General features: G+C 44.1%; 3 protein-coding genes and 1 pseudogene across 4 annotated transcripts; 2 read left to right on the plus strand and 2 right to left on the minus strand.

Moving 5' to 3' along the window:
- Nucleotides 1–36,157: 36,157 nt before the first annotated feature.
- LOC311179417 (small ribosomal subunit protein eS27-like) lies at nt 36,158–56,271 on the minus strand (annotated as a pseudogene). The gene is made up of 2 exons: nt 56,179–56,271; nt 36,158–36,422 (listed from the first exon to the last, which is right to left on the minus strand). The product of its transcript is annotated as a small ribosomal subunit protein eS27-like (transcript).
- Nucleotides 56,272–58,893: 2,622 nt separating this feature from the next.
- Nucleotides 58,894–183,216, plus strand: CHD6 (chromodomain helicase DNA binding protein 6; the record flags this gene model as incomplete). The annotated part of the gene is made up of 36 exons (XM_084247649.1): nt 58,894–58,926; nt 68,062–68,618; nt 77,969–78,116; nt 80,207–80,356; nt 95,417–95,479; nt 96,347–96,405; nt 96,974–97,091; nt 101,445–101,531; nt 101,719–101,853; nt 107,210–107,331; nt 108,531–108,774; nt 110,966–111,142; nt 111,769–111,912; nt 114,815–115,070; nt 116,328–116,538; nt 125,211–125,406; nt 137,662–137,826; nt 139,702–139,881; nt 140,916–141,026; nt 142,686–142,888; nt 143,532–143,731; nt 144,394–144,553; nt 146,339–146,428; nt 148,507–148,610; nt 151,767–151,896; nt 153,527–153,587; nt 164,529–164,589; nt 165,343–165,559; nt 167,206–167,414; nt 167,644–169,224; nt 171,261–171,412; nt 171,814–172,017; nt 172,899–173,351; nt 175,326–175,517; nt 176,467–176,586; nt 182,326–183,216. 36 exons carry the CDS (start codon nt 58,894–58,896, stop codon nt 183,214–183,216), a joined length of 8,184 nt encoding a protein of 2,727 aa, XP_084103775.1.
- Nucleotides 183,217–210,793: 27,577 nt separating this feature from the next.
- Nucleotides 210,794–215,798, plus strand: EMILIN3 (elastin microfibril interfacer 3; the record flags this gene model as incomplete). The annotated part of the gene is made up of 4 exons (XM_084247446.1): nt 210,794–210,975; nt 212,513–212,635; nt 213,520–213,743; nt 214,015–215,798. Exons 1-4 carry the CDS (start codon nt 210,809–210,811, stop codon nt 215,796–215,798), a joined length of 2,298 nt encoding a protein of 765 aa, XP_084103572.1. The 5' UTR covers nt 210,794–210,808.
- Nucleotides 215,799–217,462: 1,664 nt separating this feature from the next.
- LPIN3 (lipin 3) lies at nt 217,463–229,404 on the minus strand (the record flags this gene model as incomplete). The annotated part of the gene is made up of 19 exons (XM_084247869.1): nt 217,463–217,853; nt 218,019–218,122; nt 218,209–218,323; nt 218,497–218,649; nt 219,097–219,183; nt 219,304–219,452; nt 220,427–220,565; nt 221,308–221,351; nt 221,444–221,536; nt 223,093–223,162; nt 223,259–223,352; nt 223,711–223,871; nt 224,018–224,117; nt 225,494–225,827; nt 225,995–226,115; nt 226,622–226,705; nt 226,924–227,204; nt 228,079–228,174; nt 229,213–229,404. 19 exons carry the CDS (start codon nt 229,402–229,404, stop codon nt 217,709–217,711), a joined length of 2,562 nt encoding a protein of 853 aa, XP_084103995.1. The 3' UTR covers nt 217,463–217,708.
- Nucleotides 229,405–288,358: the final 58,954 nt, after the last annotated feature.

Raw genomic sequence — 288,358 nt, forward strand, 5'->3', positions numbered from 1 at the left:
GTAGGATGACCAATTTAAAAAAAAAAATCCTGCCTAAGAAATCATAGTTACTGGAAGTGAGCATAGTCATTTATATGTACAAACTCAGATTTAAAAAAAATCAAAGTAGTAGCAGTGCTATACATGGGTGAGAGAGCACTGTTGCACTTTTAAGATTTAAATCAGTTAGATTAATACTTAAGGGATGGAGGTCATATATCATCAGAAGTTACCCTAAAAGACAGAAGGCCCTTTAGGCTAAGGCTACAAGAACAGAGATTGACTTCAATTTAATCAATGAAATTAATGTGCTTCAAAAAGAGCAAGTCAAAAGAAAAAAGTTTCCACAGAACATGGAAAATGGAATGGAAAGGATGTAATGAAGATGTAGTAATTAATAATTTGTTGAGCAATTACCATATGCTAAGTCATTTGTATGAATCATTTAATCTATATAACAGAAAAAAGTAAGTTAAGTGACTTCCCTAAAGTCACTAGTGCCAATGTTAGGCTTTGAACCAGATCTGTCAGCATCCAAAGTCTGTGTGCTTCTCCAGTTTTGCCCTGGGGAAGGGAGCTTTGGGCATGCCAGGCCACTGCCACTGGCTACACACATTCTTTCATTTCCTTCTTGGGCATGACCTCGGTCACTGGAAACTTCTCAGTGGCCAGTCAGAGACACATGATGTTTGAGCTGTGAGAGAATAGAGCTGATATTGTCCATTCTTTCTTTTACGGAATATATATATCACTGCCATGAATCCTTCCCTGCCAGCGGTGGAAAATGAAGTCCATGAATACCATTTTAGGCAATAAGTGAGATGTGATTCTAAAGACATATAGTTGATTTTCTTATGTGGCTTGTTATATTAGTCCAGGTTTAACCAGAAAACAAAAAACTCTGAAGGTTAAAACACAAAGCCTTTATCTGAAGACAAATAGACCAGGAGCCAGCATACCTACACACTGGCTCAGAGTTGTTTTGCAAGGGCAGCATTATTGGAAATAAATGTATGGGCTCATATTTTGAAGGACAAACTTCATTGGAGTGGTAAGTCCTGGCATACTTTAGATCTCAGCTCATGGATAGCTTTCCTGCCTTTTAGCACATGTTCTGCCACCACTATGTGATACTCTTAGTGGCACTCACCACTGCTGGATGTTACATTGGTCACACCACTATTTTACTAACATCCATCTCTTCCATAGATTGCCAGTCCTCCATGAGAACCGAGTTGTGTTGAATTTTACTCACCATTGTATCCCTCACACCTGGTATAGGGCTTGTCGGTCACAGACATTCAACTAACATCCTTTCAATGAATGCATTCAATTTTAAACATCAGTTTCCTTGGGTATTTACCCAAGAGAAATGAAAACATATGTCCACACAAAGCCTTGTATGTGAATGCTCATAGTAGTAGTATTCATAATAGCCCCAAGGTGGAAATAATTCCGGTGTCCATCATTTAATGAGAGGATAATCAAAATGTGGCATATAATGGAATGCCATTCAGCAACAAAAAAAGGAATGAACAATGCATTCTACCATGGGAAGAAACCACAAAGATATTAAGTTAATGTGAAATAAGCCAGGCACAAAAGGCCATATATTGTACTATTAGGCATGTATGAGATTTCTAAAAAAGGCAAAACTATAGAGAAGAGAGCAGGTCAAAGGTTGTTTGGCCTGGAGATAGAGCAGGGATTGATTGCAAATAAGGGGACTTTGGGGGTCGAGGGGTGGAATGGAGATGTTTTAAAACTGGACTATAGTGATGGTAGCACACATTTACTAAAAATCATCAAATGGGACACTTGTAGTAAGCAAATTGAATGGCATGTGAATTATGCCTCAATAAAGTTGTTAAAAATGTTTAAAAATCCTGTCTTTGTCATTTTATCCCAACTTGTGTTTTCTGAAACATGATTGCTGTGGGACATGGTAGCAGATCTGCTAGTTGAGTCTCTCAACTGTAGTGGCAGACTTAAATTTGGCACACAGCCCAGCAAATTAAATACCATATTTTCCAGCCTCCCTTGCAGCTTAGTGTGATCCTGTGACCACATTCTGACCAATGAGATGTAAGCAGAAGTGGTGTATTGTATTTCTAGGAAAGCTATTTAAAGTGAGTGACACAGGGCCTCCCCTGGTGGCACAGCGGTTGAGCACTGGGCTGTGGGGCTGCCTCTGTAGCACCGGTTCGATCCCCGGCCACCGGCGAGGGTCCCACATGGAGCGACAGACCTCTCCTGCCGTGCCCACTGCTCCCCTCAACAGTGTGTTTTCTCAGTCTGTCTGCTCAGTTCCCACTCTGGCTCTGGTGATTCCTCTCATCCTCCCGTGCTTCTGACTGTACCCAGTGCTTGTATAAATAAATAAATAAATCTTTTTTAAAAAATTAAAAAAAAAAAAAAAGTACGTGACACAGCTTTACTTTTTCTCTTTTGCCTTTCTTTTTGCTTTCCAAAGACCTGTTGGGGCTCCAGCAGCCGCTGGTAGAACAGAAATACTAAATCCTGGATTCCTGATAGAGCATAAAGCTGCCATGCCACTTTGAAAAAGCCTGCTCCCCAGCTTTCTTTTATGCAACATTAAAATAAACTCAATCCTTTTAAGTAAGCCCTTCCCTTTTTTTCTGTTATACATAGGCTAATCTAATCCTAATCCAGGCATACCTCATTTTTTTTTTCCCATTCTTTTTTTTTTTTTTATAAATTTTATTGATATATTCCCCATACAATTGCAGCCCCCCCATTCTGACCCCAATCCCTCCCCTCCCGCCCCCGCCCCCCTAAAAGTGTCTCTGGTTCATAGCTTTTTGTTGATTTTGATTTTCACTTTCTTATAGTTATTCATTTTCCTGGTCCCTTATTTAAGTTTTCTAGATTCCTGCTATGAGTGAGACCATCCGGTATTTTTCTTTTTCTTTTTGGCTTATTTCGCTGAGCATGATCCCTTCCAGCGCCATCCATGTTGCTGCAAATTGCATGTGTTTATCTTTTTTGAATGCTGAGTAATATTCCATGGTATATATGTACCACATCTTCTTGATCCAGTCATCTATTTTTGGGCATTTGGGTTGTTTCCAAAGCTTAGCTATTGTAAACAGTGCTGCTATAAACATAGGGGTGCAGGTGTTCTTTGGAATGGATGTTTCTGTGTCCTTTGGGTAAATACCTAGGAGTGGAATTGCTGGATCATATGGAAGCTCTATGTTTAGTAGGTCCAGAAATCTCCACACAGCTCTCCACAGTGGTTGGACCAGTTTGCACTCCCACCAACAGTGCAGAAGAGTTCCTTTTTCTCCACACCCTCGCCAGCATTTGTTGTTGCTAGTTTTTTTAATATGTGCCATTCTCACTGGTGTGAGATGGTATCTCATGGTAGTTTTTATTTGCATTTCCCTGATGGCAAGTGATGTTGAACATTTTTTCATACAGGCATACCTCATTTTATTATACCTCGTTTTATCAAGATTTGCAGATATTGAGCTTTTTACAAACTGAAAGTTTGTGGTAGCTTTGTCCAGTAAGCTGGTCAGCAGTGTCTTTGTGTCACATTTAATTAAGACATGTACATTGTTTTCTTAGATATAATGCTTTATACACTTAATGATTATAGTATAGCATAAGCATAACTTCTACGTGCATTGGGAAACCAAAGAATTTATGTGATTTATTGAGGTATTTGTTTTATTGTAGTGGTCTAAAACCAAACCTGCCAACATCTCTGAGATGTGACAATATCAATTTTGGTAGCTGTTAAATGAAAAGAGGGTTTTGTGATCAAACAATTTTGAGAACTATTACATTAAAGTTTAACACATTTTATTAATGTGGTAATTCTCAGAATTTTCAATATAATAATATATTAAGGAGTAATGGGAAGGAGCTAGCATATATGCAAATTTCCAAACCAACTTGGCCCCAAAAACCTATTTTTTTCTTGGAGTATCTCATTGGATGAATAATTGGGGGCAAAAAGAAATGTTGCTTTCGTTTTTGCCTCTTCCTTCTAATCCATCCTTCCTCCAGGCTGCTAGAGAGAGTTTTCCAAAACAAACTTGATGATATCACCTCCCTGTTTAAAAAGTATTCCTGCAGGATAAAGTTCGAACTCCTTCCTGCAATGAGTAAGACCTTTTGTGATCTGACCTGTACCTGCTCTCTAGCCTCACCCTAACCATCTTTCTCTCACATCATGAATCATTTTTATTGCTGAAATCTGCACAAATTTCTCCTGGTCTCTTTGCTCTGTACATGCTATGCCCCGTGAATGCAACATTTTCTGTTACCCAGGAAGTCTACCTCTGATCCTCTAAGATCAGGCTCAGGTATCAGCTAATTCACATCTGTTCATACTCTGAGCAATTCCTACTATATGTCAGACATGCACAAGTATTGGAGTTACAAATCCAAATAAACACAATCCCTGCCCTGGAGGGATATATAATTCAAAGAAGTGAGAGAAGCAATGTATTAGTCAGAGTATGGGAATGGCTGTAATAATCAACTTTCACATTTCAGTGACTTGATGTAATGACAGTTTATTTCTCCCTTATAGTACAGTCCAGAACAGCCAAAAACAGGAGTTCAGGTCCATGCAGTCAGATAGAGACCTATGCTTATCCCACTGATATTTTCTGGGGCCTCTAAGTCCTCCGCTGGGTATTTTTGCATCTGGTCATAGTGGAAGAGGAAAGGAGAAGAGTTTGGAGGATCATACAGAGGTTTGAGGAGATGCCTAGCAATGGAGCATATCTATCACATCTGTCTAGAGCTCAGTCACATGGTGGGCCTCCTTGATTACTGAGAAAAGTAGTTTTGCTATGAACCTGGGAGGAAAATGAAATGGGTTTTTCTTGTTCACAGATATATACAGAAGAATGAAAAAGAAGTTCATGCCCTAATGGAGAAAACTGACAAATGAACAGAAACAGGAACATAAGTTGCAACTTCTTTTTAATGAGTTACTGTCAGAAAATTCTAAAGCTGTTGGAAGCCTATGATTGCCCTTCAGAGCTCTTAAGAATAGTTCTTCTAGGGCCTCCCAGGTGGTGCTAGGAAGTGTCAGCACTATGAAGCTATTGGCAGCCACTGTAGCACGAATTTGATCCCCAGGCAGAGAGCTGACCCACATGGCGCAGAAGACCTCTCCTGTTTTGCCCATTGCTCCCCTCAGCAGCGTATTTCAATCTGCCTGCTATACTCCCCACTGTCTCTGGTGAACCTCACCCCCCCCCCACCTCTGGCCTACACCCCAGCTCTTGTATGCATAAATAAATAAAATAAATCTTTGTAAAAAAGAACAGTTCTTCTGGTGCCCTTCGTCAACATGGACATAGATATGGTACAGAAAGTCACACATCCTGGTGTCATCCCTGGAGCACACCTTAAGAACCTGTTAGTGTCAACCATCTCTTGTTCCAGTTGCCAATGAGGCTACATGTGACTTCATGCACCTGTACCCCGAAAGTGCATGGGAAGAAACCACATCTGTCTCTGATACCTTGTTGTGTGCCTCTTGATGCCATCACAGAATGCCACTTGGCACCTATGCATTAACAACTGCAATGAATCTTTAGCCAATAGAAGATAAGCTGGTAAATTCCCTTTTCTTCCCCTTCATACAGGCTATGCTGAGAATCGTTTTATATGGTTTCTCAGAGGATGATCCCTTGAGCAGGAGAAATCTGGCATGCTTAGTGGAGGCCAAATAAATTGCCATCCTGGCATTGACCCTTTCTTCTTCCCTGCCTTACCTCTCTTGCCTCTCATACCTGCCCTTTGGACTAAGGCTCTACATTCTGGAGAACCCAGGCTAAGACATTCCCATGAATGGGTACAGCTAAAAGCCACTTAGCTCTCTCTGTTACCTCTCTAACCCTTATCCACATGGCCCTGGAGCTATGGAAGTGTCTGAAAGGTTAAATTCCATTAGCCCCAGTCAGTTCTGCAGATCTGACTCTTTGAAGGTCAAGGCTGCTGCAGCTTCCAGATCTGTCCTTTGCTTATACCTGTTTGTACCACTCATTCGTAAATCAGTCATACTTCTTTTGATGTCTTGTTTAGTGACATACATTTATGTCTCTCTGTGTTTAACTTTTTACATGCTCCTGTTTTTATTCAACTTTATGAACAGGAATTATTGACAAGTCTGCCTCTCCCCTCCCTCCTGCTCCCATACCTCCCAGACGGTCTCTCTTGCTTTAATGTCTTTGTGTATACATTTTGATCTCTCTGTCTGGAGTTCCCAGTTCCTCTACCTCATTCATGTAATTTAATTATTTGTGGGCAAGTGACTTGAATGTGCAAAGGGAGGGGCAACTGACTTTCATGTAGGGCTCATCATGTCTGTCTCTGATACAGCTCTGCTCCCAGCCCCTTCCCAGAAATGTGAACTCAGGCTGACCGAGTTTCAGATTGCAAGATTCTGGGTATCAGCCTGGAGAGGCTGTGGCTACCAGCTGCCTGGTCCTGCCACAGTGCCTGCAGTAAGTGGTTCAGGAGGGAAAGTATGCTGTTCCTATGAAGCAGTGGCAACAAGCAGCTCTCTGCATACTCACACCTCAGCAGCTTGGCAAGACTGGAGATCCCTGGGATCCATAAGTAAATCTCAACTCTAAGCTCCCTGAGGACAGGGATGCAGTCTCCCTTGTGTCTCCAATAATACCTGGAACATAAATGGTGCTTAATAAATAATTGTTTAAGGAAGGAAGGACCCTGAGGCATCTTGGCCAGCCTTAATTTAAATGAGACAGATGTGCACAGGTGAGGTAGGGGGTTTGCTAGCTCTGCATTTTCAAACTGGAGAAAATTCTGGTGTCTGCTCAGAAGTGGTCCTCAGAAGAAAGTGAGGGCCACAGGCTGAAAACCCTAGGAACACTAGATTTCAAAGAAACTAAAAATACTCTCTCTCTGGGGGTCAGAAAGACTCTGTTAAATCATTCCGCTACCCCTGACAAAGTCAAACCATGTTCATCTTAAATGTATCATCAAACAGCTCTTGGAAGCAGGACTCACATCATGCCTACTGTAACTGAGGCAAAATGAGCCTCTATAGTCAGAATTCAACCAGCTTTTTAGTGGGTGCTAAGGAAATACCATCGTAAGAGCAAGGGGTGAGGGGAGCAGGTGATTGCCAAGATCCTGGGGTGTGGGGGCAGTAATGGGATGCCATATAGGGTACACAGTCAGGCAGGGCAAACTCCCCATCCCTCCCTGTCTCCAGCTATTTTCTTTACAACATTTATCACTACCTGCCCCTTGTATTTATTTATTGTCTTTCTTCCTCTCAGCACATCCATCCTATGAGAGGAAGGTCTTTGTCCATCGACAGCTGTATCCCCTACCTTAAATCAATGCCTGGCATTTAGTGGGCACTCGAAAATTAGCTACAAGCGAACGAATGAAAGACTATTAAACAATTAGTTGAATTTCTGCCATGCTGGGCCCTGTCCTTGAGGATGCTACAAGGATGTGAGGGAGAGAGGCCTGAATAGAAATACACCAAGCTCGACACCTGCTTTTACGGAGATGCATCCAAGGCGCTGCAGGACTCCCGGGGGCTGAAAACTCCCGGGGTGTGCGGGGACCTTGAGAAAGAAGCAGCCCGTCGTGTGCCAGGGATGCCAGGGAGCCCGGCGGAGCAGCAGAAGATGCGGCTGGAGACAGCCCAGGGGGCTCCTTGGCGCTTCCCTTTGCTTCCTGGCATCTTCTCCCCAGATTCTGCGGGACCCTCTCTGCTCTCCTCGCTCCTGTCCTCGAAACCTCAGCCCCAGGGGTACCTCTCCGCAGCGGGACCCCAGTCGCATCCTTCTACACCCCGGGAGACGTCAGTCCTGGATCGCCCAGGTTGCAAGCCCGCTACCTGCGACACCTCCACCTGCGGGCCGAACCCCCGCCGGGTCTGCGCCCTCTCCGGGTCCCCGCCCCCTGCCTGCGGTCTGCGGCGTGCGGGCCCCCGCCCCGCCCCCTCGGCCCGCAGGACCCCGGGCTCGCCCCGCCCCCGTGGCCCCACCGCTTGGTCCCGGGGGGCGGGGCCCCGCGCCGCGGCGTCTCCTAGGCGGGGGGCGCGAGGCAGGGGGCGGGGCGTCCGTGCAGCGGGCCAATCAGCGCCGCGATCACATCCATGCAAATACGAGCACAATGGAGCGAGCCCATCACTCGCCCCTGCAAGCAAGCTTGAAATGGGCTTCTGCCTGAGCGGCAGCCGGACCGGCCAATGAGGCTGTGTTTTGGGCCGGCGCAGCCCAATGGCGTGGCAGGGAAGGCGGGCCCGAGTCGGGTTAGGGTGTCCTTGCAGGGTGTCTGAGCTAAACTTCACCAAATAATAGCTGTTTGTATTTTGGCTGCTGCAGGAGCCATTTTAGGTAAGTTCTTCTCTTAACTTTTTATTTTCCTCCCCGGCCTCGGCGGGCCGGCCTCGTCCGCGGCTCCCCGGCCCCGCCCCGCCGGCCGGGCTGGGCGCCCCTATGAATGGAGCCGGGATGGGGGGCTGCGGCGGCGCCCGGGCCCGGCCGGGCCGGGGTCCGAGCGGGGCGGGCGGCGGGCGGCCTGGCGCAGGGCAAGCGGCGGCCTGCGGCCTGGGCACCGGGGCCGGCCTCCGCCGCGCCTCGCCCCTCTCAGGCCGCGCTCGGGCCGGGCGGCCGTCCTTGGGCGCGCGCCGCCGCGGGCCGCGCCGAGGGGCGGGGGTCCCCACAGCCCCGGGCCCGCCGGAGGCCCCCCGCGCCCCCCCGGCCCGGCAGAGGGGGACCCCCGGGCCGACTGCGCCGCGCCGCGCCGGGAGGGGTGACCGCTGTCCTCGCCGCCGCCCCCGCGGAGAAGTTGTTCCATTGGCTTCCTGCGTCTGTTTGCAGGGGTGGAGGAGGGTGGGCTGGTGCCAGGCTGCTGCTCGGGGGGGCGGGGGCCCGGGCGCGCACCCCCCCTCCGCCCCCCTCTTACGCACTAGCGCGCACTCGCCCCGAAAATTGGAGCCCTGGAGGTGCCCAGCAAGCCCCCGGCCAAGTTTTGTGCGTTATTCGATTGCATATTTGAGCTTTAGGAAAACAAAACAGGAATCCGGCCGCCGGAGGGTTTTTATTTCCTGCGCTGTGGAGAAGTAACGGAGTCTTCAATTTGCCTCTTCAGTTTCCAGGGGCATGTCTGGCAGGTGTGCAGAGGGCTGGCAGCTACTTGGATTTGAAGAAGACGCTATTAGGAAATCCCCTCATCAGGGAGATAATTGAAATTTGAGTTTGCTGGTAGCTCGTTTTATTTGATCCGATTAAAAATACATAAGCAGGCACTTATATTTGTGTACATAAAGTATTCCGCGTTTCTGTTATGACTGATGTGACTGTGGTTTCGGCAGCGCGGGTCTAATAAGGCAGTGCAGTTCAATTTTGAACTTGTAGGCCCGTGTTCTCTAAATTAGGGTTTATGGAACATTCGTAATATGGCCAAGGTTTCTAGTGAATATTTGGCATCTCCAGGCATCTGTGGGGCTGTGTGCGCTTTATTCACCACCTCCTCAAAACTGTTCATTTCTGGTGTAGCAGATCCATGAACAGAGGAAACGTACATCTAAATTTTTTTCTTTTTCTTTTTTTTCTTTTTTTACAATTTCCAGTCTTCACTATTGCCGAGATTCTATTCCTAAATGGCCTACAGGAATATACTGCTGATAGGCCCCATATTTTGACATACTTTATGGTGATTTGCTTCTGGTCCCTAGAAAAGTCCAATGAGGGACCAGTCTGCTGTGCTCCAAGGTTAATTGTGAGCTGTCTCTCTTACTGGGGAGACTGCGCCATGGGCACAGGATAGTTTGATGGTAAACCAAATTCTAAGATCAGGTTGGCAACAAGAGGGAGACAGTTTTTGTGAACTTTGTGGCTCTTTGGCAATAGAAAGATTTGAGATCCGTGCATAATAAAATGATTAGGCATGAATAGTCAAGTAACATGGTTTATGCCAACCACAGCAGGTGGTTTCATAGAAGCAGTGCATGACTGTTACTAAAGGCCTGGGAAGACAGGGAGTGGTAAAATTATTAATTTTGGAGTTCTTTCTGTTTCAGGGGAGATTTCCTAGACGAATTACTTAAATGTTTTTCTTTGATTAATGAACTATTAAAAGCAAACCTTAAGATTTTTTCTTTTTTGCTAATTTGGAATCTCCCTTATAGTAACCAGATTGGGGTACTGTCCTTGTTGTAGTCTAGCCGTGGGCAAAGTAAATCCAGATCTATTGTGAAATAAGAGTTGTATCTCATGTGGTTATCACAGTCTCCCTGGAGTCATATCTTTTATACTGCAGTTACTTCTTTGCTTTTTACAAGTCTGTTGTTAAAGCACTGCAGACTCTTTCATTGTGATAACTTTTATCACAGTTTTTTTAGTAATTATAAATTGAAATTTATAAAATACTGCTATTGAACACTTTTTACACTTTTGAGTTTTTAGTAGTATTCTTGGAGGTTCTCAGAACTCATCAGTATATTCAGGCAAACTACACAAAAAGTTGAAAGACTAGTTGGAAGTAAAGTGGGAGAGCCACAACTAATGCTGCTGCATTTCTGGAAGATCTTTTGGCAGTTAGTTTTTAGGTATTTGTTGATTTACTTTCTTGTAACTGTTTCAAATGCCAAAGAAAATCGTAAGCAGAATCTCTCTGTTTGGGAACCAGATCTTATTTGTGATTTTCTCCATTATATTACAGAAAATCTATCAACAACAGGCCCTTGGGCAACTGTGTCTTGGGAATCTTTTTGATTTATAGACGTTTCAAAGAATTTTTCTTGGAAATATGGCTTTGCCCCAAGCAGTTTGTGGTTATGTCTTCATGTGTTATACCATAGGAAAAAGGGTTCCACAACCTCAGGCTTGATTTGATTCTCACTGTAGGTTTTTAACTTCCATGGAAAGACTTTGTGTTGGTAATGACCAAATGGAATCACACATGGACCGCACATGTTTTAAATCTTTTTGAACAGGTTTTAGGATTTAAGGATTCAGTTTCCGCAAAAATTTCCTTGGTATAGGACAATGATGGTATCTAGGACAATGACAATATTTAAATCCATTGGGGAGATTGTGTTCTCCCTTTTCCTTCAGACTGTGTTCTCCATCTCCCTTCACCTCAGTCATGCAAGCTTTGACAGTTTTATTTTTAATAAATACTTAGTGGTTCTCTTTATAACTTCCATCCCTCATACAAAGCTTTAGTTTAATTTAGGTGAAAATCTGCGGTGACTTCCGTGGGACTGCCTGCATTCTCCTATACCAGGTCATTTTATTGAAAACTCTTTGAAATACATAAAATAATAGCTAGGGCTTAGATATCTGCTCTCTACAGAACATTTGTTTGCAGTAGAATGTGACATACCTGTGAGGCAAGCAGAAAGAACTAGCATCGAATGAATACCTGTTGTGGGTCCATCACTCAGCTAAGCACTGGGGCAATGGAGATGGGGAAATAAAAACAACCCTGTTTGGACTGCAGCTCAGGGAAATTAAGTAACTTATCCAAGACCACAAAGCTAGTAAATGTTACAGCCAGAATTTGAACCCAGATCATTTGTATTCAAAACACATATTCTTGTGGAAGGGTCAGTCAAAACCAAACCAATAACAAACTTGCAACCAGAGGAGGAGAAATTTTCACCTGAATTAAACTAAAGCTTTGTATGAGGGATGGAAGTAAAAAGAAAACTAGTAAGTATTTATTTAAAATAAAGCTCTCAAAGCTTGTGTTACTGAGGGAAAAAGGAAAAAAGAAGGGAAAACACAGTCTCCTCAATTGATTCAGACACTGTCATTGTCTTAGATACCACTGTTGTCATATACTGAAGAAATTTTTGCCCAGTGGAACATGGTGGAGGATTGTTGGGTCACTGGTGGTGGGCAGGGTATGAAAGTACACATTTGTAGATCGAGGTTTGAACCTATAACCCTCAGAGCAGCTACAAAGATAGAAACCTACTTTACTCAATACACATAATTTTGGGGGAAAAACATTGTTTTCACCACCAAGCCTTTATAAAGATTTCTTAAAAAGCTAGGGTGTGCTGTCATGTTTTAGTGGTATGGTGCTAGGTTAACACACTTTGCCTAAGTTCTGCACATGCATTCATTTTTACTGATCCATTTCAGGAATTTGTCACTGAAGAGGCAAATGGGAATACAGTGAGGGCACCCTCCCCCCCCTTGTCTCCATAGCACAGGAGAGGCCTTCTTGGGCTCCTAGGAGTTCAGGGGTAGCCTGGTATGGTAATGACCATGAAAGTGCAGAGGGAGTGTACACTTTCTCCTTGCCAAAACGTTCTTTTCTTTAGTTCTTTTTGTGGAGGCGTTGATACCCTCATGAGAAATTCTGTTACTTCCATAAAAGTCCAGGAGGTAGTAAAATGAAGTTATTTAAAAATATCCATCCCCGTACCCATTTCTGAACTAAATTATTTGCGTAAAATCTTGGGGAAAGTGTTGATTGATTTTTGCTTGTAGTACCTGTAGGCTGGTTTTTTATAGTTTATGATTCTTCACATCTTCTACATTTATTCTTTATATTGTTTGCCATCATTGAGACCTTTAAAATCTTTTATAATGTACATGACATAAATAGCTTCTATTTTGAGGGATTATTTTAAGTTGATGACTCTTTTGTAGTCAAAATGAAGGACTTAATTATTTTAGCCAGGAAAAAAATAGATATTTTAATACACTACGATGGTGCTTTTTATCTGTTAGCTATTTCAGAAGAACTTAACATGCTGAAACAATTCCTGAAAATTTCTGGAAAGCTAGGGAGTAATCACTTCAGGACATTAGTCCAAATACAAATACACAGTGATGGATATATATTTGAACTTTCTAAATAAGTGAAGAGAGATTTCTGTTTTTCTACCCCTTAAAGATTTTCTAGGGAGTGTTAATTGATCTAATTTTATAGATCAAATATATTTTATCAGTAAATTTTAAAATATTGGATTTTCTTCAACACTGTGTATCCAAGGTATCTTACTTTTGGAATCTCTGTTTTTTAATTCTAAGATTGCCTTTATATAAAAGGTCTAACTACTGTGTATCCCTGACTTTTAGTTCTACCTATTTAGGTTGATGCCTTTTGCCCTGGTTCCTGGGCTCCTGGGGAGTCTTTGGATAGTCTGTGAACTCTCCAAATAGTATACAAAATGTTGATTGTTGGTGTATTTTATATGGGAAACACATTCTTTGCTCTTTGTGACTCTCAAAGGGATCTTTACCTCCCCCACCCCATCTCTTCCCAGCACCATGCAGAAATATTAAGGATTATTGATTTAGGCCATTCCAAAACAGTTATTTTGTACGAGTAAAATCTTTTGTCTGGAGGTAGACGACTTTGGGTTTTTTTCCCTCCCCTTTTTGCAGGTCCTGAAGTCTCAGTATGGGTCAGTTGGTGTGGGCTTGGGGAAGTACTTTGGGAACTCCCTTTGGGCAGCATCCTGGATGATCATCCCCAGAATTCTTCCCTACCTTTTTGTTACACTCAGGAAACTGTTCTGTTTCCTTGTCCATGTAGCCAGATACAAGTAAAGGTTGGGGTGGCAGGCATGGGGCAATTGCAAGACTGTTTTAGAGTGTCTTGGACCTCTAGGTCTCAGCCATCTGCCTCTGCAGATGGTTATGGAGGTGTGGCCATGGTAAAAGCTCTGGGCATTTTCTTCCTTTGAATAGTTACTTTCTTATTCGTTCTGTTATTGCTTCCTTTATTCAATATGTTAGGAGGAAAAGGGCTTTCTTTTTTACATTCTAAGAAGAACAATTAAAATGAATCCCTCCATTTTTATATTCCCCAGACTTTGTACTATATACCTTGCAACCTTTCTGTTAATGCTACTGCTTTTAAATGGAATTAAAAAAATTAATACCTAACTGAGCACACAGCGTATTTTACAGGAAACACGTATATATTCAAGTTGTGTTAAAGTAGATGCTGGTATAGGAAAAAAAGATCACATATGTAAGTTCTTAGAGCCTTTATAATTTAAGTAAAAGTCAAGCAAATTGGTAAAACAGAATTCTAGAGCTACACGAAAATTCTAAGGGTATTCTCTGAGAAATGGCTGATAGGAAAGTTTTACTGGCTTTTTTTTTTTTTTTTTTTCAATAAAGGTCTTGATGGGCTAGACTAGAAGTTGAATAGAAGAAAAATTCACTTGTTTCATTTGATAGGGAGATTGGGGAACACACCCAAGCTTTAGGCAGTTTGATCTAGGGCATTAATAAGGGGATCCTGTTTGATTTGTTGCTTCCCTAAATATACATGAGCAAATAAGTATAAATGGACTGTTTACTTTGGGTTCAAGGAAACTCAGTATTCTAAGAAATCCTTTGAAGGATTATGTCCAGTAAACTAGGTCCAGATCATACATTTTATTTAGTGAAAGAAATTTTTATAGAATTTAATACAGAGACTTTATTATAAAGTTCATTCATTGTGTACTTTGGCTTTACTCTTGCAGAGTAGCAGGCTAAGCTCAACCATGGGTTAGCATGAAAAAGTCAAGCCATCATTCTGGTTTACCATGTGACAGAATTGGATGACATAAATGATAAAACCATTAACTTGTTTCTTTTTTTAAGAAAAAAAGATTTATTTATTTATACAAGAACTGAGGTACAGGCCAGATGTGCGGGAGGGTGAGAGGATTCACCAGAGACAGAGCGGGGAACAGAACAGGCAGACTGAAGAAATACACTGCTGTGGGGAGCAGCAGGCGAAACAGGAGCGGTCAGCTTCGCCATTTGGGATTCTCACAGGCCGGCTGGGATCAAACCCACGCTGCAGAGGCTGCGGACAGCTTCACAGCGCTGCTCTCAACTGCCTGTGCCACCAGGGAGGCCCTTAACTTGTTTCTTTAGGCAAATCCTATATAATATCATTTTAAGGGCCTCGAGAGTATTCTGCTTAATGGAATTAAACTGTACATTAAAGAAATGATAGAATGTATGAAAGAGATTATTAATGGCCAGCTCTAAAAGATTACTATAAAAATATGCTCTTCTAGATAAGGGGTACTTTGCAAATCTGTGTTGGTTTGTGCCCTGTTATTTACCTGTCTGCTATGAGGTCACCACAGAACTTGAGAGAATTGAAAGGAAATGGTTAGGTGCTTTTACAACATTTTTTTGGAAAATGATTTGTCTGTTGAGACTAGTAGTAAAAAATGTGAGCTTACAGTGTAGTCCTTGTTTAAATTTTTTTTTGTTCTGGTAATTCATTTTTGCAGTGTTTTATAAGTATTATTCCCTGATGGATTGGGAAAAATGGAAATTAGTCCTTTATCATAGAGTACCACTCAAAATAATAGATTGGCACATCAACATTATCTTGAATATTGTTAGAAATGCAGATTTTTGAGCCCCATCATAGATATCTGAATAAACTACCATGGGTGGAGACCCAATAGGGGTAATACCTTGCTGTTTGAAAGTTTATGCCAGGCCACTTTGCTTTTATGAAAGACCTGCATTAGTACCTGTTTTTGCTATCTGAATGATACTGGAAGGGCATTTTTACTTTTATGACAAAAGGTAAAAAGTAAAAATATCATTAAGCATCTTTTTTGCAGCTAGCCAAAACATTGTGTACTCCAAGCTTTGCGAGTGGCAGTGCCAGCTCCTTCCCTGGGAAGTACTTTGTATAGGCTGTGTGTTTATTATATCATTCCTGCTTTTATTACATGTTAGTGCTATTTTAGGTTTTATGTGTTATTTGGTAAGTTATTGTTTGTTCCTGGGAAATCTCCCCAAATTTGCCATATAAATTAATGATAATTGCTTATGAAAGCTTTCATAGGAATGCTCTACTTACATATATCAGAGGAAACGTATATTCTTTTGTACTAAGCTATCATCATTTTATTGTGCACAATAAAATTTGAGAAATGTACTAGCTCAGCACTGTCCAGTAGAAGTTTGTGTTATCATGGAAATGTCCTATATCAGTGCATGACCTAGTAGTTACATGTGATTTTGAGCTCTTGTATGGCTGAGGAACAGTATTTTAAATTTTATTTAATATAAATTAAATTTAAATTGACAATTTTAATTTAAATAACCACATATGGCTAGTGACACTGGCATTTGACAGCACCTCTCTAGACCTTTTAGGGTGCCCCTTTTGGGGCAAAAGTGGACTTTTTGTCTTTATTTGAAAAGGAAAATATAAATGGGACAAGACTGCCTTTTAGCCTAAAATTAATCTAAGCAAATCATGTAATACATTTTGGCACTTTTTGCCCATTTATATTTACCTATTTATTTTTATCTAAAATTTGATTTGATGTTAATAGTAGGATCAGAAAATAAATTTAGATCTGTGTCTCATAAGGTTTTGCAAACAACACGGTAGAGTTCCAGTAGGATCTTATGACTCTTCATGGCTGTGACTAACATGCATGATGTCTTTCAACATGATTTCTGAAGCTGTTTTTCATTCATGTAAAGATTTTAGGCAGGCAGCTTTTCAGTGCAATACTGTAGTTCTCCACTCTCAGTCTAATACACTGGTTATGAGGGTTCTCCTTACTTTAGACTAATTAATGGAGATTTTTCCTTTGTATATGTGCTGCCGAAGCGAGCACATGGAGATTTTTCCTTTGGAAAGTATTTCCAGTTTGTCAGCTTACGTAGAGGACTTTTCTTAGTTTATAAGGATAATCTTTATTTTTTTAATAATATTCATGAAGAATCCCTTAAAAGATTATTAAGTCTTATCGTCAGTCGCCTTTCCAATATATTTGGAAATTGATTTGTTAAAAGGATTTCTTTTGCTCATTTGGCTTGTAAATGCTTCCTAGCCCTCAACCTCATCTACTTATACGATACCTCAAATTTTAAACTCCTGAACAAGAATCGTGTAGAGTCTAATATATTGATCTATTCCCATTGCAGAATTGGAAATTATTTTGTGATTGACAAATCAAAGGAAACATGACTATAGAAGTAAATGAAGATCTACATGTGGAATCACAGATTTTTAAAATGCTGTCTAGTTATAATAAAATGACTGATAAAATTGTAATTTCATTAAACACATTCATCAGGTTTTAGGTTTTCAAGCACGAGACTTAGTCATTTAGACAGTGACTGTTGATGCATGAGAAGACAGAAAGGGGTGACCATGTGCTTTATGCATTCATAGAGCGTTGGAGTTGAAAGACTCCTTAGAGATCACAGATAGGACTTCAAAAATAGCAAATTATCTGTTGCTTTTCTTATGATAGCTTAATGAGTGCTTAAGTTTTCCAGTTAGTGTTCATTTAAAAGAAACACTTTTTTTCCTTTAATTCTGCTGTAGGGACCTTTTTTTTTTTTTAAGATTTATTTATTTATTTACACAAGCACTGGGTTCGTCAGAAGCGCGGGAGGGTGAGAGAATTCACCAGAGCCAGAGGGGGAAGCAGAACAGGCAGACTGTCTAACTACATTGCTGAGGGGAGCAGCGGGTGACAGGAGGTCTGTGTGCCATGTGGGACCCTCGCCATTGGCCGGGGATCGAACCAGCGCTGCAGAGGCTGCAGGCAGGCTCGCAACCCAGCACTCAACTGCTGCGCACCAGGGAGGCCCTGTAGGGACAGTTTTATGTTCTCAGAAAGTGAAAGAAGTTGTGGTGATAGATTTGCCTGGTTAGAATCTTCTGTTTAAGGGAGGATGACACTCTTATCACTGTTGGAGGCTTAACATTTTGTAGCATGCTGCTGTGGCCTCTTTGACTTTCTCCAAAGGGTTTCAAGTTCTTGATCTCTATTCATATATTTGGATTACTGCTTTGGAATCTCCCCCCCCCCCCCAAGACTTACACATCTATGCATACAAGAACTAGCATGTAGACCACAGTTGGGGTGGGGGTGAGAGGATTCACCAGAGAGAGCAGGGAGCAGAACAGGCAGATCTACTGAAATACACTGTTGAGCAGCCGGCTAGACAGGAAAGGTCTGCAGCGCCATATGGGCTGCTGCCTGCGGGCTGGGATTGAACTCCTGCTGCAGTGGCTGGTTGCAGCAGCTGGCGACAGCCTGACTATGCTGTGTCTTTAACCCCTGCGCTACTGGAGAGGCCCAACTTTGGAGTCTTAAGGAATTTGAAAGTCCAGTCTGTTGGAACCGGGATTTAACCCTTTGCACTCTGAACCATTCTGGACATAGGCAACCAATGTCCCCTGAGAGGGGACAGCGGAGTGCAAAGGGTTAATAGTTTGGACAGATTCTAAGCTTAAAAGGGTTAGAGGTTCCTTGCTTTAAGTGTGTACCCATTATTATCACCGATTTCCTGAGTTGCAGCTGGAATGTTGTACGTGATGTTACTGAAACTGATTTCACAAGCCCAAGTGGGAATCTCCTTATATATACATAACAGTCATACTCTGTGCACTCTTCTGTGCTGTAATTGCAGCTTTTCCTTCTAACTGGGTACTCCTGACATTTTCCATGTTCACTCTTAACACTAAGCTTTGTTGCTAACATTATAGCTGTGGTCATGTCAGTTTTAGCTAGTTTAAGATGAAAGTGTTACCAGGTCCTATAATTCAGCAGTTTAACTAGATTTTTCTAAGCGAAACCTCTTTCTGATTTCCCAGGGTTGCAAGAAAGTAGATTTGGTAGGGACTTCGGAGGCCATCTAGTTTAAGTTCATCATTTTTGAAGGATTGGATGGAATGGAGTCCTAGTCATGTAAATATTTTGTAGGGCCCTTAAGGCCTTCAAATTCCATTCTCATTTTACTAAATAGGACCCTTTCCATAATTTATGGTTAGGGAAATTCTCACATCAGAGAATTTCCTTTAAGAACTTAAGGGGAAATTACAAGGAAAGATTGTTCTTAGATTAGTAGTGAATATGTGAAAGGCTGCATAACTTTTTATGTTCTCTAAAATAATAATAATAATAAAGATACTATCAATGAAATTTTACACATCTTAACTAAGTAAGAGTGAGTGCTACTATTTTGGTAACTCCTGTTTACTATGTTTTGTTTACTAGAAACAATTTGGCATGTGCTTCCCTTATATCATGGTAAAAGGCTTGTGGTACTATTTTGGTAACTCTTGTTTACTATTTTTTGCTTACTAGAAACTTTTTGGCATGTCCCTCTGTTTTATCGTGGTGAAACACTTATAAATTCACCTTTCCTTTATTGCAAATAATGTGCACGTTAGATTTTTTTTCATATCTGCTTATTCAGCTTTATGATTTATGGTTATTAGAATAGGTTTTTCCCGGACCCCACAATAGTCATGATAATGCAGCTCCCAGTTAGTGGCTTTCTATGGGCCAGGTGTGGTGCTAGTTTTTCATGGTGTAGTTGGCGGTTTTTAGGGCTGTTCACTGATAATCTGATTCTGTTTCTTCTGAATACGCAGTAGGATTGCACTTCTCCATCAGTTTGAACATTGCGGTGTGATTTACTTTGGATATTGAAAGTAATGGGTGACACTTCTAGGCAATTAGGGTTTTTTTTTTTTTCCCTGAAAGAAATCTGCAATGGTTACATAGTGTAAGCAAGCAAGCCTATGTTTTAAACCAGCAAGCTTTTTTAAAACAAAATTTTAAAAGTAGCATTTCCTAGTCCATCTTGGTGAATACACAAGGATTATTATCATTGATTCTTCTGGCTAAGTGCTGATATTATCCCATTTTGCAGTTGAGGAAATGGAAATGAAGGGCTAAAGTTTGTCTACAGTTGCAGAACTAGTAACTTAGGTAGTTTAAGTCCTACATTCTTACGCACTAGTTTGCTGCAGTCTTTTACGAGGCACTACCCCAATACCCACTCTTATGTATAGAGTATGAGCTCTGCCCTTGATAACTTCATGCCAAAGCTTGTGTTTACCTTTTGTTTCATCCTTTTTATTTTTAATAAAAGATTTATTTATACAAGAACTGGGGTACAGGCCACATATGCGGGAGGGTGAGAGGATTCACCAGAGACAGAGTGGGTAGCAGAACAGGTAGACTGAATGAAATACACTGTTGAGGGGAGCAGCAGGGAAGACAGGAGAGGTCTGCTGCACCATGTGGGTAGCTCCCCAGCCGGCTGGGATTGAACCCGCACTGTAGAAGCTGCAGACTGCTTTGCAGCGCTGGGCTCAACCCCCTGTGCCACCAGGGAGGCCCGGTTTCATCCCTTCTTATAGATGCTCCTGAACTTCTAGGTCTAAGGGTGAATGTCTCTTACTAGCATTTATTCTTCCCAATGCTGTATTGCAAAAATCTCTAGTCCTTTTCTGTCACCTGTTGTATACGATGAGGATAGTTCCTTTCCTTAAGTAAATATCTTCAAATGTGTAATTTTTTTTAAAGATTTATTTATTTATTTATACAAGCACAGTCAGAAGCATGGTACAGTCAGAAGCATGGGAGGGTGAGAGAATTCACCAGAGTGGGGAGCAGAGCAGGCAGACTGATGAAGCACATTGCTGAGAGGAGCAGTGGGCGTGGCAGGAGAGGTCTGCATACCATGTAGGACCCTCGCCGGTGGCTGGGGATTGAACCGGCGCTACAGAGGCTGCGGGCAGCTTCGCAGCCCAGCACTCAACCGCTGTACCCACCCGGGAGGCCCAAATGTGTTTTTATATATATATATATATATATATATATATATATTTTTTTTTTTTTTTTTTTTTTTTTTTTTTTGTGGGACCCTCATCCGCGGCTGGGGAACGAACCGGCGCTGCAGAGGCTGCGGGCAGCCTCGCAGCCCAGCACTCAACCGCTGCGCCACCAGCGGAGGCCCTAAATGTGTAATATATATATTTTTTAAAATGTGTAATATATTTGAAGAAACTTCTCAGAAGGCCACATTTAGATTCATGAATAGACTACCACCCAGCAATTGTAAAAGCAGAGTGTAGTGGCCAAGTGCGTAGATTCTACAGCTTGACTATGCCCACGATTGAATCACAACTCTGCTACTTACTGACTGTAAGCTTCTCTAAGCTTCATTTTCCTCATCTGTGAAATGGAGGCAATTCATATCTCATGTGGTTCTTTTGAGGATTAAATTATTTATGTAAAGCCTTGAAACAATACCTGGAAATGTAAGAATGATACGTGTTGTTATAATTTTAAAAAATTAGATATTATAAGGCCAAGATGAATAGAAACTAGTCATTGCCAAGTTTTCTAATGTTAATATTAAAATTGTAAAGGTTCAATACTAACTTTAATTTTCCTTTTATTCAACAAGGATACTGAGCAATTTTACCTGGCACTGTGATTTGGGAGATAAAATGAACTAGAACTTGCCCTCCAAGAATTTACAGTATAAAGAGGAAATAAGATCTTTGTGCTATTACAAAGTAGCTTGTAAAAAGTAATAAGACGAGAAAGATAAAGGACTTGGAAGTTCAGCAAAAGGAGAGGTGGGCAATCAGAAAAGGCTTGCGTTAGACAGGATTTAGGATAGGCAAGATTTGGATATGCAGAGACTGAGTGAGGTATGGAGGAAATCTATAGGTGAAAAGAAGTGTTAGATCAGAAGCCCATAATAAATATGTTCATTCATCCATTCAACAACAATATAAGGAACATCTACTATGTACTGTGCACTGACATAATCCATGGTGATGCAGCAATAAATGAAGTTTCTTGCTCATGGAATTTATATTCTATTGAACATTTAAATATGCAAAAGCATAATATATCAAGTGTGATAAGGACTAAGAAGAAAAATGAAGTAGAGTAACTAGACAGAGAATGTTTATATTATATAACTAAGAGAAGCATGACTAATTTCTGAAGCTATTTTTTTTTTCCCCTTCTGGTATCTTTTGTAGAACCTCAAGGCAGAGTTAAATGGCTTTTTCCTGTTCAGTGGGTCATATCTGTGCTGTTTTCCATGCTCATGCTTCTCTGCCCCTCACTTTTTGCTTATTTAGATATTTTTTGATTCCTTTGAGACTTGAGAAACAAGTTCCAGTGTCTTCATGGGGCCTCCTTCGCTATGTCTGCCAGAAGCAATCTCTTTCCACTGTACTTCTGGAGTCAGATTTTGCCTGTGTAACTGATTTGGCATTTCATACTGAGTTGCCTTTGTCTTTTCTCATCATGTTACTCCTTTATTCCACAAATATGTGGTGCCCATTTAGTTAATAACCAATTATTGAACTTCCATTTTGTTTCATCCATTTCTTGGGAGCTTAAAGATAAATGCACATGGTTTCTGTCCTTGAGGAATGAAATGTGTGTTAGAAGAGACAGAAATGTAAACCACTACAGACATCCGAATAAATGTTAAATTAAAGCTATATCCAAAGTTTTGTTAGAACATAAGAGGGAATGAGCTTCTTAAGGCCTTTTGAAATGGAGAACTTTTAAGTTGATTCTTGAAAGTTGATTTGGAGTTTAATAATTATGGAAACTGAGGTCTGTGAGTTTGGAGAATGTTTTAAGTCTGGGAGGCATCCTGCAAGGGAATGAAAGCAAATTATAAGTTCTATGACTGGATATAGTTAGAGTGGAGAGTCTTAGCGTTGTGGTGTGTCCCGACCAGCGGGATTCGTAGGCACGAAAAGAGAAGGGCTGAGGATTGAAATGAGGGGTTTGAGACAACTTGACGCTAGCGTTTACTTCTTTATTTTTCCTTTACCTTTCTTTTACTTTTCCCTGTCTTTCTACCTTCCCTGACCTTCTCTCTGCTCCTCTCGCAATAACCTCTCTTGCAATAATAATCTCTCTCGCAATGACCTCTCGACCGTCTCGTGGTTCTCTTCTTATATCCTGGTAGCTCCTCCCATCGTACCTCCCAGTTCATTTGATTAATAGGAAACACCTGTGGTTTCTCAGCAGGCAAAACGGTAAAGCGAAAACTAATTAATGGCACGTGTGTTGCGCAACACGGCGCATGCTCCAGGCGGCTCCCGGACAGTGGTGGGTCATGGGGCTGGAGGAGTAGGTTGGAGATGTTAAAAGGCAAGACTTTGAAGGTCATGGTAAGGAGTTTAGTGTTGGCAGTGAGGAATCATCAGAGGTTTCATAGGACGAGAGTTGATTGAATTCTACACTTGGGTAGCAGACGCTGATTTAGTAAAGTGGTGCTCAGATTTTGTAGATATTGAAATCAGTTGGAGAACTTTAAAAAATACCATCCTGGACACAATAAAATCAGATTCTTTGGAAGATGGACCTGAGCATTGGGTTTTTGATAACTTCTCGTGTGACCCATTGTGCAACCAAGATTGAGAATCTATAGGTTAGAGGCCTGACAACAGGCTAATGAATTAGGAGGCAATTGCTGTGACCAGGCTAGGAGATAAGTCGCTGGATTGAGGTTTTGGAGCCAGGTACAAGGGAAGAGAGCCAACCATTATTATTTTTCCATAATTACCTGTATACTTGTCTTCTCCAACAAAACTGTGACCCCCCCCATGTGTGCAAGGTTCAGTCTTTGTACTTAGAATTCTTCACAGAGATTTTGTACATTGTAGGTTCTCAGTAAATATTTGCCTTGATTAAAGTCAGTTTTGTTTTAATTACTGAACTCATTAGCACTAATAGACCCTCTAAAATAATATGTAGAACCACAAAGTGTGAAAAGTAAAGCTTAAAAATGACTAAATTCTGTTAATCTTTGTAGTAATTCAGAAATATATCAATGTGGTACAGGGACTGATATTGTTTGTACACTTGAAATAATTTCTCCCTGCCAAATTAAGTGTGTTTATTGGGATAGTGTTTAAAAATGCTGTGAAGCTTTCTTTTTTTTTTTTTTTTAAAGATTTATTTTTTATTTGTATATGCATGCAAGAACAGGGGTGTAGGCCAGAGATGTGGGGTGGGGTGGGGGGAGAGAATTTACCAGAGATCTAGTGGTGCAGAACAGGTAGATCTACTGAAATACACTGCTGAGGGGAGCAGCGGGTGAGACAAGAGAGGTCTGCTGTGCCATGTGGGTTAGCTCTCTGGCTGGGGTTGAACTTGTGCTGCAGTGGCTGCCAATAGCTTCATAGTGCTGAGACTTAACCCCTTCCACCACTAGGGAAGCCCCGTAGTCCACATTTAAATCTTCCCATTCACATGTTCTTAGTGTTCTCCCCCTCATCCCCCGCCCCCAATCTGGAAACCAGTTAAAGATCATTCTTGTATTAATGTGTTCTTACCTGTCATTATCCATTCATGTGGAAGTGAAAACCCCAGCTTCCCATCCTTCCTCCTGCTGGTCTCCTTACCTATCCTCCCCACAGCCTGGGAATTGACCTCAGACTGATGGAAAGTACTAATGTGGAACCTCACACCCTGTTGCAGATCACCCTGCATACGTCTTCCTGAGGCTGGGAGAGTATTTGTCCTGAACAAGGAGTTATTTTCCATGTTGGGATTAAAACTATTTAGGTTGCCCAGGTGCTTAATTAATAAAACATGATACTATTAATGAGGCTGAGGAAAGATTTTCATAGTTCACCCTAAATCACCTGAAACTTTAAGAGTTAGGTGTCTGCTGCTATTTTCTGAGGACCACTGCTTACTGTGAGTTTTTTATATAGTTCGTAAAGTTTTAATTTTTCTATCTACCTTTAAATACTCCTCAGTGTCATGGCCTCTTGGTCCTTTGCCTTTCTTGCTTTATACTCCTTTCCTGTTGTTTTAAACTCTTAAGGACTCTAAAAATCTCTAAAATGGGAGGGCCTCCCCGGTGGCGCAGCTGTTGAGCGCTGGGTTGCAAAGCTACCCGCGGCCTCTGCGGTGCCTGTTCGATCCCCGGCTGCTCCCCAGCCACTGGAGGAGGGTCCCACATGGCACACAGACCTCTCCTGCCGCCCTCTGCTCCCCTCAGCAGTGTACTTCGGTCCTTCTGCCTGCTCTGCTCCCCGCTCTGGCTCTGGTGAATTCTCTCACCCTCCTGTGCTTCTGACTGTATCCAGTGCTTGTATAAACAAAACAAACAAACAAATAAATAAATAAACATGCCTCTATTAAAAAAAAAATCTCGGGCCTCCCCGGTGGCGCAGCGGTTGAGCGCTGGGTTGCGAAGCTGCCCGCGGCCTCTGCGGTGCCGGTTCGATCCCCGGCTGCTCCCCGGCCACCGGAGGAGGGTCCCACATGGCACGCAGACCTCTCCTGCCGCCCGCTGCTCCCCTCAGCAGTGTACTTCGGTCCTTCTGCCTGCTCTGCTCCCTGCTCTGGCTCTGGTGAATTCTCTCACCCTCCCGCGCTTCTGACTGTACCCAGTGCATGTATAAACAAAAAACAAACAAATAAATAATAAATAAAAAAAAACATGCCTCTATAAAAAAAAAAAATTTAAAAAAAAAAATCTCTAAAATGGGCATCCCCAGCCTCTTGTGTCTGTCATCCCCTTATTTCAAACCACACAGCCTGTTCACCCTTGTGTTGCATATGCAAAACTGAGCTCAGCATCTTTTATGTTTAACATGAGCACTGGTTTGAATATTGAGCTTTAGGGGAGAATTTAATGGTTCTTGATCCCAGAGCTAGGAACCTTAGGCTCAGGGCTTGGTTTACCAGCTCCTGCCCTCCTAATGGTTGCTCCCCCAGTTCTGCGAACAGCACCATTTCCAAGTGAAGGTAGTCTTGGAAGTGAGACTTCATGAAATCTTTTAACCAGTGCGTTTCAACTTTTTTTCCTATTACTGCTCCCCTAAGGTGTTTTTCAGGCAATTACTTTTACCACAAACGTACGGTGTATCTTTTTTGTTTGTTTGTTTTTAAAGATTTAGTTACTCATATAAGAACTGGGGTACAGACCAGAGGTGGGGACGGGTGAGAGGATTCACCAGAGACAGAGTGGGGAGCAGAGCAGGCAAATCTACTGAAATATACTGCTGTGGGTCAGCTCCCTGGCAGGGATTGGAACTCATGCTGCTGTGGCTGGGGATAGCTTGATAGGTGAGACTTAACCCCTGCGCCACCAGGGAGGCCCTCCAGTGTATCTTTTTATGTACTGTGTATTTAGTACAGAAACAAGTAAGGTTTTAACCCTTAAGAGCCAGTTTTTTGTCCTCTTGGGGAGTTAATGCCCCATCAATAATATACATTTTAGGGCCTCCCCGGTGGCGCAGCTGTTGAGTGCTGGGCTGCGAAGCTGCCCGCAGCCTTTGCAGCGCTGGTTCGATCCCCGGCTGCTCCCCGGCCACCGGAGGAGGGTCCCACATGGCGCGCAGACCTCTCCTGCCGCCCGCTGCTCCCCTCAGCAGTGTACTTCGGTCCTTCTGCCTGCTCTGCTCCCCGCTCTGGCGAATTCTCTCACCCTCCCGCGCTTCTGACTGTACCCAGTGCTTGTATAAATAAATAAAAAAAAAATAATAATATACATTTTAACCTAAGCTGGAGGCAGTCTAATGCCTAGAAATAACCTACTCTCATCTATCTGCATTCCACTGGAGAAACTCAAAGTTTCATAGTCTTGTTTTGAACCATACTCACCATAGTAAAAACACTGTATTGTGCACATTATACATATATGTAATTGAAAGGTTTTGATACTCAGAATTCTTACTACTTATGATACTTTTGTTCCTTTAAGAAGTTTTATTGAGATAATTTACATACCATAAAACTAACCTGGTTTTATTCTACTCTACATTTTTAACTCAAAAATGCTGCTCTTCACTCACTCACAAAAGCATGCTGGCCAGCAAGAGGAGCATAGTTAGTCTAAAGAGACTGCCCACTGTCTTCCAGAGGGAAGAAGAGGGGCAGAGCAGAGTGCCAGCCTTGAGCCTCTGTCTCCCTGCAGTGATTATTTGAATAAATGTCCTCAGTCTTGAGCAAACTTGGCAGTTTTACTTCTTGGTATGGGGTGAGAGCTATAGTAAGCTTTTCAACTCCACTGTAAAGCTGCTCTGGTGGCCACCAATGGGTTTGCCTCCCAAGAAGGTGAAATAGGCATCTTCATTCTGTGTTTTGTGTTCCAGGAGCCCCAAACACACCTCAAAGAGAGAGAGAGAGATGAGGGAAAATTGATTTAACATTTAATAGTAGAATCTGAAATTCTTGAAATTCCATTATTTAACTTGGTTTATCCATACGAATAATTGAGAGACTGACTATAGGGATCTGTGCATTTGATTAATTGGCTGTCAGTCATCTGTTTAAAGGGGATAGAGCACTGAGGATATAAAATGGGAAAGTACTAAGTTTCATTAGAAGAACAAAAGAGGAGAGAGTCTGAAGAATGAGGGGTAGCTTTGCTTTGTCGAAGTGTATTTGTGGTCAGAGGAAGGCCCTGCATGTAAAGAGAGAACCAGCTATACAATCATGGAAGTTGGTGTTGGAAAGATCCAAAGAGTGGATTTTTGCCCCTGCTTGGTTTTGGTCCCAATGCCAGGCAGGGCAGGAATATGAAAGGACCAAATAAAGCTGAGACATCCCATCCCAGAACAGCAGAATAATTAGAACATATATTTATTAATATATGTATATCAGATGCCAGACATTGTGTATTCTCTCACTTAATCTTCAAAAACTATTAGGTTATAGTTTGTTATTATCCATATTTTACCAATGAAGAAACTGAGGCACAGGAAGGGTAAGAAGGGAGGGAGGGAGGGAAACTCCTTCGTTACTTGTTCTTTTTTGTCATATAAATGTAGGCAGGCCATTAGAGACTTTGCCTTGATGTCAGTGAACCCACTTCTTCTGGGACCACATCTGCTGCACCATATGTCTTCAGGAGCATAACCTACCTGACAGATCCCACGATCTGCCTTTTAAGTCATCTGGTCTCCAGGTTGCCACCCTGGAGTTCATTCTTACTTTGCAGGAACTGGTTACCACAATCCTAAAAATAACATTGTCCTGGAGAATATAGTTTTTTCACTCCTTCAGTACAGATTGTGCCTTATCTAGAATATACCACCTATTTTAGGACTCTCAGGTTGGACAGTTAAGTGGTGGGATTTGTTCAGTGGTAGTCAGTTACACAGATATTTGCATGCTTTTGAAGTACCTTGCCATGCACTTCAAACAAGTGACAAATGTGACCAGTCTAGTGCGATATAGACATGACCACTATGTAAGTTGCAGTGAAACAAAGTAAGTAGCTTATGAAAGGAACATTGAAGAGGGTAAGAGGTTAGGGAGAACATCCCAGAAGAATTGACATCTTAGTTGGATTTTGATGAATGATTTGGAGTTTGTCAAGTAGGTAGACAATTGCAGAATAATTAAGTGAAAATTGCTAAAGCGATAGACTGTTTCAATATGATATTGCCAATGTGTCTAGATTCTTAATGTAATAGAAAGAACTTTTCAGTTGTAGGATTTCCTTTTTACCCCTAGTGTCATGAAATGCTAATGGGTTCCTATGGCACCTAGGGATTATGCTTTGAGCCAGTTGTAGGAAGGAAAAGCATGCTGCAGCTCTGGGCTTGTATAAGGAATTGTCAGTGTTGCCTGTAGCCTAGCTCCAACCCAAGACTTTAATTGTAATTGCTTGGCAAGATTTTCCTCCTCTTAAATGAAAACAGTTGATAGATTGTTTTTATTCAGAAGATATTTAATCATTCGGCCATAAACCTGTGTTGAGCACTGATTTTTTTTTTTTGTATGTGTGTCAGGGAGGGTAGCTGAGGACTAAATAGGAATTGGGTTTTTAAAATATAACTTACATGCATTTAGTAGGATACAAATCTTAAGTGCACTGCTTAATTAATTTTTACATGTGTTTGTACCTGTGTGACTTCACGTCAAGATAGAGAACATTTCCAGCACCTGAAAAGGGTCTCCTATACCTCTTTTCTGATAATACCCCAGCGCTGCCCCTTAACACTTTTCAACTCTGTCACCTGTTAAAAGATTAGTTTTGCCTGTTCTTGAACTTTTAAAAAATGAAATTGTACAAAATGTACTGTTTTGTACCTGACTTCTTTTCAACATAATTGTGAGATTCATCGTATTGTTTGGGAGCACTGACTACTAGTCACACTATTAGGAAGAAACACAGAATAATCACGTATCATTTACACCTTTGAGAGTCAGGTATGAGTTTATTGGTGGCATTCATTTATTCAGTATACATGCACAAGTATTAGGTACCAGGTGCTTTTGTAAGGACCTGAAGAGCAAAGATGAGTAAATTCTTGACATTAAGGAGCTTTTGGTGTAATGGAGACAGACATGCACATGATTTTGACAGTGGGGCAGTTGGTCAGCTTTTAGGTATGAAAGTGGATTTTGAAAGACTTGATAGAGGAGGTGAAATTTCTTCTGCTTGTCAAAGGATTATTTGAAGTTAGATCATCAAAAAGTGAGAGTGCGCAGATGTGGAAGTGTCATGCAGTATGGTGTCTTCGGAGACCTACAGTGGTGATACTTTGATTTTAGGTTGATTAAGAAGTATAAGAATGAGGAATATTTTGGAAAGACATTTTGAGGAAAACATTGTATATATATTTGACTTTCATCCTACCCTGGAGCCCTGGTTGATGACTGTGGTTAAGTGTTATTATAGAAAAATCAAGGAGTGACGTGAAGTTTGGTGCTTGCATTAGTTAAGGAAAAAGCTTCCAGTAGTGCTTTACTGTTGGTATTGTGGATGACTTTTATGAGGTTAGCTCAAACTATAGAGATGCTTTTTACAAATGTGTTTTTTTCATTAATTGAAAGATATCCCATTAAGTCATAAAACAATTTCCCTGTGGGTGGATTTAGATTTCTGTCTCTCCTCAGTTTTGGGATTTTTAGCAAAATGTGTTCCCCATTGTGTTAGTTTCGGTGCTAATACAGACTTGGTGACTTAATCGGAAATTTCTCATAATCCTGGAAGTCAGAAATCCAAGATCAAGGTGGCAGGTTTGGGTTCTTCTGCAGCTTCTGTCCTTGAGTGCTCGTTTCACTGTGTCCTCATCTAGTCTTTTCACTGGTGTCAGTGTCCTAATGGCTTTTTATTTATTTTTTTAAAGATTTATTTATTTATACAAGAGCTGGGGTACAGGCCAGATGCGCAGGAGGGCGAGAGGATTCACCAGAGACAGAGAGGGGAACAGAACAGGCAGACTGACGTAATACACTGCTGAGGGGAGCAGCAGACGAGACAGGAGAGGTCTGCGTGCCATGTGGGACCCTCGCTGGCCGGCCGGAATTGAACCGGCGCTGCAGAGGCTACGGACAGCTTCCCAGTGCCACATTCAACTGCCTGCGCCACCAGGGGAGGCCCCCAATGGCTTTGTAAAAGGACATAAACCATATGGATGAGGGCCCACTCCAGTAACCCCGTTTTAACCTAACTACTTTAAAGGCTTTTCCTCCAAATACACTCAGATTCTGAAGTACTGGCTGGGGGTGGGGGGTGGGGGGTGGGGGGGAATAGGGCTTAAACATGAAAATATTCAGGGTTCGGGGAGACACAAATCAGTTCATAACACCCATGTTTTAGAACCTGCCATGATAGAGTTGGGGTGTGTGAAGATTGTCATCCTAGAAAAAGCAGGGGCCAGAACAGGGCCAAGACAAGGGGGGCAGCAGTGTCACAAAGTTTGGTGTGTCTGTGAGTGCAGGACTTGATCATAAAGCTCTGGATCTGTGTTCACAGAGACTCGTCTGTGTACACATAAACCTGTGAGCCTTGGGTAGCATGTCAGTACTGCATGTCAAGACTAATATTTCATCAATTAGTAAAGATTGAAAAAGGAAAGAAATCTAAACTATAAAGGCCAGGTAAACATCACAAGGAAGATAATTTCACAATTCTTCATCTGTTCCAGTGCTGAACAAACTTTATTCCTCTTTTCTTTTAACTCTTTTCTTTATTGAACTGGCGTTTATAGACAACCTGGCATTCTCCTCATCTCCTCAACCCTCCTCTTTCTTGGTGGGGGAGGAAATTGTTTTCTGTAGAAGGATTTTATTGTGAATTTATTTTTTTTTTTATTTTAAGGAAATCTCTTTGAAAGAAGTGCTTTCATTCATTCATTCACTCATTCATTCATTTTTTTTTTAATGAAGTAAAAGCTGTGTGCTGCTGGAGAGGCCACGGCTTACAGGTGGGTGAACTGAAATAAGAATGAAATGGGGCCTCCCCGGTGGCTCAGCGGTTGAGCGCTGGGTTGCAAAGCTGCCCGCAGCCTCTGCAGCTTGGGTTGAATCCCCGGCTGCCGGCCAGGGTCCCACATGGCACACAGACCTCTCCTGCCGCCCGCTGCTCCCCTCAGCAGTGTACTTCTTCGTCAGTCTGCCTGTTCTGCTCCCCGCTCTGTTTTTGGTGAATTCTTCACTCTCCCGCGCTTCTGACTATACCCAGTGCTTGTATAAGTAAATAAATAAATAAATCTTAAAAAAAAAAGAAAAGAAAAGAATGAAATGTAGCTTGGCTCTTGAAACCTTCCCCCTACTGCGTGCAGCAGTCCCTCCACAAATGCCCAGACCAACGCTGCTGGCAGCCACGGGGCGGTGCACCTCGCATGGAAGCAGGACAGAGCGCCCTCTGTCCAGTCTCCTACCTCGGAGGAGGGGGAAGGCAGGCCCAGCGAGGCTCTGTGACGTCATGCACTGTGCCTTGCGCTCAACCAAAAATAAAGAACAGCTTCGGGAATTTGCAGGTTTGTATTGTCCTTGTGCATGGGCCATGCTAATGTCTATATGGGTCCAGTGTATGCGCTGCAGAAGAGATCGCTGAAGAAGCCCTTTTGGATAGCCGTTTATTAAGGTAGTGTTTCAGTGGCGTCCAAGAGAAATCTTGTTATGAATTTTGAAGAGATTAGTTTGGTTTTAATCTCCATTGGAATCTTGTGGTACGGATGCAACTTGGCATAGATAGTTATCTGGGAACTGGACATTTTTGTTTTTCAGTGTAATGATGTTTTTTTAATAATCATGTGTGCTCTAGACTCCCTATTACAGGACTCTTTTCCGGAGTTAGAACTTGAAAGCTTCTAGGCTGTTTATTGAGAACCCATGCAGAGTTGAAAGAGATGTATTAGCTCACACCCACCCATATTAGACCTGACTTAATGTGAAACAGGGGATCTTGGGAAGTCACAGCATGCCCGAGTTTTTTCATGTTGCAACCCTTCTAATGCCGGTGCAGTTCCCTTATCTTGTTGCTGGTTTCCTTAGTTGTGGAATGGTTGACCATGAGTTCCATCATGCCAGGATGGTCTTAATTGTACTTTTTGAAAGAAACTCTGTTCAGGACAATAGACAGTACTCTTGTACCCCCAGCTAATTAAATATTTTAACTTTACAAATTTTCCTATTTTGTTTTAATTCTGTCTCTACCATTTTGTTCTATTCTACCTTTAGATTTGATCCTGTTTACTTTTTGTGTGTGTGGTTCATCACTTTCTTCTTTTTTCCACAAACTAGGTACATAATACTGTTCCAGAAAAGTGTTTTTTGATGAAAACGATGTCAGAACCTTTGGAAATAAAGAACATATGAACATTGGCCCCACAACCAACTGATTGGAAATTTATTTCCCTAGGTAGGATTGGTCTATGTGTTTTATTGGCACCTTTCATAAGTGAAAATCTTGGAATGCTTGCTGCCATATTTTCTGCATAATGTCTCCTGGCTTTGCGTTTGGGAGGGAGTTTTTGTGTGTGTGGTTTTAAAATTTTTTTACTGAAGTAACATTCTTTCATAACATTATTTAGGTTTCAAGTCTTAAGAGTTGCCTGTTCCCGTTTCCCCCCACACCTACTCCCTTTTATTTAGAAATATTTCAACCACATAATTCAGGTGGAATGTGATCTAAAGGGGAGAAGAGAGAGATGGAGCCCATAGGTAACTGCATTCCGGAGTGGGAGCTCCCAGCATAACAAGTGTCTGTTTCTGGAGAATTTTCTTAATCTCCATGGTTTTGATAGGCTCTTTTAGTTGTAAGAAGCAGAGATTTAAGCCAGGTTAGTTCAATAAAGTGGGATGGGGTAGTGTAAATAACTCATTGACCCCAGTTCTTCACTTTCCTAGAGTAGAATTTTATATTGATAGTCTTGTCATAACCTTGTGCTAAAGGGAATGATGCCCCTACCCCTTGATTCTGGACTTGGCCATACAACCTGCCTTGGCTCAGTGGAACATTAGTGGACATGCATGCACAGGTCAACCGTGTGCTTGTGCTGATGGGCTTGTCCTCTTGTGCCTTAGTCATCACCTTGATAAGAAAGCCTGAGTAACTGCAGCCTCTTCATTATGGATGTGAGACTATAAGCCACCTGAGCAGAACTGCAGTTTAAAGCAGAGCCAACCCAACTCAGATGCCTGAGGGAGGATGAAATGCTTATTACTGTACACTACTGATATTTTTGTGGTCTGTTGTACAACCTTATTGTGGTAATAGATGACTAATAAAGCTATCCTGCTGGATCCAAGACAGCTCTAGGATTTTAGTAACGGGCTCTGCCGTTCACATGACTCCCTGTGTGTCTGCCTCACCCTACTCTTGCTACCCATTGGCTTTCTCATCTTACTCTGTTGCTCTCTCCTCTACTTAATACCTTCTGCTTATCTATATATTTTGTTCCCTTTTAATTTTTCCACGTCCAAGGCCCCATAGGGCTCTCACAGCTTCATGACTTCTCAGCTTTTACTTCTGTTGTTGCTTGATACATTCTTCTTTCTACTTGCATTTGTGTTCCATTTAGAAAGGAAATTGATTTGTCCAGCAGATTTCTTTTTTTCCCCACTAGAAATATGTCCTCAGTTCTTGACCTGTTTAGGTAGTGACTGTCCTTAGGTTAGGACCTCACTGTGGTCAAATGAAAAGTTTCTGGAGGTGTAATGGGAGGAGAGACATCTTGAGTACCTGGGCACCTAATACTGCCTTATTAATAGAGTCTGTGACTGTGTGGAAGGCTAAGTGATAAGACAGGTCTTTTATATGGTGTTGCATGTCATTTGGGGATTTTAGTGAGTGTTAAAGCTTGTCGGCCTCCACGTTCATGAGTTCACTAGAGGGGAAGCTTTTAATTTGACTTTTGTAAGCTTTTAATTTTCTGGGGATGCATTCTGTGTTTCTTCCCCAGTTCCATGATACCAGTGTTATAGCACGATCTCTCAGGATGAACCTCTTTCATTGTAAAATGTGAGAAAAGAGACTTTACTATACGGAAAACTGACTTGCCCAGCACTGTCCAGGAACTCAAGAGAAGTTTGACATTTTAGGCTTTTTGTTTGAGCCATAGCTTTCCTGTGTAGGGTAAGAGACCAGTCAAGTTAAATCTGGTTTCTAGGGCCTTTCCAGTGGCGCAGCGGGTTGAGCGCCCCACTGTGAAGCTGTCCGCAGCCTCTGCAGAGCAGGTTCAATTCCTGGCCGGCCAGAGAGAAATCCATATGGTGCAGGGGACCTCTCCTGTCTTGCCTGTGCTCCCCTCAGCAGTGTCTTTGGTCCGCCTGCCAGTTCTGCTCCCCGTTGTCTCTGGTGAATCCTCTCACCCTCCCGCGCCTCTGACCTGTACCCCAGTTCTTGTATAAATAAATAAATCTTTATTTAAAGAAAGGCTAGTCATGTGCTGCTGTAGGGGCAGGATGGTCACAAGGCTGGTTCTTTATGATCCGAGCAGACCAGGTAAAGGAGAGTCCTGCAGCCCTCTGTGGCTTTCTCAGGCTTTTATTGAGCTTTTATATGTAGTGCAACAACTGGGTACACAGCAGCCAGGGGTACTGGGGGTGGGCGCCAGGAGGCCAGCAGGCCTCCCAGCCCCTGGCAAGTCTTCACTCTGGGTTCTCTGGCTTTCGTTCTCCTCTTCTCTCTCCTGCCTTTGCTCCTCTTGGGGAATATCTCAATACTGCAGTCATTGCCCACAGAAGTAAACAACACGACTTATAACAATTTAACAAATGCAGGTGCTCACCATCAGGCACACAATCCTAATGGTGGGAGGGCAGAAAAGCCTGAAAACCATTTACCCTATAGCCATATAACATTTCTGTCAGAGAGGCACCATGTATGCATGGCAATCCCTCTGTGTAGCCTAGGTGTATAGTAACTTGTGTCAGTGTAGGTTTGTAAAAGTATATACTATGCTGTTGGCACAAAATTATGTAATTGCACAACAACTCATTACTCAGAACATCCCCATTAATACTGGAGGTAGACTAAGTTTGTACTTAATTTAGACTTCTCAAATATTTCATGTTTTGGGTGCTATTATAAATGGTTCATTTTTTTTTAAAGTTTCTTGTTTATAGAACTATAATTGACTTTTGAATATGGATACTATATCCTATGATAACAATTTAATTTTTTGTAGATTCTTTGGGATTTTCTACATTGATACTATATTAAGAGCAAATAAAGATAATTTTATTTCTTCTGGCTTAATCTGTATGCCTGCTGTTTATTTTTCTTGTCTTATTGAACTGGCTAGGATCCCAGTATCATGTTTAGTAGATATGATAAGATTAGGTATCTTTGTTCATTAGTTTAAGGGAACATAATATAGTCTCATTATCTGTAGTGTTTTTGTCAATGCTTTTTATCAGGTGGAGGAAGTTTCTTTTTATTCCTAGTTTGCTGAGAGTGTTTATATGTTTTGCTTAGATAGATGTTGGATTTTGTCAGATACATTTTGTAATCTGTAGAGATTATGTTTTTTTTTCTGTAGTATTGATACATAAACTGATTTTTATTTTATTTTTTTTATAGAGGCATGTTTTTCTTTGTTTGTTTGTTTGTTTGTTTTGTTTTATACATGCACTGGGTACAGTCAGAAGCGCGGGAGGGTGAGAGAATTCACCAGAGCCAGAGCGGGGAGCAGAGCAGGCAGAAGGACCAAAGTACACTGCTGAGGGGAGCAGCGGGCGGCAGGAGAGGTCTGCGCGCCACGTGGGACCCTCCTCCGGTGGCCGGGGAGCAGCCGGGGATCGAACCGGCACAGCAGAGGCTGAGGGCAGCCTCGCAACACAGCGCCCAACCGCTGCGCCACCGGGGAGGCCCCTGATTTTTTTTTAAACAGATTTATTTATTTATGCATACAAGAGCTGGGGTGCAGGCCAGAGATGCGGGGGGTGGGGGTGGGGGTGAGAGGACTCACCAGAGACAGAGTGGGAAACAGAACAGGCAGACTGACTGAAATACACTGCTGAGGGGAGCAGTGGGGGTGAGGGGAGCAGCGTGCACCATGTGGGTAGCTCCCGGGTCAGCTGGGGAATCCAACTAGTGCTGTAGAGGCTGTGGGAAACCACCAGGGAGGCCCCTTGCTGTTTGGTTTGATCTTTTTAATCCAGATGTGTTTATTGGGATAGTTTCTTGATTCAGGGTATTTTTAAGTGCTGCTTCTGTCTGAAGGAGCGTCCTTCTGGAAGTCTTGCTTTTTCCTCCTATAGCCTGGCAGAGGACAGTGGAGTGAGCCCCTAACACATAGTACTACAGTTTGTGCACAGCTAACGACTGTGGTGATTTTATAACATCCTGGGCATTCACATCCATGAAATAGGAATTGGGGCTCTGCACCAGGCACTTTTTGTGCTTCCTCTTCTCTTCTGGAGAGGGATGCAGGCGATCCTTTGCAAGAAGCAGCTGGGGAGGTTGTCACTGACGGCAATGTGACTTGTGGTTTCTTATATTGCTGTTACTAGACTTTGTGTCAGGGTAATGCTGGTCTTGTGAAATGTTTTCTGCATAAGTATATGTAAAAGTCTGTTTGGTAAAATTTGCCATTAAAGCTGTCTGAATTTGTAGTTTGCTTTGTTGGAAAGTTTTTAGCTGTATTTTTCACCATGATTAATGGTGAAGGACTGTTCAAGTTCTCTGTTTCTTCTTTTGTGATCTTAGTCAGTTTGCCCAGGTTTTCCAAGTTTACAGGCAAGATTAAATTATCCTCTTATTTTAATGTGGTACGCTAGTGATGTCTCTTTGTTGAGTGCTGATATGGGTCATTTCTGTTTTTTCTTGATCACTCTTTCTAGAGGCTTATCAATTTTACCTGTCTTCCCAAAGAATAGGCTTTTGGTTTCATTAATTTTTCTCTATTATTTTTGTCTCAATTTCATTGATTTTTGTTCTTTATGATTTTCCTTCCTTCTACTTACTTTGAGTATGATTTGGTCTCCCTTTTTAGTTTAAGTGGATACTTAATTGATCTGAGGTCTATCTTTATTTCTAATGTAAGCTTTTAATGCTGTAAGTTTTGCGCACTGCTAAAGCTGCATACTATATATTTCATGTTACATTTTGATGTTCATTCAATTCAAAGTATTTACTAATATCCCCTTTTATTTATTTTTTAATCCATGGGTTATTTAGAAGTGTGTTTTATTTCCAAATTTTGTGGAGTTACCAGGTTTTTTTCTGTTAATGATTTTAAATTTAATTCCTTTATAGTAAGAGAATAGACTTTGGTATAATTTCAGTTTTGTTTTTTTTTTCTCAAAGATTTTTTTATACAAGCACTGGGTACAGTCAGAAGCGCGGGAGGGTGAGAGAATTCACCAGAGCCAGAGTGGGGAACAGAACAGGCAGACCGACGAAATGCACTGCTGAGGGAGCAGCGGATGCGGTAGGAAAGGTCTGTTGGGTGGTATGTTCTGTAAATATTAATTAGGTCAAGTTGGTTTATGGTGTTATTCATATCTTCTATAGCCTACAGGATTTTGGTCTTGTTTAATGGATTACTGAAAGAGGAGTGTTGTCTCCAATTGTAATTATAAATCTATATCTTCAATCAGTTCTGCCAGTATTTGCTTCTTGTGCTTTGAAGAACTGTTGTCAGGTGGATACATATTAAATATTACATCTAATTGATGAATTAACCTTTTTCATTATGTGAATGGCTTTATATGTTTTAATAGTCCTTCTAATGTATATTTTATCTGATATTGGTGTAGTCTTTTTTTAATATTTATATGGTATAGCTTTTTCATTTTACTTTTTTTTTTTTTTTTAAGAATTTGTGCTTTTTTTTTTTTTTTTTTTTTTTTAAGATTTATTTATTTATACAAGCACTGGGTACATGCAGAAGCGCGGGAGGGTGAGAGAATTCACCAGAGCCAAGGGGGGAGCAGAGCAGGCAGAAGGACCGAGGTCCACTGCTGAGGGGAGCAGCGGGCGGCAGGAGAGGTCCGCGGCCATGTGGGACCCTCCTCCGGTGGCCGGGGAGCCGGGAATTGAACCGGCGCTGCTGAGGCTACGGGCAGCTTCGCAACCCAGCGCTCAACCGCTGCGCCACCGGGGAGGCCCTTTTTCATTTTACTTTTAACCTGTTTATAAAGTGGATTTCATATAAAAATTATGTTGACTGGGACTTGTGATAATCTGCCTTTTAATTGGGATTGTTGACCATTTACATTTTGTGTAATTATTGATGATTAGATTTATTTATTTATTTTTTAAGATTTATTTATTTATGCATATAAGAGCTAGGGCACAGGCCAGAGATTTGGTGAGAGGATCCACCAGAGACAGAGCGGGGAACAGAACAGACAGACCGACCAAAATACACTGCTGAGGGGAGCAGCAGGAGAGACAGGAGAGGTCTGCCTCGCCATGTAGGTTTCTCCCTGGCCAGCCGGGGATCGAACTCATGATGCAGAGACTGCGGATTGCTTCATAGTGCGGCGCTCAACCCCTTGCGCCACCAGGGAGGCCCTGATGATTATATTTAAAGCTAACATTTTGCTGGTTGTTTTCTGTCTGTCCTATCTGATGTTTCCTCCTCTTTTTATCTCTCCTTTTAGGTTGAGGGTTTTAATTTTATCTCCTCTATTGGTATGTTAGTTATACCTCTTTAAAATACTTCATTCAGTATTTTAGCCTTAGCACTTAAAATATACATCGCAGGCTACCTTCACATACCGTATTACTTTACATTTCACATACAGGTCCAAACAACACAGTATACTTAGTTTTTTTCCTTCCATCTTGTTTGATATTGTCATATATTTTACTTTTACATATATTATAAACTCCACAATTCATTGTTGCTGTTTACTTTAGACAGTTATCGTATAGGGTGATTAAAAATATGGGGGAAAGTCTTTTGTATTTACTTCAATTTTTATCATTTCTGGAGCCATTCACTTTTTTGGTATAGATTCTTACTTTTGTCTGTATCATACATTATACTTGCCTTACCATTTCTTGTAGTGCTGGTATGTTGACACTGAATTACCTCAGCTTTTTGTTTGAAAAGCCATTATTTTCTCTTCATTTTTGAGAGATATTTTTGCTGACTCTACAATTCTGGGTTGTGAAGTCTTTTTTTCCCTTTGGTACCTAAAATATGTTAAGTTATCTTCTGAAGTATATGAATTCTGATAAGTTTGCTGAAATTTCAATTTATTCCCCTTACAAGGTAGTATCTTTCTTTGGTTGTATTTTAGATTTTGTCCTTAACTTTGTTAGCAGTTTAGCTGTAAAGTTTCCAGCTGTGTGTTCTTTATTGTATTAATGTATTTGTTTACTTGGTTGTATATATTTTTATATAGGGTTCTCTGAGCTTCTTGAATCTGTGGTTTGATGACTTTATTTTTGGAAAAATCTCAGCCATTTTTCCTGCAAATATTGTTTCTATCTTGTTCCCTTCTTTCCCAGTCTGGGACTTCAGTTACATGTACAAGTTATCATTTGATCATTTGATCCCACAGTTCTTCTGTTTTCTTTCTGTCATCCCCTCTCCCTCCTCCTCCAACAGTTTCTCTTTGGGTTTCAGTTTGGGTGATTTTTGATGATCTATCTTCAACTTTATTAAGTCCTATCTTGATTACGTTGAGTGTTCTGGTGAGCTTCTCAAAGGCTCTTTCTTACATATTTTATCTTTTTTTGTTGAAATTTACCATCTGTTTTGCACGTAATCTACTAAATTATATTTTACATGTTAATTATTTTTATTTTTAAATTCCTTGCCTGGGGCCTCCCTGGTGGTGCCAGGGGTTAAGCACCGCACTATGAAGCAATCCGCAGCCTCTGCAGCACGAGTTCGATCCCCAGCCAGCCAGAGAGAAACCCACATGGCGGAGTAGACTTCTCCTGTCTCTCCCACTGCTCCCCTCAGCAGTGTATTTCAGTCTGTCTGCCTGTTCTGTTCCCCACTCTGTCTCTGGTGGATCCTCTCACCCCCCACATCTCTGGCCTGTATCCCAGCTCTTGTATGCATAAATAAATAAAAATCTTTAAAAAATTACTAACCTGAAGTGCCAGCATCTGGGTTATGTATCACTTTGGTTCTTGATTGTTTTGTCTTCCCTTCATCCTTGCCTTCCTTACTTTTTGGGTATATCTTACAATGTTTGATTGACTGCTGGACATTATTATAGGACAGTAGTGACTGAGATGGACATTAAGTATTTATGTTGACAACTATTGCATTGGGATAGATTTTTGTGGGAGGGAAGTTAATGCATTTGTGCATGTAGGATATTCAGGACCTGTTACAGGAGTAGGAGCATAATTTAGCTATTTTCAGTTCTAAAATGTCACATTTCTTTTTCTTTTTATGACATCCGTAGGCGTTACCTTATCAGAGATTTCAGCTTGTATTTGCTTCCTTCTTTATATCTGCTCCCATTGTCTCTGAAATTCTTCTTTAATTCTGTTCTCTCTCACACCAAGTGACATTTTTAGTAGGATTATGTTTTCTTACTAGACTGTGCTCAAAACTAAGCAAATAGAGTATCATTCATATTTGGATCTCTAGGGTCTCTTAACTACTTTATATATAATACATATTATATATTTATTTAATTAGTATTGAATTTAGAATAATGAATGGTTTTCATTCCTTAGCTAGACTCCACTCTGTTACCATCCCCTGCCACCAGTTCGTGGAAAGATTATATTTCTACAGTGAACTGTGATGTATCTAAAAAATATACTGGGGGAAGAAGTAAGGGCTGGTCATCAATGATTTATGAAGAGATAGCGCGTATACAGGGAAGGCACACATTTTCTCCACTAGTTTTATATGTACATTTTGTTTCCTATCTTGACAGTAAGGTTTTGGGAGGGAATACCTGTCCTCTGATTCTTCACTGTCCTTTAGTAACTCAAACAATATTGAGCACACAGTAGATGTTCAACAAACATTTTGCAAGATTTTTAATGATGCTACTACTAGATTTTGGAGTAACTTGCTAATGACTTTACTTTTTCTGTTTACCTCTTAAAAACTTTGAGTAGTGATAAGGGTGATACTACTCCATTACTAGTTCTACATTTATAGGCAAATTACTTGACATCCCTGTGCTTTGGTTTCTTTATCTAGACAGTGGAACTAATAATAGCACCTATCTCATGAGTAACAAAATGATTAAGAAACATAATGTATTAAATGTTAGTTGCTGCATTCCAGTTTCTTACTGGCAGTGAATGCTAGAAAGGCAAATCCAATTTTAAGTTCTTAGAAGTTAAGTTCTTTTAGTAGGAGGATTTCTAATATCCAAATCCACTGATCTCACTGTGGATGAATATAACTACTTCTGTTTTAATTAAAGAAATAACCTTTGCTCAGAATATTAACAGCAGAAAGGGAGCAGAGCTAATTAATATCTATCTTGCTAATAATAATGTAATGTACCATCTCTCATCCCCTAGTACTAATGTGTCCTATTCCCAGAGGAATAAGATCAATACAGAAATAGATTTCTCAGATTAACTTTCCTTAGGACCAGAGGTACTTATCTTATAACTTATTTTCAATTATTTGTTAAAACTGTATTCATCCTTAACATTACATTTATTGTTCGTTTTTGGAGTTTGTTTTTATAGTTATAGTTTGTTTTTATAGCTTTACCACAGTTATTGAGCAAATCATGTTCAGTAGATATTTAATGCCCAGAGTGAATCACAGAAAGGTGACAGTAGCCTGGTGAGAATTATTAGAAATATTTGGCAGACAGCTGTTGGGAATATTGTTAAGGTTCACAAGGTACCAATATTTTGAATTCACTGTTTTCCTTATCTAATAAGCGTGGGTATAAAACACAGTTACTGATCAAAGAGAATTATTCTAGTGAACTGTATGTACCCCCTTCTACAAATGTAGTAAACTGTTTTGTGTGGGACAAATAATTTTGTGTGGGACAAAGGATAATAATTATATTTTTAAGCTTTGGAAGGAAATGGGTGATTATATTTGATGCGCAGATTTGTGAATAATCAGTGAAGGCTTTAATTTCTCTGATATAAAATTTGAACTGATAATAGCCTAGCATGAACTTTTTTTTTATTAGGAGCCGTATAAATGAATAAGGAATTGGAAGAAGGGAAATCTAAATAAGTTTTTTAATCAGTGATTTTATTGTAATAAGCATTATTTCTTCAACTTGTATAAAACTATTTATATGAATGTTGAGGAAACTGAAAAGCATAAAGAGGCAAACTGCTAAAGACAAAGGAATCCATACGTCCCGTTGAAAATACAAATATGTTTTGGTCATTAATTTTCTTGAATAACTTTTCTCATGATAAAGAGACTGGAAGAGTTTAGTGTTCAGAGTTCATACAGAGTCACAAGTGCATGTAAACAAGACATCTTGTTTACATCTTGGTATGAGGATGTTGCCCAATGTAAAGCATACCTCTGTAGGAATGTGGTGGCTGCTAACAAGAGAGTCTTTAGATGCCACAAGTGTCAGCTTTTTTGTGTTTGTTTTAAATACATAGTGTTTCTGCAATTTTTCATGTGTCATGGATACTAGCCAAATTTAGAAATGGTTATGAATTACTTTGTCTTCTTTCCCTTAACCTTAAAAACATTTTTTTTTTTTTTGTGGAAAATTTCAAACATACACAAAAGTGAGGACATAAATACAGAGAATCTTCATGCCATTCTTGTTTTACCTTTCCCCTTTCTTTTTCTTTTTAACGTAGAATATTTTAAAGAAAATCCCAACCTATCGTTTCACCTAAAATGCTTTAGTGTACATATTTTTTGGATATGGATTTTATAGAAAAGCATATGATCTAGTACCATACTTTGAATGTTTTCCCTTGATTTTTCTCAAAAATGTCTCTATATAGTTAATTCAGTCAGGTTTACATAAATTCCATTTAATGCATTTGATCAGTACATCTCATTAATCTCTTAATCTTTAAAAGATTAAAATTTTTAATCTTTTTAAAACATTTTATTTTTTTGGTTATGCCATTACTTATTGAAGAAACAGGATCTTTCCCCTCCCCCACATAATGAATTTTGCTGATTTTATTCTTTGTTGTATAACATGTTACTCTTTTTCATATTTGCAAAACAGGTAGTTAGATTTGGAGGCTTGATGATTTTTATAGTCAGTCACATTTTTTATTTTATTTATTTTTTAAAGATTTATATATGCATGCAAGAACTGGAGTGTAGGCCGGCGTTGCAGGGGTTGAAAGGATTCACTAGAGACAGAGTGGGGAGCCGAACAGGCAAATCTACTGAAATACACTGCTGAGGGGAGCAGCAGGCAAGACAGGAGAGGTCTGCTGTGCCATGTGGGTTAGGTCCCTGGCTGGGAATTGAACTCACGCTACAGTGGCTGGGGATAGCTTGATAGTGCTGAAACTTGAACCCCTGTGCCATCAGGGAGACCCATCAGTCACATTTTTTATTGATAGGTAGTACATCAGTACATAGATGGCTATTGTATAAATATCAATAGTAATATTTTACATTATATTCTATGTGCTATTTTGTAATATGCATGTACCAATTAATCCTCACATGATTATTATTCCTGCTTTACATGAGATGAAATTGAGGCAGAAGAGATTAATTGATTTGTTCTGGTCACGCAACTAATAAAGTAGTAAACTAATAAAGTAGACAGGTTACATTTGGACCCAGATTGCTTGCTTGCAGAACCTGTGCTCTTAGCAGAAGGACAGAGTATCTCTCTGTTGTGCTATCCTCCTAGCCTCAGGAAGCTAACTGTTGATATTTGCATATAAATAATATGTATGTCTCACTTTAGATATCTACATCTGTGGGCATAGTTTTCTATGCATGTATTTTGCTTGCTTGTGTGTTTTTATATAGACACATACAATATGTCCATTTAGGAGCAAATATGTAGTGTTTCCCATTTAGGAACGTCCTTCTTACTCTAGAATGTTTTTTGAATCTAATTTAAAACTTTAGATGAATGCAGAAACAGCCTTTTTCAGAAACAGATGCTGGCATCATTTGGGGTAGAGGTATTTATGAGGTCAGAATAGATGTAAAAGTCACAAGGGAAACTTAGCAGACAACTTGAGGTCGCAGTCAGATATATTCACACAGGGTACCTGGCCTTTGGACCCTTTTGTGTGAAGTTCAATTCACATGTCCTCTTAAACAGCTACCCAGACCTTAGCTACACAATTTCAGGTTATTTTTGGAGCAGATGACTATTTTGGAGCCATGTCACTAGTATCTGATACCATAAAAACAATTTTTCAAATTCCCCAAATCGTAATAAATAGCAGCCATCAGTCTCTGACTCGGAGGCACCATAGACTGATTCCAAGTTTATCTCTATTGTCTCTTTGCTGAGTAATTTTTTGAAATCGAGGTAATGTGTCTTATATTTTAACAGACTGTTCTCTTCCCCTCCTTTGCTACCCATCATTCTAGTTTTGCTTTTGTAAGTGAATTTATTATTTCTATCAAATGTCAATTCAGATGAGAAAAATGAATAATTTGAATCGCCATGTTCTTTCACTAAAAGTCTCTACCTTTCTCTATGCTTTTGTATTTGAATTGTACTTGCTTTGTAGTGGTATAAGAGGTGACTCTGCATGGATAAGAAAATAACTAGATCCTCAAGAATCTGAACACTATAATAACAATCTAATGGTTTGAACAGTTGAATATGATTGATAAGGATAAGAGTTACACAAAACTAATGAGGAGGCTTCCTCAGGCCAGGCACTGACTGAGATGGAGTTATCCTAGTGTCTTTTGATCTGTGGCGCATCAAGCAGTTGTGTGCCGATGGTAAGATCTCCAGGGTTATACCTTAGGTATATAGGAATGAGGATGGATTTAAAGACATCTCTTATTTTTATTCTATTTACAGCTTTAGATATTGATGCTATATTTAATTTTGGAAATCATTATTTCATGGCTCATTCTTACCAAATTTAGAGACTTTCTTAAAGTAACATGTTTTTAGCAAAGATGTTTGTGCCTTCTAACAGAAACAGATTTCATGAATCATCTTCCTGACTTCTGTGCAGTCTTTCTTTTTTAGTAAGTTTTTCTTGAAGGAAAAAATGAATTTATTTTCCTTGTATGTTAAAAAAATAACCCAGCTTTCTTATGCTCTTAGAGATTGAAAAACTTAGTGAAACAGGACCCATATTAATGTTTTCGCAGCATTCATTTCCCATGAATTTCTCTTTTTCCTGGTACATAGTTACGTGTGTGTGTGTGTGTGTGTGTGTGTGTAGGGGAGGATGCTATAGAATTACAGGATTTCAGGGCATCAGATCCCTTGGATCGTTAAAATCATGGGTCAAACACCCTCATTTCATAATAGAAGAAAAAGTCAGTTCTTTGGTTTCCTTGGTGACTGTCCTGCCTGTCTGCTGTTGTGTGCTGAGTGAGGTGGCAGCTCCTCAGAGATGTGATAAACCATGAAAGGAGAGGGAGGAATTTTAGAGGGGGTTGAATTGGGTGTATTAGCAGGGTGGCATATTCTAACAGCTCTCCCCAGAATCGTGGTGATTATGGTCATGAAAACAAGGTAAACACTAGTTGCCCTGTGGGCTTCTGTTCTTTGGGTCGATTTATGGTGTGGAACTTTGCAGCAGGGGCTTGCCTTTTCAGGTCTGCTTATGTAAGTGGGCCTTTGCCTCAGCACCAGTCATAGCCAGAACAGCAGAGCTGCCTTCACTTGGTAAGCATCGTGTGGATAGCAGTCACTGCATACGTGAAGAAAGCTTGCGATTTCTTTCTACAGTTATTAATGTTTGTAGACATACTTTTTAACTGACCTTCCTATAGACTCTTTTTCTTCGTTTTCCTAGTTTCTTCTCATGGGCTTATAAGAAAAACAGTCACATATAAAAGTAATACGTTTATATCTTGCTTTCCAGTTTATGCGTCTCATTATTTCCCTCTTTATTCTCTAGAAAGCGCAGAGTAACATTAATAGGTGGCATCCTTGTTTTTTTTTTTTTTATAGAGGCATGTTTTTATTTATTTGTTTGTTTGTTTGTTTGTTTTGTTTATACATGCACTGGGTACAGTCAGAAGTGCGGGAGGGTGAGAGAATTCACCAGAGCCAGAGCGGGGAGCAGAGCAGGCAGAAGGACCGAAGTACACTGCTGAGGGGAGCAGCGGGCGGCAGGAGAGGTCTGCGCGCCATGTGGGACCCTCCTCCTGTGGCCAGGGAGCAGCCGGGGATCGAACCGGCGCTGCAGAGGCTGCGGGCAGCTTCGCAACCCAGCGCTCAACCGCTGTGCCACCGGGGAGGCCCGGCATCCTTGTTTTTTCCTGCCTTATTAATAGTAGGAATGCCTTCAACATTTCACTGTAAGATTTAACTTTTGGTTTTAGATCAATATTTATAAGGATTGATTGTACTTCAACGAAATAAAGTATCTTAGTTCAATCTCTGACTTTGCAAAATTAAGGAGGATATAGAATATAGAAGGTTTAGGAAAAAACAGAAAATATGTGGGATCAAATAGTAATATTAAATATCGGGGTATGTTTATCTTAGAGAAGAAAATAACCATGGAATAATTTCATTATCCTCAAGTGTAGGTGGGACCTGTGCCAGCAAATTAAAGTTTCCAGCTCATCTTTAGTCATGTTCCTGGGACAGAGCACCCCTAGATGTCCCTATGTGCTCTCACTGGTGACCACCAGCAGAGGTATAAACAAACCATAACAAAAACACTGCACTCTTGAACCTGAAAGACAAACTGCTTTTCTTCTGTGATGTCCCTCCAGCACCCTCTGCTGAGGAAGCTTAACATCATGCTCTGTGAATTATCACAGAGCAGGTACTGAAGGGTGAATTTGGAGTTGAGAGGCAATCAGTTGGTAACTAGTACAGAAGCCAGACATCAGTTCATAATATATAATTATTCTTTTATAAGGTAAACAAGTAAGCAAAAATGAATTTTTACTGTTAGAAGGTAGGCTCTTTGAAGAAAGATAGTAGTGACCAAAAAGGAGCAGGAATGGGCTTTTGTGGTATTGTACACGGATGCTGCTTACATACGTGTGTTCAGTTTGTGAAAAACTATACTTTTAAAAATGCTTATTAGGGCCTCCTTGATGGCACAGCGGTTGAGAGCTGGGTTGCGAAGCTGCCCACGGCCTCTGCGGCGCCGGTTCCATCCCCGGCTGCTCCCCGGCCACCGGAGGATGGTCCCGCATGGCGCGCAGACCTCTCCTGCCGCCCGCTGCTCCCCTCAGCAGTGTACTTTGGTCCTTCTGCCTGCTCTGCTCCCCGCTCTGGCTCTGGTGAATTCTCTCACCCTCCCACGCTTCTGACTGTACCCAGTGCATGTATAAACAAACAAACAAACAAATAAATAAAACAAATAACATGCCTCTATAAAAAAAAATAAAAATAAAAATGCTTATTATACATCTGAAAAGTTAAATGTTGTACAGCTTGCTTTCAAAAGTATGTACTTAAAAATAGGATCCGGTCTAGAATCGGAGACCTGCTTGAGGATTGTATAACTTAATATCAAAAAACAGGTATCTAATTAAAAAATATTGTCAGATAACCTTTTTATTTGGGATCAATTTGTTAAAGGCCTTAGCTTACACTTCTTTTTGTTGCCATCATTCTTACCAAGTCTTTGAATGTTGTTCAAAGCAGCTTCTATGTTGTTGTGGGTTTTTTTTTAAGGCCTTTCAAATAGCTCTTAGTCTAAATAAAATATCGCTGCTCTCTGTAAGCATTATCTTTGCCTTTTTCTTTGTCATTGATATACCCTTCTTGTGGCAGCTGATAAATGACCAGATTCTTTTTTTTTTTCCTGGCTAAGAGATTTGGGAACCTGCAGTGGTAACTCCCATGTAACTCCCCATGGTAACTCCATGCTTTTAGTGATGATAGGAACCATAGGTATTTGGTTCAGGAATTGATGGTGATAGGAGACTGTGTGGCTTTTAACAGCTGCAAGGAGAAGTACTTTTTTGTTCAGGAGTGGGTAACTCTGGGTGCAGAATCAAAGTAATCTGCCAAATTGAACTTTGAACTGGGTCTAAGAGATTATGGGATCTAGAGAGAAGTTCTGTGTGTAGAAAACAAAATTAGCTAAGAAACTCTGGCATTACACGAAGAATAGAACTTTGAGTAAATTTGAAAGGTGTTTAAAGCCCAATCATTAAGTCAGATTAAAGTGAACAGAAGTGACAGACTTGGAATTGCCTACTTTTGTGTACAGAGCTGGGTATCTCCATGTATATGGGATAGGAATGTTTTTGTGCTTTGAATGACTGGTGATCCTTTTATAGAGAGACTTTAGCCAGGGCAAGTTACCACAAGCATTTAACAGAGAAGGCTGAGAACCTAGAATGATTCCCTTGCAAAAATGGTTTCCATATATTTTTTGACACTTAGGTCATTTGAGGGTAGAGGAAAGAAAATAGTGTGAGTGATGAAACTAGTCTGGGAGGGCTTTCTTTTTTTTAAATTTTTTTTAAAGATTTATTTATTTTTTATACAAGAACCGGGGTACAGGCCAGATGTGTGGGAGGGTGAGAGGATTCACCAGAGACAGAGCTGGGAACAGAACAGGCAGACTGATGAAATAAACTGCTGAGGGGAGCAGCCAGTGAGACAGGAGAGGTCTGCCACGCCATGTGGGACCCTCACCAGCCGGCTGGGATTGAACCGGCGCTGCAGAGGCTGTGGACAGCTTCACAGCGCTGTGCTCAACCACCTGTGCCACCAGGAGAGGCCCTGGGAGGTCTTTCATTTATCAGTTCAATCCATTTACTCAGCTAACCCCTAGTTGTGTACTTAATATGTTGTAGTTCCTGTCCGGGGTATTAGGGATCCAAACGTGCATCTGACACAGGCCCGCTACTGCTGGAGGGCTGTTACTGTATATTCCTCTGCTTGAGGGCTGCTTTTATTATACTTCTCTGTCATATCCAGCTTTGTCACAAACTTCTGATTCTGTTGAATCTTTAAGAACCAGTGCTTGGATTTCATGTCCAGCCTGATGAGAGAATTTACTTCATTCCATTATTAAACTGGGCTTACACTATGCTACCAATAAAGAGCTTCAACATGTGCAGGTAGCATCTTTATTTTTTTATTTTTTTTTTTTTAATAGAGGCATGTTTTATTTATTTATTTATTTGTTTGTTTGTTTTTGTTTATACAAGCACTGGGTACAGTCAGAAGCGCGGGAGGGTGAGAGAATTCACCAGAGCCAGAGCGGGGAGTAGAGCAGGCAGAAGGACTGAAGTACACTGCTGAGGGGAGCAGCGGGCGGCAGGAGAGGTCTGCGCGCCATGTGGGACCCTCCTCCGGTGGCCGGGGAGCAGCCGGGGATCGAACTGGCGCCGCGGAGGCTGCGGGCAGCATCGCAACCCAGCACTCAACCGCTGCGCCATCTGGGAGGCCCTGTGCAGGTAGCATCTTTAAGGAAAGGGTGGGTGCCTGTGATTGAAGGTATGGATCTCATTCTGCACTTATATTCTAGAGTGGCAGTTTGTTAATGTTATCCACTATACTGGCTGTCTGTGTATGTAGAAAAATCTTTATCACATCTGCCTGTCTCTGAGTTTATGCTGAAAGAAAGGAACATTGGAATGGGTAATATAAATATAAAGTAATATAAGTGGGAAGTGATGGGAATTAAGAAATTACGTTTATCTTTCAAAATTGTTTGTGATCTCTGAATTGATACTACAACAGACTCTTAGGTACTTTTTTTCCTTGCTCATTCTGGAGTGAATTCTGCCATCTCTTCAGGCAGTCCGCCTAAGGTAGTGCTACTGGCCAATCTGAAAATGTCTTAGTTAATTTAGGGGTTAGATGGCATAGTTTTAACAATTCGTTATTTGTTGATATAATACTAATTTAAAATTGGTGACCTACTCTAATTTGTTAGGTAAATTAGATGGGCCATACGTGATAAAGATGGTGTTGACAGATTTGAGTTAATTGGCTTAAATTTGCTTAAGGTTGCCTTTTGAATATTCTGCTTTTGACCGGTCTTTTCTGCTCTTAGTGTAGTGCATCTAAATTTGTAGTGCTCAGGGCATTTTATTGGCAGGAGGTTCCTGTGGTCAACCACTTGACTCACCATCACCCACTGCTGTCTGTACTTGCTTTTGAAGGAACTTTTTACATATATCTCAGTCACATCATGCAGCAACTTGCTCTGTATATTCCCTCACAGACTGGTTCTGCGTTTACAACAGTACATTCTACCTTTTTGGTTTTGGGTTAAGGGGGAACTGAGGGCGGGAGAGAATTAAAAACTATCATCTTTCAGAAATCCAGAGCTTAAAAAAATAGCTTCTCAATTTCTAGTCAACAAAAATTCGTAGATTCCAAGGAAAGTGCAGGAGGTGTCAGAGTCAAACAGCCTTTAGGAGACTGAACTGACTGTGGGCTAGCTCTGTTTCCTACAGAATGAGTATCGAGTCTGGATGACCATAAATATGTGGTTTTTCTTTTATTATTTTATTATTTATCCCAACTTAAAAACTCTAGTGAGTGTTGTCTGCTTTATGATTCTTTTAATTTGTTTACTTTGTATTGGATTGTTATCCAGGTAGACTTTGTTCCTTACTGTAAATCACTCCAGAACAATTTCGTTTAACAATTGAGAATTCAAATGGCTGGCTTTATAATGTATACAAAGAATTTAAACAGGATTGCTTGCAGTTACCTCCCTCCACATTTTATTATCATCGTATGAATTATTTTGTTCACTTGTTTGTAATATCAGAAGGATTCCTCCAGCTTGTCTACAATGTGCTTAAAAGTTATTCTTGAGTGATAATTTTATCAAGCTTTTTAAATTGCTTCTTATTCACCCCATGGATGGATCATAGCTTTTCTCTGCTACAGCCTGCTCCCCCCCCTTCACCCCCCATCCCCTGTATATGGGCTCTCTTCTCTTCTTTTTCTAGATGGTTATATTTTATGTATAGAATATCGCTCTAACCTCTGCCCACTCTGAATGTCCTGAATAGAACATCTCCAAATCCTCACCTCCCACTTTTGCTATTTTCCTTATTGACAAGGCAACTTGATGTAGTGCTAAGGGCTGAGTCAGAAATAAGAAAATCTAATTCTTGTGGCTCTAAATAATTGTAAGCAACCACTTGACAACTCTGACCCTTAATTCCATTATCTTAGATAAAAGCATTGTCTGAGTTTTAAGTTCTTTCCCTTCACTATGGTTCATTGTCACTGTTCCTCCAGATTTCGCCTGTTTCAAGTAGAACTCAGTGTTCTGGTCTCTGTTCTACAAATAGAGAGACTGGGGGAGATGCAGGGAGATTGAAAAAATCATACAAAATCACATCACCTTTGTGTCGGGAACTAGATACCTCCACTCCCAAGTCTACAGATATTACTCTGCCCCCACAAAAGGCATTAAAGGGTAAAGAGTTGAATGATTTTGTGTTTCTGGTGAGAATATTTGACATAATAGTGAGTATCATTTATAAGACCCTTTGTCTGCCCATATAGGGATATAACTTGAATTTTCAGGACTCTGGACCTTGAGTGGACTTGGCTGATGGGAGTTTTGTTTCTTCAGGTCTGTGTTTGCAGAAATGATCATTCCTGACCAGGGTCAATTGACATTAGGGCATAGGATCTAATGACAAAGATTTTACTTTACCGGGAAATATTGGATAGCTCTGGCCACTTGCCTCACTGCTACCCTTTATAGAGATTCTTATCAAGCAAGTTGATTTTTATCACCAGATTAGGGGTTTAAATGATTTTCTCTGACTGAAGAGATGTACTGGGATTTGGAATTGATATTTCTTCTTCTGTATTATGCAGATGTGTCTCAGTCATCTTTAAAAATCAAAGTGTTTGGCTCTGTGATCTCAAAAATCCTATTCAGTTCTGATTCTGTGATCTAGTCCATAAAGAGACAGCTTCCTTAGTTTACATCTTTACACTGTTTCAGGTGCGACAGGTTATAGTAAAGAATTACAGCAATAGGGGCCTCCCCGTTGGCGCAGTGGTTGAGTGCCGCGCTGCGAAGCTGTCCACAGCCTCTGCAGAGCCGGTTTGATTCCCCGCCGGCTAGGGAGAAACCCACATGGCGGGACAGACCTCTCCTGCCTCGCCCACTGCTCCCCTCAGCAGTATCTTAGGTCTGTCTGCCTGTTCTGCTCCCTGCTCTGTCTGTGGTGAATTCTGTCACCCTCCCATGCTTCTGACCTGTACCTTTCCAAGAAGGAAGAGAAAGTGCATAGAAATAATTAGGGATCAGAATGATTCAGAGTACATAAAGGTGGTAGAAGGAACAGGACAAAGGGGCAATACACAGTGCTCAAAATTCCAAGGAGAAATTGATCTTCAGCCTGACTTGCTACCCACCAAAACCATCACGGTAGAAGAGAAGCGTATTCAGACTTGAAGGTGTCAGAAACTTATCTCTCATTCATGTATTCCTTAGAGCATTAATGAAAGTTGTGATTCACTCATGAGAGTGTAAACAGGAGTCCGCCCTTGAGAGGGACACAAGGACTCTAGGTGTATGTGTAGTGATGAGAATTCTTATGAAGCATTGAAACAGATGGGAAAAAATGTAGAGGACTCCATATATAATAACCCAAGGTAGGGGATCCAATTTAAATTGTGAAGAGATTTAAGGGATTGTAGGAGAGCATTTGAGTTTAGTGGGCCACAGAAAACAAAGCAGGTTTTATAAAGAGATACTATCTTTAGGAGAAAAGATTGCAAAAGAAAATTTTAACAATAGAGTTTATAGCTTAACTAAATTAAGTACTGATTCAGTAAATAATGACGATAATAACTATATCGGGGAACTAATACTTTATCTTCCATAACAAGGCATTACTGTTTTGTAAGTAAAGTTTTATTGGAACACAGCCAGACCCCATTCATGTGTATATTATCTATGGCTGCTTTTGTGCTGCAGTGGCAGAATAAAGGAGCTGCAGTGGAGATGGTATGGTCCATAGAGTCTAAAATATTTGTTATCTGTCTATATAAAGATATTTGCCAATCCCCTCCCGAGCGGCGCGGCCAGGGCCGGCTCGCGCTGCCCTTGTCTGTCGCAGGGTCGTTGCCGGCGCGGAGGTTGCAGCATCCACAAAGAATTGACGTCAGATGGTACGGGACCACTGGGTACATGTACTTGTACCTAGGGGGTTCGTCCTTGGATGTTACCTAGACAGAAGGAATGATGAAAAGCTAACTGCCTTCTGGAATAAGAGTATGTTATTTAAAAGGGAACTGAGACCCAGTGACGAAGTCACCTGGAAGTAGAGGCTGTGGCTGAAATTCAGGATGTTCACGTCGTAAAAATTATGAGAGAAATAAAGACATTATTATTTAGTTTGAAGATTTAAAAAAAAAAAGATATTTGCCAACTCCTGTTCCATAGGAAGAAGCCAATAGAGTAATATCTGAAATTGGGGAGAAATTAAGAGCAGTTTGTTAGCATGTTTTTTAGAAATAGGGAAAGTAGAAGAACATCTAACAACCAAATGATTACCTTTATTTTTTTTTTGTTAAAGTTTAATAGCCCAGGAGGGTGAGAGAATTCACCAGAGACAGAGCCGGGAGCAGAACAGGCAGATGGAAAAAGCCGGCAAGTCAGGAGAGGTCCGCTGGGCCACGTGGGACTCGCCCTGGCCGGCCGGGAATCGAACCCACACTGCAGAGGCTGTGGATAGCTTCACAGTGTGGTGCTCAACCGACTGCGCCACCGGGGAGGCCCTAAAGAGTGAATCAGGAGTGGGGAGTAGAGTCAGGGGGCTATTAGTTTTTGTTTTAAGCATTATATTATTGAATCCTTAAGCTAAGTACACTTAGTGCTATGAAAAAAGCATGAATGAAGAATGGTAACAGATATGATTAGACTAAAAGAACAGAATAACCAGGAAAAAGAGAGCCCACTGGTTATGATGAAGAAAGTGGGAGCCCAAAGCCTTTTCTGTAAATAGATCTTTCCCATCTGTTCACTGTGTCATTCCACAGATGATCATTGAAGATTCCAAGTGCCAGACACTGAGCTCTGTACTGCAGAACAGAGTTCTTTCCTGGAGGGTGCTTAGGCACTGGTGGTTGATGGTACCCACAGGTAGGGAAGACAACACTAGTAAGTTGGCATTTGAGGAGAGACCTGCATGAAAGGAAGAAAAGACTAACTACCAAGTAATCAAGAATCAGCAGTGACTGAGAAATGGGAGAGGATGGTTCCCAAGTATAGATGGAAGGGTGAATTGTCCTCAGGAGAGAAGGCCACCTTTCCCTGACACTTGGAGGGAAGGAAGCTCTTACAAGAACAGGCAACACCAAAGGCTGCCTTATGGCTCCTGATCATCTCTTTTAATTCTCCTTAAGGTCCTTTGTGGTAGGAGTGAGGAAATAAAGTGTGGAAGAGATTTTACCTGTCTAATCCTCATTAGAGCGTGGATTCACACTCAGCTTTTTAGTATTTCAGACCCTGGCTGTTATCCTTCTAGGGAGTGCTTCAAGCCTCGCAAAAGATTTAGGTAAAATTGTCCAGTTTGTTGAGGGTAGTGAGCTTTGGTAAGAGGTGGTTTTACAGGGATTTAAGGAAGGGACATTCTCCAAGACCATTCTGCCTCCTTGATGAACTCATCATGTACTGTTCCTGTTCCTTGCAAAACACCCTCCTCCCCAACAATGTGGGATTGCCTTATTTGTGCCCGCTATTATTAGTGTTCTTAGGAGCCAACCACAGGCTTGAGGTTCTGTGTAAATAGATAAAAATACATGTTATTGTGGAAAATTTGAGGTTTATGTGATTTTTGAAGTTCCTTCCCATGTACTGTATCCCAAAGTGCCCAATAAGGTGGACAGATGGGGGCCCGTTAACATCAAAGTTCTCCGTCCTTACCTCTGTCAGTTATGTCTTCTGTTGTCTCTGATTATGAAAGACGCTGGTAGTGGTCTGCTGTGTGTGTACTTGCAGAAACACTTTCTTAGTGCAGCAGCCTCCTCGATAGAGCAGGGATGGTTAGGATGGCAGAATTCCCAGGTGTAGTAAATGTAAATAATTTCTGTGAATGGACAGCAGAATAGTGTGTACCTGATGTTTTATTATTTTTAAGTGTCTATAACATAGCACTAGGAACTTGGAATGGCCCAGACCAAAAATTCTGTTGCAGAATTTTCAATTTGGAAGTTAATTAAAAAAAAAAAAGGCTTTCAAAATGTTTTTATTGAAACCTGGCTTCCATTTTTCTTAGTAGAAGCACTGTTAGATGAGTGAGTATAAGAAGGAATGGAAATTTTCATATTGTTTGCTTTTTGCATTATTAGTTTATCTTCTTGTGAAGATAGTGAAATGTTATATTAATACATAAGCTTTGAAATGCAGGAGGAGAGCAGTAGTCTTACCAATGTTCATCTAATTCGGATGTTGCACACATTACTTTTTCTCTTGTTGACAAATATTCTGGTTTGTCCATAAAGTTAGGAGTTTCAGAATATGTCTGTAATTAGGTTTCTAATTGAGTTGTGGGGCCCTCAGATTACTGTTCACCTTATTCTTTATTGAGTCAAAAAGATCTAATCACAACTTTTGAGTGATGGCAATGTAGCAACAGAAGCCGTAAAACCATGTACAGTAGTTGTACATGGTTTAAATGTATCCATCTAATATTTAATATCTAATCTAATATCCATCTAATATCTAATATTAGATCATTATCTAATATCCATTTAATAACCAATAGTTGTATCATCTATTCCTGATAACATAAAATTTAGCCTTAAATGTTTTTTTAACATTTAAGCCATGAAAAAAGTTAAAAAAAATGTTGAAGTGACTTAAGAGAGTGCATTATAAACTGGGATGCTACGGATGAGTCAGAGTCAATAATGATTATTGAACACCTGTTGATGTTGATGACATGTTATCTTGTGGTGTGGCCGCACACTGGTTTGTGACAGTCCATCAGGGTGTTGTAATTGATTGATTGCACAATGATGACATGGGGTTTGCCTAAGATTGTTTTCAGTGAACTAGAGCAGTTAATTCTAGTAACATCACTCCCACTTGGATTTCTCTTTCTCTCTTCCCCCCCACCCCCCAATCAGGGATAGGATTATGAATATTGCTGACGGCAGTATCTTGCATGTAAAGAAACTGAGGTGGGGCGATTTGGTTTAGAATCTTTAACCTACCTCTTTACCTCTAAGCCTTCTCTCTTTGCTGAGTAATCAAATTCAAGCCCTGTTTGGACCAACCGCACTCCTGGCCTTTCCAGCTTGGGCACATCTGCCATCTCTGATCTTCTCAGGCCTTTGATGACACAGGCCCAGGGGTTGATGGGGCCCCTGATTGCTGTGGTCCTCTCCCGTGCCCAGACTCTGCTGTGAGGCATTTTCATATTTCACCCCACCTCATCTCTCTCTGCTTTCTCTAAGGTTCATGTTTATTTCCTACTTTGTATTCCTTAAAGTAGAATTGGCAGATAAAAGGATTGGAACAGTTTATAGATTTAGTGGCATATTGCCTGGATACTCTTCAGAAAGCTTGAACCAATTAGAAGTGCCATTAGCAGTGATCAGTTGGACCTATTTACCACACATTTCTGGCAGTGTGGGGTCCTGCTTATTTGCATGCTAGTTTGTGTTACTTAATTTAAAATTGTGTTTTTGATGTCTCTCGTGCATTATACTTGTTCTTTATACATTATAATAGAAATAATTTTTATTGGCATTTGTAGGAATTTATTTTATTAAATGTTTGATTTTATTTTGTTGGACAGAATTTTTTTTTTTTTAGTAGATGAGTCAGAATTTGCAGCAGTATGTAAATGGTCAAGAATAATAATTTGAATTTGAGTGATAAAGGAGGTAAACTTGGACTAACATAATGTACTTAGCACTGACTCCACTATAATAAAGATTAGGGTAAAATTTTTTAACTGCTCTGATTCAGAGCACTTAACATTTCTCTGGAATTTTTGGTTTTCCAGAGGTGAATAATTGTCCCAACAAATGTTAATCATCACAGCCATTCTAAGAAGCATCATTTACTGAGGTGACTTTCCCTTTTCCTGCTTTCAGCAGTTCTGCTCTGCCCTCCCCCTGGTCTAAGCTCACTAGACCCACTTTGCAGCTGTTGCTTCCATGGCTGCTGTGCTCCTTGCTAGTAACAATATCCTAGTAACATTTTATGGTCCTTTTTATAGGAACTGCCTCTGACTCTTGGAGGGGAAAAAAAACCTACAATGACAAGACCTTAAACTGATGGTAGTCTGTAATGGTGACCCCAAGGATGATTGGAATGACAAATCCTTCATCTTTATCAGTTTGCATCATATCCACCATGAACTGACTTAGAAACTACATCACTTTATGCCTTACATACTGCATTCATCTGCATATGAGAAATAATCCTGAAAATAAGGACCCCAAGTGCCTCTGGGAGTGCTACTCTGGAACTCTGTAGGCTATCCGGGGAATCAAAGTACAAAGTGACCATGAGGCAGTGCCTACATCCTACCTAGAACCAGAAGTTGAGATTCTGTGATCCCTCCATTGTTTGTGTATGAGCAAAACCAGCGCTTCAGACCTGAGGCAGTATGGCTGGTTAGTGATTCCATTAGCTCCAAATTCTGGGCTTCCTAGACTAGTATTCTTTCAGCACTCCAGGGTGCCCTCATGTACTGGTGGGCCTTTAAAGCCAGTTGCTGGGCTCTCATTGCTATGGTGTTCTAAAGTCATTTGTGAGAAAAAGTTCAGTGTCATTCAGGGCTTAAGGTGTTGGGACAGGAATGAGGGCTTAAGCCCTGGGTCCAGTAAGATCAAACATTTTTTCAAAATCACATGAATTACTGGAATTTATTTTGTTGAGTAATTATATGAACAGGGTTTAAAACATCAGATATAACTTAGGAGAGCATAGGATGAAATTAAGACATGTTGTATCTCATACTGTTACAGGGCAAACCCCGATATAAAATGGGGTTGCCTGACTGTGGGTCCTCACCCACCCGCTTAAGGGGACACTTATTGATGCTAAACTGCAGACATGCACAAAGCTTGATAAAAGGTTTATTTACAAGTGCGGGGGAAATGGGGAAATGAATAACTTAGGGAGACAAGAGGGAGATGAGTTCGTAAATGCGTCCTACCCGTTCCGCTGGCCTGGAACCCCAAAGACCGGCTGAGCTGGCGAAAAACCAGCACGCGGCATGGCCAAGAGGGTGACCCCGGCCACATGGCCAGTTACATACCCAAACTGAGAGCCCAGTTGCTTAACTCCGCCCTCAGGTCCTTGCTGCCTCCCCTCTGGTGATGATGGGATTTGTAGTTCCCAGTGAGGTGGGGGTGGCGTCCACAAGCCTGCATGGAGTTTGCTCAGGACATCCTTTTCCCCCAACAATCCCAACTTCCAACTTTTTTAAGAGAACTACATTTAACTCTTTCAGGTCTTTTTTTTTTTTATTGTGTCTATTTCTGTTTCTTGATTTATCACTTGTAGACATTACTTATTGGTTTTCTTAACTTAGCATATTTCCACCCCTTCTCTTCTACTAAGTATAGTCTTGTCACTATTTTTGGTTCCTGTTCCTTTCCTTTATAATATATTATGCCAGCATCTTCTATGACTTAGTTTATCTACAGAGACAATATCTTCTTGACTCCACCCCATCTGGACTATAGATTAGGGCTTGGGATAAGGTTGGATAGGTTTATGGTTCCGCTTAGGGTCTGGGGTAGCAGGGCCAGAAGACTATTGGTTGTAGATGTTCTGTTTAAGTAATCAACTGTTCCACGTTTTTCTCATGTGTCACAGTTAATCCTGAGACAATTTAAAATGTTTTTATTTTGGATTTTACCATAATCTTTTGCCTTTGTTTTTATGTCTTACAGAAGTAATTATCTTCCTTCAATATATGATAATGAAAATACAGAAGAAAGAGAAGCAAGTAAGTGGTCACATCTTTTAAGTGAATGCATCCAGCATCTCGTTAACAAGAGAGATGCTGGCAATTTTGACTCACCTCTTAGTCTTTGGTAGTTGCCCTGCTACCTGTTTCCCATTTCCATATGGTAACTGAGAACTGTTTTGAATGACTTAATGTGCATTTTTACTTATATCATTTCCAGATAGGAAAAAATGTAACAAAAACTGTGTATCAGAATATTATTCCAAATTATGTATGTAGATGAGAAACTTTTCCTTCCTTGGAAGAGCTTCAAATTCTTATAAAAGAGATTATTTTTCATTTTTGATGTTTGGCTAAATTGAAAACATTCTCATTTATCAATTTCTCATTTATAAGAAAATTTTGCAGAAGTTTCCTTCCTAGAGAAAATTGTGAACAAATAGGAAGGATGTGGATAGCAACTCTTGGACATTTGGTTTCTTGATGGAATGGGGAATTGAGAAAAAACATTCGACCTATGTGTCCCATCCAGCCAGGATCATTTACTTAGCTGGTACTGTAATGCATATTCAAGGGAGCCCAAGGACTCCACCCAGTGTGACTCTGGGAGGTGGGATAGGGGACCTGCCTTTGACTCTTGGAAAGAAGCTATCTCCATTGCTGGTTTTCCTTTTGCAGAATTGAATGGCAATCTGGTAATTGGGGAGATATGAATCCCTGCCTTTTACTGGGACCCTATGCAAAAGGTTTTAGTGGAACTAACCACTTTCCTCTCCAGTTCACATCTGGAGTGCACGGGGGATAGTCAGAGAAAGGGTGACTTAGGAATATGGTTACATGGACTGCCTCTGATTTGTTCCTAGTGGGTAGGTCCCTGTGAAACCAAAATTTGTTTTGGGAAATAATTGACTCATCTGCTGCCAATTCTTAACAGGAAGAGCAGTGACTATATACAGCCTACATACCGTTTTCTTCCTGTTCTGGCCCTTATGGAGTTATCAGTTGGTGGACAAACACTATAGAGAATGCAGCAATTCCATCTGGCAGGTATTTATCCCATGGATATACTTAGACAGGTGTGCAAAGCTGGCTGTGAAAGAACTTTCATAGCGGCTTTGTTTGTAATAGCAAAAATGCAAAAGACCCTACATGTTCCTCCAGAAGGTGACTATTTAAATCATACACATTCACCCAGTGGAATATTATGCAACCATTAAAAAGAGCACATTACTGAAGAGAACTCCAGTTCCTCAAAATTATTGTCATTTATGCTACATGGGCAGGTTTATATTTCTTAAAACAATCTGCATTTTATATTTCTTAAACATTCTTTAAGGCAAACTTTCATTTCAATAAAAACATTCTTTATTATAGTTACTCCAAATGAATTAGGAATTTTTTCTTTTGAGATTTTTATGGGTTCATATCAAAACCGTTGGTATGTCAGCCAACTTTTATGTAGCCTCAGTTAGATGGATTTTCATTTTGGATCTCACAATAATATTTATGAGTGGGTATGGTTTTTATTTAAAAGTCAATGTTATGTTTGGTAGAAGAGCAAGTTACTTAAGTGAAGCCTTTTTTATTAGGATCCTATTCCTCTTACAGTTACTGGTGATAGGCTGCTGTAGTGATGATTGAAATGCAAGAAGTTGCAAAGCATGAAAATAGAAAATTAAGTTCATGCTAAAGTAATGCACAAGCTTGTGTAAGCAAGCCTGGCATAGAGGAAGACATGTTCTGGAATAAATTTGAGCTTTGATTTCAGTAGAAAAGGATTGAAACTTTAAGTCTGCCACTTAGCTGGGTGACTTTAGACAAGTTCAGTCTCATTTTTCTATCACTTAAATGGGAGTACTCACTTATGCCTCGCCAGATCTTGATGAACATTAATTGCTTAATTTAAATATTTAAAGGATTGACTAAGTACTTGACATTTAGCATGTCAGTGGCATGGAGCTTTTCATCATTACAATAACATTAGCCATCAGATTTTGTTCTTTGTCTTAACATAATTTTAAGGTGTTAGAATGAGCAGCAAACAAAACATATTTTTAAAAAACCTATTTTTTTTTTCTTTTCTCTGGAGAAAAGTAACATATAAATACATTCTGATCTTGAAAATGCCTCATTTTCTTGTCAGAAATTTTATTGAGGTAAATTTAAACTGTGATTAACATTTTACAAGTTGATCAAAACTCAGTAATAAATAATCATGCTTTTTATTAACCAGATGGCCAGGCATCACAAGAATAACGTGCCAAGAACAAAGGGTTTTAGAGATTGCCTTTGTATAACCTAAAGAAGTGTTGCAAGAAAAATTGACTTTAAGAAAACGTTTAAAAATGTACCACTCAGGGCGCAATAGTCTTTTATTAGAAAATAAACTGCTTCTAAGAATTTTTTAAAACATTTATATGTATATATAGTTTTTTTTTTTTTTTTGTATAGAGGCATGCTTTATTTATTTGTTTGCTGGTCTGTTTGTTTGTTTTGTTTATACATGCACTGGGTACAGTCAGAAGCACGGGAGGGTGAGAGAATTCACCAGAGCCAGAGCGGGGAGCAGAGCAGGCAGAAGGACCGAAGTACACTGCTGAGGGGAGCAGCGGGCGGCAGGAGAGGTCTGCGCGCCATGTGGGACCCTCCTCCGGTGGCCGGGGAGCAGCCGGGGATCGAACCGGCGCCGCAGAGGCCGCGGGCAGCTTCGCAACCCAGCGCTCAACCGCTGCGCCACCGGGGAGGCCCTATATGTATATATAGTTTTAATTTATTTATGTCCCGAAGAACTGGGGTGTAGGCCAAAGGTGTAGGGGGCCAGAGAGAGGATCCACAAGCGACACGTGGGGGCCAGGAACAGGTGGATCTACTGAAATATACTCCTAAGGGGAGAAGTGAGCAAGACAGTAGAGGTCTGCTGCACCATGTGGGTTAGCTCCCTGGCTGGGGATCAAACTCAGTCCTTAGAGATGATAGCGCCAAGACTTAACCCCTGTGCTACCAGGGAGGTCCAAAATTCTAATATATTTTAATTCCTAAGATATCTAAGCAGCATTAGACAGAAAAAAATTTTAAAAATGGGGACTCTAATCATTGAAAGCCCTTATAGCACTATTGAAAATACTTCTTTGTACGGCCACATATCTTAATGTTAGCAAAGACAGACTCATGATATGGAAATATTGATGTTTATTCATCCTAGCTCTTTAGGACAACAAAAACACCTGTTGTGGTGTATCAAAAATAGAAAAATAGGTATTGAGAGAAGTATAAAATCTGATAAATATTATGTGATACATAATATGATATGTAATACTATGTAATATTAAGCAGTAAGGGGCCTCCCCGGTGGCGCAGCGGTTGAGCGCTGGGTTGCGAAGCTGCCCGCGGCCTCTGCAGCGCCGGTTCGATCCCCGGCTGCTCCCCGGCCACCGGAGGAGGGTCCCACATGGCGCGCAGACCTCTCCTGCCGCCTGCTGCTCCCCTCAGCAGTGTACTTCGGTCCTTCTGCCTGCTCTGCTCCCCGCTCTGGCTCTGGTGAATTCTCCCACCCTCCCGTGCTTCTGACTGTACCCAGTGCATGTATAAACAAAACAAAACAAATAAATAAATAAAAGCATGCCTCTATTTAAAAAAAAAAAAATTAAAAAAAATATTAAGCAGTAAGAAGGTTTTGTGTGCATATGTTCAATGTTGAGAAAAGTAGTGAGCAATATAAATGCAATACAATAGATATAGGTCATTTTACAAGTAAAATTAAAACTGAGAGCTATGACCAGAAGGTAAACTCAGACTTGCAGTAATTAATCAGGTCAGAAGAGCCCTTCATTCTTGGTCCTCTAGTAACTAAAAAGGTGGGATAGGAAGAATTTTTTTTTTTTTAAGCTATGCTGTGGAAATCTCAAAGGCCTCCCGATAACTAGACCCTCCCTGTTCCCTTTCCTAGTGTGAATGTGGATATAATTTATTCACAAAACAGTTACTTGTTGTTTTTTAGCTTTTACTCTTCAAGAAATGCTTGAGTGTCTAGTTGGGACCAGCAACAGTAACTGAAAGTTACTTATTTTTCTTAAGAAGGGTGTAGTGTAGTTTAGTTACAAACAGGCAGTTATAAAGCAAGGAATACCATATATCTCAAAAGAGCCAGGGTTTTTATATTGTGGGTGAAGCATTGATGCCCTAGAATTGGAGAGTTTGGGGGTCCAGAGAATGTCAGTGCCACCAAAGAATTTGAGAGTGTTTTGAAAGAGGTGGTGTTTTCTAGGTGAGCCAGGTTTCGGTCATGTTGCATCTTAGAACCCAGGATGAAAGCTCCGGAGGGAGGAGAGTAAGTAGAGTATGGGAGGTATATAATATAATACCCTTATGGTATTAGTAAGGGAGGGAAGAAGGGTTGGAGTAGGGTGCAAAATTTTGGGTGTTGATGGAAGATGAACTAGGATAATAAAACATTGTGGATTTAGCTGGCCACTAAATTCCCAAAAGATTTGGTCCATGCTGCTCTACCGGGGGAGATGAGGACTCAACATATTTACCACCAATATAGATCATGAGATAATGACCCACAATTCAGAGAAGTGTAAGAGAAAGAATAGCAAAGTTGATAATATGGATGAGTAAATAATTTATTTCTAAGACTTTTCCACCTCACCCTACAAAGGGTGTGGTGAAGGTTAATCCCAGTGAGACCTTGTCCTTGGTAGTCACTGGAAGGGCTTTTTCAACAATGATACAGAGGGATAGTTAGTAAATGGCCCAGGAGGACCAGGATTCTAAACAGACCCACCCTGGAATCATGTTTCAAAAAAACTCAAAATAGCCCACTCCTCCCTTCTCAAGAAAAGAAATCTGAGTATTAAAATTTCCCCCTATTTTTTGATATACCATAACAGGTGTTTTTGTTGTCCTAATTCATTTTGTGTTCTGAAAGAAAACTCAAGAGGCCAGAGTAAAGTGACCAGGATGGGAAAGAAAAGGTAATGAGCTGGATGTCTTCTAGGCAAAGGTTGAGAAGATGCAGTGGTTTGGAAAATCAATGATGGAAAATAAAGTAGAGGTGGTTAGAAATTTTTAAAAATTCTTATTTCTCAATTTAATGTATCTAAAACACAAGGCAGTGTGGTGAAGTGGTCAAGAGCACTGACTTTTGAAACCAGGAGTCAAACTTGGATTCAAATCTCTACTACTTACTAGTAGTGTGACTATGGCCAAATTGTTTAACCTTCTGAGAGTCATAATGGAGTCATAATTGGAACAAATATTATGCCTCTTCTTAGAGTTGTTTAGATGACATAATCCATTTAAGAAACAGTACACTGCCTAATACTCAGTCCTTAATAAAACCAACTATCATGATCATTACTAACAAGTATTTTATCTTTAAAATATCAAAACAGTTTTGAATACTCAATAGTTGTGACTAAAAGGTTGAGATATATAAAAAGAACCATTCCATATCCATGTATACAATATTTCTAACTCCAACTTTTGGTGTTACCTGGACCTTTGCATATTGCAGTGGGGGCCAGAGTTGGCCTAAGTGCCAGCTTCAGGAGCTCTGTGCATTACAACATTACAGTAAAATTACAGATGGGCTAATAATGAAGAGATAAAAAATAGTTATTCACTCTGCATGTATCTGTTGAAAAAATTCTTTATGTGGTCTAGAAAATACTGCAGAAAAATTCTAGAAGTCTCTTCTGGCCTGGATTGGCCAGAACAAACATTTTACCTTTTGCAGATTAGGAAGTTTGAATCACTCTGAGGTATTGGTTTGCCCAAAGCCATAGTTGCTTGGAAGTAAAGCTCAGTTTCTGAAAACACAATAAAGTAAAGCTGATAGTTCTGAAAACACTGACACATATTAAGTATTATTTTCCCTCTCTCCTCCTGACTCTTCTCTGTCAGCATCTTAAATCCGTAACAATTGACTTGAATAAGTGTTTTTCCCAGGAATGGTATAGATTGATAATTTTGAGCCAAAGAAACGGATTTTATTACCAACAATTCAGTTTATGAGCTTGCATTGTCACGTGTTTTTATCAGTTATCCCTCTCTATTTCGTCTTTGTGTTCCTTGGTGTTTGTCTCTACTTAAGTTGCCAATGTAATATAAAATATTGTTGGTATGTTGTGGTCTATCATCTCCTATCCATTCCTCTTAGGATCATTTTCAGAGTGGTGATTTATTGTCCTTCTTGGTAGAAGCTGAAGCAAAGACTTTTATTTAGGCTCTTTGCCTTTTCCCACTACTGACCTTAACACACAGTGAAGAATTTATTTTTCGTCTTATACTTTTTAATCCTCACTGGTTATGTTTTTCAAACACCTGATAAGGCACCTTAAAAGTAAAAACATTGCTGGTGGATTATTGACTTTCTAATTAAAAAATTTTATTTTTTATTACTAATAACTGTCTTTTGGGATAATTCCCCCTTTTCAACATTAACCAATTTATTGCTTGTTTTGGTCTCTCTTCTCCCTGGAGGATGTCCCTGCTCCTCTACTCCCTAGGCATAAAACCAGGACAAATTGCTTTGTCTTTTTGAACTGATTATCTTATCTGTAAAATGAAGTGACCATTTATGATTCCTGGAAGTAGAATTGCTGGGACATCAGGTAGATATTTTGTTTACAGTGTTTTAAAGAACTCCAACAGACCTTTTCCTAAAGTGGTTGTATACGCCATCACATCTAACAGTTCTAACCAAGTCTATTCATCCTGGTCTGGTAACTTAGCTATCGTTGCAGTTCCCTGGGCTGTCTTATAATGCACCAATGAGATGAGCATTAGCTTTTGCTAGAGGGTTCAGATCCAAGCACCTCTACTCACTCTATGCCTTGGGCACATCACTCAATATCAGTAACCTTCTCCTTCAATCACAAAATAGGCGTTCTTATCCAAGCATTTTAGGAATGTTGTAAAGAGTATAGAAATGAAACTTAACCTCGCGTACTTCTGAGTATATCTATATGACATGTGTCCAGTAAAAGTTAACTGCTGCCGTTGTTGAATACCTAGTTACCACCACTTACCTCCACCCGCCCCAGCCCCTTCAGAAGAGACCTCGATAAGCAGTAGGAATCGAAAAGAGGGTCCCTCTTTGACCTACAGAGTGCTGTCTTTGTAAAATTAGGTCTTTTCTCTATTGTCTTTGAAAGTATCTCATATGCAAGCCTGTATCTATCTCTTGCTCTTTCATTGTATCCACCCTTGTATGCTAAACAAAAACTTGTTCCTTAAGGCCAGGTGTCCTTAGTAGAATTAAGTAATATATCAGGAATCCTCACAAGGTCCGAGCTTTAACTGGATACCTGTTACTCCAATGTTGGTGTCTTCTTGACTTGAATTTTCTTTTTATTGTAAAGTAACATACAATTTATTATTTTATATTTGACTTTATATTCCTTTTATGTTTACTGAGTCAGCAATGAGATAGTCAAATGAATTGTTTTTTTTTTTTTTAAAGTAGTGAGTCTTGCCAAAACGACCAATTCCCTCTTAATTTAGGCTCATTTATGAGTCTAGACTTTATTTATAAGAATCCCCCAAAATCCTTCTTTTATCTTTTTTCCCCCTCAGATTCTCAGTGTTAAGTTTGGTAATATTAGAGTAGGAATGGGAACTAGAGAAAACAGAAGAGGAAATATGTAGCTGAATTTTGCACTCTCCATTATAACCACGGTAGGCCAGAAAGTCTGAGTGCAGATTGGGAATCAGAACACTGGAGGGAAACCACACCACCTGGGCTAGTTATCTGTGTCCTTTAGCACATGCTAGGCCTCTTGTTAGGGGAGCAGTCTACTCACAAATGGTGCTTTTCCTAAGCCATCACCCAAAGATGATTTGAAACATCTTTCTGGAAAACCTGCTTATCCCTTCCAGTCTCTCCAGTTATTTCTTTGTTCCAGACCCAGCAGAGTGTGCTATTCTATAAAGCTAGCCACCCACATTATTATCTAATTATCACAACCCTAGTTTATGAAATGACAGATGTACTTTGCAATATCAGACATGAAAATATGAGATATAACTTCTGTTTCCAAAAGGCTTGTTTCCTTAAAAGTGATCACCTGGGAAGGCTGTGCCTTTATTTGATGGTGCTCCAAAACAACCTTGAAACCTCCTTTTCAGTTTGCCTGTTGCACCCGTGACACAGTCTTTCCAATGGCATTTATCACAATAAAATTTCCTCCTGTATGATGATTTTTGTGAGAGGCCAAAGATTAGCTGCTGTTGAGTCTAGGTTAGATGGTCATACGGAAGAGCGCCATATTTAATAAGAATACAAGATCTAGTTTTGAACAATCCAGATTTTTCTGTGGAAAGTCAGATGAACTTGGTGTTGATACTGCTTGATAATATGTGAGAGCAAAGATTTGGCGGAATAAAGCAACACACTGAAAGTGACCCTGTCACATCCTTTCTTCAGGAACACATTTGAACGGTAACTTTTGTGAACTAGCATAATAAATGCCATTCTGGGTCAGAACAGTGTACTGAGACTTTTGCATTTGCGAGTGACATCTACAGGTGTTTTGTAGCAGACTTTTGTGCTTGTCTGTGAACATGGAGCTTAAAAGGTGATTGAGGGCCTCCCCGGTGGCGCAGCGGTTGAGCGCTGGGTTGCGAAGCTGCCCGCGGCCTCTGCGGCGCCGGTTCGATCCCCGGCTGCTCCCAGGCCACTGGAGGAGGGTCCCACATGGTGCGCAGACCTCTCCTGCCACCCGCTGCTCCCCTCAGCAGTGTACTTCGGTCCTTCTGTCTGCTCTGCTCCCTGCTCTGGCTCTGGTGAATTCTCTCACCCTCCCGCGCTTCTGACTGTACCCAGTGCATGTATAAACAAAACAAACAAACAAACCAGCAAACAAATAAAGCATGCCTCTATTAAAAAAAAAAAAAAGGTGATTGAGATTTCTGTGCATAATTCTTCAGGTTTCTGCATATTCATTTCTTAGATAATATGCAAATACAACTTGGTAAAAATCCACAAAAGCAAAGGTAAAAACAAACAATGTGTGTCTTCTTTGCCACTATATCCTCAAGGCCTGAGGACAGTAGGAACACAGAGTAAGAACTAAGCTGTGATTACATCCATGCCCGCACGCTCAATAATGCGCTTAGTGTGAAGCACGCATTGAAGGAGTAATACGCTTGTTTCTTTCTCTTTCACAGTTGTCAAATTTAAAAGTTGTGAGTCACTCCCCAATGTCTGATGCCTCTGTCAATTTTGACTACAAATCCCCCTCCCCATTTGACCACAGCACTGATCAGGAGGAGAAAATTGAAGATGCTGCCAGTCATTGTCTGCCCCAGAAGGACCTGTATGCTGCTGAAGAGGAAGCTGAGACCCTGTTTCCTAGGAAAGTGACAGCCCATAATGGGCTGGAGGACAGTGGAGGAGGAGGGACTGGAGTGAAGAAGAAACGTAAGAAAAAGGATCCAGGAGAGCAAGAGGGGACAGCGAAGGGAAGCAAGGACAGGGAGCCCAAGCCAAAGAGGAAGCGAGAACCCAGAGAGCCAAAGGAGCCCAGGAAGGCCAAGGAGCCCAGGAAGGCCAAGGAGCCCAAGGAGTCCAGGGAGCCCAAGGAGCCCAGGGAACCCAAGGAGCCGAAGCAGAAGGATGGAGCCAAGAAAGTGCGGAAGCCCCGGGAGGCCTCGGGTGCCAAGGAGGCCAAAGACAGGAGAAGCGGTGCTGACTCCGTGGCCCGGACAAAGTCCAAGAAGGCCAGGTGCGTCCCTTTTCTCTGAGTGCTTGGCCTGCTGTGGCCTTACTTCCGCCCCTACATGTAAATTCACTGCTTTCAGCCAGGTGGACCACTTTCCTCACCCCCTAAGGAAAGATAACCTTAATCCTGGCTCTGCAGTTTCTTGCTATTCCTTTTGGATTAAGAAGAATTAAAATGTGTGGTCAGGCACAGGGTGCAGGAGAAGGGACCTCACTGGTGTGCTACAGGGAGGCAACAGTTCTTGGAACAACAGAGTGGAGTGGCAGAGGGACTACTGGCAGGAGGGTGTGCAGTCCTGGGAATTAGTGGTACCCGCAGCCTGGGAGAGCCGTGGGTGTGAGTGGGGTTCCACACAGAAAAGGACGGCTGAGCTTCCCTAGGCTACGAGCTCTCTGGTGCAGGACCGCTCCTGCTCCGCATCTCATCCGATAGCTAACATCAGCAGGTGCTCAGGAGATGTTGATAACTGGGGCCAAAAGAAACCATAGTGATCTTAGAGATCAGAGGGCACAGATACAGTGACCCCGGGGACCCTGGCACTAGGTGCTGTCAGTCTCCAAAGGCAGTGACCCAGGAAATACGGTGTGTATCACCCATGAGCAAATGCCATGTTTTTTGTTTCGTCTCTAATTTTTTTGATCAGACTATTTAGACTGTTGAGGAAATACAAAAGAAAACGATACATAAACTCTACAAACTTATGAAGAAAATTTAAGTTTCTAAAATCTTAAGTGCAGGGGCAGGCTAGAGACCGGGAGCACCTACAGAAACGAAGAGGATTGATCTGACTCCTCTAACAGCAGAGTGGTGAGGCTGCCAGACCTGTATGGGATCAGACATAGAGGAAGGAAGTTTTGAAGAGAGATAATATTTTAGGTGGTGTGTTCTGTAACTTGAAATTTACTGTATGGTTCAATTCTTTTTTTTTATGATTGAGTTCTTTTTTTTAAAAGATGCATTTTATTTATGCATACAAGAACTGGGGTACAGGCCAGAGGTGTGGGGAGGGCGGTGGGTAAGAGAATTCACCAGAGAGACGGGGGAACAGAACAGGCAGATTGACTGAAGTACACTGCTGAGGGGAGCAGCGGGCGAGGCAGGAGAGGTCTGCTGTGCCATGTGGCTGCCCCCTGGCCGGGGATTGAACTCATGCTCCAGTGGCTGTGGACAGCTTCGCAGGCTGTGCCTTATCCCTTTGCGCCACCAGGGAGGTCCTGGTTGAGTTCATTTTTATAAGTACAGTTTGTTGGGACCAGAAGGATAATTTCTTAATCTAAGTTAAAATGACCATCCATTATCCACTCCCTTCTGCTTGGCAGGGGATTTTGTCTTTTCTCTATCAGAGAGAGTAGGGTGGGAACCTAGGAATGTAATTTGCAGAGAATGATTCCAAACTACTTTATAGAAGGTTAAGAGAGAGAGAGAAAATCAGCATTCTGACTTATGTGAGACTTACAGTCTTGTTTCTCACATCACCCAGTGTATGTGATCTGCTCTCTCATGGTGTATGGGGTGGATTTATGTCTCTGCCAGTAACTTTCATCTCCAAATTACTTTGGAGAAACTAATTGGTTCTTCAGGGTAATAGCATGTGTGATAGGAGAATCAGAAATGAGCTACTGTGGTGACTTTGGTTATTACAGGAAATAAAGAAGAATCCTTGAGGATAGTGTTTTAAAATTAGGGTAAGTAGAGGAGAGTTGCATAGCTCAGGTAAGGAGCGTGGTGTCTGTAGAAGGTGGCAGAAAGCCATAGGTGTTAGAACTCAACTTTAGCCATTGATGTTAGCAGTTTTATCTACTTCTACTTAAATTCACAATTACTTTGTGTGGGGTGTGAAACCAGTTGTTGATGCAGATGTTGCCATATATTACACTGTGGGCCAATGAGGAAATTCACAAAACAAGTTGGGTATCAAATGTATATGTAGCAATTTTATCTAATTAGTGATCATAATGTAACTCATTCTGTATAAAGCACAAAGGAGATGGAGTAGTGCTCAGTAGTATTTTCAAGGACTGCTGAGTTGGAGGGCAACAGAACCTCTTGAAGCTTAGAAATCTAGCGGTAACCTTTGAGTTGCTGACAAAGAGGGCTGATTATCTCTTTAGAAATGTGGGCAGGTTGCATGAGACTTTCCATTTTGGGACTATATGAGAGACTTGTAACATTAGAATTCTCTGTAGACCAGATAGGGTTCTTGACTGGTGAGTCTTCCATTTCTTATCCTTTATATTATAAATGGCTTTGGTTCCTTTAATTAATGATCCCAATGGTCAGAAGCAATTTTTAGTTATAAAAGGTCATTCATTGATTTTAAAAATGTATGGCAGTAATTAAATTAAATCTCAGTTTTTTGTGCTCTTTGATTTACTCTGCTACCGAATGGCTCAAGCGTGTGTTTTGATATAAGCAGTTCATTAGACCTTGAGTAATACATGATGATCACAGTTCCTCAAATGCTTGCATTTTTGTAGAAGTGCTTTGTAGACGTAAGGACTTCTGGTCTTTCCTCCTTTATGTCATCTTGTCAATTGCCAACTGATAATCTTCCTGAAGCACTGTTGTTATTGTTCATAGTTGTTGATAAATCAAACTTCTTACCCTCTCAATCCAGATCCATTGGGAAATAGTTACCAGGGATGGAGATGCAGTTATCAGCATTTTTAGTGATAGACTGGATTGAAGAAGTCCGCTGTCTTGGGGCCAGAATATATTCCTTGTTACTCCCTCAGTTGAGGGTATCCATCAGAACTGCAAGCAATTCCTTGAAGCAGAGGGAGGACACCAGGGTGTGCTCCAATCCTTTTCCCAGTCTCACCTGTCTGGAAGGTCCCAGGCAGAGAAGTGAAGAAGAGCCAGAAATATGTTTCTAATACTGTTCTTTCCTTGGGAATAAAACAGGATTTTTCTCATGAAAACATGGGGAAAGGAAAAAGGAATTCCCGCTAACAATGTATACCTGCTTAGATGTTTCTGATTGTTCCTACTTGCCTCTAGAACAAAATCCAGATTGTTTTTTTTGTTACTCAAATCCTTTGGGATTTTTCCTCCCCCCTCCCCACTCCTTCTGAAAAGAGATTAGCTAACTAGATTAACTCATTAGCCCCTAAAGGTACTTGACTTACTTCCCCTCTGGATTGCTGTAGCGTTTCTCCCAATCATTCTCTCCCTTGTCCTCCCAGAATCCAGTTCATTCCATTCTTCAGTTCTGAGTACAAGTCCCAGTTTCTGCAGAGAGTGTCCCCAAAGTATGTCTCCTCTGACTTCCATAGCTGTTGGAGTCACACTTTGCATTATAAATCAGAGACTTTTATACCTAGAAAGGCTGAAAGAGAGCAGGTCCAAAATGTTGCACTGCAGCAAAGGTAATGGAGACTCACAGAGCAGTGCCTAGTTTGCAAGGGTGTGTCATAGACTCAGACCTCCTGATTCTGAGTCTTGTGCATTTCCCTCTGCTATAAGGTATCTCTCATTATAAACTATTGTTTTCATGTATGTGTGACTTACCTCCTCAACAGAAGGTAAGTGCTGGAGATCAGGACCGCCATGCTTTGTGACTTGGCCCTTTAGATTACTCTTTCTCAAGTCAGGAGCTGAGCATTTTGTATTATATCTGCTCCAAAAACCACCAAAGAGAGAGAGAGAGAGAGAGAGAGAGAGAGAGAGAGAGAGAGAGAGAGAGAGAGAGAGAGGAGAAAAGAAATGAATAATAGGAGTAGCCCTAGTACCTGTGCTTCAACTCTTCACCCCCATTTGTTTTGGGTTTGTCAACCAAGGCAGGTTTTTCTCCCAAATTCAGTAAGTTTAGTAACATCCTGGAATAAAGGGTTTGCCTTTTCTGGTTTTCTTTTTTGATGGTTACCCTAGAGCTTATGATTATATAACTATTTGAGCCTTGAGTCAGCTGTTAGCTGTGATGTGGGAAGGGTAGTAAGATTTGGTCATCTCGCCTCTGCCTCAGCATTTGAAGGTCAATCACCTGTTTTTGTTTAGAGTGCAGATTATTGAGTCTGGACTTAAAGTGTTCAGTGACAGGGTTCTTTCTGCTGGGAGACCTGTTTTTACATTCTGATAATTTATTAGAAGAAAAAAGGCAAATATAAAGACTGTTGTGCTTGGAAACCACTGGACTTTATGTTGAAGAGGGAAGAAATCTAAATGATAACGGCAGAGACCCACCTCTGAAGACTGAACTGAGTCTCCCTTTCTATTTTGTTGAAAGCAACTGTAATAATACTTTGTGACACCCAGGACTTCCTAAGTTAGCCTTTAGAGAGTGGACCTTTACCTAATTTACAAGGAAACAGTTGCTAACTAATAATAATGCTTGATAGACTTATCCGCTATATTTTTAGTGCCTTCCGCGTGCCTCATATGAGTACTTCCGTTTGGGAGTGGGAAAGTGAGAAAGGAAGGTGTCACAGAAATCATCCATGAGCCCTATTGTTGAGAAACCTTGCAAATGCTCAAACAGGTAAAATATAAACAAATGAAAGAACACAGTATAACTGTCCATAGAGTAACTGAAAGGATTTCGAGGATTAGGAGTGTGTTATTTCTGGTCTAAGGAGACCCTTGAAGGAGGAGGAGAGTGTTGAGCCTGGTTATTAAAGGAATTAATGAGAAAAGGCTTATAGCAAAAAAGACCAAAAGGCATTGAAATAAATGGTAGCTGAAGCATATTTTTATTTTTCCTTCACCAAATCTTAATGCCATGGCAGAAAGAATAGAGGGGAGGAAATTCTTCAAAGATGAGATATGTTGCTGAATTTCTTCTCTGAAGTGCTTTGGCATGAGAAACCAAGATCTGAGTGCTAGGTGTGCCCGTGGCTAATGGGGCATCTTTTCTTCTTTCACTTGTCATAACTGGGGGAAGGAAGTGTGTACACACACACACACACGCACGCACGCACACACACACCCTCCCCCTGAATGCATTCACATATTTGTAATACACTTTAGAAAATATACATTTACACTGATGTCTCCAATTCAGATTCATCCCATAGTATCTTCCTTTCTTTCCAACTTTTCATATTTGCATCTTCCCGTTTTCTTTTTTTTTCTTTTAAGATTTACTTATTTATGCATATAAGAACTGGGGTACAGGTCAGACGTGCGGGAGGGTGAGAGGATTCACCAGAGACAGAGCAGGGAGCAGAACAGGCAGACTGACTGAAATACAACTGCTGAGGGGAGCAGCGGTTGAGACAGGCGAGGTCTGCTGTGCCATGTGGGCATCTCCACAGCTGGCTGGGATTGTACCCGCACCCCAGAGGCTACAGACAGCTTCACAGCACTGCGCTCAACCACCTGCGCCACCAGGGAAACCCCACATCTTCCCTTTTTCTTAGTTAGAATCCCAGCTCCCAACACAAAAACACAATCATTTGCTGAATCCTATACCATGTCAAAAATGTCTTCAGAATTGCTTCACGCATATACTTACCAAAAAGAGTTCAGGATTTGGTTGCTGGTTCTCTCCCCACTTCTCCAAAAGCTGAGTCAAATGATGTGCTAATGAATTAATGAGAATTTTTTTTCACCATTCAGTGTGTTTATGTTATTCTTTGAAACAGTGGATTCATTTGTTTGAACTTGTTTTCACTTTAGCTTATTATTTTTTAATATGCTTGTAAGAGTCAAGTCTATATAAAAAACATGTATGCAGGGAAGTATCACTCCTGTCCTGTATCCCTTCATTCCATTCCCTCCACCTAGCCCTTGTGATAGTCATTGTTTTTTGGTTTATCCTTCCTATATCTTTTTATAATACAGCGTTGTACATATTTTCTTTTCCCTTGGTTCTGTCACAAAACTTGGCCTGTTACACTTGTTTTCCCTTTGCTTTTTTCACTTAATATATATCAGAAATCATTTCTTATCAGTCCATAGAATTTTTTCTTAATCCTTTTTATAGTTGCATAGTATTCCATTATTTGTATACTACTTTATTCAGTCACTTGTGTTTGTAGTTTTCATTGCTTTATAATTGCCAAGTAATGCTGCAGTGAGTAGCCACAGGCATATGTAGTTTAATGTTGTGTGGAGATGTGTCTTGAAACTATATTCCTTTAAATGGAATTGCTGAGTTAAAAGTATATGCATACATAATTTTGTTACATATTATTTGACCCCTATTTTTGAAAACTGGAACTTCAAGGAGCAAACATTCACAGACCAAATCCACTTACAGGCGTAGAACTTGGAAGTTCAGTTGTCCCTATTTGACCAAACTCTCAACCATGAGGTTTTCAAAACCTACTCCAAAGTGGGCAAAAAATATTTCTTCTAGTCTTCCTGGAGAAGGAATTCAGGTGATATTTTTTTTTTTACCCCATGCCATGAATTTTTTCCTTTATTCTGTACTCAATGAAGTCCTTCACTTGAAACATGAAAGTTCAGAAGTACTGGCTAGTCAAATTCCACAGGTGATATATTTTTGATGTTCTATTTGGAAGTTCCGTTTACAAGCTTACAAGGAATCTTCCTGATATTTGTCTTTATTAGAAGAGCTCCAGGAAGCTTTTTTGGAACTCACAATTGATGCTGTTGCCAAAGGTAACCTCCAGAAAAGCACTTTGAAGATTTCCCAGGTAGAGTATCTTCTTCTTTACCCCCAAATAAGCCAGCAAGTCTCACCAGGTGTTTTCCTATTTTACTGACATATATTTGAGATAATATTCTCTCAACTCCGCTCTAGGAAAATCTAATATTGCCCCAGGCTTAACTTAGAACAGTCTCACCATAGCTCCTCCTTAGTTTCCTTATTTAATATGTTTGTGAAAACAAAAAAGGCAATTGTATACAAGGCTTATAGTAAAGTTTCATACTTTGAGCAGGTTCTACTTTTGAATTGTGGTTTGAGCTTGTTTTTGAGCATGTGACACAATGAGGCACATTTCCAGGTTTTAGATGTATAAATATATGTGTGTTCATATAAACACATACACACCTATGGGTATAGAATTATACATGAAGATTAAATATATACTTTTTAAAAATATAATGAAGTTCTATTTAGTAGATAGATCAAATTGATTTTAAAATTTGTAGATGATTAAATGGAGCTTTCACCATGTAATTATGGTGGTGACTTTTGATATATTAATTAGCTGTCTCTAAATTTGTGTCCAAAAAATTAAGCACAGGTCTTCTTTGTTTAAGAGATCTGTTTAAAAAAAAAAAACAAAAAACTATTGATTTGTGATTTTTATTCTGTATTTGGGTAATTGGAATGTTTTGTTACTGATCCTGTTGACCATTATTTTGTGATTCAAATAATACGAAGGAGATTTGATGTTTTTACATTTCGTCCAAAGAGGGACTGAGTTTTAAGTCAGGAATGATGTAATAAGCAACAGGCCTTGAGATTCAGATGAGCTGAGTGTGGACTTCCGCTCTGCTACTGATTTTGGGACCTTTGCTGCTTTTAAACCTGTTTCTTCATCTGAAATATGAGGATGTTCTATCTTGACTTTATCATGGACTTGTGGTTTTAACAACTAATTGAAACACAGACGCATAGTGTTTTGTGGGATATAAATTACTGACAGTTTTCTTAGTGATAAGTCACTTAGTAAGTGCTCCAGTGAAAATATGATATCTTTTAAAACTGTTTTACCTTACTATCCTGAATTGTTGCTTTTGCTTTTTTCACCCTGCTTCTCTCTTGTAAAAAATGTATACTCCTTTAAAATGGCAGACCCCTTGAGCTGAACTTACTCATATTGGAGCAAAATATAAGGAGCTTTTCCCAGTAGGCAGACAGGTAGGTCTTGGGGAATTAAAGAAGGTTAATTCTGTGCTAAATTGGTTGGGGATCTGTGAGGGGTGAAGAGTCTTCAAAACAGAGGCAAGCTAATTCAGCAATAAGCACTGGTTGGTATTCCTGCCACATGTTCATCATGCTGGATCTCCTGTCTCTAAACAAAAACCGTTCGTTTCTTTCTCCCTACACCTTTCGATAACCTACGATGGATGATACCAGTAAATTTTTTAAAATTTATTTTTATTAATGAGGTACCATTATTTGACATCCTTGTTAAAATTTTGATAGTATAGGAATTCTCCCTCAGGTATGTTCACTGTAGCTCTCTCACCACCAAAGCACCCATACACCTCCACCATAATCCATGCGCTGCCCCTGGATCCCTCTCCTTCCCCTCTTTGTGTGCTTCATATCTATGATACCAGTAATTGTGGCTTCTTCCTCACCCTGTACATTCTGTTACTTGCCAAGACTTACTGGTTCTACTTCTTCTGAGTCTTTCAGATCATTTTTATCTTTGAGCTTTCGTTGATTATATCTAGCCAAGGTCTTTATTCCTTCTTGCTTAGGCCTGCCATCATGGCCCTTTTCACACAGAATGAAGTCTGACCTCTCTAGCCTAATGTACCCTTAGTGTTCTATCATGTAAGTGTTCACCGTAATAACTATTCCTATTGTTATTATTTCTATCTTCCATCAAAAGTCCAGGTATATCCCCACTCAGATGTATTTTCCAAAATCTCTAACAACATGTAATCTTACCCATTGGTATGTGTATATTGCATTCACCTATCCAATAAGCATTCATCAAATATTTATTTTCTATAAGGCAAAAAACTAGTTATTTTGATGAATACAAAACTTAAGTACAAACTGTTGCCTAGAAACTTAGAATCTGCTAAGAAAGATCAGGGAAATGTAAAATATCTGCCCATTCAGCAAAATGTTTATCAAGCAACTGCAGAGGATCCAGGAACTGTATGATTTTGCGCCCAGTGTCATAGTTAATAACTAACTTTGGTGTAAGATCAGATTCTGATTACCTTAATTTAAGCAAAGCACACATAAGTGCTTTGGGAGTGTAGGAAAGAGATTTCACCAGCTAGGAGGGTAAGGAAAAACTTCTTGGAGGCTGTGCTGCTATTTTAGCAGGTCCTGCAGGGTGCATGAATATTGCTCATCTCCACTTCTCTCAGGAAGCATTCATCTGGAGGATGGATTTAGGTGGTCTATAGGCTTGTCACAGTTGGTAAGCTCCTCAGTGTCTCAAGGCAGAGACAGCATTGTCTTTATTTTTGGGTTCCTAGTACTCAGTCTGAGTCTTATACATAGACCATACTCAGTAGGGGATGATGACAGATTAGGGGATTGTCTTCCCATGTAACTTAAAGGGAGATTGAAAGTTGGTGATTTTCAATTACCAGAGCAAACTTCCTAGAGAAATAGATACATATGAACTGAAAGTGAGATTTTTGGAGATATTATTTCTTATCACAATAATCATGCCATAGTATAACTTTGATCACTGAGAAGTTTCAAAAACTGCCCAGAAATTTTAATTCTGAATTTTTCCTTGTAGCAAGGAGCAAGGACCAACCCCAGTGGAGAAAAAGAAGAAAGGAAAAAGGAAAAGTGAAACCACAGTGGAGAGTTTAGAACTGGATCAGGGCCTGCCGAACTCATCCCTGCGGAGTCCTGAGGAATCCACTGAGTCTACAGACAGCCAGGTACAGCTGTGACTGGGAGCCATGGTGGAGCTTACGGCTACAGATGGAAGTTGATTGATGCTGGTCTTATTGCTCCTCTGTCCCTGCCACTAACCACATCCCTGTGCATGACTTGGGCTGACCTTCACTGTTTTGGTGGGTGAACATTGAAAGACCATAGGATTTCCTCCTAGTATCCTGAGCCTTATACTAATAATCCCCATTTGTTAGTGGTGTTTGCTTTCTTGCAAAGTAGCATGATAGTAGACTACAGAGAAAGTGAAAGTAGAAGCGGAGTTCAGCCAAGCAAGGTAAGGCTGAGGAGGGCTGTTTTGCTATGAGACAATGAGTTCAGGACTCAGAGTGCTGGGCCAATCTGCATAAGCACATTTTCATGAACCTTGGTGCTAGAAAAGTCAGGGTTGTTTTCATCATGCCAAAACAATGCAGAAAGTTTGGCCAAACATGGAAATAAGAAGTTGTCCACCTAGGTGAGAGTCCTAAAAATAGGCCAAAGTATGCCATGACATTGGTCAAAATTTTTTCCGTAAGTTTAGGCAGCTTCTCTTGGACATGAGCTGATGTTTAAAAGTGCTGTTTCCTTTGATAGTTACAGCAATTTATGTGGGTTGGGCTGTTGTAAGGGTACTGTTTGGAATTAGACTGACTTACTGTACTTTCAAGTGTCATCTGGACCCTAAGAGATTGCTAGGTGATCTTTGTTGTAGGATCGTGTTAGTGCCTATTGTCATCATGATAATAAGTTATAAGCTCTGGGGGGGTGTAGAGGCACCCCCCCCCACACACACACACTCTATATACACACACACACTGCCAATAAACTGGGGTTTGTGACTGTTGGGTATCCTGATTGGCTGAAGAGAATAGATGTCAGTGTTTCTAGGGTGGTTATTTGTATGTGGGATTTAACGAAAGGTTTATATGTGGAATTGCTCCTACAAACAATGTAAGTGACATTGAAATGACATAGTGAAGAAACGATGGGAACAGAGAGAGACTCAGGAGGTATCTTTTAGAAGATGGGGTTGGAGAAGTGGTAAGTTGGATTTGCTTTTGTTTTGGTCTTTAAGGTTTTGATATCCGAGAGCAAGCTATCTGATGAATGGTTCCCAGAAGTGTCTCTACTGCTTGGCTGTGACGTGTACTTAGATATGACTGTGTTTTTGTTTGAGGAAAGCCATTAGGCTGTTTTGTCACAGAATGTTGTCTCTATAAAAGGTCACAAGCTACTTAATTATAGATGAGTCCTTAGTTGAGTCTTGTTTGGTCACACGTAAGATGTCTCCCTGCATTTCAAGGGATGTTAATGAAATTCTAAAAGTTAAGTCTTAATCTAGTTGTTATTATTTAGCTTTTTAGGAGGCTTTGGTAAGTATGGTGAATTTGACCAACAACAAGAAACAACCTATTTTCAATGAAAAAAAAATTCATTTTAAAATCAAAGCTCTAGCTAGGATGGAAGGAACTTCAAAGATAGTCTACCTTCTTTCCTTCTTTTACTGGAATAGAAACTGATTTCAGAAAGAAGGAAATAATCACTGACATTAATGTATCAGACACTTCTCCCTGGGTTCTGCGACTACCTTCTTCTCAATGGACGCGACAGTTTAGATCACCTCCCTCATCCAGATCCCATTTTGAGTGAATTTAGTTCTTCCTTTGCATTTTTTATGAAAAATCCCTTTTAGGGCCTCCCCGGTGGCGCAGCGGTTGAGCGTTGGGTTGCAAAGCTGCCCGCAGCCTCTGCAGCGCCAGTTCAGTCCCCGTCTGCTCCTGGCCACCAGAGGAGGGTCCCACATGGTGCGCAGACCTCTTCTGCTGCTCCCCTTAGCAGTGTACCTCGGTCCTTCTGCCTGTTCTGTTTCCTACTCTGGCTCTGGTGAATCCTCTCACCCTCCTGCGCTTCTGACTGTACCCAGTGCTTGTATAAATAAATAAATCTTTTAAAAAAAATTTAAAAAAAAAGAAAGATCCCTTTTATTAGTATGAAAGTACTCCTTTGCCTGTTAGTGTAGAGGAGAGTGTTTGTGTACAAATGTTTGCCTTTGGCTCACAGAGTTTTTTTCTGACTCCGTGTGTTTGCGTGGTAGAAACGACGCTCAGGACGGCAAGTGAAACGCAGAAAATACAACGAGGACCTGGACTTCAAGGTGGTGGATGATGATGGGGAAACAATCGCTGTTCTCGGAGCTGGCCGGACATCTGCCCTCTCTGCTTCTACACTGGCTTGGCAGGCAGAGGTATAGCCTTTGTATTTGTGGCTTGCTTTAGCTCAATAGTCATTTGGCTTAGTTGATGGATTTGTTCTGTGACTCTGCTAAAGCATAAGTTAGATCATTCTAATTGTAGCTTATAACCTGCAGCTTATGGCTTCCGCTGAAATTAAATTGATTCAAATCCTTACGGTGCTCAGCTCTGTGCTCACAGTCTATTTCACCAAACTTATTTTTTCAGATAAGTGACTTTTCCTTACTCATTGCTCCAGCCAAAAGACTTGCCATACTTTACGGCCTTGAACTTAAAGGTCTTTCCTACATACTGGTCTTTCCCCATGTTGTTCCTTCTGGAAGGAATGCTCTTCACTACATGCTTTTCGTGACTGCTTCACTGTCTTTTAAGTTTTACCTAAAATAGAATCTCTTCAGAGATTCTGACTCTTTCTTAAAGTAGTTCCCTGCCTCTCATCCTAATGACTCTCTATTTTACTCCTTGTTTGCTTTTTTCATAGCATTTACCACAACTTGTAATTGTGTTCTGGTTTCATTTTATTTCTTTATCTCTCCCGTTAGAATGTAAAAAATCTAATGTATAGTAAATAAGTGTTCAGTGAATGAAAAATATGAGCTAGTAATTACAGTTCAAACTTGATTCGATAAATGCATATTGAGACCTCCCTGTGAGATCTGGTCCTAGGATAGGAGGATGAGTATTGAGACATGACTCCCACCTCCAAGGAGCTCTGCCAGGGAGCGGGGTTGGGGGGGCGGGGCGCCGCAGTCTGTACTAATCCTGTGGCAAGTGTGGCCTTGGAAATGTGTGTTGGATTCAGTGACTACACTGCCGGAGTCGTGGGCAGGAAATGGGGATTTCAGGAGGGCCATTTTGCCATCAAGGAAAGCACAGAATCTGAATGGTGCTGCAGGTTGTTGTATAACAGATGCGCTTGACTGGAAAAGTGTGGGAGACGAGCCCTGAGTATCAGAAGGAGCCTCATTCACAGGGCCTTGGATGTCAGCTAAGGTAGACCCTTCACACTGTAAATGGAATGAGACGTAGGAGCTATTGATGGGTTCAAGCAGAGAAGCAGGATGGTCATATTTACATTTTAGGAATTTCCTTCGGCACCAGTATCATGGAGGAAGAGGGTAGCATTAGGATCTGATACCCAGCTAGAGAGGAAGAGGAGGGGTAAGTGTTGAAAGGAATGAGGTCTATTCTAAGGAGCTTACAGAGAAGAAATTAGAAGCAAAAGAAGAAGCAGGCTGAGCTTGTAGGAGGGCATCTTTGCCAACAGCACATTCTGGAACACAGGCTGTCTGTTGTTATGGAGCCTTCATCGCTGACTTGGCAGATTCATGCTCTGCGTGTGCAACAGCAGCACAAATGCCTGCCCTTCCTCGAGGACGCTGCTTTAGCTTACTGAAGCAGACAGTACTTTATCCATTTAAACCACCTTACCACCAGCGTAAAGCATTTTCACATAATTTCACAATTTATTTCTCTGTGTTTGCATGGGAAGTAGCTAGGAACAGAGGTCATAGTCCTTATTTTAACAAGAAGTAGGCACAGAATGACCATGTCAGAGTTGTCTAGCAGCAGTTGATCAGTGATTAGCCTGTAAGAGTTGATTTCATGTCACTTGCTAAGGGTTATCCAACTGATGAATATAGTACTTAATAGGAATGAAAATTTGATTATTGCTATTATAGTACTTTTCAAGCAAATGGTTAAGAATAGCTCTTGCAAGACTGCCATGAGGTGATGGGATTATATTGCTTTGTAATCGGTTTTCCTTTCTTGGAGCTTTTATGGTTGGTTTGGTAGTTAAAATACTGTAAGGGATTTTATTTTCTCTTACTAGTCATTTAGCCCAAGTCATTAACCATATTTCACATGATGCTATATGACTTCTCCCCTGGTACCTGAAGGGCAGCATTAGCTGATCTGACAGAAATAATTCAGGAAATTTTAAGTAACTTAACAATGCTCATTTTATTCTCTTAAGGGCACAACAGAGAGGGTTCATATATGTTGAAATGTAATGTAAAGTAAAATCTGAATTTGCACTTACCATGCCACAAAAATTGCTACTAAATTTAAGCAAGAAAGAGGCCTTGATAGTGTGTGGTTTGGGTGCTGATGTTCAGAAAGGCAGCTGTGTGGACCTGGCCTCTGTACCACAGGCCTGGCTCAGCATGCAGGTAAACTACACTGCCTGTGGGGGGATGAGCAGCTTTCAGAATTACTGTTCTATAGAGCCCTGGCTGCTGCAGAACCAAAACAGCTCCATTTGGATCTGTTTTATATGTTGGGCTTTCCTGGTGAGGTTTGCACAAAGATTTCTTTCCCAGGCTAAAGTGAAGTTGGAGAGCCATGGATTTCATCTGGGCTTCCAGACAATCCTTAAGGCATCCATTTGCACAGAATAATCAGTTGAAGAAGATGAGGATTTCTTATATCCTTCTCCTGAGGCCTTTATGAAGGCCTTTGTCTGCTTTTAGTTTGGGAACAGAGGGGTGTGGTGCTGGCCCTGCTGCCACCTCTCTGCCTTTCTGTGCAGTGTCTTATCAGCATGCTTAGTCCAGTTCTGTGGCTGCTGGCCCCTCTCCCAACTCAGACTGCAACCTGAGCAGTGGTTACCTAGTGGTGAGTTGTTGAAAACATGTTTACACATGATCATTATCCTTCAAGACTGGCATATTATTAAGGCGTACTAGTTTGAAGTTTAGAGGACAGTCCCCTGACTTAGATATGGAGCTGAAAGTAAGTTTCCATACTAACTGTGACTCTGATTTCTTATTCTTTCTTGGTGAATTTTGGTCCTGGAAATAAGACACAAGTGAAGTTGCAATACATTTACAGTGAATGGACTTGCACAGATTTTGTCTCTTATAATTTGTGTGGTTTGTATGATTTTGTAATTTCGCCTTTTGGAATGAAAGTACTTAATTTGAATGGTGTTTGCCTGTGTCTTGCTCTGTGTCTTTGCACACAGTACTCTTTGCTTCATCTGTCTTCTGTGCCTGAGAAGCTGAACTCAATTCTACCTTTTTTTTCCCTTCTGTATCTGAGGCATGAAAGAATTTCAATAAAGTAGCATTGACATTAATTCCCAGGAAGCATTCAGATGAGAATTACTTGTGGCACTTTCCATCCTCTATATTTGGTGTTAAAACTGTTGTGTTTATTATTCCCAAAGTCTAGAGTCAGCCGAAACCCTTGCACCATTTGTTTATAACTTGTGACTACAGGCAAACCTCGCAAATATTGCCAGGTTTGGTACATGACCACCACAAGAAAGTGACTGTCTTAGTAAAGTGAGTCACATGAATTTTCTGGTTTCCTAGTGCATATAAAAGTTAGGTCTACACTATATGGTAGTCTGTTTAGTGTGCTGTAGCATTCATCTAGTACAAACAATGTGCATACCTTAGTTAACAAATACTTTATTTCCAAATATTGTTAACCCTGATCTGAGCCTTCAGTAAGTTGGCAGTCTTGTTGCTGGTGGGGAGTCTTGGCTCTATTGTTGATGGTCAGGGTAGGGTGGTGGTTGCTGAAGAGCAGCTATGGCTACCTCTTCAAATAAGACAGCTCTGAAGTTTGCTACCTCTGTCCACTCTTCCCTTCACAGAAGATGTCTTTGTACCCTGCAATACTGTTTGGTAACAATTTACAAACAGACCTCTTCAAAATTGGAGTCAATCTTTTCAAACCCTGCCACTACTTTATCCAGGTGTAATATTCAAAATCCTTTGTTGTCACCTCAATAATGTATACAGCATCTTCACCACTAGACTCCCTCTTACAAAACCTCATTCTTTGCTCATTCATAAGAATCATCTCTTCGGGCCTCCCCTGGTGGCGCAGTGGTTGAGTGCTGGGCTACGTAGCTGCCTGCAGCCTCTGCAGCGCTGGTTCCATCCCTGGTTGCCGGCAAGGGTCCCACATGGCGCTCAGACCTCTCCTGCCGCCCGCTGCTCCCCTCAGCAGTGTACTTCGGTCCTTCTGCCTGCTCTGCTCCCCACTCTGGCTCTGGTGAATTCTCTCACCCTCCCGCGCTTCTGACTGTACCCAGTGCTTGTATAAATAAATAAATAAATCTTAAAAAAAAAAAAAAAGAATCAACTCTTCATCCATTAAAGTTTTATCTTGAGATTCCAAGAATTCAGTCACATTTTAAATTCTAATTCTCTTGCTGTTTGCACCACATCTGCAGTTACTTCTTTCCGTGAGGTCTTCAACCTCTCAAAGTCATTCTTCAGGGTTGGAAACTACTTCTAAACTTTTGTTAATGTTTATTTTTTTCACATCTTTCTATGAATCAAGAATGTCCTTAATGGCATCTAGAATGGTGGATTCTTTTCAGGAAGTTTTCAGTATAATTTGCCCAGATCAACCAGGGGAATCAATCACTGTCTATATAATAAGATTGGAAAGTTGAAGTTATTTCTTGATGCATAGGCTGCAAAATGAATGTTGTGTTAGCAGTCATGAAAATAACAATCCCCTTGTACATCTCCATCACAGCTCTTGGGTGACCAGATCCGATGTCAATGAGCAGTAAATACTTAGAAAAGAATCTTTTTTTTTCTGAGTAACAGGTCTCAACAGAGGGCTTAAAATATTTAGTAAACCATGTTGTAAACAGATGTACTATCATTCAGTCTTCGTTGTTCTGCTTGTAGAGCACAGAGTAGCTTTGGTAACATCGTTCTTAAGGACCTAAGGATTTTTGGAATGGTAAATGAGCATGGTTGCTTGAACTTAAAGTCACCAGTTGCATTAACCCCTACCAAGAGAGTCAGCCTGTCCTTTAAAGCTTTGAAGCCAGGCATTGATTTCTTCTAGCTATGAAAGCCCTCCATGGCATCTTCTTCTATAAGTCTCTTTTATCTACATTGGAAATGTACTTAGTGTAGCTACCTCATTAGTGATCTCAGCTAGATCTTCAGCATAACTTGCTGTAGCTTCAAATCAGCACCTTCCATTTCACCTTGCACTTTTTATGTTTTGGGGACTGCTTCTTTCCTTAAACCTCATAAACCAGTCTCTGCTAGCTTCACATTTTACTTCTAGTTCCTTACCTCTGTCAGCCTTCATAGAACTGAAGAGAATTGGAGCCTTGCTCTGATTAGTCTTTGGCTTCTGGGAATATTGTGAATGGTTTGATCTTCTGTTTAGATCACTAACACTTTCTCCTTATCAATAGTATGCTTTGCATTCTTATCATTCATGTGTTCACTGGAGTAGCACTTTTAATTTCCTTCAAGAATTTTTCATTTACATTCACAATTTGGCTTACTGTTTGACACAAGAGCCCTGGCTTTGACCTCTCTCAACTTATGATAAGCCTTCCTCACTAATCATCTTTAGCTTTTGATTTAAAGTGAGGACTTTCTGGCATAGTTTCATTATTGTTGTGTCTCAAAAAACAAGGAGATCTGAAGAAAGGGAGAGAGATGGGGGAACGGCAGGTGACTAATGCTGTCAGAACACACATTTATTAAGTTTAGTCTTACATGAGCATAGTTTGTGGTGCCCCCAAACAGTTACATTGGTGATATCAAAGATCACTGGTCACTGATCATTATAACAGATAGAATAGTGATGAAAAATGTGAACTTTTGCAGGGATCACCAAATACGACACGGAAACATGAGTGAAAACATGCTATTGAAAAATTTGGTGCAAATCAATAGATTTGCTCATTATCTTCAGTTGTAAACCTTCAATTTATAAAAAGTGCAGTGTCTGCAAAGTGTAATGAAATAAAATGAGGTATGCCCGTATTCTAATTTGTCAGTGCTTCTGCCGTCCTGTTCTGATTATTACTCCCTTCATCAGACTGTAACTTGTAAAACAAGTGTCATTTTTTAATAATCTATCATAATTTTCACCTTACATACCAAGTACTTCATACTAGGTAGTAGCTAACATAAAGACTTGCACTTAGTTGTGCTTATCATATCTTCATTTGATATTTTCGCTCCAGGATTAGAAAGATAAGATTGAGACTTTTTTTTTTCTTTTTAGGCTCTTATTTTCTCTACTTTATACCAGTAAAAAGTATATTACTATTCCCACCCTCTCCCCTCAAACCCACTGTGGTATTCGTTTACCTCGCTCTCTAAGGCTCTTGAACCTGCAGGTGGACCTTTGTATAAGCTCGCATGACTTAGTACTTAGGTCCTGTCCACTTGGTGGATGGTATTGGTTCTTCCCATGTTTTCATTGGCAGAAGCCATTCCCCATGCTGCATTTTCCTTCATATTGTCCCTCGTATTTGTTTCTTCTTGGTTTCTGCTGCCACCCATTATCTGAGGCCAATTTTCAAATTATTGCAATATGTACTTGCATTGTTCCCTGCTACAATCCATTCTCAGACTATTTTTCTCATAATCTTGGGAAATTTCTGATATTTCTCAGTCTCCTGCTGGTGATTCTAAGGTGCTTGTTTCTTAACTCTTACATTAGATCAAAACTCATTTTTTTAAAAATGTGGCCAGTTCTGTTAACTCTCATTTCTTTTGACCCTTCATCCTGTATAATGCTTTAGATCTAATAGACTTGTACTTAGTTCCCCGGACCGGCATCCTACTTCCCATAGCTTCATTCCTTCATCCTTTGTGTTCATTTCAGCCTTCCTTTCTCTTTGCCATCCTTTTTTATGAACCACCATTCTTTAGGGCCTTCCTATAAACTTTACCTGTTCTATGAAACCCAAGCTCTTTGTCTTCTGCACTCTCATTGGACATAGGGTTTCTGTCTCACCAACTAACTTTTACCCTGGGGTGTTTCTAAGAAAAATATGTGTATTGTCTCTTCCCCAAATCAGTGTAAGCCCTCTGAGGCTGGGCATCTTGTTTAATGCCACTTCTGTTCCCTCTCTGGCACTTGGTCACTACTTGGTGACTTGAAAAGCGATTTGCTTCTTGCTAGAACCTCACCTTATGATTAATTAAAAAGAGGTACATCAAGTGATTTGTTAAGGTTAGGGGAAGTTGGGTTTAAATTTTTTCTTAAAATTTATTTTTAATTATATGAATCTGACATGAAAGTAACTGAATTAAAATGGTCTTCTTAGAAGGATAATTTGAGAAAATTCCAAGTAGTTAAGAACAGATGGCTGTTGTAGAAGGGTGTTTGGCAAGCAGATTTAGTTTATACTGTGTATATCTGTATACACTGTGTGTTTATACACACACGATCCTGCTTATGCACAATCTCTGTTTAGAAAAAAAGATCCTGATTTTCCAGTTTCCTCCCTACTTTGTTGTATGTTTTGGAAATACCATTCTTTTCCTTTTATTAGGATAGAATAAAAACCTACTTTTAGTATTTTGATAACCATTGATTTTTTTAACGTTTATCCCTCTTCTTTAACCAGTCTCCTCGCCAAAATGAAAATTTATTTCAAATTTCTTAATTTTTATTTCAAAATTGTCTACAGTAAAGACTGTTTTAAGTCTATCGTCCCTTTAAAGCCCTATGCATTTCTCATCCGGGTATTAGCATTTCCTTAGATTCAGTCCTAGTTAAATTCTCTGAATAGCAATCAAAATTCTATAGTCAGAAACCATCTTTTTCTATTATTATTATTTTTTTTTTTGGTAGGTAAGAATGAGAAACTATTTGAAGCAGTCTGGTAGTGAGAGAGGACATTTGCTATGTGTGTGGGTGCACACACATGTATGAATGCTTGCTTACTACTTTGGGAGTAGGTAAAAAAGATAGTTAGCAATTATGAAAGATTAATGCTGGCTAACAGATTTAGCTCAAATGTCACTTCATTTTTAAAGCCTCCTCTAATTTGCCCAAGTGCTCTGGCTTCTGTGTTCCTATAGCACTTGGTTTATACTACTTTTAATGTGCTGTATTATTGCAAAATCTCTTAATATTATTTATTCAAAAATATTTATGAGCGGGGCCTCCCTGGAGGCTCAGAGGATTAAGCACTGCACTATGAAGCAGTCCGCAGCCTCTGTGCACAAGTTTAATCCCCAGCCAGCCAGGGAGCAACCCACATGGCGTAGCAGACCTCTCCTGACTCACCCGCTGCTCCCCTCAGCAATGTACTTCCGTCAGTCTGCCTGTTCTGATCCCCATTCTGTCTCTGGTGAATCCTCTCACCCCCCACATCTCTGGCCTGTACCCCAGCTCTTGTATGCATAAATAAACAAATCTTTAAAAAAATATATATTTATGAGCACCTACTACACGCCAGGGACTGTTCGGAATACTAGAGATAACATCAAGAAACAGGCAGTAAAAACTCTGTCCTCGTGGAGAGAAACTACAACCAGTGGGAAGGAGGCCTGTAACAAATGCACAATCTCTCGATGACAGGCCAACATGCTAAGCTCAAAACTGCAAAGGGTAGGGAGAGACTGGCAGTAAGTCACTGAGAGAGTCTGGCAACAAACCTGAAAATAAGAAAATTATGTATTATGTCATGGTGATAAGAGCAGGGGGAAAAATATCAGATGTAAGAAAGATAATTGGGCAGTTAGAGTTAACCTCACTATAAAAGTACAGTTTGAGTCAAGTATTACAGGACGTAGAGGAGGGAGGCAATCGTACAGGGAGTACATTTCAGGCAGAGGGAATAGGCCTATACTAGGTAAAACGTGAGGTAGACGCATGCCTGCTATGTATGTGGAGCAGACAAGGATACCTGGAAGGTGGCAGATGAGATGGGAGACCTGTATAGATCCTAGAGGGGTCTTCGTAGACTTCCAAAAGATCTTTGGCTGTACTCTGTTAGAAGAGAAGCCTTTTGGGCCTCCCCGGTGATGCAGTGGTTGAGCGCTGAGTTGCGAAGCTGCCCACCTCTGCGGTGCCGGTTCGATCCCCGGCTGCTCCCCGGCTGCTCCCCGGCTGCTCCCCGGCCACCGGAGGAGGGTCCCACATGGCGCGCAGACCTCTCCTGCCGCCCCGCTGCTCCCCTCAGCAGTGTACTTCAGTCCTTCTCCCCGCTCTGGCTCTGGTGAATTCACTCACCCTCCCGCGCTTCTGACTGTACCCAGTGCATGTATAAACAAACAAACAAATAAAACATGGCTCTATTTAAAAAAAAATAAAAAAGAAGAGAAGCCTTTTAACAGTTTAAGCAAAAAAAGTGACATAATACAAAGGACCATTCTGAGTGTATTGAGAATAGGGAGTGGGACAAGAGTGGAAGCAGGGAGACTGGGGAGGGAGGCTGTTGGGAGCAATCTGGGTGAGAAATGAAGGTGGTTTGAACTTTGGTAGAAGCAGTCGAGGTGGTGAGAAATCACTGGATTCTGGACATATTTTGAAGGTAAAGCCAAGCATATTTCTTGAGTAAATAGTTAAGGTGTATAGAAAGAAAGAACTAAGAATTACACCAAAACCTAGAAAGTTTGAGTTCCTTTTAACTCAGATATGGGAAGACAGTAGCTACAGGGGGTAAATGTAGAGGATTGGCTGGAAGACTAGAAGTTTAGATTTTGAACATTTTTGGTATGAAAAATCTGAGATAGTCAAGTAAAGATAGCAAGTAACAGATATATGAGTACTTAATGAATGGAGAGTCTCTGAGCTCAATATGTAAATTTTAATCATTACAGCATAGCTATTATTTAAAACCACGAGACTGGACAAGATCATTAAGAGAATTAAGTGTAGATAGAGAAGAAAACCCTAAACATAGGCCCTGGGAAACTCCCGATATTAGAGGATTTCTTATGTAGTATTTCTACTTCAAAGTAAGTTGTAATAGATCATGGCTGTCCAATACCCATTGCAAAGAAAAAAAGAATGATGGATAGTACAAATTTCATAGAATGTATTTTTAAAGACATTAGATGGCTGTGGAAGCAACAAGAATTCGATGAACTAAAATTCCAGACAATGAAGAGCTAGTCCTAAATGAGCTGACAGTTGTTGACTGTTTTATTCTCTGGTGCCATTCTGCAGTTCTGGGTGTGGACTGAGGATCAGGCTCAGCCCAGACAGGTTTAATAGAAATCGTCTGACCCTGCTGGTGATTGGTTATGCCAAGATGGTGAAATGTTTGGAAACTAAAGGAATCCCAAAGCAAGGAGATTGTCTCCAGAGACTTGCTGAATTCTGGGGTAGCTTAAGAAGTTAGTGGCTCAACCAAAAGACAGGCTAGAAAATATGTCTCACAGTACTTAGGAGACAAAAATATCACTAAAGGGATGAGTCATTTTAGTGAATATTTTAACCTGCTTGGGATAGGAAACTGCTGAACTCCAGATTCTCAGTCATTGACCTTGGACACTCAGCTTAAGGTACACTTCAAAGTATGAGTTGGACTGACTCTTTCTAGAACAATAACCCAGCAGTCCTGATCCAACTCAATCCCTGTTGGAACAAAGGGATCAATCACCCACTCTGACTCTTTGCCCAAGAGGAAATACTCTTGGACTTTGGTAGGAAATATATGTGGTAGAAGATACTAATGTTGAAGCTGCTGAGTGAAGCTGCTAATGTTCTTTCATCTATAATATACAATATATAGTAAGAAAATTACTAGACATTTGGAGAGATTTGAAAATGTGACTAAAGATAAAAAGACTAAACATATAATAGAAGCAGACTCCAGATGGTCCAGATATGGGAAGTTAGCAAAGAGAAGTTCTAGAAAATTGATGCTGAGGAAAATATGAGTTAAAGACATTTTAAAGTGAAGGATTCCAAGAGAGAATGGGATCTATAAAGAGAATGACATCCACAGTTTAGAACTGTTCACTTTCTAAAATTCACAACACAGTGGATAAATTTAAAAAAAAACAGATTGGATACAGCAAAGATGAGATCAGTGACTTGAAAAAAGAGTAAAAGAAAATTTTCAGTGCTAGAGCGTAGAGGAAAAAAGGATGGAGAAAACAGAGCAAAGCATAGAGACATTTGGGGTGTAGTTAGAAGATCTAACCTATATCTGATTGGAGTCCTAGAAGAATTGGAGCAGAGGAACATTTGAAGTTATAATTAATGACAATAAATCCCCATAAACTGATGGAAGATATCAGGAATTAGGTTCAAAGTCAGGTAACTCATAAGCAAATAAAATATGAAAAAGAAAACCATATGTAGCCATATCTTAAGCTGTAGAAAACCAGATTGAAAGAATATCTTAAAAGCCACTAGATAAAAACTAACAGCTAATATTATATTGAATGGTGCAATATTGAATGTTTTTCCTCTAAACTTGGGAGTAAGAAAAATATTTCACTATTACTTATATTCAGAAATATATTGGAGGTCCTAGCTACTCCAATAAGGAAAAAAAAAAGTTTAAAGTTTAGAAAAGAAGAGATAAAGACTCATTATTGGCAAACATTACTATTACTGTGTATATATAAAATTCAACAGATTCTAAATATCATTAGAATTAACAGAATTATTAATAATAAATTAATATTGAACGATTAGATTTAAATTTTTTGTATGAAGACACTATACCAAAAATATCTGTTTTGTTTCTTTAAACTTAACATGAAATCAGAAAGGAAAATTGTAAAATTTTTAAATGTCATTTATAATAGCATCAAAGTATCAGAATACTGGAATACCTCTCAAAAGATATCTTAAGTCTTCTATATGGAAAACATTTCTGGAAAAATTTAAGTAAAAGCTAAATAAATGGAAATATTTATGACATACATGCATTCAATATTGTTAAACATTTTTATAATTCAGTCCTACTCAAAATCTAAGCAGCTTTTTTTTAATGGAAATTTATACAGATACACATAAAAACTTGCAAATGCAATCTTGTAAAAGAATAATGAAGTTGGAAGCCTTGCTGCAATCCAGACTTTATAATCAAGCTTCAGTAATAAAGTGACAGGGTAGTGTAGCCATGAGATCAGAAGACCAATGGAACAAAATAGAGCTACACTGCCCAGTATAGCTGCTACTAGCCACATGTGGCTATTAAGCACTCGGTATGTGGCTAATCCAAATTGAGATGTGTTGTAAGTATAGACACTGGATTTTAAAAAGATTTAGTATGAAAAATATGTGTATAATATTTCATTAATAATTTTACATTGTTTATGTACTGAAAAGGTAATATTTTTATATAGGTTTAAATGAAATATTAAAGTCAATTTTATGTTTGTTTTGACTGCTTTAACAAGACTTATAGAAATTTTAGAACTACATATATGGCTTAATGAATAACCCTGGTGGAAGCAAAGATTCCTAAAACAGGACACAAAAATACATAAAAGGTTTATAAAGTGGAGTATATAGTGCTCTATTCATCAAAAGACACTTTTACAGATTGAAAAGGCAAATCATAGGTCTGTAAAAGGACAGTTTTGAGAGTAAGCAAATGATGGCAGCTCTCCTGCTCACCTGTGCCCATGCAGATGTCTCCTTTTTTATATATTAAACCTGTTAAAAAAAAAAAGAGAGAGAGAGAGTGTGAGTGACTTGAATAGGAACTTCACAAAGGGGATAGTATATGAAAAAGTGCTCAGTATCCTTAGTTACAAGGATATGTGAATTAAAGAAATAATACTGCAGATATGCTAGAATGACTAAGGTTTCAAAGACTGACAATATCAAATCACCTGGAACAACTCCTACGCATTACTGCTGGGTGTGAAAATTATTACAATCACTTTCGGAAGAAAATTGACAATATTTATTAAAACTAAATGAGTAATATACCTCATAATCTAATAAGTAATTTCACTTCTAGGTTTATAGCCAAGATAAATGAATGTGTTTGTCCCCCGAAAGACATACAGTTTATGTGAATATTGGAAGCAACCCAAATAATAGTAGAAAGGTTAAATAAATGGTGGTGTGTTTATACAATAAAATACTACACAGTAATACAGAAGAGTGAACCACATACTGTATGATTCCATTTACATGAAGTTTAATAGCAAAAGTAATCTACTCTGGTAGATATCTGAATAGTAGCTGCTTCTTAAAGGACACGAGGGTATTCCAGAATGCTGGAAATGTTTTATTACTTGGTCAGGATGGTACTCGTCTGTGTACTCATGTGATGAGTACAAGTGTGCCCATGGAGCTATATGGGAGATCTCTGCATACTGTATGTGTGCCATACCTTGCACACTTGTAAAGCATCATGTTAACATGTCTGGTTGTTCCTTGATGGTGATGATTATAGTTCATTTGTTTTTGTAAGACCAGGTACATAAACATAAAAGGTCATCAATACATAGAAAAGAAATTTCGGAAAACAATAGATTAGGAAGTTAGTTTTGATTAGTTGTTTGATTAATCTAATATTTCTTAATCCAGCCCCATTTCTATTATCTGCCCATTTGCTGTAGTCATAATTCTTTTGATCTCAAGGTTAGGGGTAGTGATCTTTGAACTCAACAGAGCACATCTAACTTTAGCCCTTTTCTGTTAACTATCCTGACAGTATATGGTGGTCTAGTATGTGATGGTTTGAGTGTATGACAGAGAGGGAGACTTTATTAAATGATAGAGATTGATAGTAATAGCTGTCTCCAGATTTAGGGCCTTGATGGCTTTATTTCCTCATGCATTTCCTTCTATTTAGTTTTTCCTCTTCCATGATATTTAGCATTCAACAAATAGTTACATAGCTAGTAGGTAAATGGCTACATCAGCAACTAAAACAAATAGGGACCCCTGCCCTCAAAAGGTTTACACTGTCATTGGAGAAGACTGTCAGTCAGCTGTAAACTTCCTCTTTTCCTTTTCCTACTTGTGCCTAAGAATCAGTCAGAACAAACACTTAAACAGAAAAACAAAGGCTCAGTTTGCTTACCCACCCCTTCTCTCTGTTGTACAGTAGAGACAGTTCACTTGCCTTCTTGAGCCATGGAAAAAACCTGTCATTTTGGATTAACTTCAGCATGGCACCTAGTGGAGCACTTTGTGTCTGGAGGAGCGTAATACATATTTGTAACCTCTGGGAGCGTCAGTCAGTGCCTGCTGATTTCCATACATCTTTTCTACCATTTGTCATCATGTTTTGTGTTTTTTTGTTTGTTTTCTAAGCGATCATTTTCTAGGGAAAGCTTGGTTTAAGATCTTAGAAAATGTAATGTGTTCTGTTGTGGTATAACTTGGGACAATTGAAGCCCAGAATGGGTAGACTGAAGACAGTGATTTGCAACATAAATCATCCTTTCCAAAGGGAGAAGAAACCCAGAATAGTGAATTTGACTTAGGGTTGTGGTGATGAATGTCTTTTCAAAAGTCTCATAGTGTGATAAATCCTAGATCTGGAAAAGCGAAATAGTGCAAATGAAACCATTGAAATAAAATTGTTCAAATGTTGTCCTAGAAAGAGTGCACAGAGTACTCTGACTTAAGCATCTCTTTTAAAGTTTGTTGTTTTGATGCAGATTTTTTTTAAAAAAGCATATACTCTGTAGAAAGAGATTTTGTAGAGATTAGGAACCTAAAAATGTCAGTGTGTATCGGGGTTAGGAGGGAGTAAGTTAATTTTTTTCATTTGGAATTTGTATTGGAAGGATGATGAGTAAAAACAAGTCATTTCCTGGTACAAAGGGGAAAGATGGGACAATTCTATAGAGAATAATTATACCTTGCATTTGCATAGTGCTTACTGTTAAAAAATTGTTTTTCTATACCTTTTTATCTTCACAGTGACCTAGTGATCTATGTATTTTTAACTCTTGTTTTAATAGATTTGGAATCTAAGAGGTGTTGACATTACCCACATTAGTAGGCATTAGGGTTGGGGCCTTGTGATTTGAAGGCTCCCAGGCTTTTATGTTCTGCCTCTATGAAGATTTTATGTAGCAACATGTAGTCAGTTTTGGCAGAGAAGGGTTGTCTTTAGACCAATTTTAGTGGTACTAAAGGCAGGTCTGAAATGAAGAGTCTGAAAAGCAGAATTAATTCACTACTCATGTGAGTAGGAAAGGTGGTTGTACCCACAGAGTGGGGTGTTTGTGATCTTTGATCACTCTGGGCTGATTTGAGGAAGAACTTGGTACTCACTTGTGGACAAGTGGATGAAGTAGTGCCTGTTCTAAGAGAATTATTTCTTGGGTTCTGTGGCGTTACTAATTTTCTTTCTTTCTAACCTCTATCTTCAGGAGCCTCCAGAAGATGATGCAAACATCATTGAGAAGATCCTGGCATCTAAGACTGTCCAGGAGGTTGGTGGCTTGTGTTTCTTGCTTGTATATCACTAGCACAGATTACAGTCTCTTTGAAGAGTTGTTGGACTAGAGACCTGGAATTGTTCTCTTTGCTGGAGTGCTAGCTAGACAGGAATATCTCCTGGCTAGTCAACAGTTATTTTTACTTCCATGGAAAATTGGAGGCATAAAATTTTTAAATGTTTGGGTCTGGCCCAAACTGAATTTTTTCTTCATTGTGATCCCCATGTAAGATGTTTAACCCTTTATTGCTGTAGACCATTCGTAATCACCAGAGGACCAGGAAAGGCAGTGGACAGAGAGTTCTAATGAAAACTTGGTGTATGTATGTATATGTGTGTGTGAGAGAGAGAGATGGGTAGAGGGGGGTGTGGTTCTTTAGACATCTCAGAACCATTGTGGGGATCCCCTAGAGAAAATTTCTGGAGTGAAAGGGTATGTTGTTTACCTTTACTTCAGAATAGTTTTACCTTTACTTCATGTATCCATGAGAGTAAACTTTCTTCTTTTGAGAGTGAACACTGCTAATGTTTCAGGGTGACAGTGGGGGGAGATGCCAGAGATACATTTCTTTGCTGCCACACCAGGCGCTCAACCTGACACCTCTCAGAGCCCTGGTTCCACTAGGTTTTATCAGCTGAATGCTCTCCCTGCCTGGACCTTGGAATGATACCATGTGGAGCAATCTTTTTACCTGATAGCCATTGAAATACCTGGTCAATAGCTATCAGAAAAGACTTTGGAAAATAAAAAGAGCTTCAAGAAATCCAACTAAAACTAGTCAGTGGTGTTGATTTACCTGTTTACTTTGGTATGTCATGGTGACCTGTGGGGATCTGAGTTGTTAACTGTCGTTGGTTACAGGTTCACCCAGGAGAACCCCCATTTGACTTGGAGCTGTTCTACGTTAAGTATAGAAATTTGTACGTCTATTTTGTGCATTATTTGTATTTTTATTTTATATATTACTGAAACTTCTTTTCCCTTGTCATGTTATCTCCTATATCTTTTAAGAGTGGCCCTTAATGCAAAACCATAGATCTTGGCTGAGTCAAGCTCATTGTAGGTGGTAGTACTCAATATTGGCTGCACAGTCAGCAGGAGCCCTCCTGGAGCCTTTGCTCCAGTTGACTCAGACTTTGGGATTAGGGTCCAAGGGTAGATATTTCTTAAAAACTCCCTTCCTCTGCTCCCAGCCTACTTTGCTAATGTGTGTTGATGACTGATGGCTACTTATGTCTGTCTTCCCTCTGTTCTGAGCCTCTCTCCGTAGAAGCTGCAGTGATAGGTTGCTTGGAACTGCTGCATCATTTTGCTTTCTGTTTTTGCTCTTATGGGAGAGAAGGCCTTTTAAAGCCCAGTCTTAAGCAGCTTCACAAAAAACTGCTCATTTGCGTCTTCATTAGACGGTCACCGTGTTATTTGAAACACCTGAAAGCGCTGATCACTGCTGGTGGTGTGTATTCTCATGGCTCGTGTGTCTCTGGGCAGCTCCTACCTGCACTGCAAGTGGGCAACCATGGAGGAACTGGAGAAGGACCCCCGGATTGCACAGAAGATCAAGCGCTTCCGCAACAAGCAGGCCCAGACCAAGCACCTCTTCACCGAGGTAAGGCGCGTTCGCTGCTTTGGCCGCTGCTTTCCTTGTTAACATGGGGTTTAAGTTTCTTGAAGTCTAGTATCGATCTGTTGCTCAAGTCAGATTGCCAAGTGGTCGCTGATTTCTAATCAAATGGGTCACATTTCAGCCAAGGAAAGCAGGTTACTCACTGGGGGTGAGTCAACCTAGATTAACAACCCATCAGAATTTTTTTTCTCTTCTCCTCTCCTTAAAAGAGCAAATCCAGAAAGACTTAGAAGTTTGAATGTAAAAGTAAAAGCAAAGCTCACAGTTGTTGAAAATAAATTAGTTTATATAAACTTGGGGATTTCTAGGTATGGTATTTACAGCACGAGGAAGGATGCATAGATTTAGATACTGAACCAATCTGTTGTGTCTTATACTTGAAAAAATACTTCAGGTCAATTTGAAAGTAAATTATTAGGAAAAGTATGTATACATTATGTACATGGAATTTTTTCTGATTATATACTTTCACACACACACAGCATACATTTTCTTATCCATTATGGGACCTTCCTATATATTTACATACACACAATGTTACATATACACAGATACATATGACAGATAGCTCTAATAACTCATAAGAGTTGCTCTTATAACTCAGTAAGAAGAACACAAAATTCCAAATACAAAAAAAAAAAAAATTAAATAAATGAATAGGAAATTCAGAAAGGGGGGAAAATGTGGTCATTAACTACAGAAATGTCATCAGTTATACTGGTAGTCACAGAAATGCAAGTTGAAATGGAAGTTGCCTAGTTATTACTTATCAAAGCTTATTATTTGAAGACTTTAAAATGTCTGCTGTCTATTGCTGATCAGAGTGTAGGAAAGATACCCTCTCATATATCCCTATATGGGAGCATGACTTAGTAGGACCAGTCAGAAGCGCAGTATGGAAATAGACATTAAAAGTCCAGAAATTTTCCTCTTTTGTCCCAGCAATTCTGTCATTTATTTTAAGGAAACTATCAAGTCTTTCTGCAAAGACTTAGCTACGATGCAGTCATTTATATTGGTGAAGAATTGAAGACAGACAAAATGTTAGATCATAGGCATTTGTTAAATACAGTACATCTCATAGAAAAGAATGCTGTGCAACTAGTAAAAATGATATTGGAAAATAATTACTAATGATATAGAAGTTTAATGTTGTAAACTATTATTAGTTGAAAATGTGGGGCTCTTGCAGTATATGGGACAGTTCCATTTGTGGGGTGAGGGAGATGCATGCAGCAGAAAAGAAGCCACCATATGGCATAGTGGTTGAGCGCTGGGTTGCGATGCTGCCCGCAGCCTCTGCGGCGCCGGTTCGATCCCCAGCTGCTCCCCGGCCACCGGAGGAGGGTCCCACATGGCGCGCAGACCCCTCCTGCCGCCCGCTGCTCCCCTCAGCAGTGTGCTTCGGTCCTTCTGCCTGCTGTGCTCCCCGCTCTGGCTCTGGTGAATTCTCTCACCCTCCCGCGCTTCTGACTATACCCAGTGCATGTATAAACAAAACAAACAAACAAACAAACAAATAAATAAAGCATGCCTCTATTTAAAAAAAAATTTAAAAATAAAAAAAAAAAGAAGCCACCATAGAAATGAATAGAAAATATCTTGAATATACAGGAAAATGTTGACATTTTCTCCAGTTGATGTGAATATGGTGATTTTTATCTTATTTTTTTAAATATGTAATTTTTCCATTTTATCTGAATAAGTTGTAAGAAAAAGGAGCAATAAAAATTATTCTTAAAATGTAGTCACAAGTACTAGACCTTAAGAGTGCACTCAGATACCATTAAATTATAGTAAATTGGGACACATGCTTAGCAATTCTTTATTCATGTTGTACTCCTTTTCCTCAAGTGACAAAAAAATTATTTTAGGATAATGTCAATAAGCATTCTACTTGTGTTCCAGTATGGACTTTTTAGCCTTAATGTTTGATCCTAGCACGTTCTGTGATTGTTTTAATGCCTGTGAGAATTGTTCATCATGGCATTATTCCTCTAATAGAGAACTGAGGAAAGAAAGGTGACAACTAGAATTAGAAAAACCATCTTGAAGGCCTGTTGGATATTCTCCCTCTATTCTTGGAACATTTTGTTCGCACCTCTATTTTAGCAAGTATTTGCAGTGTAGTAACTTGTTTACATGTCTGTTTCTTCCATTTTAAGCCCTGCGAGACAGAGAGGGCCCATGTCTTCCTCATATTTCTATCCCTAGTACGAAGCAAAGGGTCAGTGCTCAGTAATTATTTGGCTGTCCTCAGGTAAGGGAGGAGGCTTTGCCTGATACTGTTCCCCTACTTCAGACCCTTCAGCACTCCCCATTTTCTTGGAATAAATTCCAAACCCCTTCATATAGCCCCGAGTATCTGTTTTCTAATTTATTCCCAAGGAAGTGGATTTCTTTGGTTGGGACTAGAGAGAGGAAACTGTTAGGGTATATAAAAATAACGTAACAGGAGTTCATACTCTTGTGGGAAGGAAAGGCTTCTGGAACAAAGATTGGAGGACACCATCAGGTGAGTTGGCATAATAGTGAGCAGGTTCTGTAATAGTGTTTTCGGTCTTGATCTGTTCAATGTTTCTGTTGACAAGCTGGCTAAATAATATTTTTGTAAAATAAACAATAGCTTCATTTTGAGTAGACTTTCTTCATAGCCATTATTCCTAATTGCTTTTGGAGATAGCCAGGGCACATGTTAGGGAAACTTAGCTTTGAGAGGCTGCGTATTCCACATGCCACAGGCATGCGGCCTTCTGACTAAATCCTGACCCCTTCTGAAAACCAGACAGTTCAGGTTTACCTGAACAGGCTAAGATGAATGGAATATAATGGCAATAAATGAATGTAATGCCATTTATATTTTTAAAATCTTTACAACTTACGAGTGCAAAAAATGACTAGTTAGCAGTTGCAGGGGAAAAAAGATATTTTCAGTTTAATTACAAGTTTATTGTGAGCCAAGAGTACTGTGTGGTTGCTTAAAATGTAACACTAATCTGTAGCAATAGAATAGTCCTGTGCCTGACTCTTTTCATTATATAGTACTAGGAGCCCCAGCTCCAGCCCTAACTACCAGGGTGCAGGCTCTAACCATACCTCCTTATACTGTTAGGTGGCCTTGGGTCACTTGCAAGGCCTTAGATTCAGTATCCTCATCTGTGTAAAGGGGAACTCCTGGTGCTGTTAACCTTAAAGAATACCTGTGAGGATTCATTGGCTCAGTGTTTATGGAAGTATTTAGCATGCACCCTGGCTGACAGTCACTATTCCATAAATGTTAGCTCTCTCCATCATTGAGGAATCTGGGAACATAGCACCTGAAAAACTGTTGAACACCTGGGGTTTGTAACCCAGATAGGGAGGAGATGTTGAAGAACTAACACAGAGAAAAGAAAATCAGCTTAGTTATTGCTGCAGATGAAGCAGTTCACAGCAATGAGTCACAGTTACAGAAGGAAAGTAAGCTAATTTAACAGTAATGACTAAGAACATGGTGCTTCTACTGAGCAGGCAGAAGTGAAGCCATCTTGGCAGTGGGTCAGGTCTTAGAGGACAGTAAACTCCTGAATATGAGGATAATGGAATCTGAGGTGGATTGGCCGGGGGTGCTATAAAAAGTATTCCTGTGTTGACTAAATGCCCCTAAAGTTCCTTCTAGCCTAGGGACCAGCAAGACCATTCTAGCAGTCTAGGAGGAGAGCTTATGACCTGGATGAATGTTCCAGTTCACACAGCTCTGTGGCCTTGGTCACATTACTTATTTATCCTCTCCTTGTCAGTTTCCTGATTTGTAAAGTAATTATAGCACCTACTCTATAAAGCAGTTTTGAGACTTAAATGAAAGTACTTAGCATATCTCCAGACATGCATTAAATATTTCTAAATGTTACTTACCACTGTTTTGTAAGTACATTTTTTGAAGTATAATGTACATAAAGATAAATAAACCATAAGTGTACAGCTCGATGAACACACCTGTGTAAGCACTACCTAGATGAGGAACTAGATCACAATTAGTACACTGGAAGCTCCTCATGCCTCCTCCATGGTAGCTATTATAGCTGGTATTAAGAAAAATCAGAATTCCAAGTTTCCGAGGGTGTTCTTTGAAACACATGGTGGTGTGGTTGATGCCTTTAAATTTAGTCATGGAGAGCAGGATTCGGGGACAGTGAAGAAATGTCTGTGTGCGACTTTTATTTCTCAAGTGAACCCTTTCATTCCTTGTTACCTGATGGGGCTCAGAGCGGAGGGATCGCTGAAAGTTTCATCATTGGATTTTGGATTTGAGAGATGAACGGGAGACACTTCTTAACTCTTCTCTGTTTACATTAGCCTGATGAAGACTTGTTCAACCCAGACTACGTAGAAGTTGATCGCATCTTGGAAGTGGCCCACACCAAGGATGCAGAAACAGGAGAGGTGGGCATTTGATTCTTAACTCATACTTTCCCTTCTTACCTCATATTTTCCTTGTTTTGTTATCATTTGGTTTTTATTTTAATGGCATTCACATGTTGTATTGTAGGGTGGGTTTTCAGACAGTAACCAGAATATGGTTCATTTAATCTAAAGAAAAAATATACATGTATCTCCTGTTTTCCCCCAGGAGGTGACTCATTACCTGGTGAAGTGGTGCTCGCTGCCTTATGAGGAAAGCACGTGGGAGCTGGAAGAAGATGTGGATCCTGCAAAAGTTAAAGAATTCGAATCTCTTCAAGTTCTCCCTGAAATTAAAAATGTGGTAATGTGTCATATTCTTTTGAGCATCTCTTATAACATGTTATTTTTAGGAACTTGGCAATCCTGGGTGTTGCACCTGAGTGGTTTCTTTGGTATCTTACCTCTGGCTGCTCCCCATTGAACCTGTAGTTCAGGGTGTTTTTCTACCAAAATCAAACTATGCTAGTGCTCAGGTCAGTAAGATAGAAGGTGTGAGAATGCCTGCCATGGCATAGAAGCTCAATAAATTCTTAGTATCTTTTCTTGTTTCTTATTTATATTTCTTGCTCTGTCACTGATCTCTCGCCTTTACTCAACTGGAATGTTGTTTAAGCAAAAAGCTGTGCTTTATATTTATAAGCTTCTCAGAAAGAACGTAGGATTATTACCAACAGCCTACAAAAATTTCCCATGGTATCTGTCATGTAGTTGTACATAGAGTATCAATGAAAAGAAGGTATAGTTGGAATAAAGAATGAGTAAGATGTAACTTATGTGGGAAAAGAGTCGGTTGTTAAAAGAGCATGGCTGGGCCTCCCTGGTGGCGCAGCGGTTGAGCGCTGGGTTGCGAAGCTGCCCGCAGCCTCTGCGGCGCCGGTTCGATCCCCGGCTGCTCCCCGGCCACCAGAGGAGGGTCCCGCATGGCGCGCAGACCTATCCTGCCGCCCGCTGCTCCCCTCAGCAGTGTACTTCGGTCCTTCTGCCTGCTCTGCTCCCCGCTCTGGCTCTGGTGAATTCTCTCACCCTCCCGCGCTTCTGACTGTACCCAGTGCATGTATAAACAAAAACAAACAAACAAATAAATAAATAAACAAACATGCCTCTAAAAAAAAAAAAAAGAGCATGGCTATCTGCTGGAATGATCAGTTTCTGTTTTTAAAAAAAATCACCATTTTTATGTAAAAACTCTTATTAGTATTACTTGTTACTTTTTACATCACTGGAATGTTAGGAATCAGAAGACAGAGCTCAACATTGACCTTAGATCCCTGTAAAAATCCATTTAAAAGGACTATTTTGGGTTTTTGTTTGGCATATAAAGTATGTCTTGACATGTAGACTGTAACTGGAAATCTACATCATTAATAGTACTTTGTCTATATGATTGATTTTCCTTTTAACCCTCTCCTTTAACTGTTGTCTTTTTTTTTTTTTTTTTAACTCAATTTGTTAGTCATTTATCACGCATCTGCTGTAGGTTGAGTTTTGTATGAGCTATAGGAAAGATGGTACAGGTCCTGCCCCCAGGAGCTCTCAGTCTAATGGAAGAGACACTTGTGTACATGGACAAATATGGCACCAGTCTATTTGGGATGGGTGACAGTGCGAGACAAACCAGTGTGGAAGCAGAATAGAGAGAATTTCACTGTGAAGCTAATAGTAAGTTGTAATCTAGAAGTAATCAGGAGTCTTACTCACTCAGCCTTATTTTCTCAAACTGACTACATGCACTTGGCAGCATGTGGGTTCTCAAGTGTTTTCAGACAGTATCACTTTTCCTTTATGGCTGGGCTGTTGTGATGCTGCTGTCCTCATCTCTCAGTGATCCATGGTATCCTTTTGCATTTCTCTTTTTGTTTATAACTTATTTGTTCTCCTTTAAAATGCACATTTTGAAATTTTATTGCAAAAATTCTAAATTGGGGGCCTCCCTGGTGGTGCAAGGGGTTAAGCACCGCACTATGAAGCAATCCGCAGCCTCTGCAGCACAAGTTCAATCCCCGCCTGGCCAGGGAGAAACCAACATGGCTCAGCAGACCTCTCCTGTCTCACCCACTGCTCCCCTCAGCAGTGTATTTCACTGTCTGTCTGTTCTGTTCCCCGCTCTGTCTCTGATGGATCCTCTCACCCCCCTCATCTCTGGCCTGTACCCCCGCTCTTGTATGCATAGATAAATAAATCTTTAAAAAAAAAATTCTAAATTGGAATGGTAACTGAAAATATAATTACAGCTCTCTAATCTTAAGAACTGGTTCTAACTAGTATGTTACCTGAATATTTTTTTAAGGGATCTTATTCTGGGCTTTGAAGTTTACATATGGCCCCCACCAGTCTTTTTTTTTTTTTTTTGAAAACTCTTTTTTTTTTTTCCAAGACTTATTTTATTTTATTTTTATTTATTTATTTATACAAGCACTGGGTACAGAAGCACGGGAGGGTGAGAGAATTCACCAGAGCCAGAGCAGGGAGCAAAGCAGGCAGAAGGACCGAAGTACACTGCTGAGGGGAGCAGCGGGCGGCAGGAGAGGTCTGCGCGCCACGCGGGACCCTCCTCTGGTGGCCGGGGAGCAGCCGGGGATCGAACCGGCGCCGCAGAGGCCGCGGGCAGCTTCGCAACCCAGCGCTCAACCGCTGCGCCACCGGGGAGGGCACCAGTCTTCATGAACAACATTCTATTCTTGAAAGCATTTTGGTAAAATTTGGTTACTTATAGGTAAAAAACAATTTGAGAAAGCAAGAAATAAGAATGTCGTTAATGATTATGCAAAGAGAGGAGCAGTCTTTTAATAGGCAGACCCACTCTGGAGACTCCAAGAATCATTTCTCTTTTGAATTTAAGTAATCACTGGAGGTTGTGGGGTAAATTGTTTCCTGTAGTCTGTACCAATTAAGAGCTGACCAGGCTAAAAAAAAAAAAGCTAATCAGTCTAGGTAGCAGAAACTTCTAGTTGATTTCAGGTCTTATGTTCTCTTGACTGAAATTTCTGACTAGCAGGTGGTGTTAAACTAAAGTCCTCATCCCTGGGGAAAAGAGGGCAAACTCTGGAGTAACTGGATTAAAGGGATGCCTCTACAGTTCGAGTACTGTCAAGGCAGTAAAGTAGAACTCTGCAGTGAAATTCTGTCTTACAATATCTGTGATGCTGAGATTAGCCACTTAAATCACTAGACAGCAGAAACATTTCAGAAAGTCTCCCCCATAATATCTAGTTGAATAGGAATGAAAGCCCAGTTAAATAGGTGGCATAGACTTGAGGGAGCCAGGTTACAGGGTTCATGTAGGGCCTCCCTGGTGGCTCAAGGGGTTAAGCACCACACTATGAAGCAATCCACAGCCACTGCAGCACGAGTTAAATACCTGGCCAGCCAGGGAGAAACCCACATGGCACAGCAGACCTCTCCTGGCTCGCCTGCTCCCCTCAGCAGTGTACTTCGGTCAATCTGCTTATTCTGTTTCCCACTCTGTCTCTGGTGAATCCTCTTACCCCTCCGCATCTCTGGCCTGTACCCCAGCTCATGTATGCATAAATAAATAAATCTTTAAAAAAAATAAAATAAATGGCTTGTGTAGGTTAAGAGGAGTATAATTTCCTAAAGGGAACTGAGTGGGAGAGTTTAATAGGAATATCTTTGCTTAAAAACTTTTTCTGTAAAATAAATCTTTTTGGACATAAATTACTTTCTTGTTTATTTCTGAAAACACCTATACTTAATAATATTCAGCAGAGTCCTCTATTTCAAAGGGCTTAGCCTGACTACAGCTGTAGTAATTTTGAAGGTAAGTTGTGATATTTTCCTGAAAAACAGTGGACAGATTACATTTTTCTCCAAATTTCAGTGATACAGTTGGAGTATTAAATTAAACTTTGCATGCAAACTTTGCATGGCTTAGTTTATTTAGTAACACATTTCAGGTGTACTTTATTCTATTGACAGTACTCCCAAAATAGAACTATGTAAAGCTAAAAGTACCGTTTAGAAAAGTTGCAATCACAAAATTCTTTTTTTTTTTTTAAAGATTTATTTATTTATGCATACAAGAGCTGGGGTACAGGCCAGAGATGCAGGGGGTGAGAGGACTCACCAGAGACAGAGTGGGGAGCAGAACAGGCAGACTGACTGAAACACACTGCTGAGGGGAGCAGTGGGCGAGCCAGCAGAGGTCTGCTTCACCATGTGGGTTTCTCCCTGGCCAGCTGGGGATGGAATTTGTGCTGCAGAGGCTGTGGATTGCTTCATAGTGCAGTGTTTAACCCCTTGCGCCACCAGGGAGGCCCTCTCAAAATTCTTATATGTAACTGCAGGAACAGCTAAAAAATTTTTATTTTTAAAGAAAAAGTATCAGTTCAGGGGCTCAGTTTTATCTATAAACAAAATAACCAAGTTTACGTGCAAGTAATGTAAATCTAAAACAAATTTTTGGATGGGAAGTCTCTCAATATGTAAATATTTAAATTTACCCCAGATTAATTAAAATTGCAGTGGGATTTTAAGAGAACTTGACAAATTGATTCAAAAGCTGTCCAGAACCGGGGCCTCCCTGGTGGTGCAGGAATTAGTGTCAGCACTATCAAGCTATCACCAGCTACTGCAGCATGAGTCAATCCCTGGCAAGGGAGCTAACCCACATGGCGCAGCAGACCTCTCCTGTCTCTCCCGCTGCTCCCCTCAGCAGTGTATTTCAGTAAATCTGCCTGTTCTGCTCCCCACTCTGTCTCTAGTGAATCATCTCACCCCTCGCACCTCTGGCCTAACCCCAGTTCTTATATGCATAAATAAAATAAATCTTTTAAAAAAAAGGTTAATACAGATCAGTAAATGGGATAGAATAGCCAAGACAGATTTGAAAAGTAATTTTCCATTATATAGACAGCGCTGATAATTTAAAGGTGTGGTTATATTAGAGTTAAAGATAGTTCAGTAGAAAAGAAAGAAGAATGTGGCTATGAATATTTTAGAATTTGGTGTATGACAAATATGTCATTTCACATCAGTAGAAAAAAAGATCAGTTGTATTTAGAAATTGATGTTTCATATGGAACAACAAATTAATAAAACTAATTTTATTATATTTATAGGGAATTTAAGGAATTTGCAATTTTGATTATTACAGGGATTTGTGTTATGTACTGACTCTCGAAGCTAATCAACAAAACATTTGACCTACTTCACTTTCCTAAGCTAATACCACAGGCACAAAAAATAGCAAAAGGAAAGTTGTCTATAGAAACCAAAAGACCTAGGGCCTCCCCTGGTGGCGCAGCGGTTGAGCACCAGTTCGTTCCCCAGCCACCGGCGAGGGTCCCACCAAAAAAAAAAAAAAAAGACCTAATACTGGCTTGCATAGAAATTAAAGTGTAAATGGGGGTCAAATGTAAGAATCTAAATAAAACAATCTGATGCCAAATTTTAGGTGGACCTTTTTCTCTTCTTCATTAATTACTTGAAAATTATATAAAGGTGTTTTTAATTTAATCTGGTGAAATCTTAAAAAAATACACCGTCTGCATGTTAGTTAGAAAATCATACACAGATCGAAGTAAGCTTTAAGGAAGTATTTTGAGGTTTATCACTTTCATTATTATCCTGTCTCTGTCCATGTTACACTGCTGAAACATCCTTCTCTGTATGCTGTGCTCTCTGCTTTCCTTCACTAGGAGCGGCCTGCTTCTGACTCCTGGCAGAAACTTGAGAAGTCTCGCGAGTATAAAAACAGTAACCAGCTCCGGGAGTACCAGCTGGAGGGGATGAACTGGCTTCTTTTTAACTGGTATAACAGGTAGGGACCAGTACCACTCTGGTCTTCTTGAATGTTTTTTCTCCCAAATGTTTATAGCTGGAGCTTAATTGTTGCCATACTCTGCTTAGAGTAGTAGCTGGTGGGAGAGTATGGCACAGTTGTTTACTGAAGGTGGTAATCTTGGCCCAGTAGTCATAACAAGACTTTATTTTTACATCATGTTTCACAAACAAAAGGAATGGTGTTTAGACACCTTTGAACTTGTTCTTTTTTTTTTTTTTTTTTTTTGGCCAGTCTAACCAAAACCTTAGGCTCAGTCTAGATATCTAGATGTACCAAAACCCAGAAGATGCTTTAGAACTGTTTTCTCTAAGTCTTTCGCTAACAGTGGTTCTAAAAGGAAATGGATCTGAATTCTAACCCTGTTCTGTTACTTGTTTTTGAGCCATGGAATCTCTGGACTTGTACTTGAATGCTCAGTTTTGTGCTCTTCATGCTTCATTTCCTGTCAGAATCTAGATGAATTTGAGAAAGATGGATATTCCTCACATTCTAGAATGTACGCCCTCTCCTCCAAGTATTAATTTTGAAGACAGCATGTTGTAATGAAAACACTTAGGGATTGGACTCAAGTGTAGTCTCTGCCATTTATTCACAGTGGGACCCAGAGCAACACTCACTCAACCTGTCAGGTCTGGTTGCCCATCTGTAGTGAGAACAAGACCTGACGGACCACACCCCTTCAGCCCTCTTTACTCTGAAATCTATAATTCTGGATCACCAAAAGCAACCAGCCTTTTTACTCTGATAAGGAATTTATCATGTGGGTTAAAAGTTTGTTCTTTAGTAACATAAATAATAGGCAATGAAGATCATGTAACCTATCATCTTTTTACTTTGGCCTTGGCTTCTGTGAAACTTGTCAAATACAGAAAGTAGCATAGGTTTGAGACATTTTCTTTTTTCATTGTCTCTATTTAATTTTTATTGTTTTTCAGTTTATATTTAAATGGATCTATTTAATGTATTTTCTCGAAAATTGCCATAGTTCTTTTTGGAAGTAGGCACGGTGTAAATAACAATAAAATTCATCTCAGTCACATCTCTGGAAAACGCCAATAAGGTCTCCCTTTCACTGATGACCTTATAAGTAAAGGGTGCTTCTGAAGTATTTTTTTAGTTAAAGCCAATCTCAAACTCTTTCTTACATTGAATTATCACATCTCTTACTTTTGCAGAAAAAACTGTATTTTGGCTGATGAAATGGGCCTAGGGAAAACCATCCAGTCCATCACATTCCTTTCAGAAATATTCCTCAGGGGAATCCATGGCCCTTTCCTCATCATTGCCCCTCTCTCCACCATCACTAACTGGGAGCGGGAGTTCCGGACCTGGACAGAGATGAATGCCATTGTGTACCACGGCAGCCAGATCAGCAGGCAGATGATCCAGCAGTATGAAATGGTGTACAGAGATGCACAGGTGAGTCTAACCCAGGGGCACCCTGATGTCTCTTGTCTTCAGGAATTTTAATGCCCTATACCCTGGGGCTGTAACTTAGTTGTTTATTGAGGCACACTTCTTGTTCCTCAGTTTATTTTAATTTATGAGGAAAAAACAGAAGTGTAATTAATACATACTTTCCACTATCAGGTATACCAGAGGCTCTTTGGGAACACCAAAAACTTGCTTTTTGGTTGCCTTATAAGCTGTTTTTTATATGTAGGAGATTTTATCTGACTTGTCAATGCTCAGTGAAGAAAGTAAATAGAAGAATTAGTTTACAAAGGATGGTTCCCAGCCAGGAAGTTTGGAGAGGAGATGAACAGATTTGACAGGGAAGGATAAAAAGAAAACAGGCTTTTGTTGTGTTAAAAGCACAACAGAATTTTTTAAAAAGTATTTAAATATAATCTCTTCGTGGAAATGCAAATCAAAACTACAATGAGATACCATCTCACACCAGTGAGAATGGCACATATTAAAAAAACTAGCAACAACAAATGCTGGCGAGGTTGTGGAGAAAAAGGAACTCTCCTGCACTGTTGGTGGGAGTACAAACTGGTCCAACCACTATGGAGAGCTGTGTGGAGATTTCTTGCCCTACTAAAACATAGAGCTTCCATATGCTCCAGCAATTCCACTCCTAGGTATTTACCCAAAGGACACAGAAACAGTAATTCCAAAGAGCACCTGCACCCCTATGTTTATAGCAGCACTGTTCACAATAGCTAAGCTTTGGAAACAACCCAAATGCCCAAAAATAGATGACTGGATCAAGAAGATGTGGTACATATACACCATGGAATTACTCAGCATTCAAAAAAGATAAACACATGCAATTTGCAGCAACATGGATGGCGCTGGACGGGATCATGCTCAGCGAAATAAGCCAGAAAGAAAAAGAAAAATACTGGATGGTCTCACTCATAAGCAGGAATCTAGAAAACTTAAATAAGGGACCAGGAAAAAGAATAACTATAAGAAAGAAAATATCAAAATCAACAAACAACTATGAACCAGAGACACTCTATGGGGGCTTGGGGGGCGGGGAAAGGAGGGCTTGGGGTCAAAATAAGGGGGTTGTAATTGTATGGGGCATATAAAAATAAAATTTAAATTAAAAATATATATATATAATCTCTTCGCTGAGTATGCTTGTGTGGTTGACCTGGGCACTGGTGTTTAAAATTAAGCAAGTGGATGGGCCTCCCTGGTGGCGCAGCGGTTGAGCGCTGGCTTGCGAAGCTGCCCACGGCCTCTGCGGCGCTGGTTCGATCCCCGGCTGCTCCCCGGCCACCAGAGGAGGGTCCCACATGGCGCGCAGACCTCTCCTGCCGCCCGCTGCTCCCCTCAGCAGTGTACTTCGGTCCTTCTGCCTGCTCTGCTCCCCGCTCTGGCTCTGGTGAATTCTCTCGCCCTCCCACGCTTCTGACTGTATCCAGTGCTTGTATAAACAAATAAATAAATAAATAAATCTTTTAAAAAATAAAATAAAATAAAATAAAATTAAGCAAGTGGAAAATTGAATGAATCAATTCAGAGGAAAGCCTGTGTTCTCCCAGGTTTTTCCTAGACAGCAGGAGATACTTGGAAGAAATTTAAGATGCGCTCTAACATGATGCAGCTCTGCTCTTGAAATGTGTTGGCCATACTAAAAAGGCTAGATGACAGCTATCTGTCCTTCCTAGCAGCACTCACCATGGTGGCTCAGGATCATCACTTTGAACCTTTTCTAGAATCCAAGTTACAAGGTGAAATCACATCTAAAATGTAGCAGAAGAGGAAGTTTCCTTGGGCTTGAAAGTTGTTCATGGTTTAGACCAATTTCTGGCTGGCAATGTGTGAATCAATACCCATCTGCTTTCCTTACCATGACAGTTAATAATTAAAAAGCTTCCTTGCAGTACCTTCCATGCTGTTCATCTTACTGTTGTGAGGGCACATACTGTCTTGTTTCTGTTTTGTTAATGTAATGAGGTCTCTCTTCGCTGAGGAGCTACTTCATTCTTATATTCTCCCCTTTCTGAAATAAGGAAGAGTAGTGCTTATTGTCTTCTCACCTAAGGCCATAGCATTTACATTGCTCCTCCTTTGATCAGCTGGTGGTACCCCACTAGCAGAATTTAATAGGTATGGCATAAAACTTTGCCTTCTGTTGTCTCCTCCTCAGGGAAACCCTCTTTCAGGAGTCTTCAAGTTCCATGTAGTCATAACAACATTTGAGATGATCCTGGCAGACTGCCCAGAGCTGAAGAAGATTCACTGGAGCTGTGTGATAATCGATGAAGCCCACAGATTGAAGAATAGGAACTGCAAACTTCTGGAGGGTCTAAAGCTCATGGCCTTGGTGAGAATTAGCAAACTCTTTATGTAAACACAGATTCCTTCTAGTCATTATGGGGAAAGCATTGTGTAACTATTCTGCATATAGCTTACTTGTGCATAGTCTCTCTGCTCTAGATTCTTTCTGCTCCATATAGCTATGATAGTATAGGAACTGAATGGTTTTTTTTATTTTGAACTGGGTCAACAATTTGACCTTTGCCACATACTGATTCCCAGAGGGACCTAGGTAGGGTTTCTTAAATACAGTGAAATTTGTGACCTGGAAATGTCAGGTGTTTGGCTTGTTTTCAGGTCCCTGAATGATCTGGTACCAAAAATGATGGTCTTTTAACATTACTGTCTTGGCACAGTGCCCAGTATGTGGTGGGTAGGCACTCAATAATATTGAATGAATAAATGAATGGTTGCTTTAATTAACATGAAATTGGGACTGGGATCAGCGATGTGAAAGAAAGGGTGATCTGTATTGACTGTGCACCCATGAAATGCTGGCATTCTGTCCTTTCATAAAAGCAAAACACGGTTGTCCCAAATTGAGCATAGAATGCCCTTGCTTCATTTGCCCACTAAAGCAAGTATGTTTTAGTGGTTCAGACAGTGTTCATCTTGTACTATTAATTTGTGCAGGAACACAAAGTGCTGCTCACTGGGACACCCTTGCAGAACTCTGTGGAGGAGCTCTTCAGTTTGTTAAATTTTCTGGAGCCATCACAGTTTCCTTCTGAGACTGCTTTCTTGGAAGAGTTTGGAGATCTGAAAACAGAAGAACAGGTAAATGGGGGCCTGAAGGATTGAGGAAGCAACATGATAGTTAACTTCACCATCTAGGAAAGAACAAGTCTCTGTAGGAAAAGAAATTAGTAAGTTCTCACATCCCTGGTAAAATGAGTGTTATCTTCTTTGTTGGTTATATTGAGGAGGAGGAGGGTAAGCTGATTATTGGCAGTTCTTACTATTCCGAAGGATAAATGAATCAAATTCCAAAATATCATACATTAGCATATCAGTCCTTTTGGTTTCACTGATCTCACATATGCATAGTCTGTGAGTTCAAGGATTATGCTCACAGCTCTGGCCTCAGGAAACATAGTACTTTCTTCTGCCTCCCACATCCTTCATCCTTTCTCCTACACAATTTGACACATGTTCTTGAGTACAGCAAAACATAGGTCGTGAGGAAAAGAAGGGAGTCATACACCTAAAGTAGTAGCCAGATTTGTCCAAATCAACTAAATTTCTTCAGTTTTCAAATATCTAAGTCAGCTTTTCTACTCAAGTCTGATTCAAAACAACCAATATTAAGAAATATCTATAATATCTATCTATAATAGGGATTATAGAAATAAGCCAGACAAGTTAAAATGCACAAAAACAAATCATAGGATTGGAGGCTTTAAAGGAGAGAAAGGTGACATCTGTTCAGTAATCGGGAAAGACTTCATGGAGAAAATACAATTTGAAGATACACTTTGGAAGATGCATAAGTTTTCAACAGGTGAAGAGAGAAGAAAGATGGAGACTACTTTATATAGAGGAGAAAATGCAGTTTATTGGGTAGTAGGGAATCATCTGGTTGAGCTTGACACAGGAAGATGACTTGTGCATGAAACCAGAAGGGTTTAGGGTTATATTTTGGGAAGATCTTGAAAGACAGGTGGAAGAACTTGGTGGGTATTCGAAAAGGAATGCAAGGTTTTGATTGCAAGAATGACATGATTAGTTCTGCCAAATTAATCTAGCAATAGTGTGAGTGGGTTGGGACAGAGAATTTGGGGCTGAGAAGACTTGGAAATTTTGCTAACAGATTTCAAAAGTACACTCTGTGGTTCCAATCTGTTTCTACTTCTGTGGCAACTCAGACTTTTAGAGCAGTGAATAATCAAACTTAATCCCACTTCTCTACATTTGCAGTATCTTACCAATCCTTCAAAAACCAGCTCCAGCCCTCTCTCCATTTTTGGACCATTAGAAATGCATCCTCTTCTCCCGTTGCACTTATTTTGTGGTATGCATTTTTTCTTCTTCCTAGACAAGGACCTCCTTGAGGACAAGGCCCACATCTTCTTCAAAGTTGTGTTTGTTGTATTGACCAGCACAGTGTCTGGCATATAGTATACTCTAAATGATTCAAGGTATGAACCAAGTGAAGGGCAAAAGCTGAGCCCGGCATGTGGCAGATTGGCATTTGTCCCTGTCTTTAATAGTTATCAAGCTGTGTCTTTTCTCTTTGGGTTCTTATCTTGTAATTCCTTATTCCATCTGGGGAATTAGATGCCTTATTCCATGGTTGGTAAAATCAGGGTGTCATAAGTAGATTAAAGATTGGGGTTAAGAGAAAACCACAAAAATATATCAAATGTCTGTATTTTAAATCACAGTACATAAAACTTTTAGGAAGCATCTGTTTCCAAAGTAAAGTATATTGATCATGGTTTAAAACCTGCTCCATAACTCCTCAAAATCACTCTGTAAGTCACTTTGTATTTCTTCGGAAAACATTGGCACAGCACACAGCTTATTTATGCAGACCCTGTCCACTTAAAGTTTTTTTGACTTGAACCTTGATCCTTTGCACTTGCATTTCCCCTTATTTTATTTTCCCTGTGGTATTAATCTTATTGATAGCATATTTAGCTCAGAGTTATCTTGGGGACCTTGACTTTGACTCCCTTCTCTGCCATCATCTTCTTGAAAAAGGGAGTAAGTCACCTTGCTGGTGCCATCAAGTGAATAGAAATCTGCTGTCCAGGCCTGGACTGTTAAATGAAGAACAGGCACATCACAGCAAAGTGTGTGATTACACTTTAAGGGCCCCTGAGGTGACGATCTGCATGATGGGATGGGAGGTGTCACCTGACGTTAACTCTCTACTTGCTGCTATCCTCAGACATGTCTGCCGCTATTGTCACTTAGAAGATGTGCAAAAAAACCATATCTAGACTGCTTTGAATTCTTTTTGTTGTTGAGTTCGAATTGACACAAAACCTTGTGTTAGTCTCAGATATACAAGATAATGATTTGCGATAGATATGTAGTATTCACAATCTAGTTAATATCCATCACTACACATACTTTCCCCCCCAGTGATGATAATTTCTAAGATTTATTCTCTTAGCAACTTTGAAATATACAAATACAGTATTACTAACTGTAGTCACAATACTATACAGGGCTTGTTTTTGTTTTTTTTTTTTTAATAATTAGAAGTTTGTACCTTTTGGTTACCTTCACCCATTTCACTCACCCCCAGATTGCCTCTTCTTTTTATTTTGTTCTTTCAACATCTCAGTTTTTCCTTTGTGTAATATATCTTGTACCTCCTTACATGGTTTAAAATAATCCTCAGGTAATTGTTGCATGTGTATGTGTTAGAAAGAGAGGTTTGTTTTCTTCACCCTGAAGAATAGGTACTGTCTTTCATGTCTTTCTTTTATATCTTGTCATTTTACTACATAGGTTCTGCATAATTATGTGTGAATTAAAACCAGATCCCTTTTTTCCTTTCTGTTCTATCATAAACTTCCCACGATCAGGGATCAGTCATGATCATCATTTAATCTACTACCACAGTACTATCACTAGATGCTCAAGAGATCCTAGTGAAGGTTCAAGTACCCCAGTAGTCATTACATCAGGGTAGGTCCAGGTGAACAGGTCTCATTTCCCTGAACAGGTGAAGAAACTGCAGTCTATCCTAAAACCAATGATGCTTCGGCGGCTGAAAGATGATGTGGAAAAGAACCTTGCTCCCAAACAAGAGACGATCATTGAAGTAGAGCTGACCAATATCCAAAAAAAGTACTACCGTGCCATCCTGGAGAAGAACTTTTCCTTCCTGACCAAGGGGGCAAATCAGCACAACATGCCCAATCTCATCAATACCATGATGGAGCTGAGAAAGTGCTGTAACCATCCCTATCTGATCAATGGTGAGTGGGGGAAGCAGGGAGCCACTCAGGCCTGGCATGGTCCTCTAACAAAAACTGATGATTGTCAGTAATCTTATATAGTGAGTTCCCATTAAATCCTGGGTGTATGCATGCTCACTTTTTTTATGGGCCACTAAACAGTTTTATTTTTAAAGAAGTTGATGAATTTGCCTAAGTAATTGTAAGGACAGGCAGGGCACTGAGCAGGTTTTCTATGATTCTATGCAGACAGGGTAAAGGAGGAGTCCTGGATCCCTCAGCGGCTTTTCAGGTTTTTATTGGGATTTACCAGGTACACAGCAGGCAGGGGTGCCAGAGGGCCATGAGGCTGGCAGGCCTCCCAGTCCCCAGCAAGTCTTCACTCTGCCTAGGCTCCCCGGTGATCTCCGCTGCTCTCGTGGTTCTTCATGCTTCTCTGCTTCTCTTCTGCTGGCGTCCCTGTGATGCCGCCCTTAAAAGCCCAGTCTTAGCCCAGGTGAATCCCGTTTACATATGCCCACGCCCTACTCCAGGTGCCCGCGCCATCAGGCATGCTTTCGGGACCACAGGGTTCCGTCATCTATCCTAATGGCAGGAAGGCAGAAAAGCCTGATACTTTTTACCTTACCCTACAGTAATCTAGTTAGTGAGTACACAGCTAAATTTTGACCCTACTTCTGCCAACACTCTGCCCTACAAAAGTTGGCTATCACCCATTAGTTTGTTGTCCTTTACTTAATGGCAGTCTAGCCCACACTTTCCACTTTGGCACAGGGAACTGTTATTTAGTTGAATAATCATAACGAAATGAAAGAAAAACTACAGACAAGTTAGCAGTTAATTGTCCTAATTAGAGAAGATGTCAGGAACTTTTTGTACAGTGAAAGTTTTTGATGAATTTTTAAATTAAAAATGTGGCTTGGATTTGCATATCATTTGTCTCTGACCTCAGGAGGTATGTCAAGAGGGGCTTCTTTGTCAACTTTCTGTGAAGGTTTCTTTATTGTATGAATCAGCTTAGAACCTGGTGTCTCAGTCCTTTCTCTACTTGGTGGGACTTACAAATCAAATCACCTGTATTCTCTGCTTGCTGAGTTTGCTGCTTGCAGAGCCTTCATCTGGGGACATAGACCCAGGATATACAAGCAGCACCATCTTACTGGAATGTCAGTCCAAGACCTAAGAATTTACTTCTTTTTTCCTAGGATCTATAAAGTAGAGAGTGGCTTTTATCCTTACAGTTTGTCCAAGGAATAGTTTTGTCCCATTCCTTTTCAGGGGCAGAGGAGAAAATTCTGGAAGATTTCCGAAAAACCCACAGCCCTGATGCCTCCGACTTTCAGCTACAGGCCATGATTCAGGCAGCAGGGAAGTTGGTACTGATTGATAAACTGCTCCCTAAGCTGATTGCCGGTGGCCATAAAGTCCTCATTTTCTCCCAGATGGTGCGCTGTCTCGATATCCTGGAAGATTATCTCATCCAGAGAAGGTGAGAGCTGTTTCAGAACTGCATGTGGGCAGTTCCCTTTCTCTGAGACCTTTTTGATCCATTCAAAAATTATGCTTTAATAACAGCGTTCAAAGATGGAGAAAAGGAAGCTTTTAACAATTGACTAAAATTCAGAATTAAGTCTTGTGGACCAAGTACGTCCATGTTTACCTATCTAGTGAATGTGGAGCCTTTGTTTTGCTTAAAAAAGAAATGCTAAATGTTTGTTTATGTTTTCTTTAGCTTGAAGAAACAATTCAGATATCATTAGAGAAGGTTAAGGAAAGAAAATAATGTGTTTACTTTCTTGGGCAGGGCAGGGTGTAATTAAATAATGATAGCAGAAATACAGTACTGCTGTATAAGGTTTCTAAAAAACTAAGTTGACAACTCAGCAAAATTGTCAAATTCAAAAGAGTTTGGGGATATTTTATTTCTCAGCAAACCTTTCTGGTTTTAAGGTACACTAGCTGTGGCATCCCTTATTTTCTTCATATTCCTTTAATTCCTTGCACCTGAATTCCATTACTCATGCAGGTGTTAATGTGGTTAATACTTGTTTGGATTCTATATGAGTTACATTTGTTAATACATTTTACTTTACATAATACTACATTGTACCTTACATTTCTAGTCATTGGGATAAATCAGTGATGGGAAGATGATAAATGGATTTTTAAAAATTAACTTTTAATGATGAAAGACTCTTCCAGGTCATAAAAACCATTAGCCTTACCCACTGATAAGTTCAAGATCTGTATTTTCATATAGTAAAATTGCAGCACATCTCAATTGTCTTATATTCTTTTCCTTGAAGACTCTGAAAATATTAACAGAAATAGCAAATTTAACTATGGGATATGTTGACATTTAATGTCACATAAATCTCCTAAATCATATTAGGCAATAAAGAATTCTCAGCCTGCTAGTGGAGATTTTTATGTAAATAATTCTCAAGACATAGATAGATAGATAGATAGATAGATAGATAGATAGATAGATAGATAGATAGATCTGAATAAAGCAAAACTAATAAAGCAGCTTTATGTTTTATAAAATCACTATATATTAGGAGCCCCATTGCCAGAGCACTTGCTGCTTATGAATAAATTACCTTACTCTTCAAAATACATACATTACTAATTTGCAGTTTTTTTAATGAACACCTCCAGAATGAGAAACTAATTAACAGACTTTACAGATGTCTTTATTTAGACCTTCTATGCTATTTTTTCTTATCATTTACTGCTCATTTTGCTTTCAAGTTACTTAATGCACTGTAGTTTCTCTGGAGAATATGGACTTGCATCACACCACCACCTGCTTAGAATCCTTATTCTACTTTGGAGTTTATCTTAGTAGTCTTCTTTCTTTGTGTGCACATATGTTTAGTTTTGTTGTTCATTTGTTTAAATTGGGGTCATATTGTACATTCTACTTTGTAACTCAGCATTTTTGTTCACTACATTGTGAAACTTTTTTCTTTTGTTATTTTCTATAACATTTTTGGTCATCTGCATGATAATCTGTCTTTTTCAGCATTTCAAGGAATGCTATGGATATCCTTTTATTTTGATTGAGAATGCTTCCAGTTATTTCCTTAGGTTAAATTCTGATATACATTTTTTAAAAGTACCCTATACATATTTTCAGAAACAGTCTAGAAAGGTGGTTTTACTTAACATGCCTTTATAACAGTGTATGGTAATGCTTTTACTCACATAATCTGATCAATACTGTTTTTGCTCCTTAATCTTTGCTAAGTCAATAAGCCAAAATTATGGGCCCTTCTTTTAATTGTATTTCTGATTATAAATGAGTATTTTGTCATATGTATTAACTGTATTTTGGTTTTTGTGGAGTGTTCATTCATATTCTTTCTCCATTTTCTATTGCTCTTTTGCCCTTTGATTATTAATTTTTAAGACTCATTTACATAAGAACATAGTGCAATTACTTCCCCATTGTTTTTGACTTTTAATGTTGTTTGTGAGTATGGGTTTTTGTTCGTTAATTCTATTTTTAGAAATTCTAAATTTTTAGCAATCAGATACTTGGTCTTAAAACAATTTTAAATAAACTTAAATGCTTAATTTTGTTTGAATTTAAGTTTAAATTAATATGCTTAGGAAGACTTCCCCTATTCGTAACTATGGATTCTTATGAACTTAAGTAATTTCTTGTCATTCTTTTATGATTTCTTCATCTCATCTACCTTTGGCAAGGTTCTTCTGCCCTTATCATTATTACTTTTCTCTTTTTTACTTTAGTTTTTATTTCATCAGTTAGACATGCTCATAATTTAAAGAGTGAAATTATTCTATTAGCTTTATGAAAATTTGCATTCCTTAATCCATCCCTCCCCCCAGTGCAATTCTCCTATGCCCCAAAACAGTTAATTTAAACTTTTAGTGCAGTTTCTCTTGGTATTTATGGCTCTATCTCTAAATAATGTTAACGGTCATAATTTCTTGATTTTTTTGGAGATTGTTATATGTTCTCATAAGGAAGCTGAGTCTCTTCTCTCACTGCCCCTCATAAGCAACTTCCTATCCTCCCATCATCCAATATGCCATGTAAATTTGGTTAGATTAATATTCAGTGTTTATTATAACTTATGTAAATTCTGAATTACAAGTCAGCCATGTAGTATGTAGTTTACAGCTTCTTTCTTGCATGATTTTTTCCCCCTGTAGTAAAAATGATCTTTTGATTGGATTGCTTCTTTTTCTGCATACTTGTTATAATTCAGCTCCACAATTTACCCTTATTGTCTAACTCTGCTTTTGTTATGTCAAACACGTAAGTTTCATCTTCTCAGAGCCATTTCTCTTAGTTCTTCTCATCTCTTCCTTTCTACCCCTTTGCTCTTCCTGCCTAGTTCACAGTTGTCATACGGCATCTCCCTTCTTCCATCACTCTGACAAGTTTTCTTTCCAGTCTTCTGGATTAAGTCTCCTTGTTAGTGGATCCCTTGTACCTCTCCTGGGATCTACTGAGAAGAGGTACATTATAAGTAAATTTTGATACATGTCTGAAATGTTTTTAATTTACTCTCACTCTTGAGTAATCATTTGGCTGGGTTTGAGATTCAGGGTTAAAAATCATTTGCCACAGATTTTTGTCTGTTTCTATTTCTTGTCTTTCATATTAGAATTGTTGGTTGGCTTTGTTTTTTTTCTTCCAGAACTTTGAAGGGTTGTTTCACTGTGTTCTGGCCCCACGGTTTTTGATGAGAAGTTCTTCATTTATGCATCATTGTTCCCTATATGTGATGTGTTATTTTACTCTACCACTAAGATTCTCTTTTAATTTTTGATTTTTAGCAGTTTGATTAATTACTCCTATATGGAGTTAATTGACCATCTTGAATTTGTAAATGTATGTCTTTCATCAAATCTGGGGCTCTTTTGGACAAATTCTTTTCTTTTTAACTCAATTCTCCTTTCTCTTTGTGGGAATCCAATTACCTGTGTGTTTTCCTTTTTAATAGTGTCCCATAGATCCATAGGCTCTGTACTTCACCGCCCCCCAATCCTTTTTTTCCTCTGTTCTGTTTAGATCTGTCTTCAAGTGCCGTCTTCAGTCATTTCCATTATGCTCACAAAGTCCACCTACTGTTTTATTTTAGAGATTACATTTTAGTTTTAAGATATGCTTTTGATTTTTCATTTGAGGTTTTGTTTTTCTATTGTGATTTCCTTTCTCTTCATTCATTATGTACATTATCTCATTGAGCATAATTATAAAAGCTGTTTTAAAGTTCTTGTCTGGTGATTATAACAGCTTCAGCTTGGCATCGTTTGATGACTTTTTCCCCTTGAGAATGTGCCACATTGCTTTCTGTTTCTTAATATTACAGTGAGAGTGAAAATGCAAATTCTGTTGATATAGGTAATCGCTCCAGTCCCAGCTCTAATTTCTTTCAGTCTGCTCCAAGAAGGTACAAGAAGAAGGTACAAGAAGGTCTCTCAGTGATAGACTTAGGTAGAGTTTGGGGTTCCTCATGAACTCCCCTCACCCTCTGTCAGTCCTGATTTCCTGTGACTCCTTCCCTTGGTGCCTCTGATAAGAAAGACAGTGGCTTTTTATCATATTTGGAGCTGCCCTACACTTTTGCCACTTAGATCACAGCCTCCCTCTGACCAAAACCACAGTTTCTATTCCTTTCTAAAGTCTGCCAGTTTTTCTTAAGTCTTCACTTGCCCTCCTAGGTTTGCCTGCTCATTCATTTTGGGGGATATGTGTGTATTTTGGTGGGTTGTTGTTGTTTTTGTATTTTGTCTGGATTTTGTGGTTTTGTTTGTTAGAGGTTTGATATTTTCAATCTCTCCCTCCATTCTAGAAGTAGATATCTGTGTTTCAGAACAGAGGCTTTCCTCCCATATCTGGTTTAAGGCCTTCAGATGGTGGGCTCTTCTGAGCTAATTAGAAGCTCTGCATATGTGGCCCTGGTTTCTTGACACCTCTATGGGCCCCATCCATCTAACTGGGCCATTTCATTGGGGAACCTCAAGTGTCAGTATTTTGGGAGTGTCTCTTTTCCTTTCTCCTGCCAAGATGGGAACTTGATTGTAATAAGAGTTGATTGTGAGGAAGATGTAAGGAGTGGTAGGGAGGGCTCAATGTCTCTGTCCCTCTTCCCTTTTGTTAGTATAGAAACTCTACCTTTAATTGTGATAGGTATCTTCACCTCAAAGCTGGCATGGGTGATCTATAAGCTCCCTGATATTTGAACAGATATTCCACCAGTTCCTTTATTTAGACTGTACAGTCTTCCTTTCTAGAGTACTGGTGCCACCGGTGCCTGCTTCCTTTAAATATTCTGCAGAATTGAATTCAATTATTTCTCACCTGCTTTCTTCTGTTTATTTGGGGGGAAGGAATTAACCATGCCTTTTAAAAAATTATTTTACTATTTTACTAGAGGTTGTGGAGATTAAAGAACTAAACATGTATATTAATTCATAGTCTTTAACTGGATTTCTTTGGTTTTTTTTTTTAACATTTCAGTCTTCAGTCATATAATTTCGATAAATGGCTTAATTGGATTCTATTTTAAATTATTTTCACATACGTCTAATTTTCTATTTATTAAATAGTTGATTTTCCCCATTCATAGAAAACTGTCCATTAAGTATAGATATGCTATATATGTTGGGTGTGTTCTACCCTTTCTTTTGATCAGTACTTCTGTTCTTGCTCATATGTTGTTGTTGATGAACTACCCCTGACTATTTGAGTCCCTCACTACCTAAAAAATTTATATGTATATGTATATGTTTACATGTCTGTATTTACTTATGTGTATATATATCCATCTGTTTGAATTTTGATTGACTTTTACTCATTAAGTAGGGCAGGATTGATAATATTTGCAAATTTAAAACATTTGGTATTCACTGCACTTATTCATGTCTTTTATATATAAACCGTTGATTTGATAAATATTTATAAAGTATGTACTTTGTGCTAGAACTTCTATACGTGTTAGGGACACAGTGAACAAAACAACGTGGCCCCTAGTATCATGTTGCTAAGTCCTATATATTTCTTATTGGTTTGCTCTTTAGTGTTTTACATGTTTTTCTTCTTTCACTGATTTTTATGGCCATTGTGAATGGGATTTCCCCCCCATTTTTTATGTTTTCCAGCTGTATATTGCTGGGAGATGAAAAAGTTATTTTATTTCCCTTCAGGCCTTTTGAGGTCAAAATTTTCTCTCATGACCAAAGTGTTTCACTCCACCTCTCCCTGCCTAACCACCCCCAAGAGCAATGAGGCTTTCCAGAGTGCCACCAGCTTCTTGTTGATATTTGACAGTGATCAGGATTACAGTTTGATGAACTTCATCAACTCCTATGAATTTTGTTCAAAATATAGTTGATGCACAGGGTTAATTGACGAACCGATGGCCGGTATGTTAAAATTTATGATGTCTGATTTCTTCAAATTTACTAGCCCATAAGGTGTTTTCTGTACTTGAGGCTTGTTGCCTCTCCTGGTATCAGTTTGATTTTGTTCCCATTGAATTTCATGGTATCCTTTCACACAGAGGTCATGGCACAGCCAAGAGATCTGGCTCAGAAGTTGGGAAATGGAGGGTGGCAAGGAACTATTTTTTTATTGAACTTTTTAACTTCCTTACTTGGTTGTTCATTTTTGTATAATATTTAAATTCTCTCCTCAAGTGTAGTCCCCATAAATCTCCCACCAATACATCACTTGTGAACCATCACTGTAGTTCCTTTTGCTCCTCCCTCCCCTGTGCAAGGAACAATTTAAAATAACTCAAATAGTTAGATTTTTATTTTAGCTTTGTGTTCTTCAAGAGTCCTCCCTTGGCTGAACTAAATGATAGAAATGAGAATTAATGTTCCAGTCATCCTGCATAGTTTCTAAAACATGTTAAACCATAGCTGGCAAAACACGATCTAATTTTATGGGAATTTTTCCCCTAGGGGATAGCTAACCTATATCACCATTGTTTACTGGTTTCTCTTCCTCGAGGCCAGGGCAAGATCAGCCTCACTCAGATCCGTGGCATACAGCTCCTTGCTGATGGTTAGGGGTCTCTTACCAAAGAACACTGAGTCCTCTGTGCCTGCAGCATTAATCATTCACATGTGTGGTGGTAGAGGAGGTGGCAGCATTTGTTTAATGGAATCTCAGTTCTGCCTCCTTACTCCAAATCATATGCTTCCTCCACTGTATCTCATGCATAGTCAGACTTCTGGGAGCAACCCAGTGCAGATTCCCCGGTTCATTGGTTTAGCAAAATCACCGATCCTTGTAGTTTCTGCCATCACCTATTGAGTTACAAGTTTCCAAAGTTTCCCAGTGTCTCTTATTTATCTTAAATTTTCTCTTTTTAAGTTTTTAGGGAAATCTTTATGTCCTCTTGCATTTTAATGGAAAGTACAATATGAAGACCATACAACTAACTGGTTAAGAGTGTGGCCTCTGAGTCAAATGGGTCTGAGTTCAGGTCGTTTAACTTCTGGGTTGCAAAGCAAGTTAATTTGCTTGTGTGGGGTTTTTTTGGTGTGTTTTGGAAGTTTCCTCAAATATAAAATGGGGATGATAGAGAAGTAAGTGTGAAGATTCATGCAAGTTATAAACATAGTACCCTGGCACTATGAACTTAACACTTAAGAGCTTGCTCTGATATTATTGCTGTGGTTGTTATTAGTAATAATAAATATATCTAATTGTGTGTGTTTTGATAGAATTCTAACATACAGTCTATCTTTTATTTTAATAGCACAAGATCTTTTTAGTCTGCCATCATGACAGTCCTCTTCCACCTATTTTACTTACTAATGTAGTCCCACTATTCTTAAGTTTATTACAGTTTTTAAAAGAGAAATAAATCATCCATGCCAGTATTGCTTCACGTGTGTCCCTTATGTCTCCTGGGTAGTCTGGTTTCTTTACGTGGCTTTTCCTTTTCCTTAAGGTAGTTGGGAATATATGACCAAATTTCGTTTTCTAGAGCTGTTCCCACACAGTCACCTGCCATTAGAGTATCTGTCTTTACTCTCTTTCCAGTGTGTTATCTGAAATTTTAAAGATCTGATTCCTCAAATTTGGGGCTACCAGTATGATTTTTGCCAGGATTTGTGTTCTTGGTTATTATTGGGTTAGATCCTTTTCAATAACTTATACTATACCTACCTGTTCTTGCTTATTGGTCAAAATTGGGCCCTGGCTAATAGTTCTCTTATTAATTTGTTTGTTGTCAAGGGGTGAATAAGAAAAAAATAAGGCTCTTAGCTGTCATCGATTGCTACTACATTTTAATTTTGTGTTAATTCCATGTTCTCTATCTGTGAAAAACAGAAGGTACCTGTTTTTTTCTATTTGGAGGAACATATATTGTGTTCCTATAGCAATTTTATTTCTTACTCTCTTTCCTTTTACCTTAACTTTCATTAGCTTGTTTCTTAACTTTCCACAATGATATGTGCCTTTTCATGATATTCAGCTTTACTTCCTGATTTTGTTTTCCTCTCAAAATTCTTCAGTTTCCCTAACATGGCTCAAAAACCTTTCCTGTGATTTATCCCTCCCTACTTGCTTGGCAGAATACTACCCAGAAGATCTTGATTTCAGCCATAAACTTGGAGGTTTGCTGTGCTTCTAAAGCTTTGAGGAACTGTTAGGATAGAAATGACTAGCCCAGATAAAAGAACTGCCTGTCAGTATAATCTTCTCACATTCAGCTTACCCAGAAGCAACTAAAGACTGCTTTGAACTCTGATTTCTTGTTATGAGCATTACTGAAAGGAAATGGTTGAGGCTTCTGTTTGTCTCCTGGTCTTATCATTAGACTCAGTGCAAGTGAAAACTGGGAAATACCTGAGAATAACTTGCTTGGGCCGTGGGGATTGATACTTCACATTTACATTTCTTCTAGTTAGTTTGTGGCTGGTGTATTGGTTTAGCTTGGTTTTTGCTTGTTCTGAAAGGGGGACATTTCACAATGCAGTTTTAGGTGTCTGCCCTGCTACATATGTGGAGGGGTGGACTCATGCTAGACTGCTGACATTTGGTCAAAATTTAGAAGTAAGGAATTTAAGGCTGTCGGTCAACAGCTTCCTTTGTTGTGTGCTGTTCTCCTTTGAAGTCATGATTAACGCCTGGGCTTTCGTTCGTTTGGGTCCCCTCAGATACACCTATGAGCGAATTGATGGGCGAGTACGGGGAAACCTGCGCCAGGCAGCCATCGACCGGTTCTGTAAGCCAGACTCAGACCGCTTTGTCTTTCTTCTGTGCACCAGAGCGGGAGGCCTGGGGATCAATCTCACAGCTGCTGATACCTGCATCATATTTGATTCAGACTGGAACCCACAAAATGACTTGCAGGTAACCATTAGGATGATTGCTGTTTGCCTTAGCTGCCCCTGAATCAAGAGCATCATGACAGGGTCTGCCTTGGCTTTAGAGTGTCTACCGTGCTGCTTGCTACGGTGTCGGCCACGTTACCGACTTAGGGCCTCAGTGAGGGAACACAACTGAATGAAAAGTGGGTATTACCCCTTCCCACTAGTTGGAGAGTGGGTCTTTACTTTTATTTTAAATCAAATGGTATTTTATAGTGGTAACATCCAAATAGAAAATAAAACTACCATTATTCTTATCAGATATAAAGAAAGATACTAAGCTTGACTAATTTTCTAATTCTTGATGCATAGATTGATTCTGTCATTTTCACTTGGTGTGTATGTTAGATACCATATGTCAAGTGCCATAAATGATGTGTCCCAAAGGGGTGGGAAAGTTGCATGCCTGGAAGTCACCCATATTAGTTCATTTAGTGCATATTAGAGTTTATTTGTGTCTAATTCTGTGAATTCTCAGATGATATTTACTAGTTTTAAACAAACTAACAGGTGGCTTTAAAAATCATTGCCAGAGTGGGAGTTAATACATCTAAAAAAGCAATCATAAAACAAGAAAAATAGCAGAGCTAACACTTCTCCTACTTCAGAGGTCTTCATCAGCCTTGTTTCAAAGTAAAAATAATGACAGTATAGCCAGATTGGACAGTAAGTCGGTCAAAAAGATTGTAAGTTGCAAGACAGCAATTGTGAATATAGGTTTTACATCCATCATTAATAACAATGAACATCTATCGTGGGATATTTGCTAATACTTGGAGAGTATGGCGGGAGGGTAGTGGGTGGCTCAAAGTCTTTTTTCATGATACAGATAATTGATAAAAGAAATTTGGGCCAGCTATTTCACAAGCTGAAGAGGTAACCTAGGGAATACTCCTGGGAAAACAAGCTACACTGACGGCCATTGGGGTTTCCTCTGCACTTGCCACTTCTCACAAAGCCATTCTGCTTTGTCTTTTTCATAAGTTTCTAAGTGAAGTTTTATTTAACTCTTCCTATTAGTGTGTTAGTTGAAAAGCCAGTGCTTTAGATTATTATATTGGTAACCATGGCTAAAACCCAGAGTAAAAAATATCATGACAAATAGTGGGGCACAATATTCAAATATTTTGTAAATGAGTGAAAGCTTTCAATCATCTATAATTCTTTCAGAGAAAAACCTGTGGATATGACTAGCTCACCTGTCGGGTCTTTCTACTCGTGAAAGGATATTTGGGCCAAAGAAGAGTTGCTAGATACAATGAGTAGCCAATTTTTAAAGGCGTGCGTAACATCCTCAACATTAAAATAATCAAAACTGCAGTTGATCAGGTTGCTAGCAAGAACCTAATTAGGATAGAGATAGAGACGAAGGAATGGGAAAGTACTACCCGTAGATTAGCCACTTGTATTCTAAAGTGGTTTTTTTTTTTTTTTTTTTTTTTTTTTGAGTACAATCAAATTTGTATTCCAGTTCTCTCTGCTTGCTGTCACTTTATGGTGATAGAGTGAATACCACACCAGAGACTTCATAGGCCACATCTAAGATATTTCCTGTTATAGAAGCTTGCCCACTGCAAGACAGATGATTTCTTAAATTTTTGGCAACTGTAAAATTCTGTACTCCTTTTCAGTACTCACCCAACTGTGAGGCTTGGTACCTGGGAGAATGATGATACAAGAAACCAAAACTGGGTGGCTGAGTTGAGGCTAGGTTAGCTGAACAAGCCTGAAGGAATTTCCAGGAGGGAAATTGGAAGCATAAGGCTGGCATTTGGAGGCAGGGTATGGCCAGAGACAAAGCTTTTGGAATATTGGCTTCACTTAGGTGAAATCTGGACACTACTGATTGAATAGGCACAGTGCCAAGAATGGAAAGAGCAAGAATGTGAATATTGAGACCTGGTGGAGAGGGTGATATCATTTATATTTGATTTATATGTGTAGCAACCAGAAGGAATGGGTGGGCCATTCTGGATTAGGGTTTGGGGAAAAGGGAGTTTAAGAATAGCTGCTTTTTAATATCTACTGCTGAAGAACCAGCAAGAAATGAATAAAGAAAACTGAAATAGTATAGTGTAAAGTATTTTAGTGTGCCGATACCATTTGTGGACTTCCTCTAATGTTCAACCTGATTGAAGAAACAACTACCAGCACTATGGGTGCTCTTCTTGTACCCAGAATGTAGCGGAAGGTAAATGAATGAGACCATCCATCTTATGATGACAGCCCCTAATCCAAGTTAAAGTTGGAATTCCCTAGTTTGCCATCTTTTATTTTTTTTTTAAAGATTTATGTTTTTTTTACAAGAGCTGGGGTACAGCCAGAGGCATGGGAGGGTGAGAGGATTCACCAGAGACAGATTGGGGAGCAGAACGGGCAGACGGCCCAAAAGTACTGCTGAGGGGAGCAGCGGGCGAGGCAGGAAAGGTCTGCCCCACCATGTGGGTATCTCCCCGGCCGGCCAGGAATTGAATCCACGCAGCAGAGGCTGCGGGTAGCTTCACAGCGCTGCGCTCAACCCACTGTGCCGCCGGGAAGACCCTTGCCATCTTTTAGACTGGTGACTGCTTCACTGTTCTGGATCCATTGGTCTCTGCTTCTTGGGTTATTTTTAACGTTTCATATGTTAAGCTATCCTTTACTTTTGAAATATCAGACCAGATTGGGTAGAAATGAGGGAATTGGAAGAGAAGAATCATCTTAGGGCAGGGAAGAAGATCAGTGGTTATTGGGGAGGGATATCATTGGGATGTACTGTGAAGACAGGTATGACAAGAGTAAGGAAAGTCCAAGTTCTGCAGTATACACAGAGATGGAGCAAGGTTCTGTGCTTGGTTGGCATGGGAGTGTAGAGCAGGAGGACTGGAGACTACCCACAGGATATGCACACTCAGCACACCCTGTCTTTGCTCTTGAGCCCATGTGCTATAAATGTGATGTGGAGGAAAGGATCTGGAGACTGCAACCCTGAGATTATCATGTGGTTCACAGGGCTACAGCTGAATCAGCTGTGAAAATCAGTGAAATGCATTCTTAACCCCAACCAAGCAGAAACCTTAACCAGACCATTCACTGGACTGTTCCTGCTAGGTGGTTATGTAACTTAGACACACTCCATTCACACACACAAACTCTAATATTTTTCATGGATGTGTAAAAGCTTTCAGTCACCTATAATTATTTAAGCTCACTGAAGAACTGCAATCCCTATCTCAGAAAAGATGATTGTATTTCCTTTGGAAGATGGGCTTAGACATAGAACATTTATCCTGAGGGTAAATTGAGGTACATACTTCTGATAGAAATATCAGGGCCATGGAAAAGAAAATCCCAATATGAACAGAGTCTCATCCTCTCTGCTAATGGGATTTTAGCTTAGCTCCAGATGTCCAAGTTCAGGTTACAGAAAATGGTGCTGTTCACTAGTCTCAAACAGCTGCAGTCTGTCATTATCCCCAGTCAGGACAGCATGCGGTTGTAGCAGCGCCAGGACACTGTTTCTGACTGATGTAGGTAGACCTAGCAGCACCATTCCCTTCCCAAATCCTTCTCCCCCTTTCCATGAGAAATACCTCAATATTAGCGTTTTTCCTGGGTTTTCTGGGTAAATCAGTTTTTATGTCCCTTTAACAAATCTCATCTAGCAGTATCAGGTAAATGTACATCTGCTCTCAAATCTTGACTATATGTGTCAGCATCAGTGTGTGTAAAAAAGCGAGAGTGTAAATTCACCTTTATGCACCTTCATCCAGGAGACACAGCTGTGATCCAGTCTTGGTTTGTCAGCTGCAGCAGCTTTTGCCTTAGATTCCCAGCAATACTCAAGGTTAAGAAATGGCACAATAGCCTGAGAGGGAAGAAGAACAGTGAAAAACTGGTTTCTTTTCATTTGAGGAAACCAGCTACAAGCTCTGAGGGCAGAGACAGGCCTGTTGGGAGTAGCCAGGCACCACACCTCACCTCACAGAGGCTGCACACACTGCACTTTTGCATGTCTCCATGACACCTCCATTCTTCTCGAGGGAGACTTTGTTCTTTAAGGCAAGAGCTCCTTGGGGTTGAACAGGGCTCAGGGTAGCAGTGGTGGGGCCTTATAGTACTGTATCCTTTCTGCCAGTAAGATTCCTGAAGGGAGAATTCAGAGAGTGTGGGAACAGGTGTAGTGGCAGAGGGCAAAGCCCCAGGGTTATGCAGCTGCTGCCTGTCCAGAGAATTTTGTAATGGAGGAAGGAATCCAGCCAGAGCCCCTTCCAGGATCCCTGGAAGCAAGATCATAGGGGCCTGACACATTGCTCTGAGAAAGGAGACTGCCCCTTTATTTACTTATTTATTTATTTATTTATTTCCTTTACTGCCACCAGATTGCAGGTATCACCTGTTTGTTGACAATATGTGCCTGGAGCTTGGAGGACTAGACTCTTCTGAAGGCACTTTTATTTACTACTGAGACTGATAAGCTTATGCTGTCAGAAAGCTTTTGTTTTTGTGGGTGGGCAGACAGTAAACAAAGAAAAATAAGATATAGATAGCAGTACTTACTACAAAGAAATAAAAGAGGCTAAGAATGCTGAGGGGTGGGTGCCCTGATTTAGAGAGTGGTGTAGGAAAGCTTTTTTAAGACGACCACATTTGGACGGAGATGTGCATGAGAGGAAGAATCTTAAATTATGAGATCAAAAGGAAGAGTGTTCCAGATGAGCATTGGCAGCACAACTGAAATAGATGGGACAGGTACTTACAACCACATAAAGTGAGTGAATTTCTTTTGAGTACTCTCTTGTCTCTCTTCAACAGCCTCTCTTTTTCACTCCCTGTTCCTTTTTTCTGCTACCACAAAACACCCTTTTCCCTCCTATCAGCTCCTCTCTCCTGCCTGTTGTCAGCCTGGTCTTGACTGACTGGCAGATATATTGAGCCCCAGACACTAGGCCACACTATGGGAAAACAGATGTATTTAAGGCTTTGGTTTGGGATGATCATCTGAATAATAGCAGAAATAGAGTTGTAAGGGGGGCAGATACCTGTGCCAATTCTTAAGTGACATTTACTTTTTTTTTAAAGATATATTTATACAAGAACTGGGGTACAGGTCAGAGGCACGGGAGGGTGAGAGGATCCACCAGAGACAGAGCAGGGAGCAGAACAGGCAGACTGACTGAAACACACTGCTGAGGGGAGCAGTGGGCGAGACAGGAAAGGTCTGCTGCACCATGTGGGAATCTCCCTGGCCGGCGGGGAATCAAACCTGAGCTGCAGCAGCGGACAGCCTCATAGGGCAGCGCTCAACCCGCTGCGCTGCAGGGGAGGCCCAGTGATATTTACATTTTAAGAGGGAACGAAACCTTACCCCAAGGAATAAACCTGGCCGGAAATTTCGGATTCCAAACATAAGCCTGTGGAAGACATCATTGAGGGAGAGCAGCTCCATAGATAGTGTCCGATTCCTCTTCTGCATGAGTAGGCAGCTAAGATACAGACTTTTAGAGTGCCAGGAGAAATGTTAAATTGCTGAGTTGAAATAAAACACTTGTGCATACAAAATGGACTGGGGAACCTATCAGTGTGCTAAACATCATTGAGTTCTGGTGGGACTATAGGTTGTTTTTTTTTTTAACTTCTCTGATTATGCGTATTTCATTGAGGAACAAGTAGTATTTTAAAGAATTAAAATATATTTTTAAAATGTAATAAAGTAGTGATTTAGGAAAGTAGTATAAGAGCCACATGAGGAGTCAGTACTGCTTAATACTTTGTGCTAGGAAGAGCATTAGCACTCTTGTGCTGTGTACTGGTTGGGGGTAGTAGCACCACTGCCCCCTGCTTGTGGTCTGCTCAGGAGGGTTCTGTATTTGTACCTTTGCTGATGCAGCTTGTTTGGGCTGCATCTCTCTTGCTGCACCATGTGGGAATCTCCCTGGCCGGTGGGGAATCAAACCTGCACTGCAGAGGCTGCGGACAGCCTCATAGAACATTCATTCTGAATGTTTTTTTCTTTATCTTAATGTGTGTGTAAGATCTGTTTGCGAGTTGACTGTAAAGTGATGAATCTCTTAAATGTGACAGCATTCATTCTGTTATCTTCCAGGTAAGTGATGATGCGGTGTGTTTGTCTCCTAGCACCACGTAGTTGCTTGTGATAGTAAGAAATCTGGAGATGGGTAATCTGGGAATGTGTGATAGCCTCGAAGGCTCCTTCTGTCTGTGTCCCACCATCCTCAGTGAGTGTGGTTTATATCCTCTTGAATCCAAAATGGATACTTTAGACCCTGACAGGAAAAAGAAGGAAGGAAGATGCTTTACAGGAAAGAGGAACTCCTCCAGATGCCCCCAGCAGACGACTTCTACATCTCATTGTCCAGTACCTCGCCATCCCACAGAAGCTGGACATGGTTTCAGTTGAACACATTGCTGCCCTCTACAAGCATCGGGGTTCTGGTAGTAAAGAAAGGAAATGTGGACACATTGTTGGAATTTGGCTCAGAACATTTCTTAAAATCCCTCTCATTGTATGAGTCAGAACAAAAAAATCGGTGTCAGTACTTAGAAGCAAATATTCCTAGCTTATAGGTTTCATAAAACATAATTACTTACCTCCATCACTTCCTTTACCAGTTATCTATCAACTCTTCTCGTAATAAAGATTTATTGCCACTACAGATGCTAAGAAAGAGGGACAGCTGTAATCCTTGTAATAGCCAAGGATTAAACAATTCAGTTGTCCAGCAGTAGAAGAATGAATAATTAAGCCATAGTCTATTCAGCTTTGCTTTTAAAATGAGAAATATCTCCATTTGGAATCATCTCGGGAATGTATTACTGAGTTAAAAAAAAGTGGGAAAGTATGTATAGTATGCTATAAAAAGGTGTGTGTCTGTTTTTCTCTTTTCCTTTTCCAACTCCATGAAAAGATTAGGGGGTGGGACAAAGGGGGGTAAAAACTTAAAAACTTTATTTTTAAACCATTGCCTGGGGCAGGAGGAGTAAGGGAACAGGACAGGGATAGAAACTAGTTTTTCCAAATACGCCTTTTTGCATATTTTGCTTTGGAACTATCCTAAGTGTTTTATAGATTTATAAAACAAAATTCATTTTCAAAAATTTATTTTAAAATCATTTTAAACTTAAAAAAAATTACGGAACAGTGTAGTGCTAGGCCTTTTCACCCAGCTTTCCTTAATGTTAGCATTTTATATAACCATAGTGTAGTTATTGAAACTATATTTGTTTCCTATAAATGTTCTTTTTCTGGTCTGGGAGCCCATGCAGGATCTCACATTTCTTTTAGATGTCATGACTCCTTAGCTTCCTCCAGCTGTGACAGCTCCTGTCTTATCCTTTATGACCTTGACACTTTTGAAAGGTGCTGACCAGCAGTTTTATAGAATACTCCTCAGTTTGCGTGTTTTGTCATGATCAAATGTGAGGTCATGCATTTTTGGCAAAGATATAACAGTGATGTTCTAGCCTCTCATATCAGGGGGTTCATGGTGTTGATACATCTTCTTAGTTGGGATATTAACCTTGAATATTTAGCTGAGATGGTGTCTGCTGGGCTTCTCCACTGTAAAACAACTATTTTTACCTTAAAATTAATCACTATTTTGGAAGAAGATGTTTTGAGACTGTAAATACACTGTTTCTCATCATACTTTTGCTCATTAATTTTAACATCCATCAGTGCTTCTAGCCTTCAGTAATTATTACCACAGTATTTGGCTATGGTAACTTTCTATTACATTCACTCCTTCTACATTTATTAATTGAAATTCTGTTATAAAGAGCAGCTGTCCTTTGTCCCCCATTTGTTTATGTCAGTATGGGGATGGGGTCATGAATTTTTATTTTATTTTTATGAGTTGTAATCAACTGCTCTCCATATTTGTTGTTCAGATGTGCTTATTGGGAGTTCCTTCAGGCCTACTCCTCTATCCTTTTGGTATCTCATATCAACTTTTGAACAGTTGCTTGCTTTTTAAAAGTACCAAAAGATTGTCAGGTTAATTTTACATTTTTCCTGCAATAGCCATGGAATTGACAAATTTCCCCAAAGATCTCTGGTTCTTTTATTTTCAGAATGGTGTTTAGAAAGCAAGGTCTGACTATGTGTCCATTGCTGCCAGTTATTTATTATTGCTTCTAGAGTCTCTGAGCAGACAAAACCAGAGTATACATGTATGTACACTAGTAAACACTCATACCACACATCTGTATTTATTCCATGTGTATCCACCCATAGTGAGATTTCTGATGCCAGCTCAACATCACAAAGTCTTCTCCTTTTCCTTATCTGTAACTCCTTTTTCTGGCTGTGAGAGGACTTGATTCTCATTATCATAATAGTGTATTTATTCATTTGTTCAATCCTTGATACACAGTGATTTCAGAACTGCCAACTCATATTCTGTGAAAAATAAATTTACCAGCATATATGCAGGATTATAGTGGGGTTTTTTATCATTAGTGTTACAATATAATCAAAATACTATTTTCCAAAGTTACTTGGTTTAGTTTTCTTTCTTCCCACCCCCTCCATTATGGTTAAATTGGTGGGGAGGGGAGCAGGAAGAGAATGGCAGGGAGAATTAATCCCTAAAATTCAAACACAGGATGATATTATAAAATCTAGCTATATATCAAATGGATGGCATAACTCCAAGAGAGAAATTATTTTAAATGTCTGTATATAATAGTTTTTACCTTTTCATTCTGATATAATTTCACTTTGTAGTTCCATATTCCCCTTTACCCATATTTATGAACTGTTTACATTTTGCCCAGTGTGCCTTTTTTTGCCCTAACTGTATCTTCTGTCTCTCTGAGAATATAAGTACCATTTTTGGGTCTGAACCATTTGAGGGTAAGTTGTCCTCAGAGTACTGTGTCTTTCCCAAGTGCCAGGACATTCTTTTATATAACTAATTCAGTTGTCAGAAGCAGGAAATTAGAACACAGTCTCCACCCATCGTCCATATTCAAATTTTTTAATTTCTTTCAATGTCCTTTATAGATATGATCCCTAGTCTAAGAGTCATTCCAGGATCATTCATTACCTGTGTTTCTCATATCTCTTTAGTCTTCTTAATCCCGATCAGTTCTTCAGTGTTTCTTTTTCTCTCATAGTTAGATGTTTTTGAAGAATACAGGCCAATTATTTATAGACTGTCACTCAATTTGTGCTTATATGTATTGGACTCAGACTTAGCAATACCCCTTTAGTGTTATGTCCCTTCTTGATATATCACATCAGGAGAAGCATATGTCCTTGTCTGATAATGTGGACCTTGGTCTTCATCAGTGATGTCTGCCAGACTTATCAACTGAAAAGTTGCTCTTTTTCCCTTTGGAATTAATAAGTAATTTTAGAGAAATACTTTGAGACCGTAAAATATTCTGTTTCTCATCAGAGCCTCAGCCACTGATTTTATTTTTGCCTGAATCGTTCATCACTGTGATGGTTACAAAGTGATGATTCTCTGTCACTCTGTATTTATAGTTATATTATGCAATAAGGAAAGTTTTTCCTCTCTCCCATTTATTTACGTTAGTGTGGACTTGTGGGTTATTTTTTTTATTCAGTGGGTCATATTCCATTACTATATTTTTATGTTCAGGCAGTCCTACACTTAGCCAATAGACGCCTCTTCAAGCTTCAAGTGTTCTTTTTAGTATGTTTCCATCATCCTTTGCGTATTTCCTTATATTCTGGCACAATGTGTTTCAGGTTCATCCTCTACTTTGTCTCCCTGGTCCTAGAATTAACCTAATTTCTCTAACCTTGGTTCTGTCTTAGGGAGAATGGTATTTTGAAACCAAGAGTTGAGAGTTAACAGTCCTTGCTACAGGGATGCCGTTTGCTTCTAGGCCCTCTCAGTGGACATAACAAGAATACACACACAGAGTGTGTGTGCATAAAACATGTTTTATACGTGTATGTGTATGTACATATGTATATACATAAACATATACACAGAAATAACCATGTTTATGTCTAGTTCTATATCTGTATATATGTTTGTATACACACATGCACACACCTAACCATCCGTTAATAATGATATCTCCAAATCCATTCTGATGCCACAGAATTATTCTAGGTTTCCTTTCCATATTTGTACCTTCCATCTTCAAAAGTAAAAACCCTGACCCTGGTACATTTACTCATTCACTCAACCCCATATTACACAGAAGCGTTCTGTGGTTACTAACCCTACGGCTACAAAAAAGAAACCTACCTACAAGTTTGTATTTAAAGCTCTGTAATTTGACTGTACATAGAGGGGTATAACCCTGAGAGGGGAAAACAAAATCTTATTGCATTGTTTTCAGTAATTATGTTAGAGGAAGACTGTAATGGTATTGTTTTTCTGAGACTGATGTATGTATCGTGGGATAAATCAAATGAGCAATGATACTGGTGTGGTTGACAACAGAGCTTTTCAACCTAGTTAAAAATAGGTACAGATGTTGTAATAATAAAGTAAAAATCCCATAGTCCTAAATTTGAATTTAAAATATCACTATGGAGAAATCCTATACTGTAAAAATATTAACAAGGATGTAAAACAATGGTACTTCTTTTAAAAATAAATGTATGTCAGCATGACCTCATGGTGCATTTTGTCTTATATTTATACATAGTTGTATGTACTATACACCCACAAATACTTCTATTTTTGCCTACTAAATAAACCTAGAAACAAAGACCAAGTTAGTAGCAGTGAATACCACTAGAGTATCCAAATTACTGCCTCTGACTACCATTTCCCACTAAAAGAAACTAGGCCTCCTTGAAAGAAAAATGTCTGAGTCCAGGCCTGGGCAAGAAATATATCTTAAGAACTTCATATCAGAAAGCAAGGGAGCTATCCAAGAGTCCTGGTCGTTGATAAAACATACAGACACGTTACATCTAATTCTTATCTGCACGTGTATATATAAGTGTATGTGCAGGTACACACAACCCCCTCCCCCAGCTGTGAGTTCTTGCTGATGCCTCCACATCTATTCTGCCACCAGAGTTTATTTTATCCTCCTCCTTTCTATATTTGACTGAATTTTCAGAAGGACTCCCATAAGCCATATTTGAACAGCAATAAAAGTAATGTTGACGGTGCAGTAAACCATAGGTTCATTTATTTAAATGCATAATGTAATTCTATTCCTTAAAATCTGATCATAAAAATCTTTGTTGGTCACTTTTGGAGGATGTTATTTTGGAAACTAAGTAAAGAGAAAGAACTAAAACACAGACCTTGTTTCTCCTGTATGAATTGTACATCAGCTAACAAAAATAACTGGTCTAGGCAATGGTCATCCATTTAAACTAAGACAAACAAACCTTTTGTGCTATCTTTACTTGATTAAGTCCTACTTTAGAGGAAATACAGGAAACAGGAACCTATTCAGTAAGACAGCCAGAATACAGGTGGCAAAATCTGACCGTGAGAAACTATGGGACAGATAAACCTGGTCATGTCAGCAAATAAATTACATTTGATAAAAGGAGAGATCAGAGTCTGGCAGTGTTATAAGAGAGACTTGAGACTTATCAAACAATTACAGTGTATGGGCCTTATTTGAATCCTAATATAAATACACTCACACACACATATAGTTGTAGATTTATGAATAAGATAAGCGGGGAAACTGGAGCATTGACTGATGAGTTGGTACTAAGAATTAGCTTTTTGAGTTGTGGCAATAATGTTTTACAGGAGTCCTTCTCTTTAAAAATACATATTGAAATTTGTACAGATCAAACATGGTGTCTAGGATTTGCCTCATAGCATTAGAGAGTAGGGGTGTAGTACAGATGAAATGAAATTGTTCATACCAGGTCATATACTTATACTTTTGTCTGTAGGTGAAAATTTCTCTAGTAAAATGAAAAAATTACAAAATCTAGAGCTTCCAGCTCTGAGACATTGCCCCAGAGAGCAGGACAGCATTGTGGGAATGTGTGTGTGCTCAGACCACAAGCTGGGGAGGGGAGGGCAGGAAGCCAGGTGCTTCTCATCACTGTATCCCATCACACAGTAGTCACTCAATAAATAATGAGTGAGGAAATCAGTGACCTTGAAGGAGCAGCCTTCATTTGGGTCAATTCTATAAAATCAGTCCCATGACTCAACTGAGAGCTATTCGCTCACCCCACATGGAATTTCAGCATCTTCCTATTCCTTTGGCTGCTGCCACTATATCTGGTGACATTACGTGTATGACCCTCCTTCCTTCCCAGGCTCAGGCGCGATGCCACCGAATAGGCCAGAGCAAAGCTGTCAAGGTGTACCGGCTCATTACTCGGAACTCCTATGAGCGAGAAATGTTTGACAAGGCCAGCCTGAAGCTGGGTCTGGACAAAGCTGTTCTTCAGGACATCAACCGAAAAGGCGGCACTAACGGGGTGAGTATGACAGTACCTGCTCTGGAGCCTTAAGAAGCATTTGTCACACAGCCTGGGTGGTCTGGAGTCTTCAGCTATTTTATTTTATTTTATTTTCCAAGATTTATTTATTTATACAAGCACTGGGTACAGTCAGAAGCGTGGGATGGTGAGAGAATTCACCAGAGCTAGAGCGGGGAGCAGAGCAGGCAGAAGGACCGAAGTACACTGCTGAGGGGAGCAGTGGGCGGCAGGAGAGGTCTGCACACCATGTGGGACCTTCCTCCGGTGGCCGGGGAGCAGCCGGGGATTGAACCTGCGCTGCAGAGGCTGCGGGCAGCTTCGCAACCCAGCGCTCAACCGCTGCGCCACCAGGGAGGCCCACTCTTCAGCTATTTTAAGATTCACTTTCACTACACTGAGTCAGCCTACACAGCTTTGTTGGGTAATTGAGTAGGAGGATAATTCAGGGTTAGGTCTCTGCATTTTATAGGTGGATAAAGGAATCTGTAGAAGCAGTTATATAGGAATGCCCCAGATGCAGTAACATTTCAGTCAGCAGTTCTTAACAGTGCCCATTAGAAGTTAGTAGATCTTGGGCCTCCCCGGTGGCGCAGCGGTTGAGCGCTGGGTTGCGAAGCTGCCCACGGCCTCTGCGGTGCCGGTTCGATCCCCAGCTGCTCCCACGGCCACCGGAGGAGGGTCCCACATGGCGCGCAGACCTCTCCTGCCGCCTGCTGCTCCCCTCAGCAGTGTACTTCGGTCCTTCTGCCTGCTCTGCTCCCCGCTCTGGCTCTGGTGAATTCTCTCACCCTCCCGCGCTTCTGACTGTACCCAGTGCATGTATAAACAAACAAACAAATAAAATAAATAAATAAATAAAACATGCCTGTATAAAAAAAAAAAAAGTTAGTAGATCTTACCACTCTTACCTCTAGATACCTGCTATCATCAGACTTGGCAGTTCCTGAAGGCGTAATGGAACCTAGTTTGTCAGATGTATCCTCCAAGGTCTCTAACCATGTTTGGTGTATTAAAGATATCCAACTGATGGTTAGTGAGTAAATGAATGAATAAATGAGTAGCTAAAATACTCTCCCAGGGGGAGAAAAGTTGCAGCTAAAATCCTTAAATTGTTTTAAAGTATAGGCAGATAAAATGGAGTATCTCCATAATCTCTGGGCTCAGGGCATCAAAGATTGGAAATTACAGACTTCCAAAGGAGTTGTCTTTAGTCCAGATGGTCTGTATCTCCTTCACTGTGCATATGTTGCTGAGAATAATATTTCAAATGAGCAGTGCTGGGACGCATGAAATTCCCTCTTGTGATTGTTGTAAAGAGAACCAGATTCTTAATTAGAACCAGGAAAGGGTGTTTTGAACTTCCATTTCCTGTTTTCAGCAAGCAATTGAGAAGATCACACTTGGCATGGGATCTTTTTTTTTTTTTTAAGTTAAGCAATGACATCATTTCCAATACCAATGTACTTATTTAATAATGAATAAATCATTACTCTTTAACTCATTTGGTACATATGCAGGCTTTTAAAGATGCAAACTCAAACTAAAACATAGAATAAACATTAAGCATATCCTCTTCAGTGGTACATAGTTTTAATGACTTGTGACTTTTGATAATAACCAATGTCCTGAAGAATGTTGGGGCCATTGGGTCATGTGCTGGGTTTTATTTCGGAGCTCAAATAGCAATTGTCTGCCTGCCCTCCCCATAGTTCTCTTTGACTCCATCTTTACCTGGGTTTTCATTGTCTAAAGCTTTTTGTCCATGTCTGTTTTTCTGACATGTGCAGTTAGTGAGTTATAAAGGTCAAACTTGAGGCTGTTTTTCTCCTGTGCATTTTCTACTTTGTGATTAGCCTTTGGTGACCTGTCCAGGTACAGCAGCTCTCAAAAATGGAGGTAGAGGACTTGCTCCGGAAAGGTGCTTATGGAGCCTTAATGGATGAGGAAGATGAAGGCTCCAAGTTCTGTGAAGAAGACATAGATCAGATTCTGCAGAGGAGAACCCACACCATCACCATCCAGTCTGAAGGGAAAGGGTCCACCTTTGCCAAGGTATAGAACCTTCTCTCCTGCGTACTTGTTGGAGTGGGAGTGAGGAGAAAATGATTTATTTTTTGTCCCTCATTAGCCAGGCTTCTTTTCTCTGATACACACCATTGTGTGTGTAATACATGTCTCTAAATACATGTCATTGAGATTATCTGCTATACATCTATTCTGCATGATACCCTGAAGCTACAGTAAGTCTGAGTAATGAGTCAGAGCTGTAGAAAGAACATATCATTCTAACCATTAGTTGCTGAGCTTCAGCAGGCAGTAGACTTTAATTTACAGTTTGCACTGTTCACTGTTTACAAGGACTGCTCTGAAACCCCTGAATGGTCATCTTGATGCCCATGATGTACGTCAGAGAGTTGAAATTCCAATGAATACTCCATTACTCAAACGCAAGCAGGTATTCTGTCCACTTTGTAAGAAAAGATAACGAGTCTCAAGATTCTTAGCTTCTAGTAGAGGCTTTTTCCTTTGCTCTCTGTGTCACTATTTAGAATTCAGTGGCTCAGAGCACTTATCAGATCCCTCTTGGGTTTCCCTGGCCACAGGCTCTGGGAGCTCCAGAAGCTACTTGATTCTGTAGGACTGTGGCACAGGGCATTTTGTGTTTTATAGGTATCACTCTTCTCTGTACACTTCATACTACCCAAACCAGCCCCTTCCCAGAGCCAGCATTTGGTATCTCCTGAACTGAAAGAAAAATTAAATCTAGATAAGTTTTAAGAAGGAACCTTTCCTAGGAAACTAGACATCAAATAACATCATTATTGTCTTTCAGGGGTTGTCTTCCTGCTTCTAAGTTCCAAAAAAATGATTCTATAGGTTGAAATTGTAATTTCCTCACCCGGTCTTTGAATAGAATTTTTAAAAAATTAGCTTTGCGATTTTCACATTCATTTTGTAGTCTATTTGGAGTTTTGGTTTTAATTTCAATGGAGAATATCCTTGCGTTTCTTATGCATTTGAAATAACACAAGTGTTTTACTAGTCTGTACTATGTTTAAGCAGTGTATTGACTCTTGTCTTCACAGGCTAGCTTTGTGGCTTCAGGAAACAGAACAGATATTTCCTTAGATGATCCAAACTTTTGGCAGAAATGGGCTAAAATAGCTGAATTGGACACTGAAGCAAAGAATGAAAAGGTACAAAGTTAATAATTTATTCCACTGAACATTTCAGACATCTTAATATGGCGATAAATCCCCACACAGCTCAAGTCATTATTTGCTTCTGAGCCTTAGTTCTTAAATGAGATGCTCCATATAACAGGCTTAAACCATGCCCGGCACATAGAACATGACAGTGTTAACTAATGATTTTAAAATGACCAGTGTGCTGGGCATTCAGAAAATTAGACAGAGGCAATTAAGACAGCAGGTCAAATTCAGCCTTCTGTTCCAGGCCAACATCCATCGTTGGTATGTGACTATTTTACCTCTGTTTCAATACTTCCTATGAAAGAAACTTCATTTCTATTGAGTACCAGGAAGAGGAAAACAGCATGAGGAAGAATCGTTTGTTGGTTTTACCTCCATTCTTGCCATATCTTTAATTTTGCTGTTTCTGAACATGAGCTAGAGCCTCAGAGTGAAACCAGAGTTTGATACTAGGCCTGCCACTGCCTGGCCCTCTGCCTTTGGGCAAGGTACTTAAACCTCACAGACATGTGAGAAACAGAGATGGTGGTGCTCACGTCACAGAGTTGGAGATAACATTTGTGAATTTAAGTGCTTCACCCATTGTGAGGTGCCTCTGAAATGTTGGTTTCCCTCCCTTCTATCTCTGATCCTATCACCTCACTACACAATGAGTACACATCACTCTTCCTGTCTTCTTGGGTGAGTGTTGAACTCTCCTGTATGCAAAAACCTAGGCGATAATTCAGGCTTACATCTAGCAGATTCAGTAACCAGCACCCAGTCATGATTATTCTTCTGTAGGACCCTCAGATTGCTTAATCCAGCCTCTTTTCTCCAAATAGGAAGCTCCTGCAGCCCCTCTAATAACCTGCCTTAAGTGTTTTAGTGTCACAATCAAGGCGTTACGGGGGAGGAGAGGGCCAGTGATGAAGAGAAGGGAGAGCTCTTGCCTTGTAGACAGTAAGAAGAAATGGGGTAGCAAGGTAGTTGAGGCAGGGATGACTCTAGAAATTGATCTGGGTTTCAGAGAGAATTCAGAAGCTTAGCTGAGCTTTGGGAAGAGGTATAAGGGGAAGGGAGCATGAAATGATGGAGACTAGAAAAGCAGTGATGTGTGTAGCCAGGGGAGTCACCAATAGGTTCCTGAGCTGGGGATGATGTTTTCAGTGAAAGACAAAAGGTTAGCAGCTAGTGCCAGTGGAAAGCAAAAAATGAAGCAGCAGGAATGTGTGTTTGCCTTCAGAAAGTTGCTGAGCAGATGGAATTGTATAGCTCATCCTGTCTCCAGCACGCAGACTGCCTCTGCATGCTGGCAGAGCAGCTGGGACGACCACACCAGTCTTTCTTGGCAAGAGCAGACTGCCACTCAGCACTGGGGGGCCTTGCCTGCCCATACGCGTTCGAATGACTGCAGAAACAGCATATGGTGGCAGACAGCACTGGGGGCTGGGGAGCATGCCAGCTTCAGCAAGTCCCAGAGAATTCCCTCTGGTTGTGTGGACACAGCAGGTGTGCTAGGAGAACCTTTCCTCCTGGAGAATGAGACCAGGGTGCAGTTATTTCCCAAATCTACCCTGAGAAATACCAGGAGGATAGTCTTGTGCATTGGATGGGGGTGGAGAGAAGACTGGCTTTCTCCCCAACAGTTCTCTTTATTTCTAGGAAAGCTTAGTGATCGACCGGCCTCGCGTGCGAAAGCAGACCAAACATTACAACTCCTTTGAGGAAGATGAGCTCATGGAGTTTTCAGAGTTAGACAGCGACTCTGATGAAAGGCCCACGAGGTCCAGGCGCCTCAATGACAAAACCAGGCGCTACCTCCGAGCTGAATGTTTCCGGGTAGAAAAGAACCTACTCATCTTTGGGTGGGTATTGGCTTTGCCTATTTGTTGTTTTTCCCCTCTTCTTTTCAGCCCTGAGATTGGTTCAGTCTGTCTCTCTGATCCCCCCTGGAGTGATGGAGGATCTGTTAGAGCAGGAGAGAACTGTGCTGTCTACCCACAACCCCTCCCCCACAGTCAGTGTGCACTCTGCTGCCATGTTATAGATGCGCTGTGGTTTTCTCATATGCTTGTCATAGCAAATCTCTGTTACTAATTTGCTGCCTGGTACTGATTTCCTGCGTTTGTCCCCCAAGGATATGCAACAGATGTTAAAGTTAAGGCATGATTTGTGTAGGGCTCTGGCTGTGGTAGAAATAGAAGGCTTAGCTTCTGGGAGTTCACCATTGCTTTTGAATACTGCGGTTGGACTTTGTTTTAATTCCAAATGTATTCCCTGCTCCAGATATTTTCAGCCCTCCCTTCTTAACATTTTACTGTCCATGTCACCTTAGTGACATTCAGCATGCTCTAGCATGCTGTCTTCAAAGGTCCTTCAGAACAAAGTCCTGAGAGAGATTAATAGACCCAACAGGGAATGAAAAGGACTTGTGGCTTCTTGTCCAGCAGTGTTGAGGGCATGCATAGTCCTTCCACTTTTAAAGCCTTTCTCTGTTTCCACTGTCAGCTGGGGCCGCTGGAAGGACATCCTGACTCATGGACGATTCAAGTGGCATCTGAATGAGAAAGACATGGAGATGATTTGCCGTGCCCTGCTGGTATACTGTGTCAAACATTACAAGGGGGATGAGAAGATCAAGAGTTTCATTTGGGAATTGATCACACCTACCAAGGATGGGCAGGCCCAGACCCTCCAGAACCACTCAGGTGAGCCCATGTCTGAGAAGCACAAAGTTCTGTGCATTTGCATCCCTTTTCCTGTGTTGGTCCATGTTGCTATGCTTTGGAGAACTTCCATTTCTCAGATATATTTCATAGTGTTCCCTGTGGGAAAGGATGGCGATACTTGTAGTTCTCCCTCAGAATCATCCAGTGTTATGTGTAGTATTTTAAGTACAGTTGGGCCCTTTTGAGGTTTCCCACATTCCTATCCTCCCTACTAACCTCAGCATCACAGAGGGTCCTACTCTGAATTGGAGGCTCAAACCATGGGCTCTGTGGTTCATATTTTGCCTTTCTCCATTCTGTCCCAGTTCTACCTCTCTGGGCCTATTCGTATGTGTGTGTACTGTGCCTCTCCTTCCTTGTGCTTGGCAGTGGTCCACCTTCAGATTTCAGACCAAGTTTTCCTTTTTCCCTGGGTGAGATCTAAGTTCCTGAAAGATACAGGTATACCTTTCTTGCCCCTCACAGTGTAAATTGCTACTCCCTGACTGAATGGTCCTGAATGGTCCTGCGCAGGGTACTAGGCACATCTCACCATCACCAAAGCCTAGCTGTGTCTTTGCAGCCCCAAGCCAGCTCTGTCTCAGCAGAGTGGGCTTACCAGTGGGCTTATCCACCTGTCCCACAATGCCTTTCTGTGTCAGGATTGTCTGCTCCAGTCCCCAGAGGGAGGAAGGGGAAGAAGACAAAGAACCAGCTGCTGCTCCCTGAGTTAAAGAATGCTGACTGGCTGGCCACCTGCAACCCTGAGGTAGTCTTGCATGATGACGGCTACAAGAAACACCTCAAACAGCACTGCAACAAGTAAGTGTTTCCCTTCCCCATCCCTGGTGGCAGCTCCTCTCAGTCTATCCAGACCCTGTGACCCCCCAGAGCTGTGGGAGATCACTTGATACTGCTGTACTACCATGCAAGACCTGGAAAGAAAGGATACGTGGCCTAAACTGGGTCAGCATTCATTCACATTGAAACCTCTGTGACTTCTCTTATTTTTTTTTTAAGATTCATGTTTGTTTATTTATGCATATAAGAACTGGGGTGTAGGCCAGAGATGGGGGGGTAAGAAGATTCACCAGAGACAGAATGGGGAGCAGAACAGGTGAATTGACTGAAGTACACTACTGAGGGGAGCAGCGGGCAAGACAGGAGAGGTCTGCTGCACCATGTGGGTCAGCTCCCTGGCTGGGGATCAAACTCATGCCACCAGTGGCTGGAGATAGCTTGCTAGTGCTGAGACTTTTTAACCCCTTGTGCCACCAGGAGGCACCATCTCTCTGACTTCTTTAACAACATCTCTTCCTCCCCCAGAATCTGCTGTCTATACCAAGGCAGTCTGTACCCAGAGCTTTCTTCTGAGCCGACTCTCAGAATCCAGTGAGGACACTGGTGATTTCACTGCTCACTCCTTTTCTTTCCCTTTCTTTGCCCGTGAGGTCACATTACATTAGCAAAGAGAGAAGACTGGCCTTCCCACCACTGCCCATGTTGCTTCCTTTTTTAGCTTTCTCTTCTCATTCTGGCCTCTGGATATTTGATAGGCATGCCTTTGAAGTAATATTCTTTCGAAGTAATATTCTTTCTATCTGTCAGTTAGCAATTGAGGAACCAGGTGGAGACAAAGGAAAAAAGTGATAGAAAGTAAAAGTTTAGTTTCAGGGAGTTAGAGCACTTAGCCACAAAAGTGCCATATTTGCACGTGGATATTTGTATCATTGTGCTTTGAATTGATCATAATTTAAAAGACTCTTGGAAACCATCTAATCCAGCTTCCTAGGCTGTGCAGACTTCCCTCCCCAGCATTCCTGACAGGCAGAGGGAAGTCCTCTGCACACCTCTGATTAGAGTTTATCCTTCTAAATTACAATACTTTAAAGGTTTTCCCCGCCTATCAGCCTACTGGTTCTATGGTTGTTGGGTTGTTTTTTTCCTTTACAGATGAAGTCTAACCCTTACCCTTGATCCCTTCAAATATTTGAAGATTAGTCTCATGCCCAATATTGTGATTAAAAACTCTTATGCACAGTGACGGGTGCTGTGGGCATGTCTGGTGCTTCCCAAGCTAACCTGAGTGTGTTCCATGCAGAACGACAGTAACTTTAGCACCTCAGGAGAGAAAATAAGATTACTCTGACAGTAATGCCAGAAAAAGTATTTTTTTTTTATAATAATCATTTACTATGTACAAGTGAAACTGTGTGAAAGCAGCACAATTTCAGCTCACTGTCAATAAACTAGTGAGTTGCTACCCGGCCTCTTGGAAGCCTAGGAGGTCACTGTGGCCAAATGAAAGGGGTGAGTACTTTTTCAAGGATCAGGAGGAGTGCTGTCTGTTTCTGCTGGCCCCTGGAACTCACAGGTAGCCAGCAAATGACTGATGAGATGCACTCCTAGTATAAAACTGGGATGACCACTATAGCGTCTGCCATTGATACCTAATTCCTTGTTTGTCTAGTGTTTTCTCATATATTGCTTCATATAACTAAGGACATTGTAATGCCCAGAATTTCCCCATGTCAGCTTGGGGGTGGCAGTTCATAGACCAGCTCATGGGTTCTAATGTGTTTTCATTAATGCGTCTACTTTTCATAGGGTGCTTTTGCGAGTCCGAATGCTGTACTACTTAAAAGCTGAAATACTGGGAGAAGCAGCTGATAAAGCATTTGAGGGAACTCCTGCAAGGTAAAACCTCAGCTCTCAGTCATCAAGCCTTGCCATAAATTACTGTGTATAGAAATGGAAAACCTGCGGGCACTTCAAGAGGCCCATGATCCCACCCAGGATCGTAGATGATAGAGTGAGGCTATTTTAGCCTATTTCAGTGAGGCTGTTTCTCCCACTAGTGCAATAAAGAAGAAAACGGTTGTAGAAACACAGCTTTTGATAAGGTTTTTTTGATTAGTTTTTTTCTCTACTTCACTAGTCATTGTGAGATGAGTGTTAATTACTTTGATGCACTTGAGCTGACAGGCATAGACTGAAAGTATTACTCAGAATCCTGTTCTTGGTCCTGGTGCTCTTTTACATTTGAATGGTCCTCCCTTATTTATTAACCTGTTTATTAATATGTAATACACGTGACCTGTTTGACTGGTTTCATCAAAGTTTTGTAAGTTAATGTTTCCAATGCTATAGAAATGAGCAACCACTGATCAGGCTGTTGGGTAGTCACTGTTTATAGATGGGATTGCCAGACAGCCTCTTTCATCTTCCCCAGATCTATAGTTTGCTCTGTCCCTGTACAGTGTCTGTCATTTGCAGAGGACACCAAAAGTGTTAGCATTTGAACTTTGGTTTGAGATTTCCCGGAACCACGGTTTCTTCTCTTTCCGTTGGAAGATGCTAATGGCTTTAGAGGCATAGGAGCCCTGAAAGAGAAGAGAGGTGAAGGGCACTGACAGCAGTTTGTAATGATCAGTCATCCCATTGACTACTATTGATGTACTTTCTGTAGTTAATGTGGTCATTTCTACAAGGGATCGAGAGGTTGGGTGTTTTGGTTCAAGTTGTATAACTGTAAGTCCGAATGCTGTACTACTTAAAATCTGAAATACTGTTTTGAATTCAACCTGTTACCTGGTAGAAGTAATCTACCTGAACTTAATCATTCCCCTGTCAGTGTTTTCTTAGATCTGTAGATGGATGAAAGCTAGGTAGAACTTGGAGAGGGTTAGTCCATTGCCCGCCTTCTTCCTTCTTTTCCTCAGTCCTGGCTCTCACCAGTCCTGTTCGGGTTTAACGCTTAATTGTGGAGAAGCTGCCGTGAGGAATGAATAACAATTCATCCAAGAAAAGTCATTGCAGTGAGCCCCGCAGTGAAGCGAGATAGGGAGTGCTGCCCGGCAACTCCATCTTCACAGAGGTAGCTGGGCCTGGCAAACGGCCGTTAGCTCTGTGTCACAAGAAGAAGAGCCTAATCAAAGAAGAAAGTTCAAATGCTGCAGAGAAATCACCCCAGGCAGCTGGGTGGTGGGAGAGAAGGGCCTTCCAGGTCGATGTTTTCCCCCAAAGCCTTCAAAGAGTAAGGATTGTGGTCAGACTTCACACACTTGTTAAGGATCGATGTCAGCTCTCAGAACTTGACCAGAAACTCATACCGGGGCTGCTGGCACAAGCCTGCCAATCCCTGCATGCTCGCTCCCCATGGCAAATGATACTCACTCTTTGGCCAGGAGTAACACAAGTTGTGTCAGTTTTGACCCAGCACACCATTAGCAGACCACTGGCGGGAGGTGCCTCCTGTCCTCCACAAGGCTCTCTTCAGAGCCCCACATGTGCCATGGCGGGCAGTCTTGTTCTCAGTGCCTGAGATCTCTACATGTTGATCCAAGGTAATTTGGGCACTGTTCAACATTTGATTAAGTATTAATTCAACCATTTGGGAGGTATTTCAACTTCAAATGATGATTTTTTTTTTTTTTCTGAATTCTTAACTGAAGATGCATATCAGAGCTACTTTATACAGTAGATCCCAAGACCCCTTCAGACTGACTGTCAGTGAGTTCTCCAAGAGGTGCTTTGAAAGTCTGTGCCAGTCAATCTGGGGGGCAGCCTGGAGTCAAGTACATATGAGGAAATAGCTTTCTGGGTGCTGCAAAGCTCTGGTTAAGGACCTGTGTCCCCAGTCTTCTGAATCCTTTCGTTTGTTATTTCAGCATCTAAGTATGCAGTGAGGGATGTAGCTTAGTGCCAGGGTTTGAGCAGTAGCTCTGTGTGTCTGCTGTGTTGAAGAAATTGAGTCAATGCCCTTTTTCCCACAGGGACCTGGAAGTGCCTCTGCCCGACATCGACTATGTGGAGATCCCAGTGGATTGGTGGGATGCTGAGGCCGATAAATCCCTTCTGATTGGTGTGTTCAAACATGGTGTGTAATTCCTTGTGCTTTTTCCTTTCCTGAAAAATCTCCATAATTCTGTTGCATGTCTCTGTTAAAAAGTAGAGCCTTACCTCTGCCCTCTTAGAATTTTGACCAGATGAATATGGTAGCCATGAATGTGATAAAAGCTAATGTCATTGAAGAACTTCAAAAGGGAGGGTGACTGTGGCTGCAAAGAACTTGTTCATTGTGTATCTTCCTTGCTGGCCTGTCTGGGAGTGGGACCTGGGTCTGCTGCACTCTATAGGCCCTGTGTTGTCATAGTGCCTACGCATAGTAGGCACCAGTGTTTCTTGAGTAAAGAAATAAGTAAATAAGGGTTTTAACATTTCATGTATATTTGACTCTAAGGTTATTTTAGTGTGCATCTTTTGTCCAATTGTTATAAAAATTTAAGGATAAAAGAACAACAATTTTCTCACCTTTTTTTTTTTTTAATTATGGGAGCCAAGAACTAAAGGGAACTTAGAGCTTCTTGAGTAGCGGGAAATAAGTGCCCATTTTCTTCACATCTATTTCTGTTCTAAACCCCTGCCCTTGCTTTCAGCCACCTATTACAATTAATAGCAAAGGGCCAGATGACAGTCATTGTAGTGTGGCTGATGCACATCTTTCCTCCAGTTCTCAATTGGAGATCAAGGTTTAAAGAAAAATTAGGAATATCTGTCTTTTGCTGTCAGCTCACATCATGAACTTACTCACATCATGAACTTACAGTTTTCCTCACCGGCACCATGGGGGAGAATAGTATAAAAACAACCTGCCTGGAAGGTTGTTTGAAAATTAATCGAGATACCATATGTAAACTGCTTAGAATTGTGCTTGGTGCTGAATAGATGTTTGATGCTATTCACCATCTGTTCTACTTTGACTTATTGCTCTGCTTTTGGAAGGTTAACTTTAACACATGCTCTGCAAGTAGCAATTCTTGAACAACCATGCTATACATATTTTACAGAATCCCCTCAAATCTTGGATTCTGCTGTTACGAATGAAGCTACACCTGCAGACTGGCTCACTCTTGGATAGTGTCGTATTAGCCTAGTTGGGTAGTAACATTGTCAACTTAGGACTAGATTGGACAGATGCCTGTAGTTGACCTCTTGAATCTGTCTTCCTTGGAGTCTTCCAGAGTCCAAATTAGATCCTGCCTGAATCTATCAGGAAGCCCCCTCTCTCTTTTCCATGCTTAGAGACATTATTAAGCGCTGTAGTGCTGCAACCATTTTCTTGGTTATGAGATGCACAACTTTTCATTGAGGTTTTGTGAATCTTCTTGTCCACCTCAAACATAGTCTGTCACAAAGCTGCTTAGATCAAAAAAATACAGCAGTGCTTCCACCTCTGGGCTGACTTGGAAGAATTAGCTTCATCTTTGGGGCTTCAACTTGTAGCAAGAACGGCCTGTAGCAAACCTGTTCTGAATAATGCTCTTGACAGCTCTCAATTGCACTAAATGACTGTCACCCCTATAGGGCAACTTGGAGTTATGAAATTTTCATGAAGATATGAATTTCAGTATTTCTATTCTTATTCTCAGAGAGGAACATTTGCACTAAATGAAGAGGCAAGCAGCCTACACCCCCGCGAAGGCCTGTCATTTTACTACTTATTTCTTCACAGTGCTATCACAGTTCCTACTGCCCTCTTTTCAGGACAGTTGTTAGGGCTTTCTAGGGAACCAAATCAATCACTCTTCCTCACCTCCAGATCCACAGCTGAGTGAGAAAGACAAATCTGTCTAGACTTCAGACCCACACATGGCAGGAGTAAGCTGAAGAGTAGAAATGTACCGAGGTAGTAGGCACGTGGAGCAACCCAACTTGATCCATGCCCTGTCAGACACAGAGCAAACAAGGGCAGGTCACTCATGGGTAGTTAACCTCCCTAGTTGTAATGGGTCCATCGAAGAAACTTCAGCTTTCAGGCAAAGCAGCCCTCTTTATGAGGAGGAGCAGGTGGAAACAACAGCAAAAATGTTCTCAAGACAGCAGGAACATTGAGAAAATTTCTGTTTTGATGTGAGCTGAGGCAGAGCATGGGGAGAGAACGAGAATACTTCTTCCTACGGTGATTATTGGAAGAAGTGGGCAGAACTGACATCCAGTCAGCTGTCAAATCTGTATGGTGTCCAGCCTGTGCCAGGTACTGACCATGAAATTATTAGTAAAAGCAGACACAGATTCTATTCCTAGGGAGCCCATAGCCTCATTGCAGTTATCAAATAATCGCCCAAGGAATAAGTTAATAAAGAAGAACATAAGGCACTACAGTTTCTCTTGCCATGTGCCCCATGCATGCAGCACCGGTCACGGAGATGATAAGAAAATCACTTTGAATTAAAAGATGACATACCTGTAGCTCCCCAGACAGAAATACCGCATGCTGCCAACAGAGTGAAGGGATTGAACTGCATCAACATGATATTAGAATAAAAACCAATATAGCAATAAAATACCCAACAAAGTCAAGTCAAGTTGGTTACTAGCAACCAGACTGCTTCTCCTGCTGCATCCTCCATCACTGGTGATGGGGTGTCTCTGTACATACTACAGGGCAGGAAATTGACTTTATTTAATGGTAGCAACATGGAAAGGGTTTTCACGATTATGAAGGAGTTTGCCCCAAGGTAGTATGCCATAACAATAGATTTGGATGTTTTCTATGATCCTGTCTTGTAAGATTACATTTGATTCAACAATAACAATGAAAAAATACACATTTGTACACATTTCTAATACCTGGGATGAAAGAAAACATTAAAAAAGCAAGACCCATTCAGGAAGTAACAAGGTGTCCAGAGCTGGGATGTAGGGTAAAGAAGTGTTGAATTCAACATTTCTGATTGTCTTTACTGTCCAAAAGAAATGAAAGAGTGAGGATTGTTGCTATATCTGTGTCTCTCTGAGGACACAGAGTATTGGCACAAGCTTTCATTTTGCATTAAGAACTGCCTAGCGGTGTCCACTTTAGCTCAAGGATCTTCCCCTGATAGGAAATCTTATAGGATCTGATTAATCTTAAGTATTTTTGTTTGGTTTCTTTTGTTTCTTACTCAATAAGGGAAGCAAAATGACTATTGGGCCCAAGGCAGATTTTGTGACTTCTGACATGACTTCTGACACTTCTCATTACCCCGATCAGGGTATGAGAGGTACAATGCCATGCGAGCAGACCCAGCACTTTGCTTCCTGGAGAAAGTCGGGATGCCAGATGAGAAGTCCCTTTCTGCAGAACAGGGCACTACGGATGGGGCCTCAGAAGTTCCTGAAAGGTGAGGAGCTGCATGGGCCAACCCCATGAGGTGGACATTCTGTGCCATGAAGCTGTAGTCCCCTTCCACAAGATGCAGCTCTCGATGATCTCTTCCTCACAGTCTGACATCCCTTTTAAGCCATGTCCTGCTGGAATTACCTTCCCAGATTGCTGCTTTCGTTACATCCTGATGTGCCTCAGACCTTTTCTTTAACTTCAGAGCACTTTGTACCAAATACCAGTTTCTGTCCTTCATGGGTTCCCCACAGTGCCCACCATCCTGCCCTACTCCTCAGCCAGGATTCTCTCTTGTCTGGTCAGAGGATTCTCAAGGAAAAATCAGACCTCTCCCACTTGACAAAAAGTTAGAACAACACATAGCAAGTACAGAATTCCTGACCTTGAAATTCCTCAGATGAAATTCCAACATTATTTAAGGATTGCATGACCCATGAGTAAGGTGGATTTAGGAGCCATTGCTTTATGGCAATTAGACTTTATCCATGGGCAGTTTACAAAAAAGAATAGAAGAATATCCTTTGAGTTTTATTTACTGTTCTCATCAACCCAAATGTGGAAAGCTAAGCAAAGAGTCAAAAGCTGTGATTCCCCAAAATATATATATTTGGAAAATACAACCTGCATCCCTTAGCTTATGTTTGGTAAGCTTTTGGCTCAGTCTTCTCCCCAGAAGTAGCAGATACTGCTTTCCATTGTCTGGGACTGTGGCCAGGATTGGACATGAGGGCATGGCACTGCCAGAAGCTCCCAACTATTTGCCAAAACCGAGAAAAGGGTAAAATGCCTCTTCCACCTATTCTTAACCCCTAGTGAACTCTTGAGTTACCATAATGTTCTCTGCCTCAGAGGTGTTTTGTGTATGTACATAGTAAAGATGTCTTCAAGGAGATGTTAACAAATGCCCATGTGACTGGTGATACTAATATATTCACTGGGTCAGGTAAAACCCTACCTGGCTGAGGTAGCAGAATGTATTGTGTATAGAACTTGTATTTTTGTGGGATGGGTTCCTCCGTGTGGTTAAGCAGTGAAGGTAGGTTCTCCTGTGTCCAGGATCTGAGCAGCAAGGATGAAATTGACTTTGAAATAGGAATATTTCAGTCAGTCTTAAATAGAATCATGAAAATTAGATTGGCATCAGCAACAGGCAAGCTCACTATAAGGCATAAGGCAACTAACGCTAGGGTAGTATCTGGTGGTAAAGGGAGAACCCCCTTCCTTCTGAGCAGTCACTCCAGAGTTCCCTTCCAAGAAGTGACTGTTACCAAATGTAAGTGATTCTGAGGACTGGCTTGGTTTGCACAACCTTCAGTCTCTCAAGTCTATTCTTCCATCAAAACTACATATTCAGGTAACTCTTGATGGCTAGTAGTTAACTTTTTTCTGGCAGTGTCATTGGTGATGAGCCTCTGAACTTGTCTGAATAGATCATGGGTTTCATGCTTACATCTCAGTGGAAGGAGGTACCTGCCCACACAGGTGATAACCTTGGCAAAACCAAGATGTTGAAAACTTGGAGAAAAGGATCTTTTAATGTTACCTTTGAGTTTGGGTATTTCCATCCTGTTTCCAAAGTAGCTCTTAGGTGGTGTAATGCTTTTGCTTTTTTTTTTTTTTTTTACTTCTAGAGTCAACATCGATAAAGAAGACAATGCTGAAGACAAATTAGATGGCCTCCAGAAACAAATGGTGAGCCAGATTTACTGTATTGGTAATCCACAAGGTCTTTGATATCAAGAAAAAAATCCTCATCTTGGGGAACTTGATTGCATTACTGCGATTACATTTTCCCTAACAGTTTATTATGTTGTCAGCATAACAGACTGCATTGCACTTTTATTCTAATGAAACTTTTGATTTTAAAATAGCCATAGGGCCTCCCCGGTGGCACAGCAAGTTGAGCACCATGCTGTGAAGCTCTCCGCAGCCTCTGCAGTACAGGTTCAATCCCTGCCGACTGACGAGAATCCCACATGGTGTGGCAGACCTCTGCTGACGCGCCCGCTGCTGCCCTCAGCAGTGTCTTTGGTCAGTCTGCCTGCTCTGCTCCCCGCTCTGTCTCTGGTGAATCCTCTCACCCTCCCACACTTCTGGCATGTACCCCAGCTCTTGTATAAAAATAAATAAATCTTTAAAAATAAATAAATAAAATAACCGTAAATTTTGAAGGCAATTATAAGATATAATACAGAATGTTCCCATGTACCTTTTACCCAATTTCCCACCCTATGAACATTTTGAAAAATAATCTACAATATTATAATGATACTGACATTGATAGAGTCAAGATACAAGATACATTTTCTTCCTTTTTTTAAAAAAAAAATTTGTTTATTTTTGCATACAAGAGCTGGGGTACAGGCCAGAGATGCGGGTGGTGAGAGGATTCACCAGAGTAACAGAACAGATAGACTGACTGAAATACACTGCTGAAGGGAGCAGCAAGCGAGTCAGGAGAGATCTGCTGCGCCACATTTGCTCCCTGGCCTGCCAGGGATCGGACTGGTGCTGCAGAGGCTGCGGATTGCCCCATAGTGAGGTGCTTAACCCCTTGTGCCACCAGGGAGGCCCCATTTTCTTCCTTGACCACAAAGAGCCCTCAGAGTTTTACAGCCACGTTCTCTCCTCCTTCCTGCCTTCACCTACTATTTAATACTTAGCAAACACTAACCCATTCATTTCTATAATGTTATTATTTTAAGACTTATATAAATAGAATCCTGCGATACGTAACCTTTGGGAATTGGTTTTGCTGGGGCTTGATCCAGGGTGTTACTGTAACAATAATCCAACCCTTTTTATCCCTGAGTAGTGGGCCATGGTGTGGAGCCAGAGTTTGTCTCACCATTCATCTGTTGAGGAACATCTAGGTTGTTTCCACTTTTTGTTTTTTACAAATACCTCTGTTAACATTTGCATAAAGATTTTGTGTGAATATACGATTTCACTTCTCTGGGATAAATGTCCTGGCATGTAGCTGCTGATTCATATGGTAGCTACATGGCTAGCTTTTTTCAGAAACTGAAAGCTGTTTTCCAGAGTGGCTCTACTACTTTATATTCTTGCCAGCAGTATATGAGTGATTTCACACTCTCATCATCCTCACTTCTTTTGGTGTTGGCACTATTTTTTTATTATTGAGCCAATCTGATGGGTAGGTGGTGATATCTTTGCCTTGTCCTGACGCCTAAAACTGTTGAGCGTCTTACTGTGTGCTTAGTTGCCTGTCTGTCTTCTTCAGTGAAATGTTTCTTCATGTCTTTTGCCCATTTTATAATTGTATTGTTTTCTTTTTTTACTATTTTTTTTTTAAATAGAGGCATGCTTTTATTTATTTGTTTGTTTGTTTGTTTTGTTTATACATGCACTGGGTACAGTCAGAAGCACGGGAGGGTGGGAGAATTCACCAGAGCCAGAGCGGGGAGCAGAGCAGGCAGAAGGACCGAAGTACACTGCTGAGGGGAGCAGCGGGCGGCAGGAGAGGTCTGCACGCCATGTGGGACCCTCCTCCGGTGGCCGGGAGCAGCCGGGGATCGAACCGGCGCCGCAGAGGCCGCGGGCAGCTTCGCAACCCAGCGCTCAACCGCTGCGCCACCGGGGAGGCCCTCTTTTTTTACTATTGATTTTTGAGTTCTTTACTTGTTCCGATACTAGTCTTTTGTCAGATAAGTGGTTTGCACATTCTCTACCACCCTCTAGTTTGTATTTTTTATCCTATTCACATTGTCTTTTATAGAACAAGTTTTTCATTTTGATGAATTAATTGTTCCTTTTATGGATATTTTATAAATTTATTGATTATCTCTGTCTAGATGTATTTTGAAAGATTTTGTTTTGTTTTTAAAGTTTTATAGTTTTACATTTAAGTCTTAAGGTTTATTTTAAGTTAATTTTCATACCCTTGGGAAGAATTAGATCGTGTATCATTTTTTTAACCTAGTTACTCTAGAACCATTTGTTTCTTTGATGTTATCTTTCCTCTTCTGAATTGCTTTTGCATCTTTGTTGAAAATTAGTTGAGCATCTTTGTTGAAAATTAGTTGAGCATATTTGTGTGACTCTATTTCTGTATCTCTCTTCTGTTCCATTGTCTGTTGTCTATCCCTCTGCCAACAGCACGTAGTCTTGTTTACTATTGTTCTTCCTCTAAGGTATCTTTTCTTTCTTGGTGCTTTCAAGATTTTTTTTCATTGTCTTCAGTTTTCAGAATTTTAACTATGATATCTTTTCTGTGGATTTCTTTGAAGTCAGCCTTTTTGTAGTTTGCTCATTGTATTGAATCTCTAGGTTTGTTCTTTTGGTGTAGTCCGCTGAGGCGTGTTGTCTCCAACAAAGGGCCAGGAGAGGTGCAGGTCCGGAGCACATGATGTCAAGACACCACCTGCTGTGTGCTGTTTCTCTCTGTTGTTCACATTGGCTCATTCCTTCTTTTCTATTTTCAGGTTCATTGATTATTTTCTCTTTGTCCTCCATTCTGCTTTTGAGTTTGTCCATGAAAGTTTTTTTGCTGTTCTTTTGTTTCGTTTTTTGGTTATTACGTTTTTTTAAAATCTAAAATTTCCTTTTGGTTCTTCTTTGGATCATAATTCCTTTGCTGAAACTTTCTTTTTCTTTTATGTAAACATGTCTAGACTTGCTCACTGATCACTGCTTTAAATTCTTGTGTCAGATAATTAAAATCTCTTGTCATCTCAGTGTTGACATCTGTTAATTGTCTTTTTCACTTAGTTTGAGATATTCCTGGTTGTTGGTATTATAAGTGATTTCTTTTTATTGAAACCTGGACATTTTGGGTATTGTGAAAATCTAGAGCTCACTTAAACTTTCTGTTCATCTGACTACCTCTGACACCCCACTTGTAGTTGAAACTTGGTACTACCAGATGGGAGTAGAAGTTCATGTTCACACTCTGCCCTCATTGATACCAAGCAGTTGTTTCTCATTATTATTGGCAGAAACAGAAGTTCTGCTCCCATACTGCCTTAGCTGACACCACAGGTGGGAAGCCTTATTTTTATTACCTGTCAAGGATGATAATCCTGGTTCCCCACTTGACTTTTTCTCACCATCCTAGCAGGGGAATGGGTGTTTTGTTACAGCCTGACAAAGGCTCCCCACTTGGCTCACTGGAATGCAAGTGGTGAGCCACAGTTATCTGTGTCATTGGACTGAAGTATGATGGGTATTGTATTAATATTTTATGTGTTATTAACCTATCCCTTTCCTGATCCTTGCTAGAGATAACACGCTTGTGTTGGTGCTTTTTGTTTTGTCTGTACCCTTTGACATTTCCAGGTAGCCAACTTCTTTGGCTTCAAATCTAGAGTTGTAAGGCCAAAACAAAATATGGAACTTACCACCATATCATTCCTTGGGTCCCAAGGTCCCAAGTTTGCTGGTCTTTTCTTCCCCTTCCAGAGTATGCTTATAATTGTTTTATATATGTCTAGGGGTTTTAGTTGCACTTTGAGGAATAAGGAAATGTGTATTTTCCTTGTTCCTCAGAAGTCTGCATTGCACTTTATAAAATAGCTTCTGGAACTTTGCGTATAAGGCAAACCTTATTACAGTCCCAGAACCATTTACCACATATTCTCTGGCTTTGAGTAGTGGAGTCAATGAGCCTGTTCGAATTTCATGGGTTTTGAGTCCCAGAGGTTATTGTGGCAACTGACTCCATCCCAGGATAATCTCTCCTCTCCTTATCACCACCCAGGAGTGATGATTCTTTTTTTTTTTTTTTTTCTTCCAGTTACTTCAGCTTCCATTATCTTTGATTTCCTGTAGCAGTGACATCAGTTTCCCAAAGTAGGAAATAATTATTTTCAAAGATATGTTTTCATATCTCCCTAAGACTTAAGAAGCAGCGGAATGAACCAAATCAGCATGAAGCTTTAGATCCTGGTCTGAACAACTAAAATTCAGGTCTCACCATTCCAGACCCTAGCTTATTGTTTGGAATTTGGGCTGTGTTTTCTGATAGAGACAACTCAAGTAGCAAAGAAATGACAGTGATAACCTTATAAGGAACTTTACTCTTTCCAGCACTTTCCACTTGTTTAATTTGATCTTGCACTCAACTATGTGAAGTAAGCACTTCGGTTGTCATTGCCCTCACTGTGAGCTGAGGAAACTTAGGTCCAGGAAATTAAAAGATTTTGCAAAGATTTCACCACTGACAGAATTGAGTTAAATATTCCCTAGATATTTGGTATTGTTTTTCCTAATCAAGTATTCTTTCCATAGTCAAGATAGTAGAAAGTGTTTCAACAACACATAGATGATCCTTCTTCCCAGCAGCAGCTTCTATGAGAAGGCAGCCACCAGACCATCAGCAGGGCAGGCTTGTGAAGCTGTTCACATTAAACTTTATAGGCTTGTTAGTCAGTCAGTCTTCAATTTGGGAGCGATCTGGGCACTGAGAGGATTGTGACGGAATCAATAAAAATAACTTCAAGTTATCATATAGGAATTATTTTTCTTTATAGGGTTAAACAGCCTCTGGAACTGCTTTAAAAGTAGCCTCTGGAACTACTTTATTATTCATTACAGAATTAATGCTGTATTATTTATTTTGCTCTTCAAAACCCTGAAATACGGGCTATAGAAAATAATGAAAAGCAGATGGGATGGGGAGTGGCTGCTCCCAGTTTCAAAGTAGACATATAAATTGATTAAGCTTGACTTCCAATGCACATGCTAAAATAACAAAGATAGAGAACTACCAACATCTCAATGAGACCTGTTGCGTGTGTGTGCGCATATGCGCACACACACACCAGTAACCTCCTGCTCACAGGGAGACCAGGTAGTTGCAGAATTTGTCAGACTTGGGCATAGAAAGGGGAATATTTAGTAGGTCGGCAGACTCAGCATTGCAAGGAGCCCTAACACGCCTCCTAGTAGTCTCTCAGAATGCCGTTTCCATAACAGCATTACTGTCAGGGTCATTCCAGTAGGTGTAGGTACCTCCAGGATCCATGGGATAAAGAGAAAAGTGCTCACTCCCAGGGAAGCCTCTTTAATTGTTGGGTGATACTTATCTGACTCAGAAATCCAGCTTCCTGTTAGTCTCTGTCTACTCTTCTTTCTGGTACTGCAGTGAACAAAATTGTTCTTTCCTCTCTAATAGGATTTTTAATTCTTTAAGCAAGCTAGCTACCTTAATCTCTTTAATTCTCTTCAGGTGACATATCCTAAGTTCCTCTGCTGTTCTTTATCTCATGTCAAAATGTGGCATTCAGAGAATCATAAAATGTAAGCTAGAAGGGACATTTGGGAGCATCTATTCCCTCTTCCCCACCCTCTCTGTTATAATACCAACAGAACTTTTGATTGGTAAAGAGTTACAGATTTCAGCTGTATTGGAGTCAGTGAATCTACAGAGACCTTCTAAAGCAGGTAGTTTAAAAGTTTATTTGTATTTGGAATGATCTGGAACCTAGAATGATAAATCTTTATCTATCAGAACTAGTATGGAGGGAGATTACGTCTCTTGTAACAGAAATGGTAATAATAAGTAGTGGCACAGCTTCCATTAACATGTTGTAATTAGCACATCCCGCCCCTGTTCTGCAGTAGTTCCAACAATAGGCAATCTCCAAAACAGGAGGTCTTCAAATGAAGGGTGATGTCATCATTTCCAGGGCAAGCTCACAAAAAACCCTTGCAGGGAAATTTAAAGCCTTAAATGGTCAAATCCAGCTGTAAGAAAAATTCAGTTAGGAACTGAACAGGTGAACATTTCTCATGAGTTAAGTGTTTAAGGGGTCTCTGATCCCAAATAGTAGTAATATTTAAACTTGAGTACTTCCAAGCTGACAAAACACATTTTGCCTTCAGTTAGGAAATATCCTTATCCCCATTGTAACGAGGAGGAAATCTAGTTTTAGTCAGCTCCAGAAACAGTCCCACAGCTAGAGCACGCAAGGGCAGTTTCTCCCGTGCTCCTATCTTCATCTAAATCTTGTGCCCTTTCCATAATAAAGTCCTTGAATTTTATGTGAATGACATTTGATGTGCCTCTATTTTCTGCATGAAGCTTATGCAGGAATACTTGATTTTCCTGTGAAATGAAAACTGTCAAGGGATCTTTTAAATTCTGCTTTTGTCCATCCTGTTGCCTTTACACAGAGATGTGTTATAGAGAACTCTTTCAGTATTTTTTTTTTTTTTTCTTATCAGCAGAAAAGTTTTACTCCTTGTAAGGACAAACCAACCACATTCATGGTCTTAACAAACCTAAATAGCCATTTAAAGCATTGGATATTGAGGTATAGGACATATGTGCTGTGGTGGGAGGCTTCACCATTTGAAGCTTACACCAGACTCTGCTCTATTGGCAGGTGAGCACTGCTAGTGGCATGGTATAGCTGTAGAACCGAAGGAGGACAGCTGTGTGCTACACAGCTCAGTGAATTCCCTGCAGACCTTGGCAGCATCCTCTAACTGTGTGTCCTCCGAACTTGTGCCGTGGTTCACGGGAAAAGGCATTCTCCATCAAGTCCATAGAGGTGGCCATCCACATTGTTAAACAGAATAAAATGAAAGTTCACCTTGTCATCTACCCGACACTGGCCTTCTTGTGCCATGGCATCATGAGCTGCCTGAATGGCCTTATTCTTTTCAAAGCATTTTGCTCTGTCTTCAGAGAACAGCCCTGTTTCAGAGAGAAACTGTTTCAGAACTGACCCATCCTCACATTCTACTTTGTCTTTGTTATTGGCCACTGTGTGTTTAAGTCCTGTGGTACCACAGGTGTGCCCAGTGGTCTGCTTCATGACATACACTTTAGGATTGACTTCTTGTCAGTGAAGGGCCCCGGGCCAGCACTTTGCTCAGTATCTTGGGGTCAATCTCCATGGGTCTGAGCTGCATCTTTGCGAGTGTCGGGAGGAGCCACAACCCAGAGAAGAGGAAAACAGCAATATGAGGCTTCAATATGAAGCTCAAAAGTCACCTGTTAGTTGTCCTTCCTCTACTCAGTTTAGGCCTGCCAGAGTTGGGAAATTTTTTGTTTTCCCACTATGTTGAGGAACACTTATCAATCACTCTGTGTGGCCAGTATTTATTTATGTCTCTCATAACCACCAGGTTGGTGGTTGTGTCTCTTCCACTGTTGAAACTACTGAGCCCCGCGAATTCCTGACAAACGGGACAGTGTTTCCTAAGTGTAAGAAGAAAGCTCATCACCAGTTGCGTTGGCCCTAGGATTTTGTCAGAGCAGAGGAGATTCCTTAAATCTGAAGGTCCAGCAGGTCTGTGTTACCTCTGCCATCACTTCCAGAAGGGAAAGGCAGTCAGGACTAAAGGAGCAGCCAGCCACATGCAAGGCAGACTGGACTGTCTGTATTCAGATAAGGAAACAGCTCTGTAACTCCATGGAAAAGTAACCAGAGTCGACTTGCATTGCTGTTGGTTACTGACAGTGGTTTTGATTTTCCCCAGTGTGAATTCCCCCCACCAGTGGCAATACTGTGCCCTGATTAGAGCTCACCCTCTGGAGTCAGACCTGGGTTTTAGTTCCATCTTCACCACTTAATAACTGTGTGGTCCTAGATATTATCAGCCTCCCCTTTGGCAATTTCCTCCTGTGTAAATGCTTATAAAGTACTCAGTACAGTATCTGGCACAGTATCTGGCAGTTTACTTACCTGGGTTTCAACAGACTTTGTTGTCTTTGCTGTTTAATTATAAAGACTTCCTTAGAGTACATATTATAGTTGAAAGGTGGAAATGTTGAGTGATTATTTAGTGGTTGGCATAGTTTATTAGTATTTCCTCATCCCAGCTGCCATTTGTTGAGCATTTGCTTTGTGCTAGGGTTTGGTTACACATTTACATAGTTGATTTACTTGTGCCCCACTATCACCCTATTATAATCTCTGTTTTGCAAATGGGCTTACTAGAGAGTGCAGTGGACTGTTGGACCCACCCTGTGTGTCCTCAAGATGGAGAAATTGGGTTTTATAGCCACTTGCCTTTGTTTTGATGTTGTTGTCAGCATTCTTTGGGACTCTTCACTCTGCAAAGATTGATTCATATCTCTTCTAAGGTGAATCTTTCTTCCAGTTGATGCATATAGGCAGAAGATAAGATACTAAATATTAGACTGCTACTTCAGGGGCTGGGCTCTCTGGTCTCCTTTTGATCCGAGTCTGTCACGGCCTTAGCGCATCACGCACTCACAGTAAGCGGGCTGCTTTCTCAGGTTAAGGCATCTCTCCCTCAGGCTACTAGTAAACCAGGGTTTCTCCATTCTGTTATCTCTAAAGAGAGGAAGCACCTCCAAGAGAGGGCAGGATCCGGAACAAGGCATTTGTTGGTATGGAATCTTTCCTTACTTGGGTTTACCTAGTGTCACTCAGGTTTACTAGCTATACACCAGCAGAAATTGTTAGATGGACTGGAAGGGACCCCTGAGTACGTGTGTGTCCACCTCACACCAGTTTGCAGCTATCCCTGCAGATGTGGGGCATAGTGATGCCAACATCAGCTCCTCATACTCACAAGAAGGAGAATTGTAGCTTCAGGACCCAACTCCCACATTTGATAGGCTTTAGGACATTTCTCAGTCTAAAGGTGGCTGTGTTTACAAATTTCAGCTTTCAAAGGATCTTCATGGATACTGTGACAATAGTAAAAAATGTTATCTGTGGCAGGAAAGGCTATAAAGCATGCCAGTTTTGGTTTTTTTTTAATTAACCTAAATAGTAGAAAAACATGGCATCTGCTTCAAAATGGCATAAGAGATCTACCTGGGGTTCTGCATCTTCTCTGACATTAGAGGGCGGGAAGCGGTTTGGGCCGAGGAAGGGAGATTAAGCTGGTATTCTCCAATTCTCAATTTACGTTTCATTCCCCAAGACAGCTCTTCAGCAGCTCTTTTTACTTGCCTCTTCCCCCATCAGTTAATGGTTGAAAGTACAGGCTTTTCGGATCAGACTGCCTGAGTTTGAAAGCCAGCTCTGCAGCCAGCCAGCCATCTGACCTTGGGCAGCTACAGAGCCTCTCTAGGGCTTGTTTTCTGTGTCTGTAAAATGAGGATAGTAGTCACTTCTCCCTGGGGAGGCAGCTCTGGTCACTGAACTAAGCCATGGAGAGGGTCCTCCACAGTGCCCGAGTAACTTGGTTCTCAGTGAGTTAGCTGTTCTAGCACTCCTGGGGAGAGAGATGCATTCAGAAAATGCACCGCTGGCCCCTTGTACCTTTTCATAGTTTTTACTTTCAGGTTCTTCCATGGTATTAGGCTCAAGAGAGTGTTTCTGTGAACTTTATTGAGGCTGTGGTGCCTATCAGTTCCTCCTGTTTTAGCTTCCTACTCACTGTTGTGAGTACGAATCCTGAAGGCAGCAGTTTTATTCTACAAATGACCAGATAGAAAATATCTTAGACTTGGGGACCACAGCTAGTCTTGGTGCAGTTTCCTCCTCTTTCCCCCAAACCATTAAAAATGTAAAAAACCATTTCTAGCTTGAGGCCCACACAAAAATGTTCTGCAGACCATGATTAGCTGGCCCTTGCTCTCTGCCTCTGCCTCTCCTCTGCTCTGCCATGGCTTGGATGCTAGGTAGTTTCCTCCCTTCATTAGGTCAAACAAAAAATAAGAGTCAAAAAGTGATGTTTTCTTCTAAAAATTGGTGTCCCTTTGAGAAATAGTACTGTCTCTTCTCCCGCCCACGAGCTCCTAAATGGGTGCACACATCTCTTTAAGACCTTGCTTTTAGTTCTTCTGGGTATATACTCAAAGTGGATTGTTAAACTCCAAAGGTAATACAATTTTTAATTTTTGTGGAGTCCCCATGCTGTTTTCCATAGCTACTTGTTCCATTTAACAGTTCAACCAACAGTACACAGAGTTGTACTTTCTCCATATCCTCACCCACCTTGTTATCTTTCAGGTTTTTGTTTGTTTTGATAGTAGATATCCTAATGGTGTGTTCTTTATTGAGGTAACATTTGTTTACATTGCTGCTCTATAGGTTCCAGAAGGAACTTTTAAAGTTCCATTCCTGAGACAAGGAAAGGGTGGGTCAAGGATTACATTAGAGCCAATTTGTCAAATGGTCCAACTTGGATAAGCTCTGTGCCTGTGATATTACTCCAGATTTGCTTGAAGCCTCAAATCATGATTTTAAATTTGAATTTCTAGGGCTTTGCGCCATCAGGTCTCATGTCTGGAGCAGTCATGTTTTAGGAAAATAGCGTCTGTTGCTGTGAAGTAAGCTAACTATAATGAGCATGAACATGGTACTTCTTGAAAGCAAAAAAAAAAAAAATGTAGGCACAGCCTTTGTGAAATGGCAGTATTAAATTGCAAGTGATGATGGTAAAACAAATATTTAAATTCACAGCTAAAATAGTGCTGGTAAAATGTAATTGTCTAGGAGAGGGTCCCAGTTCATCATTTCTTAAACTAATTCTTTACAGGTGGAATCATTTCATAATTCCAGGAAGTAATGCTTATTTTACATTAACTGCTTTATGACTTTTAAAACTGTAAGCTTTATCAAGGACTGTCTTGGCCTTTGTTCATGGGCAAAAGATGGCTCCTTCTGTGTGGTAGGGGCTTCTGAGGTAGTCTCTTCTGTGCTGCAGTTTTACTGATGGGATGGCTTCATTTACCCCTAGGAGAGTTCCAGTGATGGAGGTGATGGCATTTTTGGTGAAAAGAAGGATGACAGCCGGGCAGGTGAGACTGTGTCCTTCTGAAGGCAAAGAAAAGTAAGGTCCCAGTTTGTAGTTATCCTGGAGTTCAAATGTAATAAAATTAATGTTTTTTAAAGAGGCTCTTTTATAAAAAGCCAAGTAAGTTGACCATCTCACACTGTGGGAGTCACACAAACTTTAAAGTGGCTCTGACAACCTCCCTCCACTTGCCATTGAAAGTCAGAAGTGAAGAAAATGATGATACCTGAGATCAGACTGAAGTCTGAGAGATAAAAAAGGAATCGTGGTTTCCTTGATTTGATTTTTGGGGGGTTTTTTGGTTTGTTTGTTTTTCTTTTTTCCTTTTTGGAAAAAGTTAGGGGGGTTGGTTTGGTTTGCTTTGCTTTATTTTGTTTATCTTTCTGAATTCAAATTTAATGAATGCTTTGGCATTTGGAAGCCCCAGCTACACAAAAGCTTATAGTTGTATACAGAGAAGGCCACCGGTCTGCTTGTTCAGATTCCTTACCACAACGTCCTCCAATCAGTTCTGCCTCCACAGAACTAGGCACATTTGTTTGTGTGAGCTGACAGAGCCTGCCACAGCCTGAAACATTCTCTAAAGCAAGATTGCAGCCCTGGCAGCTCTGCCTAACTCCTGTGCTAGTTATGAGACAGCAGCTACTAGGTTATTGAATCAGCTTTGTTTTTATTAAAAACAAAACAGCAACAATAGCAACATCACCTTTGTTTTGGTTCTGTTTGTAAATACTAATATCCTCTCTGATGTTTGAAGCCCAGGATGGCTCCGACCCAGACAAATCGCCCTGGCCAGTTTCATCTGCTCTCACAGCTCGTCTCAGACGTCTGGTCACTGTATACCAGCGCTGCAACCGCAAGGAGCTCTGCCGACCTGAAATTCTGGGACCAAGTAACCAAGGATACTGGGTCCAGGACGAGATGTTCAGGAGAACCTCAGAAATGGATCTCATCAACAAGGAAGCCCAAAAGAGGTAAAAGCCAGTGTCTAAAAGGGCATGTCGAACTGCCCTCAAATAAAAAGTCAAGCTGATAGCTGGAAGGAAGTGTTCTCATACACAGTGTAATTAAATCCTACATCCGAGTGATGCTGACTGGGGCAGTTAATGAGTTCTAGGACACCTTCTGGTTACACTTCCCAGACTTTTAGGATTTTCTTTTTTTTTTTTAAGATTTATTTATTTGTTTATACAAGCACTGGGTACAGTCAGAAGCGTGGGAGGGTGAGAGAATTCACCAGAGTCAGAACGGGGAGCAGAACAGGCAGAAGGACTGAGGTACACTGCTGAGGGGAGCAGCGAGCAGCAGGAGAGGTCTGCGCACCATGTGGGACCCTCGCCGGTGGCCGGGTACGAACCGGCGCTGCAGAGGCTTTGGGCAGCTTTGCAGCCCAGCGCTCAACTGCTGTACCACCAGGGGAGGCCCACTTTTAGGATTTTCTAACTTGACCCTCTTTCCTACTTTGGATCCTGGACTCTGGGAATGAAGTTTAAAGACACCACACTGGCATATATTTGCTTTTTTAGCAGCAGAGTGAATAGTATGGTTTGAAACTATCTTAATGTAACTACCAACCTTGTCAAGCCTCTGAGAGCAATAAGTACCATAACATGCTGAGAGGAAAGGTATAAAGGAGCTACTTGCCCATCTGAGAATTAAGCTAAAAGTAGCTACAGAATGTCAGGGCATACGAGGCATGATGGCCACCAGAAAATATCAACAAATCTGCAGTTCCTTCAGTCTTTGTATCTCCCCATCCCTTTGATGTAATATCCAGTGAATTTAAAAAAAAAACAAAACTTCATATAATGAATTTAATTATCTCTACGTACTTGTTTTGGCTTTGTGAGATTTGACCGTTCAGGAAAATACTTCCCATCTGTTACAGCTCCAGAGGGAAGAACCAGAACCCCCTCTTCCCTGCTTTTCATTTTTCCGTTGACCCCTTGCACATCCCTGGCCTGACTTCCTCAGGTGGAAAGAAGCATGCCCAAGAGCCCCTCAGGCAGACTGGTGCTTTATATTATGTTTCCCTTAAGTCACTGTCTTAACCCTACATGATGTAAAGACTAGAGCTTTTGTACCCTGACCAACCTACATGAAACCAGGAGGAAAGCAAAGTTGAGAGAGTGGCTCAGGGAGAATGTGCAGCTGAGGGAGCCACTTCTCTCCTCTTCTGTAAAATGAAGGCGGTGAATTTAATGATTTGAAAGGCCCCTCCAGGGCACTATGATTTTATGTTCTTATACTGGGAAAAATAAGGCACAATATTTAATTATATAGTATTTTTTAAATCTTTATCTCCCACAAGAGGAAATTAGGTAATTTCTAAAATTGAAAAATCATGAGTTAGCAAGTGTGTATACATTTGAAATAGAGAGGTAAATACCAGAAGAAAGAACTGAAAGATTTGAAAATGGTAGACTGATGGGGTATAAGCCTGTTATAAGCCTCTCAGCCCATTTTAATGTAAATAAAAACAATAAATGATAAATAGGCAGACCAGCTCTACTTGCATTCTTGACTTCATGGGCTCTCCAGTAGGTGCTCAACAAGTAGTTGTTGGCTTATTTTTTAAAGCAGGAAGACAGCTCACTTTGCCTTTCTGATTGAATCTCAGGTGGACCAGAAGAGAGCAAGCAGACTTCTACAGAGCAGTGTCATCCTTTGGTGTTGTTTATGATCAAGAAAAGAAAACCTTTGACTGGACACAGTTTCGCATCATTTCCCGTTTGGATAAGAAGTCAGATGAGAGCCTGGAACACTATTTTTACAGCTTTGTGGCCATGTGCCGCAATGTCTGTCGCCTACCCGCATGGAAAGATGGTGGTGAGAAAGCTCTCCTGTCAGTATGTCCCAGATGAGATAAGGAAAGAACATGCTTGTTTTCAAGGAATAGTTACATTATAGCTGCCCTTGTTTCATAAAAACCTTCCATTGTCTAGCTTTCCATTTTTATCAGGGGAAACATCTGCCTTAAGGTTGCCATGCTAAGGAACCAGGGAATTAAGCAGATAAAAGATGCCTTAAATGATAAGCTCTGTATTTATCTTTCCAGTTCCCCCAGACCCCACCATCTACGTTGAACCCATCACCGAGGAACGGGCTGCAAGGACTCTATATCGCATTGAACTGTTACGGAAGGTTCGCGAGCAAGTGTTGAAGTGTCCTCAACTGCATGAACGCCTTCAGCTTTGTAGGCCCAGCCTCTACCTCCCAGTCTGGTGGGAGTGTGGGAAGCATGACCGGGACCTGCTCATCGGCACTGCCAAACACGGGCTGAACCGCACTGACTACTACATCATGACTGACCCCCAGCTGTCCTTCCTAGACGCCTACAGAAACTATGCCCAGCATAAAAGAACTGACATCCAGGCACCAGAAAGTGTCTGTTGCCTTTACCAGACCAATTCCAAACTGTATGAATCTCTTACATATACTCAGTTGAGCAGGACTTCAGAGTCCCTTGAAAATGAACCTGAGAACCTAGTGAAAATAGAAGGTAGAGATGATTTCGGTCCACCTGGGGGCAGCTTATCTGACATGACTTGTGAAAACTTTATTTCTAAAGTCCAGGATGTCATTTCCATCACCCATGATGAAAGCCTGCTGCCTGAGTCCCTGGAGAGCGTGATGTACAGTAAGAAGGCCATAGGCCGAGAGCCAGGCTCTTTTCCTGAGAGCCCAAGTACCCTTATAGAACCCAGAAAAGATGCTGCTGCCATCTCAGCAAGCAAAGATGGGAAATGCCATCCTGGTGGCCATGAGACAGAAATGGTTTCAGGACCCTCTCTTATGAGTAGTTTAGAAGCAGGAGTAGCTCAGATGAACCTTAAAAATGGAAAACATTTGTTGATGTCTCTTTCAAAGGAAGGGGAACTGTGCTGCAGTGAGTCAAGGCAGAGACCTGAAAGCCTTGGACAGCTGGAGGCCAAATGCTTAGCCACCCCTTCCTTGGATCAAGGCAGTGAGAGTGGGTTTGTAGATATGTGCAATCTTAGTGTCTGTGACTCCAAAAGAAACCTGTCATCAGATCAGCAGTTAATTGATTTATTGGAAAACAAAAGTTTAGAAAGTAAATTGATGTTGAGTCAGAACCACAGCGATGAGGAGGAGGAAGAGGAAGAAAACGAGGAGGAAAACTCAGACAATGCAGGAGGCCTGAGGGAAAGGCCAGAGATCCTGCCTCCTATGGAACCCAGCGCTAATATGCACAGGGAGAAGAGCCGAGGCTTCCATGTAGATGAAGCCACAAAAGGAAGCCTGGAGGTTGCAAGCCCAGGTCCTGCAGTGCAGAGGGCTTTTCCTCAAGCGTCTTGTCAGTGTCACTGCAAGCACATGGAAAGGTGGACGCGGGGCCTCGAGAACAATGGGTTTGAATTAGATAAACCCAAGGGCTATAGCCCAGATCTCTACAAAAACAAAGTCAATAATATCACAGTGGAGGCTGAACCCACTGCTATTCCATCAGAGCTGTTTAAAGTAAAGCACGAACTTTTAAAAGAACCTTGGAAAGACAGTGCAGAAGGGAAGAAAGGTTTCCTTCCATATCCTCCTGAAGGAAGTGAGCTCAAATCAGAAGACATGGATTTTGAGAGTAAAGATGACTATGATAGAGAGGGAAGCTGCCATAACCAAGGTACTGTACATAGGATCTTGTGGCATTTTGCATAAGCCAGTTCTCACATGACAGGGAGGGGAGTGGAGATGTTAAGAGTTCCATGGCTTCTGAAACACCTCACCATTTGTGAGGTTGCAGGCCTCAGTCTGAAAATGAGTCAGGTGTCTGATTACAGATAATCACAGCACCTTTGCAGCACCAGCCAGGTGATTTGGCCAGGGCCTCTGTGCTTCACCCGATAGATGCTGGCTGTGGCATCAGGGGACATAAGTTCTGGTTCTGCTAGATAAGGTGCTTCAAATTGGTCAAGTAGAACAGGCTGGGAACACCATGAACCTGTAATTGAATACAGGTGCAGTTAATTCCAGAAACCCCACACAAATACAGATGAATTTGATCTTAGTGAGGCGAGCAAGGGAAGCACCATTTATACATGTCTTTGTCAAAATCCTTTGACAGTATTGGTGCCTGTACTTCAGATTCTTCTTAGTACCACTACAGAAGTAAAAGCAAAGTTACAGCAAACTCAACAAAAATACAGATTGGATCTTTTTAAATAGGAGAATGTTAGATAAAGCTTCAAGTTAGAAGGAATTTTTAAATGTTGAGAATCTAAGTAACCCTGAGATTTCTGTGTGTGTGCTTTGTAGAGATTTAAATATAATGATTTACAGATCCTGAGCTATAACAGGTGAAATTTAACCTTTTTAACTGTCCTCTTCTTCAGACACACCAGAATCATATTAGGGTGAACAAGAAATAGTTCATTTATCCTTCATCAAAAAAATACCCAAAAAGCCATAAACCCCTGTTGGCGCTTGACCCAGTGCTTGGTGGGCATAGGATTCGGGGATTTAAACCGGCATACCTCTCCCTTCTGAGACAGTGGGAAAGAGAGGGGAAGAGAGAGGAGCTAAAATAAGCTCCCTGGCGTTACTTGCCTTCTTGTTTTTAAACTCCTCCACCTTTTGGTTTTTGGTTTTTTTTTTTTTTTTTTTTAAGATTTATTTATTTATTTATGCAAGCACTGGGTACAATCAGAAGCGTGGCAGGGTGAGAGAATTCACCAGAGCCAGAGCAGGGAACAGAACAGGCAGACCAATGAAGTACACTGCTGAGGGGAGCAGTGGGCGGCAGGAGAGGTCTGCGCATCATGTGGGACCCTCGCCAGTGGCTGGGAATCGAACCGGTGCTTCAGAGGCTGCGGGCAACTTCACAACCCAGCGCTCAACCGCTGCAACACCGGGGAGGCCCCCCCCACACACCTTTTGGGTTTAATCATAGTGATTAGTGACTATCTTGGGAAGGCCTGGGAACCCATATTAAAATTTGCACCCTGACTAAAGTAAGCACAGAGAAGCTGAATTGCAAGTAGGTCAACTTGTAGCACCTACTGACCCAGAAGGAGCCAGTCTGTGATAATACCTGTCTTCCTCGCCCCAGGCCACCAAGGGTTGCTGCCATAGATTGAATTGCAAAGCTCATGTGGAACTATGGAACTGAGGCCCCCAGAAAGGGAGCCCCTTCAAAAAACAAAAACATACTGATTTTTAAGTCCATTTTTGTGGGGAAAAAAATCACCAGATAATCAGTCCTTAGAAATCCAACCACATGAGCACAGAGTAAGAAGAGTGTGGTTCAGAAAAGGCATGCCCCTACACCAGTGTCCTTGGTGGCCCTGCCGCCTTGCAGAGCTGGTGGACACGGTAGGAGCCTGATGCACTTTAGCGAGCACCTCGCACCACCGTTAGTAACTTAATGTTCATGGTCTTATTTTATTTGTGTCTGTTTTACTTTTGTTGGTGGTTTCATGTGTTTTCCTCCTTCCTCATTAACATCAGCCTCTGGCTGTGTTATATTTCATAGACTGTCCCTTCAAATGTATCAGGAATATTGCAGTGCTCAATTTCTTCTTGTCCACTGTACCAAACAGGGAAGTTCTTGATGGTCGTTCCTTTGCTCTCACTCGTGGAGACACAGAAATAGTTCCATGCTTTCTCACATCACTCTGTCTCCCAAATACCTGATAAATTTTTTTTGACTTTTCTCACCAGATTACCCAGGGAAATTCTCCGAAGAGGAGAGCAAGAGCTCAGCATCAGGCATTGCAGGAGACGTTGGGGATGACCTGCAGGAGGCCCGGGCGCCCACCATCGCTCAGCTGCTCCAGGAGAAAACCCTCTATTCCTTCTCCGAGTGGCCCAAGGTGCCTCCCAGAACTTGCCTTCTCCACAAAGCATGCTCGGCTTTGAAAATGGAATCCTTTAATTTAGACCTTTGAGAGTTTCTGAGTTGTGGGCTCAGAAATAGTTCATATCTATAAAGTATATCCATTATATATAGCACTTGAACATTAACAATACATGTAGTGCACTTGACTAATTAAACCAAAAGAGAACAGTGTCGAGTAGTCCTTGTGTTTACAGCACTGTGGCTTTCATTTCTGTTGTCCAGACTGTGACATTTACTTTAAGCCTTATAAAGTGAGTGCATTTGGCCGTACACTTTGCTAACCAGCTCCTTCTGTTTGACTATTGATCTTAAGAGACTTTGTGAATTTGGTCACTTTGTGCTTATTATTCCTTAATGCTTTCATGCTTTTCTTAGGATCGCGTGATAATCAACCGCCTAGATAACATCTGCCATGTGGTGTTAAAGGGGAAGTGGCCCTCTAGCCAGCAGTATGAGCCTTCGAGCACCCTGCCCACCCCCGTGCTAACCAGCAGTGCTGGTTCTCGAAGCAGCATCTCAGAGCCAGAGGCGACGGAACACAGCTTCGGCAGCGGTGCAGCATTGGCCCAGATCCAGAAGGTGAGACAGCCAGAAACAAAGAATGAGGGACACTTTGCATTTCTCTATTCATTCAACAAATATTTACTGGATGGATAGGTTTCTCTTTTAAGCCATTAGCATTAATTGAGGAATCTAGATTTTATCCTATTGAGAGTGGGGAGCTGTTAAGAGTTCTGGAGCAGGGAAATGCATGATGGAAGCAGGCTTTTGCAGCTCATCTGGAGTGGTATTAAGTGTATGAGCGACAAGGGTCAAGTAAGAGGGGTGCCTTCATTTGGGAGCCACGTGGGAACCTGAGGAAGAGATACAGCCCTAGACTAAGTTAGTGTCACTGTTGGATTAAAAAAAGAGAGGCAATTAGTAAGCATGAATTGATGGCTAATATATATGTAAGGAAAGCAAGGAAGGCATGAATGGATCCGTGTGTTCAGCACTTCAAGGGCTGCGAGAGCAATGGCAGCTGATAGAAATTAGGGAAATCAAAGAGGAAAGAGTTTTGAGTTTTACACACTCAAAACTCAAGTTTGAGATGCAGTGTTAACACATTGGTTCTCACTCCCAACTACACATTGGAATCTGCTGGGTACCTTAAAAAGCTACTCATTCTGATTTAATAGGTCTTGGTTGTGGACTGAGTACTGCATTTTTTAACTTCTCTATTGATTGCTATGTACAGGTAAAGTTGAGATTCGCTAAATCACAGTTTTGCAATTCCAAGTGTATTTCAAGCACTAGCAGTTTCAGCAACATCAAAAACCTGTGAGAAATGCAGATATCAGGCCCATTGACATACAATATGCATTTTAACAATCTATCCAGGTGATTTGAGAAGACTTGATTTAGAAGAACTTATAAGGAAGTCAGTAGTGTCAAACCTCTTGCTATGTGTGTGTTTGCAGGAGAGCTTCTTAACTCCGGTATTCGCAAAGGATGAACAAAAGCACAGACGTCCTTATGAGTTTGAGGTGGAGAGGGATGCAAAGGCCCGGAGCCTGGAACAGTTCTCTGCCACCCACGGGCACCCCCCCATCGTCCTCAATGGCTGGCATGGAGAGTCAGCAATAGACCTCTCCTGCACATCAGAGGGATCCCCAGGAGCCACATCACCTTTCCCAGTGAGTGCCAGCACCCCTAAGATTGGAGCTATTGGTTCACTTCAAGGAGCCCTTGGCATGGACTTGTCTGGGATTCTACAAGCTGGTCTGATCCATCCAGTGACTGGACAGATTGTCAACGGAAGCCTCAGAAGAGATGATGCTGCCACCAGGAGACGGAGAGGGAGGCGGAAACATGTTGATGGAGGGATGGACCTCATATTCTTGAAGGAGCAAACACTTCAGGCAGGAATCTTGGTGGGTATATGTGGCCACTAGGTGATAACTTTGACCATTCTACATGCAGCAGTGAACCCTTCTTCAGACACGTGGTGTTTGGTCTGTGAGATTTTTGTCCCTATTTTAGTTGTCTTACTTACTTTCTCCTGTTAAAACTTGCCTTCAGTCTTTCTAGAGTAAATAAGTGTTAATCCTATGAAAGGCCCATTATCTGCATGCAACCTGGAGAAATGAACCAGCGGGGCTTCTTACATTTCAGATGGAAACAATCCAAATCCTCCAAGGCTCCAAAAGAGCCACTAGTGTGTGAGCAAAGTTAATGCAAGATAGCAGGTAGAATTTGTGGCAGCATTGCTCCCAGTTAGCAGGCTTTCCAGGAGCCGGGATTTGAGGAAACAAACAGGAGTCAGGACTTGTCGAATGTTGATCCTGGCTCTCCTGTTTGACTTACTAGGCGACGCTGGGCACTCCACCAAGCCTCACTCAGCTCCCCTGTCAAGTGGGGGAGCAGCATTTGTCATAGGTTGCTGTGAGGATGCATGGAGATCACACTGTAAACCACAGGAGAGGTCAGATTGCACACCTGGCCAGGAGAGCGCACCTTGGACTTGGCTTCACACATCAGAGACCACTGACTTCTCTTTGCATTTTGGTTCTTCCCATGTTCTGCATTTTGAACTCCAAAACAGGAATCACGTTCCACATTTTCTAATTTTATTTTATTTCATTTTTTAAAAGATTGATTTATTTTTATACAAGAGCTGGGGTACAGGCCAGAGGCACAGGAGGGTGAGAGGATTCACCAGAGGCAGAGCAGGGAGCAGAACAGACAGACAACAGAAATAACACTGCTGAGGGGAGCAGCAGGCACGACAGGAGAGGTCTGTCACACCATGTGGTATTCTCGCTGGCCTGCCGGGATCGAACCCGTGCTGCAGAGGCTGTGGACAGCTTCACAAGTGCAGCGCTCAACCCGCTGCACCACCGGGGAGGCCACACATTTTCTAATTTTAAAAGAAATAATAAACAGTATTCTTTGAGTGCTTACTGTGAGTCAGGCACACTTACTATGTGTTGAGGGTTTGATATGATTGTCCTACTTGATCCTCACAACCCTGTGAAGATAGCTGGTATTGTTACCCCCATTTTATCGATACAGAAAAGTGAGGCTTAAAAACTTCAAATAATTTGCTGAAGATTATCCAGCTAGTAAGTGGCGGGGCAGGGAACCTAACCAAGGACTTTGTTCTCTGGAGCCTAAGAGCTTTATTGCTGAGCCATAGTGTTTGGTATAGGTTTTCCTCCTAGGCTGTATGTATAATTTGGAAAGTTAAAGTAGCAGGTTCTTTCCCTGCCAACCCTGCAAGCTTCTAAAAAGGTCTCAGTTTTTAGAAGCATAAATTAGTTTCTTTGTAATGATTGTAGAATTTCAGTGACATGACTGATACATTTTTTCCCTTGACCTTAGAATATTATTTAAATTATATTATGTAAACACTTAGGTAGCACTGACACACTTTATCAGTGGGCCCATCCTAGGCACTGGGGATAGAGTAAAACACATTCAGACTCTAAAGAGAGAAAGTAAGTAAATTGCAGGGTGGCATTTTCTGTTACATGTAAGAGTGCTGTGGGGACCAGAGTGCTGAGGGGGACAGGAAGTGGAGAACAACATTGCCAGGGCCTGTCAAGTCTCGTGGTAAAGGAGGGAACACTGAACCTGTGAGGACAGGATAGGGTGGAGTCAGTGTTTACCAGGTAGACTTTGTGTGGTAAGAGGAGCTTTGGGGGGGGGAGGGGGGGGACGACAACCAGCACGAGCAAGAGCTTATGGGCGGCTCAGTGCTATGTGTAGGATTTTTACCCCAACAGGGCAATAATCAGGGCAGAAGTAGATGGCAAGATTCAAGAGTAACCTATGTGTTTTCTTCATAGAAACTAGATTTCATTCTGTCATGATTAATTGCATATACTTGTTTTTCCTTCATCTAGGAAGTCCATGAAGACCCAGGGCAAGCTCCACTGAACACCTCACACCCTGAAGGGCCGGTGCCTGCCACCTCAACCCCTGAGCCAGCCCCTGCAGCCAGCAGCCAGGCCGAGAAAGCCATTCCCAGCAAGAGCCTGCTTGACTGGCTGAGGCAGCAGGCTGACTACTCCTTAGAAGTTCCTGGCTTCGGAACAGTAAGTTGGTGTTGCCTACAACTGCTATTTTTTCCCTGCTGGCTTGCTGCCATTTTTGATAAGGGATGTGCTGAGGAAAATGAAGAAGACCAAGAAGTTTGAGAAAAGTCTGTATCAACTGATAATGTCATTTTAAAGTAAAAAAAAAAAAAAAAAAAAGTTTTACGTTTTGGTGAAGTTTCCCATAACAGAAATTACAGCTAATGTCAGATTGCCGTACCAAGAAGTAGAGTAGACATGCAAAATTTTAATGAGGACAGAACTTGCCTAAGCTCAGCCCTCCTTTCTCTTAGAAAATTACCACACAGTGTCATAAACTCATAGAGTAATTGTTAGTGTAGATAAATGTTGCCACTTAGTGAAGCATTACTGTGTGTTCTTTTCATGTTAGTACTTTAAGCTTTGAAGTTTCTCTTCATTTTACTTGGGACTTTTCCTCTACATAGACTTTTACTGCCTTTGTCCTAAATCCTTCAGATTAGAAATCTGTGGGAGAGCCCTCTGGGGCTGATGGCTTTTCTAGATTTTTCTTTTCTCACTTTTCCATGTGCTCTGTCACTGTCTTGGTCCTGGCAGGTATCATTAATGAGATACAAAGGTAGAGTGCATCTGCGGATGCGTTCTCTCCAAAGACAAAGCCAGGTAGGCAGGATGGAAAGAGAATCCAAGAAAATAAGGGAAAGGCTAGGGAGTAAACCGGGGTTTCAGCCCAGGTATTTAGTCTGGAGGGCCACGAGGCCCACACAGCCTTTTTCTCATCTTGTTAGAGGAAGTTTTCCTTCAATGAGAGATCCTAAATGAGGGCCTGGTGGCAGTTTCCTTCAGGCTAACCTGAGGGGTCCTGTGTAGAGTGCCATCAACTAGAAATAGCAAAACTAGCTAAAATACACCCTCGTCAGAAAAATTTGTGACACTGTTTTTATGACGTTGGTTTCCATTTGCCTCCTAGAATTTTTCAGACAAACCAAAGCAGAGGCGGCCACGCTGTAAGGAACCTGGAAAATTAGATGTCAACTCCCTGAGTGGGGAAGAGAGAGTCCCTGCTGTCCCCAAGGAGCCAGGACTAAGGGTAAGAGAAAGGAGCACTCTGCGGTGCCAGACCTTGAAAACACAAAGAGCAAGCTCCTCTGGGAATTGGGTAACTGGGTGACATATTCCAAGAAGACCAGAGGCCAGCACCGGGAAACTGATAAGAGGGGTCAGTGCTGCCGGCCTCCGCAGTAGGACTTCCCGTGGTCATTTGTTTTCGACCTTTACCTCCAAAACTGTATTTAAATCCTTCCCAAAGCTTGTTCCTCCCTCACCCCCAAGGGAAAAGACACCTTAGTTCTTGTCAGGAGTTTCCAGTGTTTTAACAAACTTCAGCATTGGAAAGCTTCATTTTCTAATCTCAGTTTTTGTGGCTACCATTTAAGACGCTTCCTCCTATTCCATCCTCAGTGACAAAGAAAAACAGCTGAGTCCAAGTACGGCCCTTTTCCTGTTACAGAATCATGAGCCTGGAAGAGACTTCAAAGACATCTGCAAGATGCTTGTAGTTAATTATAGTTTACAGAGGAGTATCAATTTGGGCTAGAAAATTCATAACCTCTAGGGGGCAGTAATAGCATTTCAATTGGAAAATGTGTTCAGTGTGGGCAAATTTAACCTCATAAAAGTGCATTCTGCCCAGACAGGGGACTTCTGAAGATACTGCTCTTCGCAGGTTGTCCCCTAAACTCACAGGCTCTTCTGAAGGCCTTCTCTTCACTGCTCTGCTAGCTACGGCTTTCCTTGGGTACAAGTTCCCTTCTCAGTGGAATTGCCTGGATGTGATTTCTTATTTTAGCTCCAAAAGACCACCCACCATAGTCATTTCCTCCTCCTTGTGCAGAAAAGAATCGTTACTCAGTGTTCTCAGGGAGCTTGTTACTGATTTTGTCACCAGGGTGATTACTTCTCCAGCTCCAGAGAGTAATGCTGCCGAGTGTCACCATCCTTTAGCAGAGTCACTGGGGGCAGGGAGCTTGGCCCATTCCGGGCGGGGGTGGGGGAGGCATTTATCAAAGTTTTTTGCATTGGAAAAGCTATCCTCTTTTCTCCTCTAGTGCTTTTATTCTCAGGGAATTTTCCTAACACCCCTCTTCTTAGACCTCCTTGTCCTGTACAGGCTGATTCAGCTGTAGTTTCTATCTAGCCCATCTGTCTTTCTCATCCCCTTCATGCTGCCTCCCCCCTTTCGACTCAGATTGAGTCTCACTCACATTGTCCAGGAGAGATCGCTATTTCTTCTGCTAGTTCTTGTTTTGCTGTAGTCCCTTAGAGACACATCAGAAAAACCATGTGGTTACCCTCTTGGCTTTTTCATTTCTTTCTGTAATGTGTAACAGTTTTCCTCATGTTCTCTGGAAATTAGTGTTCATCACTCCCCTACAGACACCAGCCCCTTGCCAGAAAACCCATTTCTTCGCTGTTCTTGCAAGCCCGCCTCTTACCAAACACACACTTTCTCTCCTTTGTTAAATAAACACAGTCCCTGCCTCGGAGGCCCTTTTCCTGCAGTAAGGCAAGAACAGGAAGCACTTGTCCACCTAGTCTGCAGGAATGCTCAGCCTTCCCAATAGGAAGTGACACTCTGCTGGGCCCATGAGGGCCCTTCTTCTCCCCCCCCCTCCCCCGCAACCTTGTCTTGCACGACTACTCCTGGGATCACTGCCTGCTGGATTTTCCATAGAGACCCTACCCCCTCCTCTTAGAGACAAATGTAAACCCCACAGAGAGGTGGCCTGGCTTCACAGAATTAGCATCGGCAGACTGCCATGGGGTTCAGCTTTCAGAATATGGGTGCTCAGTGGTTGCTCGTCAAATGCAAGTGTGCACATAGGTGCACGCACACATCATATATTTTGTATATGCAAATTACATTTGTTTCATGTATGTGTGTATAGTTTTGTGTTTCTTGCTTAGGCATTCGAGAGTAAATTGCAGGCATGACACGTCTCCCAAGAACACTTTCCTATGTAATTGTTACCATTATCATGTGAATATGAATAATATCTAGTCCATATTCACATTTCCCCATTGGTCACAAAAAAATGTCTTTTAGAGCTAGTGTTTTGTTTTGTTTTTAGAATTTTCAAATTAAAATCCACATAATGTGTGTGTGGTAGTAAGGTCTCTTTTCCCTCGGTGTATGTTGGCCAAACCTACTAACTTTCCTGGGAGGAGTAAGTTTTAGTCACCACCTTCTTCTCTATTCATACCCAGGAGTTAAGCTTGCATTGGGATACTCAGGCTTTGGAATAAATGCCTCCTGGATAGGTGACGGTGTTCTTGGGTCGGAATACCCATGCATTCCTTTGGAAATGCACATTTGCCTCCAGGTTTGCTGGAGTATCTGACTGTCTTTTCCTTTCTCTCCTTGCCCTCTCCCCAGGCTCCCTGGAAGAGGAAGTGGGTTTGCTCTCAGGGTATAATTACCAGGAGGGAGAGCTGCCAAAACCCGACTTGGCCGCTGTGTGTGGTCCTGGAGCTGCTGGGAGGGGCACCTGATTAGGGTGGGCAGCCTCTGGCTGGCTAGCGTGACTCTCCCTCCCACAGGAAGTGGCGAGAGCCCACCTCCTTTGCCAGCACGCCTCTTCCTTTGCCATATATGAAGAGCTGTTGTTTGCTTTGCCCCTGGGGCCTTTCTACCCCTGCTCTCCCATTCTTAAGGGGAGAAGGCAGCCAGCTTGTGCCTCCTTGGCAAGTCCCCAGTTCTGAAAGGACCCTGCATCAGTGGTTCTGTACACTGACGTTTTGGGGCATCTTCATGCCTGAGAATGCAACTTGCACTTAATGATTAGGATCAAGGGAGATAAAAGATCCTGTAGGATGCAGGCTGGTCTTAAATACCCTGAGGAGCTCAAAGAAAAATACGTTCAAGAATGTCTGATTTATAGCGATTTTTTTTTTTTTTTTGTGGGACCCTCATTGGTGGCCGGGGAACGAGCCGGTGCTGCAGAGACTGTGGGCAGCCTCACAGCTCAGTGCTCAACCGCTGCGCCACCAGGGGAGGCCCTATAGCAAATTTTTAAAAAATAAAATCAAGGCCTTTTTCATTTGGGTTTTTTCCTCCCAACCAGAAAGTCTTATAAAAGTGAACATGTCCTTCCACTAGGGAGTTATGGGGAGAGTAATGAGGTTGTAGACACGCCCCAGCACCTTTCCCTGGCTCTTGGCTGTGGGTGGTTGAGTAGTTAGCCTGGCCAGGGCCCTGGGCTGAGGAGGTGTGACCAGTCAGGCCCCAAGACTTTGCAGAGACTCCAGGATGAGGCAATTTGCGTTAAATAGGCTCAAGATAGACTGGTAAGAAATTAGGCTTTCAATCTGGCTCCAGTGTGATCTCCTGTAAGGTGGCTATGATAGTCCTCACTCCATAGGGTGGGTGTGAAGGTTCATTGAGTAATGCCCACCGCACCTTCAACATAGTACCTGCCAACACAGTGAGTGCTTGTTGCGGCATTGTTGTCACTCACATGGCTTCCTGTCACCATGCCCCCTTTATCACTGCTGCTGGGCGCTAGTTTCCCGAGCTGCTGATGCCGCTCACTGCCTTGGAATCAGAGGTCCTGGCAGTTCCTCATTTTGGAGCCCACCACATACCTGTGCACTTCTGCTCACTGAGAACCTAAACTGTGCCACCAGCCAATCGCTGTGTCTGCTGCAGCCCCTCATGCAGGGGTCCATTGCATCTCCTCAGGGTTCTGTTTCTTTAGCAGTTAAGGGAGGTGCGAGGCAGTGAACCAAATGGAAACACCAGAGCTACTGACCTGCAGTGTCCTTGGGAAGGCTGGAACAACTTGACGGCTCTCAGTCCTGGTCGCAGTGTCAGCCCTTATAAACCTTCATCTCCCCAATTTTTTCTCCATGTTCTCTGGAATTCCTGGCCCTAATAGGGTTTTTTTGGGCCCTTCTGGGGCCTCTTGGTGAGACCTGCAGCTCCTTTCTTGCTCTGAGTGTCCTCCACAGAGGGTGTGCTGCTTCCTGCCTGAGCTTCAGACACAAAGAGGCTCTCTGCTGGAGGAATCTGGTGCTGCTTGTTAGGTCTCTGCTGTTCACCCTCTCCAGACTTGCAGGCAGGGAAGTTGTTTACACAGGGAAGAATTCTAAAGAGAAGGCCGCCATTGGGAAGGAAGCTGGGCTCCTGCAGCATCAGGGCCTGCAGCTTTCTGTTGCGCTCCCGCCTTGTCCGCTCTGCAGGGACTGGTTGCGCCTGCCCTGGTCTCCACACCTCAGCACTGGCGGTGACCTGGACTCCTGTGTGAATCCAGTGTTACAGATCCCTCTGCCCTCCCCAGCTTCCTCAGCCTTCACCACTGCTGTCAGCACCGTGAAGGGGGCGGGACACCAGCTTTGTAACAGGAACACTGGGAAACGAGCCGCCCTGGCAGTTAGGGCCGCTTCCGTGTGGCTGTGTGGCTCGGGGGGAGATGACAGCCCAGGGGCCCACAGGAAAGGGCCTTTTCTCTGTGCCTCATCATGCAAAGGAGAGTGAGACTGCTCAGCAGCAGAACACAATCCACTGTAAGTGCTGTCGCCATGCAGCAGCTTGAGAAACTAAATGAGAGGAGGAGGGGTTGGTGGAGGAAAGGGGGATTGGCTCCCAGGGGGTGTGTTCAGAGGGGTCCTGAAGGAAATTTCTCCCTTTCTGTGGGAAACCGCCTCTGTTCACAGGTTTTGAAACAAATTCAGGGTTATTAGCATCATAATAGCACTGGTTTGTTTGATTCTGTCTGCAGCCCGACCTTGTGGTCCTGGCTGTGTTCGGTCCCCTGGGCCAAGTCACAGAGGAAGGAGCTTTTGCAGCCACCACAGCTGCCCCTGGCTGGTGCTTCCTCCCTGCCGCACTGTCCCCGGTGCCCTGCTGCTGCTCGAGCAGGAGCGCCCTGTGCTGCTCAGGAGCCTTGGCGCCCCGTGGGTGTGCTGGGGGACGTGCGCAGGCACAGGCACAGCCCAGTCCTCACGGAGCAGGAATGCTTAACTCTGAGCTCTCTGCTCTGAAAGAAATCACCTCTTTCCCATCAGAAAATAGCCCTTAAGGGAAACTAGAGCATTGCTTGTTTTGATGCAGTTCCCCAAGATGCTCAAAGATGCCTTCACTTCCTCAACAATCATGGGCATCCTGTTTCGTATCAGAGTCAGTCCCCTCCAGGTGCTCCTGACCTAGCGGGAACAGGACCCTGTCTCTGCCTCCGCTGATCGTGTCCCTTTCGTCAGTACTTCTGTGGTGACCCCACAGAACAGGTATCATTGTCCTTTCTTCCCAAGCTCTGAGAGGTTAATGGAGTTGGTGGAGTCCTACAGCTCGGGGGTTAAGAGTTTGAATTGGAACTCAGGTCTGTCCGCCGCAAAACCCTATCTTACCTACTCAGTTTGTTGCTTCAGTTAAAAACCTTCCTGCCATATGAGGAAGCAAAGGTTGGGATCTGGTCCAGGGGTCACAGCCATCCACGAACATTGCTGTGACTGAGCCTTGTTAGCTGGTCTCTAGCTCCTAGCGCTGCTCCATAAGGTGGATGCTGCTTCTGTATGGTGAGCCTGTTGGAAGCACTGCTTGGTGGCGACAGGCTGTTGGCCTGAGGGAGAAACTGTTGAGTTGCAATGAGGCAAGAAAGTGGTCCGACCTTGGCCGGACAGGCGGGAGAGCTCTCCCTCTCTGAGTCTTCACGGGGCTGGGCTGGGCTGGGCTGGGCTGGGCTAGGCTAGGGCAGAACCCTGGTCAGCGCCCCAGTCAGTCGCCCACCATCCAGTAACTTGGAGCATCTTGTGTTTCTTTGTCCTTTTTCAGGGATTTCTTCCAGAAAACAAGTTCAATCACACTCTGGCTGAGCCTGTTCTTCGAGATGCAGGCCCCCGCAGGAGGGGGAGGCGGCCTCGGAGTGAGCTGCTGAAAGCGCCTGCCATCGTGGCGGACTCTCCCTCGGGAATGGGGCCATTGTTCATGAATGGGCTGATTGCTGGGATGGACCTGGTAGGACTACAGAACATGAGGAACATGCCAGGCATCCCCCTCACGGGGCTGGTGGGCTTCCCGACCAGCTTTGCCACGATGCCCACAGGTGAAGAGGTCAAAAGCACCTTGAGCATGCTGCCCATGATGCTGCCGGGAATGGCCGCGGTGCCCCAGATGTTTGGTGTGGGGGGGCTCCTCAGTGCACCCATGGCTACTACCTGCCCTTCCACCCCTCCAGCTCCTCTGTCAAGCACAACAAAAAGTGGTACGTCAGCGACTGAAAAGACTGCAGAAGACAAGCCAGGTAGCCATGACGGGAAAACGGACACTTTAGCTGAAGACAAGCCTGGTCCTAGTGCATTTTCTGATCAGTCTGAACCTGCAATAACTACAAGTAGTCCTGTGGCTTTTAACCCGTTTCTCATCCCAGGAGTATCTCCTGGACTCATTTACCCGTCCATGTTCCTCTCCCCTGGCATGGGCATGACTCTCCCAGCCATGCAGCAGGCCAGACACTCTGAAATAGTGGGTCTGGAGAGCCAGAAGAGGAAGAAGAAGAAAACAAAAGGGGACAACCCCACCCCAGAGCCTGCTCCTGGATCCGAACAGGAGCCAAGCAGTGATCAGAACTGCCCGGAATCCAGGGCCCCTGTGCCCCCAGATAGAGAACATGCATCCCCAGCTGGGGACGGGGCCTTCAAGGACTCTAACAGTGACACCAATTAGAACTTTTTTCATTTAAGAAATTATTGTGACTTGTAAGTTTCTTATCCCATAACAGTTTGTTACTTCCCTCACTTCACCTTCATAAGAACCTGTGTTTCCATCAGTAATTATTACCTACCTAATTTCCTGTCTGAGAACTATGGTAACAGATGTTAATAGTCGCAGGGTCTTGCCACTTCATTAGATGAGTGTCGTCGACCTAGTCTAGGAGGCACAGAATTCTCATTCTGTTATCCAGTTGTTCATTCCAGCAATTGTAGTTAATACAGTACTTGGTGACACGCCCTACCCCCTTCTTGTCCAAGTTTCCCACTTATTTGAGGAGGAAAAATGGCAAAAGAAAGCTGTCGAGGGATTTACCATTTGCAGGGCCGAAGAGCAGACACGAGGAGCAGCTTTTTTTCCGTGAGCTGTGTTACATGGGAAGAATGTAATAGGGAAACCAAAAAGCACAGAAAAAGGAAGTGCTGGTGCATATTTTTTAGTTAAAATATCTCCCTATTTTATCATGATTACTAAATGCGTAGTATAGACAGAAGTATATAACTAATGGTTGAAAATGCATATATTCATTTCTTTATAAAGCAGAAACCTTACTGGTAGTAGCATAATTTCCCCTTTATGGTTTTCCAGACACCTGCAGCAAGAAGAAATACTGACTAGGCATTATTTTATACGCGTGTGTTATGCCCCCCCAATCCCCCCAGTTAAAAGAATGTTCTCAGTATGAGGAAGCTTTACGTACCTGGAGTTCTTGCTGATGGCAGAGGAGGGTGAGCCCTCCGCGGAGCTGCGCTGCTCGCGAGCACACGGCTGGCGCCCGGCCCACTGCATTCTCTTAGGAATTGCTCTCGCCACTACCAGGGCCTGATGGGTTTTTATTTTGTGCTTTACTTCACCAAGAATAAGGCTCTTCCCAGAGCCTGCAAGAATATTGTCACTCAACACTTTTACACTTGCTAGGTCCTTTTGTCAGTTACTCGAGGTTGTCCAACGTGTGTACCACCTCTTTTAATATGACTGTGAAATGTCTTTCCTTCTCCATATTTCTTCTTTTCTGTTATATACAGTTGGACCCGATTTCCAGATGATCAAGTTAGTCGAGACTGTGTTGCAGATCCACATTATTTTCCCTCCTTCCCGGCTTCCCTGCTGAGGAGAACTGCCTGAGCAGTGCTTCCCCCCACCCTCTTCTTCCCTCCTTTTTGAGAGTCTTACTCTTTATTGACAGTTCACACTCTGAGACTTGAAATAAGCTCGTGGTTCAGTCCTCCGGGGGCACAGGGCTGCAGGGCCGTGGGAAATGTTGGAAGTGTTACTAGTACCAGTTTCACTTTTGTTGTCACAATTTACTGTATTTTTTACTTTTTCTGTTACAGTTTTGCTAATTTATCAGAAGGTCCAAAAGTTTGACATAACTATTTCAGTTTGCATTATTTATTTATGATGCTTTTTGTCATTGTCTTTTATACATTTGGGATTATAAATTATGTAAATGTTAAAACAAGCATCTCAAAGAAGTCTGTTAAATCGTGACCGAGAAATCATTCAGGTGTATTTTAAAAAAGTGGAGCCCCAGTTTTATGAATCAGAGATATAAATCAGAAACTGTATTGCTGATCATATAAGGAGAAAGAGTCCAGTAATTGAACAGATCCTATATAATGACATCTTTGTAGCATAGATGTTCTGTAATGCTGACAACAGATTTCTTAGAAATGCTGCTTTCTCTATTTAACTAACATTTTGTTCAGTTTTGCCTCCAGTGGAAGCAGAAAGGGTTTTTTCAGCTGTTAAATCCTAAAAATCAATATAATTTATTTATGTAAAAAAATCACTCAATCGATATATTTTTGAACCTTTTAAGTACTAATTTTCTTTTTATCAAGTAGAAAAAAAAATGTATTTGCCCTAAATCCTTAAAATACAAATGCTATAAAAATTCATGTATCTTGAAAGCCTTACTGCAAATGAGTATTATAGACATCCAGCAGAGCCTGGGTTTCCTTTGTTGTGTCGTCGTTGTTTTGTATGGAAAAGCTGCTTCCCCCAGGTTCCACTTAGAATCTCCAGTAGGTTACAGGGTTCAATATGGATTTGATTTAAAAACCCACCAGCATGCTAAATCCCTTGTTATATCTTATTGAACCTATATGTTAGCTTTCTGGGTGTTTAGGCTTATATTTGACTGCTATTGTGTCCCTGTTTGCAAAATGAAAATGACACTCTGGATTATTTGCTCTGTAAGGCATAAGTGCTTCTTATGATTATTTTGGCGTTTCCAAGAGCAAAAGCCAAATCTAAACTCTCTTCAACAAACTTGAGCCTTTTCATCTAATTCAATGTCACTCACAGCCATAACTTTCCTCAGCCATTCTTCACCCCATGTCTAACATAATAAATTGTCTGTGTTCTTGATCCTGGATTTAAAAAAAGAAAAGTTTAAAAGTCAAATTTGTATTTCAGAAATTCAGTGGCACTTGAATGTCTTTTGCTGCCTGGGCATTTTATGATTATATCCTGTGCACACAGGAATTCACTCCTTCTAGGTGCCCAGTTGGTGCTGGGCACCCTGTCGGGGACTTGTTAAACAAGGCTTGGCTTGACCTCTGTTTCGACCTGCCAGAACATCTGAATTGAAACAGAACTGTAAAAGAGGGCTCAGTGCACCCCACAGGCTCAAAGGCTGAATACAACAGCAGTGGCACGTACAGACAGAGCAGGGGATACTAGACCTCTGCGGGGTGAGACAGCCTCTAAAAAAACAGGAATGCCTCAGAAGCTGAAGTTTTAGAGGCTTATTGCAAACATGATGATCCTGAGCTTTGGAAAACATCACCTCGCAAGCCCCAGAAGGGCTGTGCCAGGAGTTACTGAGGAGGCTGGCGGGGAAGTACTCATGACTCGGTGAGACTGACAGGAAACCCAGCCTCACCATAGATGAGTGGAGTGACAGCCTGGGGCATGGAAAGAGCATTGCTCTACTAAGTCTTGGAGTCTTTCTGCTCCAATTCTCAAGGTTGTATAGCAGCTTCTTAGGCCTCTAGTCAAGACTTGGGGAGCCCTTCTAGGTATGGGAACAATTTACGCAAAGTGCTAGAATCGTGATTTTACGCTTTGGCATCATAACCCTGCTCAGTAGATTCTAAGAGGGCAGAAAAGCAGAGTTCGTCCAGCATGTTGAGCTGATGTTTTGTGAGTTTGCCATAAAACCTTTTGTCCTCGGGGCATCTTGGTTACTGGGTGGAGAGCTGCGGGTGTTCAGTATGCCTAGTGGAAGCCGCCAAGACCATGAAGCTGTCACAGAGAATGGGGCTGGGCCACCACGCCCCCCTGTACCCATGTATGCTCACCTCACCCTGGGGTATTCAATGGATTGCCCACCACTGTTGCATTGGTGTTGCAGGAGCTATCGGGAAGGGAGAGGTGCCACATCTCACCCACCAGGACCTGGCCATGACCTTCCGCCACCCACCTGCACCTCGAAAGCTGGCCCTGGCAGTGCCTGCAGGGGCCTCTTTGGCTGGTCACTGGTGCAGGCCTTGACATGTATGAATTCAACCCAAAGTATGTTCTCCAGAGAAGAATGAGGCACAGGTGACACCTGTCTTTTGTAGCACAGCTAGTGAGAGACGAACGAGCATAGAGGTGGGTCTGGCTCCAAAACCACAGGCCTGACACATCTGTCTTCCAGGGTGATGGGGCCACCATCTGTCACCTGTTTACACGCAGCCCATAGGCTAAGAGTGGCCATTATGTTTTCAGATGATGGAAATGTCTGCATGACACATGAAAAATCACACCAGATTCGGAACTGAGACCAAGAAGTGTGGCTGGCACCCAGCCACACTGGTCCCCTCCTGCACCGTCTGTCTGGCTGCTCTCAGGCCAAGCCAGTGTTTGTCCCAGAGCCACTGGCCCCACAGCCGAATATATCTACTCTCTGACCCTTCCAGGAAAACTTGTTGAGCCCTATCCTAGAGCATGAATTTTAGTCACTGTTTCAGTGCAAAAACGATCATTTACAGTATTTTTTATATTACCTCAAACATGGTTTTATAAAAGTAGCAATCATGCGCTCGTATGTGAGCGGGACTCTACTTCCAGGATAAAGCAGACTGCAGAGAAGCACTGGATTTGGGGTGTTCTTGAGGGCCTGCTGCCAAACCCCCAGAGCACACACACTCATCTTGGTGGGGGGAGCTGCCCTGCCGGCCAGGCCTGTCTTCCTGACACAGCACCCTGTTCCAGGCAGAAGACCAGGGCCAGGAGGACTGATGTGAAGATGCAGATGAGAAGAAAAGGCATTTTAGAGCCAACCCAAAAGGGCAGAAAGAAGAGAGTTGGATGACGCCGGCAGAGGGAGAGGCACCCTCGCCCGTGGCTACTGGGATCGTCCTGTGGCAGCTGAGTGGGCTGCCTGCGAGTGCAGAGACAGCCTCCAGGAAGATGAGCCGACACAGGGGATGGCCCTGTTCCCTCCTGGAGCTCGGGCAACAGGAAGGTCAGAGGAGAGGAAGCTGGGAGCCCGTGGAGGGTGCCCTGAGCCAGACAGACCAGCAGCCACTGACCCGGAAGCAGAGTTGGGAGGAAGACAGAAAAGCGCCGCTGGGACCTAGTCTATGGGGAAAGGTGAGCGCCCATCTCACCCTCACACCTGTGGCCCAGGGCAGCAGGCACACCTCAGTGGCAGCAGGGCCCTCCTCGGACAGAGAACTGGTGGGCTTGCCTCCCCAAATCTCCGGCCCTCACACTGCCTGGGGACTCCTGTCTCTTCCAAGATGCGCCAAGCTAGACTGCTCCCGGAGGGCACTGGACACCACCCTGCGGTGAGGGCCTCGGAGTCCCCTCCAAGCATCTGAGTGATGGCAGAGGTGTGCCATCTGATGTGCGCAGAGGTGTGATGGCCAGGAGGGAGGCGGTGCTACAAAGGACGTGGGGAGCGATTCAGCTCATCACAGCCTCTTGACATCTTGACATCACATCACCCCTCATGGGCCAAACCGTGGACCTTTTAAAATGTGTGCGTTAAACCAAGACCGTGTTAAGACTCTCCTACTCCCTTCCCTTTTGGAATGGCTGCGGGATGGGGACAGCCCCTTTGGGCGCTCTTCATAGAAATGGATGAAATGGGGAGCTGTGGGAATCTGACCCACCTGAATGGCCAGCCGTGCCCCGAGGGAGCTAAGAAACAGGCCTCTGTCCATCTGGAGTGAGCACAGCGGCTCACGGAACCATCGTCATCTCCAGCAGTGTCTGTGAACTCACAGGCCTACCTGGTGGCAGGTGACGTGCCTGAGTGCTTTGGGCCAGATCTCAGGCAATAAGTGGTGGGGGCCGTGGAAACTGGAGACCTCTTGCCCTGACTGAAGGGGCAGCTGTCACCAGCTAAATAGATGTCAGACAGGAGTGTGGCCACATGTGGGGAGGCCTTGATACTTTTCAAGATATTCACATAGGATATATACGTAGTCTCCTGAGGGCCACATGTGTGCAGTAAATTCACTGCTTTTAGTGCACCAGGCAGAGCCGGTGCACAGAGCACAGGTCTGCTCTCGAAACCTGGCAGAGCCACGGGCATATCGGCGGTGACGTGAGAACAGAGTTGGGGTGCATGTGAAGAGAAGAGACGATCTGGCCCCCATGGGGGTGTTCAGCTGACCCAGAAGCTGCACGCCAGGAAGGACTCAGGTGTTTGTTCAGTGAAGTGCTGGCAGCTGGCAGGCCCCCGGAGGGATGAGCCCCCGGGCCCCGCCAGGAGGGGCTGCGGGGCCTCACGGAGGAGAGGCTGGGCTCTTGCCAGCATCGAATAAGAGGCGGGATTGACTGACGTGACGCTGCTTTGCAGTCTGCATAGTCCAGTCGTCAGGCCCCTTGCCTCTCTGGGCCTTGCTGGGTGAATGTGCCACCGTCCAGCATGACACTCTTCTCTGTCCCCAGCACATTAGGGTACCTGAGAATCCTCAGACCTTCCCAAAGCGTTAGCAATAGCACCTACGGCCACCTCCAGGTGTGAGTGGGGCCAGGAGAGTGGGGCCGGGGAGGGAGGGGTCCCGGCAATGACTCAGGACTGCCGAGGTGTTAAAGCCTCATGTCTGGCTCTGAGGAAGGGGAGGCCTCACCAGGAAAACTCTAGACACAGCTCACCCCTGCCCACCACCCCCACCCTACTCCAGCTCTGATCCGGGCTTTTCCATTCACAGGCTCCAAACTTTCCAGGCCGGCAGAGAGCCAGAGGGGCTGCCAAGGCCCTTGTGAATACCTTCTGCGAGGGTGGGGGGAGGAGCAGGCTGCCTGGTGGGCCGCAGGGGCCTGAGGAAAGCCCCCAACCCAGCTCCTGGGACCCATGGGTTGGGCCCTCCTCCACCCCAGTCCCTTGTCAAATTCCCCATCAAGAACAGGCCATATGGGTACAAGGACCCGGCGCCGGGCGGGTGCTCAGTGTGGGTGTGCATGTGGCTCCGAGACAGCCGGAGGACAGCCGGAGGGGAGCACGTAGGCCTGCCGGCTATCCCCTTACAAACACCTTCATTCCCCAGACGATTTGGAGACCATTAGCATCCCACGGAAGCTCCCCTAGGAGGGTGGCGAATTTGGAGCCCCTCCGACAGCGTCATCAGCGCACAACCGCTCCTGGGGACCCTGCCATTCCTGCGCCCCACCGCCGCCAGGAGCAGAGCTCAAAGAGATGAAACAGCATCGTATGTAAAAGGCCCCAGGTCCTTGAGCTCCTGAGCCTGTATTGTAGGCCTGGCCAGGCCTGTGCCCCTAGTGCTGAGCCACCCCCGGCCTGTGCTCCGTCCTCAGGGGCAAGAGGGGAAGAGTCTCAGAGCAGCTGGGAATAGGTGAGAGGAAGCTTCCTGGCACCTGTCTAGAAAGGTCTCCCCTAGGAGGGTGGGGCAGGGCAGAGGGACTGGATGAAGGAGCCACTGTCTGGGCGCCTCTTCACTGGGTGCCCCCGGTCGCCCCTCAGCAGCAGCCTCCACGCCCCCAGACAGACCCACATGCCAGCGCGCCCCTGGGATCAGATCTCAGCCCATCGGGGTCCAGCCCATCAGAGATCCTCTTTGCGACACCCCAGGACACCGCCAGAGGTGTCCATGACAGGGTGGGGCCCCACTATCAGTGAGAGGCTGTGCAGAAAGCCCCACACTGTGCTTCACAGCGTGTCCCTTGGACTCTGCAGGCCAAGAGCAAGGGCCTCCCGGTGAGGCTGAGGCTGGCTCCTCCCTGAAGCAGCGGGGCAGGACCTGCTCTCCGTGGACAGGTCGCCAGGAGCAGCAGAACGTGTGGCCAGGCCTCTCCGGGCTTCACCGTCCCCTGTGCTCAGTGGGACAGAGGGGGCCAGGGGTGACCCCAAGCTGCCTATCTTGGGGATCCATCCTAGCTCTGCCACCCTGGACTTGAGACCCCAAGATGCTGTGCCCCCTTCTCTGAGGGTGAAGGGTGTTCCCACTAAGCTTAGCCTCGGGACACAGGGCTTCCTCTCTGGCTGAAGCTCCATGAACTGAGCCTCCCACTTCATCTTGGAGCTTGGAGCGGGGGTCCTAAACCCCCTAGGCAGGGTTCCCACCTTCCTGTTAGGCGAGTCCCCAAGAGCCTTTTACAAAGAGTTTGGCTAGAAACCAGGGAACTTTTGGAAAGTGTATGGGCCAAGCCAAGCTGTACAAACCTGTCTTCCTCCCAGAGCTGAACAGGGCCAGGTTGTTCCCAGACAAATGCAGAGGCGGGAGTTGGGGGGTGGGGGGGTGCGGGGTGTGGAAGGAGGAAGGGGGTGACTTTAGGAGGCTGGGCACACGGCAAAGCGGCTAAGCAGCAGTAGGGGCAGCCTGGGGGGGGTCGGCTGGGGAGGCACCGCCAGAGGCAACAGAGGTGGGGACCTGGTGCTAGGTGTCTCATGTAGCTACAATCCCCCCACCTCACGCCCCCAAGCAGAGTCCAGACGCAGTTCTGGAGACACAAGCATGCAAACATGTATAGGTACAAGCTGGTTTCTATGGAAATATGCACAGGTATCCAGAAAGCTGCAGACCTATACATGCTCAAACACGCTCACACATGCAGATGCACACAAACACGTGTGTGCACATGCATACACACCTAGACACCTATACAAAGGAAATAAATGCCAGGCCAAATGCACGAGGCAGGGAGAGGGCTTGATCACATGAAACATCCAGCTCCTGGAACACACGCCCGCCGGGAGAGAGACGCTTCCTCCATAGGAGCGCTTGGATCCAGGGCAACACGCAATCAAGACCTCGCGCTGGGACAGAAAGCGCCATTGTATGCTGGGCCCAGGGCTGCAGAGCAGCTGCAGCCTCCTCCTGGACAAGGGCCAAGCCAGTTTCTCAGCCCCCGGAGGAAGGTCAGTCAGGGTCAGGGATGGAGGCGAGGGAGCAGGGTCTCCAGCATGCCCTGCCACCAGCCCCAGGACACTGTCTCTGGCTGGCTGCACAGAGCCTGGAAAGACAGTTCTCCCGTCCTGGCCACCCTGACCCCTGGCGCTTGTCTGGCTCTGCTGCAGAACACCCGTGGTTCTGATCCCCCACGCTGACACTACACTGACCCAGACTGAGGCTCTGGCCCCAGGTCCCACTCCTGCCTGTGTCTGTGGCTGGATTGTTTTTTTAGCAGAGTGAAGAAAGATCAGACTCTGGAATTCAAAAGATGTGAAATTGAGTCCTGGCTGTGTCACTCGCAAGCTGGGCGACCTTGAGATCAGACTTCACCCCCTCTGAACCCTGAATCAAAGTGCTGAGCCCTGTTCCAGCGATCACAGCCTGCTGGGCCATGACCTCTGTGCACACCTAAGCTCAGCCCTGGCCGAGCTGGTGGAGAGACCCACTGCCTCCCGCTCTCTGGCCCAGGGCTGGGTTGCCATCTCTGGGGCTCTCCATCCCCCTTGTAGTCTTTGCCTCTGCCCACAGGTGCCCCCCTCCTTCCCTGCCCCAGCCTGACCTCTGCTCCCTCATTTTGGGGGCCCCAGCAGGTCCAATCTTCAGTGAGAACAGAATCCAGGGGTAACTGAAGTGCCATTTCCAGACGTGTTCCAGGACTCTTTCTAGCCATTCAGCCAACAAATACTTCCTGAAGGCCTACTGTGCGCTTGACATAGTACTGGAGACTGGACATTCAGCAGTGATCAGATGGACAAAAGCCTCTGCCGGACAGTTCCACGTCCCAGTGCCACGCCACGTGCTGTTTGGGGGCCTTCAGCATCTGTAGGGTAAGTGACTCGATCAGGCTTTGGCTATCACCTGTGGCCATAGGTGATAACACAATCACATCACTTGACTGTGACGATGCAGGAGGCGCGTGGGAGCGTGGGGCACGTGTGCCTGATTGTGGACACCTGGAGCATGGGTGTGGGTATGCGCAAGTGTGCACACCTGCGCTCCGAGGCCAGGGCTATACAGGTGGCTACGGGAGGACACGCGACTACAGAAGAGTGAGACCATGAGAGCGTGCCAGAGAGAGCCCAGAGGGATAGTGTAAAAATTCATGGGGGACTGGGAGGCTCGGTTGCCTGCCTGCCTTCCAGCGCCCCCTGCCTGGCCCATGCCCACCTCCCTGCCTGGTTGCCTCCTGGTTCCCTGAGAGCATTAAAGCCTGTAAAATCCACTGAGGGCTCCAGATTCGCTCTCCGTCTGCCCGGAAGGATTGTGAGCCTGCCCCACGCCTTGCTGGCACAACAGCCACAGGGGAGCTATCACCTTGCTGCAGACATAGCACTTCTTCCTGCTTTGTGTCACCACGAAACCGGGGAATGCCCCACCCGAAGACTATGGCCATCTCAAGGCCAGGGCCATCCTGGCAACAGAGCCTGGCATGTGTCCATGCCAGTCAACTCTGGGTAGTGAGAGAGCATTAAGCTGCCACTGAGCCCCGTGTGTTTTTTCTTTTGCTCTTATCGTAACTTAACGCCTTCCTTTTAGTGTCTTTCTCAATCATGTAAGTTAGATAACCATCCTTATTGTTGATAAAATTGGACTGTTTTAGGAAATAACTTGATTCACCCTGAAGTCCAAGTAGCCAAGAATGGGGAGTCTCCGTTCAAACACTGCTCTGTCCCCCATGTTACAACTTGTTGGTTCCTGTGGTATTAGCTACACCTGCCGCTGGCGCACCTGGAGATGGGGGAGGGAGGAGCCCACGGAGACCCCTAACTAGAGAGGACCACGGGCTAGCAGGGGGACCAGGACAGGTAAGCCCAAAAATGCTATGGGTGGCTAGAATGATGGGCAGGCGCTGTGGGAGCCGGCGGGGAGCTCCTGATGGGGCTGGGTCGACGGAAGACAGTTTTGCAGAACAGGGACATTTTACCCAAGCCTTGAAGAAACAGTTGGACCTTTTTCTGGTAGAGATAGAGAAGGTAAACCAGGTGAAGGGACCAGCTTTTGCAAAAGACTTGGAAGTGGCAAGTGCCCACTGTGTGGGAAGGAACGGGGAGGTGGGAGGCATGCCCAGGCGGGGTGTGTCAGGCACCACTGGAGAAACTGGCACCAGTAGGACCGTGGATGCCAGGAAGACTGGGGAACCCCTGCCACATGGCAGGTGCCCAACACTGGAGCTGCCCTGGTGAGCTTTCCACTCCCATTGAGAACCCCCGGGCGCAGCCACACCCTCCCACCTTCAGCCTGTTTTTGGAAACTCACATTTCATTGTAATCAAATTCCTCTCCATTGTTGGCTTAGAAAAAAATGGTATGCAGGAATTTTTGTATGAACTATTTTTTTTAAAGATTATTTATTTATTTATACAAGCACTGGGTACAGTCAGAAGCTCAGGAGGGTGAGAGAATTCACCAGAGCCAGAGCTGGGAACAGAACAGGCAGAAGGACCGAAGTACACTGCTGAGGGGAGCAGCGGGTGGCAGGAGAGGTCTGCGTGCCATGTGGGACCCTCGCCGGCAGCAGCCGGGGATCGAACCAGCGCTGCAGAGGCTGCGGGCAGCTTCGCAGCCCAGCGCTCAACCGTTGCGCCACCAGGGGAGGCCCTTTGTATGAACTATTATCTTGCAATTCTTGATTCTTTGTTACATATCTATCTGTCTTGTATTTTTTTGCAGTTTTCCCTTTATTTTGTTCTGAAGGGGAACAAAAGTTTATATACGTGCTGTCAAATCCATCAACCTATTTATTTGATGTCTTAGAAAATTGTTTCTCTATCCTAAAATTGTATCAGTATTAGGGTTATTTTGTGGTTTAACTGCTAACATTTAAATCTGAAGTTTATTTTGGTATAAGGTAGAAATCTAACTTTACTTTTTCCAAATTGTTAGCCAGTGTTCATTTACTGAGTAATTTATCATTTCTGCACTGGTTTGTTTATTTTGTTCAAGATTCATTACCCCCTCTTCTCGATTCTTAAAGTTATACTTGCAAACTCTTAAAAAACTCGGGGGGAGACCATATAGTCATCCAAGAGTGATGGAAATATATGGCTTAGGGGGAGAAAGCCGTCCCCTGAGCCACCTCCACAACATAACAGCCATTAACAGTTTGTTCTATATTCTTGTATTGTTATTGATATAATACCTTTGAGGTTTCTCTTAAATACAGAGCTGTACAGAGGAGAAAGCCCAAAAGGAATAAAAATCTCTAGATAACATACATTGACCAAAAAATACATTGATATTTTTTAAAAGTAATACATATATAAACTTGGAAAAATCCAACAATCTTGAAGACACAAAATGAAAACACTTCTCTCTCCTATACTACTCTTCCACACCAAGTCTCTCTCCCGAAAGGTAACCAGCTAACCTTATGTTTGTTTTAGTTTGAAAGGCATTTCTTTACCATATTCTCAGTTTGACTCTGTAGGTGGGTTCTATTTCTGGACTTTCCATTTTCTGTGCCCTTTACCTCTCTGCTAATGGTGGCACAGTACCATGCTGTTTAAAGTATTAGAGTTTTACCATGTGTCCTACCATCCAGGAGGGTAAGTCCTGCCTTCATGTTCTTCGTTTGCAGAAAACATGCCAGACTTAACCTGTCTGGGCTGCTGTCACAAACTGCCATCGACTGAGCCACTTAAACAGAAAACAAGTATCTCAGTCTCGGAAACTGGAAGTCTGAGACCAAGATGGCAGCGTGGTCAGGTTGCTGAGAGTCCTCTTCTGGATTGCATCCTGCCAATTTCTCACTGTGTCCTCATGTGGCCAAAAGGAGGTAAGGGATCTTTCTGGGGTGTCTCCCATGAGGACCCCAATTCAATCCTTGAGTACCTCGTCTCTGACCTAATTACCTCCCAAAAGCCGCCTATTACTTCCTATCACCTCCTATTACCACTTTGTAGGGGCTTAGCCTTTCCATAGAATGATGGGCTCATTCTCCGTCCATAACGATAAACTATTCTCCACTTATTTTCCATGTCAACATTATATGGCCACCTTCTCAGTTAGACTGGAATTTTGTTGGAATTGCACTACATTTATGATTAACATGGGGGTAGCTATCTTCTGTGGTCATGAGGTTCCCATTGTAGATAAGGGTGTGCCTGTCTCCTATGACTACATTCAGGTTCTGGGACTTTTCTCCTTTGGGATCTTGAACATCCCTCCTCAGGGCACCTCAACCTTATCCCCTCAGGTGTTATATCTGCAGCCACCTGCAGGGGGTGGGTGGGGAGGAGGAGGCTTGAGAGTCAGATCTCTGTCTTCCTATCCCGCTGGGTTATCAGGCAGAAGAGGGAGTGGGCCTGCTCAGCAGGGCTCCAAACAGTGGAACTCAGACCAGCCAAGGGTCACCCAGTTGCCCCCTTTGACCGGGCAGACAGGAGGTGCTATCCGTTGGCGCACAGGGCCGTGGAACAGCCGCTGGGAGAGGTAGGGGTCAGGTTCCACCACCCACGCGTTTCCAGTGTCCCGCGGGAAATGTCACCCTGGCTGCCCAGGAACGTCCCACCTTGGTGGGGGAGTGGGGGGCCCCAGGTTCCCAGGGCCTCCTCCTTCCACTCTGGCCAAGGACAAAGCCACGGCTTCCCAATGCCACTTCTGCTGTCACCTCGATTCACTCGTCACCAGGCTCCTTAGATCCACATGTGGGGCTGATCCGCACGGCAGCTGAGGGCAGTAAGGCTCCACCAGGCTGAGAGACCTCACCAAGGTCGCCTACAGCACCGTTGCAAGTAGGGTTCACCAGCGTGCGCCTTCAGGCCACCTTTCTGTCACTGCCCCCTGGGACCCTCTGCTCAGAGTCAGGACTCACCCACAGGAGGCTGGAAAACCCTCCCTGCCACACACACATGCAGAGCCAGCTGCTGGCAGGTGAGTGGCCCGGTGGGCAGCGGGAAGGCACTGCCAGCTCCGCTCCCGTGCCTGGTTCTGCACGTACATCTGCCTCTCTCCCCCGGGCAGCGCTCAGCTTGGCTCTCGGTGTTCTCAGGGGGCCAATGGGCTTCTTGATTCCAGGCTGCACATCTGGAAGTTGACGCTATTAAAACAAACCCCATTATATAACAAACGGCCATCTGGAATCCGTTAGCACTGAGTTTTTAGAAAAAGAAATTGTTTTGGATGTGCTCTCGCCTAAGAATGTGGCAAGGCGCCCTCACCCTGGCTGTCCAGGAACCCAGAGACCAGGCAGCCTCTCCTGGGCCCATTTCTGGAGGTATCTCTGGCCAGGCTAGGGGTAAGCTTGGGCAGAGGCAGGGACAACCCCCCCGGCCCTCCCCCCACTTCCCACCCACCACACAAACAACTTTACTCTCTCCTGAGGATGACGTCCTTGAAGGCTCCTCTCCAGTTTCATTCAAATATTTATTCAGCACTTGAGCACCTACTATGTGCTGCCAACTCCATATCATTCACATGCCCACCCCAACACCCCTGTCCTGAGCCTAATTACACTATCCTGGCTTACAAAAGCCATTGCAGACTGTTCTGGATTAGATACAGGGATGTTTGAACAACTCTGCACACCAGTTTCCTTGGACACCTAGCCTGCATAGCTTAGCTAGCCCCCGGAATTCCCCGACTTCCTTAGGCCTCTCCCTAATCAGCTCTCTGAGCCGGACACAGGTGAACTGGGGCTAAAACACTGGGGGAAAACATTGACCACAGCGACTTTGCATGGGGTCATGGTGGTTTTACCAGGGAAATGTAATCTAGCACTGAAGAGGCTTTTCATGAACTGTCTGGCTAACATTTTCAAATGAATATTTTATTTTAAGTAATATTTCCCCCTCAACATATTATGTTGAGTAATTTCAAACATACGGAAAAGTTGAAAGGATTATTCAATGAGCACCCACATAAACCTACCACCTAGAGTCTACAGTTGTTGACATACTGCTGTATCGGTCTATCAATTCATTCATCAATTAATTCAATGCAATTTGCAGATATCATAACACTTCACCCCTAAACACTGGGTTTGCATGTCATTAATCAGAGGTCAGTATTCTTTGAGGAATGCAAAAGTTTTAAGTGTACTATTCCAGTAAATCTAACAAATACAGACAGCCTAGGGAATCCTATCACGTTGCAATTTGCCATCAATCCCAGAATATTCGCCATGTCCCTTCCTTGTCCCTTCCAACCCCCCCTCCTTCTATGGACTGCTACTGTACTGGTAATTTTCATCATAGATTTGCTGTTATGGAATGAATTGTGTTCTCCTAAACTTCATATGTCAAGGTTCTAACCTGCAGTACTTCAGAATGTGATTGTATTTAGAAATAAGTTCTCTCACGAGGTCATTAAGTTAAAACGAAGTCATTATGACCATGTTCTTATAGGAGGAAGAGGTTAGGACACATTCACACAGAGGGAAGACTGTGTGAGGACACAATAAGAAGTTTGCCATCTGCGAGCTAAGGAGAGAGAAATCAACAGTCACACCCTGCCAACACCTGAAAATTGGACTTTCCAGAATGGTGAGGAAATAAATTCCTATTCTTTAAGAAACCTAAGCTGTGGTATCTTGTTGTGGGGCAATATAGTGAAAATCATATGCTGTATGTTTTGTTGAATGTTCTGGTTTATTTTGTCCAGCATAAGGGTTTTTGTATTCATCTGGGTTGCACACAAATCAGTGCTTTCTTCCTGTTCATTGCCGAATAGTATTCCACCACATAAATATTCCACAGTTCGTTTAGTCAGGGCAATTTATTTTTCAATAACAGAGGAATCATTTCATAGCATTTCACTTTAATGTGTGTCCTGTATGTCATCCCATCAAGAGAGGACATTCCACAAACAGCTCTACTCAAATGTCTAAGCATCCAGAAATATATGTAACATACATCATACTTCTTGAAATGGAAAGTTTTTAGAGTTAGATTAAGGTAATAGATCACCACTCCTACCTCAGCAAATACAGACAAATCCACAATATACCAGGCCTCGACTCTTCTTCTGTTTGGTTACAAATAACACAGGGGTTGCGCTGACTTTGGTGTTTGGGGGCTCTGGGTTTGACTCCCTGCATGAACTTTGACAAGTCACTTAATTGCTCATAGCTCATTTTCCTCACCCAGAAAAGAAGAATAACAATCCCTTAAGGGTGGCTTGAAGACTGAATGAACTAATGAGTTCTGAGTGTTCCCAGTAGCCGGAAAGAGTAGAGACTTAGGAAGAGTTCACTGTAGGGATTTGTCCGTCAGCAACCAGCAGAACAAACGTCTCATGATAGGGCAGCAAAAGTGGATTTCTAGGCCACAAAGAGTAGTAGTGAGCTCTCTGCACTGCCACATGGGACAGCTGAGACCCAGGATCAGGATGATGAAGACCATGTCAAATCAACAAGCCGCCAAGATCAATTAAATTGATGAATTCCTGCAGAAGTGGGACTTTCAGCGTTTCATAAAACACTCTGAATGGCGGGATCCAAAGAGCTCTTCGGCTGCACAAGTCTCACACATGTCTGCACCACTTCTATTTCTGTTTCGTTCCATCTGCGTGGGGCAGTTCAGAAACTTTTTACTCTGTCACAGTCATTTCTAAGAAAGTGTAAATCTAAATCTGACCATCTAGGAGTCCATCCTTGATAAAAGATATTAAGACTTTTCTTCTGACAAACAGAAGAAATGCATAACCCGAATTGCCATCATTTATTTTCTTTCACAATTCTTTTCTTCTGAAGGAAATATCTTTCAACTTTGAAGTCCTGAGGAATTATTTTTTGGCATAATTTATTCACTCTGTCCCAAGTGACTGAAACGTTCGTAATTTCTCTCAGATGATGATCCTTTTTGGCTTTTAAAAGACAAAACATCTATAGTTTCACTTTGAAGCACTTTAGAAAAAATTCCTGTGACCCTTACCATGTGGTAAAGAAATTTAAAACAAAAGATAAATTCAAATTTGGAAGCAGGGCCATGGTTTGGACCCACTGATCAACATCAGGAGGGAAGACTCACTCATTACAACTTCCGTGGCCTAAGGGCATTAGAACATGCCTCATCGCAGCTGAGGGGGGAGGTGTTTTAAGAAATCAGCTGCCTTCTGCAGGATTTGTTCCCTGCCCCACTTCCAACGGTTTGGAAAACTCGTTCAGTAGGTACATCGTGTTGTGCCAAGAACAGAACTGAGAGCATCTGAGGTCCCTTCCTCCCTTCACAAGTCTGCATTATTACCAGAACCAGAAGCTGCACAGAACAACTCAAGCCTCCTTCAACCCTGCCCAGTGTTCTGCCTACTCTAGATGTGTTGTCACAGAACTGGGAGCGCATTTCATTCAAGTCAATGCAATTTTTTTTTTCTGCTAATGTATTTATATAAGCCTGGACGAAATGATTGATCCCAGTCATCTCTTCAACGTCCACGAAACTTGAGAACTTCTCTTTAATTAAGCCTCCTGGATGAGGACTGCCCTTCTTTCCAGATCCAAACACTCTACTGCAGCAGAGCTCAAGGTTAGCCAGCAGCCAGGCATGGCAGAGTGGGCAGGTCTCCAGACTGAGAGGGTTGGCTCCCACTGGGGCTGGCAGCAGCAAGAACCTTGGGTGAGAATTGGATCTCCTAGGTTCCAGGATAAAGCTTGGCATCTACCAAAGACCTGGGGCCAGCAGCTTTGCTTGGTTCTAGGAAAACTGCAGAAGTTCCCAGCCCCAAGACTTGGAGAGGGGGGATGCAGGGTAGTCTCTCCAGCAGCACATCAAGGCATGGCCAGCCTGTCACCTGGACCTGAACCGTGGTGGTGCTTAGAGCTGCAGGAAGCCTCCCTGGTGGCACAAGGGCTTAAGTCGCAGCACTATGAAGCTATCCGCTGCCACTACAGCACGAATTCGATCCCCAGCCAGGGAGCAACCCACATGGCGCAGCAGACCTCTCCTGTCTCGCCCACTGCTCCCCTCAGCGGTGTATTTCAGTCAGTCTGCCTGTTCTGCTTCCTGCTCTGTCTCTGGTGAATCCTCTCACCGCCCCCCCCCCTGCCCCCGCCGCACCTCTAGCCTGCACCCTGGCTCTTGTATGCATAAATAAATAAATCTTGGGCCTCCCTGGTGGCGCAACGGGTTAAGCACCACACTATGAAGCAATCCGCAGCCTCTACAGCACAACTTTGAACCCTGGCCGGCCAGGAAGGAACCCACATGGCGAAGCAGACCTCTCCTGTCTCACCCGTTGCTCCCATCAGCAGTGTATTTCGGTCAATCTGCCTGTACTGTTCCCTACTCTGTCTCTAGTAAATCTTCTCACCCCCCCCCCACATCACTGGCCTGTACCCCGGCTCGTGTATGCATAAATAAATAAATCTTTTTAAAAAAAAATAAATAAATCTTAAAAAAAAAAAAGAAGTAAAAAGCAATAAGCTTCCCGCTTAGTACTGCTTCTGTTGCATCCTGTAAGTTTTGATATATTCTGTTTTACTTTTGTCTCAAGGTATTTTTTTTAAATTCTCTTTTGATTTCCTATTTGACCTAATGGTTATTTAAGGGTGTATTGTTTAGTTTCCACACATGTGTAAATTCCTGTTTTCTTGCTGATTTCTGGTTCCATTTCATAATGGGTGGAAAAGATAGAATGATTTCAAGACCCACATAAGAAAAATGTGGTATTTGTATGTTCACATAGACATATGTGAACATATGTGTATATATATGTGTATATATATATATACACACACACAGAGAGAGAGAGAGAGAGAGAATGGCGTATTATTCAGTTTCTAAAAAGAAGGACATCCTGCCACTTGTGGCAACATGGATGAATCAGGAGGATGTTATGCCAAATAAAATAAACCAGACACAGAAAGACAAATATTGCATACTGCACAATCTCCTTATATGTAGAATCTAGAAAAGTTGGACTTTAGTCTCATTTATACAAGATGAGTAAGTTCTAGAGATGGAAATTACAGCATGGTGACTCCAGTTATAAAGCTGTATTGTATACTTGAAATTTGCTAAAAGAGTTGATCATAAGTGTTCACACATACAAACACACACACAAAGTTACTATGATGTGATGGGTGTGCTGATAAGCTTGAGAGTGGTAATCATTTCACAATGAATGATGTAAGTATATAAACATGATGTAAATCTTAAATGTAGATAATTTTTATCTGTTGTTTATGCCCCAGTAAACCCGGGGTCAGGGGAGGGAATTGGAACTTAATTTATACTGCAGTTCTGAAGAACAAAAAAGACCAGTTGAACAAAACAGGTAGCTGAAGGAACCCAACAGTCAGGAGAAAAAGCATTTCACTCAGAACTGTATAAGCAGACAAACTACCACCTGCACAACAGGAAAAAGAAAACAAAATAGTAACAGCACTGTAAAAAATATCAGAGGCATTAAAAAAAATACTTTGGGGCCTCCCCGGTGGTACAGCGGTTGAGCGCTGGGCTGTGAAGCTGCCCGCAGCCTCTGCAGCACCGGTTCGATCCCCGGCCACCGGCGCGGGTCCCACATGGTGCGCAGACCTCTCCTGCCGCCCGCTGCTCCCCTCAGCAGTGTATTTCGTCACTCTGCCTGTTCTGCTCTCCACTCTGGCTCTGGTGAATTCTCTCACCCTCCCGCACTTCTGACTGTATCCAGTACTTGTATAAATAAATAAATAAATCTTAAAAAAAAAAAAAAAAACTTTGCTGGGGCCTCCCTGGTGGCGCAGCGGTTGAGCGCTGGGTTGCAAAGCTGCCCGCAGCCTCTGCAGCACCGGTTCGATCCCCGGCTACCGGCGCGGGTCCCACATGGCGCGCAGACCTCTCCTGCCGCCCGCTGCTCCCCTCAGCAGTGTATTTCGTCACTCTGCCTGTTCTGCTCTCCACTCTGGCTCTGGTGAATTCTCTCACCCTCCCGCACTTCTGACTGTATCCAGTACTTGTATAAATAAATAAATCTTAAAAAAAAAAAAAAAAACTTTGCTGGGGCCTCCCTGGTGGCGCAGCGGTTGAGCGCTGGGTTGCAAAGCTGCCCGCAGCCTCTGCAGCGCTGGTTCTATCCCTGGCTGCTCCCCGGCCACTGGAGGAGGGTCCCGCATGGCACACAGACCTCTATTGCCGCCTGCTGCTCCCCTCAGCAGTGTACTTCGTCGGTCTGCCTGCTCTGCTCCCCGCTCTGGCTCTGGTGAATTCTCTCACCCTCCCGTGCTTCTGACTGTACCCAGTGTTTGTATAAATAAATAAAAATAAATCTTTAAAAAAAATACTTTGCTGAACTTTAACTAGGTTAGGAAACATGGTTTTAAATTTATTTTTTCTTTTCTTTTTTTTTTTTTTTAAAGATTTATTTATTTATTTATACAAGTACTGGGTACAGTCAGAAGCGCGGGAGGGTGAGAGGATTCACCAGAGCCAGAGCGGGGAACAGAACAGGCAGACTGACTGAAATACACTGCTGAGGGGAGCAGCAGGCGCAGCAGGAGAGGTCTGTCGCGCCATGTGGGACCCTCGCTGGTGGCCGGGGATCGAACCAGCGCTGCAGAGGCTGCAGGCAGCTTTGCAGCGCAGCGCTCAACCGCTGCGCCACCAGGGGAGGCCCCATTTTTTATTTTCTTAATATTTTACATCTTAAAAGGACAGAAGAGAAGGAAGAGAAGAAAGAAAAAGAGGCACCTGCACAGTCACAGAGGGACAGGAGAGCTGCTGCTGTTGCTTTGCAAAGGGGGATAGAAGAAGAAAATGGTGGAAACCCTAAGCACAAAAATTGTGTGGATAAAAACAAGCGCCTGTGATGAGAGAGACTCAGGAAACATAATGTGTGAATAATAAAAAGCCTGTAAGGAAAAAAATGGAGGATAAGCAATAATTTTTAAATGAGAAAGAAAATTTTCCATCATTTGAAGAAAGATTTGGTTTTGAAAAGGGTTCGCTGAGTTCCAGGCATAAATGATGGAAAAAACCAGACGTCTAGGCGCAGCCTGGGAAGGTTCCTGAATTCCATGATTAAAGGGAAAACTCTTACAAGTTTTCCCAAATGAAGAACAAGTTACATTGGAAGAAAAGAGAAGCAGAAGGAAACCACCCATCTCATTTGCAAAAAGAGAAAAGCATCCTACCAGCCAAGCTGCTGTTGATCTACCCAGCGAGAAAATGAAGCGCTTAGAGAATTTCTCTATGCAGGAAAATACCCAAGAAACGGACCTTAGTTAAGGCCCTCCAGGCCCAGCAGCTGCCCGGATAGAACCCTCAGGCCCTCTGACCAGGCCCTCCAGCCCCCAGCTTTCTGGGAGAAGCGGGGTCACCAGGACCACAAGTTGGCCTCTTCCCAGTGGCTCTGAAGGGAACCTTAGATACCATTTTGGGGGGGGCAGTGAGTGCCCCCTGAGCTTGCCCTAGGGGGCCAGTTCACCCCATACTCAAGCTGGGAAGGGGCAGCAAACAAAGGGAACACCCCAACAGTGTCCTACCCATCAGGGTGTCTCCAGGTACCTCCAATTTGACGTGATGGCTGCGGGTCACACCCGTGCCTCTGCTCTTTCCTTACCTCAGTCGAATGGACTCCCAAGCCGGAAGCCCAGAGTCATCCTGGAGCCCCTCAAAAGCCCTGAAATTCCACCAGTTCTTCCCTTACTCTTTTTGGCCATTTTCCATTCTCTTATGACCAAATTCCGGCCTGACCGTGGACCCCAGCACAGCTCAGAACAGACACTGCTGTCCCTGCCTGGTCCCCCTCCCATCGCCCACCCAGGCACGCCACAACTTTCGCTGAATGAATGAACCAAACCGTGTCTTCTAGCTGGGTCTCCCTGGGGCCATGAGGATGGTGCACCAGGGAGGCTGGTGCATCTGGGGCTGCCAGTCAGGAGGGGACCTCGATGCAGAAATAGACGATGACAGCAGCAGGAAGAGGCAGGTGAGTGGATCTGCGGGGCTGAAGCCCAGGCATCCTCTGCCCCACCCTGGGCCCCGGTCTGCACGCTCCCAGCCCCCTCCTAAGTGGCTTCCCTCTCATTGGAACTAGCCCCCTCTCTCCTCCCCAGGCCCCTTTCCTGACTGCCCCTGGGACTTTGCCCAATTCTCAGTTACTTTGTACCCCCTAGACTTAGGCCTCAAGAACAGAGCTAGGGCCGGCTATGCTTCTGCCACCGCGTGGGCACCCAGCAAATGCCCCAGGCAATTAAGGAATTGAGACAGAGTGAGTCTGAGGGAGGGCAGCGTCTGGGTGGAGGTCAGATTCTGCCTATCCAAGCATGAGGTTTCCATGGCAACATTTCCTCCCCCCCCCCCCACACCTCCTGCCAGTGTTGGAAGGTAGCCTTCTCCCAGTCTGGCTTGGCCTCTTGGCATCCACCCCTTGCATGTCTACCTCCTCCGTGGCTTTTACTCCAGTGACCATGAATGACAGAGACGAGAGGAGCAAGCCCATCCCAGGGCCTTGTACCCCGCCCCTCCAGCAGGAGCAGCACCGGCCCCACTGGCAGCAGGCCAGCGTGCCACCCACTCTCCCCAGTGCCTTCCAGGGCCTCCTGCTTAAGGCTCGGCCTGGCTGTGGCTGCCCTGGGGCGGCACAGGAAAGCAATCCCTGCCCTCTACATCTTGTTAGGCCCCCACTTTCCCCACCATGTGACCACACATCATCACCCCTCCCCAGTCTGACATTTTGTTCCCCTTCTCCTGGCACCTTCCAGGATCCTTCTCACACCCATAGCCCCCAAGTCAGTCACTATGACCTGTCAGCTCTCTGTCCTGAAAGATTCTGGAATCCACCCTGGATCCTGCACCTCTCCCCCACCCCCGGAACCCCTGTCAGCCTGGTCAAGATCTTGCAGCTGAGCTCCGCGCAGCTCCGCGCAGCAGCCATCAGGGGAACTGCTAAGACACAAAGTCCAGCCTCTCCCTGGGGCCCTCAGGGCCCCTCTTGCCTGGCCCCTGCCAACCTCCTTAGGGCCTGGTCCCAGAGCTCTGCAGGCAATCTCCTGCCCAGGCCACTCCCATCACCTGGGATTCTCCCCACTCCCCTTTCTGTCTCAGAAAAAAAGACCCCAAACCAGAAACCCAGAGTCATCCTGGGGCCCCTCAAAGTCCCCAAGGCCCACGAGTTCTCCTCACCTTTCTGGACACTTTCCCCCGGCTTCTGTCTCACCTACCTGACACAGTTTCCACCTGGTCCTGGGCCCCAGCACCACCCCCAGCCGGCAGTGCAGCCCCTTTCCTTGTGCCCCTCCTGTGACCCACCCAGGCTCTCCACAGTGGGTGGCTGGGGGGACCTGAGGAGGAGATGGAGAGAGAGGAGGTTTTGCGGTTGAGATGTGTCATTGGGCAGTGTGGCCAGGGTGTTCCCAGCTCGGGGAGACAGCGATGGCCCTTCTCCCAACCCAGGCTCTTCTTCCTTTGTGGCCCTGCAGTCCTTGACCATACTAAGCATAGCTCCTCTCTGCTTGTAGCCCTGTGTCTTGGGTGGGGGTCCCCCAGAGGCACAGTGGGAGACAGGGATTCAGGAACATGCCATTTATCAAAGGAGGACGCTTAGGAGAAACACGTACTAGAGGGAGGAAAGCAAGAGAGCGAAGGGGCAGAGAACAGAGAATGGGATCTCGGGTGGAGTGCAGATAGGGCTGGATCTAGGGGGCCTGGAGCAGAAACCACTGCTGAGCTGTAAGGCAAGGGGGGCAGTTTCTCTGTTGTTTCTCTGCACCCACCAATCACCGGTGGGGAGGGAGGGTTTGTAACTTCCTAGGCCAGGTGGCTCTCAGGAGTGCCAGCTCTGAGCCCTGGCAGCAGCGGGTGGGTGGGTGTACTGGCTGGGGCTCTGTGGGATTCCCAACAGCATCCCCCCTGGGTGGGGCCGGCGACAGGTTTCTGAATGAATGAGCAGCATGTGGATTCTTGGCCCATGTGGCACAGACCTCCCCCCAGCCCAGAGCAGTGCTGCCCCCTTCCAGAGGTCCTGCCCGGGGCCCTGTGGGATGCAGCTTCCAGTTCAGCAGGTCCTACCCATGGGAAAGACACTGGGCCTTGCTCCACTGGCGGTGCCCAGAGTGAGGATGGGAGCTTTAGCCAATGTTCTCATTTTTTCCTCCTAGTAAACATTTTACAGATGGGAGGACAGAGTCTCGGAGGGGTGAAGTGACTCCATGAAGGTCACGCAATTTGTGAGCAGAAGAGCTGCGGGTCACACCCAGGTCTGACGCCTCCCCCTGGTTCCTTCCCCCACTGTGAACGACCTTGGAGCTAAGCCCTCCTGTCCATCATAAGTGACTGGTGAGTCCAGGGTGGTGTGTGTCTCTCTCTGTCCCCTAGCAGGGCTCAGCTAAACTCAGGGTCCCCAATGGCCACATCTAGCATTTCCAACAGTTGGGACGCCCATGCATGTAGTTTTGCATATTATTTGCATGATGATTGCATCTGGTTTGCATATGTTCATGCTGAGGGCCCATCAGTGATGCACAGTTTTTAAGTGGCTTCTAAGCAACCCTCACTCAATGGAAGCCTCGTTCACCAGGCTTTTCAGAGTCCAGTCGCCTTGATTTCTGGATTCTCCCAGGCCTTCGCCTTGAGCCTGTACATCTACCCACCCCAGGGTCCTGGAAAAGCCTTGCTTGTGCCCAGCGGTAAGGGGCTACTCCAAATCCCTGCCCCAGAAATGCATGTGGATTGGACCATAACCTTTCTCGATGGTGTGGGAGTAATCACAATGCCCAGCCGGCTTCGAGCACACTGGTGTTTATGTTTCCGAGAGACCGAGACCCGGCAAAGAGCCTCGCGACACAGAACTGCCAAACAGTGGCCCTGCAGGGCAGAACAGGGGAGCTGGGCACACGAAGAAAGGAGACAGGGTGGAGAGTCGGGAGCCCGTGTCCCAGGGCCAGTGCCACCGTCCCTGGCTCAGGGGCTGTGCTTCTCTGAGTGACAGGGAGGGAAGGGCTCGTGCCAGAGGACTGGCAGTTCCAGTGTTTTCTATTTCTGTCTCTTTTAGGGGAAATACATTTCACGAAACTCTGTGTGGCTCCCAGTGATCTCATGTGTGGGCCCTCGATAAAAGAGGGAAGACACACGCTGGGTGGGTTGGAAGGAGCCTGGCGAGGGAAAGGAGCCTCTTGGGATTCTGCGAAGAGCAAGGGCCAGGGAGGAGTGACCCCCGCGAGCAGGGGGCCAAGCCCCAGGACTGGGCGTGACCCCACACCAAGCAAGCCCGACTCAGCAGCCTCCCATCCACATACTCATCTTCTCTGCCCCATAGCCAGTTCTTTCCTTCCGCCCCAGGAGGCCCATGAGGAAGGAGGGGTGCTCCAGTGTCTGTCCCCCCACTTTCAATTCCTCCCACGGTGCCACTCACTGATGGACCCTGAATACAAGACTTTTCGCTCATGCCTTCCAGGGTTATCTTGTCCTGCCAGCATCGTCCATCCTCCCTGGCAGGTGGCACTTCTGCCGCCAGAAAGAGTGAAGGTTGCTTGCAAGTGGTGTCTGGATACGGCCGGGCAAGCCCCTGTGAACAGAAAGCCCAACCCTTGCGCGGCCCCTCAGCTCGCCATCCAGGTGCGCAAACTCCCTTCCGAGTAGGGGAGGACAAGACCGTCTGCCTCCCTCCCCTGCCCTGGCCTCCCTAGATTTCCTGTCTGGCAGATGCAGAGTGGCCTCATCTTCTGGGGGGGAGACCCCCGCCTCTGGCTGGATTCAGCCAAGACCCTGAGCATCTCCCCCACTGACGTCCTCCACCCCCTCCCCCCAGACCGGGTCCCAGTGCTGGCTCCCGAAACTGTTCCAATTAAAGATGGAGCAGGGTGTTTGATGTCGACCACCTGGGGAGGGGGAGGCAGGGTTCAGCTGTCCTCTCAGCCCCTGTTATGTGGGCCTTCCAAGTGCAGACAGGGTCCAGCCTCCGCCGGGAGATGTGGGCCCCACATCTGGGGCTGGGGAAGGGAGAGAAAGGAAGGGGGGAGGCCTTGGAAAAGGATCACAGCTTCTGGGGTGGGGGTGCGGTGGGCGGTCCTCTCCCAGAGCCACCGGGCAGCGCAGCCCCCTCAGTCAGAACTGGGCGGAGGGCGTGGAGCTGGGCGGGCTCTGGCCTCCACCCCTCTGATGCCTCTTGCTTTCAGAAAAGCAGACATGCGGGGGTTACAAGATCAAGAGCACGTTAGAGCAATAGATGCTGTGCATCTTGTCCCCAGCAAAATGGCTCGTAACAGTCATCCCTGTTAAAGGCTCCAGAACAGGATAGCACCTCGGTGCATGTGTGACAAGGATGAAAGTTGTCTTAGTCGTCTCTGGGCTGTCGGATCAGAAACCCCCCAGAGCCAGCCCAAGGGCGGTGCACTAGTGGAAGCAGAAGGGAAGCCTCTCACCAAACGGCTATGCCACACCCTCGGGGACTGCAGCGCCTCCACCCCACCCTGCTCTGCTCTGGCGACTTCTCTCCCTCAGCTTCCTCATGAGCCCCGAAGCCTGATGGCCGCTGCACCCCATGCTCTGACCTGTCACCATTCCTCGGGGACCCTGCACTAGACTGAAGGGTGTTTCCCCAGAATTCAGGTCCACCTGGAACCTCAGAATGTGGCCTAATTTGGAAATTGGGTTTTTCCAGATGTAATTACTTCAGAAGGTCAGGCTGGATTAGACGGGATCCTAAATTCAGGAGCGTGGGTCCTTGTATGATGAGGAAAGAGGAAAAGGCGGTGTGAAGACAGCAGTCGGGGAAGACACCAGAAGTCAAACCAAGTCCAGCACTGCCCACAGCTGGCAGCTGGCGGAGGCTGGAATCCTTCTCTAGAGTCTCTGAGGGACGCGGGTCCTGCTGACACCGAGGCCAGACCTCTAGCCCTCGGGATAGGGGAAGATTAAATCTCTGTTGTTCTAAGCCACCAAATTTGTGCTGATTTGTTTCAGCAGCCCCTCCCCGCCTCCCCCCAGGAAGCTGGGCCCCCTCAGCCTCTGTGTTTCGATTCCAAAGTCCAGGAGAGAGAACACTTGGCCTGCTTGGTCAGGTGTCTGCCCCCTCCTCCCTGCCCCAACCACAAACCACTCTGGTTGTGAGAGGTGGGGTAGGGGTGGGTTTCCGATCTGCCCCATTCCAGCACCCTTGGGATCATCGCATTACCTAAAGGGTGTGGATTTACATTTCAAAGTCTGGGGGAGGGCGGTCTCTCCAGGTGTGCCCTGGGGTTTTGTGCCTTCTGCACACCCATCAGTCACTAGCGTGAACAGGGCTCCAGTCACCTTGGTGGATGAGACAAAGCAGGGAGACGTGCCACTCTCTTGGATGACAGGAGCAGGATTCAAAAGGCTCTTTCCAGAAAGTAAAACAAGGTCATGTGGAATAGAGAGGATCGCAAAGGCCAACTCTGAGGTTCCCAGAGTCAGTTTCGCAAGGAAAAAAATGGAGGTGGCTTGTGAGAAAGGCGACGTTCTTCGAGCAGACACTAATAGTGACACAGTGCTGTGGACCTGCCAGCAAGCAGGGGAGCTGCACAGGGCAGCAGAGCATCCCGGGCCGGGCTGCTGAGGTGGGGTGTGGCTGGAGGCCGTGGGATAACCTGTCCCCGCCAGGGCGCCAGCGGGTCCGCCTGGCCACAGGCACAGGCTGCAGAGGGCCGCAGCCTCAGGGATGGGTAGGCAGATTTGTCCTGGGCACATGGGGACAGCGGCGGTGAGAGGGTTGGCCTGGAGTCTGTTCCAAAGAGGTGGCTGGAGTGCTGCTGCCGGTGCACCCCAACACACGGTCCTGGGTCACCTCCGCTCCCGAGCTCTGGACCCAGGACCAGTGTGACCTGCTGGTGGCGACTGCTGGGGAGCCCCGGGCCCCCGCCAGCCCCAACCGTGTGGCTTTGCTGCTCCTCGGGCGCACACGACGACGGAGAAGCACGGGTGTGTTTGGGGGGCCTCCCGGGGCGCGACGGCTCGCGCTGCGGCCATCCCAGAGCAGCCCCCCTCTTCATCGCTCGCTCGCAGGCGGCCCCTCGGGCGTCGGCTCGGAGCTGGGGCGGGGGGCTGGCCGCGGCGAGGGGCCGGCGGAGGAGCGCGGCGCGGCCCGAGTTTATGCTAATCCGCGCAGAGCCCGCCCCCCGCCCCCCGCCCCCCGCCCCCCGCCCCCCGCCCCCCGCCGCGGCCCCAGCCGCGAGCAGCGCCGGCCACTCCGCGGGACGCAGCCGCTGCGCAGCGCGGGCGGGCGGGCGGGCGAGCTCCGGGGGCGCGGGGGCGAGCGGCGGGGCGGCCGGAGACGCCCGCGGGGTGCCCCGCGCGCCAGGTGGAGCCCGGGGCGGCGATGGGCCGCCGCCGCCTGCCGGTCTGGCTGTGCGCCGTCGCGGCGCTGCTCTCGGGGACGCAGGCCAGAGGCACCCCGTTCCCCGCGCGGCCCGCGCCGCCCGGCGCCCCCCGCTACAGCCTCTACGCGCCGGGATGGCGCCCGCGGCCGCGCCCGGGGCCGCACAAGTAAGCGCGGGCGGGGGGCGGGGGGCGGGGGGCTGCGGGCGGGGCGCGCCGCTCCCACCTGCCCGGGCGCGCGCGGGGGCGTCGAGGCGCCGGGCACCCGAGGCCGCGGCGCGAGGGGGCGGCCCCGGCCGAACCCCCACCGGGCTGGGCGCCCCGCGCCCCGGGAGGCTGCGGGGCTGGCGAGGGAAAATGAGCCGAGGGGGCCTGGCGCGGCGGCGGGGATCCTGGCAGTGCCCGCGGAAACCTTTCCAGCGAAGTAACATTTTCCAGCTGCGCTTGTGCAAACTCGGGCGCAGCGGACCAGGTGGAGGGGCAGGAGGAGGGCAGTTGGCTCGGGGAGCACGCGCCGCGCCTGGGCCTCCCATCTCCCCCCTGCCCCACCAAGCCAGGTGAGAGGTGGAGCCATGCGCCCCGCGACCCGCCCCCTCTCGCGGTCAGCCTGGTGCCTGCACCCCGCTGGGAGCCCCAGCTTCTGGGCTGCAGAGCTGGTAGGGTTGCTGGGTCCTGGCCCGTGCCGCGGCTCCAGAGCGCAGTGGTAGTCTAGCCGCAGCTTCTGGCCTTCAGGAGACATGGCTGGCTAACCGGCCTGCAGGTGAGCTAAGGTTTCTGCTTGGGATGCGAGCTCAGTTTGAACTCTCTGAATTTGAGAGGTGCTAAAGGAGGAGAGGCCCGCCCACCCTAGTGACTGAGCCTGGAGCTGGGCACATCAGAGCAGGCTTCCTGGTGGAGGTGATGCAAGAAGTGATAAGGGAGTGAGGAAATTGCTTGAGGGCAGGGGTCAGAATACTGCAAGGTGGGATGCATTTCCTCAGGAATCAGGGTAGGAAGGGAAAAGTGTGGTTAAAAGGCATTTGGGGGGCCTCCCTGGTGGCGCAGGGGGTTAAGACACAACCTATGAAGCTGTCCGCAGCCACTGCAGTACCAGTTCAATCCCCGGCCAGGGAGCAACCCACATGGCGCAGCAGACCTCTCCTGTCTCGCCCGCTGCTCCCCTCAGCAGTGTATTTTGTCAGTCTGCTGTTCTGTTCCCTGCTCTATTTCTGGTGAATCCTCTCAATCCCCTCCACCTCTGGTCTGTACCCCAGTTCTTGTATGCATAAATAAATAAATCTTAATGAAAAAAGGCATTTGGGCAGGAAGTTGGGATATCAGAATCCTGTAAGACCAAGAGAAGGAGTTGAGAGGTAGCAAAGTCGTTGGTGAAGGGTGGAGGTTGTGGCAAGGCCTTTGAGAGGGAATCTAGGTGGGCACCTTCTCCAGGCATGGAGGCAGAGGAGAGCCCACAGGTGGAGCAGCCACATCTGGCTCCTGGCTTAGTACAGAACTTAGCCCAGTGATCAATCCATTTGGGAAACTGGAATCAGGGGCCATCAGTAGGGCTGCCAGGGAACCAGCCTCCCGGGAACAAGAAGAAGGGACCAGAGAAAGCTAGGGATCTGGTCCCCTGCTGAGGTCCGCAGGTAGGGGATGGCGTAGGTGCCTAGGTAGGCCGGCTGTCCCGGGCTAGCTCTTCTAAGCATGCCATTCTCCCTTGCAGGGCCCTCTGCGCCTACGTGGTACACAGGAACGTGACCTGTGTCCTACAGGAGGGAGCGGAGAGCTACATAAAGGCCGAGTACCGGCAGTGTGGATGGGGGCCCAAGTGCCCTGGGACAGTCACGTGAGTGCCCCCACCCCCCGACTCTGGACCCCTGGGCACGATCCCAGGCCTGCCTGTGAGTAGCAGCCAAGTCCACAAGAGGCTGTAACTCCTTGGACTCCCAAGAGCCTACCCAGCCCCCACACAACCAAATGGAGGAGGCCAGGTTGGGGTCCAGGAGCTCAAGGGAACCAGAGGAGGGTTCCTAGGGGAGAGGGCGCATGAAGCAAGGAACAACAGAGATGAAGCTGGGGGTGGAGGGGCAGGATGGGAAGGAGAGAGCAGAGGACCATAGTGACAACGGTTGATTCGAAAGGGACCCTGGGCAGACCCAGGGAGGGCTGTAGTGACCAGTGGGAGGTGTGAGGGGTGAGGGCTTGAAGCCAGATTGCTGGGGCTTAGGCCAGACAGATGGGGCTATGTGGAGACCTGTGGTATTACACACAGGTGTGATGCACAGGCCTGTACTTGGAGAAGTTCAAATGCATGTCTGAAAACAAGCCTGTTGGCTCCAATGTGTCAGTGGGTGAACAGGTACACAGCTGAACAGGTGACCCTAGAGCGGAATTTTTGATGACACTGTGAGCTAAAGGGGTCGAACTGGGCTTGAGATGTTTGAGGCTAAATCCTTTCTGGCTTTCTCCCCAAGCAGGATGGGTGGGGCTCCACCTACACCTTCCCCTGGCAAGTCTCTGAACTCTAGGGGGCCTGCCACCACCCCCACAGCCATCACCTTCAACACAGAAAAGGGAAAAACCCTGGGGGCGGTGTGGATATGGAGAAACAAGACCTTTTGCAAGTGTCTAAGAGGGTTCTGAAAACCAGCCAGGGGCGAGGTCACTTGCCAGCGGGCAGGAGCCTCAGCCCACAGGTACAGTCCCGCCCTCTCCCACACCCTGGTCCAGGTACCGCACAGTGCTCAGACCCAAATACAAGGTCGGCTACAAGACAGTGACAGATCTCGCCTGGCGTTGCTGCCCGGGCCTTGCTGGAGAAGGCTGCCCTGAGCATCTCACGGACCACGGGGTGACCCCACCCCAGCTGGAGCCTGAGCCCCAGATTCCGTCAGGACAGCTGGACCCAGGCCCCAGGCCTGCTCCTTCTAGCAGAATGCTTCCCGGCCCCCACGGTGAGTCTGCCCATGGAGACCCTAGCAAGGTGATCAGGATTCTTGGGGAAGGGAAGAAAGGGAAGGGAAGGAAGGGGCTCATCCAGACTGGCTGAGCTCTGGCAGAGGAGGCATCTCATGCTGGGTGTGAGGGTGAGCCCCAGGAGCCACTCCCAAAGCTGAGGGAGCTACGCCCAGCAAGAAGGGCAGTAGAGAGCAGAAAATCTCCCGGGTGGCCTGGCAACAGGACAAGCTGCAGGAGTCACACCCCTGGGTGTCTCTTCTTTCCCAGGAAGGAGAGGCCCGGGGCTGATAGGTGAGCGGCTGGAACGCCTGGAGGGTGATGTCCAGCGCCTGGCACAAGCATATGGTGCCCTCAGTGGCCTGGTGGCCAGCCATGAAGACCCCAACAGGATGACGGGTAGCCCCAGGGCTCCTGCTACCCCTGTAGGCTTCGGAGTCATCCCAGAGGGGTTTGTGCACCCTGGAGACAGGGCTGGAGGGCCACTTACACCTCCTCTGGATGAGATCTTGAGCAAGGTGACAGAGGTGAGCGACACACTCCAGACCAAGGTGCAGCTGCTGAACGAGGTGCACGGGCTGGCCCTGGACCACGAGGCCCACCTGCAGCGACTGCGGGAGGCTCCCCCATCTCCACTCACCTCCCTGGCACTGCTGGATGAATACGTGGACCAGCGGCTGCACAGACTCTGGGGGAGCCTCCTGGATGGCTTCGAGCAGAAGCTGCAAGATGTGCAGAGTGTGTGTGACCTGCGTGTGCAGGAGGTGCGGCAGCAGTGTGAGGAGGGCCAGGCGGCCAGCCGGAGGCTGCACCAGAGCCTGGATGGCCGGGAGCTGGCCCTGCGCCGGGAGCTGTCCCAGCTGGGTAGCCAGCTGCAGGGCCTGAGCGTGGCTGGCGGGGGCAGCTGCTGCAGCCAGGTGGCCTTGATCAGTGCCCGCGTGGACAGCCTGGAAAGGAACCTGCAGGCTGTTGAGACACAAAGGGGTCACGGCCCCCCCACCAGCGATGAGCTCACACAACTTTCCGCCGCCATGCTAGACGGGGGTGTGGATGGACTGCTCGAAGGCCTGGAGACCCTCAATGGGACAGAGAGTCAGGGGAGGGGCTGCTGCCTGGGGGTGGAGGAGGAGGGGTGGGGAGTGGGCGGCTTCACAACCACGTTGGAAGAGCGCGTGCAGAACCTAGAGGAACGCTTGGTGACACTGGCCAGGGAGCTGGACCTTGACAGCACCCCCCCAGGTGGGGCAGCAGGGCCCCTTGTGCAGACAGAGCTGGCCATCTTGGAACAACGGCTCGTTTCCCTGGAGACCTCGTGCACTCCCAGCACCACCTCAGCCGTCCTGGACAATCTCGTGGCGGAGGTGAAGGCCTGGCAGGGCCAGAGCGAAGCGCTCTTACGCCAGGTGGCCAGCCACACCACGCTGCTCCAGCAGCTGAATGGCACCATGGCTGAGGTCCAGGGACAGCTGGCAGAAGCGACAGGCAGTGCACTCCAAGGCGAGATCACCCTGCTCAAGGTCAATCTGAACTCGGTAAGCAAGTCACTCACGGGCCTCAGTGACTCTGTCAGCCAGTATTCTGATGCCTTCCTGGCCGCCAACACATCCCTGGATGAGCGGGAACGCAAGGTGGAGGCCGAGGTCCATGCCATCCAGGAGCAGGTCAGCAGCCAGGGCTCGAGGCTCCGGGCTGGCAGCAGGCAGGTCCTGAGCCTGCGGGGGGAGCTGGAGCAGCTCAAGGCTGGTGTGGCCAGTGTGGCCGGAGGGCTAAGCCGCTGCCAGGACACAGCCGAGGAACTCCAGCATGTGGTGGGCCACTTTGACCAGAGGGTGGCACAGGTGGAGGGTGTGTGCGGGAGGCTGGGCCTGCTGGCTGAGGGCCTGGACAGCTTGCCCATGGAGTCACCGAGGCCCAGGGATGGCTTGTGGGGCCATGTGGACCAGCTGAATCGCACGCTGGCCCAGCATGCACAGGACATCGCCCGGCTCCGGGATGACCTGCTGCAGTGCCGGGCCCAGCTGGCTGAGCAGGTACAACGGGGGCAAGGTGACTAGGTGGGCCAGAAAGGACCCAATCCCCAGATCTCACCAACCCTGGGGACCTCACCCCAGAGCCCAGAACTTGCTTCCAGCCTCCTCTGGCCAGCGCAGGTGCCACTTTAGAGGCCACCGAAGGAAGAGTCTTGGTCCAGCTCCATGTGACTGTCCCAGCCACCAAAATCCACACTCAGTGCTCTATCAACTGGACAGTTCAGGATAACGTCAAGCCAAAGACGTCACACCTGAAGGCAGGGTGGCCCGGGGACCTCACAATCCCGTCTGCAGATGGCTCCAGCAGACATACCTGGACAAAGACCTGCAGGTGCAGTGACAGGGGTCTGTCACATCTCCCACTCCCCAGCCCCCGGGGCCTTTGGCTTCCCTCCCCGGCCATGTGGGTTAGGTTTCTGCAGGAAGGGGGTGCCTCCTGGCATTTCCTCACTCCAGGCAGCTTCACGGATATTATTTTTCAACCAAGGAACAGAGGTTTCCACTGCCTCACTGGTCCTTCAGGATGGAACAGAGGCACAGACTCAGCCCAGAGTACTCTTCATTCTTTTTGATCTTCCCCCAAGGTGAGAGCTTAGGCAGCTACAGAATCCCAGGGGAAGGGTTTGGGGCCAGGGGATTTGTTGATGTATCTTTTCCCCTACCTTCCCCCCAATGTTTTCAGGGCACTCTGGTATACACATGGTCTTCCCTTTCCATTTTGGGGAGTCCTCCTTGGGGTTAGGGCCTCTGTCCACAGTGTCCCTTCTATACGTCATGGCCTGCATGAGGCCAGACCTTGGCAGGAGACTGAAGGGGAAGGGCACCTGGCCTTGATCCCAACATCCCTGCAAAACCCCACCCAGCCAGGATGTTCTGGAAGTAGTGAGAAACTCAGGTACAACATCACCACGGGTCAGCCTGGAAACTGCCTGCGCAGTCCCCAGACCCATCTCTGCTGAGGATCCAGCCTCAGTTTCCCCCACAGCAGCATGTGGGTCCCTGTAGTCCTGCCTTCTGGTTGCTTGACATGTGGTATTCTGCCCTCCACTGTGGTGCTGTTGGGGGAGGGCAGCCCTGGATTAAAGCTTTTGACTCATCTAAGGACATTTTCTTTGCCAAAGACAGGAGGAGGGAAGGCTGGGAGGGGATCAGTCCCACTTCCACAGCTTTTGGGGCAAAAGCCTACTCAGCCATGTGGGCTAAAGCTGGGGAGGGTGGCAGGCAGGCCCCCACATGTCCTCGCAGGGTTGGAGCTGTATCCCCAGGGAGGTGCAGAGAGGACGAAGGGCAGTGGGTGGGTGCACCATGGTCCATCGGGAGCCCTACTCCCTTGGACCTTGCCCTGGCTTGGAATTCCCTAATGCCAGAGGGGCTCTGGAGGACTGGGGGTGGGCGTACAGCATGAACTGAGATGCCAGGGCACCCACAAGGGAGAGCAGTGCTGTCTGGCAGGCAGAGGCCAGGGCTATGTTAGGGTCTAACTTCAGAGGATATGGCCCAGACCCCCAGAGAGGGTGGGGGGACATTGTACTCCTCCCAGATGCTGCTCAATTCCTTCCTCCCTGTTGCTGCCCCACCCCTTCCCTGTACGGAGGGGCCTTGAGTCTCAGTGGGGCCTCCCTTATCTCTGTCCTGTGGCGAGTTGAACCAAGGTCCCAGGATGGCAGGGACAAAGGTGTCAAGGGCAGGGAGAACCCTGCAAAGGCTCAGGTGACAATCATTTAATTGCCGCAGGGCAAGACCAAGCTGAGGCCTGGAGCAGCTGCCCCACCCCTCCAGCTCAGCTGGCAGAGGCAGGACGGCTGGGGGGAGGTGTCTGGCCACCAACAGGCCCACAGCCCCCTGCTCCCTTTTGGGGTTGGTTTTGTGGATTCTACCCACTATACTCAGTCACTTCTGGGCCAGGCCAGGGAAGAGGGGCAGGCGGGGCTGGTTCAGGTCAGAGCGTCAAGGTCCACCATGGCCAGCGGCTCCCGCCAGTAGCAGAAGTTGCTGTATTCAGGATTGGCCAGGTCTGTGCTGGGGCCACGGGCCACTGGCGGGAAGAGGAGCTCCACCACCTCACCGAGCCGCTCGTACCTGTGGGCAGAATGGGATGGAGTGAGCCTGAGCTGCCGCCAGGCCACACCCTCTGCTCTATCAGGAGACTCTGAGTCCTGTCTGGGGGCGCCGAGCAAGGAGGGAGTCCCCAGTGTAGAGAGGCTGGGCACGGGGCCGTGGACACATGGCAGGGTGTGGCCTCACGTGGACTTGTGGTTCTTCATGAGCTCCTGGATAAGCTCTCCCCGGGGATTGACTGTGAAGATGCGCGATTCAGGTAGGCCCACCTGCCGGTAGGCGATGACATCCTAGGGCACAAAAAAGGAGGGTGGGTGAAACACACCACCAGGAGGAGGGCAGGAGCTGGCCCAGTCACAGGGAGGGGCACACTCACATTGGGCCTGTTCCCGAAGGCGGCGTAGAAGGGCTGTCCGTGGGGCAGAAACAGCTGTTGGATGTCACTCAGGCAGGCGATCTTGAACACCTCTGGTTTCTTCTCAATCACCTCCCTGGGGTAGCCAGGGCCATGGGCCGGGAGAGGGTTAGAGGGAGGGGTAGCAACCAGAAGATGCCAGGGTCAGGCATCTGTCCCAGCCTGCAGCTGGCCTGGCCTCGCAGTGGCCCTGGCACCTCCCCCCCACCTCCTGGGGGCTGTGGGCTTGCCTTGTATATGAGTGGTTACCTGTGCAGGGCGGAGAAGAGGCTGCTGGGAGACAGCAGAATGGGGCCCTTGGGGAGGCCACAGCCCCGCTCGCTCACCCACCGCAGGTACCCCTTGGTGAGGTCAGCCATGCCGATGGCCCGAGCCGAGCAGTACAGGAACTTGTACCCATTTCTGCAAGAGGTGCGGGGGACACCAGAGGTGGTGCAGAGACATTGGAGATCAGCCATCCCCCATTCTGCCCTGCTGGCTTCAGCCAGCTCTGCCCAACCCTGAACGTGGCCTTCAAACCCAGAGGCCTTTGCAGGGAGGCAACCTGGGGAGAAGAGCAGGGCCAGGCCTGAGAGTGGTGGCCTCAGTAGCTGTCCCAGTGACGGATGAGGGCTCTGGCCAGTCTACAGGTTCCCTAAGAGCATGAACCTCAGAGCCAGACTGGGACCTTAGCCCCAGGGGACGTGTGCCAGAGAACCAAGGACCACTAGTAGGTCTCAGTGCTGCGGGACCTGTCCAGGCCCTTCCTTTGTGGCCCTGCTGCTGCCCAAGCCTGACTTCCCAGGGCAGAGCTGAGACATGCTCCCAACCCCTCCCTGAGACCCTGGGCAGCCCCGTCCAGACACTCACAGGTGAATTTTGTGGTAGAGGCTGGTGATGCCCTGGTGTGTCCAGTCTTTCCCCAGCTGGGGCAGAATGTGGCCCAGGGCGTCCGACCTAGAGCCACAGAAAGGGTCACTCCCAGGCAGCCCCCAGCCCCAGGATGGCCCACTGGGATGGAAGGGGAGGGAGGCGAGTCTTCAGATCTCCCCACCTGTCCCCACCATGGGGCCTCACTTGGTGATGGTGCCGTCAATGTCTGAGATGACCACCTTGTCGTCCCATTTCCACAGGTAGATGGTGGCCTTGCAGCGGCAGGTGCCCTGGTACTGAGTGGTCACACTGAAGACCACATCGTTGGCGCCTTCTTGCAGGTTCAGGCGCCGCTGGGAGCCAGGTAAAGGGGGAAGCTGTGACCTGCCACAGCCAGTGCTGTCCACCCCATTCCCATTCCAAAATGTGGCCCACAGGTGTCTCATTCTCTTCTCCCCCCCAACTCCTGAGCCTCCCTGAATTTAGAGAGAGCCACGTGCACACATCCATGTGGGTGGGGTGGCCTTGAGGACACGAAGGAGTGCAGGGACCAGCCTGTGGCACAGGAGCCCACCCCCTCGTGCTCCTTGGGGATCGAGCTCACAGACCAGGCCGAGCCTGTGAGCCTTGCCCAGGTTCCTCAGGTCAGCCCCAAGGTTGCCTTGGCCTTGGGCAGGGAGAAACCCCACTCAATGACGGGATCCTGCTGGGATCTTCACAGACAGCCCCCCACCAGGGGCGGGGGTACCTGTGACGTCCCCCCAGAGAGAGACCTAGCCCTGTCCTTGTTCCACAGAGGGCAGGCCTCAGTCACGGCCGGTGACCTTGGCTTCCAGACCCCGACCAGCCCGAGATGGGTGTGAGCCCCTGCTGCCACAGCCTGTACCAGGCTGGCCCGAGCCTCTGGGCACCTCTCTGATCGGGAAGAACAAATCTGCGGGGCCACTAGCCCTGAGGGTGAGGATATGACCCACAGGCCTGGGGTTGCCAAAATCTGAGGGACTATCATCAGTATTTAGTCCCTTCACTGTGGCTTCCAGGGGCAGACCCAGAGTCAGCCAGCCCACGGCAGGTGGATGTGTTAAGGGGACACAGTGCCTTTCATGTGAGGGCATCCAAGATGTGGGCCGGCAGGTAGAGAATACAGGCCTCAGGTATTAGAGCAGAGGCTGGCAAGGAGGCTGCCCAGTGGGTGGATTCTGGGCTTTGGTGAATGTGTCTCGGCTGGGCCTGACGGACTCAGGAGGATGCTCTTGGCCCCCTCCTCCCCCAGCCCAGGCACACTTAGGAGCGGGTCACACACAGGCGCACGTGTGTGCACACTTACAATCTGATCTGAGGAGAGGCGAAGGGACTTCTTGAAGGCAGGAGTATAGACTGGAGAGGAGGGCGGCGGGCAGGGGGCCTCGAGGATCACAGGGCTGTCTGGGGCGTCGTCCTCGCTGCTCAGGACCTCGGTCTTCTCCCTGTGGGCATCTTGCCTCAGGCCACTTCCCCCAGCTGAAGGCCCTTCACTCCCAGCAGATGCTCTGCCCTCAGCCCAGGAGCCCTCAGAGACTACCCAGGGGATCAGCAACTCCTCCCTCTAGATGCCACCTGTTGTGGGGGAGGTGGCAGACAGGCTGGTGCAGGCCTGGCAGCTATACCCAGGAAGTGACAGCAGAAAGGAATGGATGAGACCAGGGGCTCCCAGTGCTCGGCACTCCGCACAGTGGGGTGCTAGGCACTGCCAGGGAGGTTTATTCCCAAGCCACCTGCTTTGGCTTCAGTCAGCCAGTCCTTGACCATCACCCCCCTGCCAACCTTGGGCCTTGTGAGTCATGCCACAAGGATGACATGGATGAAAAACAGGATGAAAAGCATGAAACATGAAAAACAGGATGCAAGGTCAGCTGGCCCCTGGTGGAGAGGGAGGCCCCATTCCTTAGTAGGGTGGCCTTGTCTGGGCCAGGAGTCTGGACACCCCGTCTGCTCTGCCACTTCCTACTGTGGGAGCTTTGCTGTATTTCTAGTCTCAGTTTTCCCTCCTGTAAAGTGGGGACATTTCTCAGAGAAAAAAGTAGAAGTGGCTGGAAAATGACAACCACGGCTGGGGGAGGGGTGCTGGCTCTACCCCTGCCCACCCTCTGCCCTGTCCACCCTCACCCTGATGCCACCCCCGCTCCCCAATCCAGCTGCAGCTGCAGGGCCCCAGCCAAATTCACTCACCCCCGCTGATCCCGGGCTGTGCTTTTCTCCCTCTGGGTACTGCGCTGTGGGAAGAGCATCCATCCAGTGAACCCCACTTCCTGCTGGCCCTATTTCCTGCCTGTGCTGGCCCCACCCTGTGGCCTTGACCACCCACCTCCTCCACTGGGAAGTCCCTGCGTCGCCAAGAAAACCACCACCGCCCACTCTTCCGGGGCATCTTCTCCTTCTCCAGCTTGTCCAGGGTGTTCTGTGGGCAGATGAAGACCATAGTATTTCCCCTGACATCACAGAAACCCACCTTATTTTGCCCTTGTATCGAGAATCTGGTGCTGTCAATAGCTGGGGGCTGAGGAAGCCTGCCCGCTTCTATCCTGGGGTTCTGAGCAATGCTTTATGGGGCCAAGCACAGGAGACCAAGGGACATTCCCACACACCCTCACTCCACCCCAGTCCATACCCCCTAGCTCTAGCTTAGCCTCAGCCTGGCCTCCAAATCTTGTGTATCAGTCTCTCTATTAGAGTAGCTGAAAGCAGTGCTTTGGGAGTCGTGCAAGATCTAGCGCTCCCTGCATGATGCCACCAAGTAGCAGCAGGAAGCACAGCCTATAGGCAGAACTCCCTTCAACCTCCAAGGCCATGGTCAGTGATTCTCTCTCTCTATATATGCTAACATCACTGTCTGGAGGGGGTTCCATGACCTTGTGAAAATGCAGATTAGATTGATCTCAGCTGACCATAGGGAGAGCCCAGGCCAAGGCTCACGTGGGAGACACATCAGTTTCCTACAAATACAGAATGAAGGACCCAGGTCAAGAGGACATGGGCTGGGGGGCTACATCTACTGGGCGACCACTTGGGCTGGGAACAGGTTGCAGGAGTCTTCCAGGGGTCTCAGGTGGTGGGTCTGTCTGTGTAAGGTGAGGAAAACCGAGCAGGAGAGTGGCCTTCTTCCTTCCCATGGGCCCTGGGTCCAGAGCTGAGCGTCATCAAAGGGAGGCACCAGCTGTCAGCATCTGGTTAGTGATGTTCTTTGAGCAAGCCAGAATCCAGAACAATGGGCCAGGGCGGGGCAGCACATGGGCGGCTCCCAGAAGGTAGAAGGGGCAGATGCAAGTCAGTATGGGTGGAGGGGGTGGGAGGGGATAAAGAGGCTGGGTTCCTTCCAACCTCTGAGCATTTGCATATGCTGTTCCCTGCCTCTCAGCTGCTTAAAGCCTAGTGCTCCTTCAGATATCTGCCCAGTGGGTGCTTGCTCAGCAGACCCCCTCCTGTGGGCTCTCAAATCATCGCAGTCCTCTCTTCCCAATACTCACAGTTGATTTTTGTATTTATTTGGTTAAGTCTGTGATAAACTATCTTCCTATGGAGACATAACTATTCCCAGTCTATGCCCAGCACACAGTAGGTATTCAACAAATGCGTGCTGAGAAAGCCAGCGAACATCCATAGCCTAGCCTGGAGGGGTAATCAGGGTCAGGTGAGAAGAGGAACCCCTGTCTTCTAGATCCCAAACCTCCGACTGAAGGCATGTCCCCTGCTGAAAGTTTATCCTTCTCTGGTTTGATCTGAGTGCTAAAGTCCAAATCCAACACGATCCAGCCATGACAGGAAACCAGGGAGTGTTTAGCTGTCTACACAGCAAGGGACAGGACTTCAGGGGACCTCGGTTCCTCTCCCAGAGTGAGTCTTGCAGCCAGTCTGCCGCCTGCCCATCTCTGCCCACCTTCCACTTCCAGGTGAGACCCCTCTCCCCTGACGCTCTGACAGTTTCCCCAGGAGGTCCACTGGTGCGCTCACCATTACCTTGGGCAAGTTTTTCTGGAAGGCTTGCAGGGAGAGGATCATGGGGGCAGCTACAGCCCAGTTATAATGCCTGGGGAAACAGGACAGGGTGTCGTGGGGCAGCAGTCACTGCAGGGGCAGGAGGGCAGGCTGACCTGGGGGTGCCGCAGCCCAGCCCAGCACTCACTTCTCATTGACTTTGATCACCAGGTTTGGGTCATCCAGGAGGCCAGGGTTTTTGCTGAGATCCTGGTAGGAGACGATGTGCTGGTTGAATTTCTCTGGGCACAGAGGCAGAGAGCGAGGGTGAGGTTGGCCTATTCCACTGCGCCAGCTCCTCCTGGCTCCCTGCACTCTTCTGCTCAGGCTTCCCAAAGGTGGGTCCGTGACCTAGCGGTGCTCCCCCGACCTGTGCTTTGCACCTCTGTCCCACCCCAGGCACTGGCAAGCGAGGATTCACAGGCAAGTCACAGCGCAGCCTCAAGCATGGCTCCACAGGACCTCAGGAGTGCCCTGCCCTGCTGGTTGAGTGTGGGCTCCACAGAGCTGCCCAGCGCAGCCCGGGGGTCTTCTCTGACTCTCCTTGCACCCTGCGCTCACCGCCAATCCTCAGAAGGGTGGGGCCGTGGTGGCTCATACCTAGGGAGATGTTCCTGCTGTCAGCCAGTCCTCCACAGAGGGACAGTACTATTTTGTCCGGGGTGTCTGAAGTATGTTCTGGCTCCTGTTCGGGGATGGGGTCCCCCAGGGTCTTCTGGTTGCCGGGTTCACTCCACCTCCTGACCCCCAGCCCACAGTCACTGGGGGCAAAGAGGCCCCACAGTGTCATGAATATAAGGGGGCTGGTGGGGGGGGTACCCATCCCAGGCTCTTGATAGCCGACGCCCATCCCCCCTCAGAGACCCCAATCCCAAGACAGACTGACTGGCCCCCAGAACCCAGGCACCTCTGGGGGAAGTAAAGGGCTGCATTCTCGGAGTCCAGCGAGGGTAGGTCATCCAGGTAGATGTCACTGGGGCCCAGGTGCTGGCTTCTCTTCAGGGAGCCTGAGACCAAAGAAGACACCTGTAGACCTGGCATGTGCTCAGTACTGTGAGCGCTACGTGTTCCCCTCGCCGTTGGCTGACCTAAGGCAGTGCCGTCCAGCTGAACTTTCTGTAACGACAGATACGCCCTGTGTCCACGCTGTCCGAGCTGGTGGCCACTGGCCATATCTGGCTATTGAGCACATGTGAAAGGTGCTGTGACGGAGATTTGTTGATTTTAATTTTATTTTTTTTTAATTTTTAAAATTTTTTGAAGTTTTTTTTTTTTTATTTATACAATAGCTAGGGTACAGGCCAGAGGCACGGGAGGGTGAAAGAATTTACCAGAGACAGAGTGGGGAGCAAAACAGGCAGACGACCGAAAGCACTGCCGAGGGGAGCAGCAGGTGAGACAGGAGAGGTCTGCCGCGCCATGTGGGAATCTCCCTGGCTGGCCGGGAATTGAACCCGCGCTGCAGAGGCTGTGGACAGCTTCACAGCGCTGTGCTCAACCTGCTGCACCACCATATAGAGGCCCTGATTTTAATTTTATTTATTTATTTTTTTAAATTTTTTTTTATAGAGGCATGTTATTTATTTATTTATTTGTTTGCTTGTTTGTTTGTTTATACATGCACTGGGTACAGTCAGAAGCGCGGGAGGGTGAGAGAATTCACCAGAGCCAGAGCGGGGAGCAGAGCAGGCAGAAGGACCGAAGTACACCGCTGAGGGGAGCAGCAGGCGGCAGGAGAGGTCTGCGCGCCATGCGGGATCCTCCTCCGGTGGCAGGGAAGCAGCCGGGGATCGAACCGGCACCGCAGAGATCGCGGGCAGCTTCGCAACCCAGCGCTCAACCGCTGCGCCACCGGGGAGGCCCCTTGATTTTAATTTTAAACAGGCATATAGAGCTGGTGATCACTGAGGTGGATATACATGTCCAGTACTGAGCCAGCCTCTGCTCATCTCTGTTTTCTCTCTCAGCCCTGTCCCCTGCCTCACTCAAGACAGGCCAGCTCAGTTCCTAGAACATGAACCCTCTCTCCCTCCTCATGGCCTTGACACATGCGGTTCCCTCTGCCTAGAATTCTCTTCCCCTGATCTCCACCTGGCCAGATCTTTGTTGTCCGCATCTCAGCTCAAACATCACCCGCTCAGAGTAGCCACGTGATTCAAACAGGCCCCATCCCAGCCAATGACTCTGTCCCATATGGCCCAGGGGATGCTCTTCCAGTTGATGCATGTCTGCCCACTGGACTGTGAACCCCATGATGGCTGGTGCCAACACAGTGCCCGGCACATAGTAAGTGCTCAAAATGTGCTTGAAGGTCCAGAGTCCATTTACCCCAGGGGATAAACTGAGGCCAGAGATGCTATGAGAGGGTCCAGCCAACACTCACCTTTCCTTCTGGACACCCCCTCTGTGGGGACAGGGACGTCCAGAGTGGTCCAGCTCCATGACTTCAAGGCAGGAGGGGGGTGCATATCCCTGGAGCTCTGAGTCCTGGTTTCCAGTCTTTCAGGGACCAGGGGAGAGTGGCCCTCCAGAGCAGGAGTCTCTGTTTTAAGCTGAAGAAGGTCAGTGCCAGTCCCTGTTTGCAGGGTTGGGGGCCCTGAAGGACCCACACCAGCTCCAGCGGCAGGAGGGGAGCAGGGCTCTCCCTGGCAAGGAGAGGCTGCCCCAAGGTGGTCATCCAGGAGCACTGAGGACTCGGGTCGCTCGGCTTTAGCCACCTTCAATCAAAGAAATAGGAGAAGATATAGGCTGTGCAGGGCTGGCTCCCACACCCCACAAGGCCTTAGGGGGATGACCCACATCTCAGTAACTCCAAACCTAGACTGCAGGGGGGGCCACAGAGCCACTGACAGGTAGGAATGGGGACTGAGGTGGAGGAACTCACCTTAGGGAGCCTCCCCCAGGCCCACTGCATGTGGGACTCAGCTCTCAGGGGGCTGGGCTCAGGGGTCCTCAGCTCCAGCTCTGAGTCGCTCTTAGGGGAGGTTAGCTCACTGGACGAGAGGCTGCAGGAAACAAGAATTAGAGGCTCCCAAGCCAGCCTGCCATCCCCTGCTGCCTGCTCCAGCCTGGGGGTATTTGTGACATATATTAACGCTTATATTGCGGCTACACTATATAAAGAACATGTAAGAGATAAAAAATGCATAAATATATAAAGAACTCTGACAAATCAACAATAAGAAGGCAATTCAGAAAAAACAAAAACAGGCAAGGCTGAGACTGCTTAATGGTACAGGGTTTCCACGGGGTGATGAAAAAGTTCTGGAACTAGATCATAGTGAATATACTTGATGCCACCAACCTGTGCATTTTAAAATGGTTAGAGTGGTAGATTTTACGTTGTGTGTATTCTACCATAGTAAAAAATATGGGCAGAAAACTCGAACACTTTACAAAGGAGCTACACAGATATGTTTCATGGTGTTAGTCATCAGAAAAAAGTAAAAGGAAACCACTCTGAGGCCTTGGCCTGCTTGAGTCCCCGCCTGCTGTCCACCTGGATTCTCACCTGGCTTGGGGAGGCCACTCGCCATCCGAGTAGGGGTAGATGTCTTTGGGCTGTGGTGAGGGCTCGCCGTCTGGCTGGATGCTGCTGAGGGGCCACAGGGACATAAACGGTCACTGAGAGGGCAGGGCACCCCGGGCAGGGCATGGAGTGCACAGACTGGGCAGAGGTGGCACCAGCATGACCTGGACAGCTGGGTTCAGGGAGGTGGAAGCCCAGAGAAGTCAAGGCCCCTGCCCAGGTTCCCACAGCATCAGCAAAGGGAACTTTGACCCCAGGGGCATCCCCACTCCCCCAACCCCCACCTGGTCCCCGAACTCCTCGGGGCCTCTGGCCTTGGCCTTTCTAGCAGGGACGGGTCATTCTCAGTGCCGGCCTCCAGCTCCTCTGAGCTAGAATCAGTTGCTACGGCGTCTTCCTTCCGCCTGAGTTTCCTCCTGCGGAGCCTCTTCTTCCGCCCCATGTTGGTGGTGCCCGCAGTGACCACTTCTGGCTCGCTGGCTGTGCCCATTTGGGAGTCTGAGGGGAACCCAGACAGGCCCCCCCAAGGGATGGGTGAGGTGCACAGGCGGGGAGGCACGTGTTCCTGTGGAGCAGACCAGGGCAGGCTTAGGGGGTTACAGCTGGGGTGAGGGGAGGTGACCTCACAACAGTCATCCTGAGCACTGAGTCCCAAGCCCTGGAGTGCACTCATCTGGGGTCAGGAACACAGGTGCAGAGACTGGACAGAGGTGGTACCAGCATGACCTTGCCACTGCTGCTAGCCTCAGAGATCCCTAATAAATAAAGCAACCCCAAGCCCAGTGGCTGCAAGAAGCCCAGGGTGCCCCATGATACACACCGTCCAGAAAGAAAGCATGCACTTCCCCTTTAAGACTCAACCAGGTGTCACCTGGTTCAAAGAGGCTGCCCTGACTGTCCCCAGCTGAGTTCCAACCCCCTTTGGTGCAACAATAGATCCATCTTCTATTGTTTACACACCTGTCCCCCAGGTTAGTCTGGGAACCTTCCCTAAAAGCAGGGGTCATCCCCCACGTGAGTCCACTGCACAGTGTCTAGCATATAGTAGGGGCTCAATTAAAGTTTGTTAAGCTCAAGCAGTTGAAAAACTTCTGCCTCCCTTCTGCAAACACCCCCTCTCTTCACCCCTACCCACACACTTCCAAGGTCCAGCTGTGCACTGACCAAGCCCATCTCCTAGCCATTCCTCAGCACCCAACTCTGTCCAGGCTGCCCAGGAAGGCTCCTTTTCACCCTCCGGGGTCCAGCTGTAATGTCCTTTTCTGAGAAATCTTCCTAGAAATGAAGTCCGCCTCCCTGCCCTCCCCAACTCTGCACATGGCTCCTCCAGAAGGATCCTCCCAGCATCACAGCCCCAGATGGGCACTCCCAGGGGCGGGACAGGGACATCTCAAGACCGTGCCCAGGAAGGGGTGGGGCAGTGCCAGCCAGGAACTTACCTCATCATTCTCTAGCTCCTGAACGAAGAAGGCCTCTCCACTGTCCCCCAGCTTCATGTGCAAGTCTACCGGCTCCCCGTTGATCTCGATGTCCACCTATGACAGTGGGTAAAGGTCCCACCTTTGACCCTCATACCCAGGCTCCAGTCCAGTGGCCTCCCAAGCTGGTCTTGGAGACCCCGAGGGCCACACTTGCTGAGACTCTTTCCCCCAGACCTTGGTGTGCCCAGTGCTTCCCACATGGAGGGTCTCTGCTTGCTCCCCTTTCTCCGAAAGGCACCTTCGGGCTCTCCTTGACCGGCTGCCCACATTCTCTGGGCTCTGTTGCATGCATCACTCCCTCTGTATCCCTGAGTATGCCTTGGTTTCTGTGCGTGACACACAGGTGACTGTCCCCGGAAAGTGCCCGGACTGAGCACCTAAGCAGTGGTAAGAAGGACCATTTCTTAGAGATTCTATGGAGATGTACATAGATTCTCTCCTTTATCGCCACTGACACCCCTGCAGTAAATCCTGCCTTTCGCCCCACGTGGTAGATGAGGAGACTGAGGCTTGGAGGGATGAAGGAATTTGCAGGGAAGTGGCCAGGTAAGATCATGACCAGTCTGAGTTGCTCCCCTCCCCCAAGCCCTTAACCACTGAGCCACACTGTCTCCTACCAGTACACTTTCCTACTAGGATTCCAGAAAGTTCAGTCACCCGCACATGGAAGGGATGTATTCACACAGCAGACCCTGGTGTGAATTGTCACGTTCACCTGAGCCCAGGGAAGACAGCACAGCTTTACTAAGGGAGAGGAACTGACCTTTGAGTGGCACCCACATACCTGGCCTGGGGATGGTTACTAGCTCCTATTTAATTCTCTCAAATCCTCCCACCCTCCCCAGGCAGAGGAGAACATATCCACCGTGCAGGTGAAGTGACTTGCCAAGAACGCTCAGGTGAGGTCTCAGTAAGCTGGAGACAGGGGTGACCGTGGTGCTTGGGACTGTCTACTGCTGCTTCCAGGGGAAAGTGGGGACCTGCTCAGAGCAAACTCCCAAACCAACCCATGAAAACACAAAAGAAGGGGCGCCTTGGCCCTCTCCTGGGAATCATGCCTACCCAGTGGCCCCTCCGCCGGCCAGTACTCACCACCTTCTCCCGGGAGCGCAGGACGCCCAGCTTCCCGAAGCGCACGTGGAAGGGCGAGCAGCGGAAGGAGCCGTCCACCTGCTTCACCACTAGCACGTCGATGCCGCCGCTCAGGGTGGCCGGGTTCAGGCCCCGGTACAGCTCCTTCACCGTGCCAAACACGGTCTCCGCCAGCTGCCCCACGTAGTTCATGGCTGGTGCTGGGAAAAGACGGTGCTGCCACTGGATCCAAGTCCTGGTCCTCTCCTGTCCAGGGGAGGCTCCGCCGTGGGACCCCCAGACCCCAGTCTTATGGTGTGTCCCCTCTGAGGTACCTTTGCAGAGGGCAGCAATCACGTGATGGGAGGTGCGTGCAACGTGGGTCTAGCCCCGGTTCATCCGCTGACACGCTGTGGGACACTTGAACAGCCACCCTTCTCCAAAGGCCGATCCCCACATCTGTCAGACAAGGGCACAGCGTAAGGTAATGGGGAACCTTGTGCCTCTAACGCCGTGAGTAATGATTGACCGCGGTGCCCTGTGGCAGGGCTCATTACATCCTCACCACAACCTGCGTGGCTCGCCGAGCAGGTGTAATTCCTGTTTGTTATTATTCCTGTTTACAGACAAGCCAAGAGAGGCTCAGGCAGGTGGAGTGATGTACCCAGGATCTCCAGCCAATATGGAGAGAAGGCAGGATTTGAACCCAAGCCCATGTGGTTGCAGAACCCTTGGTGTAAACCACTGGGACGGCCTAATTGTGGGAGCAGGAGGGGCTAAGCACCCCTTGCTGGGGTGCAACAGTTGCGGGGGGCAGCCTGATGATTTTTCAGGCCCTAAACCTGCTGGGAAACCAGCAACAGCTATGAAAGCTGATCTCTTCCCAGAAGTGGGGGGGTCTCAGTTTTTCATCTGAGAAATGGGTTCAGCTGTCTTGTCTTTGGTCCTAGGAATTGAAAGGGTCGCTCCTGCGCCATCATGGCAGACTTGTAGGAACCCACAATAAGAGGGGGCATACCAGCTACCGAAGGCTCTGCCTAGGTCTATTCCTGGGGTTAGATGCTCTAAGCAGGGCATCCCCTATAAGAAATGGAGGGAATCCCCACTTTCAAGCCCCAAACTCCTTCCCATTTTCCCAGAAGCCCATCCATGACCCACAGCCTGACTCCAGGGCTATAGTTCTCACCCCTCAGCTGCCCCCACATTCAGCCCTGGGCTGGCCGCTGGCCCATTGAGGCTCTCCTCCTTCCCCCAACCAGACCGGTCGCTCCAGCTCTCCCACACCAGCACACCGGGCAGGGCTGGGCGAGCCGGAAGCAGGAGGTTGTGGCAGTCTCGGAGTAAAACCAGCGTCATAATGAGAGCCGCCTCCATGCTGGCATGGTGCCCAGCTCCCCACCAGCTTCAGCCCTTCCCTGCTGGAGGCCAGTGGCTTCTGCCTCTCTGACTACCAGGCTGCAGGCTGTACACCTCCGAGGTACTTCCCTCTCTCAGACCCTGCATCAAAGCCCTAGAGGACTGCCTGCCATGCCAGACCACACCTCAAAGAAGTTACAGGAGTTCCGAACCCTGTTAAGGCTATTTGGCCAGAGATGGGGGAAGAGCGCAGGCCCACAGCCTGTTTTCCTGACTCCTTTCATTCCGGGGTCCCCAAGCCACACCGCAAAGGGGGCAGCCTGGTCCAAGCTCACCTCTCTAGCCCTGTGATGCCTTGCCATGCAAAATGGGGTCCAGCCCAGAGGTATCAGAGACACGTAGCACCTCAAGCCCCACTCAGCCTCACAAATCAGCATCTGCATTTAACAAAAGTCCAGGAGAGACTTTTGCCCGCCAGGGCTTGAGAACAGCCCTCCTCGGTGTGCACCGACCAGGGTCCACTCTGCAAGGGCCGTGATGCCCCAGCCCCAGAGAGCATTTCCCAGAGGCAGTAGATTCTTCTGGCATATGTCAGCATGGCACAAATATAGGGTACGATGAGAATTGCTAAAATAAAAATATGGGATACAACGAAGCTCTTTGAACCCATGAAACATCACTCAAATTCAATACATAGTTTATCTGCCAGGGGCCTAGATGTGCAAGGTGACACTGCCTCTTAGGTTTCTTCCTATCTGACACCAAGTTCAGTGACTGGAAGGTTGGAAGTCAGATAAACTGACAAGGACAGACATATGGTGGCAGGCCGCTAGACCACAGTGCCCAGGAAAAGAGGGGAGGACTCTGGCCAGCAGGATGGGGGTGGGGACTGATTAGCTGGAGGCCCAAGTCTGAGCTGCATGCGCTGCTCAGGTCAAAGAGCTACGAGAGGGAGGGAGGGGCTCAGCGTGACCTAGTGCTAGATAATTCTTTGTTGTGAGGGAGGATTGTCAGGTGTTTAGCAGCACTCTGGGTCAACACTCGTTAGAGCTGTGACAACCAATTTGTCTCCAAATATTGTCAAGTGTCTCCTGGGAGACAAAAGTGCCCTCAAATTGAGGGCCACTGAGGTAGGTAGAAGAGATGAATGGCAGATGGCACCCAAGGGACACTTGGTTCCTACTCTAAGCCACCCACGAATATCTCAATTTCCCCTTCTATGAAACATGGCCTCCATTTTTCAGACCCTTCTCAGCTCTGACATCATGGCAGCCTAGGAGTCATTCCTTTCCTTATTCCCCCAGTGCACAAGCAGGTGCCCACCACAGCTGTCTGCTCAGCATTTAAGGGGACTCCTGAGAGGCATGCCTGGGCCACACCTCTCTACCCACACCCATCCCTGAAGGCCCCTCCCCTCCCTGGGACCCGGCTCTGCCTCCGTGGCCTCCAGACAGAGGAGAGGGTTGCTGGCTCCCCTACACCACCCTTCACCCTCAAACTAACATGTCTAAAATCAGTCACTTCATCTTCCCCCAGGGGACCTCAGTCAGCAGAATACTTCTCAGGATTCAGGGGGCCCCTCTGTCCCAAGCCCTCTAAATCCTCTCCCCCAATTTCCTCTTCATCTAGCGCTTCCTTTTTTCCTCCTGCAGCCCTAGGTCAAGGCTTTATTACTGGACACTCAGATCACGGGTGGTACAAGGCACTGAGGGGAAGGCTCTCGACAGTCTATCCTCTGCCACTTACTTACTGGCTGTGCCCAGGGCAAGTCACTTCGCCTCTCTGAGCCGCCTTTCCAGCCCCTGAAATGGGGACCACAGAAGGGATGCGTGAGTGACTGCGGAGCTAATTCGTGCAAAGCACCAGCACACCATGACTGCCCACACGCACCACCTGCAGCATCAGCATCTGTGTTGGCATTGTGACAGCCACAGGCTGTGGGCGCTACAGGTCCCACTGATGCACTGCCACTGCCCACAGTTGAGAAAGGCTAGTCTCCCTAGCTCAGCACTCCTAACTGCAAGATGGTGACCCCTCTAGCCACCAAGCGAGTAGGGGAGCCTCAGTCAGGCCTCATGGGGTGCCCAGGCCTCAGCACCCACTCTGGGAACATCCGCCCAGCACAGCCCCACCACAAGGCAGCCAGAATGAGCGGCCCTGGGTCTGAGTTCTCAACCCTTCTGGACTCCCAGATTTGGGGAAGTGTGGGGGTGCACCTCCAAATAAGCACTCACTCGGGCCTTCACAGGAAAGCCTCAGCCCTGCCAGTCTCAGAGCCGCCGGGCAAGGGTCAGGTCCCGTGCAGCAACTGGGGGTCCTCAGGACCAGGAGGGTGGGCTCCCCGCTCAGGGTCACACAGCCGGCGGGGGTGAGGCTAGGCCAGCGCCTCCTGGGGGGTGCGATCTTGTCCTCCCCGATGCCACACGCTGGGTGTCCCGGCTCCCCGCCTCCGTGGCCAGCGGGGCTAAGCGCGCGCCCGACCCCCTTCAGATGCCAGAGACAGATTCCGACAGCGGACAGAGGGAATGAGGTTCCGACGGCAGGAGAGACCGGCGGGAAGGGGGTGCCTTTCCTCCGCCCGGGGTCGGCCTACCTGGGGAACTGCCCCCTGGACCTCCGGGACCCGGAGCTGCCGCCTCTCCCGAGCGCGCGGAGCCACAGGTAAGTGGCCCCGGCCCGGCACGCGCGGGGCGCTTCCTGCCCGTCCAGGACCCGGGGCGACCCCGGCTCCGCCCCTTCCAGGAGCTCCGCGCCGCCGCCTCGGGCCCCAATCCGTCCAGGCTCCGCCCCCCGAGAGGGCCGGCCCCGAGCCGGTGCCCACGCCCAAGGGCGCCCTTTCACCTATCGAGGCTGGGGCGGGGCCAGGGTGAGGCCCCGCCCCGCGCGCCCCACCCAGCCCCCTCCTGCTCCCCGGTCCCGGGGGCGACCCGACGCCCCGCCCGGGTGGCCCGCCGCCTCCCCACGCCCAGGCGCGGCGCGAACCGGGGCTTTTCGAAACGGGAAGGCTGATTTCCTTGCAGGCTTTGCTTCCAGCTCGCGGTGTGACCTAAGGAAATTCTTCCCCAGGCTGAGCCTGATCTCTGTCTCGCCCAAGGAGATAGCCAGCCACCTGCGAGGACAGGATGTGACTTTGTAAAGCACCTGGCGCTCAAGCATCCCCTCCTAAGGGGCAGCTTTCCCCGACACGCACGCATATCCACTCTGCGCCCTACCTGTCCCGTGCGGTGTGGACCCGTGTCACATACTCACCTGCCCACAGGTGTCACTGCAGGGTTACTCGAAGGACTTGACTATTGTCCGTCTCTTCGTTTGAGTTTGGACTCCGTGGAAGCCGGTTGCGTTCATCCTTATCCCTAGTGCACAATTCAGGGCCTGCACACAGTAGGAGCTCAATAATGCACAGTAGGAGCTCATTAATGCCCGCGGCTCCTCCCTCTGTCCAGCCAGCCCACCGGTGGAGCGGCAGCGCGCGCACTACCGCCCCTGACCAGCAGAGGGCAGGCGCTGACCAGCCTTGGGCCGGGCTGTCGCGCTCTCCGTGGGCCGGCGCCGCGCGAGCCGCACAGGTGAGCCCAGGTGCGCGCGCGCCTGGAGGATCCGTCTGCCCGCGCGCTTCTGGAGAAGTTCGAATCAGGGAAAGGTTTTTTTCCCGTTGGATCTGCGGCTCGCGACCTGTCCGGGATCAAAGACCTCTCCCATAGCTTGTGAGGATGTACGCCCCAGCGAAGATGAGCTGAGAAGGACAAAGAGGTAGGAGTTTGCCATATGAAGAGCGAGCGAGGGTACCGGGGGAAGGCTTGCAGGAGAGCAGGCGCAGTGGCGCAAAGCCAGGCTTAGAATGGATTGGGTGGTGGGGAATGAGAGGTGTCTGCCAGTGTTCTGTGACCCAACTTGGCGGGACCTGGTGGGAAGAGACTGCCCTCGGTTGGCTTTAGGGCAAGTCATTGGTGTCAGTCCTGAACCGGGGCGCGTAGGGCTGGTATCTCCGAAAAGCCCCATGGGAGATGAGCTCAAGATGGCCTGCGGGCAGCACAGTGCCACAAACATGTCTGTGAGGGCATTATATGTAGCCGTGACCCCCGGAAACATCCCAGCCCCGCCAAAGAGCCTGTAAAGGACAGGTCTGAGGTGGCAGCTGCTGATGCCACAGTCATCTGCTTCTTTGGGCCTCCATTTTTTCATCTGCAAAATGGAGCTAAAATCTACCTAGCCAGATTGTATTGTGAGGATTAGGTGGGGTGAACCAAATCAGTGGTTCTCAACCTTGGCTGCGCTTTAGTGGAAGGAGGGTGCCCTGGGCAAACATGGATGCCTGGGGGGCTGGATATTAAACCTCTCTAGGTCATTGTAATGTGCAACCAAAGCTGAGAACTACTGAACTAAATAAAACGCGCTAACAGCACAGGACACACACTAGGCATTTGATAATATTCATCACATGTTTTTAAATGGAGCACAAGTTGTTTTCTTTATTCCTCATAAGAGAGAAAAAAATGATATAAAGGTTCTTGCAGAAATTGGATTTCTGACAAGCTTGTTTCCGGAACTATATGAATCATCTGGGATTTGGTGTTATTATGGGGGTGGGGAAGACAGAGCAGCCTCTGGCAGTGTGACTTGTTCTGACACCCAGCTGAGCTGAACAAGTCAGGGACCACCCCTTCAAGCTTGTGGTTCACATCACCATGTTCAAGACATCCTCTGAGAATGCAAGCAGCGTGGGTTTCTCCCTCCATCCCGCCCCCATTTGGGATTTAAGGATAGAGGGTTTTCTCCCTTCCCTGACTATGCTCACCAAGTGGGTCAATGCCACTGGCAACTGTTCGCTTCTTGATTAATCCAAGTGCAGGTTGCTCTTCCTTCCTTATAGAAGTGGTAGCCTTGAGTGCTTTAGGCCACAGGTCAAATGCCTACTTCCTGTGCTCTAGGACTTTCTTTCTGGGCGAAACTGGCATGAAGTGAGAACCCGCCCACACAAGCCTGCAGCTGTAATCACTTGTCTTGGGGAGCAAGACTGGATGCAGGTGCAGCTCCTCAGCCACTCCTAGGGGCCCTGTGGAAGCTGGGAAAGAAGGTAGAAGATCTTGGAGCTGGCTCTTTCCAGCATGCTAGGTTTGGGGGTTGGGGGCAGGCAGCAGTATTTTGCTAGAATTGCTAGACTCAGCAAATTAAGGACACCCAGTTACATTTGATTTTCAGATTAACAACAATTTTTTTTAGTATAACTGTGTCCCATGCAATATTTGGGTCATGCTTATTCAAAAAAATTAACTATCGTTTTCTTAAATTCAAATTAACTGGATAGCTTTTATTTTTATTTGCTAGAGCTGGCAACCCTATGCCTAGCCAAATAGCCAAGAGAATCCAACATGTAGGGTTTGCTGCTGGCAATGGCTTCCTGCCCATTGTTGCCACATTCAGCTTCCACCTGTCACTGTCCTGCTCCAGAACTGTGTGTGGATCCCAGCTACTCCCACAATGCAGTGAGGCTTCTCTGGCTGCTGGCTGGGCCTTGCTCTCCTGCCAGCCCAGCTGACCTGCTAGGGCCCTTCCTTACCTCTGCGCTTGGACATATTTCTCTGCTGAGCGTGTCTCTTGCCCACTCCAGCAGTAATTGAGAGCAGGTATTGAGCACCTTGTGGGTACAAGCACCATGCAGAGTCCCTCATTTGCACTGTCTCATTGGAATTTCACAAAACCCATGGTAAGGGTGGTGGTTCTCCTATTTTACTGATGAAGAAACTGATGCACTAAGAGAGTGATTCTTAGAGTGTGGCCCCTGGGCCAGCAGCAGCACCTAGAAGCTTGTCAGAACTACAAACTCTCCACACCTGATGAATCAAAAACTCTAGGGGTGGGTTAGTGCACGCAGCCTGTATTTTAATAGCTTCCCATCACCAATCCACCCAGGTGAATCGGATGCATGCTCTAGTTTGAGACCCCTGTTGTAAGAAATGAAGTGACCGTAGGAGTCCCCCGCCTGGGCGGGGGGTATGGAGGAAAGCAGGGGACCGCACACACAGTGCTTATGGTCCAGGTCTGATCATACCTAGACCAGGCATGGGAAATGCTGCAGCCAACCCACAGTTGGGGGGAGGAGGGAGGAGAAAGGAGGACAGTGTTGATCGCTTGACTCAGAGAGTAAAGCAATTGCTGTGTAAGATGATGAGGGCCCAGGTGGGCCAGGATGGGAGCAATCAAGGAAAGCTTTCCCGAGTAGATATGTAAGCCTGAAAAACAAATTGGAATGAATTAAATGAAGTAGGGGAAGGGTGTTCTGGGCGCAGGGTAGTTTGTACAAAGACCGAGCACCTGGAGAGGGTTCAGTACTGAGGATGGAATGTGAAGGGAGGTAGAGGAGTGGGGAGGTGCAGGGATTCCTCTGCACTCAGGGCCAAGAAAGAAGTTTAGGCTTCTTTACTGATATTAAGAAAAGCCCTCGGGCCTCCCCGGTGGCGCAGTGGTTGAGCGCTGGGTTGCGAAGCTGCCCGCGGCCTCTGCGGCGCCAGTTCGATCCCTGGCTGCTCCCCGGCCACTAGAGGAGGGTCCCGCATGGCGCGCAGACCTCTCCTGCCGCCCGCTGCTCCCCTCAGCAGTGTACTTCGGTCCTTCTGCCTGCTCTGCTCCCCGCTCTGGCTCTGGTGAATTCTCTCACCCTCCCGCGCTTCTGACTGTACCCAGTGCATGTATAAACCAAACAAACAAATAATAAATAAATAAATAAATAAATAAGACATGCCTCTAGAAAAATTAAAAAAAAAAAAAAGAAAAAGAAAAGCCCTCTGGGGCCTCCCCTGGTGGCGCAGCGGTTGAGCGCTGGGCTGTGAAGCTGCCCATCAGCCTCTGCAGCACCGGTTGGATCCCTGGTCGCTGGCGAGGGTCCCACATGGTGCGCAGACCTCTCCTGCCATGCCCGCTGCTCCCCTCAGCAGTGTATTTTGTCAGTCTGCCTGTTCTGTTCCCCGCTCTGGCTCTGGTGAATTCTCTCACCCTCCTGCGCTCCTGACTGTACCCAGTGCTTGTATAACTAGATAAATAAATCTTAAATAAAAAAAATGTTAAAAAAAAAAAGTCCTCTGGCTTCAGGTGGAGTGAAGATATGGGGGCAGGGACAAGCAGAGACCCAGTGCCAGGCTTTTCCTTGCCCCTGTAGCCAGTAGGCTTCTGCCCTCTAGGACATCTGCACAGACTCAGGCTGTAATCACTGCAATCAGCGCCAGGTTCCAAAACCAGTCAGAAGGAGCTGGGAAGTAGCCTGAGTGTGAAGGGGTGGGGGTTGGGGTTGGGGTTGGAGAGTGGGAAGGGCCCTGCTGCAGGCTCTGCCTCTGCACCCCCCTCCACACCCCCCAGCATCCTAGAGGAAGCCAGGCCACTGCCCTGGGTTGCTTTTGCCTTCCAAGTTCCCTTTCCCTGCTGATGTGGCTAAGGCTGCAGGGCTGCTGGGACCTCTCCTCTGAGCCAGACCCTGGGCGTGGCGAGAATCCCTAGGTTGAAGGGAGGAGACATCCCTTGCTATCCCCCACTGTTGTCAAGGAAGCCTGTGGTGCCAGTGGAGAACTGACCTCTGACCAGATTGCCTGGCAGTGTGGGAAGCGTCAGGGCGGTTTATGGCTCTGGCTGTCCTTCCCAGAAAAGCCATCAGTTTGGCGAAACTCCTCTGAGAGGTCTAGATTAGGGGAGAATACTGAAACATTGTTAGCCACTGTAAGCAGTGGAACTTTCTGTGTGTTCTAAAATTCCTGCAGGATTTACCGACTGCCCCATGGGACTTGAACTTCAGCAAGGGGACTGGCCTCCTATTCGTCCTCTTTTTATTTGGGGACACTCTCTGCCCCGCCCTCCAGCAGGAGGACCATGTCTCATTTGCTTTGCATTTCAAGGAGGATCTAGCCTGGTGCCCTCCATTTTAATAGATCTTCCAAAATACTGTTCAGGGAAAACGAAATTATGCTGAGCATTGAATCATACATAGAGTGGTCTAACTCTGTGGAAGTGGTGGTCTAAGTGCTGAGTCTGGCCGTGAATATGGACCATGGGCATTAGGAAGCCGTCGATGGTGGTTGAGCCGTAGAGGCTCACAATGCTGCTAGTCCCTGAACTAGATCCCGTGTAAATGGACTGTCCTGCCCTCGTTGTTCCTCCATGTGAACAGCGCTGTCTTCCCCCATCCACGTAGTTAATGCCAGCTCACTGCTGAGGCCCCAGCTCCACTGTTACTCTTTCTGGGAAGCCAGGAGTCACTAAGGTGACTCCTAGATACTCTAAGGTACCCCGCACCTCGTAGTGTTCATGCCTTTGTTTTTTTTTTTTTTTAATTTTTTAAAGATTATTTAGGCATACAAGAACTGAGGTTCAGGCTAGAGGTATGGGGGTGAGAGGATTCACCAGAGACCAAGTGGGGTACAGAATAGGCAGATTCACTGAAATATACTGCTGAGGGGAGCAGCAGGGAGTCAGGAGAGGTCTGCCGCACCATGTGGGTCACCTCCCGGCCGGGTATTAAACTCGAGCTGCAGGGGCTGTGGATAGCTTCCTAGTGCTGTGTCTTAACCCCTTGCACTACCAGGGAGGCCCCTGTTCATGCCTTTGTATTATCCCTTCCTCTTGAGTGGGCGCAGAACCTTTGACTTCCTTTTAACCAACAGACTATGGCAAAGGTGATGGGATCTCATTTCCCATGATTATATCACCTCATCTAAATGTCTTCCAGCACTCTTCCTGCAAACTCCCCTTGCTGACTTGAAGTAAAAGCCATGTTAAGCTCATGGCAAGGAGCTATGGGTAAGAGAAGTGGCAGCCTCCAGTTGACAGCCATAGGAAACCAGGGTCCTCAGTCTGACAGCTGCAAGAAATATATCCTGCCAACAACCTAAGTGAGCTTAGAAGCGAGTCTTGCCCACTGAGCCTTCAGATGAAAATGCAGCCCAGCTGTTACCTTGTTGGCAGCCATGAGTCCTTAGATGACCCAGCTAAGCTGTGCCCAGACTTCTGATTCTATTAGCTACAAGCTAATAGATGGATGTTGTTCAAAGCTTCTAAGTTGGTAGTGACTTGTTACATAGCAATAGCTAACTGCTATACTTTTGGGCTGTTAAATTTCCCTTATATAAGTTTCTGCACCACCATGCACCCCTTCATTTAATGCTTTATGTGCTACTTTATTATATATGTCATTTAATGAATGCTGTGCCATCACAAGGGCACTTTTTGCCCATTACCATATCCCAGAGCCTCACTTGGTACCTGGCACACAGAAGACTCCCAAAAAGTATTAGCTGCATGTGTCAGTGAGTGATGCTCCTATTTAATCTTTACACCAATCTGCTGAAGGGGTAGACATTGTTACAGATGAAGAAAAGGAAACTGATTTTTTTTTTATTTTTATTAATTTTTTTTCTCACTTCGTCTAGTCCCCATAGCTCTCCTGCCACCTTATCACCATGACCCATCACCATATTCCCTTGTGTTCTTCCTTCCCCTGTTTTGCCCCACCTCCCACCCCCTCCTTTGCTATATGCCTCAGTTCTGTGGTCAGCCTGCTAGTTTTGACTTTTTCTTGACCTTTCGTTTGGTTTCTCTATATGCTATATATAAGTGAGACCATCTGGTATTTATCTTTTTCCTTCTGACTAATTTCAGCTAGCTTAATCCCTTCTAGCTCCATCCATGTTGCCACAAATGGCATGAGTTTGTCTTTTTTGATTGCTGAGTAATATTCCATTGTATAAATATACCATGACTTTTTGATCCATTCACCTATTTTGAGGCATTTAGCTTGTTTCCATATCTTGGCTATTGTAAATAGTGCTGCAATAAAAATAGGGGTGCAGGGGAAACCAATTATTAACCTAAAAGTATACTGAATGGAATCTTATTGTATTCTTAACAAAATTTTGGTTATACTTGTCACGCAACCCTAATTTTTAGGATGATCAAAGAATAATTTAAAGGATTTGAGAGCAGGGTGTAGATTGCACTGTTGCATAGTCTGGCATCTTCGGGTAGCACGGTATTTTTCCCCAAAGCACAATCACCCAAAACTACTTCTGGGCTCCTTAGGTTGCCCCAAGGCTTCCCTTAACCCTTAATTCTTAATTCTTCTGAAACTCCTGCCGGCTCATTGTCCTTTTCTGACCTAGCACTGCCAGCCCCTCCTCCGCAGGTGACTTCTGTGACCCCAGCCAGTCTCCAGCATCGCTCTCATCCGCTTCATAACATTCTGCACCTTTGACAACACTTGCAGTTTCATTTTGTACTCCATTTGCATTGTCCTCTTGGAGGTCAAAGCCATCTGTGAAAACCAGTCAGTTCTGTCGAAAACCCCTCACCTCCTACCTCTCTGCCCTCCTCTCCTGCTGCACTCCCCTCACTCAGCCTGCCGTGCAGTGTTCCCCACAAACACCAGCACTCTCCCCTCTCTGCCCTGTGTCCGGTGGTGTCCTCTGCTCAGGATGCTCTTTCCCCAGCCCCCACGTGACTCACCTCCCCTCCAGCCTACTTAAATGTCACCTTTTTGCCTTGATCACCCACCTTTTCCTATTCTAATCCTTTCCAGTAGCACCAGCCACTTTCTCATATGCTATTCCTTTACTTTTTATTTTTTTAAAGATTGTATCCAGGCATTACAGCCATTTGCTTTTTTTTTTTTTCTTTAAGATTTATTTATTCATGCATGCAAGAACCCGGGCACAGGCCGGATGCACGGGAGGGTGAGAGGATTCATCAGAGACAGAGCGGGGAGCAGAATAGGCAGGCAGACTGAAATACACTGCTGAGGGGAGCAGCGGGCGAGACTGGAGAGGTCTGCTGCGCCATGTGGGTAGCTCCCTGGCCGAGGATTGAACTCGTGCTGCAGTGGCTGTGGTTAGCTTCATAGCGCTGTGTCTAACCCCTTGTGCCACCAGGGAGGCCTGATGTCTGCATCTTTGATGGTGTCGCCTCTGCCCAGAGTCTCCATCCCTTGCTGCTGGCCTGTCTCCCTCTGGCCTCTCTCTCCAGTACTCTGGACCCTGCCCAGGTGACGTGTTGCAGGTACTTGCCAACTCAGGAGGGCCTTCCTAAGGCACCAGTGTTTTGACCTCACTGTGTCCCCACCAAATCTCCCGCAGGTACGAAATACTAAATTCCAGCTTTTTTTTTTTTTTTTAAAAGGACCAGTTTGTTTTAAAAGGAAGGAGAAAGAAAGGAGACAACGTGGGAAGCAAGGAGCAGGGTGAAGAGGGTGGAGACAGAAGACAGGCAATGATTTTCCTAGGTCCCCCCCGCCCCCCACCAGCTCTCCAGGCGCCTCAGAGTGGCACCAGCCGTGGGTGCAGGCTGTGCCACGTAGCCTGAGTGTGTGCCACGTGGCAAGAGCAGTCCCGTTGAGTCATGGGACGCACAGCCACGCTGTTTTGTAGTTTGGTGTGTGGAGTATTTTTATTTTTTACAGCCCAGCTGTCTGGGTAATGACTTCCTTCCAGCGACCTTGTTCACTGAGGTGTCCCTGAGCCACCAGCTGAGTCACTGCATTCCTTGCAACTTAAAACACTGGCTGGAACACCAAGGTCCAGTCCCTTCATGTAGGTGGGACCTTGGAAAGCTGCCAGGGAGCACCCCAGAAAAGCCAGGCTGCTGAGGCCCCATCTCTACCCTGTACAATGGTCCACTATTAAAGAAGCAGGCAGACAGGCTGGGCCAGACTAGGACTGGGGAACGTCCCTAGTCATCGAGATGGCCACCCTGGCAGAGGCAGCTGTTGGGCCTAGAGAATCTACTCTGGCGGGGTGACTGGGAACCTTGGTCCTCAGAGTTACCCCCAGCCACATGCTCCACTTCTCTGAGTCCAGGCTTCTCCACCTGCAGGTCTTATGCTCTGTGCAGCCTCACCGGTCTTTTATTTCTGTATCTCATAGTACTGTGCACTATGTTTTTGATGATTTGGCCAATGTCTGCCTTACCTACTAGACTGCAAAGTCCTTGAGGATCTCTGGTTTTATCCAGTGCTGTAGACCCTGAACCTGATATGGGCAGATGCAGAGTAGGAAGAGAGTGGTCAGGGGAGACAGGTAATAACTTGAGCTGGGGGGCCTCCGTGGTGGTGCAAGGGGTTAAGCATCAGCACTATGAGGCTATCCTCAGCTACTGTGGCACAAGTTCTATCCCCCGCCAGGGAGGTGACCCACATGGCGCGGCAGACCTCTCCTATCTTGTCCGCTGCTCCCCTCAGCAGTGTATTTCAGTCTGCCTGCCTGTTCTGCTCCCCACTCTGTCTCTGGTGAATCCTCTCACCATCACCCCCCCTCATACCTCTGGCCTGTACCCCAGTTCTTGTATGCATAAATAAATCAATCTTTAAAAAAAAAATCTTGAGCTGGGAGAATCTATGGGCACTCAAGCTCATTTATGGTCCAACAGAAACTGCATGTTTAGAAATGAGATGACTCCATGCCCTGCCCTGTGATAGGACTGGGGCGGGCTGCCATACCTGCCTCAGGTCCTGGGACATTGGGGCAGCAGTGTCCCAGCTGTGGGGGTTGGCAGACAACAGACTCTGATGTCAGACCTTACTCTTGTAGTTTTCTTATAGTGTTCTCTGGAGGATAAATTCATGACTTTATAAATTACTGTCATAAACACAATTGACCCCCCACCCCCACACATGCACCAATTCCTCTTTAATTGCAGAAATGTATTTACATGGCAGTTGGAGATCTCTTTGTGTTAAGCCGGGGGCAGGAACTATATCAATAATTTGTACAAGGAAACATAAATATAAAGGGGAGTTGGTTGCCTGAACCAAGCTGTCGGCTACCTTGGCCAGCCCTGGCATCTGGCATTCCCTGTGTTGCTTATCTGCCTCCCTCCCCTGGGCTCTTCAAGGGTTGGGAGCTGAGGGGATGATGCTCTGGAAATGTATTGGACCTTTATAAATTCTGGTTGACCTAGGGGGGAGGAAATGAAGCAGAATATAAGGAATGAGACAGGTACCCAAGGGGAAAGCAAGCTTACAAGAGCCTCCCCACTGACCCAACGTTGAGATTTAGGCCTTATTGGAGAGAGCAGGCATCCAACCCACTGGACAGTGGATAGGTTTGCTGTATGGCAACAGGATAAGTCAGAAACTGGCCATTGGGATGACAGAATAACTCAGCAGAGGGTGATCAGCACCTGGTCTCCCATAGGCCACTGCAACCACAGGATGTGGGAACAAGATCAACATTGGAATAAAATATTAGAAATTAGGAAGTCCCTGAGGCTTCTCTGCCATGCAGAATCCCTTTAGCACTTTACTGATAAAACCTAAGGTTGTGCCACTGGCAAAAGAAAAAAGTTCAGTGAGTTGGGCTCTAGTGTCACAAAGGTAGGCAAAGCAGCATGGATTGAGGGCTAAGAGGCAATGAGTGGGTTAAATTGGAGGTAGAGCTTTTCCTAAGAAGATTAATGGGACTTCTTTTTTACCTTTGAGCCCGTATAATGCATCAGACAACATGCTAGTAGCAGTATGTAGACTATCTCATTCACTTCTCATAACATTAGGAGGATAAGTTAGTTATTCAAACTCACACTGGGGTGACTAAAGAAGACAGGAGCCAAGCCCAGGAGTTCCGAATTCAAATCCTTACTTATAGACTCCATTACATAGTCTCCTGGATTCTTTCTTCCAGATTTAACAAAGGTAACATTGGGATTAATGGAGAGTGTCCTTTTCCATGAAAAGAACCTTCTCTAGGAAATGAACTATTAAGTTAAGGAATCTGTCACTATTCTGATCCTATAGGAATCTAATTCTAATCCTTGGTTCTGAGCCACTGTTCCAGCTCTGTGCTCTGCCTGTGATACTCCAGTATCACTGGAGTATGGTGATACTCCAGTCTTGGGGAAAAAAAAAAACATATATATATATATAGAGAGAGAGAGAGAAAGAGAGAATGAGAAAGAGTGTAGACTTTTCATGATCTCTGCCTGCAGTTGTTCACAGCTGAGACTCTTTGCCTCCTGTGATTCCATAGCGCTGACTACTACTCAGAGCTGTGCAGTGAGTAGCTAGAGACTGAATGCTTTTAGTTTTGAGTAATAGTTCACTCAAAGTAGAATTAATAATAAAGGGACTTTATTGATTTATATACCTTTATTTGGTATGTCTGTCAGCTGCTTTGCCATGCCATCGAATCAGTGTAATGGGATGTCTAATAAGCTCTCTCCTCAACTCAAAACAATTCCCTTTTGTGTGGTTTTGCTCCACTGAGTTGGATTCCTACTAAACTGCAACACCTGTAAATTGGCTGTGATTGCCCTGGGGGTGGGGGCACTTGATTTAGGTTGTGTCAGTTAGAGCTTCTTTTCTGACACTTTGGAATTGGAATCCTTAGGAACTTGTAGTTTCTCCCTGGGTTAAATTTAATCATGTACCTGAGCAAGTTTGTTAGACATACTTCTCATTGCATTACCTGGAAGCAGAGAAAACAAGTTTGCAGGGAAAGGCCTACTACACCTCTTGCTTTGCTTCTAAACCATCCAGAAGTCCAGCAGGATTCTTGCTTTTGGCCAGAGACATTCCGCCCTTCTCACCACCCCCCGAAAGCCTTAAGATGTATTTCCCTTAAATTTTTCTTAAACTGACCTGATGGGTTACTGGTATTTGCAGCTAACTCCTAAGAGACTGATTCATGTCCTTTACTTCTGGTCCCTTATGGAAAAAAGGTCACAGTTGGCTGTAGCTCATTCCAATTAAATAGAGATCAGGTTGTAATTCTATTGCATCAACTATTTTTTTAAAAAGATTTATTTGTTTATGCATACAAGAACTGGGGCATAGGCCAGAGGTGTGGAGGGTGAGAGGATTCACCAGAGACAGAGTAGGGAACAAAACAGGCAGATTGACTGAAGTACACTGCTGAGGGGAGCAGCGGGTGAGTCAGGAGAGTTCTGCAGCGCCATGTGGGTAGCTCCCTGGCCGGGGATTGAATTCATGCTGCAGAGGCTGCGGAGAGCTTCATAGGTTGCGTCTTAACCCCTTGCACCACCAGGGAGGCCCTGCATCAACTATTCTTCAGGCAGATTCTTTCCTGCTTGAGAAAGCTTATCAGAATATGACTAAGGGCAGGTGACATTATAGAAATCACCTGGGAGCTGCTTAAAATATTTTTAAAAGGAAAATAAGTTGCCTCCTTCGGTAAGCCTTAATTTGTGACATACCTCCCAACACTGATATCAAGTATATGCTGTTTCTTTGCCTGAAGTCCCCTCCTTATCAATGTTTTAGACCCAATCTCCAAGTCACCTACTCTGGGAACCCTTTCTGCACTCTCCTGTGTAGTATTAATTATGGCCTTTCTCTGTACTTCTCAGAGCTGTTGGCACAGCCATCTAGTGTTAGATATTTTCTTGCAGAAGTAATTCCTTACGTCTGTCTCCTCTGAAATGCTGAGTTTCGCAGTGCTTGGAAGAGTGCCTTGTTTATCTTTGCATCCCACAGTGTCTCGAATGGAATAGATGCTCAGAAAAGCTTCATGAGTAAATGACATTAAATTGGAGTAACACGTCCATGTATACTTGTATTCATTCAAAAAAATACGTATAGCTACCTAACCATGTCAGGCCACGTTCCACATGAGGTAGATGAGCAACACAAAGTCCCTGCTCTCAGGACATTACAGATGATATTCAGAGCCTAAGGCCTGAGAGGAAAAGTGAAGCACAGTGATGAGGGTTAGGATCTGATATTTTAGTTGAGGGGTCTGGAAAGTCTTCTGAGGAGGTGGGCTTTTTATATTAAATTATTTTATACTATGGCAAGATTGGTTTACATCACTGAATATGATTTAAGGGTACACCTTTTCAGTTGGTGTGAACCATGATACAATTTCAGCTCAACACCAAAGCACCCATAATTCTCCACCATAGTCCATTGGACTCTCTCTGCCCTGTGCTCTGATATAGCTGTATTTGTTTATTTTTGCTTTTGTTTCCCTTGTCATTGCATTCAGGTCCCCAAAGATATCACTGAAGCCAGTGTTATGAAATGTTTTCCTTATATTTTCTTCTGTGTATTTTATGGTTATAGATTTTACATCTGACTCTTTAATCCAGTTTGCATTAATTTTTGTGTACAGTGTTAGATAATGGTCTAGTTTAATATTTTTGCATATGTCTGTCCAGTTTTCCCCACCCCATTTCTTCAGTCTAACCCTCTCCCAACTAAGTTATTTCAGCCACATCTTCCCAACACCATTTATTGAAGAGACTTTTCTTCCGCCTTTGTTGGTTCCTTTGTTGTCAATTAACTGTCTATATAAGTATTGGCTTTTTTTCTGGGCTCTCATATCTAATTCATTGATCTTTGTGTTTTTTAATTCCAATACCATACTGATTTGATTATAATAGCTTTATAGTATAGTTTGAAGTCTCTGAGAAGGTGAAGAAATTAGAAGAATTTTGGAGTAAATATACATGTCTTTCTGATACTGTTGAGGAAGGAACACCAAATGCAAAAGTCCTGAGGTAGGAGTGAATTTGCATGTTCCCAGAACAGGAAGGAAGCTATGAATGGAGTGAGAGCGTAGAGTGGAAGGAGATGCAATTAGAGAGGTGGGGAGGGGGAACATCACATAGATTCATGTAGTCCCTAGAAAATAAGATTTTGTCTTTCCTCTGAGATGGGAAATCACTGGAGAATTTAGAGTAGATGAGGAATTTATCTTGACTTAGGTTTTAACAGAATCCCTCTGGTTGCTTAAGAACAAACCCTATGAGAGCAGAGTGGAATCAGGGAGAGCAGGTAGATTATTGTGATATTTCAGGACAGAAATGCTGGGGGCTCAAGTAAGGGCATTTTAAAGGTAGAGCTGACAGATTTACTACTGGATTGTATATGGGGTTTGAGGAAGAGAGGAGTCAAGGATGAATTCAGTAACTTGGCTAGTGCAGAAGGATGCAGTTGACATAAACTAGGTGGGGAAGACAGTCACTGTTGAGGGGCAAGTTTGCAATTCTGGCTTTGGATATGTCCAGCTTGTTATATTGCTCAACGTGTGTGTTTGTTCCCTGGTTTTCAAGATCTGAAGGTTATAGTAATGCAGTATGAACTTAAATCAGCCTTATTTACTAAACACCAGGTACTGTGCAGAAAGCTTCACACGTGCTGTCATTTAATCCCTTCACTCACTTCTACTGGCTTAGTTACTAATATTTTGATTGCCCTTTTATGGATGAGGGATTAAATAGCATGTCCAAAGTCGCACAGCCAATTATTGACCTGCCGGTGTAAGACAGACCCGGGATTCCAACCCAGGTATGTCAGACTGCAGAGCCCTATTTATTAAGCCCTCGATACTAAAGGTGGAGACCACTTTCTGATCGTGCTTGGAACGTGTGACAAGACCTCAGAAGTGGGACCCCCATCCCAGCTTTTACAGCTTACACGACAGGAGGTGTGAAGGACAGCATTATTGTACCTTGGTGGGGAAGGGGGGGGGTACCTGATGCTGAAACAGAAGACCTCAAAAGCAGCAGGAAGCTGGCGGGGCGGGGTGTGGGGGGAGTGCGGGAGTGGGGGTGTGGGAGGGCGGGAATAAAAAACCGACTCCCGGGAGATGTTTGTGCGACACTGGACTAGGGGGACAGGGGGTAGAGGGGCCAGGCAGGGGCCAGGGTCTCAGCGCTGCCCACAACCTTTTGAAAGTGTAGCCTGGGGTGGCCTTTCTTACGTGGTCCCCTAGAGAGGCCAGGCTCTGGAGGACAAGCCCCGAGAAGCTCGGGGACCACAGCATCCGCCCCCGTCCCCCCTCCCCCGCCCCCCTCAGCGTCCGAGCGGGGGCAAGCAGGGCGCGCGCCGGCGCATGCGCCCAGGGCAAAGTCCGCTCTGCTACGTCAGGGGGCTCGCGCCGCGGAGGCCCCGCCCCCCGGGCGCCGGAGGCGACCTGGGCGGGGGGCCTCGGGCCACGCCCCCAGCCGAGTCGAGCCGGGCCGAGGGGAGCCGAGCGCCTCCGAGCTCGGCCGAGCGGAGCCGAGCGGTCGGGAGTCGGTTGGTGCAGCTGCGTCCCCGCCGCTCAGCGGTCCGCGGCCCCGGCGTCGCCGCCGCCGCCTCCGCGGGGCCTGCGCCGGCCGCCCACCCGCCCGCCGGGAGGCCGGGAGGCCGGGAGCGCGGGGAGCGCGGCCCGGCCCCGGGCGCCCCGCCGCCGCCGCTGCCAGGTGAGCGCCCGCCGGCCCCGCGCGCCCCGCGCCTGTCAGCCCCGCGCCCGGGCGCCCCCCGCCCGCCGGCCCCGGGGTCCGCGCGGCCCCCCCGCCCCGCCGGCCCCGGCCCCGGCCCCGGCCCCGCCGCGGGGCCCGCCGGCCCCCGCCCGCCGCCCGCGGTCTGTCAGCGGCCCGCACCCCCATGCTGGGAGGCCCCGCCCCTTCCCCCCGAAGCCCCGCCCCGCGCCCCATCTGTCATCACCCCCACCCGGCGCGGGGCGCGGCGCTGGGGCGCGGGGGTCCCGCGGCCCCGGGAGGCCGGGCGGGGTTCAGTCAGGGGGGCCTTCGCGGGCCGCGGGGCTGCGGGGGGAGCGACGGGGCCGTGGCGGGGAAGTGGGGCCGCGGGCCCGCCGTGGCTGCGGAGTGCGCGCGGCGTGGGCGCGCGGCCGGGGGAGGCGCGGGGCGGGCCCGGGGTCTGGGGGCGCGCTCGAGCCCCCTGCCCCAGCTCGCGCGCGCCCCCCGTCCTGCGGGATGCGCAGCCCGTGCCCCTGGTGTCCAGAGCTGCGGCTAGGCCGGGGGGCCCGCCGAGCCCCTCTCCAGCCACTCGGGGGGCAGCGCACCCCGCGCCCCGCTGGCCCTCGCCGGAGCGGGGAACCGTGGCCCGAGGCCTGGGCGCCCCGGGTGCGCGTGAGCGGAGTTGGGGCTGGTCGAGGCACCCCGGCCTGGGTTTCCCTCAGGCCCGGGCAGTGATGGGGGGCAGCGGGCGGTGGGGCTGAGGCGGGACGGGTTTGCGCCTCCGTCGCGTGGAAGCGGGAGGTTTGCGGCGCCGAGCAGGGAGCCCCGCCTCGCCCTGGGGAGCTGCTCGGCGAGGGGCAGGGGCCGGGGCCGCGGCCGCGCAGGTGGAGGCGAGGCGAGGGCGCACGACTTTCTGGTTTTGTCTGGGTCGTGTGGACACTTGTTTTTCTTCGTGAGCCGTCCGTGCATCCTCGATTTTCAAAAAGGATCACGGGGGTTTCCATGTAGCGTGTTTCTGTATAATGTTATCTTGATGTTCTCTAAGAGGTAGTTGCAGTATTGCAATACTTCAGGACCGAGAGAAGACGCCCCCTAAAACAATTTACATTTTGGTGTGTAGTTCTGAACCACCGGGAAAGAGCCCAAAGCGCGCTTCATTAGTTGGAACAATTTATTCGGGCTTAATTTGTTTCTAAGAGACAGGCAGTGGAAAAATCCAGCAGCAGCGGGGTGGTGTCAGCGTCTTCGGAAATTAATAAAAAGGGCCCTTCTAATTACTGCCTTGGAAAGATGGTATCAGAGCTGCTGCGGAGGACAGAGCTGCTCTGCAATGATAAACATATTAACCAAGTTAGTTTTGTGACCTTGATACATCAAGCCGCTTCATTTGTGCAATGCTGCATAACCGGCCAACTTTGCATGGGAAGTGAGGTGATTTTGGGAGAAAATTCTCAAGTTTTGTGGGTTGTTTTTTTTTTCATATGTAAGATTTCAGATTCAGGCAGTCTGAATTGTGGGAGTGGGTTTTTTTCTTTTTTGGAAGATAACATTAAAATTACAAAAAGAATTAATGTTTAAGACAAAAGTTAGCAAACAAAGAAAGAGGTAAGAAAAAAATCCAGCAACCCATAAACCTCAGTAAACAATGGTTCAGTTTTTAATCCTTTTAATCTTTTGTTCCCACGTGTAAGTATTTTTTTGTCCATAGATGCTACTATACTAGAAGATTGTTTTATTTTTTTTTTCACTTACAGATTAGGAGAGAGCTGTCTTGGTTTATGAGTAATGACTTGTTTTGCCTTGTGATCCTTTAAAAAAAAAAGTAAATAAGATCCTCTGCTAAGAGAGCTGCAATAGCTCTCAAAATCTGGAACCCTTTCTGTGGCTTCCATGCTCCTTCCCAGCCCTCACTTCCAGCCTTGCCAGGCAGTTTTCTTTGCTATTCCTTAAAAGCCTCAAGCATGCTTGAGTCTTAGTGTCTTTGCATTTGATGTTCCCTCTGCTTAAAACTCTCTTGCTTCAGGTGTCTCTACATCTATAGAGCCTGACGAGGCTTTCCCTGACCACTCTGGAAAATACAGCCCGTTCCCCTGTCCTCCTCACCCATTTTACTTTCCTCCACTTGCTAAATATTGTTGGTTTTTTTGTCTCTTCCCACCAACTCCTAAAAAAAAAAAAAAGGGTGAGGACTTTTAAAAAATACTGATGTAGCCTTAGAACAGCCCTTGACACATTGTAAGTGCTTCATCAATATTTGTTGAATAAATGAATGCATGTTCTTAATCTATCCATTCTTGTGACCTTGGTAGCTGCCTAGACTTTTAGATAACTATTTCATGGAGTAGGATAACAATGCTTTAAAAGTCAGGATAGTTGTCTTCTTTACATATCCCAGAAGAATTTTACAAAGTAAGACTTACAGTGTTAAAAGGAATTACAGTCTTAATTTAACTTGAACAATTGAAGGAAGGAACATTTTGGCAAATGTTACTTTTCTTTTTATAAGTTATCCCGGTGTCTAGTTGGCAATCCTTGAAAAGTATAAAGTATCCCAGTTATGTTTACAGCTATGATTTCAATTTGGTAGTTACTTGTGATAGTATGAACCTCAAGAGCATAGTGAATTTTGTGTGTGTGTGTGTCAACAGATACCCAGAGATATAATTACAGCTTTAATATATTTTCATTTGAGCAGTAACTGTTATGTTTACTTTATTTTCCTGGCAATTCTATCCTTTTCAACTCCCTGCTTATCAGTTTTTGGATGGTCTGGTAGGTATACTTAAGGTTTTTCTTTTCTTTAACATTTTAAAATAAATCCTTGACCATTTTACATCTCTCATGTGACTCTTGAACACTTCGGAAGTGCCAGTTTCGTCGTTCAGGATGAAATGAGATATGTAGTAAAATATGTAATTACATTTTCACTATACGGATAGGAAAATAGTACCTTTGGGCAGAATTTTTTACAGAGAGGATATAGTTTGAGTGTAAGCTTTTTAAAGGATTGAATTTTAAGAATGCTAGTTTCAATTTTAGTGAATTTTATGAAAAGTCATCTTTTTGCTCTTAAGGAAAATTATCCTTTTGAACACATTCCAAACAGATATCAAAAACATACTTTTTTTTTTTTTACCCAAAATATACAAGAGCTTGGGCTAAAAAATCCTAAATGAAAATTTTATTCTAAAGGGAATGTGTTAAGAATTTATTTTTATTTTTTTCATAGGCATTTACTGAGCATGTATTTGCGACAGCTCTATGTATTTTTGTATGGGCTGTATTAACATGTTCAGTTTTTGATTACCAACTTGGTTTCTTATTTTTTTTTTCTCTTTTCTAACTCTATTTCCTGCTTTCTCTCATCATAGTCTCTCCTCAAATGATCTCACCTGTTTCCAGGACTTTAATGACTTTGGAATGTAGGTGACTCTCTCAGTTAGACTTTCCACCTGGACCTTTTCAAGTTCCTGCATTTTCACCTACTGCCTTGCTGTTAATTTTACTTGCTGCTTCACAGTAGTCGTCATTCCTAGCCCTGACCCAAGTCTTCCATGTCTCAGTGTCATTACTATCCACCTGTTGTTCAGTGGGCATCCTTGATTCTTCCTGATCACTTCTTCTGCAGCAGCTTCTTCTCCCGTGTCCCCTCTCTCACTACATGTGCCTGTCCTGTCAGTGCTTTAACAAAATTACAAGCATTTCATTTATGTGTGTTTCCTTTTTTTGGTCTACATCCTCAAGAGACTCAAGCTCTGTGAAGGCAGGGACGGTCTTGTCTTGTTTATGGAATAGTCCTGATACCTGCCTAGAATCTAGTAGGTGCAGTTCCTCAGTAGTTTATTATTATTATTATTATTATTATTATTATTATTCCAACTTTCTTGAGACTATGTGCCAGGTCCATTGCTAAGTGTATTTGTTGTGCATTATTTCTCAGTCTTGGAAGAGGCCACTAATATGGTATCATTTACAGTATCATTTGTTTTTTAGTTGAGGAAATTGAAGTTAGAGAATTTAAGTAATTTTTGAAGTTACACTGCTAAAAATTGATGGAACAGGAATTTGTATCTATGTGTCCTGACTGTGGGAACTTCCTTCTTATTCATTACAGGTTTCTCCTATTACCTGAAAGTAGAGCATTCCTCATTCCTATTCAGTGTGATTTCGTAGGTTAGGCTTTGGGTCTTGGAATGCTCAAAAAGTTTCCATATAAATTAATGGTAATAGCATTCCCAGACCCAAAAAATAACCTACCAAATAGGGAAATTCTGCTCTTGAATAGCAGGGAAAACTGACAGTGCCTTATCATATGAATGTAAGAATGAACAAATTGAAATGTGGTATAATACTAATATTTTATGATTCCTCATGCTTGTGTTTCTTTTTTTTTTAAATTTTTCTTTTTTGCATGTTTTTATTTATTTGTTTGTTTTGTTTATACAAGCACTGGGTACAGTCAGAAGCGCAGGAGGGTGAGAGAATTCACCAGAGCGGGGAGCAGAGCAGGCAGAAGGACCGAAGTACACTGCTGAGGGGAGCAGCGGGCGGCAGGAGAGGTCTGCGCGCCATGTGGGACCCTCCTCCAGTGGCCGGGGAGCAGCCGGGGATCGAACCGGCGCCGCAGAGGCCGCGGGCAGCCTCGCAACCCAGCGCTCAACCGCTGCGCCACCGGGGAGGCCCCATGCTTGTGTTTCTAAGCATATATTGGGGTATAAAAAAATAAGAGTTCTTGGTTTAAGGGGTTGCATTCTCCTGGGAAGTAATCTGTTTATAACCACTAGGTCAAAGTACATAGATTAGTTTGTATTTAGACTGTGTGTTTTAATTTTAGTTTTGCCACTTACTAGCTGTAAGCCCTTGGGCAAATTAACGTGTTTGCATGTGTTTGTTTAGCTGTAAGTGGAGAAAAATAATAATTCTATCTCATAGGGCCATTGTGGGGAGCATAATTATATATCAGAAACAATCAGTGTTAGCTAATAATAATATGAGGAAAAACCCTCAGGAAAAACTTGTAACTGCCTCAACAAATTAGAGTTTAGTTAAGAGTAGACGACAGACAGTATTGTTTCACTGACTCTGGTTGAAATTTATCAAAATTATCAGAACATTGACTATTTGACGTGGAATTTTAAGTATAATTGTGATTTTGTTGGAGCATGGTGACTTTATGTTTGGGTTTAACTTGATCAACTGCTGGTAGGTAAAATAGTTTTCCAAATTCTTTTCTATCTTAAAGATTCTTAAGGTAAAGAACTCTTTCCAGGAGCTGGTTGTTTTTGAAAGTCTGGCCATTTTTTGTCCCTTTTACTAGAAAGGTACTTTCCACCATTATTGCTTGCTTCAGTAGTGATCATCAGCAGGGATCCTACTTGAAACAACCAAGCAAACCCTAGACCCACTGCAGGCACATTGGACTTGGCAGTACTTGTGAAATGTCTGGGTACAGTTGTGTTTTCTGGTGGGATAGTTTATGAGTAAGTTCTTATCTGATGGCTTCCATTGTCTCTGTAAAATAGAGGGTGAGGCTGTCTGCTAAGAGTGTGAAGAAGTCAAAGGAAAAACAGGAGATTTGACATACAACTGAGGTCAGAAAAAGGGAGGGTGAGTGTGGGGCAGCCTTCATGATCCCCAGGCAGTGTACAGGGCTCTGTTGAGGTGGGATACATGGGGTTTATGGGGGCACCGGTAACCTTCAGCTGGCTGATTTAAGGAACACAGAAGGCAAATAGTTGGATTGAGCCAGGGTTAGGGTTTGCTGGATATAAGTGGCAGAAGGAGAGTGCAGCAGATGAACAAGGGTATTGGCCAGGGAGTGATTAACATGGCAGGGAAGGGTCTCTAGGCTGGATGAAGAGGAAAGAATCCAGAGGTGTTGATGAAGTCGGGAATGGGTGTATTGGAGTGATGGAGTGTTAGAAGGATGTGATTGGAGAGGAACATGTGAGTGGAAGAGTTCAGAGTTGGAGAAATTAATTATAGGACGTGCTAGGCTTCTGTGTTATACCATAGACATGAATGGCTGAAGTGAATTCAGGGAAGATGAATGAAGTCGAGGAGGTCAAGTAACTGACAGGATGGAGAGTTCTTTGGGTCAGCCATATGGTCAGAGAGGCCATCAGAAGGATGGTAGAATATTTTGGTGTAGAGAGTAGAAACTTGTGCTAGGGCTTCAGTGATTGAAGTACCAGTAAGGAGAAGAGGTATTATGGTCTGTCTCTGTAGCCCCAAGAGATGAGGAGATTTTGCCTGAGGACAGTGACCTGGAAGCTTTATTGGTTGCAAAGTCTTTCTAGAAGTTGATGTTAGCCCAGGTTTATTATACTTCTGAATGAAACCCGTTGAAGTGGGCAGTTCCAATGGGATATAGTATTGTCTTTCTAACTTGATCATGAAAATTATGCATATTAAAAATGTGGATTCCAAGACTCCATCCCAGATCCACTGAATTAGAATTTCTAGGAAAAGGAATAGAGAAAATGTATTTTACTCCCCTTTCCCCGCCCCACCTCCAACCTGGTAATTCTTTTTAATAAGGCAAGTTTGGGAAATGCGGCTATAGTGGATATGAGAACATAGGGTCTAGAAGCCAACTGCATTGAGTCGAAAGGAGGCAAGACTAACGAGAGCAAGCCTTAGCCCATGATGCTTGATAGCTTGGCTTTTTAGTTCTCATACCAGAAGCAGTGAATTAAGGGACACTCCACTAGAGGCAGATACACTAAAAACAGCAAAAAAGGGGCCTCCCCGGTGGTGCAGCGGTTGAGCTCTGGGTTGCGAAGCTGCCCCCAGCCTCTGCAGCGCCGGTTCGATCCCCGGCTGCTCCCCGGCCACCGGAGGAGGGTCCCGCATGGCGCGCAGACCTCTCCTGCCACCCGCTGCTCCCCTCAGCAGTGTACTTCGGTCCTTCTGCCTGCTCTGCTCCCCGCTCTGGCTCTGGTGAATTCTCTCACCCTCCCGCGCTTCTGACTGTACCCAGTGCTTGTATAAATAAATAAATAAATCTTAAAAAAAAAAAAAGACATCTCTAAAAAAATTAAAAAAAAAAAACCAACACAGCAAAAAAGACTGCTTGTAATGACAGAGACAGAAACCTTATACAAAATAATTCAAAGCATTGTATCTGGATGAGGAAACAGCCCTGTTTATTTCATTGTTCTCTGAATAAAGTATTGAATCATAATTACTCTGTTGAACAAGGATAGGTCAAATTATGGCTTGATTAGTTCAGAAAGGCTGAGAAGGAAGTAATGCAACTTGGAAAGCTTTCCATCATAAACTAGCATGTTTTATTGCTTCCGTTATCTGCAAAATCAGTTTATGTGATATAGTTTTGTCTCTGAAAATATTGGATTAAAAGATCATTTGGTCAATGGTGACCTAAAGACAATAGCATTTATTGTCCCCAAGGGCTCTCATGAATAACATACTTAATATCATGATACCAGAGGCTCCTGCCACTCCATTCTTCCCATTTTCACCGAGAAAATTCTGTTCCTTTTCATAACAAGGAAGATGAACCTTGCAAGAAAATAGCTGCAAGGAAGGGATCTTGAAGTTAACCGTCCTTGGCTGACCACTTAGAATTCCCTATTGCTAGTAAGGAAATTTTGAATTTGAATTGTTGTGTTTAGAATGTTTATACTTAATACATGGCTTGTCATATTCAAACTCTAACACTTTGGAAGAGTATGTTGTCAGTCCTACTAGAAGTAGTTGCTCTGACCTTGAGCCTAAAACTTGATTTGCTCCATCACATGTTGCTGTTCTTACTTCCTCTTACCACTGCTGGTACTGAGAAGCCTGGCTTCTCAACTGGTAAACTGGGTGCCAGACAAGGGGTAGTGTCTTGGTAATATGCCTGTCACCTAACACGTCCTTCCACTCATTTTCTCATCTCCTTGGTGAACTGCAGGGAGCCACTTGAATGCTCTTCTTGAGAGAGAGAAAATGGCAGTGGAAGTTTAGCAATGCCACTGCAACTGGAACTTTTAGTTTGTAAGTTGAGGTTTTTAAAAAGTAGTCCCATTTAGGAAAAAAATAGGAATTTAGAGTATTTTTCCTTTCTAAAAAAAATATTTCCTGCTTAAGTTGAGAAATAATGAAGATCAATGAGAATTTTAACAATAGTTCTATATGCTTTAGTATCACACTCTTGCCATACAGAGCCCAGGAGCCCTTGGAGGCTTTGCTGTGTTTGAATCAGAGTATTCAGTTCGTCAAGTAATTGTATGACTGCTGTGAACTAGGTACCTTGAGGGTAAAAAACAAGGCTCTTGATCTTGAGGAACTTTTTTTTTTTTAAGGTTAGACAACTTCATTTAAATCTCTAGCCTCAAGGAGACCATCCTGTGTGCTGCACAGGATGATTATGGGTATAATCAATATGTAGGATCACAGATTAGAAGAAGTTATTTCTAGAGGTGATTGGAAGTAACAAGAGGAGATTGGAGGATTTCAGGATGTGTTTGTTTTAAAACTGGATCTTGAAGGTGGGGTAGAATTTTCACTACTGTATTTGATAGTCTTTGTTTACTGAGGCATTATTTATTTTAGCAAGACCACAGAAATATTATGGTGCTTAATGAATTAATTTTGAGTTGTCTCACTGATCCAGAATGCCTCGTTTCTTAATTATTTTGGGTAACTTGTCTCTAATATATGAAGTACTCTTAAGGAATGTGTGGTGGAGAAGAGCTTTTAGGGAAGCCCTTTAAGTCATTTTGGGATTATAGTGAATTACCTCAAATCACACAGGAACTGGAAATACAGTGCTGTGGTGGTGAATAGAAAATGAGAAGAATAATGGAGTGCATATGTTTGACTACATGGATTAGGAATTGGGGGAAGATGGCGCTCTAAGCTTTGATGACGAGGCCTTCCCAGGAAAGGAGAGTTTGCTAGATTAGGAAGCCTCTTCAATAGCCACCATGTCATTTGTGATCTTTCTCAGGGATGCTTAGCTATGAGGGCAGCTCTGAAGGAGGCTAGCTCCTTGTTCGCGCTTACTCTAGCATGGCTGAGCACAGAGAGTTTTACAGAAAGGCTGTGAAGCCTTGCCCAGAACGGCTTTTTCTGCTCCAGGCCTACGTGTGCCTTGTTTCTCAGCTTGGCCTGCCACAAAGCTGTGTCTGCTGCCGTGGAGTGGATTCTCTCAGGTTGACATGTGTCTCTCTGGGTGAATACTCACTGCTTTGGTAATAAGCCCATTTCTTGCCTGTAAGTTAGTTTGTAGCTGGACCTCGTTGTGCCTGATAACTTGCAGTCAGTTCTACCGTCCTGTGTTAAGGCTCTGTTTTCACTTTTGTACTTGCCCATCAGTTCAACTCTTAATTTTCCAGGAAGGTTGAAAACATACTACTTGCTACCTTTTGTGCTGTAGTGGAGCTTTGGCTCAGAATTCTGATCTTTGCGAATCAACATACATGGTTTTGGAAAAATCACATTTTCCTTTTTGCTTATTTCTGATAATGCCAATTGCATTTCAAAAGCCAAGATATTTGGCAATGCTAAAAGCCCCGTTCTACCATGCAGGTGGTAGAATGGTGGTTAAGGAAACTTTAAGAAAATGAATTTGGGGCCTCCCCGGTGGCGCAGCGGTTGAGCGCTGGGTTGCGAAGCTGCCCGCAGCCTCTGCAGCACTGGTTCGATCCCCGGCTGCTCCCTGGCCACCGGAGCATGGTCCCGCATGGCGCGCAGACCTCTCCTGCCACCCGCTGCTCCCCTTAGCAGTGTCTTCGGTCCTTCTGCCTCTTCTGCTCCCTGCTCTGGCTCTGGTGAATTCTCTCACCCTCCCGCGCTTCTGACTGTACCCAATGCTTGTATAAAATAAATAATAAAATCTTTAAAAAGAAAAGAAAATGAATTTGGTCACTTACTGTATGCCAGCTGTATGTCGGGTACTCTGCTCGAAATCATGGTCTCTGTCTGGCCTAATGGTGCTCACAGCCTGGTGGGTCCATGGTAGGAAGCCATGACAGATTTTAAGATAACTGTAGTCCTGGGAGAAGAAAGGCCAGGTGTCTAGCGCTACTTTGCGATTTCATCATCACCTTAGGCACTTGCCTGTATTTTCTGTCACCTACAATAAAAAAGACTTTTAAAAAGGTGTATGAGGGCCTCCCCTGGTGGCGCAGCTATTGAGCGCTGGGCTGTGAAGCTGCCCGCAGCCTCTGCAACGCCAGTTCGATCCATGACCGCGGGCGAGGGTCCCACATGGCGCGTAGACCTCTCCTGCTGCCCGCTGCTCCCCTCAGCCGTGTGTTTCATCAATCTGCCTGTTCTGTTCCCCGCTCTGGCTCTGGCGAATTGTCTCACCCTCCCTCGTTTCTGACTGTACCCAGTGCTTGCATAAATAAATAAATAAATCTTTAAAAAAAAAGAAAAGAAAAAAGGTGTATGAATTTTGTGTTTTGGTGGTGTGAGTAAAGCATGTGTGAGGGTATGAAGTTGTATTTCCAAAATTATACAGCTCTGTAAGTGACCAACAAATTGATACAATCTGAGAAAAGAAAAATGAATTTTATAATGCATGACATTATGCGGAAAAGAGCTTTGCAAAAGTCAGGTTACTCTATATGCAAATACAGATGGGGGTAATCCGTCCTTGTTAAATAAGAATGACTAATGGAGGGTTCCCACTGCTCTGTGACTTCAGAGAATCTTTAAATACAATACTTGGACTAAATATTATTACTATTTTCCTAATTTTAATGCTTAATAATAAGAAAACTATCTTTTGGTGCCTAGGGTTAATAATTAGGCTAGTCGTTCCTAAAGAATTACACATAGGTTTAATACACATAGACATTATTTCAGAAAATAATGCTTTTAGATATTTACTGTGCAAGGGGAATTTTTTTTACTACAACAATGGATATATGATAATGCTAATAATCTAATATAGACCTTGGTATTACAGTTCGTTAGTGATGCACTGTAATAATTGTTTGAACAATGACTGTAATTAAAGTAGACTTTGTAACTAGAATGTGATCTGTAGTTTTTATAGGTTCAGATCTGTAGGGAGCTTTGAACTGTGTGCGTCTTTTTTGGTTCTGACTTTCTATTATTTTAATAGCCTCTCTTACCTGCCCTTCACTGAAGCACTAGGCTCTTTCATTGTAGGTAGTCTCTGCAACAACCTAGGCAAGACCCTTAGTCCCTCTGACCCTCAGTTTACTCATAAAATGCCACATTTTCTTTGCCTTGCCAACTTAACAGAGTTGTTGAGATATTCAAATTCAAATGAGTGTGGGAATGGATGTGCTTCTATTTGAGTGATGGTCCTCATTCAGGCATAGCTATAGTGGTCAGGCCGTTTTGGCAAATGAATGCTTCAGAAGGGTTGTGTCTTGAATCCTATAGCACAGCCCTGATTCAAGTTTCCTGATTCTTTCACGTCATCATTCATGCCTTCTACATCTTGTCGTCCTCTCATTTAATAGCATTTCATTTTCTATCTGGTGGCTAACACTAAGTTTCTACGCTGTATCAGATGCTGCTCAGGGTTCTGAAGATACTGAAGTGAGAGGGCCCGAACTCCAGATTTCCAGCTGGAAAATGAGCCTGAGACTGAAGCATCAACTCTTGCCTGAATTCTAACCTCCCTTACAGATTTCAGACTTGTCACCCCTCTCATTGCAAGATCCCATTCCTCAAAATAAATCTGTGTGTGAGAGCACGTGCATGCGCATCCTATTGGCTCTGTTTCTCTAGAGAATCCTGACCTATTTGGTACTCAACAAATGCTGTCATTATTGGTGCAGAAAGAAAAGGATGTAGTATATTAAGCAAGATGCTTAACATGGTTTTAGCCGTGTCAAATTTGAGTTGTCCATAGAATCTGCATGAAGATACTGGTAGGCAAATGTAGTTCGGTATGGAGGGATCATGATATGTGTAGTCTGGACTGCTGATATATAAGTTTGAAAATTGCTAGCATATACCTGTCAGTTAAAGCTATGTTTGCAGATGATTTCAAGCAGAGAGAGTAGAGTATGTAAGAGAAGAGGCATAAAGACAGAGCCCTAGGAAATATCAATATTGAGCAGGAAGGTGGAGGAAGAGGATCCTGTGAAGGAAACTAAGAAGGAATTGACAGAGGAGGCTCAGACGAGATGTTGGAGATCGGAGATCCTGGAAATGATGGCAGGAGGTGATCCAGCACCATCAAATGCCATAAAAAGGTCAAGAGAAATGTTGGAACATGCTCACTGAATTTAGCTTCCAGGAGGCTTCATTAGAGGTGACCATTTCTATGTCAGAAGGCATTAACAGTATGTGAAATAGAGCATATGGTGAAGTGTGGAGATGTTTGTTTGCCGCTGCTGTTGCCGCTTCTTACAGGATCCTGGGTTCTAAAGTATTGGGGGGAAGGGGCTGTGGGCTTCCAGAGGAAGGAGTGGGGTGGTGCTCGGATGAAGGGGGCTCTAGCATGTACCTAGAGTGATTAATAAGTGGTTAATCAAGGTCTTTTCTGTGAATGGAGTTCCATGCCCAGGGATGGTCAGTGGCAAAGATGGTCAGCAGAGGAAAAGATGACTCTTCATTTGGTGTGGGAAAAGGATACATTTATGGAAGGTAGGGAACTGGAAGTTTTGCCCTCATGAAAGTTTCTCTTTTCTTGGACCTTTGGCACCAACTGATAGCCAAGGGGAGATGGTCAGTAAAGTCTTTGAAGACAGAGGTGAAGGTGTAAAATTACTGGTTCTTGAAAGTGGAGGCTGATTATTGTTCCCATTGTCTGGTGAATGAAAGCTATACTCCTCAATCTGCCCTTAACTAATTCTGCCAGACTACTTAGCTTAAAAAAAAAAAGAAATCATTTAGCACCTTTGCATTTCAGCAGAGTATCTCTGCTTAGCTCTAGAGTATGACTTTGAGAGAGTAGAGTCTGTGCTGAATATACCATTGGATTATGAGTTGTGTCCTGTTGTCCAGCCTTGGTTCCTTTATTTACTAACTGTACCTGAACTTATCTGTTTCTAATTTGTAAGTTGCTAACTGCAACAACAACAATAATAGCCAATGATGACTTTAAAGTAGTAGTAAACAAAGGGAGGATAAGTAGTAAATAAATGGAGATGGTTTCATAGAAGGCCCGGAGAAATCCTACAGGCTTTTGTATACATTTGCTTCTTTATCACTGGAGTTCTCTGTCTTCTCTCCGACTAAATACTAGCTGTAATAGATAAGCCCTGCTGAATTCTCAAAGAGTAGATGTTTTCTTGCTCACTTCAAATCCAGTCAACTCAGGGATGGGGCCCAGAATGACAGAGGCACTTCCAGCTTCAAACCATGGTTTCCAAGGTTACCTGGATATTGATGTCCAGCAGGATGGGGGAAGAGAGAGGGAGTGGATGACTATTTGGGAGGTTTTTATACACCAGCCTAGGATGGGGAATAATGACTAAGGTCCACGGAGAGATGGCTGAGAGGAGACATTTACTGGATGAGAGATGAGTTGAGGTATATGGGGTTTTGAGGGCGCAGAATGGTGGAGGGGTCTCTGAGAATAGTGAGGCAGGACCTGTGCAGCTTTAGGACAGAACAAAGAGGCTGCTACTTCTGCCCCAGTGGACAGAGCTTGGGAAGAGCCAAAGAGCCAAAGAGCCTAGGACTGATTCCTGGTGGAGGCAAGCATTGCAAGGATGGGAGAGAGGTCCCTGGGTCAGGGGAGGAAGGTGTATTTCCTGTTAGCTGACTCCCTGTTCCTAACCAAGCTTCCTGCCAGTTCTTCTTGCAAGTAGCCTTTTTCACAGACTCTTACTTTCTCAACTCCTCAGCTCAGCCCTCTGTGCTCCGGATCTGTTGCTACAACTTCCCTGAATTGTTTTGGGCAAAGGGCACCCAAGGCCCTTTGTGGCTAGCCAAGTCCAGAACTTGAGCTCTCACCTGGCTTGACTTACAGCCAGTCATACTGGGAGTGGTTTTGACATGCTCTTCTCCTTAGTGCTCTGTCTCTGGTCCCTGATCCTGTGGCTCCTTTGTGGTTCCCTAAGTCTTTAGCTAGTCCTGAAATCATAATGCCCCAGGCTTCTGACTTTGATCCTTCTGGGTTTCCTCTGTGCCTTTTGAAATAGCAAAAGCTTTCCTGTCCACCAAGCCAACATCTGCTTGCTTTCCAGCTTCATCTCAGTGCTCCTACTCCAGGCAGTCTTCCCTAATCCCTCATGCTGGCTCAGTGCCACCTCTTCTCCTTTGCCATTTTCTTTTTCTTTCTTTTTCTTTTTTTTTTAAGATTTATTTATGCATACAAGACCTGGGGTTCAGGCCAGAGGTGTGGGGCGTGAGAGGATTCACCAGAGACAGAGTGGGGAGCAGGACAGGCAGACTGACTGAAATACACTGCTGAGGGGAGCAGCAGGTGAGACAGGAGGGGTCTGCTGCACCATGTAGGTTGGCACCCTGGCCGGGGATTGAACTTGTGCTTCAGTGGCTGTGGATGGCTTCAGAGTGCTGTGTCTGAGCCCCTTGTGCCACCTGGGAGGCCCCTCCTTTGCCATTTTCTACTGAAGAATTTAGTGGATATGATAGCACTTAGCACAGTTTACTTATTTGTATTCCCAATCTAATGGTGCTTGAAGGATAGTATTACAGTGAAATAGCCAGTGATCTAGGACAAAGATTGCTTTCTCCAGTTCAAGTGAAAGCAGTTCTTTATAATGAAGGTATCTACACTTGATTGTATATCATTTAGTGGAGCATTCATTTCTCACTGAGTCTGAAATACAGTGAATATCTCTGTGAATAGAAGGAACTAATTTAGCTCAAAAGAATCAGTGGTTGTCTCCGTCTTCTGAAGGGAAGCAAATCTGAAAGTTTGAGAATATTAATTGCTTCAGAAGAGCTTCCAAATACCTGCATTGCCAGATAATTTGGTTCTCCTTGTTCTTACTCCCACCCCAAAACCTGTGACATGTGTGTCCTATTTTGTTTTTCCACAATTCTGGGTCTGCCATTACAGTTGCCTCCATGGTGATGAACACTAATGTTCTCCAGGGCTGAACTGTGGTAGCCTTTGAAGGCAGCAAATGGAATGAATGAAAGATGAGCTGCTGCTTTTATGTTTTTCCTCCTACTAACCAGATCGTTGTGTGAATGAAAAAAAAAAAAAAAAGACGCATAGAGACTGTGCAGTGTACACTCAGGCATACAAGCCCCACAGCTGGAATTTCAGTAAGGTTTTGGATGATTAATGTCACTCTGCTTCTCTTTCAGATGTTTCCCCCCACTACTCTTTGAGTTCATTCTTCTTGCCTTTTCTCTTAGTTCCAAATCCACTTTATCTTTTTTGGCAGGTGGAACAAAGGAAAAAATATTGAATCACTTTCTTCCCAGTGTTGTGATTTTTAGATCCTCTTGATTTTTTTAGTGTTTCGTTTGCTGAGCCTGCAGGAGCAAAGAGAAGTGATGCCTTAGATGAAAACGAAACTATTAATATTCATTACTCAAAACAATTCTACTGCAGTACTTGTACATTTTTGATGCAGTGTTGGGGTGATTACTTTTTTTAAAAAAAGATTTATTTATGCATACAAGAACTGGGGTACAGGCCAGAGATGCAGGGAGGCGAGAGGATTCATCAGAGACAGAGTGGGGAGCAGAACAGGCAGACTGACTGAAATACACTGCTAAGGGGAGCAGCAGGTGAGACAGGAGAGGTCTGTTTCGCAATGTTGGTTGCTCCCTAGCCGGCCTGGGATCGAACTCGTGCTGCAGAGGCTGTGGATTGCTTTATAGTGCAGTGCTTAACCCCATGCGCCAGCAGGATGGCCCAGGGCGGGGAGGGTGATTACTTTTTAAGGGAGAAATACTGCAGGGTTGTTGTCATTTATTGTCAGCTATAGACATCTCTCCAATGAAAAAAGGCTGCCTAAGTATGTGTAATAGTGGGCAAAAATTGAGTCTCTGTATCATTCTCTCATAAATGTATTGTTTTCAGAATGAGAAATGCTTACATGAGCTGCATACTATGACTCCCATTTAATGTTTATTTCTGGTGTCCCAACAAGACATTAAGATTTTAGACTCTGAGACCATAGGATTTTCATTATGCCCACCGGTAAGATGCCAACTCCCCGAATTATATGGGGGGAGTCTCTATTAACCCAGAATATTCATTGGAAACTACTATCTGTGTCTTAGAAATTTTACCCATTGGGCTTCCTTAGTCTTTTTCGACATAACTTCAAGTACTTGGCGATAGCTGTCATCTTTTTATCCACTAGGTCCTTGTTTTTGTGGATCCCTGGTTTCCTCATATGTAACCCCCTTCCTTATTTTGCATATAATCTTAATAGCTTTTCCCAAGGTTTTGTGAGTTCTTTTCTGGTAACTTTCTCTCTTACTGAATTTATTCTCAGGTGAAACCTGCCCTCATGGAACTCACCTTGAGTAGAGGTACTAAAATGTCTATTTAATGGAATATTTCTTATCCCTGTGGGTTTGCATTTGATAGCAGTGTAATATGTTTATTCCTAAAAGAAAACAAAGATCTTTAAGTCCTGCGTTGCAGGTAGAATGCCAGTAAGGCCATGGAATTTGTCTTCTAGCCAGAGGAGCAGCTTCAGCTGATCAGATGATAAAAGGTAGCATTGATGGAGCCTGCAAGGCATGCCAAGGACTGTTACACATATCATTTAGTTTAATACAACAACCCTGGTTAATACTGCTATTGTTAATAGTAGATACTGTTACTGACCTCATTTTAATGAGGAAGAAACTGAGGCTTAGAGAGGTTAGGACCTGCCCCCTGTTTCACATGTCGCATCACATGTTGCAGTCTGATCCAGACCTTGAGCTCTCAGCACCCCGCAGCACTGCTTCCCTTAGCTCCTTTCTGCTCAGTAGAGTTCTGTGCACAACTCTCTTCTTCATATTTAGCTTTCTGACCTTCTTAATTAAAATGTGAGTTTAAACAAAAAAAAAAAAAAAGGAATGGAATGGTTCTTTACAACTCACCAGGGGACGTACAAGAGCGTTCTGTACATTTTGGGTGTGACAGTGGAAAATGAAGTTGTTAGTTCTATGTCTTGAGGTCTGTTAAAATAAGATTAGACTTCTGAGTTCCTGGGCCTCCCCTGGTGGCGCAGTGGTTGAGTGCTGGGCTGCGAGGCTGCCCGCAGCCTCTGCAGCGCCGGTTCGATCCCCCGCCGCCAGCAAGGGTCCCACATGGCACGCAGACCTCTCCTGCCGCCCGCTGCTCCCCTCAGCAGTGTGCTTCGGTCCTTCTGCCTGTTCTTCTCCCCGCTCTGGCTCTGGTGAATTCTCTCGCCCTCCACGCTTCTGTCTGTTGCCAGTGCTTGTATAAATAAATAAATAAATCTTAAAAAAAAAGAGAGAGAGAATAGACTTCTGAGTTCCTTAGTCTTGGATGGCTAGGGTCACTTCAGACCTGAAAAGTCCATCTTAAATCTGTGAAAGTCAAATGCAGTCATGGTGAGCTAGGAGTAAACTCAGAGGAGGGTTCCTTTTGATTTGCCTATGGGTGGCTGACTATCACAGACCAAAATGGGAGCGAGTATAACTTTTGTAGTTAAAAGTTGAACTGGCAGCCAGATACTTCTGTTAAATTCTATTTCTGACTTCTACACTTAACCCCTTGTGGGCCTCAGTTTACTTATTTCCTGGTAGTTGAGAGGGCAAGAAAGGTATGAGGATAGGACCATTTGGTTAACCCACATTTTCTCTTTTAGAGGTTCAGCTAGCCATTTTGGCATTGGCAAGTCAGTCAGTTGTGCCCTGTTTCCCAGCGCCGTCCTTGGAAGAGTGGCACCGCTGGAAGGATGCTGCTGAGTTGGGGAGACTGCTATTTCCCTTTCCCCCAGTCCATAATAGATTGCCCCCTTGGATACCATTGTTAACTTGAGATAAAGCTGGGATTTATTCATGAGCTTGGGCTGAAAAATTAAAATATAGGTCTGCCTCGAACTTCTCCCTCAGTTCACAGGACTCCAAGTGTTTAGAAACTGATGCTAATTTCCCTGTGGTCTGAGGAGGGTAGATGTTGTGGGGCAACTTTAGGCAACTGGGGACCATAGGCTTACCTTGTGCGTCTGGCATTGTGGAATTGTGCTTGCTTGCATGTGCATCTCAGGTTGGGGTGAATTCTGGAACTGCCCATTTCCTGTGATTCAAAGGTATAAATGATTCTGGAATGCTATAGATAGGATTTTTCCAAGAGGAAATGTTCATATTCTGGACTTAGAATAATTGTAGAGAGTTTACTTAATCAAGTATGGGTAGGATGTAGAAGGACAGTTCTGGAACCTGAACTTATGGCAGTGGTGGACCTATCACCACCCCTCATTCCATTGGGAAAAAATGAATCATGTTGTTATCAGAAGCCATAAGGGGTTGTCACTTAGAAGTGGCCACCATAAGAGGAGCAGTGACTAGGTTGAGGGGTAAACCCAGCTCAAGTGGAATGAATTCCCTGATCTTATCCCTTCCTTTACCTCCCCCACCCCTTTTCCCCCTGTATTCTTTCTGGAACCCAGCATTGAATGAACTCAATCAGAAGGCAAAGGGCACATGGGCCTGTCAACACCAGCCATAAAGATCAGCCTGCTGGGGCAGAGAACATAAGTAGCAAATGTTGACGAGTACATCTGGAGGGGCAGTAGGAAGATATTTCAGTTTAGGATCATGCAGTTTCATAGTGGATAGGACTTTGTGTGTGTGTGTGTGTGTGTGAGAGAGAGAGAGAGAGAGAGAGAGAGTGTGTGTGTGTGTGTATAGGGAGAGAGGAAGGTGGGGAAAAAGGATAAGACAAGCATTTCTTGAGCATTACTATGTGTTAGCGACCTTTTTATAACACAATCACCTTTTGGGGTAAGTGGTATTGTCTCCATGTGCGATATGGAAAACTTAAATCTAGAGCTCTTGGCCCTAAGTAAGCTCAGTGTTGGTAACAGAGGGTAGCCAGATAGCCCTCACATCTGACTCTGTAGCCCATTCCAGAAAACCACAGTTCGTGGTATTGCTGGGAGAACAGGGAAGGACTGTAAAAGGGCTGCTGTGTATTTTTTTCCCCTTCAATCTATGAACTTGAAGGGAAAAACTCAACTTGGCATGAATGTTAAGTGAGATCAAATAAGGTGAAAAGCAAAATAGAATCCAGAAATTAGTTTTGCATTTTACCCAAAGTTCATGGGCAACTGCTGTACAAAGTCCTTTTTACTTTCCACAAATGTTAAGCACTTTTCATAACACGAATCTCATTATCTTTTCCTTTTGGTTGTTTATAAACTTAAATAGTTTTATAAAAGACAACCAACTGAAGATTAAGGTTAAACTATGTGTCACCTTTGTTATTTTATTTCTTGCTAATGTACACATTCTTAATGAGTTTTAATTATTTTGGCTGATATGTTTAAAGTATTGAATAATTAACAATAAAAAAGACATTTTAAATTAAGGCCTCCTAACACCCTAGGAAGTAAACTTTAAAAATTTCTCTTTTTCCTAGTTTTTGTTGTATGTATGAATAACTTTTATATGGCTAGTATTGAACAGGTTTTTTTGTCATTATAAGTATTTTTCCATGTTGTATATACACTTCAGAATTATTTATAATAGTTTATCAATTTACCATAAACATTTTTCAACCTATTGGAGAATGTTATTTTTAAATAAATAGATTATGCTATTTATAAAAAGATTGACAGTTTTGTTGATCATTTAAGAGCTTTATTTTTCTTTAAAACATTGTTCATTTGTATTCCTGATACTGGTTTCCCTCCCCTTCTTTTATTCTTTTTTTTTTTTAAAGATTTTTTTATACAAGCAACTGGGTACAGTCAGAAGTGCGGGAGGGTGCGAGAATTCACCAGAGCCAGAGCAGGGAACAGAACAGGCAGACTGACGAAGAAATACACTGCTGAGGGGAGCAGCTGGCACGGCAGGAGAGGTCTGTTGCTCCATGTGGGACCCCCGCTGGTGGCCGGGGATCAAACCAGGCAGCTTCGCAGCCCGGCTGCGCCACCAGGGGAGGTCCCTCTTCTTTTATTCTTTCTGGCAGAGGGAAGGGAATTTTTTTTTTTTAGGATAATTTCTCAGAGGTGGGTTGAGCAATTCTGAGGGTTATCAAGGAACATTGAAAATAGAAGTTTTAGGGATTTCTGTGAGAAGCAAGATTATAAGTGAAGTAAGTCATTAAGCAGAGTTGTTGCTTAAAATATTAATGTGGATTTTTATTAACTCCTAGGCTTTAAAAATTATTGCTGGGCCTCCCTGGCGGCGCAGTGGTTGAGCGCTGGGTTGCGAAGCTGCCCGCAGCCTCTGTGGCGCCGGTTCGATCCCCGGCTGCTCCCCGGCCACCAGAGGAGGGTCCCATATGGCGCGCAGACCTCTCCTGCCGCCCGCTGCTCCCCTCAGCAGTGTACTTCGGTCCTTCTGCCTGCTCTGCTCCCTGCTCTGGCTCTGGTGAATTCTCTCACCCTCCCGCGCTTCTGACTGTACCCAGTGCTTGTATAAATAAATAAATAAATCTTTAAAAAAAAATATTGCTGGGCCTCCCCGGTGGCGCAGCGGTTGAGCGCTGGGTTGCGAAACTGCGCACGGCCTCTGCGGCGCCGGTTCGATCCCCGGCTGCTCCCCGGCCACCGGAGGAGGGTCCCACATGGCGCGCAGACCTCTCCTGCCGCCCGCTGCTCCCCTCAGCAGTGTACTTCGGTCCTTCTGCCTGCTCTGCTCCCCGCTCTGGCTCTGGTGAATTCTCTCACCCTCCCGCGCTTCTGACTGTACCCAGTGCATGTATAAACAAAACAAACAAACCAGCAAACAAATAAATAAAGCATGCCTCTATTAAAAAAAAAAAAATATTGCTACAAGAGAAACTAGACATATATGTTAACTTACAAAATTTAGTTGAAACTCTTCTCTCTGTGTTCTTTGCTTCTGGCATAATGCCAAATCTGGTTTCTATCAAATCTGGTTTCTTCCAAGAGGTACTTGTACAATAGTGTTTCCTTCTAGATTGGTGTTGCTTGGACTTTAATGAAGCCTCTTCAGCATCTTCATGTGTCATCAGTAAAAATGACGAATAAGAGAGGTCTAGGGAAGAGCTTTGTGGAAACCTTTCTAATCTCATGCAACCCCCTAATCCCATGCTTTTTAAACTGTGATGTGCATACAGATTACCTGGGAATGGGCTAAAATGCAGCTTCTGATTTAGAAGGTCTGGTTGCAGCCCAAGAATCTTTTTTTTTTTTTAATATTTATTTATTTATTTATTTATTTATTTATTTATACAAGCACTGGGTACAGTCAGAAGCGTGGGAGGGTGAGAGAATTCACCAGAGACAGAGCAGGGAACAGAACAGGCAGACTGATGAAGTACACTGCTGAGGGGAGCAGTGGGCGCGGCAGGAGAGGTCTGCGCGCCACGTGGGACCCTCGCCTGGCGGCAGGGGATCGAAGTGGCACTGCAGAGGCTGAAGGCAGTTTTGCAGCCCAGTGCTCAACCGCTGAGCCACCGGGGAGGCCCTACTTTTATATTTTAGACTATGGAAAAATTGCAGAAATTGTACAGAGTTCCCATATACCCTTTACTTAGCTTGTACCTGGTTTTCTTTGGACTTTGCCCTATGTACCTATTCCTCTGTTTATTTTACTTTATATGCTCTTGATGTATAAACCATAATCATGTGTGAATCATTGAGCATGAGAAGAAAAGGTATTTTAAAAATTTATGCAGGGCCTCCCTGGTGGCGCAGCGGTTGAGCGCTGGGTTGTGAAGCTGCCCGCAGCCTCTGCAGCGCTGGTTCGATCCCCGGCCGCCAGGTGAGGGCCCCACGTGGAGTGCAGACCTCTCCTGCCGTCTGCTGCTCCCCTCAGCAGTGTATTTCGGTTCTTCTGCCTGTTCTTCTCCCCGCTCTGGCTCTGGTGGATTCTCACACCCTCTCACGCTTCTGACCGTACCCAGTGCTTGTATAAATAAATCTTTAAAAAAAATTGATGCAGCCAACTTTTCCAAAGCTATACTAATTTAATTTAGTACGGCACCTACTTACATTCACTGCTGTAAACCTACTTCTGCAAAGTCATTTATGTTCTTTTCAATTTGCCTCTCCCTGGCAGCATTTCTCATGTATTTTCATATAATCTTAAACTTTCAGGTGAATTCTGTTCCCTGAGCTTCCGTTTTTCATGTGGGTAACCTTGAGATTATGTGACTTCCCTTTCAGTTTTAGGAGTACTACTGAGCTCAAATCTCATTTCCACCACTTTACTGACTCTAGGACTAGAGATGTTGCCATCACACAATACCACAAATTGTTTAAAATTATCTAAAAGCTTCCCACACTTAACAGGGAGGAAACAAATTATTGGGTCATCTTTCCAAATTGCAATTTAGGGAGCATTGCCTAAGGAGCTAGGAAGGGGAGGACACTAGATGAAAAAGTGGGAAAGGAGAGGGAGGAAGGGAGACGGTAATTAACGTTTACTGAGTGCCTGTGACCACTTCTCCATGTGTTCATTTGGACCTCACAGCTACTCAGGCAATTTTATTATCAGAGGAACTTTGTCTCTGCCAGTATCACCGAGTGATTAAGAACAATATTCTGAGTTGAAATTCCTGCCTCGCTAACTGTGTGACCTAAGACATGTCCCTTCACCTCTTTGTGTCTCATTTGGCATCAGTAACGTAATGCAGCATCTACTTGACAGAGTGTGAGGATTAGATGACATAAGTGTGTAAGGTGCTGCGCACAGAGGCTGGTAAACTTTAGCATTCAGCATAGCAAGTTATTTATTCTTTACTACCTTTTAGACCTATGGTATTTTAAAGGAGAACTGGAATTTTAGTAGCTTAAAAACAAAGTTGTGGCTACGGATTGAACAGGTTTTCCAACAACCATAACAGTACTTTTCAGACATGAAAGTGCTTTCTTTTTAAACTGGTCATCTCAAGCCCACCCACTTATTCTGGTATTGCCTTTGCTCAAATGTGTTTGGATTTCTTATTACTGGTTTTTAGTATGTTGGTTTCTCTATTAAAATTACAACTAGGACAGAGATGATTACCCATAAAGTTAGTTATTTGTTTATTCAACAAACTTTTATTGATCACCTACTATTTGTTAGACATTCTGCTAGGCACTAAGAATATAGGATAGGATCATTTCCCTGTGGTATTTGTAATCTAGGGGAACAAAGGCCTTTACCAGCACCTGGGATTGTATCAAAAATGTTAGAGTAGGGGCCTCCCTGATGGCGCAGGGGTTAAACACAGCGCTGTCAAGCTACTGCCAGCCACTACAGCACAAGCTCTCCTCTGAATCCCAGGCTTATAATATAGTTACCCGTGGGGAATGTTCAGACTGTCAGTATAAATTTTTCTCCAGATAGCATTTTGGCCAGCTAAAACTTGTCTTCTGTAGTCCAGTTTCTGCCTGTCAACCTCTAGCTTGTTACCCTTCCAGTAAACTTTGACATTGGCTAGGGAAGCATTCCAAGGTTTTTTTAGTTTTTTAAATTTGTAATTAACATTACATCATACAAATCTAATCATGTATTCATGGAACAAATACTAAGTGTTGTGTACAAGTCACTGTTTTGTGCAAAAGGGATGATAGCACTGAACAAAAAGTCACTGCTCGATCATAGAGATTTCAAGTTCATGAAATAGTTTCTGAACTTGTAGTCAAACATGAAATAAAGGAAATGGATCATTCTGAAGGAGATGATGATGTGGTTTGGGACATACTGAGCTTGGGAGGCAGTGAACCATCTAAGAGCAAATATTTGGTGGACTACTGGCTCTGTGGTTTTGAGAACGCTGATTTTGAGGATTACTGGCATGTAAGGTGGGGCTTGAAGCAACTGGAACAGAAGGGGTGGTCAGCAAAGGAAAGTGAGTGGGCTGAGAGTAGGAGAGAGATCAGTGCCTTGTAAGTACCAAATACACGTTTATGAATTTATTTGATCAACAGCCATGTTCCTTAAGTGATTATGTAATAAGCATTCCTTATTTGGTAATGTGACATTGTGAAGCAAGCACAAATTTCTCGTTTGGGGGTAACTTTTTTCTATTACAAAGGTTTGAGAAGTAGAGGTTTTTGTATAATAACCTTTCCCATTTTTCCATTTTAGAAGTAATGTGCGTGCACACGTAACATCCAAAAAACATGCACATATAGAGAGTAAGGTTTGTTCCATTTCTCTCTCTCTTCACCCTTTGCTCACCTGGGACCTTTTTCTGTCACTTTCCATGTCATGTTCCTAAAGGAAGCTGTGTTCTGAACAGAGTTTAGGTTGGAGATTGAAAAATGTGATTCCTCTTGTCTTTGACTCACAGAGACCATAAGTAAGTTACATTACTGTTGAGTGACTGCTTCCTCCAGAGATGTACTTGCTTTTGCCTTTGGTGGTTGATGACCTTGCTTTTATAGGACACCTTTCAACTGCATAGTTGAAATGGGGTTAGCTGAAGTTCCACACTGGACTTGGGGAAGCTCTAGTATAGCCCCACAGATGCAGGTGGAGGGGAACAGCTCACTTCGAGGATATAGAAAATCATTGGCATGTGAACACATGAGCATCCCCTGGCCCCAAAACATACACCCTGATGGGATGTCTGGAGTTGGGAATTATCATTGGATGCACTGAATTTTAAGTATTGCTCCTTGTACCAGTCTTGAACTTTTTGAGAAAATTAACTTTAGGGAATGTTAGTGAGAAGTAGTCATGAGACTCTGTACATTAAGTTCCTTATTTGCCCAGTTTCACTGCATGTAGTGAATTTAGGTTTTGAGAGTTGATGCTTGGCTATCATTGAGAGGTGAACTCACTAGATAATTGTATCTAATGGCCTCTGAGGCATTGCTTCCACGGACTTAAATATGCATGGAAGTATGTACTAGAGGACGATTGTTGCTTGACAGGGAAGATGGAGAAAGTATGTGACTGATCTTGGTGTTTGCAGCATATCGTAGGATCTAGAATTTACTTGTTTTTAAATATATATACAATCATTGTTCATTTTTGTACAATGTTTGATTTCTCCTCTCAGGTGTAGTCCCATGGAATTCCCACCACCCATTCAACTGAGCACCATCACCATAGTCCCTTGTGCTTTTCCCACCTCCTGCTTTAATCCGTCTCCCTCTCCCTCCCCTGCAGAATGTCTCTGATTTATAATTGCCTGTTAGTTTTGTCTTTTTATTTGTTTATTTTTCCTGAGGGTCTAGAGTTTAAATGAAAAAATAGTTGAGAGCAAACGCACTTGAAAGGATATTTAGTATTTCTTTGAAACTTACTGCTCTCTGCTCTTTCCCATCTTAGCAAAATGGTACATTCATGGACTTTGTTGTTAAAGTCAGAAAACTGGGAGTCATCCTTGAAGACTCTGCCTGGCGCCCAATCCACCAGGAGATCTGTTCATCCTACCTCCAGCACATACAGGACATCCATCTTCCACTGCCGGGATCTTAAGGCAGGCTGCTGTCACCACTGTCCAGACCTTATGCAATAACCTTCTCTTTCTTCTGTGCTCTTACTAATCTCCCACCCATTCTACATGCTTGAAACTCTTTAAGTGGCTTCTATTGGACTTAGGATAAAATTTTAAAATCCCCAGCTTGGTCTGTAAGCCTGTGGGTGACAAGGCCTTGTACTGTCTAACATCATTTTAAGCCCTCTTACCTCCGCTCAGCACCATCCATTCAGTTCCCAGAGCAGGGCATTCTTTCATTTGAACCTTTCTCTGTAGGCATCAAAATTTAAATAACATCAATGTTTTCTCCACAAGTTAAAAAAGACTTTAAATCTATGTCTGCTTATCTTCTCTTTCTTCTTTGGTTCCCAGAGTTTTTTCAGAGTGTCCAATTAGTTAACTACATTATGCCTCTTTTCTCTGAAGAATTCTTTTCAGCAGTTGCATAGCTCTTCACATTCCATTTGACCAATAATTAAGATTTAACCATGAGTTTATTTTATTAATCAACACTGTCTCTTGCATCCCAAACCAATTTTTATTTCTTAAATTCAAATTAAATTTGCTATAATACAACTTGGAGTGTCTTACCTCTCCTCTCCCCCTCTCCCTGCCCCCCGCCCGAAATGCAGAGGTGGGGAACTCCATGGACTTCTTCCATAACCTCAAATATCATTATTTTGCCTTCATACTTAAATGATAGTTTTAGTTGGTATGGGATTCTAAGTTTAGATCTGTTTCTCCTTCACAGCTCTGTAGGAATGTCTTCATTTTTGTTTTAGCATCTGGTGTTACAGATGAGAAGTCTGGCGCAAATCCAGTTTTCCTTCTGTTATGGTTAGCACTCCCACGCCCCCTCCCACCTTAGAATACAAAAATCTCCTCATTTTGGCAATGAAATTTTTTTTCCTAGTTGTATTTAGGTGTTTCATTTTTCAATACTGTTCTAAACCACTGGCAGACCTTTACAACCTAGTGCTCAGATCATTCTTAAACCCAGATAAATTTGGTCCTGCTATTTGTTATTCTTGGATAATTTCTTTTACTCCATCTCGTCCCTTTAAAAAAAGTTAGAAATATTATGTATCTATATCACATATAATATAAGGTATATATTGAATCATGTAGATTTATCTTCCTTTCCTCCGGTCAGAGTTCCTTTCTCTTGGCTTGGGATAATTTGTCAGTTCAGTCTTCCATATCAAACTGTTTTTGCTGTTCTGCTATTCAGACCTCTAATTTTGTCATTTTGTTTCTTTGTTTCCTACTAGCAACTCTAACTAGTATTGCCCTCTAGCCCAGTATCTAGGTTTTTAAAGTGGTTGGTGTCTTTATAGAGCTTTCAAGAAATACTAAAATTATTTTGTTTCCTGTGTTAATTCTTGTTTCTTCTGGACTTGGTTCCTCTGATTTGGTGTCACTTTTCAATAGATTTCCTTAGTGTTTTAGTCTTAGTTGGTTTTCTGTTCATACTTAGAAACGAGGAGCCAGACTAGTGGTCTTCAATCCTGAAGGTGCATTAATAATTTAGAGAACATTTAGGTACAAGTACTAACCTCTGTTGGGCATCCTGGTTGTGTGACGGTAGCTATAGTGGTTCCCTCAGCACAAATGGGAAATATTGTTCCTCTAACAGTAAATTCAGAGTACAGGAGCCCTGGACCTGTTAACCCTCTAGGGTTCAATGGGGGTGTATGCCTTGCTTGGTTTGGGTTGCTTTTTCTCCATTCTCTAATCCCAGCACTTAGTGGGTGGTCCCCTACTGCTGACACCTTTACTTCTTTATAGAGAGCTGTTCTGACATCTTAACCTTTCTGAGAACACTGGAAAATATAGCTGTCTGCAAATCTTCATTATTCCAACAATCTCTGGTTCACTTCTATTTCCACATCTAGCTTCCACTGTTTCTGAATTTGGGTTTAGTTACCCCCAGGGTAACTCACATTTTTAGAAGTCTCTCCTTTGGCTTGGTTCAAGTTGAACGTTCCTCTTAGCACTGTCATCATTCAGTTCTGATTGCTTTTTTTGGCCCAGAATTTCCACTATTTTCCTGATGGCATCTTTCCTATCTTTAGCTTGTGCCACTGTGGACTTATTCTTTCTTTTATATTTTTACAACATATAGTCTTACTGTTGTAATAAATAGTATTTTACATTTGTCACTTTAAGGAACAGAGAGAAGTATGTGCTTATGCTCCATTATTTGCTGTGAACCAGAAGTCCCCAAATATTTTGGTTACCTCTGAAAAGTGTTAGACATCTAAGGAATTTAGCAGACTATTCTTAGAAGAGGAACTACAGGTAGTTTAATCAAATGAAAAACTACATTCCAATTGTGGAAAATGCTTTTAAAGTTGTAAGATATCATTTTCACATCAGCAAAGAGTGTTTGAGGGTGGAAACTATGGTGGGAAGTATTGTAGGGAATTTAGGAGTGTGTGTATGTGTGCGTGCATGCATGTATGTGTGAGAGTGTGTGTATGTGAGAGAGAAACAGAACTTAATGCTAACAAAAGAAGTACATTCTTATATACTCCTTGTAGAATGCAAATTGATATATATCAATGCACTTTGGCAATACAGGCCTTAAGAATGTTCATACCCTTGGCCAAGGGATTTGGATTCTTGCAATTTATCCTAAGGAAACAGTCATAAGCTGAGTCAATAATTTATATGCAAAGTTCTTTATCTCCACATTATAAAATTAATAAGCACAAAAAAAGGTAGGTATTCGATACCTAGGTACTAGGTATTCAAGTTTCTAGCACTGGGTAATTGTTAAATTATGATAATCTATGCAGCTAACAAAATTCTACAAACAAAACAAAGTTAACATATAAATAGTTAGAACAACTTTAGTGGCACAGGGGTAATACTCATGTGATGATACTAAATGAAAAAAGATATATTCTAAAACAGACCTATTCAGAATTCTATAAGAAAAGCATATGCAAGGAAAAGTTAAAATGTAGCAATAATGATTGTTTTTGTGATTTAAATTATATAAAATTTCCCCTGTATAGTCTTATATTCTTCTGTTTTCCACATTTCTATAGTAAATACATTATCAGAAAAAAAAGCAATATTTTAAATTGCCAAGCAGTTGCACAAAGAAACATGTGTGACCAGTAACCTCAGTAGTAATAACAAATGTAAAAACTGCTCAATGGCATTGAAAATGTTAACTAAATGTACTTAGGAAAAACAGTAGCAATATATACAGTATGATCCCAGTTTGGTTAAAATTTGTGTGTGTGTCAAAATGTTGAATGCTATCTCTGAGTAGTGGATATTTGGGGAATACAGTTTTCTTCCTTACGCTTATGATTTGGATCATGTGAGTTTTCCCTCCCTGTAGTCTTCTCTGCATTTCTGTATTTTACAGTTTTCCTATATTGAATGTGTTACTTTTATAATCAGGGGAAATCTTGTTCATGCATTAAAAAGATCAAATTAGTCTTTCCATTTGCTATACTATATTTTCCCTTAAACATGCTTTAATTTTTTTAATTTGGAAGTTGGAGTTAGAGAATTCTCTAGAATTCAAATTTAAGAATTAAATGAGCATGTACATGTAACTTTCTACATTACTTTAAAGAGATTTCTTTGTTTTGTATAAAGATGAATTATTTGAGAACTTCGACATATATTTGAGAAGTCTATCTTGCCTCTGAGAATGTTGGTCACATAGGTGGAACATGATAGAAAACTGTCTTTTTATAAAGATGGTTGAACATTATTATTTCTGAAAATTGAGATATAATTCACATACAATAAAATATATAGTAAGTTTTGACAATTGTTTATATCCAACCAATATATAGAACATATTCATTCCCTGTAAGTTCCCTCATATTCCCTTTTTGTCCATCTTCACCATCCAAAGGTAATTTCTATTCTGATTTTTATCGCCATATATTTAATTTTTCTTTTTTAGAACACTGTATAAATAGGGTCATAAAAATGTGTTCTCTTTTATGCTTAGCTTCTTTTGCTTAACATGATTTTGAGATTTATCCATGCTGTATATTATCAGAAACTTTTTCTTTCATTTTTATTACTGAATAGTATTCCATTGGGTTAATACCACGATTTGTTTATCCATTGTCATGTTGACAGACATGAAGGATGTGTCTAGGTTAGAACAATTTTAAAACAAGAGGTGGTTAGTTTGTAAGCATGTCATAAAACCTGGCATGCCACCCTGCTTCTCTTTGCCGTCTAGCAGTGCTTGCAAATTAGGCATTTGCCTTGCACTTAAAGGCTGTTTCCAGGCGCTTGTAACTAAGAACACCACAAAGAGTATAAAAGAGCAAAATTAAAGTGGGCCTGCCAAATCCCGGGTGGATGCCTCAGGAGTTCAGCTTTGCGCACAGAACGGCAAGCCTGCAAATTAAGCAGAAGCTTCTTTTACAAAAAGAAAGAAAGAAAGAAAGAAAGAAAGAAAGAGAGAGGGAGGGAAGGAAGGAAGGAAGGAGGGAAGAAGGAAAGCTAACTAACTAGTAAAAGACCTCAGGGCACCCAATCAGGGACCAAGAAAGTCACTACTGCACTGAGACCAAACCACAGAAGTTGTTTTGAAGTGGGCGGAGGGGTGACTGTGAATGCTGAGCCTTGACTGGAGGAGAGAGGCTGCAGTGCTTCCTCACCCCAGCAGGCTCTCTGGTGGCCCTGCAGCAGGTGTTCTGAGTTCCTGTCCTGACTGCCTTCTGCTGGTGCTTCTGGGGTGAGGAGTGCCCAGATGACTTCCTGTATGAGCTGTGTAAAAAACACAGCTTCTTGGGACACATAATTTGATAACTGGAGACCTCTCCTCCCAGACTCAAGTGTCTATCTTACTTTCAGGTGTTCTTTGTACTACCCAGGAGCAGGAATGGTGAGTTCTGGGTTTCAGAAGCCGAGATGTCTCTCTGTGACAGAATAGGGCTCAGCACCACCTTACCTCAGCTCATTCTTTGGTAGAGCTTATTTCCCTGTGTTCTTTATATGCACCTCCAATAAATAAAGGGAATGTGACTTTTTTTTCCCATTTCCTCAAGCATTGCCTCTCTCTTTTTTTTTTAAGATTTATTTTTATTTATTTATACAAGCACTGGGTACAGTCAGAAGTGCGGGAGGGTGAGAGAATTCACCAGAGCCAGAGCGGGGAGCAGAGCAGGCAGAAGGACCGAAGTACACTGCTGAGGGGAGCAGCGGGCGGCAGGAGAGGTCTGCGCGCCATGTGGGACCCTCCTCCGGTGGCCAGGGAGCAGCCGGGGATTGAACTGGCGCCACAGAGGCTGTGGGCAGCTTTGCAACCCAGCGCTCAACCGCTGCGCCACCGGGGAGGCCCAGCATTGCCTCTTTATTCCACCTGTTCCTGCATCTCCTCGACACAATGCTCAAGTTAAACTGAGTGCAACTAGAGCTGAGGAAATGTGGAGGGAGAAGTACAATTACTCGGTTAGCTTGTTGAAAACACTCTTAGAGGATGGAGAATTGTGTGGGCTCTGAAGAAAGGGTTCTCATTAGGCAGTGGCAGGACCAAAGAATGTTCCCTCCACCTGCCATAATAAGGACTTTCCAGTTCTAGAAGAATGTATGACAGAACTCATGCCATGAGAATGAGTCTATCGTGGATTTATGCTGATTGGCAAAGCTGGCCATTCCATGTGCACCCGAGGCCTGCGTTTCCTTTCCCTGGACTCTGGGCTTCCTACCTGCTTATCTCCTGATTGCTGTTTCTTCTGTTGTTTTTTCCCCGTTGCCCCATTTTCACTTGCTCTCTTCAACTTCAGCTTTCTGGTTAAAAAAAAAAAAAAATCAGATCTTCCAACTTGGCATTCACTAACACTCCCTGCCAAGTCCCTGCCCAGGAGCACCTTTGGTTTCATTATAGATGACAAAATATGTGCAATTAGATTCTCCTTCCCAGGATTCGGTTGCTAGTTGTTTTTTTTTCAGCATCAAATAGTATCTTCTAATTGAAATTATTTACCAGCAGTTTGACTCTTAATACCCTTTCTGATATTTTGGGATTACCTTGGACATGACCCCTGTGTTGAGAGAAGGTATCAATTGACCCTTTGGAGATTTGACACCAAACATGGGAGCTGAAACAACCACTGTCCCTCAGACCAACAATCTGCTGGTCTTCCATGGCTTTTGCTCTGGGGGAATGTATAATTTCCTTGAAATTGCCAGTCTTAGAAAAAGCCACAGTTATTTTTCCTGGATTGCTATGTTGTCTTCTAATTTCGATGTGAGATAAAGAACAGATTGTGTCTAACCCAAGTTACATTTATAACTTCAAGTGTTCTCTCATGAGCAAATGATTTTCAGAGAAAAGACTTAAGGAATTTCTATCCCACTGCTCCCTGCCCCCCCCCCCCATTATAGTTGAGTCTTTATGCTCTAACTAAGCTTGTTTGAGCAGTTATTGCCAAGACAGCTACTCTTTCCTGATCAACTTTTGGGGGGATTTGCACTATAATGAAAGAGGATTCATGACATCATTCTGTGAAGTCTGTTATCAGTGAACATAAGATTCACATATGCAAATTCCTCTACTAGGAAATGAAGATGATGAAAATTAGCTATAAATGAGGGAATGGAAATCCTTGAAGAGTGACCTTTTCTGTAGATGAAGCAGCAATAAGCCCTTCAGTAGTTAACATGTCACCTCTGCAATGTGAATATTGGATTCTGTGGCACTTGTAAACTTCATATTTGTGAATTACTGCAGGGTGTTAGTAGATAAATATAACTAAAGGAAGTTATTGCATTGCCTTATCTAGGACATTTTAAAAAAAGATTTATTTTTATTTATGCATACAAGAGCTTTGGTACAGGGCCTCCCCTGATGGCGCAGTGGTTGAGCGCTGGGCTGCGAAGCTGCCCGCAGTGTCTGCAGTGCCGGTTCGATCCCCGGCCGCCAGCAAGGGTCCCACATGGCGCGACAGACCTCTCCTGCCGCATCCGCTGCTCCCCTCAGCAGTGTATTTCATCAGTCTGCCTGTTCTGTTCCCCGCTCTGTCTCTGGTGAATTCTCTCACCCTCCCACGCTTCTGACTGTACCCAGTGCTTGTATAAATAAATAAATCATAAAAAAAAAAGAGAGAGAGCTGGCGTACAGGCAAGAGGTGCGGGAGGTGAGAGGATTCACCAAAGCCAGAGCAGGGAACAGAACAGGCAGATTGACCAAAGTACACTGCTGAGGGGTGGAGCGGGTGAGTCAGGAGAGGTCTGCTGCACCATGTGGGTTGCTCCCTGGCCAGCCGGGGATCGAACTTGTGCTGCAGAGGCTGTGGATTGCTTCATAGTTGCGTCTTAACCCCTTGCGCCACCAGGGAGGCCCCACCTAGGACATTTAAAGGTTACAAATTATATCATAAAATGGAAAGGCTGTGCATGAATTGGAAGACTTTATATTATAAAAATGGCATTATTACACAAATCAATCTATGGATTTCACTGAATAACTACCAAAATCCTGACAGCCATTTTTTTTTTCAGAATTAGAAAAACTGATCCTAAAATTCATATGGAATTGCAAGGAATGCTATCAAAACAATCTTGAAAAAGAAAAATAAAGTTGGCTGACTCATTCTTGCCAGTTTTTTTAAAAGTTAAAGTAATCAAAAGTTTGGTACTAACATAAGGATACACATACATAAATCCATGGGATGGAATTGAAAGTCCAGAAGTAAACCTATGTGTAATAATCAAGTGATTGTTGACAAGGGTGCAAAGACCATTTAATGGAGGATAGGGTAATCTCTTTGACAGATGATGCCAGGACAACTGGATATTCACATGCAAAAGAATGAAGTTGGGTCCCAACCTGACTCCATATATTAAAATTAACTCAAGATGAATCAAAAACCTAATTGTAATAGCCAAAACTTTTAGGAGAAAATAATAAGGTTAAATTTTCATGACTCTGGATTTAGTAATGGATTAATGGAAATTATACCAAAAGCATAAGCAGCAAACCTTAAAGTAGATAAATTCATCAAAATTAAAGGTCTTGTGCATCAAAGGATACTATCAAGAGAATAGCAAGGTAGTCTACAGAACGAGAACGTATTTGTAAATCTGATAAGGGGCTAGTATCCTTAATATATAAAAAGTACTCTTATAACTTCATCAAAAAGACAGACGACCAGACTAAAATATAGTCAAAGACTTAATTGGACATTTCTCCAAAGACGATATGGTGAACAAACATGGTGAACAAACATACGAAAAAAATGTTAAATAGCCTTGGTCACTAAGGAAATGCAAATCAAAAGCACAATAAGATGCCACTTTACACCCACTAGTATGCCCCTAATTTTTAAAAAGAAAAACTAAATAAACAGAAAATAAGCAGGATCATGAGGATGTGGAAAAACTGGAACCCTCATGCTTTGTTGGTAGGAATGTAAAATGATGTAACCACTATGGAAAGCAGTTTGGTGGTTCTGCCAGAAGTTAAATATAGAATTAGCACATGACCCAGTAGTTCTACTTCTAGGTATATACCCAAAATAATTGAAGACAGGCATTCAGACAAATATTTGTACACAAATATTTATAGCAGCACTAACCACAGTAGCCAAAGGCTACCCAAATGTTTATCAGTGGATGAATGGATGAAGGAATTGTGGTTTATCCATCCATGAAAAAAAATGAAGTACTGATACATGCTACAATGTAGAACCTCAAAACATTATGCTAAATGAAAGAAGGCAAACACAAATCATGCAGATGTGTGATTGCATTTATATAACATATCCAGGATGGGTAAATCCATAGAGGTGTAAAGCTGGTTGCCAGTGACTGGAGAAGGGGTACTGACAGTGATGGCTTAATGTTTATGAGGGTTCATTTTGGGGTGACTAAAGTGTTTTAGAAATAGATAGAAATGACGGTTGTACCACATTGTGAATATATTAAATGCCACGGAATTGTAAGCATTAAATTGATTAATTTTATATTATGTAAATTTGCCTCAATTTAAAAATTTGCATCATACAGTTGTTGTGATCTCATAAATAACTGTGGCTTTGCTGTCATAGTTACCTTGTGACTGTTGGAACCCATATGCTTTGTAGCATTAGTCCATTGGGAAAGTTCTTTCCAGCTGTGGGCAGGAGAACTCGAAGACAGATGATCCTACGTGGGTTTCTTCCTAAAATAACAATTAAGGAATATAGTTTTGCTTTTTCATTTTTACTTGTTGAAGCTGGGTACATGTCTACCTTGAATGGGCCCTGATTGTTTAAAAATGTGATCTGGACTGATATTGGTTGGTTTCTTCATTTAATTTGAAAAAGCATGTTTAAAATAATTCTGTATCATTTGGAGATGATGGAGCACTTTTTGGTTTTCTGAAAATTAAAGTAATTTTTAAAGAATCTAAAATAGGTGTATGGAATTGCAGTAAGATTTTTCTGATGGTTTGCTATGCTGCACTGCTAGAGATTTTTGTGACGCTTTCTAAAACCATCACAAGTGTTTTTTATTGCCAGTGTAATTGGTGTCTGGAATAAGGAAATTCTGTTGTCAGCTCAATCAAGCAGATTGTGCAAAAATAACCCAAGTTTCTTATTTTTATCTTTTTTTTTTTTTAAAGGAGGAACTTTAGGTTAGATTCTGGGAAATGATGAGACTGAGAGCTACTTCTTAGAAAGGTAGAAGTGCTTTGCCTGCAATCGTGAAGTGTTTCTTTAGGAATGAAGTTGATGCTTCTGCCCTTTATTGCTATATCTGCCACTGGGTTACATGTGCACTTGTTTCTCTAGCAGATGTATTCATGCTGGTTTCCTTGCACACTTCCACCTGGTTCTTCTTATGACCCAAAGTATGCCATCCAGGCTGAGTTTGTAGACATGAAACTAACAAAACTCATTGGCGTGTAGTGGAAAAATCCACAGTTTTTGGCACCATTAGCATCCCAATAATTAAACTTGAGAATAAAGGAATACTGTCTTGCTTTTGGTGGGCTTTGCAGTTTTTACGTTAGCAGGCATCAGCAAAATAGTCACAGCAAAATAGCTGGATTAAATGTAATAAGCTGAAATAAGTGAATGTGAATATTCAGCTTAAAATTATTATTGCTTCTGACCTGCGTAAAGTTAGGAAGATATCCTTTCTGTGATATTCATTGGATAATTTTTTAAATAAGAAAATACCAGTTTTTAAGTTGTGGAGAATTGTTTTTCCATACATTATTAAATAGGAAAATTTTCCAGTAAGAGCTAATTTAGACATCGAGCTACTATACCATGACAGCAGATGGAGAAAGTGCAATAGATGGATGAGATGTCAGCTTACTGCAAGATTATATATCTGCACAAGGACCCCTGTCAACAGCAACATAAGCACGTTTCCATGCACTTTCCTTAACCTTTCTGTGCTTTAATTTCCTCACCTACACAATTAAAATATTACCATCTACCTCATAGGGTCATTATAAAGGTTGAATTTGTTAATGTAGTTAAAATTCTTAGAATAGTGCCTGACACAGAGTAAGAGCTTGGTATGTGTGTGTCTGAGACATAAGAGTGCCGGTGAAAGATACCTGGGAGCTACTTAAGTGATGGCTGCTTTTTTTAAATGTATTTTTTTTTAAAGATTTTTTTTTTAATTTTATAGAGGCATGTTTATTTATTTGTTTGTTTGTTTGTTTGTTTTGTTTACACATGCACTGGGTACAGCCAGAAGCACGGGAGGGTGAGAGAATTCGCCAGAGCCAGAGCGGGGAGCAGAGCAGGCAGAAGGACCGAAGTACACTGCTGAGGGGAGCAGCGGGCGGCAGGAGAGGTCTGCGCGCCATGTGGGACCCTCCTCTGGTGGCCGGGGAGCAGCCAGGGATCGAACTGGCGCCGTAGAGGCCGCGGGCAGGTTCGCAACCCAGCGCTCAACCGCTGCACCACCGGGGAGGCCCGGATGGCTGCTTTTTGAGGGCAACCCAGTTTATGCCCGCTAATCCTTAGAGTTCTGACTGTCTCTAGTGTACCCATGCCTGGCTGAGGTGTGGACACCATCTGGTATACCTACTTTAGGGCCATTCTCCTGCCGATGTGCATCCCGACCAAAGCGAATACTTGGGAAAAGAAAGAACTGAAAAGCAGTGTTTTTTCAGCTGTTTCCCAAGCAATTTAAAGATTGCATAAAGCATTTCTTGCAGCTTGCTGAAAACATAGTTAATTGTGTCATCATTTGCTAAGAGTCAGGGCTCTAGCAGAATGGGGCAACACACAACACAGGGGTACAGGTCAGAGACAAAGGTGGAAGGCAACATGGTGCCTTGGCCTGGGACCTCTAGAATGTATGCCAGGGAAACCACAGCGCTTTCAGTAACGGTGTGCATCTTTGAAGTCATAAGACCACACACATGAATTAATTTTATTATTTCTGCGAAGTGATCTCCAACTTAGCTACTCGTTGTTGGAAAAAGTGTTAAAATTACAGTTTTTAATGCACCTTCTTGTTCTGACCTATTGTGGGAAACAGTTGTTTGCCGTATTTCTACTTACATATGGTTAATGTGGGGGCAAGGTTTATAATGTTTAGTTTCTACTAGCATTATTTCTCTTATTCCTCCAGATTTATTGAGATATAATAATTATATTGAGATATAATTGATGTATAACATTGTCTTTTGGTATATGTGTGTATTGCAGAATAACCACAGTGTTTAGTTGACATCCATCACTGCACATAGCTACAAATATTTTTTTCAAGATGAAAGCTTTTAAGATATCTCTTAGCAACTTTTAAACATACACATATGTACTATATGTACGTATATAGAGAGCTACACATGCATAATCTAATATATAGCTCTCTCACTTTTTCCTTATCTATTCACCTATTGATGGACACTTAAGATTTAACTATTGTAAATAGCGCTGCAGTGAACATGGGAGTGCTTTGCTAGCATTTTTAATAGTTTTAAATTGCTAGTTTATAATTTTAATGACTTCAGTACTCTTCCCATCCCTTGGATTTTCTATTAGTGTATAGTTCTGGTGTAAGTGAATTAGGAAAGGAGATTGATGAGTTGGATAACTTCTTAGAATATACCTTGTCTCTTATGAAGTAATAATATGCTGCTGCTTTTATAGGACTGAATTGCATCTTCAGAAACAACAAGTGAACCTTTAAAGATGCATACAGGGTTGCATAAAATGAAGAGAGAAACTGAGAAACAATGAAGTAAGGAAAAAGTATGTTTCCCAGGTAAATAGTATGTTTCAGAATTTTAACACATTTCTTTCCATATCAGTTACCAAGACTTTGTAACATTTAAGGTTTTATCACCACATTTAATCTTTGTATTGCTTTTAAACAATTTTCTTCAACTTTTTTTCTTTTCTGTTTTTTCTTTTCTTTATGTTCTCCTCCCTTGGTTTTTATTACTGAACTTTTTTTTTTTTTAAGATTGATTTATTTATTTATACAAACACTGGGTACAGTCAGAAACGCAGGAAGGTGAGAGAATTCACCAGAGCCAGAGCGGGGAGCAGAACAGGCAGACTGACAAAGTACACTGCCGAGGGGAGCAGCGGGCGGCAGGAGAGGTCTACGCGCCATGTGGGACCCTTGCCGATGGCCGGGGATTGAACCGGCGCTGCAGAGGCTGCAGGCAGCTTCGCAGCCCAGCGCTCAACTGCTGCGCCAGCAGGGGAGGCCCTACTGAACTTTTTTTTAAAGATTTATTTATTTATGCATACAAGAACTGGGGTGCAGGCCAGAGGTATGGGGGGAGGGCATGCGGTGGTGAGAGGATTCACCAGACAGAGTGCAGAACAGAGCAGGCGGATTGAGAGCAGGCGGATTGACTGAAATACAATTGAACTCGTGCTGCAGTGGCTATGGATAGCTTCATAGTGCTGAGACTTAACCCCTTGTGCCATGAGGGATGCCCTATTGCTGAACTTTTTTGACCAAATGACTCTTTTTTTGGATTAAGCCAGGAAAAAGAATAACTATAATAAAGAAAAAATCAAAATTAACAAGCAACTATAAACCAGAGACACACTATGGTGGGGGGAGGGCAGGGAGAAGAGGGGTTGGGGTCAAAATAAGGGGGGTGCAATTGTATGGGGAATATAACCAGGATGAAAATGCATACATTGTGCAAAAATGAAAAATAATGTAAGAAATATATTAAAAAATTAGTACAAAAAAGAATGTCTTTGATTAATAAATATATCTCAAGAAATTTAATTAAAAAGGAGAAAGTATTCAAATAAATAAATATATAATTTAAGGGATTTCTTACTCATTGGATTGGAACCTGTTACATTTTTAGGTTGTTCACTGGGTATTATAAAAATAGAGTTGTATTTTGTGTCTGTGATGTGCAGGTTTAGTTCAAGGTTAACTATAAGACTTACACTGCTTTATTAAATGACTGACTTGGAAAACTAGAACAGGGCCTCCCCGGTGGCGCAGCGGTTGAGCGCTGGGTTGCGAAGCTGCCTGCAGCCTCTGCAGCGCCGGTTTGATCCCCGGCTGCTCCCTGGCCACCAGAGGAGAGTCCCACATGGCGCGCAGACCTCTCCTGCCAGCAGTGTGCTTCGGTCCTTCTGCCTGTTCTGCTCCCCGCTCTGGCTCTGGTGAATTCTCTCACCCTCCCGTGCTTCTGACTGTACCCAGTGCTTGTATGAATAAATAAATAAATAAAATAAATCTTTAAAAAAAAAAGAGAGAGAACTAGAACACTGGTTTAATTATCAATTATCCAAACTATGTTCTCTGGCTACAAGGCCCGTGGTACTACCCTCTGCAACACTGTAATGCTAAATTTAATACTTAAGACAATTAATGTGTGTAAGTTGACCTAGCTTTTATTGGATGATATAGATGTGCCCTAGTAGATATTTTTGAATAAAGGAAATCTACTACATTATTTTCCATTATAAAGTGAGGACATTTTCCTCTATTCTGAGTAGAAATTTTTGGAAAGAAAGGAGGGGAAATGGAGACAGTCATCTATAGTATACAGTGCTGGAAATTCTCTGCACAGGATGCCCACTCCTCCTCTACAAGCCTTGGGGCACCCAGCCCACACTGTTGCTTCCACAGTTGTAGTTCCTGCAATTTCCTGCCTCATGGTGCTTTAGTCATGAACCACAGCATGGTTGCTGTTGGATACATGATGTATTGCATTTGACCATTCTTAACTTTGAGTTGTAAGATTGAATAAAAATGCTTTAGTGG

This window comes from Talpa europaea (genome assembly GCF_964194135.1).
Source record: "Talpa europaea genome assembly, chromosome: 11".
Classification (NCBI taxonomy): Eukaryota; Metazoa; Chordata; class Mammalia; order Eulipotyphla; family Talpidae; genus Talpa; species Talpa europaea.